General features: G+C 37.0%; 1 protein-coding gene and 1 long non-coding RNA gene across 2 annotated transcripts; one reads left to right on the top strand and one right to left on the bottom strand.

Annotated features, from left to right (window-relative positions):
* The first annotated feature begins 26471 nt into the window (after positions 1 to 26471).
* On the top strand, positions 26472 to 41637 carry LOC133266310 (uncharacterized). The gene is made up of 3 exons (XR_009742320.1): positions 26472 to 26544; positions 40759 to 40908; positions 41530 to 41637. It is a non-coding gene; the product is annotated as an uncharacterized LOC133266310 (long non-coding RNA).
* A 53888-nt stretch (positions 41638 to 95525) lies between these two features.
* Positions 95526 to 251539, bottom strand: ANGPT1 (angiopoietin 1). Its single transcript, XM_061447874.1, has 9 exons — positions 249374 to 251539; positions 181015 to 181170; positions 178608 to 178729; positions 170083 to 170315; positions 154802 to 154929; positions 149257 to 149358; positions 135483 to 135649; positions 106630 to 106760; positions 95526 to 95849 (listed from the first exon to the last, which is right to left on the bottom strand). The coding sequence occupies exons 1-9, from the start codon at positions 249668 to 249670 to the stop codon at positions 95689 to 95691; spliced, it is 1497 nt and encodes a 498-aa protein (XP_061303858.1). The 5' UTR covers positions 249671 to 251539; the 3' UTR covers positions 95526 to 95688.
* Between the last annotated feature and the right edge of the window lie 36819 nt (positions 251540 to 288358).

Raw genomic sequence — 288358 nt, 5'->3', positions numbered from 1 at the left:
ATCTGGTATGTCTGAGTGAAGCAAAAAGAGAAGTAACTAAACATTTTTAATTGTTACTTTTTAAAAAATAAAAGTTTAATCCAAGAATATGTTGAATTTATGATAAGGTGTCTGCCTGCTTGTTATGCCCCACAGTTTAAAAGAAAGGAAACATTGTTGTGAGAGATGGTCCAGCCGCTGCAGTGTCACAACCCATCCACTGTCTCAGAACCGGGTGGCACTGCTGGGGACAAGCTGTGCTGCCATTAGGACCAAGAAGCCATACATACTGCCAGCTCTGGATCCCTCTTATAAGCAAAATTTGGCACTGATCTCACCAATGCCTGGGGGAAATGAAGGAGATATTAGACTTTCTGCATACAGACTTTATGAATACATAAGAAGATTGTCAGGCACACTCAAGCTTGGACACTGAGAACTTGAACCTATGGTAGAAACATCCTATTGTGTTACGCAAAATTTTTGCTAAGCAACACTTCCAAGGAAGCCTGAGAAAAACTTAATAAACAAGCTCTGGCTAGATTATGAACTCTGAAGTTCATAACAAAGGAGAAGTATTTATTTCAACGAACATTGTTCTCATTCTTTCAGGCTCCAGCCCTACAGAAGTTGACACACTTGTTTGACTTTAGTTATTGAGTTAAACAGGACTGTTTAGCTAATTATAACACACCACAATTAAAAATATCTGTAAAGGATGAGGCCCTGTGACAGTGAATTCCAAATTTATTCAGGAACTCTACATTTCAGAGAAGAGTCACAAGTCAATCACGGTATCTCTAGCCCAGTAAACATTTAGTTAATTACACTAAGTAGAACAACTTTGTGAGGAATGACATCCTAATTCAGAACAGCCTGTAATCTGATGATTAAACCACGCAACTGGAAAACAGGATATTCTCAAGATTTTTCATGGTCACAGCACAAGGCAGCATCTATACCCCCTCTCTAACCCAACAATTTTACCTAATTGTTTTGAAGATCTCTTCCTTAGGGACCTCTTCTCCCTTACCCCATCCTTTTGGGATCAGCTCCTTCAGGTACCTTGGACTCTGTACTGCTCTATGTCTAGCAGGAACTGAGTGACATAGGAACCAGAAAAGAATGGTTCCTGTACCAGAATTTAAATGAGAAACCAATGGAATTTAGTGTCTAAGTGCCTAAATCACTATTAAAAATCAGTGTTAATTGATTTGCTTCAAATAATTTGAAATATTTACATTTGTTTCAAGAACTATACATAAGGACTTTATTGTTAACACATATATTATCTTATTTTACAGACACTGGCCAAAGAAAAACATCTTTAAGAGTCAAGAACCTGTCAAGAAGCAGCTTTATTGAGCATGCCTTCAAAAGTAGTGAGAGCATTAAGCATAATATTTTACTGGGAAAGGCTGGAAATGCAAAGTATTTTTGGCTTGATACAGTAAATCATTTTCCTCTTTTGTATGGCAAATAGAGGTATAGCTATCAAAATTGATCATCCCTCAGGCTAATATATCCTGCTTTTTTAAAAAACATGCCCTTCTTCCTCAGAATGCATTTAAGTGTATATGAAAGGCAAACACAGATGAATCAGATTAATAGTATTGGAGCATGTCAGCTTGAGATCGTGCAAGGATCAGTGCTTGCCAATAGCCGGCCACAGTCAGAGTGAGAACATAAGGCTCACATTACCCAGTCCTCCCCTGAGCAGATACAAATCTCAGATGTGTCAAGTGTATGTTCAGTGCCGGTTAATCACAGGAAAAGCAGTTGCACCGTCAGTCTCGTGACTGACATCAGTGCTGCATCAGCCAGGAAAAAATCTTTCTCTGCTCAGAATAGCACTTATTCTTAAAATCATTTCTGTGACTGTTGTCTGTATTAAATGTTTCCCTGACTTCCTTTTTTATTTACCATCTGAAGCTGATTTCAATCATTTTTCTTTCAAGGTAATGTCTATGTCTGTTGATTAAAGAGTTGGATAGGAACATCTCTTTTCAAATCTCTCACTCATTTGTCTGTAACTTATCTTCTGATACTCAATACTTTTGAACAAGAAAACAAACAGAACATGATTTGTGGTGATACCACATCTGAATATCAGTTTTATTTAGCCATCCACTCTGTGTGACACACATGAACAGGTTTATTGATACATACAGAGATAGCCGGGAGTAGAAAATTCAGGATAACCTGGATTTTTTAACCAGGATTTTTTTATTGTTCCTGATGATGTTTCAGCTATTAACTGGTAAGAAGGCAGGCCTTCGAGTATGTGGATGTTGTAGAGTTATGCAAATATGTCAATCACACTTTAAACTGATTTAGAATTTTTTTGAAGCTTTTTTTTTTTTTTGTCTTTTATAATTAAAACCAAATATGTGGTTTTTGTTTGTTTTTTTTTTTTTATTTCATGAGCATTCTGGAAATCAGAAACAGTCTGAATTTGTGTAGTATTTTAGTCTTTGTGCACTAAAATGTATTTTAAAAGCCCAACAAATTGGGTTTACAAGATATTGCAGTAATCATTTCAATACTCACAGCTTTGTTCCAAGACATACAAAACACAAGCTTTCTAAGCAAACATTTCGTTTAAGCATAAAACGCCATCTCTTATCATTAAGAAACTAAGCCAGAAAAGAAAACAAGAGAATAAAAGATTTACTACTCTGCAACTACTTTGGTTTTGTAATGTGTGAAACAGACTCGTTAAAGACAGCCCACAACTAAAGCTATAGATAAATATTAGTTACTGGACTTGCTTGTAAAAGAACTGAAAGTGCAACTCCGATTTGTTTTTTTCCAAGGAAACAATAATCACTTACTTATTTATTTCTATTCCAAATGACTCCTCTGAATACTAACCAGTGATTTTGGTCTTTCCTAGGATTCCTTTATATAATATCTGCGTTTGATTTTTACTAAAACCTAAAAATGCTGATGTTAAGGAGCTGAGTTTGCTAGCTAGGTTTTTTGTCTAGCTTACTTATGAAACAAGTACCACAGTGTCAGTCGCAAAGCAAGATTACTAACTTTGCTGTCCTTGGGAGGGTGGGTTTCAGTTACACATCCGAATGCAAATCCCTCGTACTCCATAGTGCAGCTCTGAGACCAAAGTTACTGGATATGTTCTGGTATAACAGGGAACAAATAGGGACATCAAAACCCCAATTACCTAATTTTTCTGGAATTCTTCCAGAACAAGTTCCTGTGCTGATTGGGACCCAGAGCTTCTGGACACGTGTCATAAATCCTTCCTGCTAGATCACCCAAGTACATCCCACAGGGTGAAAGAAGTGTGATTCCCCTCTTCCATACAGCTGGAAGCCCATCAGAGGGGGAATAGCGACATAGAGCTGGAAGCCCTTCAGACAGTAAATATTAGTTTGTCCGATGACTTGGTTGAGTACCCAGTGAGAGCAGAATGATGCTTGTTCTGATTTGCATTGTCTGCCTATGATTCACTAGAGGTTTATATGTGCTGTAAAGCATCCAATGTGGTGAGGCCATGGGCTTAAAGAGAAGCAGAGCAGGACTGTACCTCAATTTGCACGGACTAATGTAATTTTCATCAGCATAGAATGCTTGACTGCTCTTGTACAGAGACTAGCACTCTGAACCATTACAAGTAAGAGGCCAGTGGAGAAACAGTTTGGTAACAGCTTCAAAGCCCCAACTTGTCAGCTTTTAAACTTTAAAAATGAAGGCTGGTGGTTTACAGTGAGCATAATGATAACATAAAAATGTTTTCAAGGACATTCTTCATATAAAGAAAGCAAATCTGAGACCCTCAGTCAGCAAAGCTCTTTCCTTACTGACCTGAGTTTAACATTATGGTTGATAACAATCTTTACCAAACAAGAATACAAGTTCAGTCTTCGGTACGATCCCCATCAGCACAAATGAAAGACCAGAAGCTCAGATTATATTCTGTGCTACTTGTAGACTTTAAGGCTAAAACAACAAACAATTAAAAAGTCATTTTAAAGGCAAATACCTCTACAGAAAGAGCTATGGCTTCTTTCTAGATGTATTTGAAGAAAGCTATTTAATCTACTAAGTGTTGCAAGATTAGTTGTTATTCAATATTTATGGCAAAGAAACACCCAGAGTCTTATGAAAAGTATGGTATTTCTGTGATAATTGTTAGAATGAAATATAATTGCTGCTGGCTAAGTGATCCCTACTAGTTTTTTCATTAATACTGAGGTAAATGACATATCCAATGACAGCGTAAATGACATATCCAATGACAGTCTAAATGACAATTCAAGAGAGGTGTGCAAAAAATTGTCCCCTAGGAGTATCAGTTTATCTTTTGGATCATGTCCAAAGTTCTCAAAATTCTTTGAAATTCTTTCTATTGATTTCAATAGCATCAGGCCTCTAATAGAGTGACTCATTCTATATGTTGTTGAACCTGTCAACAGTTTAGTAGTTGCAGTATTTGCCTTGAACAGATGTTTCCACATTATTTTGATCTTTTTCTACTCTTAGTTTTATTTAAAACTGCCATTTTTGTCTACCATTTGCATTGTTTTTTTAGAGTTTTCAGAAAAAAAATGTAGGCATTTTTAAATTAAGAAAGACTCTACTTGGCAGAGTACCATGCCTTCATCCCTGTATAAGTGGGTTCAGCCTCTGCCCAAGTTAATAGCACTAATAATATAACTAAGAAAAACAAAACCACATTCAGAGAACTTAAAACACAATCAAACCTATCTGTTAATTAAAACCCATCAATTGTCAACAGAAGATACGATATTCAACTTTTAGAATCTCCTGACACATATGCATGGTATTAAATTTCATTTAGCTGTTTTCTGTTCTTGTAACCTCATTACAAGTTACATTGTCATTGTTGGGTTTTATTTTTCAGTTATACTTTCTATGAAAATAATGTAAACCACTTTTCTTAAGGAAAGATACAGTTCGGAGACCAATGAACATCTCTTTGTTGACTTAGACAGCAATATTCTATTTATGTTAGTAAATACATGTGCATGTGTAAATGTAAATATGATCAATTATAATATGACAAGTGCCAAACCCTGTTTCAGGGTGGAGCTGGGGCTGTGCGGCACTGGCAGTGAGAAAATGTGGTAAAGTTCTATCAGCAGCTGCTTGTGGCATTCTTGTCTTCTGAAGGAAAACCAAAGCGTTTGTATCTCAACAATAAAATCTTCCATCATTTAAGTCCAGATTGATGTATAGATTGAAAACAGGGAGAAGAGTAGCATACACAGAACTATGATGGTTGCTTTGTCTTTGAGGTGATATCTCTAACAGAGGAATATGGCATAGCTTGTCCATTGCTTTACAAATTTCCAGAACTATAGTCATACTATAACTAGTGCAAAAGGGTTTTTTATTTTCTCTTTATTACTGAATTTGCCTGCTGTTAAATCATAATTGCACATAGCCATGAACAGAAATTTGTTTCACTGTGTTTAGCTTAGAGAACTAAATCAACATTTTAACTCTTTCTGGGAAAGAGCTAAAAATCTGTTTATTTCTACAGCTTTGCAGTAGTGTATGAAAATAGCTTGAAAACATTGAGGAGGTGAGAAGAACAGTGCTTCATTTTATAAGCAGTGTGGAGCTGGAGGTGAATACTTGGGGTAAAAGCTGTCAGCAGTGCACTGGATAAATGCTTTAATGCTTTAACCCTTCTGGTTTTAATATTGTTATATTTTCCATTCTACCCTGTAAGAACAGAGTTCTACCACTAAGCACTATAAAGAAACCCCATAAATCATATGAATAAAAGATGGATTGGGATTTGTTATAAACATATGCTAAGGAATATCACTTAAACTCAAGCATTTCTTCACAATGCAAACCCTCAGAGGCCATGCATACATTTAAAGCCATAACATAGGTAGACCTGCTGTAGTACTCCAACCAAGTTCTCTCCCAAATGTTCATAAAAGCCACTCACTTCCTATGTTTCTTTATGAAATGCCATAAAATAGTCTTTGGCTACATCCCCCTAAAATGCTGAAGCAGTTGTGCCTAACTTTTATTGTTATCATCTAGTGAACTGTTCTCACCAAAATAGGCTATGACTCTTGTCATTTTAGAACTTGAAATAAGTATATATTAAAAAAATAATATCACCAGTTTGGAGAATAGACAATGTAGGCATCTAATCAGAGCTATGTTAGCTAATATGAATTTTCTTTAAATATTATTCTTCTCTGCAACAGGTAATGAATTGTGGTAATGCTAAATATGGCATATTGGTAAACAAATGCTTATGTTTTACTATTAATAGCAAATATATATATAAAAATAAATGGCTATTAATAGAGTGTTGCTTGAGAAAATCATTTTTTTATGATCCAGATGACATAATTTTTATCTTGTACAGTGGTAAATAAAAGGTAAAAAGGAAGTTTTTAATCTAGTCTATAATATCAATATGCTTGTGTTCAAGTCATTGACCTTTTTTTTCTCTTACAGAAGCAAGAGCTCAGTCATAGCCAGCTGGCCAATCTTTTAAGCTACAATTCCAGTGTGAGTAGTAAATTCTATATAAATGTTGTGCAAATTTTAGGAGGGCATGGGGGAGGATTTTCTTCCAAGACAGAAAAATATGTCAGGAATTTTTATTGCAATTAAATAATAAATGACACAATTGTGATGACACAATTTATGTCTGAAATACCTGTAAAATAATCATAGTAATTAAAATGTAATAGTCATCATGTAGGATCCAATTTACTAAAAAATTAATAATAGTGTTTTATTGCAATCTTGTGTCCACCTGTCCTGAGCAGTTGCATAGCAGTAAACTTGCTGTGAGTTCTCTAAAATGTAATAAAATATTATTATTTCTGGGAATTCTGGACAGATGTCAAACTGGTCCCAGCTTCTGCTGCTGAAGTATTTCCTGTAGGAGAGCACGCTAGGATTGGAACTAAGGTGAGGCATTTAAACCCAAGACTTAAATTGTGCAAAATCATGTGCCGCCTCTGCTGATGTGATGAGAAGCACTTGAATTTCCTGCAAGCCAAAGTTATTTTCAACACAACTACCCAAAGGCTGAAATACCTACCGAAAACCCAGGTGCCCACAAGTCACAATGAGCTGAGACTTCGTACTGACAAGAATACCTGGGTTTGAATGTAGTGCATTCCAGGTTTTTGAAACCATTTTGCCAAATGGGAGACTACAGTGTCCATCATGTTTTATGACAGACATCTCAAAGTATGCTATCTGAAATTCCCCTTTTAGGGTAAACCAATCACATGAAGTTAGGTAAGAGTATGAGGATGGCATTATAGTTTATTGCATTCCCTTGGCCATAAACCATTCTGTTCCATGAAATTTAGGTATCTTGCTTTCAGAGGTTTAATATATTAATGAAATTACTGCTAGAATTAATAAACTCTTTTCTTCTTGCTCCATCTATAATGACTCATTTGGATCGAAGGGACAGATTTGTTGTCAGAGACACCTCACATATCTTCTGGAAAATTTAAGGAAATTCCTCAAGGCAACTCAGAGGAGAAAACAAATCTGAATTTAGTATAATCCTTATTTCTGTGGGGCACAAATTTATATATTTATATACTTACATATATAGCTGTTTTTCTCACTCCAAATATAGTAGGCTGTCCTTATATCTATCAACACAAACACTCTGCTACTTTATACAGCTTAAGGTTGTGCTCAGTTGGTAATTCATCTGGTTTTGTTTTTTTTTGTTTGTTTTTTTTTTTTTTTTTTTTTTTTGTAGAGTACGCTGAAAATGCCATTAAACCCAGAAAAAATTCAGGATCTTTCCTGTCTTCTGGGCATCTGTTGCCCATTCAGGCTGATGCTTGGAACAGCATAATCCTCTTGACAAAGGACTGGAGATGTGCATTTTTATTTCAGTTGACACTTGAATCATCAGATTTGAATAGCAGAATGACACAGTTGTTTTCCATATGAGGTACTGTCTTTTCCCAAACTGTTGACCCAGGCAATTCTTTACTTGAGAGTAACCTGTTTAGTACGATGAAGTATCCCATGTCCAGAACCTAGCTCTGTGTTATGTAGTTGTTCTTTGTTTCTTTTTTGTTATCCAGCAGAAGCGTCAGAGACCCTTCTGTTGAGGACTCTGTCATTAAGAAGGTACTTTTTTAATGACTGACAGTTTGTGGATGTCATGTTAACTGGATACTACCCTCTAACACAACAACTATCATTTGAAAAATCACAAGAACAAACTAATTCTCAGTAACTGACTTGAAAAAACAATTTTTGATACTTTCATATCTCTGACGTTTAATTTTGAGAATTCCCAGATGTTTACATATGGTACTGCAGGAACAGTAGTGATCCTGTATGGGGACGGTGACAGGGTTATGTGAGGTACTTCACAATCTGCTAGAATGTGACAGTCCCAACCCTGCTGAGGTTTAAAAAAAAAAGAAAAAGAAATAAAAAATAAAAAAAAACAAACCATGGCAGATAAAAATTAGAAAAGGAACCAATAAAGATATAACACAACCTTTTCAGAGAAAGATAGCAAATCAGTGACAGTATCAGAATAAGAACCAAAGTATCTTTTGCCCACCCCAACAACTGCTTGTCCAGGTTATAATCCAATTGAGTAACTGCCAAGCATGTCTTATATTTAGCCTGCCCAGTGGAAACGTCCACATTATAAGCCTAAATATTCCCACCTTTCTTTAAAAACTTCAAGGCATAAATTCCTAAACAATACTGAGGATTCAAAATACTACCTGGTAACAGAAGTAGGCAAAAATTTTTGTACCGTTATCTCCCCGTTGGTTCCACATGAGATTTATAGATCACTTTTCTTTAAAGGTTCAGTTCTATCTGAATAGGCTGTGATAGAATCATTCTATGCATATTAAGATAAGAAAATGACACAAGACATTTATATAAAGAGGAGACAAAAGTGTGACTGAATTGGGAAAGTCATGGAAACAAGACATGAAAGCTATAAATACATTTTAAATTAAAATCGATTGATATATTTATAACTAAGGTCAGAGTTGAAGAAACCTATACAAATATTTATTTTGTGCAGCTGCGGACACCAGTAGGTGCTGTTCTGAGAAACCAGGAAGGGCATGGCAGTCTAAGATTTACATTGTTTTAGTCTATATAAATTACATTATTGAAACAAGCTTTTTAATTTACTCTATTCTAGTTCTGTTTCTGGGTACACTGACTGTTTTTCTATTGAAACTTAGTCACATAATACAAATATGTAAGCCAAATGTGAAATATAATGAAAATATAATTTAGTTATACTTGGCTCCACTAAGCTAAAGAATATCAAACACTATCAACAGAGATTTTCGTTGTGTGGTGGAATGTGATATAGTTGTAAAAGAAGGAATGGCGGGAAGAGTTTGAGGTTATGCTAAATTGGGTACAGCAGTTTAATTAGGGATTTGGACCTAAAGTGGTTTTTAAGTCCACGCTTATTTTTAACAACTCCTTTAGTCTTTAAATTTGTGTAATACACTGATGTTTTACAAGCATGTGTTATTTACTAGAACATGTTTACTGTTGAAGCCAGTAAGTTTACTGCCAAATAATGCTCCCTAGCTGTTTTAAATGTCAATAAGTAACAGATAAGTTTTCACTTAAGTTTATCACCACTCTTTGGGCTGCTAAAAATTTTGTAAGGTGGCTAGAGGTCTCCAAGAGGCTTCAGCTCATAGAAGCAAGAATCCAGATGTTTATTCTTTCACCCAGTTTTGCCAGAGCTGGACACAGGAGCTCATATCCAGATTGCTTTTGAATCTGAATCGCCAACTTTGGAAGTTAGGGCTTCCTTATATTAGGTAGCAGTGTTAAGCCACCTTCAACTGTTCTAATTGATTGTGTGATGAAAATCATAATGGAGATAGAAGGTATGTCTGAAAACTCAGTCTGCCCTCTCCTCAGCCATCATAGCTCATAGCTAATCAACCCACAACAGACAGCTTCAGAAATGGTGCTGTCAGAGTACTAGAGTTGTGCTGAATATCCTGTTCTGCTGCCCATGCTATGGTGTCAGAAATTTACAGCAGAAAATCAGGGTGCATGGCAGTACCCTACTGCCACCTTTAACACCATGGCTAGATTCTTCTACAGTTATAGTGATAAAAACACCACAGTAAAAACCAAAACACATTTCTTGACCAGTAGTGTTTCATTTCATGCTTGCTATATGGATGAATATGCATTCTCTACTATATTCCTATAGGACACCAGTTATCACAGTTTTAATTTCACTTGTATCAAAAACAGTCAAAGATTATATCCCATTACACTGATACTAATAACCATTACTAAGGTCCCAGCCTAGTGAATTGTGTTATATGGACGAACTCTTGGAGTCATACAGTGATAGTTTCCATGACAGCCACACATCAATCACAATACAGATGTACAGAATCAGGAAACAGATTGTGCCTACATCCACCTTGAAAATGCAGTCTTCAAAATGTGAAAGGATGGCAGGTATATTCCCTGTTTTGAAGAGAGTCATGGGTAATTATTTAAAAATGGAGTCACTTCAGTTGACTTTCAACAATTACAAGGCATTGCTTTAGTGAACTGTGCAAAGTGTAGTGATAATGATAGCATCACTGATGGAAAATAAGAATCAATATGACCATAGAATCATGGAAACATAGAATAGTTAGGGTTGGAAAGGACCTTAAGATCATCAAGTTTCAACCCCCCTGCCATGGGCAGGGACACATCACACTAAACTATGCCACCCAAGGCTCTGTCCAACCTGGCCTTGAACACTGCCATGGATGGAGTATTCACAGCTTCCCTGGGCAAACCATTCTGGTGCCTCACCACCCTTACAGTAGACAATTTCCTCCTTATATCCAATCTAAACTTCCCCTGTTTAAGTTTTAACCCGTTATCCCTTGTTCTATCACTACAGTCCCTAATGAATAGTCCATCCCCAACATCCCTATAGGCCCCCTTCAGACGCTGGAAGGCTGCTATGAAGCCTCCACGCAGCCTTCTCTTCTCCAGGCTGAACAGACCCAACTTCCTCAGCCTATCTTCATACGGGAGGTGTTCCAGTCCCATGATCATCCTTGTGGCCCTTCTCTGGACTTGTTCCAACAGTTCCATGTCCTTTTTATGTTGAGGACACCAGAACTGCACACAATACTCCAAGTGAGGTCTCATGAGAGTGATAACTATTAAGGTAACTAATAGATGAAATTAAACAAGCTAATAATTGTGCAGTTTAATAGTTCATACTCTCATCTTATACAAATACCGTCCTATAATTTTAACATGCCTTTATTTGCCCATATTATAATGTTATCTAACAGTGGTTCTTTAGTAATTAGTTTAGTTCTTTTCAAGTGGAAGAGGAGAGTTTACAGGTCATGGAAGGAGGGGCTGGCCACTTGGGAGGAATATAAGGCTGCTGCTAGAGGATGTAGGAAGACAGCTAGGAGGACTAAGGCATCCTTAGAATTAAACCTGGCAAGAAGGGTCAAGGACAGCAAAAAGAGCTTTTTCAAATACATGGCAGACAAAACTAACACCAGAGGCAATGTAGGCCCACTGATGAACGGGATGGGTGCCCTGGTGACAGAAGATACAGAGATGACAGAGTTACTGAATGCCTTCTTTGTCTCTGTCTACTCTGCTGCGGGCAGTCCTGAAGAGCCCTCTACCCCTGAGACCTTAGATGAAGTCAGGTCGACGGAGCGGTTTGCCTTAGTCAATGAGGAATGGGTTAGAGACCAGTTGAGCAGTTTGGACATCCATAAATCCATGGGTCCAGATGGGATGCACCCGCGGGTGCTGAGGGAACTGGCGGAAGTCATCGCTAGACCACTCTCCATCATCTTTACCAAGTCTTGGGAAACGTGAGAGGTGCCTGAGGACTGGAGGAAAGCAAATGTCACTCCAGTCTTCAAAAAGGGCAAGAAGAAGGACCCGGGTAACTATAGACCGGTCAGCCTCACCTCCATCCCTGGGAAAGTGATGGAACACCTTATCCTTGGTACCATCTTAAGGCATATCAAGGATAAGAAGGTTATGAGGGGCAGTCAACATGGCTTCACCAGGGGGAAATCATGTTTGACCAATCTCTTAGCCTTTTATGAGGAAATAACACGGTGGATGGATGATGGCAGAGCGGTGGATGTGGTCTACCTTGACCTCAGCAAAGCATTTGACACAGTCTCCCACAGCATCCTCACGGCTAAAATGAGGAAGTGTGGACTGGATGATCAGGTAGTGAGGTGGACTGCGAACTGGCTGAAGGAGAGAAGCCAGAGAGTTGTAGTCTATGGGGCTGAGTCTAGTTGGAGGCCTGTAACTAGTGGAGTGCCTCAAGGGTCAGTACTGGGACCAGTATTATTTAATATATTCATCAACGATTTAGATGAGGGAATTGAGTGTACTATCAGCAAGTTTGTTGATGACACTAAGCTGGGAGGAGTGGCTGACACGCCAGAAGGCTGTGCTGCCATCCAGCGAGACCTGGACAGGCTGGAGAGTTGGGCAGGGAATAACTTGATGAAATATAACAAGGGAAAGTGTAGAGTCCTGCATCTGGGCAGGAACAACCCCAGGTTCCAGTATAGGTTGGGGAACGACCTGTTAGAGAGCAGTGTAGGGGAGAGGGACCTGGGGGTCCTAGTGGACAACAGGATGACCATGAGCCAACACTGTGCCCTTGTGGCTAAGAAGGCCAATGGCATCCTGGGGTGTACTAGAAGGGCGGTGGTTAGTAGGTCGAGAGAGGTCCTCCTTCCCCTCTACTCTGCCCTGGTGAAACCGCATCTGGAATATTGTGTCCAGTTCTGGGCCCCTCAGGTCAAGAAGGACAGGGAGCTGCTGGAGAGAGTCCAGCGCAGAGCAACGAAGATGATTAGGGGAGTGGAACATCTCCCTTATGAGGAAAGACTGAGGGAGCTGGGTCTCTATAGTTTGGAGAAGAGGAGACTGAGGGGTGACCTTATAAGTGTCTATAAATATATAAAGGGGGAGTGTCACGAGGATGGAGCCAGGCTCTACTCAGTGGCAAACAATGATAGGACAAGGGGTAATGGGTGCAAACTGGAACACAAGGGGTTCCACTTAAACTTGAGAAGAAACTTCTTCTCAGTGAGGGTGACGGAACACTGGAACAGGCTGCCCAGGGAGGTTGTGGAGTCTCCTTCCCTGGAGACATTCAAAACCCGCCTGGACGCATTCCTGTGTAACATTATCTAGGTGTTCCTGCTCCGGCAGGGGGATTGGACTAGATGATCTTTCGAGGTCCCTTCCAATCTCTAACATACTGTGATACTGTGTGAAAATGAAATCAGTTTATTTGCCAGTCACAATATCTACTCCATAACAAAATAATACCATAATAAAATAATACCATAATACAAAAATGCAAGCACCTTTATATGTTTTTTTACTTCTCTCTTTGCTCTAGTTTAACAAAGCTTTGACAGTTTTCTCAGGCAGTAGCAGCTCTTATTTTTGTAGCAACTACGCGATGACAACTGCAATTGTATTTCCTAATTAAGGCATAAATCTTCTTCCACTCCTTCCATGCTTAACACCTGCCTAGAGCAACAATTTTCCAGTTATCTTGACCAATCTGAGGTGCTGCAAAGGCACAAAGAAGTTTGTTTTTCAGTCCCTCCTTCATTTATTTTTGGAGTGAATCTGTGCTTCAAGCTGAAAGCTAAAGGCTGCACATTCTTTCCACTTGTATGCACCATTAATTGCAGCTCATTCACAGAACAAATCACCAATTGCTCATAACCCTTTCACTCTTAATGGGCATTTCCAAATGCTCTTATCTCAGCAGCAGGATCTTCTGCATCAGGAAGAGCATGCATTCACCTTTAACTCTCTGCTTCTGCTGCATCATGGCACTTAATCATCAAAAGTGGCCGACATCATCTGGGTCTTGCCACCCTGCAATCTTAAAATGTCCAACCCTGGGAAACAAACCACTCTAACTTACTTTACAGATATTGCAAGGGTGGAAAAAAAATATTGAACAATAAAGTAGCAAATGCTGAGGAAGAGTTTGAATGAATTAGGAGGGTTACAGACAAACTTTTTCTCCAGTCAGTTTTCCTGATGCTTTGTTTGTCTATTTACAGTGAAGGTGAACAATGGCCTGAAAATAGACCATAGTGTAACTTCTTAAATATTTTTATACGTTTTTCCTGTTATGTGAATGTACACTACAAGACAGTGGAATGAAAAGAGGTGCTTGCTTGCCCTCTAGCTTCACTGTGTTCTGACTAAAAATAGTCAGAAATACATTTGATTCTACTGATTCTTTTTTTTTTTTGTAGGAAACAAAAAGATCAAATTAAGTTACAATGCCCTGAGCACAAATCTACTGTGTTACTGAGGTTGTTCCAATGAGTAGGAAAATCATGCAATTGAATGGATCATATTATAAAAAGCAGTCCACTTAAGTGGAACTAATTCCCAAATGTCAAACCAAAACTGAATTATTGCATTATAATGTTTACTGTCTTCAATTTTATGGATAGCTTTTCCAGATATACATTGTAAAATGCTATTGTATATGATAACGTAACATAAATCAGTCAAATACAATTTGGACAAGAAAAAACAGAACGTTTGATGCCTGTACTGAGTTTGTGTATCTTATGCATAGGGTGCTATTTTGATTTTCATGAAACTGAAATCTGATTCTAAACACATTAAAGTAGCCAAGCTCAAATGTGAATCCACTTGGTCATACTGTGTACGTACAGAAAGCCTTGGGATGTAAGCTTTTGTCATTTAAATGCTCAGTTTTGATTAAGAGATATCCTGTCATAAAATAATGACATTTCTTCCCCCTTACTTTTAATCACCCTATTTCACTATGGTTCAAAGTGCTGTCAACTGAGAAAATAAGTTATATTATTTGTGCTTTTCGTTCCTTTTAGAAAACATGAAGTTTTCAGCAATGTTATTCCAGTGCCTGGGTGGAGGAAGGTACATTATTTGTAAAATAAAGGTTTCTTTAGCACAGAGGGGCTTGGTAAGTTTGCCAAAGATAGGTTCAATGGACACATTTAAATTTCTAAACTCAGGGAAATTAATTCATGAGATTCCCATGAAATATTTAACATTTTGTACAGTCTTTCCTGTGCTCCTACACTAGTACTTCAAACTCCAGAGAATACATGTTATTCTACAAACAGAGGCACAATTATATTATGCATTATACTAAGAAAGAGAGAAGTTTTAAGAAAAACTGGACCTCAGTGTTGGAGGAGAATTCCTGGATTATGAAATCCAGGAACCACATTATAAAATTCCTTTACAATTTCTTAACCTTATCAAGCACTATTGTGTCATTACACCAGAGCTGTTGGCTATCAGAGCAAACTGATTTACCAGATGCCCTGCAGAGTACTCATACCACACACAGTGCTAATATCAGATGCCAGAACCATGAAATTAGCTTGCTTCAGCTCACTGGTATTAGACATGGGCAGGATTTTGATGAGCTTGAAGTAGACATGATATTATAATAGCATAGACAAAGTTCAATGAATGAGAAGAGTGGAATAATTTGACAATGATTCAGATGAAGCTAAATTTTAACAATAACTCAGCTGCCCCTTCCTCTTCCTCTCCATGGTTTGGCCTAATGGCTTCTCTTGGGAACCTATTTCATCTCAGGGAATATTTTTAAATCTTCCAAAGCCAGGAGTTACATCAAGAAAAGAAAATAAAAGTAAGACAAAGTAACATTTTACATGTGCTTCCGGATCCTTTCCGGGTTAGACCCGCGAGCTTTATAAAGGTGAGCAATAAAAGCTGGTGTTATGTATCCGTATCCTGTACAGCATTCTTTGAAGAGAGGTAAAACATTTGCAGTAACAGAAAATCAAAACAATACGATCTTGCCTCAGAGTATATTTAAAAATTATTTCACTGGGCCATTTGAAATGTTTCATTGCATTAATAGTAAAAAACCAAGAAAAAGAAATCTTATAATTATTTCCTATTGTTCATAATTTTGACACCAAAAAACTTGCTAGTGACATCAACAATCTATTTCTGTCACACACCTCCATCACCCAGCTTGCAGCACATTCTGGGGGGCCAGGTGTCTCCAATTTGGAAGAAATTATTAAAATCTGTTCAGCTGGTTCTGCATCAAAGAACACTGTGATTGCTTGGTTCTAGGGCTTTCTGCCATCTGAGGCTGAAATGGCAACCATCTGGTAAGAATTCCTTCCCTGAGTTGTTTTATTCATATTCTATAGCACAACAGCAAAAAAAAAAAAAAAATCCCTTAAAAACTGAAAGACTTCTTAGTTATGGCTTGATTTTAAATGAAGTTCTGAAACATGCATCTGTCAGTTGTTCTTGAAGTTTCTACACTGGCTGATAATACAGCAGAAAGAACAATTTGTTTACCACGAAATGTTACTACTTTTTGCTAATAATAACTCATAGGAAAAAGAAGCATTGTTTTGTTATTATTCATTAATCAATATAACACCTACAAGGTACTGAGAGCTCCAGAGATTGAATTAAAAAAAGTTCCTGGTATAGGTACAATAGGGTTTAAAGAATGGTTTTCTCTACAAAATGGTTTCTGCAAAATGAATATTCACGTTCTACTATCTAAGGTCACTTTGTCATTTAGGATAAGGGTTAATTAATCAATTTGTGCTATTGCTTAAAATTAGATGTCTAATCAAAACCTAATCCTCTTGGTTTCTTCTGCCTTCGATGCCAAGATACAAACACATCCACAAAAAAAATCACCCTAAGGTTTATGTTTACATGACTTCCACTGCATTTAGTAACGGTGAAGACCTATAAAAAAAGGTTTACATTATTAAAAAAAATATGATAATGTAGATACATACAGGAACATCAATTCTGCAATTTCTAGATTTCTGAACCTTTTGGGTTTTGATTTTGTTTGATTTTTTAATTGGCGTTTGGGAAACAGAAGAGAGGAGCTAGATAGATATATAGTATCACTCTGTTGCCTGAACCATCTTCTGTCTGAAATTACAACCACACAAGATAAATTTTCCCCTTGAAGACCCTAAAGACAAAAAGAACAATGTGAGTGGATGATTTTACAGATGGACAATTGAGGAACAGAAAGGGATTGATCAGTGAGTTAACCAAAGCTTCAAAAGATAGCTAGAGCAAGGGTTGGAGTCAACTCTCCATTTGCAAATTCACGTTTGTGCATTCATCATTGCAACCTCTTCAGCTTTTCTGCAGGGATTCTCTTGTCAGTTCAATACACAACTGCCAACTCAACCTCCTCACATCTAGAGAATCCAGCACTCTGCCATCATGTCCCATATGTCAGGCTCTTAAGTTGTGGCTTTATACCCAGTTCTCCTGAAGAGACTACAATGTTGGATTCCTGGAGAAAGTGACTGCTAAATGAACACTTTTGCTGTATTTCAGAAGGAGGGAAAAAATGTTGGAAATAAAAACCAGGAGATTGCAGTGGAGTGAAATAGGAGAGTTCCAGCTTTTACTGCTCACTTTATAAAGCTCATGGGCCTAACATGAAAAGGATGAGGAAGAACACGTAAAATGTTACTTTTTAACTTACTATACATATGGAGCATTTTCACCCATTCTCCCACAGTTCCGTCTTATGGATGCCTTAAGAACAAGTAGGCTAGAGGTACTCTGTAATGACTGTCTGCCTTGCACTTTTTAAGCAGGAATTGATTTCTTGTCCTCTGCTTGTACAGTGAACAACACAATAAGGCCTTGACCATGAGTTTGCCTCATTGATACTGTATCCTTTGATGCATTATTTCAGTTGTTTTTAGATGACATGCATCATATATATATATATATATATAACAGGAAGGTAGTGGCTTTGGTTTTCATTTGTCTTTTATCAGGGTCTTATGCCTGAGTCTTTACTGATGCCAAAGGAAGTCTGACTGACCATATACTAACATGGGTCTTATTTCTAGGCCCAGCAATATAGTAACAGTTCATAGAAATCATTCATAACCAGATACTTTTTATGGCTTCCTGTCATGTAATTACACCAACTTCTCTTTATTCTCCCTGGTGAAGACAAGCCATAAAAGGTGTTTTCTACCATACCAGCCTCTGAGCCATTGTTAATTTTAGCCAGAGCCTTGGTCAAATGCCAAGCCATTTTCACCCTTCCCCTTCTACTACAAGCAACAGGGGATTCAAAATGACACAGCACCCAAGAGTAGGAGGCACCCACAGACAGCTAAGGGACAGAATGCATACCTTTTGATTGCCAGTAAGATGACAGTCTTCTCATAGAGGCATAACAAAATGCTGGACTCTCCTGCAGAACAGCATTTATCTATCACTAGATGGACAGACAGATGTTCATGAGCATGTGTTTTCAATCTGTGTGTTTTACAACAGTTGGAAAGTGTATTTTACTGAGGATTGGAGAACTGCTTTATCCTATTGCCCCTCTTCTCAACAGAGCTCTCCTTACCAGCAAAGTTCAGTCTGCAGTTCCTTCCCAGAGCCCTCTGCACAGTCTATTCTCTCCTGCCATTGCTTGAGGACTCCAAGCCCCTGATAACTTGTGAGTTGATGTCCAACCAAAGCAGACCATACTCAGACAGCCCACTTAATTGTGATTAGCCCCAGGACTGGACGCTTAACGAAACAGCCTGTAGTTATCCCACCTCAGGCAAAGCATCCTCTGGGGACTGTAAACTAAGCCACGTACTTCTTTATTAATTCATTAATGTCCTTTACTGGCTCTGAGATCATTGTGGTAACAGAATTACTGTGTCCATGAACGCTATTTTATGGTGAAAAATAAAGCTGGAGCTAAATTGAGTGTGACAGTGACCATAGAGAAGAATAACATTGCTAATGGAGCTCTTGGACTGCTCAGATTCCACAGACAACACTGGGATTGTAAAACAAGACTCAGTTTGATTTTATACACAGGAACAACATCAAAACTGACAGAAACAAGGGGTATGAGATAGAAACATACCAAACCCATGTTTGTGTCAAAAGAGTTTTGACTAATGAACTGAAGACAGGAGGTCTGAAACATTATATTCAGTGCTAAGGTTAGTAGCAGCATTGTAACTTAGCCAAATACACTTTTCTCAGCTCCATTTTGTTTATAGTGAAGGAGCTGCCTTGTTTCTTTGCTATTAAACTGAGGAGACTTCGGATCAAGAGACATCGCTTTATGGAACATTGTTATCACAGCAAGCAAAACACTGAACAGTCAGCACTACACCATCATGCTCAGCCCTGCCCCCTCCAGAGCATGGCACAAGGGATAGAGGATTCAGGCATGCAAGGAACCATCACTAGCAGGTGGTGGAGTGTAAAACACTGGTGCGACTTCTAAGAAGGAATCTTCCACAGCACTATGGCTGGCAAGGAACCAAGAAGCTGTCAGAGGTGTTTGCAGTCAGTTAACAAAATCACATTAGTATGCTGGTTTGAATGAAGCTTGTTGCAATGTGGAGATCTCTGTTACGGAAATTTAAAACAGCAATTGTAGCATGCAGGCTCAAATCAAAGACCTGACGTACTTACTGGGAGATGGAAATGAGAGAAGCAAGAACTGCCATTTGGTCCAATGCATAATGTGCCATGCAAATATTCTCTTCAAGTAATCACTTTTCAGAACTGAGAGAATACTCTAAACGTGCAATAACAATTGCTGGGATAATAACCAGGCAGTACTTTACACAGAACATGGAATAAATCTTCCTTTCTTTTCAACAAAGATTTAAGTAGAAATGATATATCTAGCAGCAATCAAACTAATTGAAACTGTCAAAGTTCAAACAGGTAGATAAAAAAATAGAGAAATTAAAAGATTATTTTCCAATTCTTCATATTGAGCTGTCAGTATGATCAGAAAAAAAATAAAGATAAATTCCAACTTTAATAGCATCCAGTCATCCATGAACTCTGTTGGCACTGGTAGTGTCTTTTTTGGGGAGAGCAATAATCTCAAAGACTCAAACTTGGAAGTATTTGCAAAGTTTTGCTAGCAAAAATATTTTAGAGTCTGAAGTCCAAAGGAAAAAAACCATACGTGAGAGAAGTAAATGTGGTAATCATGTTTGTGCATGAATAAGCATACGTAGAAACTCTAATGCAGAACACTTGTACGCTTCTATAGATTGTTTAGTTGACATGAAAACTTCCCCAAGGGAGATTTCCAACCCTTAAAAAGCATCCACACCCTTCAGAAAAATCCTTCTCAGAATATAGACAGATTCAAGGAGAAATCCTGTTAAAATAGTGTGCCATACATTGATGTAACTCATCATGTGCATACACTCATTGAGAACAAGTAGAGGCATAAGTGAAACTGACTGTATAACTGAGTTTTACCGGGGGTTTTTCATGCTTGCTTGCATGCTTGCTTTTATTCAAACTATGGAAAGTGTAAACTGGAAGAGAGAATTCTGATAAACTCCCTTCTGGGTGACCTAAAATTAAGTTTTCTTTTCTTACTTTTATTTTCTAGGTGTTTTTTTCTCCTTCTACAACTGAACAGGCTGCTGCTTCCTGAAGCTGTGCCTCTTCAGTGTCACTATGAGTCCAACCCTAGGCTGCCTACCTTCTGGGAAGATGACATAGACAAGTGCCCTGAGAAGCTATTTCCCTGGGAGAACAAGAGCTGAGGGCATCTTAGCTTGAATGACAAGGCTGGCACATTCCTGCAGAATTAGCAGTATCCAGTGACCTTCCACATCTAGCCAGAACCAGGGATGATGCTGACATTTCAGAAAGCCATCTGCCTTACTTGGAAATGCTTCCACCCGTGTCTTTACAAGAAGTACTTCAGGAACCAGTGGTGAAGGGCTGTTTCTGATCATGCTTCCCCAGAATCCTGTAAAAGCCTTTCATTTTCCTAGTGTATTAGTTGAACACTGTCTGCTGGTGCACCAGGCTAGAACTTCCAGACAATGGTTAAAGTTAGATGACATTGTCAGGTCTCAATATCTAAGTTTCAGACTGTACAGAAAGACCAGCTGTTGTACTTCCACAGCTCCTGAAAAGTTGTAGTGTGATGGACAGGACTCAAGCATTGTCTTTTCTTTGATAGTCAGGAATGAAAATGCTGTAACATTTGTTATTTTGAGGTAAATTATATTTTGGTCATGTGATTATTTATCCTGTTGCACCTCGTTCATCTGAAAAGGGACCTCTAATTTATTTTGAGTGGTGAGTCTATACTGACTAGATGAGATCAGGCCTCACAGAAAGTGCACTTGTGATTTAGATATTCTTTATAGAATGAGTGTTTTTAAGTTTGTTGGCTCAGATAGCTGGGTGTCATTTTATTGAAACCAGTGGAGCAGTTCTGATTTACAGCAGCTGCAAATCTAGCCAGCTTTTACTTTTTCTGTTTATGTAGCTATTATCTGATAATGAAGTGTCCAGCTAGCCATGAACTTTTAGAGTTCCAATATTCTCTGCTAGGTTAGATATTAGAAAATATGTCTGTTTTACCAGACCATTGCAGATCTAGCATATTTAAGAAGTGCCAAGAGACTGAGCTACAAACACAACAGTAATATGTCAACAGCAAATACATGACCTGTTTCAGCACAAAGTTCCTCATCATGCTTTCTTTGAACCACTTCAGATAAACTCTGTGCTTTCTACATGGTTGACAGAAAATGATAGGCCTCTTGGGCAGGTGAGTTAGAGAGAAATTAAGAGTTTCATTTGCTGTCAAGGTAGCTTAGATACTAGGATGAGTAACTAGAATTGGATGACATAAATATTTCCCCAGTAGATTTATATTTAGCTTGAAATCTGAAGGGTTAGAATTCCAATTTTTACGTGGCACAGCACAAATAAAAAATTCTCTTCTACTAGTCCCAGCAGCATATGCTATCCCCAGAAGAGAAAAGCAATTAACCACTTGGTTTCTGTGACACCCGGGAGTAAAATCTGAAGTGTGGTTCAAAAATCAGTAGTGCTGGTGAAAATCTGATGTTATTGCAAAAAGCCCAAGATTTTATCATTGCGTATTAAACACAGTCTACTGTAATACCTGGAAAACTACATAACTCTGGAGTAAATTATCTAAGCAGAAATAGCTGTGTATGCAGTATTCAGTTGCATATTGAACAGAATTATTGCTGTGAGATGCAGCAAAATGGCAACATATGTACTATTCATCTGTAAAATAAATGACACGAATGAGAGCCACATGGAATATATTGAAATAATTAAGATGAAGGACATGTGAGAGCTATCATAATTTATAGAGAAAGTAACAAAAATTCAAAAGCAAGTGCAATTTTCGGTACTGAGGAGTTAGAGTAATTGGCATGATATATTGCCATTCTTTTAAAAAAGTTGTTAATTTATTTTGCCTTCGAGTTAGAATATCAGGTTTTGGCATGGTAACATCAGAAGCAGGGATATATACAAGTACTTTCTGCTCTGCAGAAACAGACATTCAAGTATCATAGGCTAATTTGGATCCTAACGTGGATATAAAGCATGAAGCAGAGGCTTTTCCCAGGGGATCACAGCTTCAGGGCTGTGCTCCACAGTGCAAGGGTCCCTACAAGCATTGGAATAAATCTGGTAGAGACATAAATATTAAAACCAAAGCATTTGCTTTCTAGATCCCTGTTCTCCATAGTGAAAATTGTAATCTTACATTTAAGGATGAAGTCTTGTCATACAAGAACTGGGGATAAACAAGAGCAGTAAAAAGATGTCAGAAACAGGTCATGTGAACTTTTGGTTCCATGAAATCAAGACCCTCACAAGGGTATTTTTCTTAGACCCTCAAACTGTCTTTGGTATAGTTTTAAAACTAAGTATCTGTTCCCACAAATGCTATTTAGATATTCTAGCTCTGCTTTTTAGATAGTCCAGCTGGGAGAAGTGCCTGCATGTGGAGGTCTCCAAAGAAGTCTAAGCTGGGTGCTCACCCCTCTCCATAGAGACTGTCCTCACCTCAGGGGTCTGTTTGGATGGTGCCAAATCAGCAAGAACCTTAAAGCCAGCCTGTATGTAAGAGCCATATTTCTGCATCCAGGAGGAATTCATGATAGTTTCCTTTTTAACTGCTGTTTCAATACTTCCCTAGGAAATGAAATAAGAGTGTAGTTTTCCTCAGCCTGAGGAGCGGTAGAAAAATACCCTAACCAGGCTACAGGGCTTATCTCTACATTCACTGCATTTGTTATTTATAGTCAATTGAGAAATGCTTCTTAGACCAGGAACTGAAATGTCATGAGAGGTGTGGGATTCAAAGACTACCAGATCTTCATCCCAGCCAGACTGAGTGAATCTAAGTCTCCTGCTTCTCATGTAAATGCTCCAACATGTATATCCAATGTAGTTATATACATATGTTTATATATATATAATGTGTTTATATATACACATGCACATACACACACATATATAAACATAAAAGGGCACAATTTCATCAGCATCATCACCTCACTTGACTTGATATTCTTAATCTATATGACTGTGACTTAAACATGAGGAGGGATGAAAATTAAGCACGCTGTTTTTTGCAGGGTCACATTCTTAAAAATGATACCAAATATTGCATTTACATTTCTTCAGTTCATAAACAATTTCAATATATTGCTATGCTTAGAGTGAGTCCTTGGAATCACACAGGTTTTGCAATGAAAAAATATGCACAGTTGGGTTTATGCAAGGAAAGTTTCGCTGTTATCACTACATTCTGTCAAAATAAAGCCAAGCCACTAGAAAGCACAATGCACTAATCAGATTAACCCAGTGTTAAGGTTTCTATGTAAAGCTGCACGCAATATCAGAACAGTGCCGTGTTAATGTGATAGTACTGCTGTTACAAGCAAACCTATACTGCTAGTGTCATATGAATGTTTTATACGGAGAAAGATTGCTAGTACTGTCATAGCCTTAAAATATGAAGGTTTCATTATTGTGTTTCTTGAATCTGTAACATTTTAGGGATGATCTTTCACTCAGTGGAAGATGTTTTTCTATATATATGTCTGATTTCTCTCATTTATTTTAATTAAGTTCACCTTGACAATAAGTATTCCTGCCATGTCTTCCTTAATTATAAGACTTGTTTACTTGACACTAAGGCAATAAGGAAACATTTTACTGTAATACAGATTTTGACACTTCTGTTAAAATTTTAATTTTACACTGTCCATGTACTTTTTCACCTTAAATCTCCAGATTAGTCACTGTAAAAATGAAATCACACTGAATTACGGAAAATAAAGTTAACTTGAATTTCTTCAAATCTAACAATATTGGCACTGAGAAGACTTCACTTTCTAATTACATTAAGTACAGAATTTATATTTGCTTCATAAAGTTCTGTAGATATGCACCATCTTGCACTCTTAGCAACTATTATAAGGAGGCTCTTATTCTTGCTGGCTTTTATTCTCCAAAACAAATGATCTCTATTATATTAACCTCCCTATGGCAGCATATATTCACACATATTAGCAAAACATAGTGTTTGATTGTTTGTTTTCTCTTCCTATGACAGAAACCCTACAACCAGACCCAATTTCCAGACAAAGAGTTAAATATTTATTCTTCTTGGTGAGTTTACTAATCCACCATTTGTTATTTGATTGCACAATGTTTTGAAACAAGATGCAAAAGTCCTGGTAAAATAGCTGTATATCAGTACAATGTTGTGTCCTTCATATTAGTTGCTCCCAACCTGTCTCTCACAAACCTCTGACACTGGAAGTGGCCCTTCTTTTTTTTTTTCACAGCGTGCTTTTCCGAGTGGACTAGGAGAACAAAATATGTTGCTTTCTGCAATAGATTGCTCCCTGGCTCCCTGGGAATGGTAGTGGCTTAACAGTTATAACGATGGGATGGAACAGAAAGGATAATATATCTGGGATCTAGAGAGGAAGGAATATTTGGAATCTGAACTTAAATTTTCTTGGGTTTTTTGGACTGATGACCTTCTGCTGTATTGTCCTTTGAACGCACTGTCATGGAGCAACTACAGGGCACAAAACTTTTAAAGAAGTAGTTCAAAGGATTCTTTAGATTTATATTTAACAGTCCGCTGTATTTAAAACCATGATTTGCTTTGACTCAAGTGGGCTAAATGACATCATTATTATACTGTGGGAGAAAGAAATAGGTTTAAGTTGGAAACAATGTTGTTCAGCATCTTATCAACCATATTTATAAAAGTATTAATATTAAATCAGGGCAAAAAATTGAGCTAAAATCCTGAATAATGTGTTTCATATTGTAAACTTCTTAAACCATTGACACTGAGATGCTTTAGCATCTGGCAGAACTACTTTTCTTGGCAAAAGAACAAAAAAATTATGTACTATATTTTCTTCTTGTTCTCAGATTTCTTTTGTATTGACTGATACATTTATGGCATATGACTGCATATATGTGCAGACAAATGTGTGAATAACTACAGAGAAAATTAGTTAACTCAGTATTTTAATCTTCAACTATATCTGTTGATGTCTGAGGAAAACAATCCAGACATTTTAAGGGTGCAAAAGTTTGCCTTTTATTTAGTCTTTTTGGAAAGAAAAAGAAAAAATTGAAAGAAAGAGAAATATTTTTAGCAGCAACCTGTCTACTGAGAGATGTGTATTTTTTTCTTTAAAAATGAATAATATAGTATGCATAATTATGGTAACAGTAATGGCATAGCTATATATGTTGATGAAATATAGAAGCAAAAAAAAAATTACTTTTAAATACCAAATTTTCTACCTACAGCTGGTATTAAAGATAGGTTTACGGTGCATACTAAACATTTCATTGTATTTTGGTCGTTTCTTTAATATAGAGGTGTATTTAAAATAGCTGAAAATAGCAGCATTACTGTTCCCTGAGGAACAGAACTTTCGATTTTATAAGAAGTTTGGACAAAATAGACCTTCAATAATGAAAAAGTAAAAGAAAGTACTCTTTTCATGGCAAATCTTGGAGAATAGACATAAAATCATTTTAAACTGAAACAGCATAATACTGAGGATCAAAAATAACTCGGCAGAATAAATAACTGTAATGATATCTCTAGTGCTGTGCACTTTCAAATTCCTTAAATGAGACATCTATTATTTTAGAATTTTTATGACGTTTGAGAGAGGAGAGGGGATAACATAAGTAAACATAACTTTATGCTCAAAAAACTTTGTAATTCTTTCTGACTTAAAAATATTCGTTATTATTTTGCTAAAATCTATTGCCTTCATTGTGCCAGGTTTGCTATATCAAGCCTTAGCAAAGAAAGTCATGTGTGTACACACATCTTTCGTTTACCTCTGCTCCTAACTCCACATCTAACGATTTTCCAGAAACGGCTGCTGTGTTTTAAATGAATGTGCCAGCTCTTTTGGGAAGATGCTTATCACCTCCTAACTGGTGCCATAAAGGGACCATGTACAGTGCTACTGGGTTTTATTCTGCTTTACGTCTCAGTACCTTGTCGTTCTCGCTCAGAGCTTTTTATCTGTCTTAGCTTTTCACATTTTTTGTACAGTGGAAGTGTTTATTCATCTGCAGTTGAAATGGTATCTGATATGAGTAGACAACACTTCTGGAGTGAGTTTCTGAATGCATTTCTGTTGGAGGTAGTTATTACTGTCTGATTAAGAGACGTGCTCACTGGTAACTGAAGATTTTAACTGTAATTTGTTTCCAAGAATTTTACTTTCCTGTTAACTGAAAACTATCTACAAATTCAATAAACTCATTAACCTTCATATTACTATTACAATAGCCCGGAACACAGACGTTCTGGGAATCAAGTTTAAAAGAAAACATGAAAGGCAAAAAAGTTCAAATGGAATTACGAACTGCCATCTGCCATTTGTGGTAACCATGATACATTTTGTGAAAAACAAAAACCAAACCAAACCAAAACCAAATCAAAGTAAAAAAAAGGCGAACAACCAATCACTGATATTTCTGTACAGGATAATATCTGGGTAACAGGCCATATGATTCAAAGTTCAGAAGAATTTCTGCTAGATATTATATATAAGCTAGAGAAATAGGTTAGCATGTCAAACAGGGAAAGATCAAATGTGGTTCCCCCGTTGCTCTACTTGATTAAAGTTATTAATGAAGCAAACAACACGGCACAAAAGACAGGTATAAATTTTGCATATTGAAACACCCAGTTCTGATTCCTGCACAACAAGGACACCTTATACTTACACTACCTTCTGAAAAGGATGCTAATGTGTTTAGTCATTGAAGTATCTCTCGTAGCAGGCGATACAGAGAGAAGTGGCTGTTTATCCCAGACATGAGAAGGCTCAGGGAAACCTTACCCATGTGCACAAATACCTGATGGAAGGAGTACAGAAGAGAGAAGCAGACTCTTCTGAGTAGTGTCCAGTGACAGGACAGAGGCAATGGGCAAAAACTGAAATACAGGAAATTCCATTTAAACATTAGAAAAAGCGTTTGTGTTGTGAGAGTGCTATGGAGCAAGTTGCTGATGAGCCTCCATCCTTGAAGATATTCAAAACCTGACTGGAGATGGTCCTGAGCAGCCAGCTCTGGCTGACTCTGCTGAGAGCAGGGTTGGACTGACAAGCTCCAGAGGTGCCTATCAGCCTCAGCCATGCTGCCATTCCCTTTGTGATATAGGAATATAATTCTCATCATAACAACTTGTTGAAATTCAGCTGTGTGGTTAGAGTTGCATAAGAAAAAGCTTTCACATTTTGAATTAAGAATACCTAGTGCTGATATAAATGTTGCATGATGCCCCTGTTCATTACATTTCTGATCAGTGCTTGACATATATCTCACAGTTCCTGTATTATATTTTAATTGGTAGTATCAAGAAAAGTGGTTATTAACCACACTTAAGAAAATCTTTTTAAGTCACAATCCTGTTTGGTGTAAACTTAAAAACCTTTTTGTTTATATGAACAAAGGATTAACAGTAACATGCTTCCTTTCCAAAGAAAGAATTCAAGGACACAAGATAATTAGACTGAGAAATCAATACTTGTAAGGATTATTGGAAAGATTCATGTAAAGTTAATAAAACTGTTGCAAACTGTTATCTCGTGAAAAAATATCATGTTTTTAAAAACTGTTCAAGATTGAAAGATTAAAAGAATGGGACTTGTTGTATAATTAGTAGTTTCCTCCTAAAAACCGTTGAGTTAAGGCATTCATTCATCAAGTGTGTTACATGCATATCTTATATACAAAAGGTCAGAATGGATTTTCATACTTTGAGGGCTTGTTTTCATAGATTAAAACTGAATAAGAGAGGTTATATAGTTTTTGGCTACAGTTCCACTACAATATATTAATTTTAGATACATAAGAGTGTTACAGAAGGATGTTTAAGTTTAGAGGTTTAGTAGATAACAAAAAAAACATTGCTGTTAGTTCATACCAGCACATAGAAAGTGCAGAGCAAGCCAAATGCATCCTTAAGGAGATTATAGCTTTATACTTAAAACAGGGAAAAAAATTGACGATACATTTGTCTTTTGGTGAAAGTAGAGAATCTTCTTTAACTTGCAAGATTGGTTCTCTCTTCTCAACCCAGAATTGCTGTTTGAAGTGCCAGTCTTGCAACTTCTAGTTAAGAAGAGGTTTTTACATCAGCTTGATGAGCACCTACTGCAGCTATTGTTCTTATACCACTTAAATGAGCTATGCAGGAACCTCTCTCATCATGCTGTCCAGACCCAGAGAAGTGCTGTGTCTGCCTGAACTTTTTATATCTCTGATCAGTGATTCAGCAGTTGCAAAGTCCATAGGAATAGAAGTGGGAAATGGCTTTAAATTGAAAGTAGGTAGATTTAAATTAGACAATAGGAAGAAATTCTTCACTATGATGGTAGTGAGACACTGGCACAGGTTTCCTAGAGAAGCTGGGGCTACCCCATCCCTGGCAGTGTTCAATATCAGGTAGGATGGCGCTTTGAACAGCCTGGTCTAGTGGGAAGTGTCCCTGCCAGTGGCAGGGGATTGTAACTAGATGATCATTAAGGTACCTTCCAACTCTAATCTTTCTATCATTATAAGAATTGACATTCTTACCACTGATCCTGTTGTCAGCTGAGAATCCATCACCTCGCTTTGACCAAAGATATTTTAATCTTAACTAACGCATGTCACAGCTTTCATAGTAAGTTATATGCTGGCTTGCTCTTGAAAAAGCCAGCACTGCTATTATCCTGTCAACAGCAGGTTTCAAAAGGAATTCTTTTGGTGAGTCTACCTTCAGTGCTGTGCCCCTCAAATTTACAGTTCATTCCTGCAGAGAGTTGTCTTGCTGGTTTAAAGCAAGACTTTGATTGCAGTTGTTTTCATAATGCTTTCCACTTACTGAATTAGTTTTCTTTAGGTAGTGCTTTGGAAGACCATTTGAAAACGCATTTTTAATAAACATATACAGTGAGAGGGGAGAGAGAGAGTGGGGACAGAGTCCCTATACAGGTATCTAAACTAATTGGTTTTGTTCTACAATACCTTTGAAGGTACTTTAGCAAAAGACGTTTAATGAACTCCTGTTCCATGACATAGATTTAAACTAAAACAATCAAGAAACAAATATTTTAGGAAAAGCACTATTATCTCCTTAAATAATATTATCATATATTTGGTACTGATTTATCCTTATTGAGAAAAATAGTTTCATTGTTCTAAATGAGCATTTACAGTATATTTTGGACCTATTACAAGAACCGTTGAAGTGAGACGCTATTGGGATGACCTGAATAATTTTCTTGAAGCTTTACTATTCTTGAGTAACCTATCTCACATGGGTGCCAATGCAGCCTTCATGCCAATCCACACCATGCTATCGAATTAATTTTCTCTCCCTCATCTAACATAGTTTTCAGCATCTGTGCCAAAGCCAAACTGCCATGATGAGAGTCACAAGTTTGGAGAAAGGGGGGATGAAGGTTACATAAACCTGAGAATATTTTGACAGAAAATTGTCCAAGGTGGTAAGGCAGAACTTTGTGAAGTGCATATCAAAACTGCAGGTCATATAGAAGAGACTGGGCCAGATTCTGCTCTCATTTAACAACCAAGCTCTGTTATAACTGGTAGGTTTCTTTGTGTAAGTGAGAGGGGGCTTTGGCTCAGCATTTATCTAATAGGTTAAATGTAAATACAGTCCAGTAGGGAGCTGTATTTTCCTGACTAATCTGTATTACTGCTGGGAGTTAAACTATGTGTGTCCTTTTCTTATATTAAAGAAAATGAGTAGGAGAAATATAATCTAATCACTTGCTGATATTTCATAGAGGTGGGAGTAGGAAGAGGCTTTAGGTTTCTTCAACTGTTTATTCTGCTTTATTTTTCTTCTGAACATGAGTCTCTCTTCTCAGGAAAACTGCTGGTTCGGATGCAGTCTTACTGAACCTCTGCCCAGTGTTTAAACCAAATTGAATCTGAGCCTTTTCCAGGAAGACTGGGAGGAGATGTGAGAATTGTTTAGAACTAAGATTAAAAAAATAAATGTGGTATCTCTGCACTGCTGCATTCACTTGGGATCTGAACTCAGGTCAGATGGGCCACACTTACCACAACTCCTGGGAGGACCCAGCCAGGAAAAGTTCATTCTTCTTAGGTTGTCAAAAGAGACATAGGCATTTTATAAGTGACCTTGACAGCAAATTCTTTGATCTCTCACACTATTAGTCCTTTAGGGCCAAACTGGGAAGGAACACCTAGTACAGCAGGGAAGGAGAAGGGGAACTCTGGCCAGAATCCTTCCTGCCCCATAGAAAGCCCATGGAAACTAGATCCCTGCCAGCCAGGAGAGGCCTTTTGATAAAGATCAAAAGCAAAATGTTTGCTAATAGCAGAAAATATTTACAACTATTCATGATGACAAATCTAATGTGACCAAGAAAGAGCACTTCTAACCTACCTTGTAAACATTTTCAGTTTCATCTGCACTGCTCAAGTGAATATAGGAGCATTAAAGAGAGACACTCTGTGGCAGGATTTGACCTGTGCAATAATGTTTATTGACAGTGAAACACCCCCTTTTTGAAATTCCTTTGTGTATATACAGTGATGGCATTTTTCCATACCTCCTCAATCTCTAAAGGTGCTGCCTATGTTGTTTAGTTGTGGTAGCAGTGACAAGAGGAAGTTGTCTTCCTGGGTGCTGAAGAAGACCCACATGTGCTTTCTCTCAGGGAACAAAGAAATGGTGAAAGGTGGAGGAGGAACAGGGAGGTAAGTTTTTTGTAGGAGTCATTCTATTTTAATTAATGGGATAAAGTGAACACAGAGGTGTTAGCTGTTTCACAGAGGGAATGATGGAAGTTCTCTTTCTGCTCTGCTTTTAGAAACACTTTCCAAATCTTTCTAATACAATGACCTACCTTTTTTTTTTTGTGAATTTTCCTCATTTCTGAGCTGGACAAATCAAATTTAATTCCAGTGGAGAGAATTTCTATAGACACAAAGCTCCTCTGAACTAAGGTTGTGCAATTAGAAGCCGAGGAAACTTATCTAGGCGATGAATTGATGAGTCAGTTCTGAATAGCAGGAGTGATTTATGAAACATTCTGTATAATATCTAAAACTCAAATGAAACTAAAGAATGTTTAAGTGTAGCAGTTCTCTCCCCAATCCCCACTTGCTATCTTTTTAATGCCTTCCTATTCCTCAGCTAATTAGTGAATTACAAGAAAGTGTCATTCATTTGTACATTTTTATCAATACAGGATGACACCATTTTACTTTTCTTGCTCATGCCTTAGTGTGGGTGAATCACACTGAAATCTGCTTAGTGTCTCAGTAAAGATAGTACTTATCCACAGTTCTAGCTGTTAACACACAACATTAAATGTATTTCTGATGTTTTCAACATTGTTTTCAAAGTCTAGTTAAGAAGAGTTTCCTTCTTCAGAAAGGGTATTCATGCCTCTAAACAAACAGAACATAATGCCTCCTGATCCCATTCTGATGCTTTTCTATCTTTTCTGCCTACTTCTGCAAAAAGGAATCTTCAGGCATCCAGACCAATATTCCTTTACATTTCTCCACTGAATTCCTTTCTGTCTGCTTCTGCATATTATAGCAAGTAAATAATTAAAACTCAGAATAAATTAACCTCAACCACATTAGCTCCTACCTCTCATTGATCTCGATATCTAGGGCAAAATTACTAGTGCTAAAGACATAATTATTAATGCGGTCAAGAATAAAACCGAACACCCTTAGGTGTTAGTTTTGATTTTGAAATTAAGATGAATTTGTAATTCTCTTTTATTTCAAAGTTATTTTTTTAACTTTAAATTATCGAAAAGAAGAACAATACTACTAGATTTTAGTCTTGGCTACAAAAACCTTATAATATCAGCAATTCAGTGGCAACAGTTGGATTTGGAAGGCCTCACACAAAACCAGATTAAGCCAAATGAAAACCAGCTTTAGTGCCAAGTACTTATATCTCAATCTATGTCTGTGAAAGTGACAGCACTGCCAAAATAAAGAGCAGTACCTTAGGACTGGGTATTGGCGACTACTGTGGGTTTTAGAGTTAACCTAAGCTGGAGCTGGTTTGCATAACATACAGTAATGTTTAGTATAGAAATAATGATGATTTCTTCTTATTACTTTAGGTGTCTTTTCATTGTGTGCAAATTAGTTCTTTAAGGTGAATTTTCATATTAAGCAGTTGCCAAGTCATTGTAAATTCTTGGTAAATTTAGCACATATAAGCAGTTCTGTCTGTCTCATGAATAACTGGTGACAAAGTTTATTTACCGTACTTACCTTAAGAGTGTTGTTAACTCTATCTCTGATTTTAACGTTCTATTGGCATACTGTTATGACACAGCTTCTTAAAAAATACATCTTGCTATTGTGTTACCTTTTTTTGTAACACCTATTGTGTTACATTTTTTTGTTCATAGATATCTATGGACTGTGTACTCCCTTCAGCTGGATCAACTAGTGGTTTAGAGCTTAATGCTGTCCAAGAGGGGCTTGTAATTTTATCAATAATGGACAAAAGAGAATGAAGAAATGGTTATGTTTCTCATTTTGTACGTATTAGGGGCTGGATGGAAATACAAATTGTACAGCACGTAGAGAGTATTGCACATATCTGTAGTTTCATACATATGGTACTATTCAAATCCTATTCATGATGAAGACTGTTTAAAATTTTACTGAATTTCTAAATGAGTTCTCTATCTCTAGATAGTATTGAAATCTCTATCAGAACCAGACCAAGCTTCCCTTCTTTCCCAGATCTAACTTCCATCAGAAGACATAGCCAAGAATGGCTTCTTTCAGAATGAAAATATGCTCGTCCTACTCGGATGGATTTCATTTTGTTTTCAGTTCATGGTTATATTTGACTTTTAGCTAATTGTGTTTTTTCCTGATTCACTACTAGCAAGCAATAAGACTCTTAGTTTCATAAGCAAATTAAACAACATTTATCTCTTTCATGCCTATATGTGGAGACCTATTATCATATGCAGGCCACAAAGCAGGGCATATTATTTGGAAAGAGAGTTTGAAGAAGAAATCCCTCACTTGTGAAATGGTCCTTTTCCAAGCTACAAAGGTGTAAAATGAGACAGCAAGAGCTATGTGCCTTTGGGGACTCTGGTGTGTGCTGATCAAGCAATAAGGAGAGCATCAGTATCTTGCTGTGTATTCTAGGAGGTGCATATGTCCTGTCTGCTCTGCACACACTTTGTCCTACCATCTCAGAAAAGGTATAAGATCTGAAATAGGGTCAGAGAAGGATGTCTGCAAGTGTGGAAGAAAGTTATGTAGACCAGGACTTGTCAAGCTGTAAAAGAGATGACTGAGGGGCTCTAGCTGAAGCCTGTGAAACTGTAAGGGGAACTTAAGCAACCATTTCTCTTTTTTCTAGTACAGGGTCAAATGAAACTAGCAGCTAAATGGCTAAAACTGTAAAAAAACAAAACAAAACAAAACAGGCATTTTATGTATCAGTCAAGTTATAGAACTGCTCACCAAAATATATCACAGAGAGTCTGCTAGTGACTGAGTTACATATATAGTTGGTGAGATATATACTGAGTGGTATGGATGTTCATTCTACCTTGTTAAATTCTAGGTGGAGTAACACTATTCCTATGGAGATATCTGCCTGAACTAGGAAATGAGAACATATTTAACATAATTGGCTGACACTAGGTACTTACCTACTTTCTGCTTATGTACTACCTGGCTTTTGTGTTATTCAGCTCCTCAGAGCTCTGGGCGTAAAAGCAAATCAACTCACTAAAAACGTTACATTAGAGTTTTTTGGGGTTGCTTTTTTTTTTTGTTTTGATGAAAATATTACATAAAATAAAACCTTGTCATAGAGCGATAGTTTAATCTTGTATAGAATCATAGAATGGTTTGGGTTGGAAAGGACCTTAAAGATCATCCAGTTCCAACCCCTCTGCCACAGGCAGGGGCATCTTCCACTAGAACAGCTCGCTCAAAACCTCATCCAACCTGGCCTTGAACACTGACAGGGGCGGGGCATTCATGGCTCCCTTGGGCAGCCTGTCCTAGTGACTCAGCACCCTCACAGAAGAGAATTTCTTCCTTATATCCAAGCTAAATTCCCCCATGTTTAAGTATGAACTAATTAGCCCTTGTCCAGTCGCTACAGTCCCTGATGAGGAGTCCCTCTCTGGCATTCCTGTAGGTCCCCTTCAGATAGTGAAAAATATAAGTGAGTACACATTAATGTTATAGGACCTATGCTTATTTTTTTTCATCACACTATTTCTTTTAATTCTTTTATTCATTCTTTGGCATTGTTTTCTTCAACACATGTCTATGAGTCACTCCTCCTCTATACATGTAAGAGATTCTCCCTCTCTGACTGACATGAGATCATTCCTTGCTGGTGAGATAAGCCCCTCCCTGAAAAATAGGATGGATGAAGATGAAACACATTTTTCTTGTTTTTTTCCACTAGAATACTCTTTCTTTACAATTGAGGTATTTTCCTTAAGATCTTCTAGTTAAATTAAAGATACGGATTTGCATATGCATTGGTAAATGAAAACCATTAATTTTAAGATTCATTACATTGATGTAAACTGGCAATAACAAGTTCACTAAATAAAACAGTCTAAGTTTGTGAAAAATGAAACAATAAAACAAGAACACATTTTGCCTGTGGCTCTCAATTTAAAGTGTTGTAACAATCTATTGTCTAATTATAGCAAACAAGACATGCTGTTAACCTTTTCACATAACTAAGTAACTTTACTGGTATACGAAAACCATACCTTGAAATTGTATTTACAATTGTAAATTATTTTTGTCCATTAAAGACTTTTCTAAGTATTGCAGTGACAAGACAATTACCAGATTCTCTATGGTACAAGACCTTTCAAAATGTTTTTAGCTGTTTGACAGAGTTAGCTTTCCCTGAACAGCTATTATTTCTTATGAAAGTGAGAGAAGATGCAGGAATTTCTCCATTCACATGAAATCTCCATCAAACCAAAAATCTTTCCTGAATGATGTTTTCTGATGAGCTTTATCAAAACTACATTGGAATAATGAATAAAAAATTATGTGCTGGGATTTATAAATCTGTGAAAACCTGGTGTCTAGATTGGGGTGAAATACTGTCATTAGCACACAGAGTATTAAAGCAATGTTATACATCTCATATTAGTACTTGTCACCAGCATAAATAGGAGTTACTTAGAGAGGCATGTGGTGAACAAGCTGACAGTTTTGTTTTCATCCTAATTCAGGATCTGTTTCTTCCCATTGAAAGCTTGATTTCCTTTCTGCCTGCCATACGGAAGCTAGGGCACCTTCCTAGGACATTTCTCTTGCAGCCTGCAGCTGTAGTTACATGTATACTGTATGCACACAAGCGTATTTAACTGTACTTTTAAAAAGTATGCTTACAACACAAGGTAGGGCTTGGTTCAAAATGAAGGTTCATCTAATTTTTACTTTTTCTGCAGTATTTCACACAGTTAATTGATGCTGTCAATAACTCTAATGGAGAGTGATGTTAATGCTTTGGACTGCAGCATTCTGAGCTTGATTTTAAGTTTTAGGGAGTTTTCCAACATGCAATGCTGTATCACAAAGAAAAACAATACAATAATCGTTAGTAGATCGTTATAGTAGCCAGCATCAACAAGCAAGTTTCCAATTTTTCTGGACTTAAGTGTCTAATTTTATCCTAGCCAAACGAATTGGTTGTTCATTCTCCAGATTCTGAGAAATGTAAAGATCTACTTAAGAATGAGGTCATTGTGATAATATACATTACCAGTAGCGTGGCCTAATGTGAGAAAAGTCTGAGCATATGAAGAAAACGTAGGCAACGTCCAGGACTGAAAGTCTGGGCAATAAAACATTCTCATTAGCAATACAAATACTATCTCACTGTCTATTAGCTATTTCTCCATTGAAAAATCAGGCCAGAGTCTAATTTTAATGATTAACAGCACATCTTCAGCTGCTATAAATCTGTTGGTAAGTCCAATTATTAAAACAAGATGAAGATTTAGTTGAATACCCTGCTGCCTTCAAGCGCGCAGAAATTGTCTGTAAGAATAATTATCTCTTGCACTTTAAAACTTGGGTGGATTTAGTGCTCAGGAAAGCAGAGTGAAAAACAGCTCTGGCTGATAGTTAGGGCTGGTGCAGGTGTCATGGAATCCTTACTTCTGTGTCTTTAACTCTGATTTGTATTGACCCACTAGTTCAAAATTAATTTTAGCAAATTGAAATGTGAGTCTGAAACATTAGCAACGTAGCAAAAACGAGATACCACTGCATATTATGACATGTAACAGTTCTTTGGATGTCTTCGGTGAAAGATAATCTAAATTATCTCTTTGTTCCGTCCTATATATAAAGTGCTTATTGAGCAAAGGAGTTCATGAGCTGAACTCTTCCTCAGTGGATGTCTCTTAGCTCTTGTTATTATATCCCTCCACCTGAGTAGGTCAATCTACTTTCTCCTAAGTGTCTTCTGGTATACTCATGGTTCCATAGTAAAAATCAGTTGTTCTGAACTCTAAATAAGGTTAAATAAGGTCTTAATAGAACAAATAACAGTTTCCAGAAAGAGCATACCAAAATATTGTTCAGTAAAACATCAGGCACTATTTACAGTAGTCAGTCTAATATACAAATTTGGGAAAAAAAAATATACTGTAAGCAACAGATCAGTTAAAGTAAATGTATCACTTGTAATTCAATGTGTTTATCATGTTACAACAGTGACAGCATGAAATCTTGAACCATTAAAATGTGACTCTAAAAATCAAAAACATGTCTACACAGCCGTAGTTGTGAATTCAGAGGGAAAGCAATGCAACAACTTTAAGCTGTGCAATATAATTTGTTAACATCTTCTGAAATCCAGACAGGTAACCACTGATCATCATAGTAAGAATACAGGAGATTTATTTTCCTTGTCAAGTAGTTACTGATAAGAACCAGGCCAAGTGAGGGTTTCAGATGTTGCAGACATAAACCTTTTGCAAAAGAAAATATTTAGACGTTGCTCCCAGCTTCTCAGGAAAGCCAAGAGGGTTAATGTGCTTTTTTGACTTCTACAAATACAAATTTAGTATTTTTTTCTTATTATATATACCTATAAGAATTTTGAATATCTCTATCCCACAACATTATCAGAAGCTGAATAAAGAAATGGCTGCAGGAGCCACTCCTTATAGCCAGAATTAAAGACAAAAGAGAAGGGGAAAGCTCTATGCAGGCAAATGTCTAAAACAAAACAGTTACTACACAAAGATAACAAAAAATATTTTTTCCTTTTTCCTCTGAGCTTTTCCCTGACTCTGACATTTGATGGATCAAATACTTTGGCAGCAATAGTACCTTGTCCGTGTCACAGCTTCCATTTCAGGTATGCCAACGCAGTTGTCCAAGTCCACATTATGATCAATGAAATCAACTGGGTGTTGCCTTCTGGTTTTGTTTAAAGAGAGGGAAAGAAGATTTTTAGCTCTGATAGTAACTTTTAAGACAGGAAAAATGCATCAGATATTTTGTTGATACTTCTGAGAGAAATGTGTACTGGCTTGATCCCAAAATGAGATTCTTGTTTTTATTGGGTGCTTATTTTCATTTGGCTTCCTGGATATGTTTTACTAGTAATACCAAATCAAGTGCTGCTTTTATTTTCAGTAGGACCAGGGGTTTACCTCATGTACAAATCACTGAGACAGAATAATAAGAAAGCATTGGAAGACGTGGTTAGTTCTGAAAGTTCCTGATGGAGTACCAGAAGCTTGGTGAGGGGAAAAATGAATTTAAGAATAAGAGAGAGTACTACTAAATTTTGAGTATTTGCTACCTCCTGAAAGTCAAACCAATGAGATTATTTTGTCCATTTTGTCACAGGACTTTCATACTAGAACAAAATTAAATACAGGCCTGCATTTTAATGCAACGCTGAAGAGCTGCAGTATTTTCAGTACAATCTTGAAAAATTTCAGTGTAGCAGAAGCAAAAAAACCTGAGCCTCTGAAAGCCAAGGGCCATTCCCTCAGATGAGGTGACAGTAATAAACCCAACTCTGGCTTTCAACCCTGCCTCAAATAATGAGCAAATCAAGTAATAGGTGTCCTCAAATGTTTTCCAGAACTAAATTGGGGAGATATGTTGTAAATCTACAGCAAATGTAGATAATTTTAGTGTTTTATCACCAGTGACAGTTTATAAAATGTAATAGTACTGTTATAATAGTACAATATAATAGTTTATGGTTGAGAGATTAAAAACAATATCTTTTCCCTTCATTTTTGACAGTAACACCTAATTCCATTAGGAGCAACTCTATGTGGTTATTTTAATTTTGGTTGATAACTGAAAAATCAGCTTTGTTTTTCCTTGACAGCTAAGCCTTTTGAACTTCGTAAGTAGAATAAAGTGCCGTAGAGTGTATTTAAAGTATGCACATGTAATTAAATTCACATTAAGATATTTTTTCTTGGAGAAATTTCATTTTTTCATTCAGATAGGGGCACACAATGAACTGTTCCTTATAGAAATTTAGATTTTTAAGAATGCTTAAAAGATGCAATTTTATAATGCCTTTCTAATTTCAACAGGAGACCTCAAAGCTAGCAAATCATTCTACATTTAGGGAAAAAAAAAAAAAAGCCAGGATAGACCCCCCCCTTCAAAAACTATTTTCTTGTTCCCCATCAGAACTACTTGGATATGAAAGTATTTTGCTTTTCATCATATGTGCAAGTAAAAAGATCTGTGCTGCTTATAGGAACCAATTCAATGCAGATAACTGAAAATCTTACGTTGTTTTCAATTCATTGGATTAGGTCTGTAGGTATTGAAGATTAGCTGGTAGTTGAATGCCATGGAATAAGTATCCACAATTGTATGTGTTGTAAGGAACAATTAAAGCAATATCTGATGATTTTGCAGAAGAAAACTGAGCTTGGCTGCTGCATCATTCTTGACTCAGTATTATTTGCCATAATATTTTGTGATATGCTATAAGGTATTGTAAGTTATATGCACATTTTATACAAAATACTCGAAAATATTTTAAGGCAAGAGAGAACACATAGTGCAGATAACTTAGAGAATATAACTTAGGATCTTGAACTCAAACTTTGTGTCTTAACAGAAATGTATGGCTCCATTGTTTGGCAATATCAATGACATGCAGATGGGTAAGAGGCTGTCAAGCTCAGTGAGCAAAATGTAAGTTTTGCTGCAGCTGTACCAGTGTCATTTCACAGTCATTCAATGAATTAAAAGGAGGAGACATTGTAAGACAAAACAGTAACAGACTTATTTAGAAATGTGTTACATAAAAAGAAAAAGTTTGAGGGATTACATTTTTTATACGGTTTTAATGCTGTCTCCCACTGATCACTCTTATGAAACATCAATAAAATCAAAAGAAAACACTTACTTACCACCAGTAAAAATAATATATAATGAGCTGTTAAACTTCAAAGTAAAACTGAAGCTATATAAAAAGATACATTTTCTTCCTTATCTTCATTATTGTAACCTTAGATGTTCCATAGGGCATTGGTGACATAGTGTTAAAGTGAATACTTAATTAAATATATTTTATTATGTTACATATAATTTTACCTTTCTGTTTTAATTGTTAAAATGGTAGGGAAAAATTCTGTTTGGATCCTGTTTTGTGTGGTCTGTTTCTCAAGTATATTTTGATATTTATACAGTTGCAATCCTTATAAATTTGAAGATTGATTAATATGTACAGTTGGAATCAAAGAGAAAAATAAAATAGCTCTCAGGAGCTGAGTCAAAAAGGCTTGTAGTTGTGATCATGAAGAAGAAGTGTCTAAGATAGTGTAGGACACACAAACTATTCAAATGCAAGTATTTGTCACAGAGTTTAAAAATTAGCTTAATGTGGACTGAGAATATAGTTCCTTAGTCCAAGCTATTTTATTTCATGATGGAATTTCTATCCAATGTTACAAGCAAATAAATTTTAAAGATATGCATAATTAATTAAAAAAAAAAAGCAAACTGTACTTAAACCAAAGATTTATGAAGACTTTCTAAGTGTTTCTTCATTTAAGAATAAGTGCCAACCAAAATTATTTTGGCCTTATCCAGTTAAAAACAAATACTTAGCACATACTATGCAGTTTAGCCAGATAAAGCATAACGAAGAGAACATTGGTAAGAAATAACTCTTTAAAAGAAAACAACCCTTCAGCTAGGATTTTGGCCCTATTCCTGTCCTCATTAAAACCAGCGGCAAATATCCCATTGCTTTTAATATAACATCTTTATGACATTTAGGTAATACTGGAAAAGAAAGTAATCTCTGACTTATAAAAGGAAGATACATGCACAGAACTTATGATGCTCAAAACTATTCTTGGTTCAACATGCCTGGCATGGGCTGAGTGCTCATTATTTCCCTTGCAGTGAAACCAGGACTCAGAGAAGGTAAGAGTTCTTGGGGTTCTTTTTGTCATAGTGAGCTCAAACTAACTGTCCAGTAAAATAACAGGTTTCATAATTAAATACCAGGGGACAGGATGGTGTTTAGGATGCCAAATAGTAGAAAATTTCTGATTTTTAACAGTTCTTCCAAAGCATCTTAAAATGCTTAAAGCCCTCTTTAAATTTAAAGCCAGAAGGATATAGACCAAAGGAACTGACAGACTACTCTGTTCATTACCTGCTGAACAGAGTTTAAAGTAAATTCCTGGTGGAGGAAGCCTCTTTGGGCTGGGCTTAAGAGGAAAATTGCAGGGGATGTGAGCACAGCTGAGCTTGTGCCCTCCTTGCTCTCTGCTAACTTGACCCAGGCCAGCCTTAACAGGAAGCCAACCAGAGGTGTCTGGCTGCTCTGTTTCTCAGTTTCCAGTTTCTCAGTTGGAAAATTTGGGTTGCATTTAATGGCCCATTAATGCAACCTCTGGGTTTGGAGAGGAGAGCTGGGTCACATCTGGCTAGTGTTGACCATGGGCAAACTGAGTGGTGCTCCAGCTGCACAGGGCATGCCCTTTTCTTCCCATGACACCCAGTGGTAGGTGAAACAAATTGAATAATCTCTATCTTCAGGAATAACACAAACAAATTCAAGGAAGAAGAAAGGAAACAGACCAGTGGCCTTTAGTTTTGCCTTGGACCATGGATGATCTTAGTAAAAAACCCCTATTGACTCATGTAAATAAAATATAATATAAAGACATGCTTTTGAAAAGACATGTTTCTTGTGCAGAATAAACAAATATATTAATAGCAATTTTAAGATGAGTTTACATTCAAACAATGCCTTTAGGAAGAGGAAACATGTTTCCACTCTGTTTTAAAGTGTTAGTGAATTATTTCTTTGATGCAGACGTGAGAAAATCCCTTATAGTTTTAGGCTAAGTTGGGGTTACTCTTGAAATCCAACTTTTTTATACAACAAAGCTTGTGAAAATATTTCAGCCTGACCACTTCTCCATGAAAATGACAGTGTGTAAATCCACACTTTTAGCCAAGAGGGAGAATGCTATAAATGAGCTCTGACAATGTGACTTGAAAACTGAAATGTGCAAACATGAGTCTGTACATGTTGTTTAATCCCTGAGTTTATAGCATTAATCTTAGTTGGTAGCAAAAAAGTTTTTTAATACCCTTCTTGACTGATCGAGTTCTTGTGGTAAACTACATAGGTATGAGGTTATGCATATGAACCTCTCAGAATCACCATAAATCAAGTACACTGAAACTGGTTGGGAAGTAGGTAACATGAGCTTTTGTATTATCACACTTAATTCTGTTTATGTTTAATTCAGAAGCTCCAGATGCATAGAACAGGCTTACTAAAAGATGCTGATCTTTGTGATCAATTGAAAGGAGCAATTTTATTTTTATTGTAAATAGGTAACATAACATAACAAATAGAAACATATATCAAAAGACTGACTTTTACAAAGAAGCTGTATAATCACATGTAAATAATGTATTTTAATTCTTTAGCTGAACTAAAAGTAATTCTAAAAGCCAAGTGAGCTCTTTGCCAGAGCTGGATGACATGACACAGTCAACTTTAACAATATATTTTCTATAAAACTGTCCTTAACAAAACCGTAAAAGATTTAAACTGATGTTTGCTTTGAATTGAAAACAACCTTCTTTTAATTACGCATTTTGCTTTTTCACATTGATTTTTTTTTTTTTTTTTTTTTGTTAGTAGACATTGAAATATATGTTTGCTGTTAGATTGGTACTTTCTGGTTTATATGCACATGCATTGGATATGCTGTTCCATGTAGGAAGTTGTTAATGGGAACTACATATATCAGAGTTGGCAGTGATTTCCTGAAGCCCATTAATCCACTTTGATAACCACTGTTGTTCCTAATACTCCTATTATATCAAGATCAAACTTACCCACGTGAGCAAATTAAGCAGGTTTTAATCATCCCATGGAAATTTCTTGGTGTCTCTGTGTTGTGGTTTAAACTCTGTCGGCAAGTCAGCCACGCAGTCCACTCCCCCCCTCCCCTTTTTCTTCCCTCCCCCCACTCCTGGAGGGATGGGGAGGGGAATCAAAAGAATGCAACTCCCACAGGTTGAGATAAGAACAGTCCAGTAACTAAGGTATAACACAAATCTCTGCTGCTGCCACCAATAATAATAATGATAAGGGAAATAACAAGGGAAGAGAATATGATACCACCTGCCGAATGAGCCTGACCGAGCAGTGAACCAGCCCTTCCTGGTAACTCTTGGTTACGTCCTGGGCATGACGTGCTGTGGTATGGAATACCTCTTTGGTCAGTTTGGGTCAGGTGTCCTGTCTCTGCTTCCTCCCAGCTTTCTCTCCTCCCTGGCAGAGCATGAGACTCACAAAGTCCTTGGTCAGACTAAACCTCAGTGTTATCAGCACTGTTCCCAGGCTGAAAGTCAAAACCACAACACTGCAACAGCCACTAAGAAGGAGAAAAAAATGACTGCTACTGCTAAACCCAGGACAGTATCCACCCCTTATTCAATACAATTCACGTCATGCTCAGATCCCGCATTTAAATATGCCATCGCTCTTACATTTATGCATCCACATGCACACACAGACAGAAGGAAAGAGATAATTTGTTAGTGCATGGACCAATCCCTATAATGCTGATGAGTCCATTTGGTCCATGGTGTAGGGTTCCATCTCTTGTAACAGTCTTTTGGGGGAGGAAAGGCTGTGTGCAGTGCTGGATCGTTGCCTGCTGATGCTGATTGTTCCTTTACCGCAGAACTCGTCTGGTTCCATCGGAGCTCATTCTCTGTTGGGATGATGGTCAGAAGGAAGTCAGGGCCAGTCACTGGTGACTTGAAGACATCTAGTTGATGGGCTATAAAAGTATTATATAGCAGGCAAAAGCATACAATTAAGTTCATTGGCTGTTTTCCCCTAAAATCAAATCCCCTTGAGGTATACATCGGACTTCCCCATCTTCCCACATTACCCACCAAGTAAATCTGGATCCCTGAGCAAAAGCAATCCCATCAGTGGGTTTGCCTTTACCTGAAGCAGGAATAACCCAGACTGTCTTCCCCAGCAAATTCTTCATGTGCACCACAGGAACTTTGTCCCCCTCTACAATATGTAAAAGTTCTGACTGGGCTAGGCCAGCCCTGTTCAAACCACGACACTCTGACAGAACTAATTCTGTACAGTGAAGGTTTCAGGGTAATGATTTCAGTGTGCAGAAACTTCCAGTAAAGTCTGAGGAGAAGAGGCCGCGAAAGTCAATAAGCCCTGAATTAGGGCTTTTGGAATTGGTTCATCTCATCCCAAGGGTAAAATAACAGTACTTCAAAATAAATAAGTGGAAGTAATCTCTTAAATTAGAACAAAGGGTCAGGGCAAATTATCTTTGTTTCTCCTGTCATGAGTATATCAAGTTTGTTCAGACCTCTACTGCGGGATTAAAACGTAACAAACAAAAATTCTGTCTTGTTTGTACTGATACAGGCAAATGTGTGTAGTCATTGTGATCTCCATGGCAGCCTTTTTTGGTCTTAATCGGTCTAAGATTTCTTGGTCTTATGAGAGAAATTTTGTGTTTATGAAGGCAAAATGCTGATATCTAGAACTGCCTTACATTTTCTTATTTCTGCTGCTCTCCAGAAAATACTGATGTGTGATCAAGAAAATAAATAAGGCCCTAAGGCACAAGGAAATAAATTTTCCACAATAAAATAAGAAAAATAAGGCAGCCGTTTACCTGCATACCAATCTACGTACTGTCTTCTGCATCACATGTGATGCTTTGAGAGCAGATCCAGCCTGGATGGTGGGTAGATTGAGGGCAGTGGAGGCAGTATCTGGAGAGATGGCATATGGGCTTGGAAAGGGGTGCAGATCTGGGGGCTGTGCAAACTAAGGGGACGCTTTGTGGCTTGAACAGCAAGTTGTGAGCCTGAAAGTTACTTGTTTATATTGAGGATGCTGGTAGGTTTGGCCTGGGATGAGACAGCAGCTCAGCTGGCAAACTTTCAAACTTGACAGTGGCGTTGAATACTTACACATAGCTTGAGTCCATTTTCACAGCCCACCTCTTTTCACGATTTCCCACTTGGAAGTTCTGCTGTTATCTGCAAAGCTCAAGGCCTGCCCAAAGTACCTGCCATACTGCTAATAGTGTCAAATAGAAACATTTAGTTTATACTTAAACAATATATATCTTAAAAAAATAGAAGGCTTTTAAACTTAATAATTAGAAGCAGCTGCATTGACTATGCAAGGAAAGAATGCAGATGATTTGTCATCAACACAGATTTTTAGTATATTAGCAATCTTAATGATGGAAACAGTGACTTGTGCAGTAAGTGGCCAAAAAAGTCATGACTTCCTATTCATACAGAACATTCCTGTAGTTAACATGAGAAGTTGTGGTCAGAGATTGCTTACAAAGGTAATTTCTCACAGCAAATCCCCATGAAAAGAGTTAATCTTAAGCACTTCCAGCTATCCATCTCAGAACAGCTAGTCTTTATGAACTATACAGGCCTTGGGCCTTATACTGGCCTGTAATTTTCTGATGCTTGTACTGTTTACCAGAGCTTTGAGAAACCTTGCATTGAATATTATGATGGAAGAGAGAGAGGACTATGTGTCCATTAAGACATTAATTCTGAATGATATTTCTATGTTTCTGATATCCTTTATCCACTGCAATGATGATTGAGCTCTGACCCAATAGAACTCTCTTAGGGGGTCTTAAATCAAGCACTCCAGAAATGAAAATAAAAACCTAAAAGCATGTATTTTGGCTAATTTGATTTATTCTGTCCAGGTAATTTTTTTGTGTTAAATATTTGTGTCCTCAGAAAACTTTTGTTTCTGCTGGATGAAGGTGCTTTTCAGTATTTTTGTATCATAGATTCATATGGACTATATATTGCATACGTCTGCATAATATTTATGTATATATATTTGTATATCATTATTGATAATCTCTATTTGATAGTTACATGAAAATGGTCCTCCAATTCTGTTCTGTTTTTTGTGCAGCTTTTTGAAGTAAATATCACCTATCATCTTGCTGTCTCCAAATTTACCATGTTATTTTCTTAACTCTTTCGATTTCTTGTTCCCTCGATAGTCCATGTTAACTAATAACCTACTTAACTTTAGTAAAATATAATGTATGAGCTTGGGTTTTCAAAGGTTTGATTTCCTCCTGCAGCCATGCAGAGTAGAGGCTTCTCTTTTGAAAATGAAAGATATAAAAGGTATAATATAACAGATGTAAAGTAATTGCCAAGTGTCTCCAATATTTTTCCTTGTACCTACAAGATGTTTTGAGCAACATTGCTTTATTCCCAGAGAACTAACAGAAAGTGAGAGAGTATGTAGTCATATACTGCATCTTGGGTCTACTGAGGGAGATCATGAGAACAGATTGTGGAATTAGGAGACAGGCACTTGCTATAAACAACACTGTTAAAAAGTATAAGCAATTGCAATAACATATTTTCGTGCTGGATTGAAAGTGGATTTTTTTCTCCTATTTGGCCATGCTACAGACATATGAACCTGTAACATATGCACATCAACCACTGCTTTCAGAGCAAAAATCTCAGAGTCCAAATACCCTCTTTAAATCCAAAGCTTGTTCTGAGTAAATATTACAAAATATTGATGAGGAAGCATTACAGAACTGAATTATAGCTACTGCTTTGGCAAATCATTCTGATGGGGGAAAAAATATAGTACATCAGATTATGAAAAAGGTATTCAGAAGCTTAGAATTAGATTTAAAATAAAATATTACATTATTCTGTTGATCTGTCCTTCAAAATTCAGAGTCTTTAATGAGGGAGTAACTTCTGGCTGTCAAAAGACAGCAGTGTGAAAACTATATGTTTCATTAGTCTTGTCTCTCAATATCAATGAAAAGGAGGGTTTGTGTATTATAACTACTGAATTCTTCAATTCTGTGGGTTTTTTTCTCCTTTCCTTTTCTTTTTTTTTTTTTTTTCCCTGTGTGATGTCTCCTGAAAAAAATCCATTTGGTTATGAATTTTTCCCCAGATGATCATTCTCTTTGGAGGTCAGTTGTGTACTCAATGGTAAACAAGAATGACAAGCTCCATGGCTGAACTTGTATTGACATTTTTTTGCCTACATCTTCAAACTATCTGAATGGGCTACAAAACTGCCTTTGAAGGTCTGAGGTAGACCACTATAAATCTAACCATAATTTAATGGCCATTTAGCAGTATACTAGGTGTAATTAACACAACATTAGCAGCGATCTTCACAATATTCTTTAAAGCCATTTTTTCCCAGAAGAATGTCACTTCAACTCATACATCCTTCTAAAAGTTATCTCTCTCTCTATTGCTTTAATTCAAAAAGTACTGAAACTAATTGCTTTGGTAAAGTTGTACATGAGGTGCTATATCTGGAAATGTTCCTCAAACAGACTTAAAAGTTCCAACAATAAGACTAAGATTTTTCTTATGCTTTAGTGGACATGTTTAAAGATGGCAGAATTTCAGAAGCTGAGTTTGGGATTCACAACTTTAAAATGAATTGCATAAATAGTGTCATTGTGTACTAAAGTTATTACTCTACCTTTTTCATGGTTAGAGTTACCTAGGAGATATGTTGGGAAATATGGTGGTGATATAAACATAATGACCTTGACTGAGATGGACTGAGGCAACATGTGCTTTTGAGGCGCACTAAGGGCTTTGCTAGGCAGAATTCTCACCTAGTTTTGTTCCACTGTGTGTGGTTTTCAGATGGCTGCAGATGTCTTAGAAAACATGATATACATGAATTTTACAAAGTGAAAAATAAATAAGATGTTCTGCAGATACGAATGCTACTTTAAAGATTACTGTCCCACAATTTAAAATTGATTTTGACAGAGGGTGATAAAAGTTCCATTAGTGGTGGAGAAAAATGATATTATTCTATTTAATGTATCAGCATTTTTCCTTCATTTAAAGTGTAATTATAGGGCACCAAGAGGTCAGAAAACATTCATGATAAGAAAAGTACTTATTTGGGCTGATCATGCATTAATTTGTCAGGGCAGACATTCTTTCCTGCTCCTTCATTGTGGTGATTCATCTTCATTGGTGATTAGAAAATATAACTTTCTATTTTAGTGATACTGAAGATGATTCTATTCTGACAGATGGTGTGCCAGGAGTAAATAGCTTTGGTCAATGTGGAAAATACATCACCTGCAAACAATTCAAAAAGGGGGGGGTTGATAAATATATCACTATTTGGCCTTCTTTCCAATCCCTATACAGAGATTAACTGTAATGTAGTTTGTGCTTTGTCACTTACACTACAGATGAGGTTGGTCTTCAAGTATAACTCAATAACCTTAAAATACACAGGAGATAAACACTAAATACCAGGCTATCAACAATTTTATTGTTAAATGGATTACTAGATGACAGGATCCCAATAAGATAATCAAGCCATCAGTAAGGCTGGTTATTTCATTTCCAAAGTAACAACTGGATGCAATTAAAAGCTATGATTCTCTCTTCTGTCATGTCAAGTTAATTTTTTTAGGTCTCAGATGAGTAATAGTACTTCTCACACCTCATCTCCTAGGTAGCTATTAGAAGTATGCCACTTTCAACTGCCAGATGTTCCTGTCATCAGTCTGACCCTGCAAAAAAGCATTCAAACCAAAAGCTGTCTCTTGTGATTTCTTCATTTTCCTGTACAGTAGAAATGAAAAAGAGTGATGAGTGGTTTATGGGTCAGAACATATGAAGACTCAATTTATGACTTCCACTTTCACCTGGAGTTATTGGGTATGTCTTTATCATTTTTCACAACTATGTATGGGTAAGTCTAAGTTCTGCTCCACCTCAGGGTCTGTAGGAAGGGTTCATGTTTTAGTAGAGAAACCCAACCCAAACTCCTTTTCTAGTTGCCAGAGCTCCTCATACTGCCAATACAGGGCAGTAAGTGCAGTTATACAGAGTACTCAAGCCAGCAGCCCAACTTACTGCTCCTATTATTAGTTGTTCTGGACTTCACATCTTTTTATTAAAAACTTACATCAATAAACTTGTGTAAAAGTGACTGAGATTGAAATCTAGCTCAATATTTTGTGTAGCTGAGTGTTAATGAGATCAGGCAAAAAACAATAAGTGATAACCTGAATGTTCATTTATGTTATCCAGAGATTCTCTGTCTCCCTCTCCCTCTATTTCTCTCTACATCTACTCTTCTTTCATATATGTGTAACTGCTATATGCATATGTAAATATATATATGCATACTTATATGTATTTCTGTGAGTGTATAAGGAGCTATTTCCATGTTTCTTCTTATGAACAGTCTGTCTAAGTCCTTTGAAATTAGCAGAAAGACTGTCTTTAAATATTGATATGTGTTTGGTCAGTTCTCACCTGAAATATTCTCGTTGTTCTAAATAAGAAAACTTTTCATTTTGAATATCCTGATTCAATAGCATTTCCTAGGAATGTATGAAGCAAACAGGTGCATTATGTTGCCTTCTGGAGGGATTTTTGTGATGGTGTTAAAAGATTTCACCTATTTCTTTTCTAGCACTGAATAAATTGGCAGCTTTTGTTCATTAGACCCTCTGGTGGTGCAGTTCTGCTTTCTCCTTACCCCAGACTGTAGCTCTTAGACATGTTAATATTCCACCTTGATTGAGGGGGGGTAGTTGCTTCAGTATAAATTGCAGTTAGTGGAGCTCTAGCAGCAGACAATTTGCTCTCAGGTATTTTAGAAAATAGCTGTAAAAAGCCCCTTTAATTGCTCAGAAGCATAAAATAGGTCTGAAAATATTTGGACAAATGAGTTTTAAAGGGTGACTTAATTTCTGCCAGAAATACTGGATTTTGGGGTCTAGTTTTAAGAAGTTACCTTATCTCATGGAGTAGTGCAGACCAGGACTGGACATTGCCCAGAAATTTGGCTAACCTCCATAACTGTCAGAAATCTTGGGATATTTTTAGGGGAAGTTTCGAGAAAACAGATATTGCCTGCTTTTAGTTGCATGGTTTCACTCATATCCATACAGCTTAATGCACACGGATACAGACGTTTTGATTCGGGAAGATTTTAGAGATAGAAAAAGCACTTTCATTAAAATGCATTACAAACCTTTAGACATAATATTAAAGTTAAGTATTTTATATGCTATAATAGATACACTAGACTCAGGAAGAAAGCGCCTGTGTCATATGAATCTCAGTATAGAAATTATAATCAGAAGATATATGCGCCGCTCAAAATAATAAACTGGCCATGATTTTTTAATGCTTATTTTCTGGTACAACAACAAAACATAATGAAAATGTTTGGTTCATTTTACAATTCAGCATGTGACTTAGAATAAGCCTCTTCAAAAGATAGTAAAATTCTTACAGGTAATGTAGGAATAGAGATAAAGGGAATAGGTTATATCCTGGCACTACATGTTGTGCTAGTGGTTACAATTATTTGCAAGATGAAAGTCTTGAACGTTTCTCAAACTGACAGCTTAAAAACTGACGAGTTCCTTTCAAAGTCTAGAAATTAGCAAATTATTTACCATCTCATTGCAAGATATTCTGCATTTGCATGAGAGCACCATACTTTCCTTCCACAAAAAAAGAGAAGACAAGGTTCTCTTGGTTTTTTTGTAGCAATGGGCAAAGGGTGACTCAAGAGGATATTCAAACAGGGCAGTGATTAGGCGCAGAGAATTAACATCTCATGGAACACAGTGGACATGAGAAAGATTTCTGGCTATATAAAAGGCAGTAGACAGCCTATGTAGGGTCTTATTCTTTTGTTTCCTCACTATTGTATTTATTTACTATCTGATTATTACTTTCAGAGCACCAAGCATATTATGCACAAGCAAGCATACGTGGTTTTTTTTAAGAAACAGATATAAAAAGTGCTCAAGACTGCAAAATCAAGACTTTGGTTGTCCAGGAGACTTTCATGAATCCTGTGAAGCAGACAGTCGAATTTCCTGGCATCAGCAGTCCTTTTCACACAGATAAAGATGCTTCTTTCCAGTATGTAAATCTTCAGTAAAAAACTGTCTTCAGACCTGCTAAATTCCTACCATCAATTAACATACTACTTCTCTTTTTGTACTGGCTACTGCTAGATAAACAGCTTATTCTTTTTCTCCTGCAGATGTGCTGTTCTGGCTAGTTTCTGCAACAATTTGTATTTTTTTTGGCACCTGCATACTCATGACTGTGAGTCAGGTCTTCGGGTATATGTTCTACAGTTGAATAATGCATCGATAAGAGATGTAGCTGACAATTACATTATTGCTTCCTTGAAGTGCAACATTATCTGCCTCGGGACTTTATTCAAAAGACTCAAAACATGTGATTGTAATTTTCAACAATAAATTCTTTTGAACGTCTCCAGTTCAAGTTATCATCATCTCTTAGGATGATTTTGTACAGATAAAACACAGATGAATTTGGCTGATTGTGTGATTTAATGTGCATTATTTATATGTCACCATTACTGCTTTTGTAGCTATTTAATTTTAATCCTGCCTCCTAATCCTCACTTCATCTGGCTTTTTATCATTTCTGTTTGATGTTTTCCATGCATAACCACTTAATGGAAAATTTCTTGCAAAGAAAATCAAGTCCTCTCAACAAGTGTAAGAATGTAAGTACAAGTATTGTTATATCGATGTAAAAACCATGAAAGTGCAGGATATACCTTTTCTTACCCACATTCCTATTTGCAAAGCAACATGGTCATGCCTTCTACTGCTGACATCTATTGCCAGCTAGTTGCAATTTACACAATCTACTAGATACAAATTAGACAGCTAAGGAAAAGGAATTAAAATGGATGTTTTCCTGCCCTCAGCGTTCAGATGCTGATGAGCAGTCAGTAGCACCGCTTATGCCCTTTTTTCATAGAATCATAGAATAATCAGGGTTGGAAAGGACCTTAAGATCATCAAGTTCCAAGCCCCGCCTGCCATGGGCAGGGACACCTCGTTCTAAACCATGCCACCCAAGACTTCCTCCAGCCTGGCCTTGAACACTGCCAGGGATGGAGCATTCATAACTTCCTTGGGCAAAACATTCCAGTGCCTCGCTATCCTCAAAGTAAAGAACTTCTTCCTTATATCCAATCTAAACTTCCCTTGTTTAAGTTTTAACCCATTGCACTTTATCCTATCACTGTAGTCCCTAATGATGAGTCCCTCCCAAGCACCCTTATAGGCCCCCTTCAAATACTGGAAGGCTGCTAGGAGGTCTCCACGCAGCCTTCTCTTCTCCAGGCTGAACAGCCCCAACTTTCTCAGCCTATCTTCATACGGGAGGTGCTCCAGTTCCCTGATCATCCTTGTGGCCCTCCTCTGGACTTGTTCCAACAGTTCCATGTCCTTTTTATGTTAAGGACACCAGAACTATACACAATACTCCAAGTGAGGTCTTTTTTTTGTTATTGCTGTCCTTATTTTTCCAATTATCTGGGATCATCCTAATGTCCAGGGGCTTCGTCGGGATGAAGACTGCAATGTGGTGTGTACTATACAAGCACAGAATAATCTGTGCATCTAACCATTTACATGATCTCAATGCTTCTTCCTGAAGGCTAAATTCCTGACTTGGAGCACTTCCTTTCTGAAAGTAAATATAAAATCCAGGTAGATATAAAATGCTAGGTCTTCTAATGTCAAACATCCACATTTCAAGATCTTGAACTGTAAAATTGGTTGTGTGTCTTCTTTAAAATAGTGGGGTCCATTTTATATGCACAAGGTATTTCTGTTTTCCCTTATTTACTTTGTTTCCAGAACAAAGACTTTAAATTATTTTTTATTTCTTAAAAAAAAAAAATCAGATTATAGAAGATCTTATTTTGTGCTCTCAATACAGCAACTGTTGAATAAAGATTAAAGTCATATTTGCAGGGTGTATGATATGTCCCCTTTTTCTACTAGGCCAAGAAGTATTGATTAGAGATCAATCTCTATCTCATGATAGAGAAATGGCAGTACAGATGAGGGAGCTGTATTGGTGGCATGCTTGCTGCTGTCTCAAATCATCTTAGGTATTTGGTCAGGGTGGAGGAAAATAACATCTTAAAGTGAACTTTACAGTGATGGTCATCTCATATTAAAAAAAGAGGTAAACATGAAACACTAAAGGATTAGAAAAGGCCATGCTGCCCCTGAAATACTGTGGTGTATTACAGGCTCTGACAGAGAATATTGTGATCCATGAGTTTGGTGTTGTAACTTGGAAAAAGAAGCACAACATTTGCTATATGAACAAACTTAAAATTGAAATTCTATTCTGTCTCCTATCTTTATGTGAAGTATTGCTAAAGACCCTGCTTTTGCAACTTTCAAAACAGATCACTGTGAATATTGAAGTACAGGTGGTTGTTGCTGGAACTCCATGGGGGTGGAGACAGCTTTTTATATAGATCAGCTGGGGTTCAAAATGTTATTTGACAAGCAGCATCATCCCTTCCAGTGAGTTGCTCAAGAGTGAATCAGCTGGAAATGCAGTATTAAATATGAATATATTTTTAGAGCCAATTTAAATTGTAAAATATATTTATATTCTAAAATACAAATTCTTTGAGAGCTCCTATTGACGTCTTTCCACCATGTCACTAAAACATGGCAATCTAAATTAGTGAACCTTAGTTATTTGCATTTTAAAAAATAAATCAGATTTATTTATTTAATTATAATTTTTTTTCCTAGATGTGTGTTGCATGTGGCTTTGATTTATTACACTTTATCTTAAAAATAAAGAAGTATTTCCTTGATCACATATAAGTATCCATTTATCAATAAAATAAAAATATGTTCTTGACATTTTTATTTTATTTTTAGTGGGATATAGTTTATATCTTTTAATTTATTCTTCTTGATCTTTTTAATCCTTCTGAATCAACATGGTTTCATAGTGAATTTCAGTGTCTTTGTTGTCATATAGCTTTTAATGTGTTTGATTTTTCACATTTGCTATTTGTTTATTTTTTTGCTTCTCAAATGTTTTATAGGCACTACACCAATGCTGATACTGTATTTGTGTTGGCTTGGAAGTTCCTTGTAATTTAAAATCCCACTGGTAGATCTCAGGGAGGAGACTGGTTTGGGCTTACACATCCAAGAAATGTAATCCATACTGGCTTTCTGCAGGTTTACTATCTCAATGATGTATGGCATTTGACATAACTTCTCTGAAAAGCCTATGAGAAATTTCTTGGATTTGGATACATAATATAATTCTAGTTTTGGTTCACATGTTTTCCAGCACTTCTTTTTGCATTCTACCTCCAGTAGCTCAGGCATCTTACCTAAAGTCATCCTCCATTGCTTAGTTTGGAATCAGTCCATATATAAGCACAGGGTCAGTTGGATGTTGACCCAGACTCAGCCTGGGTTTTCTAATAGTGCAAGTGAGCAAAGTGCACTGTTTAAAGAAACTGACTGAAGTTGTGAATCTTTTCTTTTCCCAGAATCCAGAAGTCTTGTAAAGTCTAGGATTGTCTAGCTGTTTCTTCTTGATATATTATAGTTTAACAACATAAATGGAGTTGTTAATCACTGTTACGCTCCTGGCCCACCTTCAGCTGTTTTTAATTGAGTTGCAAACACAACCTTTTTTATCAAGCACTTGAAAATATGGATTTCTTCTGTTCAGTGTTACATCCCATACACCATAAGTGCCTCCACAAGTCATGCAAATGGGTGAAATGCCTGAAACCTACTATTAGTCCCAAACTTTGGATATTAAAATACTTGATGTATTTAATTTTCAGACGTCTATAAGAAAAGCAGATGAATACTACCTCTGAAAAATAGTCATTTAACTTCATATGAGTCATTGACCTCTAGAAGACATTAAATCCTTTATTTTTTCTTCATATGGGAGGTGCTCCAGTCCCCTGATCATCCTCGTGGCCCTCCTCTGGACTTGTTCCAACAGTTCCATGTCCTTCCTATGTTGAGGACACCAGAACTGCACACAATACTCCAAGTGAGGTCTCACAAGAGCAGAGCAGAGGGGCAGGATCACCTCCTTTGACCTGCTGGTCACTTTTGATGCAGCCCAGGATACGGTTGGCTTTCTGGGCTGTGAGCGCGCACTGCCTGCTCATGTTAAGTTTCTCATCAGCTGACACCCCTAAGTCCTTCTCCGCAGGGCTGCTCTGAATCTCTTCTCTGCCCAACCTGTAGCTGTCATAATCATGTAATACTACATGAGAATTGATGCGATTTAATTTTATATTTTTACTGTGAACCTTTATATGAGAACAGATCTAAGTCAGTCTGCATTACTCTTTGAAGAATGATGCTAGCAATCTCCAGTAACATCTGAGAAACAAGCTTTATCTAGATGATTCTTTCACTGGATGGCCAATACACTGGCAAAATTCGACTGATGTTATTACTGTATGTCCATTTTTCAAGGTTAAAACTGAATTTTTCTGAATCTTTTGAATACCAACACTAATATTTTAAATTTAATATTTAATATCTATTAAACATATCAAGTTGTTAAATCTGTACTAAGCATATTTTAATCTTATATTTAGAAATTTTATGTTAAAGACTGAAATTCAACAGAAACCTAAAGCTACACCATGCAGTTACAAAAGTACTGTCTCTATAAAAATAAATATTCAAAATTCAAATCCCATGTATAATACACAACTTTGTATTTAAAACTTTGAACTAGTTTTAACTGCAAATTTATTTATAGCACCTTCATGAACCTACAGGCTTCTTCAGGATCACTGCTGGCAAACGGTTTTACAATTGTGAAAGCTTTGATTGTAAGAAGTCAAGGATTTTGTATGACATCATCTGGCATTACCCATGGTTGTCGCTGCTCATGTCTTAGATTACATAGTTAGACTAGCATCAATGTAAATAATCCATGAAGACAAAACTGGAGGTGATCATGTATGCTTCAAAAACACCTACAAAAATTAGGAGCAGCACCTTTTGCAGAGAAAGAGGCTCTTGTGATGTATGAGTCATGCAATGCAGATTTTCATCTGTGGCCCAGCAGTCAACCTGCACACTCTCCCCAAATTTGTAGCAGCTCTCAGGAAAGGAGAGGACAAATGGTGTAGTCTTCATGGTGAGAGACATTACTGTTATTTATGGTACATGAGCACTAAATAATGTGATGTCTGGTTAGTTGTCTTTATTTTTTAAATCTTAATCTGATACCCAAATGAGAAACGAGTAAGAAGTTAATAACTTATTATTTCATGAAAATTAAAGACAAAATTGAGACACTGCTCATGATATATCAAGGAATTGACAGAACAAGGCATTAAGTTTACAGTGTTGGCTAGGAATTATACCAAAGTTGAAACTTTGTCATATTATGACAGTGGTTTATGCACTACCATTGTCACTCCTCTTTTTTGTCTTACTCTTGTGAGCAGAACTGCAGCTGACACTGTCAATGACATCAGGTCAAACACCTGTGTCAACATTTTTTGCCTGTCATTTGTATGAACTACTGTGGTCAGTAATCAGAAATAACATTTACACCAACGGCCATTTCTGCTGCAACAATCATGTTCCAGCCAACTGTTCTCCTCTGAAAAGTATCTGTGCTCAACAGTAGAGGACATTGTTGATATTTCATCATGCTTAACACAAAGGAGTGATGCTTCTGGATGTATAGCATCTTAATGAGTATTGTCACCTATTGTTGTTAATACCTTTTGCTGACCTGCTTTTTTTTCCTTGCAGGATTTATGTGAGCTTAAATTATTCTTTCTTTCCTAACTGCACAACACCATGCTTTCTTAGCTGTTTTGGCTTTACATTTCTACTAGATGTGAAGTAGGGGAACAGAATATCTTTCTTCTCCTATCCTCCAGCAGATATTTGTCTTTGTGTGTATTGCACTAGTCAGTACATGAAGAATAGTAGTCCAGCATTTTAGGTTGAGGCATCACATTGTAATAAGCTCCCATATGTTTACCTGGAAGTAAAACTAATTTTACATACCACTAATTTCTGTTTTATTTCTCTATTTCATTATTTCTAACACTCATATTTGAATAAGAAGCCACTTTTGGGAAAATGACCTAATTAAGTTTTCTTCTTCTATATGTGATGAAACAAAAGAATTCTTTTGTGCTTTGCTATATTACAAAATAATCATAAAGTTTTAAACGGTAGCTTTATTGAAAAAACTCTTAGAAAGTTAAATAATTTAATAATTTTAGTTCAACACAAGATTGTGGTCAGAATGCAGACTTAATTTCACTCTCTCAGAGTTGTAAAGGAGCTAAGAAAATAATAAAAATTTTTGTGAAACGGGCCAGGTTGCAAGTAATTTCACCCTGTGATATTTGTCGCCCTGTGACAAAATTTTGAAGGAGTTATCTAATTTCTATTTAACGACTAGAAACTAAAGCAATTTTCAGCAGTAGTTGCGTATTATGCAACATTTTCTAAGCTTTAATTTCATTTAACTGTACCAGTTGACAGCTGTTTTTGTGCCTTCATTAATTCAAATGAAGGCACAATAATTTATATCAGAACTTTTATCACCATACAAATATAAAAATTATAAAAAATAGTATTCTTCTCCTAGATTTCAAATTTCCTATTGTGCTTTCTTATTTTATCCTCAGTGGAAATAGCAGGGTGTTTGCTAATGTATCATACAGCCCCATTCCTTTTGATTCTTTCTCTAATAATTTTTTTCCAAAATAGCTTAGTCTGCACTTTATGCCATATTAATGTTGTCCTTATGTCCTTTATAATCTAACTGTCATAACCTAGTATTTCAAAAAGCCTTGAGGTGTTCTAGCTCTTTACTTAATTTCAAGACTCTACTCTATTGCAACAATGGTCCAGTGCTGATCCAAGGTTGCTCCAGAGTTCTCCAGCGCTCTGAATCTTTCCCATGTCAGAAATGGTATTTACTAATTATAATTGACAAGAGATTCTTTTAAATCTTTGTATTCAAGTATGTATACTTTGTTACTTCCACTCTGGACCAACCAAAACATCTAGGACTCCAGTAATTCTGTTACTTAAAAAAAACCTTGGTGCATAAAAGTATGCACTGGGGAGGAAGGGCTGCTCTCTTACATACTGTAGAAGAGATGTAGGTGTAAATGATAAGTGTGAGAATTTTTAAATAAGAAAAAGGTGGCTTGAGAAAGAGCCAAATAAAATAAATCTTGAGGTAAAACGTAAAGGTACAAAATTTATGTAACAGAAAAAAAAGTATTTGCAAGATGGGAAAGACATACTCAGATAGTTTCATCCTCCAAACTTCTCAGAGGAAATCCTGACAAATGTTTCAGATGAAAGCTTTAAGATAGTCTGCAGCTATTCCCCAAAGTCTTATATAAGCCTTATTAGGTTAGGTAAAGAATTAAGACTTATTCAACTGTTGCCAGTTATCATCTTAGTATAATTGATTCAATGTGCGAACCCAGCTCGCATCTCATCAATAGTTGAAGTAACTGCAACTTATTTGGCCTTTCAAGTGTCTCACACAGTCATTTAATAGCTCTTCCAATAGCTATTTTGTTTCTACATAAGGGTTTCTGATTAACCCTTTTCTCCTTATTAACAAAGATTACTGAAAAAGATACCATTGAAAAGAAAGTGAATTTTTAAGGCACGTAAACTTTAAATTGTTTGGGGAAAAAAAGAAAGGTACAACAGTCACAATTTATTTTCAAAGTTAGATTCTATGTTCTGGTGAAAAAGTTAAGAACAAATCTGTGGATACATTTTTATTATTTACAAATAGTTTCATATTTTGTCATTCATTTAATATCATAATACAATTAAGAGAAAATTAATAACTCCAATTGCCAGAGCTGCTTATGTTCAGAACGAAAAAACTTTAAGAAGATAAATATATGAAAAAAATATCTGGTTATAAACATGCATATTTTTATTAGCTATATAATAACTGACAAATATCACCTTTATGTGTGGCCTGAAACTGATATTAAAAAGCATTTTATATATTTTTCCTACTCATCATCATCCACATAGGGGATCTAGATAATGATTTCTCTTTTGAATGGAATTTGCATGTATCTTTTCACATGACTGCAACAAGCTGCTCCATGTCAAACATGGACTATACTTAATATTTCCTTCTACTTTAAGGCAGTCTACATCCATTTGTTTTTAGTATTTTATCCAAACTGATTTCAGGACTTTATGTAAGAGGACATGAACTTGTAATAGTGCTTCTATTACTAGACTTTGTGCAATGCATTTTTCTTAAATTTTTGTGTTGATTTTTTTTTTTATAACCTCTTTCTCTGTGCAAATCTGTGTTCTGTCCTTTCTTGAAGTTCCCACCTGGAAACAGTTATGCACAGCAATAAATATCTATTCTGGTTAGCATGTGTTTCAGGTGATACAATATGTTGGACTTTTGATATTCCATAAACCAGTGATAAAACTCCTCCTGACTTCAGAAGTACTAAAAATTAGGCTTTATGTCGTATTTCTACATCAAACTGTATTCAGTAAGTTGTGAATCTTTGTCATGGAGGACTGTTCTTAAAAGCAAAGATGCTCAAGAAGAATTTATTTGGTGGTCAGGGACATGAATTGTTCTTTAAATCAAGCTGTTCCTTGATAACAGAAGCCTTGTAGCTTAACTTGATTTTATACAACACAGATCAGTGACAAGACGTTATGACTTTCTGTTTTAATTTACACTAGTTTCTGGAAACCATACTTGCTCATTTCCAGCTGGGATCCAAGTGATCAGGGCTCAGCTCCAGGATGTGTCACAAACTACCTCTGTGATATTAAGTGCTTCAATCATCCTATGGCTCAGTTCTTTACCTATAAACACCATCAATAAAGATACTGTTGTCTATTTATTTGCTATGTTGCCTCTTAACTCTGGAAGTTTTTTTTTAAGAAAAATCTATTCCTCATTTTACTTAGGTACATCACTAACATAAATGTAGTACAGTAGTAGACTGAGGCTTCTATACACTGCTATACTCCATAACACTAACAATAATGCGAATATTTTGTTAGGTTTCTTTTGGCTTGTGATTCTTGATAAGGTTTAAAAGTCAGTGTATCGCTCAGACCAGCTCTGGGTCAAAGATCCTCACTCTAAAGTCCCACTGGCTAGCAGGAAGATAAATGTGGCCAAGAAATAGAAAAGAATGAATAGGAAACTCAGCCTTTATCTTTAAAAAAAAACGACTGAGGCAGTATTTCCCCCCCTTACTCCCTCCCAAAAGAAGGTCACAATTCATTTTTATTGTTCAGTTTAAAAAAAACAGACATGTAAAAACATGCATTCCCATTTCACAGGAACCCCACCAACAGTGATTTTCATGTAAAACCAAAGGAATTCTGTGCAGCGGTCTATACACTAGTCTCCCAGGTTCTATGTACATAAAATTTCTGGCATGAAGCTTATAGTAAAGTACACTGGTTGAAGTTTGCCATCTTTTGTAGCTGAACTGACTTCCATACAAGCACTCACGAAGTCTGCAAGTTAAGTTCTGCTGATCTAAACACTGGATATCTTTGAAAATTTTGGACTTCACAGAAGTTAAGCAGTAAGGAATGAAAGATGAGAAAGAAACTTTGTATGCTTAACAAAATGTCTTCTCATCACCATCTTCAGATGTAGATAAGTCAACCCAGAGGATTAATGATTTTCGTACAGAATTTCTGTCTGCCAATACCTTGAATTCCCCAGGTGTTCTTAAATTTGTAAATAAGGACCTAGCAATTGTTCATGCTTTGAACAAAGACATTACTAAGTAATAAAATCTTTATAAACATCACTTAATCACCCATAAAATAAACCAATGACATACTGTTATAATTTATATTAGAAAAAAAAATGTGACCAAAATGTAGGGGTTTATTTAACATCTGTTTAGCTTGGGTGGGCAGATGGGGTCTGGTCTTGTTAAACCAAATACTACACCTTCGGGCTTATACAATAGCAAGAAAAATAGAGCAGAATATTAAAGGACTGACTGATGAAAGTAGTGGACATGACCTCATACAGTATAGTAACTACTCATATCTTGGGAATGTGCCCCTCTGCAAAGGGATGCGTAAAGCTATTGTATGAGTTGAGGTTACAGATTGAGCGTGAAAGTGGGCTAAGACCATTGCCCCTTAGTTCCATGTTACATCTAGTAAATGGACATAGATAGGTGATGCTGGAGAGCAATTTCTCAGTCACTGTCTAGAGGTGCTCTTTTCACTTCCCCTCCTCTTCCCATCGTCTAATACAAGAGGTTCTTGCATTTAACTTTTGTGCCTTCTATACCTAGAGCTAAACAGAGTTAACACAAAGAGACAATGACTAGAATTACACTTCTGAATCGAAAAAAAGAGAAATCACTTGCAGTAGTATTTTTCTTTTAGTTTAGATTGAACTATTTAACTATATAACATTAAAGCCAGTTTCTTATCACTTACAAGTCAAATTCCTGTTTCATTTAAATTGATGCAAAGCTGGAGATGGAAAATTATGAATGACATGAGTAAGTTTGTCATGAGCAAAATGGAAAAAAAACACTTTTTTTTTTCAGAGTCTTTCTGTCATTAGGTGGAAGTAGACATAGCCGTCTGGCAAAGAAATAACACTCTACCAAAGCTTCCCTTCGGCCTGACAGTTTCCCTCTTTCCCAACAAAGAGAAGCAAAAAATTCTGCCCCTTTTTTTTTATTATTTTATTATTTATTTTTCTTAAGGTGGGAAAAACCTGTGAGCAATAAGGAAAAGATTTATTTTCCTAAATCTCAGATTACCTGCAATAGTAACTGAAGACAGAGGTAAGGTAAAGTTCCAGTCATGGTTTCAGAGTTTTGACTCTGAAAAAAATGACACATAATCTTCAGTTAAATAGGGAATTTCCCCAGTATCAAAAGATGTGTAAGGAAATTTGTAAGACCTATTTAAGAACTTAAATTTCCCATGTGTAGGGAGTTTTAGTATCAAAACCTAGTTCTTTAGCATGGAAGATGTGGATCTAACCATACATACACAATATGAGTAGATATGTAAAATATCTTTGGAAGAAAATCTTAAAATATTCCATCCAGAAGAAATGGAATTGACTTATTCAAAAATATCTCACTGGAGCTTCATAAACTCTCCAGCTGCAGAGCTCCAACAGAATAGGGTGGCTTGGGGAATCTTCACAGCTTCAGCCTGCAAAGTTACGGAAAAAAACAAAAAAGTGGTCTTGGAAAATTTGAGAGCTCATCTATAATCCTTCAAAAAATTTACAAGTCTTCCTTCATAATCCAGTGGAATTGATATATTCCTATTCCAATACACATTTTCAGACAGGAATGTTTTCAATTGGAAACATATATATAGAATTTAGAGGAAGTCAAGTATACTTCAGTCATGTAATTTTACATATAAACTCTCGAAGTCCATGTCTTTGTCTTCCTCTCTTGTTTTCAATATATATCGAAAAATGCACAACATAAATCAATTTCTTGTGTCAGTAACAAAAAAAATTATGTTTTAGAACCTATCTCACACTAGTAGTTACAATGGCTACATTTTTATGATAGTATCTGCAGTTTAAACCAGCAGAAGTTTATTGCAAAGTACTGGCACAATGTTGACACTTGTATTTTTAATACTTAATGCTAAATTCACTTAAGCCTTTGCATGACAGTAGCATCTGGAGAGTTTTTCTGTTTGTTAAGTAGCTAGGATGACTAGTTTTCCACTTCTGGGAAATGTTACTTTCAGGGAGGTAAAGGATTTACAATTAGGGAAAAAAAGCCAAGAATTACAGTATTATGAGCATGACATCTCTGTCTGAGAGTCCTAATTGCCAGAAACAGAAATGCTGGCTCACACACCATGTCAAAATAAATGAGAAAATATCATTAAAAGTAAGTTTGGAACCCTCATTTTCCTCTATAAAGTTGTATATTTTTACCAATCTGTGGCAATGTGAGGGTGTCACGGAGTGTAAGCAGTACTTGAGAAAGTATGAACAGGTGGCCTTAAATTCAACAGAAAACCAAGATTTCAACTGTCTGCATGAATTTAATAAAAGCTAAAGGAAAGAAGAAATAATTAAAAAGAAAATGCAATAAAAAGCCTGTCTGCCAAATGTTTAGTGTCTGGTTCTGGACCCAGGCCCATTAGGACGTGCCCTCTGTAGGCTGCGGCACTCAGCAGTAAAGTCCTTATCTGCTCTCTGGAATGTTTCTGGATTTTATCCAACAATTTTTTTAATATCAAATTTGTAAAAACCCTAGGAAATCTTAAGACAGAATTTCTGAACAATATTTGTTTGGTTTGTTTTTTTTTATTGAAACACAAAATGGCTAGTCCTGGGCAAGTGGGAAGATGGCATACTGCAAAGTAGGAAATTTCAGTGCTCTCATACAAAAACCCAGAGTAGCTATTTAGGAACATGAAAGCAAAGCAAAATGCTAGAAGCAAATGCTGGAGTTGCTTTTGAGGCATTGAATTTAAAAAGTAATGATTAAATGGTTTCCACTGTCTTGCAAAAAAACATGATCACCTGTTGCTCTAGACATTCAGTGCCAGAACAATGTAGAAGTCCTCACAGAAATAAAATGCTAAAATAAATTCTCTCTCCCTGCAGTGCAAAGTGGTAAAGGTTTTCTTTCTCTCTTAGGCCTTGGTTCAGTAACTCAGGATGTCACCCATACAAAGTTGACACCAAGACACAGCAGCAAAGCAACTCTTACCTTCCTGAAGGGGAGGATGGAGGCCACTTCAGATAATAATGACATCTCAGATGGCATTCTTTATCTCTTCTTAGGATCTAAACTATGTGTTTACAGAGGCAGAATCCATAAACCTAGGTATCTTCATCCACTGTGTAACTCAGAATTATGGCCTATGGACATCTAGACAATAGAACTGGCAGTGCTAGAGAGGTACCCAGCCAACCAGCCAAAATCTTTCTGCTTCTAAGTGCAGTGACTTCCCCAGGATCTAAGGATTCTGCTTGCTTGGTCCACATCGATCTTCAGCAGTCTTCTGTCTCCTGTGGAATAACTTGTGAACACCTGAAGGTGATGTCCCTCAATCTTGTACAGAATCCACATTTCAGACACTACTGGATTCCTTTATTCTTCTTTCATGCATACTTCAAAGACATGTGTTTAGCCCCCTAGTTAGTAAGATCCTTGGCAATGGGCTGTTGTTCAACTCTACACTTACTAGGAGAGAATGAGGACACTGGTGAAGGATTTGACTGTGCAATGGTATATTATATATGTAATTAAAGGGCCATATAGAGCAGCCAACATGGCTTTACTAAGGGGAAGTCATGTTTGACCAACCTTATAGCCTTCTATGAGCAAGTAACTAGGTGGATGGATGATGGCAGAGTGGTAGATGTGGTTTTTCTTGATTTCAGTAAGGCATCTGATACTGTGTCCCACAGCATCCTCATGGATAAGCTAAGGAAGTGTGGGCTTGATGATCAGGTAGTGAGGTGGATCAAGAACTGGTTGGAAGGAAGAAGGCAGAGAGTTGTGGTCAATGGGGCAGAATCTAGCTGGAGGTCTGTGACTAGTGGAGTCCCTCAGGGGTTGGTGCTGGGACCAGTGCTGTTTAGTATTTTCATCAACGACCTGGATGAGGGAACTGAATGTACCCTCAGCAAGTTCGCTGATGATACTAAACTGGGAGGAGTGGCTGACACACCAGAGGGCTGTGTTGCCATTCAGCGAGAGTTGGGCTGAGAGGAACTTGATGAAATTCAACAAGGGCAAGTGTAGAGTCTTGCATCTGGGGAAGAACAACCCCATGTACCAGTACAGGTTGGGGGTTGACCTGCTGGACAGTAGTGAAGGGGAAAGGGACCTGGGGGTCCTGGTGGATAGGAGGATGACCATGAGCCAGCAATGTGCCCTTGTGGCCAAGAAGGCCCGTGGCGTCCTAGGGTGCGTTGGAAAGGGTGTGGTTCGTAGGTCAAGAGAGGTTCTCCTCCCCCTCTACTCTGCCTTGGTGAGGCCACATATGGAATATTGTGTCCAGTTCTGGGCCCCACAGTTCAAGAAAGACAGGGAATTGCTTGGAAGAGTCCAGCGCAGAGCTACAAAGACGATTAAGGGAGTGGAACATCTCCCTTATGAGGAGAGGCTGAGGGAGCTGGGACTCTTTAGCTTGGAGAAGAGGAGACTGAGGGGTGACCTCATCAATGTTTACAAATATGTAAAGGGTGAGTGTCAGGATGATGGAGCTAGGTTTTTTTCAGTGATGTCCAGTGATAGGACAAGGGGCAATGGGTGTAAACTGGAGCATAGGAGGTTCCATGTGAACATCAGGAAAAATTTCTTTACTGTGAGAGTGACAGATCACTGGAACAGGTTGCCCAGGGGGGTTGTGGAGTCTCCTACTTTGGAGATATTCAAGGCCCGCCTGGACAAGTTCCTGTGTGATGTACTCTAGGTTACCCTGCTCTTGCAGGGGGATTGGACTAGATGATCTTTTGAGGTCCCTTCCAACCCTTAGGATTCTGTGATTCTGTGATTCTGTGATATGGCTGCTATGTTTTAGACAGTGGATTAGCTGATAAGACTGCCTGTGATAACAAAGAGCTGGCCCAGAATAACCAACTAGTTTTACAGCCCAAATGCAATAAATACTTACACTAATTCTACCATGCTTTCTCAGAATATAGCCAGACACAATTCACAAATGCAGTCTTGAATTTTATTATTTACTAATAAAATCTGGTAAACCAGTTCATCTCTTCTTCCTGGACAATGAATTACAGAAGCTGAATCTGCCCTGAAAAAATCACACTGTAGGTTGGATATTAATTAGAAACATGAGATCAGGACTGAACTGGGTAATTTGAATCACTTGCTTACAGACCAGTTAATAATTTTCACACACTTTTCATTAAAAACAACCATCTTGTGGCTGCACGGGCAGGTTTAGTAATTCTGCTGTCATGAGTACAATTATAAAATAAACACAAGGGACTAAATGAGAGAGTGAGAGAATGAATTTGCCAGCTGGAAGCCTTAGCAAAGTGATATTCTATGACCTCGGGAACCATTCAGTACAATTGAACCTTGTCTATCCTTGACAATATATTCACAATAAATGTAATTGACTGCTCCTCTCTGAACTTTGGGACTATATGGAACTGGTCTTGTCTATGAAGATTACATGTTCAATAATGTCTTTGCGTATGTGAGGTCTTTCTTACCCTGTGGCTAGTGCGTAGGCTGCAGTATGGTTTAGAAATACTTTACATATTTTGTTATCAAGATTTTAACTGTTATGGTTATTGTGGTGACATTTCTTTCCCTGACCAACCCCTCCTTTTTTTTTTCTTGTTCTTCCTCCTGATTTTTTTATTCACATACTTTTCAATGTTCTTTTGTGCTTTTTAAAATCTTGGATTTTTCACAATTTTTATATTCTGATATTAATTGGATGCTCTTTGCTCTCAGTGACTTTATAAAGTACAGTCCACACCTCGTGTAAGAAGGTTCTTTTTTAAGCTTTCTTTTAATTAACGTATTTTCAAAACAGAAACTAGGTGATAGACAAAAGCAGTAAGAAAATAAAAGCTTTCCACATATAATCCCCTCCCAACTATTGCAAAATATATGTTCCATTAAATATTCCTGAAGATCAAGACAGCAGAGTGTCAGTGTTCCTTCAGGTGTTGGATATCTCTGTTAGCAGAGCTGAGCAAAATAATAGCAATGGTTATGCATAAATAGGGAAATATTCTAAAGATGCACACTACCTGCATTTGGGGAGGAGGAAGGTAGATCAGTGTGAAATTGCATATAGTCCAAGGCCAACCCCTCTGTGTCTGGAGAAGTCCTGGATTTGTTTTGTCTTAAAGGAGTCCAGTTCAGGTGCTGCAAGATCACTCTGTTATATGAATCAGAAAATATTATGAAGTGGCTACAACCAGGAGATTATCTTCAACAGTGCAATCATAAGGCAGATGTGCTTGGGGTACCCATACACCTCTGGTCATTATTGCTTTTCCCATGGTTTAGGGTGCTATAATCCATGCACTGCAGTGCATCTGGATACAGTATGCAACAGAGCACAGCACTGAAATCCAAGAAGGTGTACTTTTAAAATAAAGAATATATAAGCTGTATGAAGCATCCACTGTGGGTAAGGGAACAAGCAGACACAAATAACTACCATAGCAGATCTATCCTAGAAAGTTTCTCCCATACAGCCCCTTCAACTAGACATAGCCTATGCAAACACAGTGGAAAGTAAATATTAATGTATAGTACTAAAATGTTCAAACTTAAATGTCTTTGAAAAGTTCACTTTTTCAGTACTGCTGATCACTCCCAAATTCATTAATACTATTTGCAATTCCATATGTTTCACAAGTTTTGCAGGTTGCATACAAATCTAAAACTAACTGTTAACAGTTAACATCATATTGAGTTACATATTTCATATGCATGTGTATATATGAACCCTGGAGTTTTTAGAAAAAGAGAGAGTCTATAGCCTCTGGCCTTTGCATTTTATATATACATATGTAAAACTCCATTTATACATTACTGAGGGTTTTCAATTAGAGTCCTATCAAACTTTACATTTAGATGCAATTTTCATTCATATTGTAACTCAAAAGGCTTCTCAGTATTAAAGAGCACCTTAAGAATTAGCAATAAGATATGTTACAATAATTTTTGGGTGGTATGTTAAAGATGGAAATTTGATTATATAGATAAGCCAACAAATTTAATATCTCCACTTGCCTCAATGACCAGGAACTTCCTTCATCCTATAGAAAGTGCAACAAATATTACTATATTTCACCTTGATACAAACCCTACTTATTTTATTTTGGCTGTCTAAATACTAAAATGATTTTTAATACAGTAATTTGCCATACAAGGAAGACAGTACAGGAAGGTACTGAAATGTGTTTTCCATGAAGCAAAATGGCACAGAAACTGCAGTCTCTCTTAGGCCTGAGTTCATCCCATCAACTCTATGGCCTTAACTGAGTTTTCCAAGCAGGCATCACACAGACCCATGGAATTTTACTTAATTGGTGAGAAGATAGAGTTCACCTCTAGAGAGCAGTTTAGATGGTGTGTGGGCTTGCAAGTGTAAAACAAAGGGGTTTGTGACTGATGGGTCTGAGGAAGAGAACTGCTCCTGCATCTGCACCAGCTGCAGCTTTCCCAGGGCTGATGCTTTCCAGCTTAAGTAAATTGCATTGTTGTAACCAAAATGGGACATGCTGATGGAATGAGTTATCATTGCTGGCATTAAATCAGAGAAGACAGGATGCAATCCTGAAGCCAGTGGGAAATAGTAGCAAGCATTTCTTGCAAACCCTGAAATATAAGAATTTTATTACTGTCATAAATCATTTACAATATTTCTCAGCACTTTGTCAGCTAAGTGTCTACAAAGTAGGTCACACAAAACCAAAGAAACCTTACAATACTCAATTATCCCTTTAGAATCCTATTGATTTGTTTCTAAAACTTGTTCCCAAGAGTTTACTGTGTTAGAGATGTTTATATCCATCTTTTTTTTTTTTATTTAATAAAATAATTTACCAGAACTGTGGACTTCCACCTTTGTCATGTTGAAATTTCCATATTTCCCTAAACTTATTTTCAACTTCAACTGAAGTCCTAATGCTAGGATGAATTGCAACCTTCATTTCAGAGCTAGAGATATCCACAGAATATGTTCATTATATACAGCATTTCTATTCTCTGATGCCCTACTACTAATAGAAATGTTGGTATTCAGCCTCCTTTCAGCTGCCTGTATTGAGGCCGTCACAAAGACCACCTAGCCTCCAGCTGCTGCTTCAGAACAACACAGGTCTCTTGTAGGGCCTGTGTGCTGTCCACCAGTGACACCTTGTCCTACCTTAGGACATCTCAAGAGGCACCAGAAGCCTTTGTTTAGGCAACTGAATTGGGTCTTTTCTGGTACAGTCATAGTCTGGCAGGGAAAGAAACAAAATAAATGTTTGTCATTTTAGGAATCTTTTTAATTGATCTTAAAATATCTCTCAGAATCAGTCTTTTTTTTTTTTTTACTGAGGTAACTTTCTATGGTCATGTGTCCTCCTGTAGGGCCTTTGAGAGCCACAGTCTTGGTAAAGACTGATTTTCTACACTACATAACAACATGAAGAAAATGCCTCCATTTTTTTTAATGGAGTAAAAATAACCTCATTTACAAGGCACTGAGGACTAGAATAGTCTTTGTGTGACATTTATTAGATACTGTCTTAAACTTACCGACGTATGACTTCTTTCAAAAATGGCAAACCAGGAGATGCATGTTAAGCCAAGTAATCTGCATCCAGTTTTATATACAACAGCTATTGAAGCATATCGGTATTGAGACTGACTACAATTGTTTTTACATTTAAACGAATGCAAAGTCTTTAAACAAATCAATTTTTGATGTAAAGCCAGACCCCAAGTCTAAACTGTCCTTTTATTTAATGTAACTCCAGTAATGTCAATGGAGCTACAAGAACTTCAGCATCATGCTGACCCAGTTCCCCAAGATAATGTTCCTGGTGATTGTCTCTAGGTTCCAGGTTACTTTAAGCTACTGCATTGCATTGTTTCTAAATAATATGGGAATTTTTTGAGGCTCTCAGTATTAACGAAGTTTTGTAAATCTTAGAAAGCCTTTCAGAACTGGAAAGGTTTCCAGAATACTTGGACTTTCTGCTTAGTCAGTGTCAGTTTTTTGCTTGTGTTGAATTTAACATGGTAGGTGACATGCTGGTTTACTATTTACTCCATTACAGTTTATGATGGAAAGAAATCAGTACACGAAAATCTGGAGATTATATATATATAATAGCTGTATATATAATATAATCATCATGATAATTATATAATTTAATTTAAAATATATGTGAACTTTTCTAGTGACACTTTACTCTCGATAAACTTTTTCTGCATTTCTGGTAAAGGTACAAGTAGATTCTTCTAAATTTACCCATATAACTCAAGAGTCCAAAAAAATTATTTGGCTCTTGTGTCAGCTGAACATCTTGGTTCTAATGCTGAGGGTATTCTCAAGACACTTCAACTCTCTCAGCTGATATCAGCCAACAGGCATACAGGTCAGCCAGAAAGCTGTTTAAGGATGTGCACAGGAAAAACAACCACGGGGAAAAAATAAACACAAGGAACATCATGGCCCATATGCCTTCCAGTTAAAGGAAGATCCCTGTATGGGAAAAAAAAAAAAAAAAAAAGAAGGCTTAAAATATACAAATAATTACAGTGTCCTTTTTGAGGCCACTTTCATTTCAACACGTGTAACAAAGAGATGTTGTGACATTGGATTAAAAAGCTTTTGTCACCAAATTAGTGGTTGCCTCAACCAATTCAAACAATTAGCCCAGTTTATCCAGTGGCTTCATGGCAAGAAAGAGATCATTTTAAATGTTTTTACTTACACCAGCCTGCCTACAACTCTAACAAGTTCAGTGCTAAGAGATTTAAAGGAAATGCAAACCAAAAGAGACCTTCTTTAGTCTGTTGGTTGTTGTCTTGCCAAATCAGCCGTCTGTGTACAGAGCCAGTCTCTGTATCAGTTGTGGCTTTTCCTTGGCTTCTGTTCAGAGAGGTTAGGAACTGTTTGTTGTTTAATAGAGCCCTCAGAGATCATTCTTGGAGAGAGTCATTTCTGTAAACCAGAGTACATGGACCGAAAAATCTTTTATAAAGTCTTGAAATAGGAGCAATTGGATGCACTCTTCCCCTGCTAAATATTCACTGGGAAACAGCAAACCAAATTTGAGGTCTGCATCCCCAGATTTTTGTCATTCAGCAATTTACCACATTCGGGGGCAATGTTTGGTGTCTATGTGAACACTTCTCAAGTGAATCAATGCTGTCATCACATATGAAGGTAACTTACTCTCTTGCAGAATTAGGCCAGTGATAGAGAGCAAATTTCTCTGTCAGAAATAGTAGCACTGGCAACTTAACAAGAACTTGTGCTTGAGACACAGCACAGACTTACATATAAACATGCATGTTTACAATTACTAGATATATTAGTCTGGAAGTAATGCATTAGAGGTTTGTTTGTTTGGGGATTTTTTAATCTACGTAAGAGAAATATTTAAGAGAAATTAAAAAAAAACACCAAAAAAAAATGTTTTGTTTGTTTGTTTCTTTGGAGAAACAAAACAAAACATAAAACAAAACATGAAACAAAACAAAACAAACAAAGCCTAAAATATATTTTATAGGATAGAAAATAATTTGTTTGAGCTGAATATGAAAACTTTTGGTGTTTTATATTTGGAATGTAATTTTTAAACAATTGTCATTTTCAAAAAGCAAATGCTTGAAAATTAAAAACTTAAATATTTTCCCAAATACTAATGTGAAGTTTTCTGAATTTTCCCCTTTTTTGGCTGAATTTCTTCTCCCAGAATTAACCTCAAATTAAGCAATGATTTCTATCTTTCCAATTACACCTTTATAACAAGAAACTTTTCTCTGAAGAAAAACTAAATGCCAGCATTATTAATCTGCATCCACTGAATCAATAGCAGAGCTTTTTGGTTTTCTGTCTTGTTCTCAAAGAATAAATGCAAGCAATCTATTCAGATTGCGTTAATATTCATAGTTATAATTTCATTATTGAATTCTTACTAATGCTTGGCACTTTATAGAGCTGACAGCTAGAGAGAGCAATATCACCACATCTACAGCAGGGCATATCTGCAGAGACGGGCCTGACCAAATTACTTGGAGTCTTGAAATTACCAGAGCTACATTACTTGGTCAGTTATGTTCACCTCCTGTGGTACTACTTTGTACGTATAGACACACTCTAGTGTTGAAAATAGAGATTTTTCAAAATTCTAGTCAGTTGTGTCTCACTGTGAAGATGCCAGCAGAATGTCAATCTGCCAATGAGTCAAACCGTTTAAGTTGTCAGAATAAGTTGCCTTGAAGTTATGGTAAGTTGTCATAATGAGTCCAGGGTGAATGATGAGGGGGATACTCCAACGATCAAAATGATCAGAATTCATGTAAGGCATCAGACAGCTGAATAAGTGAAAGTTTTTCTATTCTTGTTCTTTTTCTTTTGCAAGACAATGGGATGTGCATGGAATAAAATATGACTTAGCAGAAACACTGGTAACAGAATCAAAACTTTTAAAATTACTTAAAATTGTGAATCAAAACAGTCTTCAGTAAATCAGGTTTGGCTGAACTCACATAGTGGAAAATACAGCATTGTTTAGATATAATTTTCTATTTTTTTTTTCTTTTTAATTTTAGCAGAACTTAAATAGAAGTAAAAATCAATATTCACAAAATCACAGAATTGTTAGGGTTGGAAGGAACTTCTGGAAATCATCCTTAAGGTTTGGGGCTTTTTTTTAGTAGCATTCAAAAACACATATTCAGTGAATGTGTGATTCAATGATCTTTAATTGAATGATATTACACACATGTCAGCCACAGCTTTCTCTTGTGACAATAAATCCAGAGCATACTACAGTGTCTGACACGGCTTTTATATGGTGTTTGATTCTCAGCTTAATTTATAATGTTTAAAAATGATATTAACCAGCTTTATAATTCTGCATTTTTTGCTGATCCATCCTATTTAATTTTCTAAAATATACTGCATAAAATATTAACTTTATTATTTTGACCCAGCCTGAATTTTTTGTGAGTCCTGGAAAATGTTCAGCTGAAGCTACCAGGATGTTACAGAACACTCTTGAAAAAGAAAACTTATTTCCCCATAAATGTCAGTAAAGGCATTTCAGAATAACAAACCAAGCATGATTTAAGTATTCTGAGGTCCTGTTTGTTCATATTGTTCAAAAGATTCCTCAGTTGCTCTATTTGTGAACAACTATCATGAAAATATACTGAAACCACTGGGAAAATAGGCATAAATGCCTTCAGAGGCCATGCAACAGATGGAGTGACGCTGGATCAAAGGAATATGAACACTTTCCCTAAATATCTTACCAGCTGAGGCTCTTTTGGTCTAAAGGGGACTTATGTCTTCTGTGCAGATTATTGACTTCTTGCCCTTACTCTTTCGGGACACACTGGATGTGTCCTAGTCCATTTTATTTACTAGTGTAGACATGGCTATAAAATTTAGGATTTGATGTCAGGGTAGTGGGGAGTGGATCTGGCAGGAGCGGGGAAATCAAGCAATGCTGAGGAGTGGGGAACATGAGTGACCAAGAACATTGCAGCTGAAAGCCCAACAGATGGTCTTCAGGAAGTAAAGAAACATGAAACTGCTGAAATTACAGCTTGTGAGAGAAAAAGAAAGATGGAATAGTTACTGAGTGAGGTACTTTCTTAATCCCTTCTCTTTTTCTCCTTGTAGTTTGTGGCCCATTTGGGGTAGACCGAGAGTACGAAAGTTGGAGAGAAACCTCTAGTTTGATCTATGGGTTATGTGTTCAACAGCAATGCCCATCATCTGAATCACTGAGAAGCAATTGCAACTTGAAATCTGCCCCCAAAAGCCGTACTTGAGCCTCCATATCCTCATCATTGCTCCCTATCATGCAGAGAAACTTTAACAAGAACACAGTAGTCCTGTTGGTGGCAAACACTGAATAAACAGAACTCTCTGCCAATATAATCATTCTCAGTTCTCTTACTTCATGGGACCCACCTCCTTTCAGCACCAACACAAGTTCCTCTTGCCTCACTGGCACAAGCAAGCTCCTTGAGCCATCTCAAGTTCATTTTCCCATGGGCCTCTTAGGTGGGACTCCAAGAGGAGTTAAAACCAACGCCTTGTTCACATAAACCCTGAATTAGACCATATCTCTGTGGCTTCAGTGTAGCATAAATTATTTTAAGGATTTGCCTTACATTTGCTTTTCCATTTTCACATAAAGAGAACATTTGCAGAGCACACTCTGTCAATATTAATATAAAATCCAGATGTCTGTTTTGTCAGCCAAATGCCTTATACTGGATGTTTGGATATTATAATTTGCTATTGATTGGTAAGTTATTTAAGGGAACAAGATGTATGCGTGTAAGAGTGCATACTGCATTACAACTGCTGCAGCTAGTGTCCTAGGTTCAAGATACACACAAGTGAATGATTTCAGGTCTCAAGAACAAAAAAAATTGCCAGCTGTTTGCACTGATATTTCACAGAACTGTGAACACATCAAAATATGCAGCAAGTGGTCATACATGAATACGCTACTGTTATTTATTCTTTAAACAGGATTTACTTTCATGTTTCAAGAAATACTGCAGCACTGAGATAGTGTAATCTTCCCAACCATAGCTTCTTCTGCTACCCATCTTCAGGCCTTAGAGAAACTCCTATTGTTGTGCATGTTTGCCGTAAGATTAAAGATTTATCTAGGGTGGCATATAACCTAAATGACACCATTCAAAGCAAGAGCAAATTTGCCCAAAGACTCCTGTGCTGATGTTAAGTTGTATATTTCGTGAGTACTTATTTTTTATCTAATGGTTCAGTTCTGATGACTTCTCGTTGGAGTGGCTAATGTTGATATTTCAAATGACAATTTTCCTGTTGGGTAGAAATGAAAGCTATTTACCATGCAGTTTCCAAATGATTCATTCTTAGGAATGAGGAACTGCTCTCAAGAGCACTGGCTGCACAGTAGCCATGAAGACCAGTGCCAGTAAGTACAACTTCTTTACCGAACTAGAAGCGCTACCTATGGCAACTGAAAATGAAATTTACATGACTGTTGTGTAGTTGTGTAAGGTGGCTGTTCCACCATGCTTTAAACTTACCACAAACACATGGCCTTCACACAGAATATGCTAAGCAAATGTTGGGTACTGCAGTCAAATAGTCCTCCATTCCTGTGTGGAAGTGATGATGGAACAACTTGATCCTGGTCTTAGATAAAATATTTATTCAGCAGTACATTGTATGAAGAAAGTTATGCAAACGTCTTATCTCTAAAGATACATTGTTGATGCTCTGCCAAATTCTGATTTTAGATATGTGTGGAAAAATTCAGATTGCATCAACTGAATTAGTCAAAACCAATTGGTAAAAATGACAGTAAGCTTTAGCACATTGATGTCAAATAGATCTGAACATACATATCTGAAAAGAAGAATGAATTTACAAATACAGAGCCAAATTGAAGATTTCTCCCTGATTTTTCTGGGCTTTGTTTCATACCGTAAGTAATTTCAGGGTCAAATGCCATGTCCTTAGCGATGACTGCATAAGGGAGAATACATCCACTATTCTAACAAGCGGTTTTATTTTAAAGTAGTTAACAATTTTTGATTTTGTCACATAAAAAGTTTTCCTGAAAGAATTTTGTCCATGTGCTATATAGCTCCAAAGCTGTATCTGATCCAGTTAAGTCAATGATGTTACCCTGGATTTAAGTCAGTGTTAGTGAGTGCAGATTATGCACTCACATGGGCAAAAGGAGCAGAATTTTTCCCTTTTCCTTAGAAATGGAATTAAAACATTGCTTTTAGAATGTAACTTTCTGTAAAATTATTAGAGTAACTTTCTATAATATTAGTCTAAGAATCTGTCTTAAATAACTTACGAGAACAGAATATAAATTTTATTTCTAAAAAAATATTCTTATGAACTGTTTTTTTCCTGGTTTTGCAAACTTGTATTTAAATTTCTGATTAACAGCATTTGAAAAAATCTGGTCTATGATTGAACCTGCAAACATTTCAGTGCATATGCAACTGTGAGAGAGAGCTCATATTAGAGAAGCTTAGAATTTGCCTTGTTATTTAATCCGCTTATTGTTCAAAAAGTCAGAAAAGCAAATCAAACATTAGAAAACAATAGAAAAGAAAACAGGAATTGTAACTCAATTACAAAGAGAATACAATAGCAGGGTAAAGAGAAGGAGGAAGTCAAGAAGAAAAGTGCAAGAAAAACGTTTTCTATAAAACAAACAAAGCAAGAAATAAGGAAGGAACATATAGTCCATTAAAATAATGAGTGGTGTAGGGCAGGGAATGATTGTTGACTATCTTTCACTTTCCAGTACAAGATGATGCGAAAATAAGAATGTCTTTAGTCTGGAACTCTGGAAATATTAAAAGTTCAAAAGAGTTTAAAATACATGATTGGAAAAAGAAAATACTGGGAGAAGATCTATAGTCATCAAATAAAAAGCATCACCTCTGAATGTTCCTGATCAATATTCGTGGAAATCTTTCCTATATTCTGGGCCTGCTTTTATCCTTTTTCTTAGACTTCAACTGCTATATAGGGTTTCTCCTATTGAAAAATGGACTACAGAGTGGGGTTTGGTTTTACCTGGTACAAGCTTTCCTATGTTTTCATTCAGAAACTGCCACCCAATTGAAGTCATGGCCTGTAAATATCAATTGTCCAGAGGAGGGAGAAGGGCCTCAGTTTTCACAGGAAATGACACAAACTTCTTGACCACCACTGCAGTATGTTTCCTTTAAGAAGTTAAAAGCACAAAGGAAAGGCAAGAATAAAATAACACAGAAGACTTGATAAGACAGACTTAGAAATCTTTATTTAAAAGATGGTATTTTAAAAGGATAAAACTTTATCCTGTTACTCCTCATTTTTTAATCTCTGCAACAAGGTTAAACAGCATATGTGGGATTATTGCATGTTTGATTTTACTCATAATTCACCAAGCAATAAGGCTATGTCCCAAGTCTGCAACACTTGCTGATCTCAGGAAAGATTATTTACTATAAGGACTATCTGTGAAACATTTTGGTCAATGTGGCTGGATATCCCTTTCTGTGCTGAGAGCACATGAGCCACAAGAAAGGTATCCCCCACAGATACTTACAAATGCCATTTAACAAACTGGAGGTCTTTGATTCTGTTCTCAGTGTGCCAAACAGGATAGCTTCCATCACTTGAGTGAAAATTCATGTGGAATTTTAACTGTTGTGGTCTTCCACCTTTTAGTTTCTTTTTCTCAGAAGAGGCCATAAGTCTCTGTCCCTTGTTGGGGTGATCTTCAGAGGCCTGGAGGTTGTTTCAGCTCCAGTGACAATGCATGAGATAGTGCTGTACATCATCTTGGGGCAATCTTTGTGAGTGTTGCATCTGCTTGAAACAGAACGGCTGCCAAACTCTCAGACTTGGCCCTTTTTAATATTTGATTACATACACACCTCAGCAAATACCTTTGGGAAGTATTAGTTGAGAAATATTTGCAAAGCAACAGTTACGCATTTTTCCAGCTATAGTGATTCAAAGTTCCACACAAGAGAGCACAGCATGATTTTGAGATACTGAAGAACTAATTCATTTATATTTTCCTAAAATATGATTCCTTAAGATTTTCAAGTAGAGTTGAATCAAGCCTTTCATATTCAGCCTAACAGTACTAGTGCCAACGTGATATGTATTAGGCAAAATTGTTTGTTCAATTTTGAGGAAAAAACAGTGGTTAGTGAGCTTCTCTTTTATGCTTTCATTGGTTATATATATATATATATATATATATATATATATATTGGTTAGTATAAATTCAGCCTTTTGACTCCTATTAGCAGTTTAAGATTTCTTGGAAACAGAAAACATATATAATAATTCAACATGTTTGTCTCATCCATCTGTTCTCTGTTGGCAGGTTGTAAATTATTAGGACACATGCTGTCTCGTCTATATCTTTGTACACGCAGAAAAGAGCCAGGTGGGAACAGTTTCCTGCTCTAATTGGTATTTAGGTTCTTCCTTTCTGCAAAACCTATGTAACCATAATAATAATATGTGAATGTCTTTTTTGTCTTTTTGAGACACATTGATTTCTGTCTTCACTGAGGTTCATGTCATCAGAGAAGAGTCATAGCAAGAAGATATTAAGCACTTCTGCAGACTAGGGCGATGTCAGACATTGTCAGACTAAAAACTGGCACGTTCCAGCCAGTCAGTATAAACCCAGAACCTGATTAGTCCTGAGACACATTTAGTGACAGTGACATCTCAGTAAGTGATTTAGTGGGAGAATAAATTGTTAAGCTTGTACAGATAATTCCCAGCACAAACTCAGTCCCTACAGGAACAGCCATCAAAGCAACAAAAGTGTATCCATCTTTTTCATCAAACCAAAATTTGTCTTAGTATGTCATTTTTAGCTTTTGTAGTTGATGTGCAACCATTGCTGGAATCAATTTTCTTTGAGAATTCTGCTTCTCAAGTTTATTTTACAAACTACAGTTATGTGGCTGTCTTTGGGGGTGGGGGTGGACGGTCTGAAGTTTAAAAGCAGACCTCAGGGAATAGCAAAGGTGTGAACGATTGTGCTGCTCTAATGCAAAGGCTGAGAAAAGTAAAATAACAATGCAGGTTCTATGTCAATCAAACAAAAACATAAAGAATGCACTAACAACCCTAAAAAAGATTCTTAAGGAGTCAAGGGATGATGCTGTTGACAGGGCACCAAGCCAATCAATATTTTTTTGAAACTGATAACAAAAGAGGATCTAGAACTTGGAGAAGCTTAAGCAGGGTTTTATTATGATTGTGTTTAGTACAAGCAAAGATCTCCAAGGACTGGGCTATGGTTACCATACTTCATTATTTAAGAAGTGTTCTAGGGATTTAGTTAGAAATTATATATGAATGCATTTAGCCTCATATGGGACAATGGTGTTTCACAAGATCAAATAAAGATACCCTTTGTAAAATCAACAGTCTGAGAACAGCCATATGTTCTCAGGAAGTGCAGATCATGCTTGAGCTGGTTGGAATTCCTGGCAGATATTGTTACTGCAGAGGTGTGGGGTGATTTGCTAGATTAGCAAGCAAAAACCGCAGAATTTTCACTGTAGTTATTCAGATATCTTGATCATATAAACATCCCAAAAGTTTAAACTATGTGGATGAATGTTCTTTGCTTCAAGGATGAGTAGAACTGGTTGATGAAATTCAAGGTGTTCCTTGAATTTTTGGTTCCTTTTTTGGCTAAAGATTTTTGAGCCATTATCATACTTAAACCTTACTTTTAAGATTCCTGGGATATTGTAGGATTGGACTTAATAGTAATAATAATAATAATAAAAAAATCATTTGTGAATTTTCCTGTTTCAGCACTATTAAGACTACAAGAAGTGCAAATGAAACAGGAGGCAGAAAGTACTTCAAAACATTTTTGAGTTTCTCTAAACTGTATACTGCCACCTGGAAGAGCCAGCAGAGCAGCAGAAGGATGGTGCATTTTCACTACAGTAAATAGAACTTAATTTGGATTGCTTAGTTTGTGAACACAAGCCATGTTTAGTACAAGCTTAGCAGTGCTTTGCAATACTATTCTGTAAATATAAGGCTATAATCACTTTGAGATGAATGGTTTCGTTTTTCTTTTAGTGCACCAAACCACAGCTGACCTACTGTGATTGACTGATTCTTTTTCTTTTGCTAGCAGTGGTGACACATATTCAGGCAACTTTTTTTGGAAAATGGGATATTAGATGAGCACACAGAGAGGAAACAGCATCAGAGAATACTGAATTTCCAAGAACTTCTTTAGGAACAATAAACTTTGCAACTTGGACAACTTGATATTTCATTATTTCCATTAAATTCCCAGATTGCACGGATTAGACAAAAGAGTTAGCAAAATGAACAACTGTCAAATGAAACTTTTCAACAGACCTTAAGGAAAGAGCTTCAACCGTCAAATCAGATCAAGAGTAAATTATTTTGAGTGACGTGGGATTACAGCAAGTTAAAGTAACAGCTGGATTCTCAAAATAAATATATCCCAAGTTATTCTAATAAGTTCAAGAACCTTTTATGTATTGAAAATACCAGAGATTGTTACTGGAGGAGTGAAAAATACTTGTCAAGGGAAGATTTTAACCTGTACCTCCTAAGTAATTTTGGGTTTGAGATGATAAACAAAAAAAAGGCAGTCTACAGATAATGGATTATGTTAAACTCTCACAATGAAACCTTTACTCGTGGCTGAAAATTAAGGCTGCTGTTCTGACATAAAAGAAAGTGGACAACAGCCAGTGAAATCTCCCTTGCCTTTATATAAAAAAAAAAATTATGTTATAACGTGCAAGAGAAATGAAAATTAAAGAAGAAATTTTCTTCTTCTTTAACTGCTATTGAGCTCTTCAGCAAAATTAATACTATCTCTGTCTCCCAGATCTTTTAGGCTTCTTTGAAGTGTGTCCCACACATCTGTTTGTCAAATGGCTACTAGTCTTACAGGGAAAACGAGTGACTGAGAGAGGTGAGGAGCATTTCTGCTCTCTTCTTGAAGGCATATTCTGGGTTTTGTGCATGCCAGTTGTGGCAAATGGGAACAGCACTATCCCTAAGGTTTTGATGAAGGTTTCAGATGAATGCTGAATCTGCTGTGGAAATTTTCCCGCTTAACATTTGGCTTAATATTAATCATTGTGAAATCTCACTGAGGCCCACTCTCCCTGAAAAATCATAGAATCTTAGAATGTTTTGCGTTGGAAAGGACCTTGAAGCTCATCTAATTCCAACTCCCCTGCCATGTGCAGGGACACCTTCCACTAGATCAGGTTGCTTAAAACCCAGTCCAGCCTGTCTTTGAACACTGTCAAGGGTAGGACATCCACAACTTCTCTGGGTAATTTATTCCAGTGTCTCACCACCACCACAGTGAAGAAGTGACGAAAGAAGGGAACTCACAAAATCTAGGGGTCCATTTCTATTTTTATAGCTATTTTGCTAAGTTTTTAGAGTTGAAATTGTGACTCCTACTGATTCTTATTTTTGATCCAGCCACTGAAATATTCCCAAGATTTTCAATTTAACACCAGACTTGTTTTTTTTTTTTTTTGCCTTGAATATATTGAAACTGTTAAGCTTGTTAGAAGTAAATGTTAGAACAGACGGAATTGAAAACAGATTTCTGAGGCAAGGAGTCTAGAGTAACAAATTATTGGTGCATTTCATTACTTCCACTGTAGTCTAAAATATTGAACAAATAAGTACTATAAATTCACAGCCTGGATAGATTTTGGAACAAAGTAAAGCCATGAATTCCTTATGGTCAAACATGATATCTAATCACTCAAGTAACACTGCTTTGCTTTAAACTGCAGATGTCATTTTTGGACTAGATTCCACATTAGGGGGGTTTGATGAGCAAAATTTGGATGATTCCTTTTGTTATGTGAATTATCCTGTCTTACAATCTGACATCTATTGTTGCGGGGACGAAATCTACAGAAAACTTGGCTTCAGTCATACTGCTTTAATGGCTTAACTGTTATTTAGAACAGAAAATGGCAATGTCGACAGATCAAAGTCTTCTCAAAACTAAAATGAATTCCTTGGATACTCCAGAGGTCTGTATCCACATTGGACCGTACTATCTCCAATTCTTGTAATAATCATTTTATGTCTGTCCATAAACACAGAGCAGATGCAGGTTCCCCCTTCTCTTAACACCCTCATGTATCCAGCATCAGGAGAAGCTGGCTTAGTATGCAGTGCATTTACATAACTGTCTGTGTCCAGCAGACTTCCGTAGTGCTTTATTAACCCATTCAAGAGCGGACCTTCAGTTTGACTGAAAGTGGTGAGAAATTCAGTGCATTGTCTAGACAATACAGAACACTAGAATTTTGTTTTGTGGAATGGATTTCCTTTTTTTTTTTTTTTTTCATCGAATGAAGGGGCAGACATTCAGGAGGCTATAGTGAAATTTGTGCTTTTCCTTTATTGTGACACATTTCATTTCCATGTAGGCTACTTGACTGAAAGTGTGTTTGAATTGGGCCAGGGGCAAAAGAAAAATGGTGTATACAGCAAGAAAGACTTCTTTCACCACCTGGAAATAGAAGAAGGTTCCTGTTACTTTTCATAGTTTTCCATGTCATCTTCTTGAGAGTTTCAGGATGAATAGTAGGAGGTGGACTGAACTTTTATTGCTTGCATAAGTCCTGATTGCTTTCAAGTTATGTGTTATTTTTGTAGGGGCTTGAGGAAAACAGTGGGGTTGTTTTGAGTTTTCCTGAAAAGATACATAACAAAAAATACTCAATTTTCCCATGAAATTCTGTGCAAGACACTTGATCACAGTAAGGAATATTTTCTTTTCTCAGCTTATCATTTTTCCCTTAATGCAATTGTGTTTCTAGGAGAGCTGAATCACTCGTTATACTTTTATTATATAAACACTAAAATATAAATACACTCTCAGGTAACAGATTATGACCTTATGTTACCTAAAATAGAGAGGGAAGTGGCAGAAAATGCAAACTTTTATTATTTACTTTCAGAAACCCAATAATTATTGTTTCTTATTTATATTTAGTTGTTGATTTCCTCAGTGGAATTTGGGGATGGAAAGGAAGGAGTCAATAAAAAAACAAAATACCAAAATATGCGGACATTTCATTGGAAACCCAATCACTTCATTCTGAGGTTTTCAGTGAAAAACCACAAATATTTCTAAAAAGAAAGATCCCTGCTCTGAATATTTCTGTTTAATGACAAATCTGTGAAAATCCTTGCTTTGTAGAAATAAAGGAGCACGATTTTGATGTTTGGCTCTTGAGAAAAGAATTTTTAGTTCAATTTTTTTTAAAACACCTCATTTAATAACATCATTCACCTTTTGTAGCCTTTGAAACTTTAAAACCCAAATCTAGAATAAAAGTCAGATGCATCAGTCCTTTATATGGTAATATATTTCATTGTATTATAGAAATTTTGTATATATTTGGACAAGTCTTGTAAAGCATGAAAATATGAATTTCCTCAAAACAAATATTTGGAGAAAGCTAATCCACGTAAGCTATTAACATTCCAGGTGTTGATTGTTGATATCTACGAAACTAAACAACAATTAATCTACTATAAAAAGGTATAAAGGTTAGGAAGAAATAATCTTCAAAACTGGGTAAAAAGACACATATGAACATAAAAGTAACCTGTTGATTCTGCAACAGTACTATTCGCAGAAATTATTTGCAATACAGAAAAAAATTATTGGAGATGGAAAAAATAGCATATAGGTTTCAACTATGTGTTATGAATCTATTTCTATTTTATGTCCTACTTATGTATATATGTTGAGTACTGCTGAACCAATACAGTCAGCTCACAAAAGTTTGATTTCCATTTTTTTTCTCTAAGTTATAAGCTGCACAGCAAAATAAGGAACAAGAAAATGTAACCTGACACAACAAAAGAGAATTCTATCACTTAGGAATTAAAGCAAGCTAATTGCTATTGTTTCATTTTATCCTTTTTTCATTTTACTTAAAAAGAACTTTTGAAGAGTCATGACCAAAAAAAAAAAAAAATGTTATTCAGCTAAAGGATGAAGTGTTTAAGAAATACTGTTGGAATTATTTTTGCATCATCTCCTGAGAGATAGTTTACATATACTGTCACATACATTTTTCTGTACACAGAGACATGCATGAGAAATAGGTTTGCATGTAGGAGACTGCTGCCTGAATATGGTATTACTTATTGCAGGCCACCCACAACAACACTCTATTGAAGTAACTGTTCACTGCCAGCAATGATTCAGTTAACCTTTGATTAAACACAGGAATTTAAACTATGAAAAGGTCTGAAACCTGACACAGTCCTTTGACACCTTGGTGTCTGTCATTAAAGATAATTCTGAGTAAGGTACTGATTTCTGAAAATAGAATTAAACTACTTTGGTTGTCGATCTTAACCCTTCCATATTACAGATGTAACCCTGCTGTGTTAGGAGACTTCCCGAATTACAGTTTCTCCTTTCAAGTCCACGTGTTTGTGAAGGCGCTTTCGGGGGAGCAGAGGGACCAGCTAACATAAACGGACCAACTCCGTTTTCAGCAAACAAAGTGACTGTTTAGGTCATATTGAACACTGGATCACAGAAAAACTTCCAGGACTTCAAAGTCTGATCGTGCCCCATCCTTCCTTCACTTTTTCACACTTCATATAGATTGAGACATTGAATTAGAAAGTCAGACAACATGTTTCTTGTTGTTTGATTTTTTATAGATCTTTTCTTTGTCTGAGCAATAATGCCATGCCACTATTTTTAGCGGCGTCTACATGGAAATTATGCTTCATCTTTTGCCACTGTTTCTGGTAGATAGGAAGTACTTCCCTTGATGAAGGCCCTGAGATGATCTAAGAAGCTTGTGCTCTCAGAAGTGCTTTTACTCCTTTTTAACTACTACATTTCCCCCCTCTTTTTTTCACTCTTTTTATTCAAATCACTAAGAAAATCTCAGTGCAAATCTCCTGATATTTCCTCAGCCTGCTGTTCTTTTCTTCTATACAACATTAAACACTGGCAAACAGTGACGAGGTTTCATTTTTTTATATCACGGGGGAATACAAAATAAAATAGTCAGAGGAGTAAAACTCAGCAGCAGATTTCCACTGGAAATAAACGTGTGGTGATCCAAAGCCTATGAAATATGAGAGTCTTTAGATCTATACTGTTATTAAAAAGTTGCCCATTGGTTCTTTGAGTAGTTTGTGTGCTGCATCTGATCTGGAATAAGCAAGGTCATGACTGAGAACAGCTCAGGCACTGACTGTCCTGCAGAGACAGTTCTTATACCCCTTATCACCAGCAATGCTGTTGGGGAGCAGGACATCACCCCATTGAAGAGCTGACCTTGAAACTACAGCAGTAGTCCAACCTGATGAAAGCAAACCCTGTACAACAGCAGAAGATTTCTCTTGAAGCTGAACATGAACACTGACCAGATCCACAAATGACTGTGCCCTCCCCAGCCCTCCCCAACCTCCCCCAATGCCCCTGGGTGCTGGAATGCCCATCAGTTTTTCCAAACCACTGGCAATCTGTTATGTGACATTTAGAGAGAAAACATTTTTCTTTTTCTCCAGCAGAAGCTTGTCAATCTGCCTCATCAGCCTGTGCCTTCTTGGCAGTGCACATACGCTGTTCCTAGCTCCCAGGCTACTCACAGCAAACTGAAGAGGGAAAGAAGCAGCTTTATGCTGTTTTGTTTTAGACCCATGATTCATGAGCATGGAGCCCATGAAGGACCGCTTGGTCCTTGACAAGTCTTCAAGTAGCAGCTACTTAACTTTGTCCCAAAGGGCTGTTGTGCAGCTGCAGTCTCTTAAAATTAAAGCCCATCTTGCATGTCCGTAGCTAAATTTCTGGTTCCTCTTCACAGGTGTCGTATGAAAGAACAGTCAAAAAATTTCAAAATTATTTGTTGCAACAGGGTTGTTGAAATTTTCAATATGAATGGAGCTGTTTAGGATCATACCTATATTAAACATTTTTAAAACATTTCCACATGTGCTTTTTAGAAGCAAAAAGAAAATTAAAAAACAACCTAAGGAAGCTTCAGTCTGAAGCTGATCTATACAAACAAGGAAAGACAGCAACAGCTGAAAAGATTCCCTCAGGAACATGGTCATTATGGAGGGGGGAATCTTACCCTTGTCGGTGAAGCTCATTTCACAGTACCTAAGAGGGCATTGCATTTTGGCAGGGTCCTGCTGGTTAGGTATTAGTGTTGTTTATTGTGCAGTCATCGTTCCTGGTAACAACATGAAGATAACTAACTGGAGATTAATACTTTGGGATGCATAGAGTAACCTGATATTTCAACCTGATATACCAAGTTTATCCCTTCCATGACACTAATCTCATAATTCACTTGCTGAGCACTAAAATTTCCTCTTACAAATCAGATCTATTTGATAATCCATTCAGAGTTTTGACATACTGAGTACATTGCTGTTCATGCTCCTTCCTTGGTAACAGCTTAATACGGCAATTTGAAGACGCTCTCAGAAAAGTCAGGCAAGTGCATGCATAAATGGAGTTTGTCCATGTTCCCATTGATGATGAAGGAAGCTGGTGGACTCTGAAATCCTTGTTTTCCTTACCTTCTTATTTTGTGTGAAAGCCTCACTGAGTGTTGTTTCTGACAAAGAGAATACAGAAAGAATAATGTCAACTAGCCTTCCCTGACTTTTTTTTTTTTTTATTTTTGTGGAGAGAAGGGAATGTTTTGTTTAATTTTGCTTTCATTTACATTATGCTCCAGATTAAAGACCACAAATTCAGGATCTATTTGGATAGACAATGAACCTGTCCCAGCTTTCTAGGAACTAAAGTCATTAAGAGACTTGTTAAGAGACGGTGTTAAAACTTGTATAAAAGGTATGGTCAGGGGGATTGAAGCAACCTGGCTGTCCATGCAGTCACAAATGTTAGTACTTCAAAAGGCTTTACAATGACTTTACTATCTAGCTTCATTTGCCTTTACTATGAGTAAAATTGCTGTGCATTAGGACAGTCATTTTCTCCTATTCACTAGGTGTGCCATGCTCTGAAAGTACTGGCTCCTGAATGCGCTCTTAAAAGGATAGACAATGGGAAAATATCCCATTTAAGAAATCTTTGGCTTTAAATGCAAAGCTGAGCTCTCCACACCAGGATAACACTAAGGTTTCTTCTCTAAGTCAACAAACTGCAGAAACACATCCTCAAAATATTTCAGTGTCTAACTCATGAGTAGAAATATCTAACTAGACATAAACATCTAAAATAATGATGCTGATTTGGGCCCCTTCAGATGCATGTTAGCAATCCTGAGAAAGGTTGTTTAAGTTAGCGTGGGATGTGGTACCTGAGCTTCTTCATGACAAGAGCTTCATCTGACCAGAAGAAGATGAAAACTAAGAGGAAAGACTTTAGTCTCATTTTCACCACGGGGCCCCAGTTGTGTGCAGACCAGATGATATTCAAACGGGAGTCCAGGGCATAGCTTCCATGAAAAATGGTCTTTCAGCCATTAAAACTCCATGCAAAGCACTGCTTTTTCTCATGGTACATGTGCCATAAGCCGATGTTTTTTTGAAGCCGAGGTGCTCAGACTGAAATATTCATGGATTGTGTAACAGCGCCAGCTCCTCCATGGTGTACCACAGGCACTGTGTAAACCTTGATGTGGAGCTGGAACACCTCCTGGGCAGCCAGGAGCAAATTTTGTTTGCTTGTTGTGCTTATGGTCTGCAGATAACCAGACTTCTGGTTTTGTTTCACCCCCATTCATTTTTATTTGTTCAGATCAGCTAAGCTCACAGTTTTTGAGACTCACAGTAGACAAAAGGGCTTGAACAACTGGATTTCTCCAGCTTTCTAAATATTGATTCACTTCTGGTTTCTGTAAGAAAATGACATGGAGTTCTACTAATATCTAAGGTTATCTGTGACCTTGTGACCTGCAAATCATAACCTCAATGCGACTCTGGTTTGAACACTGGAAAGTGAAAGGTCAGAGAAACAAGATAGCTTATGTATGGCAACAGGATTAGCAGTTTGGGCTGCTCCGAAGTTATTGATTTGAACCATCTTATGGCAAATAACACTCCAGTGGACTTAAGAGAACAAAAGGAATTCTTGAACTCTTGAAAAGACATTGTATTTTTACTACTGCTAAATATGATTCTAGAGTAAATTAAGGCACCAAAATGAGCTGATTATTTGGGGAGTTAAAACCACAAAATTATAGGATACATTTTCATTGCCCAATAAATTATTCTTCATGAGTCAAAAACCTTACTGAAATGTGACTCTTGGTCTGTGCAATAAAACCAGTGTGTGAGACAGCAATTAAAGACTTTCAGGATAATACATTATGCATAAGTTGGTTAAATTTAGATTGGAAAAACAAATTGAACTCTTGTATTTACAACTGATCAGCATTTGTCTTGAAAACTATTTTAATGTGTTTTTTAAAAATACAGTTCAGTTCCTGTCTTAATTCTATAGCTTTCTTTTCTTTGCTTCTTTCTTAGGCCTCCTGATGTGTCCTCCATATACATATATCTGGTGCAAATTGAGATAAACATGACATGACTTTTTAGAGGGGTTTTGTGAGACTCCACTTTCTCCATCACTTATATTTTTTTGAGCAATTTTTTTACTCTATAAATATCATTATCTTCTTTAGGGAGGGTCTATGTTGCTTTAAAACCAATACATTTTAATCCTTTTTAGGATAAACTGAGTTAAGTACATTTAAAACTGAAAGCACATACCTAAATATAGAATTAACTTTGACCATTCGTGCTGGACATTCTATTTGTTTTAGTCCCTTCAGTTTCCCTTTTTTTTAGATCCTTCATTGCATGTTTAGTTGATTTTGGCAATGAATTGACCTTTGGAAAACCTTCGTTTTGAACTATAGGTGGCAACAGACAGCAGAAACGTCAGAAATAAGGACTGCCTCTCAGAGTGAGCCGAGATAGCAGGATAGCTTGCTTTGTTGTAGGATGAATTCTTTACCGTTTCCTCCACACATCAAATAGATATTTAAACTATATGTTCTAGATATTTACATTATACCTGGTTGTACTGAAAATATAAATATTTTTTGCTTCTTTTTCTCTGAGTACTTAAATGCGTAAAATATTACCTTGAACAGGATAGTCACATTAGAAATGTCCTTCAGTTTCCTGTATTATCCATTGACTTGCAGCAGTATCATTTAATCTATTTTATATGACATCAAACTGAGACAGTTTTTCTGACCTAGTCTATGGGGCAGCTCACAGTGGTTGGAAAGGAGATTCATAGAATCATAGAATCGTTAGGGTTGGAAACGACCTTAAGATCATCTAGTTCCAACCCCCCTGCCATGCCCAGGGACACCTTACGCTAAATCATATCACCCAAGGCCTCGTCCAACCTGGTCTTGAACACTGCCAGGGATGGAGCATTCACAACCTCCCTGGGCAAACCATTCCAGTGCCTCACCACCCTAACAGGAAAGAACTTCCTTCTTATATCCAACCTAAACTTCCCCTGCTTAAGTTTAACCCGTTATCCCTTGTCCTATCACTACAGTCTCTAATGAAGAGTCCCTCTCCAGCATCCCTATAGGCCCCGTTCAGACACTGGAAGGCTGCTATGAGGTCTCCACGCAGCCTTCTCTTCTCCAGGCTGAACAGCTCCAACTTCCTCAGCCTATCTTCATATGGGAGGTGCTCCAGTCCCCTGATCATCCTCGTGGCCCTCCTCTGGACTTGTTCCAACAGTTCCATGTCCTTCCTATGTTGAGGACACCAGAACTGCACACAATACTCCAAGTGAGGTCTCACAAGAGCAGAGCAGAGGGGCAGGATCACCTCCTTTGACCTGCTGGTCATGTTCCTTTGGATGCAGCCCAGGATACGGTTGGCTTTCTGGGCTGCGAGTGCACACTGCCAGCTCATGTTCATCTTCTCATCGACCAACACCCCCAAGTCCTTCTTCGCAGGGCTGCTCTGAATCTCTTCTCTGCCCAACCTGTAGCTGTGCCTGGGATTGCTCCAACCCAGGTGTAGGACCTTGCAGTTGGCATGGTTAAACTTCATGAGGTTGGCATCAGCCCACCTCACAAGCGTGTCAAGGTCCCTCTGGATGGCATTCCTTCCCTCCAGCGTATCAACCGAACCACACAGCTTGGTGTCATCGGCAAACTTGCTGAGGGTGCACTCAATCCCACTGTCCATGTCAGTGACAAAGATGTTAAACAAGACCTGTCCCAACACCGAGGGACACCACTCGTTACTGGTCTCCAGCCGGACATTGAGCCATTGACCACAACTCTTTGCGTGTGGCCATCCAGCCAGTTCTTTATCCACTGAGTGGTCCATCCATCAAATTGATGTCTCTCCAATTTAGAGAAAAGGATGTCGTGTGGGACAGTGTCGAATGTTTTGCACAAGTCCAGGTAGATGACATCAACTGCTCTACTCCTGTCCATCAGTTCTGTAGCCCCATCATAGAAGGCCACCAAATTGGTCAGGCAGGATTTCCCCTTAGTGAAGCCATGCTGGCTGTCACCAAGCACCTTGTTGATTTTCATGTGCCTTAGCATGCCTTCCAGGAGAATCTGCTCCAACATTTTGCCAGGCAAAAAAAAAAAAATTCAGATGCTGGTGTCATGAGTTTGCACATCACACAATGGAAAAGAAGCAGAGACAGAGCTGTTGCCTCCTGCCTAAACCTCTGTTAACAAACCCATAGTGAGAGTCATAGAGGAAAGCTTTTCTTCTCTTCATTTTACACTTGTGGGTACTCAAAAGAGCTTGTGCTTAAAAATTAATTTTTACAACACAAACTCTTATGAATTTATTATTGTATTTTCCCAAAGCCTTGAAACTCTAAACAAACACCAACGCTTTTGTAACATGCTAAATGTTGCATGTATCAGTCTTCTGTTAGTGACACTAGACACATCTCCACCTACGTGCTTAGGAAACTGCCTGTCTCCTCCTCTGGTAAAACTAGCATTGGTTTCTTAATCTAATAAGCAGAATTAATTGTGGAAAAGCCTTTGACTGCGTGTTTGTATCATCTTTGGCTTGTGAGTAGGCAGTCTGAAAGCCTGCATTTTCACTCCACAGGGGCTGCTTGACTGTGTGCACAGCCTGGAGGTGTGCAGAGACATCGCCTTGTAAGAAACTGCCATTATAGTGGCTCCTGGGCTGTGTTTCTCTCCACTCTTGGGACAGGGAGCTATTCCACGAGAAATGGGTAGGAGGGAAGCAGGGGTGCTTGATGACTCTTCCATTGCCTGGACTGATGTGGCTTTCTGCCAGAAAGATTTCAGCAGCTTCTGTTCAATGTGCAGGGATGGGGCAGGATTTGTGGGATCCAGGACCTGCAATGCTGTTGCTCCAAGGAATTCCAGATTTACTGGAAGGACTGAAAAAAATCCCTTAGAAATGACAGTATTGGTGCCTGGCAGTGTGATACTCCATGTGAAGGCAGAGCAGAAGACTGTAGACTAAAACCTCTGCATGATTCCAGGAGGAGAATTTTGTCTGGGGGGTTTATAGAACAAATAGTGCTAAGGGAAGCTATCAAAGAGAGATTAAATAATCAGCTTTGGTGGATGAAAGACGAACTCCAAGCAGAAGCTTTTGAATTAAGAAAAAAAAGAAAAAAGAAAAAAGAAAAGAAAGGTTTGTTTCAAAGGAAGAGTAAAACTTATATCCATATATCCAGGAGTTCTGCTCCATTACTCAAAAGAAAACAAACCAGTGGTTCAACAATGAAGGTGAACAAGATCAGGTCTGAGATTTGTAGTTTCCTTTAAAGCAGACAATGATTCTAAATATAAGTATGAGCAGGCTGCAAAAGGATGGAGGTCCACATCTTTTAGTAGAAGAGTAAATATTATCCAAAGCTGATTTATCTACTGGTGGGTTCTTGTCTCATGCTAAAAACAGAAACTGTTTCTCAGGCTGTATATTACCAAAAATTCCTCTAAGAAGGGACTGCTTTTTAAGTATTGCTTTGGATTTTACCAGATGTCAATGTATCTCCATGGCATTGTAAATATTAAATAAAAACAGCAAGTAAAATATTGACACTTCCTTTCAGGCTTTAGAAAATTAATTGATACTACTTATCCTCTAATAAATATATTAACTGATTCCTCTGCCTAATTCTTCTTCATTTTCCTTTTTTCTGTGTTTTCACATTTGTCATTTCTCCATACTCTTTTCAGCAGTGACTTTCTTTCACTACTTTTTCCTTTAGCGCCCTAATCTGACTCCTTTCCTTCCTTAGCTGTCTTATCCTATAACAGCCACTATCTCACTCTTCCTCAACTCTTTCTTACCTGTCTCAGTGCATCAGGATTCTCCAATTTTCCTTCTCCTTATTTTAGAGTTTGTTTCACTTCCCCCCCCAACTCCCCTACTCTCCCCACCCCCATCTCCCAGAAGCATATCCTTATGAGTTACTCTTCTGAAGTCCTATTAGCACTTCTAGGGTTGACCTGGCAATGCATCAGTTTTCTGTTTAAGTAGCAGCAAGGGACATATGTGCCTGTTTTACCCTCCATGGCCTTGCAAGGCAAATGACTGTCAAGGAAGGTTTCTTCTCCATGGTTTGACAGGGACTGAATTGGCTGTTCCAGTAGACGATGGTGTGGTTGCGAACACAAGCTTCTGCAAGTCTTTGGCTTTCAGCTACGTCTGTTGCTTGCCTTCCTGTGACTTCATCCAGGCAGCAGAAGGCAAGCATTGCCAGCTGTGCACAGGGGCACTATTAAAGTGTCTTCCTGTTGGCGTTTGCACTTTTGAATTATTTAGTTTTCTGTGCTTTCTGGATTTTTTTCTATTATTGGCCTGAGATTACAGTTCCTCTAGATGAAATTTGAAAGAGGTCTTTTTGATTGGCTGTGTCAAGCTTTCTGCGTATGTATTTCTGTTGCATGTGCATGTTTGTGTGTGTGCACGCATGTGTGTGTGTGTACACATACCACAAGTCAGAGTTAGGCAACACCAGCAGCATCAGCTGTATTCAGTGGTTATTGCCTGTCTCCTCAAGCTGTCCAGCTTATGTAAAAGATTGTAGGTAGGAATGCCTCTTGGCACAACTGCAGCACATTCTGGTTGTAAATTAAGCTTGATCCTACCTGGAGAGTTCAGCTCTTATTGCGATTGCTATTTTCAGTTCTTCCCACAGGAGAACAGAGTGCTGTGCCAATCCCAAATGAGGTTATTTAAGGCATGTTCAGAGCTGTGGTTTGAGCTGCAGATCTGCAGGGAAGTAAGTTGTTATTATAGCTGGAAAGGTTTTTAAGGAACTGTGTCTTGGGAACCTGTTGTACAGATGATTATAAATGTAGATTACTTGCCTACTTAACAGGCCAGTGCTGGATTCTAGGGCACTCAGAAGAGTGCACATTAAATTACATCTCCAGCCTTAAAAGATATTAAAAATTAAGGATCTATATGCTATGGAAAACACATCCATTGACCTATGAAAGTTTTGTTTTTATAAACCAGGAAGAAATAGTAAAATTACCATCACCACTGACAACTGCCTCTATTTTTAGTTTCTTTCAAGGCAGGGAAAATTTTAACAAAAAATCAAATTCAGAGACACCATTTTTGCTAAGTGTAACTCTTCAATTCATGCAATTCATGCATATTCAATTTAAACAGTAAAATGTGCTTTTATGTATGTAGCTCCTCACAGCTTTAGTGTTGATTTAAAAAGCTAGGTCTGAATGAACAAGTCCAATTAAGCAAAAATTCCTGAGAAAATGAGGATAAACTGACTACAAAGAGATGTTTAAACTGATCCGTGTAGTGTTAAAAGGTATACAAATGGAGCAAGAGGCATTTCTGGCTAAGAGATCAATGGAGATTTGTCACTGCCATGCAACATGAGTGAATGGATGATAGAACACATCATAAGGCAAGAGAAAAAAACGTCACACTTCAATTTTTATCTTTGTGGAATTCAAGAAACATTTTATTTTAAAGATTGATAGAGTTGTATAATTTGAACTTAAAATTAGAAATATAGGGCCTGCAATTTTAATCAAGGAAATTGAATAAAAATACCAAAATATGGATTTGAAAGATTAGTAATGTAGATTTCTGGACAATCTGTAATCAGACTCCTTTTCTAGGCTTTGTGTGAATTTATTAATATTTCATACAAGGAGAGGTGGAGGCTTGAAAAATGTTGTTAGCCTGTCACAGAAAGGTATACTTAAAGCAAAGCAAAACACAGACTCTGCAATTTTTAATAATGTTTTATTATAAAGGATAGGAAACCAAATCCACAGTTTTTTCAAACCCAGATAAATAAACAGTAAGTATCATGCTCTTTTATTTTGAATGAGGTTTTCCTTTTGCAATAGGATCTGCAAAAATAGCATTACTAAATTGAAGACCTGCAAAAATGTATCTGTTGAGAACATGGAAGAAGGTGGACCACATAGCTTGAACATAAATGAAGACCATTAAAAAAACTGCTGGAAACTGAGACAAAACAGCTGTGAAAAAACTGCTGAGTCAGGAGCAGTTTGGTAACTTATTCAGCAGAAAACAGCAAATTAACCCTAGGCAAGATTACTTCAAATATATATAAAATATATACAAATACACAAAAAGAAAAGATCTTCCTGCTTAAAACCAAAGAGAACCGTGTGGGGTCTTGTGATCTTTAAAAAGGGATGTTTAAAAAATCCTATTCCATGGAAATAAGGGGCGGGGGGGGGGGGGGGGGGAAGGGACAAAGAAGGGAAGGGGAAGAGAAAAAAATAAAGGCAGTTACTCTGTCACTATCCTTTAAAAAATAATCAGATCTTTTTTGTGCCTGGTCTCAGGAACAGTTTAATGAATGAAACAAAGCAACAGACAAACAAAAAAGTCACCACATGCAGATTTTGCATGTCATGTTCATCATAATTTACTTGATGAAAATATTACTTTTGATTTCAGTGGAAGCAAGCTAAACTTTTTCATTTTATATATAGCAGAAATAGAATGACTGCAAGCTACTTTCCCAAATGGATTTTACTCATATGAGTAAATAACAAGGGGCTGTAAATGGAAAGAGCTTTCCCTATACCCTCATCGGCCACCCAACTACTTTGTTGCTTGTTGTTTTAGGAACTTGATCTTCTCCCAGAGTTGAAATGTGCATCTTGCCCCCCACTTCTCCAACATTTTAATATAACAAAATTACATGCTAACAGCCTTTAAGCAGCCTTTTAAAGTTCTTATAATATTTATATCCTTTGAAGTTTTGCATCCTCAGAGTGGGGTCAGGGCTACCTGTACAAATCACAGAATCACAGAATTACAGAATCAAATGACCATTACAAGAAATATAAACATACTATTTACAAGTTCACAACTATTTATTTTCTATACTACTCTGATGAGTATTTTTTTATAGTTGTAGCCTAATCACTGTGTAGAACTGGCATGCTTCTGATATTCACAAAAATGTAATAATAAAGAAAAATAATGATAAATTGTGCACATGCAAGGATGCTGTAAAATGAATCCATTGCCTTAAGCTATGCATTTATGTAATTTTTATATACCCTAACAGTTTGCCTTCCTGTTTACTTTTAATGGAAATATTCCATGAAAAATCCTGTGTTTTCTTTAGGATAATATTTCACATTCTTTAAACCTTCCATTAATTTTTCTACATGACATTCAGACTGCCTTTAATGAAAGAAGGGAAAAATCTCAAAACACAGCTACTTTTGTTATCACACTATAAATCCTAGCTCAGGGATTATGCCAATTATCTGATTTACTTCTACAGGGCAACTGAAAAATTTATGCTTGTTACCCTTATCATTCTTTATATGTTTGACTCAGTTTATTTATGAGAAACATGTCCTTAAAGGATTTAATGAAAAATAATACTCGCACATATTATTTGACTCTGGGATTAACATAAATCCATCCACTATCCAAATTCAGTTAATTTAAGAAAAACAATATTTGGAGTGGTCATCTTGAGTGCTTTAAGATGAGTCTTAAAAAAGGTGTCTCTGTAATCCATTTTCATGGGTATAATTTTGGCATTTCACTTCTGAATAACATTCTACTCAATAGACTGTAGTTGCTATATTTCAGTTCTTCAAATTCTGTAGCTGTTGCTGAATAATCTTGTACATTTTTGCACCATTTTTTTTTTTTTAAAAAGAAGAAAGTAAGAAAGATATCCACTGACAAGCACCAGGTTTGGGCCAAATAAAAAGATCCAGGTGTTCTTCTCTGGAAAATTATTGCAGCCACCTTCTTCTAAACCAAGCCTCCCCCAGTCATCAAAATGGGGGAGGTGACTTGGAGAGTTTTTGCAGGTTATGGGGTGATAATGAAGCAACTTTTCATCATCCCTACATGTTGCTTTCAAGAAGACCTTCACCTTTTACCTTGAAACTGTGATAGTGGTGCTGTCGAGGGCAGTGTCATCCTGGTTTGTTCTGGGATTCACCACTGAATGTCTTTAAAAATCCAAGGGACGAATCATCATGGTGGTGGAGCGTAAGGAGTAGCTGGGGCCTTTGAAGTAGTGCCACTTGATGCCATTGAGCTTTCCATGGTTTTGCCCAGCTGTATAGAACATTCCATTGAGATTGGAGGGACCGCAGGCATCAAACCACCACCCTGAAAACATTAAAACAAGAGATTAAACTACACGTGCAGTATTTTTATTTTATTTAATAGGTTTAGCTGGTTATCAAATTCTATTGTTCCCAGCCTCATTAATAATCCTAGTGTGGTAGTGGGGAAGATAAATGTTTTCTTTTTTTCCTCTTCTGTGCCATCCTATAATCAGTGGTGCTGGAGAATGAACTTGTACTTACAGAGCTGGAAAAGTATCTAAGTCCTAACTCATTCTTGTTTTATATGCAGCACGTGAAGCAAAAGCAAGAACAACAAAGACAAATAAACTGCTTCTCATGTTTAAACAGTACTACAGTTAGTCCATCTAATGTAAACCTCAGAGAAAAAACTATAATTTGCAAGTATTTTTGCATAATTTCACTTGTTGGTTATTTTGAGTATAAGCATGATTCAATTTTATTTACCAATTCTTTTCTATTGCTTTAACTGTGATTGTTCAATTGCTCAGTTTTCTTATTCTCTCAGGTCAGATGTGCTTAGCAAACATGGGTTATGAGTACGGTGGTGCTGCCTTCTTATAGTAATCACAATACTATAGCAATAGATAATCTTTATTCACAGTTGTGTACAAGGAAACAGGTAAACTCTTTAAGACTTATGATAAATTTATAAACGACTCAGGAAATGAATGGAAGGACTAAGTGAAGAAGACAAATATAATACTGTAGGGTGGTGACAGTCAGAATACCTGTGTACATGGACAGATGGTTTAGATGACTACCTGAGTGTGCATGCATCTAGGTGACAGTATGGCCAATTTCAATCAAGACATATTCACTGCAGGTACCATTTGGGTCAGAACAGTGACATTCACTCCTCAATCTTATCATTTTATATATGAAAATCTATATTAAATCTTGAGCCTCTTAATCTTGATCTTGAAATGTGACAAACACTTTTGCATCAGCAGTGTCAGAAGGGTCCTCACACAGGTCCGTTTGAGATTTGTTCACTTCTCTGTGAAGCCCCATAGCAAGTTCTCCCCTGGCACCTAGAAAACTGACAGGGGCTTGAAGATATTATTTACTGATGTGCCTACAGGTAGCAGAAAATTACTAATTACTTGAACACCACTGACTACAAAAAGATACTAAAAATCTGGTTGATACCAAATTTAGGCTTAGAAGGCCCCTGATTGCATTTTGTGCCCCTGCAAGATGCGGCTTCCTACTCATTAACTCTTCGAACCCTCTGTGCAGTAGCATATATTTTATTCCACTGGAAAGACAGGGCAAAAATGTCTTGCCCAGATGGCTGTGATTCTAGTTCACTCCTCCAGCTGCATTGTAAGACTATTCTGAAAAGTGAGGTGGCAGAGATTTAGAAAAAAGACCAGAACTTTTCTTTCAGAGAGTAAACCAGCATTCTGTTTTTTACAGAATGGCCCAGTGAACTGCTGTGTTGGCACAACTGAAGGAGTATTAAATTGAGAAGTTAGGATAAAGAAGAAATGTAGCAGTTCAGGAATTTTTCAACCAGAGTTTTCTGCCAGAGAAAATACATGTAAAGCCATACCTCCACCTTTGTGAGTGTTCTGTCAACACAGCACTGAAAACAAACCAGAAATATGTGCCAAGTACTTGTGAATATTACTAACAAGGACAGAGGTTTTGCTACCATTTGTATGACTGAATGCAGAAAATCCAAACTTACTAGAAATGTAGCTTTGGTTGCAAACTGTGTGCAAATAAAGTCATCTCACCTTTAGACTTCTACAGTAAAAACAAGACCAGGTTGGACGAGGTCTTGGGTGATATGGTTTAGTGTGAGGTGTCCCTGCCCATGTCAGGGGGGTTGGAACTTGATGATCTTAAGGTCCTTTCCAAGCCTAACTATTCTACGATTCTATGATTCTGTATATGTCTTTAACCAATGGAGAAAATGCAGTCAGTGATGAAAAAGACAGTCTTCAAATCTATTTTGAATTGTTGCTTTAAATTTAAGGTTAAATTAATCAGACAACTCTCTTGCTTACATCCCCAAAATCTTTTCTTGTTAAGGTGAATTTTGGACTGCCATGGGAGTTTTAAGGGAAACTACAAATAACATGAAACTTGGCAACACCGAGATTGCAGAGGACAAACTGACAAAGATAAACTAGGTGACACGCTAACTCCATGGACAGTAGTGGGACATTTGTTATATATCTTGATGGGAATAGACCAACAGCTGACAGGTTATCTATGTAATGTAACAGAAAGATGCTTAGCTCAGACTAAGACAGAATGAGTCCCCATAGTGCAAAAAGTTAATATTCTCAATGTCGAAAATATATTAACCTCTATTTGTCAAGAAAGATTTCTGCTGAGTTTGGGGAGATATTTTTTCTTATTTTGCTGGTGGGTTACTTTTTAGTTTTTTTGTTTCTCATAGTAAGACCTATGTCTGTAAATCTTTAGCACAGGTCTCGTGTATCTTTCCATGTAATATGGCTGTATGGAATATTTACCTCCATGTATGAAGGCAAGTAATATATAAAGATTGAATGGTGACTTTTGCTTTAGGTTTTTAAATGCCACTTTATTTTCAAAAGTTATTTCAGCCGGCACATCACAACATTGTAACATTCCCAAGGCCCCCCTGCAAACCTTTTTTAAGCACTACAGGTAGCAACAAACTCATCTAGTGAGAGGCTACTGAATGCTGCAAGTGTCACAGTGGACTGAAACCCAGGATTCTCAATTTTCAGCATGTTTCCTACTCTGACTTCTGGAAAAGGAATTCAGTTCTTAGAAGTTCTTTTTGGCCAATGTGCATTGCCCTTGCAAATCATCCGATTTCATCATATACAGTGGTTAGCCTTGTATCTACCTATAATGAATGCACTGTATAAACGTATTTTAAACTATGCTTTACTACTACTGATCTGATACTGACTGTGATTAGCCTTCAGATCCAGTGCTTGCCCTGTCCTTTGTATTCAGATCTGTGTAATTTATATTTCTAGTCTTGTAAAGTAATTTCTTAGATTTTGGATAATACTTAGTGGGCTTTTTTTCAGAAGTAACACTTCATAAGAAAATCTTAAGAGAAGAATTTATGCCAGATAAATTCTGGCAAACTTCTATTTTGATACAATTGACCTCTCTTTGATTACAAAGTTTTACCTAAGGGGGCAATAAACAAAGAACTCTTACAGCTGATGTTTTACTGCAACCACAGTATGATCTTATAAAAACTTCAGACAAAGTTAAACAGACAAAATCTAATCCTCATTTTTCAAAGCTGGAAGACAGATGCAGATGGGTTCTGTTTACGGTGTTGGGATGCGAAGACATGACAAGCTTTGCTAGTTGCCATTTCATCTTAAAGGAAAAGCAACGGATGTAGAAACAACCTTTTTAGGATGAGGATTTTCAGCTGTGCCTTGCAAAATCTCTGTTAAAAGTGGAATCAGCTGAACAAACACAAAATTTTATAAAACTTTTGTGAGCATTTTCTCAAATCTCTCATTAAAGTTTTCTTTCAAAATGTGTTTTAATGAGCATTATTCCTACTAGTAAGATTGTATGAATTTTTTTAAAGATATTTCCTAATACTACATTAAATGTTGAGTTTACTTTCTCTCTTTCTTTTAGTGAGTTTTTGTAAGTTTTTTGTTTGTTTCTTTGTTCTTTCTCATCCTCCCCTGCAGTCCTCTTAAAGCTCCTCATTCCCCATAGGGCTTCAGATTATCAGAAGACTTCCTACTGCATGTTTCAACATCAAAATCTATATCTTTGAATGGATATAGAGGAAGTAATTTTTCAGACACCATGTATATAGCGGGAAAGAGGAATGGAAACAATGACTTTCTTGGTAGCTGTATATGGGGGAACATAAAATAGAGGTTTCCGAAAGAGATATCTGCAGCAGTGCCATTGGAGAAAACACCAAATAAAACAGCTCCAGAGCCATGAGGAAAGATTCCCAGTAGCTAAATGTTGACTCATTCCCTGGAGTTCATAGGATTTTTCTTCCATGAAGAATCTTATGTTTCACTACAAGGTAATGGCTTTCCCAAATAAATATCAAGTCTTCCCTGAGTGGCAGTAAGATTTTAACCTTGAAGATGATAACGTTTGGCAATATTTTCCATGGGATATTTGATTTGGGCAAGATGACTCACGAAGCGTGGGCATTATGAGAAATAGTAATGGAAGCAAGATTTTAAAGTGACTAATGAAGTGGGAAAGAGGAGGTTTTCATGAGAAGGTGTCCTGGGTTCAGCAGTAGCAGTCATGTTTTTTCCTTTGTGTTAACTGGTGCAGTGCTGTGTTTTGACTTCTAGTTTGAGAACAGCGTTGGTGAAGCCGATGTTGCCGGTTGTTGCTAAGTGATGTTTACCCTGACCAAGGACTCTGTGAGGCTCATGCTCTGCCAGGGAGGAGGGGAAGCTGTGAGGAAGCAGAGACGGGGCGCCTGACCCGGGCTAGCCGGGGAGGTATTCCATACCACAGCACGTCATGCCCGGGGTGGGGGGTAACTGGGAGTTACCCGGAAGGACAGGAGCTTCCGGGTGGAACTCGTTTTCTTGGCCGGTGGTATCGTATTCTCTTCCCTTGTTATTTTCCCTTATCATTGTTTTAGCTGATAGTAGCGGTGGTGATTTGTTGCTGGACTGTTCTTGTCTCAACCCGTAGGAGTTGCACTCTCTCGATCCTCCTCCCCGTTCCTCCGGGAGCGGGGAAGGGGAGAGCCCCGGTGCAGGGGGGGGGGGAGACGGACACGGACCTTGATTGTTGTCAGCTCGGCACCACTCACTGGGAGTGAGTGAACAAGTTACCTGACTGGGTTTAAACCACGACAGAAGGTTAAGAGTATGTTTTCAGAAACATAGGTAGCTTTGCCAAGATGTTGTGATTACAAAATCACTAATTTCTTATTTGAACTGAGGGTTGATTCAGTTTTTTGAGGTTAGTCCAGTCCACCTGTAATAATTTCTGCAGTACAAGCAGCATTACTGTCTCTGCAACAAACATCCTTAGGTCATAAAGTACAATGTCCAAACAAAAAATAATTTAACTAATACCTTGATAAGTTCTTTGAAAGTTCATCTATACAAATAAACTTGAATCTTCACTGTATAGAGCTGCTCTTCTGAACAAGCTAAGGCATGCTCACACTTTATGGACTCTTAGTTGGTCTTTAGTTAATGTCACTATTACTGCTGTGAAGTTGTTAAATTTCGTGTCAGCTCTTCTGATTAAATAAATGGGGTTTGAGTGCTTCAGCCTTCTTAAACCACCTATGACCAGATATTTCAGCTCCACAGACCTGCCTGTACTATATCTTTGGACAAATATGAATGTATATTGAGATAATTTGCATGAATTTTTGCAAAAAAGGCCCACCCTACCTAGTGAAGGAGCATTGCTCAAATTAGTAGTGATATTACAAGAAATAGCCATCTTTTATTAATGGTTTTCTCAAGTCACAAGTATAATTTTTATATGACAAAGTCTTCTTTGCAAAAGCAACATAGAAAGGCTTTTGTATGCCAAAGCTAACATATTTCCATTTTGGCTTGTGGTATTAATTGTAATTAAGCATATATGTATGTAAAGTTCTTCATTACCAGCCCAGTGCTCATCATTTCATGAGTACTCTGTAAATCTGACATGCACTGGGAATGTGTTAATGATCATTCAGGTTTGATGAAAGATTCTTAGTTGCATACATAGTAAAAGAAGTAAAAGCATGAAATTAAAAGAATAGTAAAAGAATAGGCATCTAAACCCTGCACATTTGATGGCAGACCCTTTCTTCACGTCTCTGCTCTCTCTTCTCAGTACACTCTAAATGCAGTGAGATCAATATAAAACATTCAATAAGATCCAGAGTATGCTTCAATGGTACATTTGCTTGGGTTTATGAGATAAATGGATCCTATGAATAGCCAGATTTATTTCTAACCCTCTGGGTTTGTCCTTAAAATTTAGTGCATTTGGCACCACAGCCAATAAGAACACTTTCTAATGCAAAAATATTGAAACAGTCTTCATTTTTCAGAAGACATAATAATTTATTTTATGTAACATTTCAAGAAGTGGAAATGTACTTTTAAGAAGTTAGATGGTTATACTTCAACTTTTCATTGGTAACTTCTCAGCTAGAAGACTGGGTGTAGTTTTGGATGACACCTCTAGCTATATGTGAAGCCACTGGATAGAGTCCAAAATAGGAGGAAAATATCCAAAATATAGGAGGAAAGATTTAGGGTTGTTTAGTCCAGAATTCAAAAGACAGATTGCCAGCAGTCTCAAATTCATAAAAAACACTGCTGAAAAAAATAAGCAGCTTTTCAAAATAATGGTCTATTCTTTCCAGTGAGGCAGGATAGGACAAGATGGAACACAAGTAAATTGTCAGAGAATTAGTTTAGCCAACAAAGTTTTCTTATATAAAGTATAGCCAAACTCAGTAACAGATTATATTATGGGAATGAGTTTCTATCACTAGAAATCTTGAAGATGAACAGAAAGACAAATAAATAGGTAGAGAAGAGTCTGTCTTAGAGAGGGACTAAATGACCTCTGGAATCCATTTCCAGGCCTATGTTCTTTTATTCGTTAAGAGTATTGGATTGACCAGACTGTTATTTAGCAATTAGTACTTGACATTCTGAAGATTAAACCAGAATTTAGCTGGGAGGACATAGGATGAAAAGGCATTGACTTTTCATTCAACTGGATAACATAGTCCTATAAACTTATTTCTGTTCACTTCTAATCTGTATGGTGGTTATATTTCTCTATTTAAAATGTTAGATAACATAAATGATACTTCATGAATGGTATTTTCAAAGTAACTTTGTTATGGAAGCAACAATATACATTAAGCCTAAAAATTGATGTTTGCCTATGTAAGTATATGTATATACAGGGGTTCAAGCTGGATACCTTTAAGTGTGCTGAGGTTGATACTTTAGAAGTTTTGGTTTCAAACAAAATATAAAAAAAAGTGTGGCTTTTTCTAATTGGATTATGTATGGACAGATTTCTATATTCAGCCAAAAAATTCCCTCCAAGCCATGACCAGAATTCTCCATACCATTCTTGCCAGAGATTCATAAAGTGCACCACTTGGAGAAAAAAGCAGTGAAACAATAAGTAATTAGTGCACCACCGGTTGGGTTTGTCATTGAGCACTCTCGCTTAATAGATGAGAAATCCATTGAGGATTAACAAATATATGAGAACTGTCTCAAATTTGGGAAGCCCCGGAGATGCAAAAGATACTGGGAAAATACTCCAAGGAAGTATCACTTATTTGTATTGTTCTTGAGCCCAAACTAAGGCATCTGCTGCTGACTGCTGTCAGAGGCAGGAGACTGGAGCTGGGTGGACCTCTTCTTCCAGTAAAATAAAAGACGTTATTTCAGTAATTCTATGCTGCTTCAGCCCTAGAAAGACATATAGAAAGACTGCCTGTCACTTTGTCAAAGTATTTCAGGGATCAGAGGTTTAGAAACATTCCAATTTGTGACTGGAAACCAGGTAAATACCTTGACTTCAACCAATACAAGACAAAACAAATCACCTTAAGGCTCTTTTACTATGGGCCAAGTTACCATAAGTCACTTTCCAGTGACTGAAAACAATTGCACAAACAACTTCTGGTGCTCAGCTGACAGGTGGTATCCTGGCAAGATGCTCTAACTTGGCCTTGTGCCCACGAATGTGATGCAGAGACGTTAAATGTTCTACTTTTGGAAATCTATCTGAAGCACTTTGGACATCTACTCAATGTTTCATTCCAGTGACAGTCTGTTACACTGTAAGTGCTATTCCTTGCAAAAAAGCTGCGTATGTAATTCACTGGAGTACTCTCAAAAATAATGCTATGAGGATACAACATCTTCATTAGTTTACTGGGCTGAGATATTGTACTAGTTTTTAAAAGATATTTTTATGATAGAACTGAGGTTTTTTAGTGTTTTGGCAAATATTAAGCTTAAATAATTACTTGAATAAATACATTTTGCCTCCCTTTAAAGTAAACCTAGCATGCTTACTTTAAATTTTTCAAGGTACAAAAAAGCAGATAAATCATTTAACTGCCATGTGTAGTTCACAGGGGCTAAGAACCCAGCTCACTCATGTACTTTTGAAGTCATTTACTTAAAACTGCATTAAGATAAAGTCAAGGAGCATGGTTCTTGAAAGCACAAGAAACACATGCACAATTCTATTGCTGTTTCTGTTTCATTTTCCCAGTGTTTATTTATTTCTTATTCTGGGGAGTGTGCTTGTCAGGGGGGAGGGGTTAGGAGGAAAGAAAGGAGAAAAGAGGATAATAGTTTTGATATAGACCAAATAAAACTGACAACTAGCAAGATCACTGAGAGAAATGTGTGTTTTACTTACATTTTTATTTTCAGCCTTGACTAGAACCATATCACAGTCTTGAGCTTCAGCTTATCTCATCCGTTATTCCTGACATAAATATATTCAGTTCACCTCATTGAGATAACATGCTCACCCAAACTGTCAAGATATCTTGAAACCTGCCTGTAGATTTCATATCATTCATCATTAAAAGCTCTCTGTGATGTTGCCAAAACTAACAGAGTCTGATATCGTTTGGAAAAAAAGAGGTTTTCCAAAATCTGTTATCATTGCTACTTTTCTTAATTAGTCATTGTCTGTGGAACAAAACTGAAATCTACTCGCTAAACAAATGTTTTGATATTTAGTTAAATATCTGATATTTTTCAAGGAATAAGGAAGTCATTTCAAGAAGCAAAGCATATAGCGAAGTGTTGGGGGAGGATTCTAGCATGATTAAAGTTTTTTTCTTGAACTACATATTACTCAGCGCTGTACAGCCTATCTCCAGAAGATTTGGTACTCTGAATCTAGTCCAAAAGACTAGACTCATCTATCCCCAAAAGCTAGCTCAATCTCCTTTCACTCTGCAGTGTTTTCTTCTATTTGTGGTTTCCTCAGCCTTTGATAATTCTCTCCCTTCCTCCATATTCCTTTAATTTGCTACCAGTACGTTCCAATATGTGGTTTTCCTGTTGATTTACAGGACTGCTGCTGCAAAATATATGTGAACCTTGTGGAATGGTTGTTCAACAGCAGGTTGACCTTAGTGGGGCGTTGACCTGCCACAGAAGTCAGGGCAGGAAAATAAACAAAACCCTCAGCTCCCAGAATTAGCCGTTTGGGAGCAGAGGTATTTCCAGGCAGCTCAAGTACGTGAATGAGTCTACACTTCAGCACAGACACAACTCACATTTAGGAGCTTCTCACTAGACTCTGGCCTGCCCTGGAAGTAAGATACTTTAATTTAGCATGATATCTAAAAGGAAAGGTCAACAATCTTAATTAAAATAAACACTGAGTTTTTATCCATTATCTGCCTCTAGAACTATCTGGTCAGCTTCTTTTATTTTATAGAAATGGAAAGGTAACATCTGATCACCTGTCTACTGGAAGAAGTTTGCCATGCTGACATTTAATAAGACATTAGTAAAGAAAGTTAGGAAAGTTTGAAAAATTGACTCTTTGAAGACTTTCCCAACTGGGTCATTTCCAATTGGCAAAAGAGAATGAGGAGATAGGTTCTGATTTGATATAAATTCCCAGTGATGGGAACCTGCCTTCTGTTAGCAGGTGATAGCTTTAGAGGCTTATATATTCCTCAGTGTGGCCTGAGATGAATTAAGTCTGAGTGCCAGTAACCACATAATACCAGGTCAGCAGCCTGATCCAAAATACTGAATAATTTGCATGCTATATGTTTTTTTTAACACAAAAGATAAAAATCACTGAGGGAGAGTCTCTGAAGGAGGTCAAATGTGAAAATAAGGGCCTTTTCTGCCATATAGTTAATGAACCAAAGAATCCCTATTTAATCTTTCTGCTTTAATGCAGTGTCCTGGAGACAAAAAATGAGTTTACCCACATAGGGATTAGGAATAAGCATAATTTTCCAGGGAAAGTTCTCACTCTTTTGCAGAGCTTTAGGTGTCTGTATGGTGTGACCATCTCAGATATTCTTCCTCTGCACTGCTGGGAACAAACATCAGTCATATACGCTATACATGACTTGGCGCTTTAAACTGTCTCAGTATAACTTCTCTGAGTTTTCCCTACCTCAACTTTTCTTTCTTTCCTTTCACAGTTTGACTGATCTCACTAAGGATGCTGTCTTAAATCTTGCAGAACAGCTATGTGCCACAATTTGAACAGGGTGTTGCAGGTCCAGTATTTCACAGGCGAGTTATTTGGCCATTGCATTAATTAGGTTTATATAAACGTATGTATTACACACATATAAGACAGAAAGCTGACTCTTTATAATTATTCCAATAACAGAATCACATCCCTGAATGAGGTAGATAATATATTTCAAATCCAGATTCTGATTGTTTTTAAACTTTACTTTCTAATGCCCATTTCCCTGTGCTCTTCTTCTTTTTCTCGCTAATTCTCCTATTTCTCACAAAGTTTCTTCCCTCTTCTTCATCTCTTAACTTCTCTCTTTGCCTTTCTTACTTCAACAATAACTTATACTTTCTCACTCAAAATTGTTCAGTGCAAAAGTATACTGACTGCATCTCTGAGTAATCCCTTCCCTGCTGATAGGAATCTTGAGGTATTGGCACTACCACAATGCATATACAGAAAAGAGTAGAAGTAATAATAATAATAAAAGGAATTTTCACACAGTACTTGTACATCTGTAAGGGCAGCTTCATCCATGGTTACTTTAGGAAAACAGAGTAGATTCCTATCAATGTATCACATATTTTCAGAGTTGTACTCACCTCCAGTCAACATGAGAGCACATTTGCACATGCAGTTGTCATTGTCAGCATCTTTTGTACTGAATTCAGCACCATGTAAAATCAGGCTACTCTGTTTTCCAGCTGTTCCACTGTGGCCTTTTAAATAAAGCCTGAAAGAGCAAGAGAAAACAAACAATCAGTGTTGGCAAAAAGAAAAATAAAATATCCAGATCTCTTTCCACATCAGGTTTGCCTTGCATGAAGTGCACTCAGAAAATGCAGAAATGTTTTGCATTTTGGCTCAATCTCTTTGTCTCAGGTGTAAAATGGGAACATTCTGTGGTTTTTGATGTATCCATAGTAACACATTGTCCCTGCCACAGAGCAGAACTGAGCACAAGAAATCTGCAACAGAAAATGCAGCAAAGTGGAGGGAGTCAAGAGACTGAAAAGAGAATGAAGTGTCAAGAGATCTGTAATACATTGACGGGGTAACTGAGTATTTGGGTAGCTGGTCTCTACTGTGGCACAGAAACAGCAACGACGTTATTAATCCCTGGGCTCGATTTCAAGAGTTTCAGAATTTTTAATTTTACCAGTTACTACAAAAGTCAGCAACCCTCTTCTGCCAAAGACATCTCTGAAGGATGAATGGAGAATAACTTAAGAGCTCAAGCCGCAAAAGTCTTCATGACTTGCAATGCTAAATATCCCTTTTCTTAAGGAGTTTTGTCAACTTGTTGAAACCACAACCACGAGCTAGGAGCCTGAGCTCAGCCCCAGCAAAAGGACGAGAACATTTCTAGTGCACAGGGCTATAATGCCCAAAGCCAAGCATGCCAGCAGCAGAGATGGTGAATGGAGTACCTCTGTCCCAGCAGGGAAACATGGGGAACCTGGTCACATCTGACCCGAGTTCACAACTACAGCAACAGTTCACATGCACAAGACAACTGTGGAGACAGAATAAGACAGGAGAGGAGGGGAGAGCCGAGGAAAGGCTTTAGAAGCTCTGTGAGACAAATATCACTAGGAGAGAGATGTTCACAGCAAAAACTACTCCTGTACATAGCCACTTACATCAGACATCTGACCAATACGCTCTTGTTTTTTTTCATAAAACACTGCTGGAAGATGAAGGTATCCTTTTCTGTAATAGCTTCATATGCAGGAAGGAGACAGGATGTCAGTGTCTACCTGAGAAATATGAAGCCATAATCCTTACATCCCAGGAACAAGCCCTAGCCACTGGAGCAAGAGAGGGGAAGCAACATCCCTCACCTATCTCACTGAAGCTCTATAGGCAGGAATATTTGAGCCACAGGGCTAAATAAAATATGATTTTGTAACTCATTGCATATACTTATTCGGTGAAGACAAAGTGAGAAACTTCAGTTCTATTTGTCCTAGAGTTATTGAAGAGGAGCAAGTATATCTTTTAAATATTGAATTTAAAATGCATAAATCGCCAAGGGAGTAGAAGCAGGAGTTAAGTGTGTTAAACTGGGCGTCGTGGTTTAAACCCAGCTGGTAATTCAGCACCACGTAGCCATTTCTTCACTCCTCCCCTACCCCTGCCTCATGGCAGGGTGGGAAGGAAAACTGAAAGAATGTAAATCCCACTGGTTGAGATAAGAACAGTCCAACAACTAAAATATAATAGAAAACATAACATAAAACTATTGCTACTGACACTAATAATTATAATGATAAGGGAAATAACAGGGAGACAGAATATAAAATTAAAAGGGGAAAGGAGTAATAAACATGAGTGATGCACAATACAATTGCTCACCACCTGCTGTCCAAAACCCAGCCTGACACTAGGAGTGATCTGATGTTCTCGGTAACTCTCCCTAGTTTACATACTGGGAATGAGGTGCTGTGGTATGGAATACCGCTTTGGCTAGTTTGGGTGAGGTATCCTGCCTCTGCTTCTTCTGCCCTCCTGGCTTCTTGTGCCTCTCCTCACTGGCAGAACACGAGTGATGGAAAAGTCCTTGATCAGGGTAAGCATTACTTAGCAACAACTAAAACATTGGTGTGTTATCAGCACTGTTCTCAGACTGCAGTCAAAACACAGCACTGCGCCAGCTACTAGGAAGAAGAAAAATAAGTGTTACAGATGAACCCAGGACACTGGGTTTTACAGCTGGGAGTGCTATCCCAGAAAATGCCTTTCCAACTTCTCCCACAAACAGAGTGAACAAGGAGAACAGCTATGAGTCACTGATTGTTGTTGCTGCTTCTTAGATTGTTGTATTTTTATCCAGTGACTTTGGATGAATATTAAAGTAAATGACTTTACCAAGTGACATTCCTTCATTTGTTTAGATGGAAGATGGATACTTTGCTTCAAAGTGTTCACATTGTTAAACAGCAGGAAAGAGTATCCCTAACCCATTCTAATTAGTTAAGACACTGGTGTTTTTCTGAGATGAGGAGAGTTTGTCATCCAGTCTGAGATTTAAACAAAACCTAAAATCTCCCACAGAATTTTGGGTTTGGAACCCTGCTTATAAGAGGAAGGGGAAAGATCACATAGCACATATGGCAGCTATTGATTATATGTGTCATGGAAACTTGTTACAGAAAAGGCTTTTCTGGACATCCCTGTGAGGTTACAGAGCTGTCTCAATATATGAATGCACAAAACCTGCACCTGAGCTCTAGAGAATCTGAGATTCGCACTTTCATACTGCCTTAAGCATTACCTAATTTTCAACAAAATTAGTCCTGTGTGTCCTTTCTCTAACAGTGGAAACCATAGATGCTAAGAATGACCATTTTAAAATAAAAAAGTTATTAAGAGAGCTGTCAGGGCTACTCTTCCAATGTAGTTACACTGCCTACCTTCATTTGATTTTAATCTTGCATGTCGCTTGATCTGAGCCTAATAGTTAAATGTCACTGGACTTAATCCTTAGAGTAAATTTTATGTATAAATAAGAACGTGTGCATACACATATAAAAATTCTTGGATTAAATATAAACACTATGGATAATCAAAGACCTTTGGGTAGCACAAAAATGAATGAGGCAAAGTGTGAGCCTCAATAAAAGGTCATGAAGATTCTTAGAAATTCAACAAGGAACAACCTAGGAACAGATATTTAGGAGGGTCATTGCGTTACTCTATTGTTCAATCACAATGACAATTAGCCCATAATTACTGTGTTACTCTATCAAAGGATGATTGTTTTAAGCAAGATTTCTCTAAGATCTTTCTTGCTTATGTTCATTTCTTTATTCCATACAAAAGAAAAGCTGGAATTGATCCCATCTTCATTCACTGGACTTTTGCCTTGTTTTGTAAGCTGTGCCTCATTTTTTGCAGAACAAAATAAACTTCCCTGAGATTGTGTTGATAGAAAAATTACTTTGTCACATGATATCTACAATCTGATTTTAAGTGGCCATACATCCTCACTATATCAGCAACACCAGAGCTCGCAGAAGTCTCATAAAGTCAGTATAAAAATCAAATGCTGTTTACTTAAATCAGAAAGACAATTCTAGCCAGATCTTTTTATTAACAAACACTATAAACCTGACTTAGTCCAATAAAAAAAATCATATGATGTAACAGAACAATAAAGAAATTCATAATACTTGGTGTGCAGTGTTTTTTCCCAAAGGGTTGGGGCGTTATATTTATTTACAAGCTCGTACACCTGCCCTGATATTTTATAGATTCCACTCCATAAAGACTTAGACCTTGCCAGTTACATTTGAATTTCCCTCAACACCGTTTGTCTGGTAGGTCTCCAGTGACTTTAAAAGGATAAAGCTTAGCTTAGCTCTAAACTCTATTAGGCTTCCCATACTACAGAGTGTACAGAAGAATCATAGGGTGAAATTGAGCCTTTCTCCCTGAATTAGCATTGCCTAATAATTAGAACAAAAATGGTACTGCAAAGTTGGTCTTGAAGCAGTCAGTTCTTTTCTTTCTGAGCTTGAGTTCAGGCTACATGGGTCTGAGCTAGCCTGGCTTGAGATAGGATGTCTGGTAGCTCCCAGGAAGCAGTAGATCTCTTACTAGTCTAGACTTAGTTATTTTTTTAGTATTCTCAGTTTCAGAATAGTAGGATTGAACCTTTAAAAATAAACTTGGAATAACTACTAGGACGTAATGTCTCTCCCTTAGAAAAGATGGTGATTCAGGGTAGAGTTCTTCTTGTTTGTTCTTGAAGGAGATAAAGGAAAGGATGCTCAAAATAAAAGACAACTCCTTCCAGCCAAAAGTCAAGGAGCAGTTTCATTACTACATCTCCTGTCTTCCTATTTGCACATAGCAAGGAAATTCTGAAGATAAAAGAAAGCAGTGGAAACACTGCTCAGATTTACAAATTAAGCAGGAAAAGTAAATTCATGTTCAAATAAGTGGGAAGAACATATCTACTTTATCTGTATACAGCAGAATTAAAACTACAGCAGCCAAGCATTACCAAGTAAATTCTAAGTTAGTAGGGGTAATGCATATAATGAGTTTTGAGGATTCTGATGACGTATTTATGAAATTAAAAAATCACTATGTGGAACAGCAACTGACAGCATTCACTTACAGAGCGGTAGCTTTCCTAGTTGATGTGCAAATTGAAAACCACATTTTAAAAAAATTGCAATTGTTACCTTTCATGTAGCATGGGTGTTTTTTAGAAATTCCCTCTGCATTTTTTCCTATGTGATATTATAACAATGGAAGCTTGGGATCTATGCACACAGATGGTGAGGAAGACCTCTCTTAAATATGTTTTTGTTTTTACCATTTCTACTGTGTGACATAACTTTACTGTCTGGAGTCCCTTGAAACCAAAGGTATATTGTGTAGAAAGGGTAGTTCTAAAATATTGCATAAAAAAAATGCGGGGCAGCCTGAAAAGACATTTCAAATATACACCAGAAATTTTTCCTTTTGAAGTGATTAGATCACCTGGAATTATTCTTTCAAATATATACAGCTTAGCTGTGTTCACATGCTGTTTGGTGAGCTTAACAGATGAACCAAATATAATTCCAAATAAATTATAAAAACACCTGTATATTTCTGAAGCATGCAGTTATAAAGATTGCAATATACAGAATGAGATAGAATATCTAAGAAATAAGTGCAATCATAAATCCAGGTGAAAAATTGTGTGCTAAATATTATTAAAAGTGTAGGAAATGGTTTCTGCTTCAGTGTTTACATATAAAGCACCTGATCTTAGAATTTAAATTTATTCATTTATTTTTGCTAGAGGTAGGAAGAGGTCCGTAGGATTCCCAGAATTTAATGTTTGTTACTTTTTTGTCTAATTTTTTTCTGTTAGTCATTAGAGGTCACTCAGTCCTTCATTTATAGCAGTCCCTCACTGAAATAGCCAGGAATTTATACCCAGCTTAGATAGTGAGCAATGCATATTTTGTCTGTAAATAAAAAAAAAAAAAACACCCTACTAGCTTACTGCAAGCATTAACAATCATCATTAGGAGATGTAGAGTACCATCTTAACTACCTCAGCATGCATGGAGTTAAGTATTTTAGTGAGATAAGATCAAATCATATCATTATAACAGTGCTAAAAATTTGTGCACAAATCTCCATGACTGGAATTCATAAATATGAGTAATGGTGCAAGATTCTTAACCATTAAATAGAGAGAAAGAGGAGTCTTGAAGTAGGATTTAAAATATTCAGCATGATGAATGAAGAGGGACACATCAAAACCTGCTTTTAGGAAATGCTGCCTCCAAATTCCCACGTCCTTTTGTCTTTCTCTGCAGACTAAAATGTCCCTCCCTGCCACCTTCTCATTCCACATGGGTGGCAGGAAGGAATCCCAAACTCTGATTCTTCCTCAAGGGAAGGGCTGTTAATTTTGACTGAAAGGGTCATTGATAAAAATGGATGCATGAAGATTAGAAACCTATAACCAGATTTTCCTATTCTAAACCCTCTCCTCACTGTATTTCTATTCTTTCCTAACTTGAATAGGAGCAGAGGGCACCTACATCTCAACCCTTCTTCTAACTCATTGCTCATCACTTCCACCTGGTGTGTGAGAATATGTCAGTACAGATACATGTGGACAAATACAAGTCCCACTGGCTGTCCTCCATGTTCAGCATGTGAAAGGTATCTTTGTTTTTAAAACCCATATGACTGCCATTATTTTGTTCTCTTGTTTTGAAATTTCTGAGGTTGAAGAAGGCTTTAAGTTTTTAACTTGCATCTTCCATTTGGTTCACGTTTGCATCTAAATTTTAGATAGCTTCAGTTTGTGAAATGAAGCTCACTCCTAAAGATGCTGAATTTGATAGTTTTATGAATTACTGTGTTAGTCAACCACATTCCATTTGTAATGATGTTTAGATGATTAAGCCCCTTTGTGAGCCAAAGCCCACTGGACTGTAACCATTTAGGAGAACCCAGTAAGAGATTATCCTCAGGTTACTCTTAATTCTAGACACTAATTGTAATAACATTAAGTAATAACCTCCCCTCCCCACCCCCCCCCCCCAAAATATAAAAACACCTAAACACACTCAAAACAATATAGCAGCTCTATTTTCTATTTTAAGTTCAGATTTCTTTTTTCTCAGAAAACGTTTTTATTGTTTATTTGGTCATGCAAAATTATTTGTTTATTGATGAATAAAACATATTTTCTACTGAATTAATATTAAATGTAGTTGGCTCCTTGTAAAGTTTCCCAATGTGCCTTTTCCTGAACATATTACCAAGTAGCATGAAGTCTCCCAATAGTAACAGTTGCCCCTGAATAGCAAAAGCACCTCTGTAATAAAGACATCTCCCAAATATTTAATGACAGATAATGTTTTGTGGACAGGACACATATTGAAACAATCACTCCAGAGAAAAACTCTTGTCACTGAGATTGAGGCTAAAATGTCTGCCAAAATCCTGTTAAACGTGGAACTAACCATAATGTGGTAACTGTCTGGGAAGCCTAGCCCTGGTATTCAACTTTTTCAAAATTTAATACTCCCACTAAAACATAAAAAGAAACCTCCCTTGTGTGTGTTAATTTGCAGATTCAGTGGAAAGACCATCACTTTGTCGGAGATAGAGTATGAGCCATCTGCAGTGACTGGGGAGATCCCTGTGAGTTTGAACTGTTTTTACTGGGTTGCAGAGTAGAAAGCATCATAGTGCTTTTGTCCACATAAGAGCTAGATTGTGTGGACACCATTTGCATCCTTTTTAATTTGTTAGGAAATAAAGATTCTTCTTAAATATGACATACTTTTTCAGGGAAAAATGTTTTATCTAGATTTCACTGGCGCCATGCATACTCTCCTTATGAAAACAAACAAGATTAAACCAAATCCCAGTATTTTATCATAGAATCATAGAATCATAGAATAGTTAGGGTTGGAAAGGACCTTAAGATCATCTAGTTCCAACCCCCCTGCCATGCCCAGGGACACCTTACGCTAAATCATATCACCCAAGGCCTCGTCCAACCTGGTCTTGAACACTGCCAGGGATGGAGCATTCACAACCTCCCTGGGCAACCCATTCCAGTGCCTCACCACCCTAACAGGAAAGAATTTCCTCCTTATATCTAATCTAAACTTCCCCTGGTTAAGTTTAACCCGTTACCCCTTGTCTTATCACTGCAGTCCCTAATGAAGAGTCCCTCCCCAGCATCCCTATAGGCCCCCTTCAGGTACTGGAAGGCTGCTATCAGGTCTCCATGCAGACTTCTCTTCTCCAGGCTGAACAGCCCCAGCTTTCTGAGCCTATCTTTATACGGGAGGTGCTCCAGTCCCCTCATCATCCTCATGGCCCTCCTCTGGACTTGTTCCAACAGTTCCATGTCCTTCCTATGTTGAGGACACCAGAACTGCACACAATACTCCAGGTGAGGTCTCACAAGAGCAGAGTAGAGGAGCAGGATCACCTCCTTTGACCTGCTGGTCACGTTCCTTTGGATGCAGCCCAGGATACGGTTGGCTTTCTGGGCTGCAAGAGCACACTGCCAGCCCATGTTCATTTTCTCATCAACCGACACCCCCAAGTCCTTCTCCGCAGGGCTGCTCTGAATCTCATCTCTGCCCAACCTGTAGCTGTGCCTGGGATTGCTCCAACCCAGGTGTAGGACCTTGCAGTTGGCATGGTTAAACTTCATGAGGTTGGCATCAGCCCACCTCACAAACATGTCGAGGTCCCTCTGGATGGCATTCCTTCCCTCCAGCGTATCAACCGAACCACACAGCTTGGTGTCATCCCCAAACTTGCTGAGGGTGCACTCAATCCCACTGTCCATGTCAGCGACAAAGATGTTGAACAGGACCCATCCCAACACCAATCCCTGAGGGACACCACTCGTTACTGGTCTCCAGCTGGACATTGAGCCATTGACCACAACTCTTTGTGTGAGGCCATAAATCAAGACTGGTTAAATAACAAGAACTTAACACCAGATGAGGTAAGTATAGTAATCATTAGAAGTCACTTAGAAGCCACTCTCAAAGAAAGGAAAATACTTCAGAGAAATTGAAGAAACTAAATAGATGATGAAAACTTAATCACCACTACTCTCAAAAATTCAAGCTGTTGCTAAGCCACTTATCCAAGTTGCAAGAACAAATCATCACTTTTCTCACTGTTCATCCTTGAAGGAGTGGTGTAAAACTACCAAAGAGAAGAAGTGGAATGTCAGAGTTAGTATCTGACTGGGGAAAACCTGTAATAGAAACCATAAAAATCTAGCAATATTCATTTTTTCCCACTCCTAACTTTAGTCCAAACTTGAAAAACGGTGTGCGTGGGAAATTCTCACACTCTTTATTTAATTTTATTCTATTCCTAATAGAGTTTGTAACTCTGCAAACAGTAGGCATGATGGTTCTGAAAAATGTCAAAAAAGAAAATCCAACCCTGAATAACACAGTAAGTAGCTCTGACAACTTGAACAGATTTTTAATCTGGCTCTTCGTATTCTTGCTGCCCTCACATGAAAATGATTTTGTCTCACAATTCCTTAGAAATGTGCAAGACGAGATGACCTCTGAATTTCTTTGCTGCTCTGTAACACAGCCGTAATTATTAATTTTGACATAACTGTAACTTTGCCCATTGTCCTGTTGAGACAAACAAAATGTGCCCAACAAAAAAAAATATTCACTTAATATATCCAGAGTAAGAACACATAACTTCCAATTTTAAAGGTAAAGTAGTGAGAAAGAGTAGAATAATAGATGCATATGACCATTTTTCCTTTAGAATTGTTTCAGTACATCCTGTTTGAGGGTCAATAAACACTATGCAGAAGAGAGATCCTTCCCTGGGATGGCACACTGTTAACAGAAAAGCTTGTTTTCTCTGTAAGAGCTTGTGCTAATTTTAGCTTCTGTTTGAACCATGCGTACCTGACAGGTCAAAGGAGAAAAATACGTTTATTCTGAACAAATAAACATAACCTAGCCATGAATAAGAAACATAGTTACATATTACCGCAGACTATACAATAGTCTAGTGAGAATTGCTGTTGTACTGAATGTGAATTTAACAAATAATTCAACAAATTTTCTTTTTCTATATTAAATATCTTTAATAATTGACCGAGGAGATGTACTCATTGGGAACAGGTAGAGTGAACAGCGGTAGTTAAAAGACATCCGGATTTTCTGTCTGAGGTATTTTTCCTACCATAAGGCAAATAGCCTGTCATACCACTGCATGCAGACAAATGGTGCTTTGTCACGGCTTACAAAAATGTTTAAAAATATGTTTATCCTGGACAGTGAACAAGCAAACATATGCTTCTACTACTTGAAATACATGCTACAGAAGCCACAGAAACAGTCACTGTGGCAGTGTCAGCTGCCAGGTTCGCATCTGATGTCAGTAACATAGTGGTGATGGAGAGGAAACATACGGCAACACTGTTTTTACTGCTAACAGTGGCAGAAACATATTTAAAAGCTACTATGACAATGATGTGTTGAACAGAAATAATTCCCTCTACTCTAATCTCTCACCATACAGAGCACAGAAGAGATAAATCAATCTGATACCATCATTTTCTGTTAAAACTCTTTTTCAACACAATACTTATTAAACTAAAGTCACCCACCAATTTTTTTTTCCCATGAAAATCTGAAATTAAACTTTTTGGCAGTTAGATTAATTACTTTTTATATTAATGAGTAGTTAAAATCTTGTTACAGAAAAATATTAATAAAATCTCACTCTCCCACCAGCCATATAAATGCTAAGATTTCCTGTTGCTACCGAAACTACCACTTTTGCCCTGATTGATGGCTATGTAATACGTAATACATTTATCCCAGAAGTATAGGGTCTCTATTAATTTAAAACTTGAAATAACTACAGATGATCAATGTTTTAGACAGGCATATAAACATTGAACATATACTAAGATGAAAATGCAAATTGTTTTGATAACATTGAAGATGAATGAACTTCTTAAAAAATAAAATACAAAATTAGAACTTGTCTGAACATTTGCCCAAGACACAGGCAAAGCCAAGGCTATAGAAATTTGGTTAACTTAAAATGTAACATAAAATGTAAATTTTTTTTTTTTTTTTACCTACTCCATTAAAATTCCTCAGTTTGGATGAAGCCAACAACAGAAATACCAAAATTCATTCTCAAGGGATTTTTCAGAAATAGAGGAACCTTCCTGAAAAACTCATATTTTAAAATTTTCTAAGGTTTATATGAATAATCAGACCTTTTTCTGCTCATCTATACTGAATTGCTTAACCTTGTGGTGTTCGTGTGTTTTTATTTAAGGATCTAGTTTGTAGTCATTGAAGATAGTAGAAAAGTTCAGAGAACAGTGGTTTGAAACGCTATTTATCTGTAAATTGATTAATCCTTTCAGGGAATACTGGTTTGAAATGCTATTTATCTGTAAATTGATTAATCCTGTTTGAAAATCCAGTAAAAAAGACCCACACAACTCCAGTAAAATTAAACTTAATCCAAAATGAAGTGCCATGAAGATATATTCTAATAGTGGATTTATACTTTAGTTGTACTGAGGGTGACGTTAATTACCCACTGTCATATGCATAGGTTGTACATTACCCTAATTAGCTCACTTAGATATAATAGAGATGGAAAACTTCATGTATTGGAATGCTGCTCATTCTTACTTTTACCCTGATGACTAGTGAAGAGATATTAGCTTCTTGTTACACCACAATGTCATTGAAAAATATCATTTACGGGCCATAGTAAAATATTTATCACACAGTTTACTTAATTGAAATTAATTAATTATAAGTAACTATAGATGTTACAAATACCATAGGTAGACCTATGTTAAAAATTTATAGAAATCTTCCTGAGATATGTTAGTGTTTGGAAGTCAATGTGTTTAAACAGTATATAATCATTGTGGTTTGGGGTGTGTGTTCGGGATTTGATTTTTTTTTTTTTTATGGTGGGGTTTTTAATTGTATTGTTTCTTTTTAAATAATATCCTGGAATTATGATTGAAATTAGTTATAGTTTTGTTTTAAGAGGTTTAAGTACTACAAGTGCATCTCTACTTGTGAATCTTGAGAATTAAAACTTTGCTGCTGCATGTTCTTGCTTGTAATTTGAAGAAAAACCTGTGAAGACACTGTTTAAATGCATAATTTCCATTTACAGAGATGCAAGAGAAAATATAGCTAATTGCATTTTCTTTTTTTCCCCAGTATTTGCTTGAAGCCATGATACTAGTAAAACCTATTTAAGGATTCCTGTTACTAATTTATAAATATCATTTTACAAAATAGAGTTGAAAAAAATACTAATTCCCTAACATCTTCATTAAAAAAAAAATGTTATTTTTTGAAGTTAGCAATATATATACTTAGTTTGCATGTGCTGGAATAACAAGCTATTACATTCTACTTTCTATTACATGAAAATTTAGAGTTTTATTCATAGGTAAGATTTTTTTCATTAGAAAGTCACTGTTACTAAACTGTATGAGTTTAGTACATGCCTAATTCTTCAGATTCCATAGATTATGCTTGTTTTGTTTTGTTTTTTTTTTAATTATCAAACAATATAGATAACTTTCTAAGTGGAGATAGCTTTTTATTAGCATTTTATTTTAGCTGGATACTGGATCAGCATTGTTTTCTTAATTATGGAGGTTCAGTCAAACGTTTGTACAGTTTAGCAGAGACCTAAGCAGTCTACCTGAAACAAGTCACTATCCCAAGGACTCAGACTACCTTTCAGAACAGAAATTGGTGTGATTTCTTTTTAACTGATACTGGTTCCTTCTTTAATGTTAGACTGTTTCTCTAAAGTTCCATGGTTATGATAACATCTCAGGTCACAAATCAGGCAGTGAGATAAGTAAGCCTTAAGCAGGCCTTCCCTGCAGGAAGACTGCATCAACAGTATATAGTAAAAAAAAATATTCAGTTTGTTATAAAAGTAAGTGGTAAGAATCAGATAAGAGACAAGCTGAAATATGAGAACAAAACCAAGGACCAGCACTGAGACAATGTCTTCAGATTCCAAAGATTCTGCATAAACCAAATGGGATAGTGTCCTTGAAATTACCTGTTCCAAAATAGTCACTGAGGTTAAAGTGACTCCTATAGGGAAACAGCTTTTGTGATTCACTTTATGGAAATATTTACAACTCTACACAATGAAAGTAAAATGCTGTTATTCTGTTCAATAATCATGCCCTCTTCATGCAGGCTTATATTGTGTGTGTAATAGCTAAGGCTGACAGCTAAAAAAACCCCAAACAATCATAGATACACTGGTTCCCAGAATTCCTAACTTGAAATATGAGTACTGAACATTCTTTGCTTTTTTTCACATTGAATGTTGAATGAGGTGTAGCCTGTAATCACCATTGAGAAATTATTTAAATATTGAATTGGAGGTTAAACATCTAGGTTAAATATTCTTTCCCCCCGTTTCCACTTGCACAACAGTTATTTGAAACTGTGTAAGGCATGTTTAAAATATTATAGAATCATAGAATTATTAGGTTGGAAAAGAACTTTAGGACCATCAAGTCCAACTGTTAGCCTTACACTGCCAAGTCTACAACTAAACCATGTCCCTAAGTCACATCTACATTTCTTTTAAATACCTCCAGGGATGGTGATTCCACCACTTTCCTGGGAAGTTTTTTCTAATGCTTGACAGTACTTTTGTGGAAGAATTTTTTCCTAATATCCAGTCTAAACCTCCTCTGGTGCAACTTGAGGCCATTTCCTCTTGTCTTATCCCTTGTTACTTGGAAGAAAAGACCAATACCCATCTCACTACAACTTCCTTTCAAGTCATCCTAGAGAGCAATAGTCTCCCTGGAGCCTCCTTTTTTCCAGACTAAACAATTCCAGTTCCCTCAGTCACTCCCCATAAGACACTAAACCATTCACCAGCTTCATTGCCCTTCTTTGGACATTCTCCAGCAGTCTATGGTGGGCTTTTTTTCTCTTTTTGAAAAGGTTGCATTTAAGGAAATGAATCATTATTGATAGAAGTGAAAATGGTCTGCAGTTAATTCTTCTTTTTTTTTTTTTTTTATTGTTTATTCTGTGCTAGCAGCGCAACATTCTTTTACAATTGTACTCCTTTGGGCATTTGAAGATTCTGGTTTTGAATTTTTTCCAGTGTTAACGACCTAATGATCCTCTCAAATCATACTACAGTGTTGCTATAATGTGGCTGGAATGGAGTGAGTTTGCAGCTGCCATCAGACTATGATTTAAAGAAATAATGAATAACATTAAATACTTTGGGTTCTGCATGAGATTTTCAAGATTTATGGTGGGATCCATGTCAAGAGATATGTGCTTCCCTCTGGGTGAATCCCAAAGAAAAATGCAGGTGTGTTTTGGAGTGACATTATTTTCAAAGCAAAACATTAATTAACATTTTCATTCACTTGCCTATGTTTCAGCCTTCTAAATCCTGACGAATAAGCAAGTTCACAATTTCTGAATTTCTACAACTTAAATTAGTGGGCTTAATCTAGTAGCTGTGTATGCAGACTCAACATCAGTAAACAGTAAAGGATGTTGAAGATGTGGAGATAACAGGAAATTACTTTGGAGATGTCTTTGTGGAGATGACAGGAAAAGCTATCATTTCCAACAGTGTAAGGTAACATTAATGACAAGGTGGTCTCTTTCTGACAATGTTTGATTCTTGGTTCTTTTTTCTTACGTTTTGATGTCATCTTACAGACTGTGCAAGAATAACGAAACAAGACTGACTTGACCTTCAGTGAGAGCTCTTGTGGCCATATCTCAGCAAAGTACTTAGTATGTGCTTAAAATACAACTTAAAAAAAGGTGCCCAAGTGTATTGCTGAATGAGGGCATAAGTACTTGATTACTTTACTCATTATTGGCTACGCTTATCCTCTGGCCTTTATATCCATTATCATACAAAAGTTAGACTTTCATTATAAGGACCTGTATCTAGGAAAAGGTAACAAATTTTGGAAGTGACTGATGTACAGAGAGTTTCTGTGAAATGTTTGTAGGTATTTGAAAAATAAATATTGTCTTCATTGTTTGCTTGGTTTTCTTAATGCAAAATTAAGTTTAAAAAATGCCAAAATGAGTTATGTGGCACTAAGACCTCTGTAGAAAAATATAAACAGACTGTTAAAACATATTTCAATTCCCTTGGTGTCTTTTGTGGCCGATAAGCAGTCACATATGAGTGAAAGGTTCACTGACTGTCACCCATTTGTGATCCAAGTTCTTTGCTGGTGCCACACTGACCAGGCTAACAGGGATCAGAATGTCTTACATGCTTTTTTTTCCCCTAAAACCACAGGTCATGACCTTATAAGAGCTGTGATTCACAATAATGACTTCTTTGGTTCAAATGGCATTGAGATTGGTACAAAACAGTTTTACTTCAGCGCAATTGAATTATAACACTAAATAAAAGAAAATAGAACACAAACACTGCACATGCACTTGGGTCAAGTGTGGCGAACACTGATTAAAATTGAAAACACTTCAGCCTGTTGTATCTGATTAAAGACTGGTGACTAGACTCTGTATAGCACCAGGCACTCAGTTATCTTTTTTTAGTTAGGCTTCCATTGTTATTGAGTACCTCGTTCTTCCATAATAATAAAGAAGGTATATTTAAACTTTGCAGACCAAACAAAAAATATGTTTTTGTAAATTAGTAGCTCTTTAGACATAGGTGTATCTCTTTGTGCTCCAACTTATCCACTGCATTGCTGTGGACCAAATAATGAATAATATCACTTCTTGTTACCATTACTTTAGAGAGCGACATAGCAAAATCAAGCATGTTTGCATTTGATAGGGAACTACACCCCCCCCAAAAAAAAAAAAACACCACAACAAAACAACAGTGTCTAAAAGACTGATGCAATGAATGATTCTGGAAAAATCTGGGATGATCCCTTCCTGAAATTCTTTCCAAGCCTCACAAGTATGCTTGACTTTTTGATGCATGAATGAAGCAAACTCACAGAAAATACCCCATCAGTGGTATTATCCTGAAAACATAGTGAATTAATACAGAAAGCGCTCCCAAAATCACACTCAAGAAACACTTGCCAGTAGGGCTGTTCATGATAAAAAGGAAAAAAAAAACCCCAACCAAGCTGGAGTTGGTAACAGACGTCAGAGATATTAACCACAAACATACTAGATTAAATAAGGGTCACTCTAAGAATTTCTGCATGTTTTTTGCACAGAGATGAAAGCTTTCTCTGTCAGGTCTCTGAGCAGACATGAGCTCATTCTGCCCACACTCCATCCTGCCTGGAAGCAGTACTGTCACAATAAGCATGACACTGAACCTACTCAGGGGCAGAATACATTAGCTTGGGCTTGATGTCACATTGACAGGTCTACTGAGCTTCTGTTTAGCTCAGTGGGCAGAGAATGCACATCTCTGATAGAAACTGCACAGAGGGGGCTTTCAGGTCCCATTCTTTGCTTCTGTATTGTGGAGAATTTAAGTTTGAATTTTGGTCAATGGTGAGAATTGTTAACATTTTGGAAAACTTTCACAAAGCATAATTTCTTTTATCTGGATATACGGTCATTAATGCTAATTAAATTCATCATAATCTCGTAAACATTTAGTGGTCATGTTTACTCTGATGGAGACCATGGTCACCCACAGGAAGAACATAATTTTTCTAATTGAAATCAGAGACACATCTCATTCTTTATATCCCCATTTCAAACTTTTCTGGGCTGGCATTTGGAAGTGTCAGTTTCTTCAGTCTTGATAATGGTTAGGACCTGCCTAGGTTAAACATTTTGAGCTGGACCTGAATTTGGATCCTGAAAATGTACTCTGTTGCCCAGCATCTGTGCATAATAGTGAAGAGAATGACATAATAATGGAATCTGCATGAAAAAAAACTATTCTAACACAGAGATATTTTGTAAGCCTTATTTTTTTTTCTGAAATGTTTTCCCTCATTTTGCATTTTACTTTTGCATGAGTCTCTCTCACAGTCCTTTACTGCATGCACTTAAACTTATATATGCATTATATTGCAATCTGAAGTCATTAGAGTGTTAATGCAAACATTAGTGATGCTGTATCCATTTAGAAGTTGTGACACTAGACATATTCTTTACACTTCATACACAAATTTTCACTATGCTAATCTACATTCTGATAATCATTATGAGCTTTAGTTTTAACACTGATGATGTTATACAAAAATGAAGTAAATTTTAATTAAGTGAAAAAGTGACAGCAAGGATACTCAAATATTGATTAAGAAAATTATTGTAACATTTAAAGACAGTTATTGTGTTATTTAGGTTTTTATGGAAGTAGAGACACATATTACATCACTTATGACTTTGTGGTGGATACCCTGAATTTAAAGACCATCTGATCTTGGAGTTGTCTGGATAATTTTAATATTAAAAAAAAAGAAAATCCTCATGGGTGGCAAATACCAAGAAGTGTCTCAGTTTCACAAGGTTCTTTTATTCAGGAACTGTTTCATGCCACCCAGCAGAGAGGAAGAAACTATGTTACTGGTTTCTATTAATACAAACATCAGTAGGTTTCAACTCTTTCAAATGCTTTGACAGAAGTAAATTAAAAAAAAAACATAGCTGTTCTTGATGTTGTTACTGGCAAAAGTGAGAGATCTTACAGTGAGGTCCATTCACACCAGGATTTTATAAATTTTGTTAAAATACCTTCTTGACATTCTTTCTTAATACAAATACGTAGAAGTGGCATAAAGCAAGAGAGACTTAAAAGAGAGCGACATGGTGTAAGAAGACTAACAATATGGATTACTTATGAAGATAATTTCAACAGGATAAGATTAGTCATTTTAAATTGGAGAACCAAAAAAAAAAAAAAAAGGTTATAACTTTATAAAAGCCTGTGCAGCTTTAAGTGCCCAATCATGCTCTGTCTGTCCCTGATAGCTAGGGAATAGCTGGTGAAATCTCCAATGAGCTACAATATGTAACAAGTAAGATCACTACTGAGTTTCCATAGGTGTTTTTTTACTGCCAATACTTAACATGCGTTAGCGTTCTCTCAGATGTGTGCCCACGCAGTAGCCCTGAACAGGGATTTCACCGTGCTGTTCTTGCTTTACATGATACTGCTCTCACACAAGTCTGCTAAGATTTTTTTCTGTAGAGATGTTTACCAGGTAATAGTAGCTGAGCTACCAGTGGCTATTACTCTCTACTCTTCATGTAACAGCTTATTGATCTGAATGCTTACCCAGCCATGTAGGAGTTATGGTTTCTATTCTCTCAGGAAGAGGAAGGTTTAAAACCACAAATCCTCCCTCACAATGGTGCCATAACCAGCAACATGTGTCCTGCTGCAGATTGACTGAGCCTTAGAGGGGGTACAAGTGTAAGTCTGTAGCAGAATTGTTTTAGAATGTTCAGACTTCAGGTGTACTCCTCACTGATTCCTAACATGTTGTGTCATTTAATCAAACTCTATTTAATTCAAAATGAGGCTTAACCCATGGATCAGGAAGCATAAACTTAGAATTCCCTCTCCCACCTCATTGACAAGCAACCTGGTACCTACTCATTCACTGAGCAGTGAATTCTCTGCAATGTATCAGAGTTTCATCGACTAGCCTGTTCCCCTACAGAAAGATTGCTGCTTTTTCTTGGGAATCAATAACTATGGTCTGGATCCTCTCTGGCAAATGAATGCATTAACCTAGGGTCTTTCATTTATTTCCTGAGTAAGACAGGGCATTGTCTCCTACCTTCAGGCTGTGGGCTGTGAACCATCAGTGGATATAAATGGATGCCTTGCTATTTTCAGAATTTCCTAATGGTTAACTCTTGGCAGTTGTATGCTCTGTTTGTTGCCGGATTTGGCTTCTGTCTAAGGAGCTTATCTCTCCTCAGGCATGCACAGAGAATTGAGTGTCTCAGATAGGGTTCTGCAGTCTGTTCCTAGGGCCTATGTTAGCATTGAAAATCCTAGGGCTTTAATGTTTGCACGAAAACCTTTATCTCACCTACCTGTAAGAAACTATGTCTGATTTGCGAATAAGCACTTAAATTCATTAAATCCATTGTGATGTTTAAATCTAGTAAACTGTTACAAACCATTTTTTGCTGCCTCAAGTAATCAGTAGTTTGAATTGACATGTTTATTTTATTTTAGATAAGCTTTATGGGAAAATAAGACACTTTTGTTCTTACTCATACATTTTCCTTTCTTAAAAAAATGAATATATGAGCCTGGAGGAGGAGATAATGATACCATGCCCACTATAGTGATAGCTGAGGTAGAATATATTGGAAAACAAGTTTCTCTACAGCTATGTGGTTGAAAAGCCCTGAGAAACCAATGGAAAAAAAGGCTTCTAGAAACATAAGAGCACTACAAAATGTAACTATTAAAAATTTCTTATCAATAGCCTATCAACCCTTTGGAAGGTGGGTTCTGCAGGTACATAAAAATAAATATGGGAAAGAGTTATCCAGTTTTGGTGAAGGAAATATATCAATCTGGGGAAGGCAACTGAATATTGACCAGTTGAGGGAAAAGGATAGAGAAAAGCAAGACTGAAGACAACAATTTAGAGATGGCTTGAAAGATCTAGTAATGAAAATAGACTAATAGATATCCACTTCTTATTGATGAATTAAGTGGATACACAAAAATGGCGAGGTTGTTGTAACAGACATATTCTGAGTAACACACACTGGAGGCTTTCCTTTCCTCTTGGAAAGTAAGGTTACTGTATAACCAGTGCATACCTCGTAAAGTACTTTTATAAAACATGAAGTAAAGACTTTTCCAGAGTTTAGAGAACACCTTTGTTGGTTTCCCTCCATATCCTAGACATTGTAGCAGTAAAAAGCTGCAGCACATCTGTGACCAAATAAAACATACAAGAAACATTAGGGTCTTTTAATAGTGTTTTTAACATTATTTTTAAGATAATGTATTATTTCTGAATTGACCTTGCATACATGAACGTCATTTGACTTCAGTAAAAAAAAGAGATATTTATTTGCATGAAATACAGTTAAGATTAATTGATTCAGAAAGGTGAGGAAGTTTGTCTTCTTCTAAGTATACTACTCTAACTGAGTATGTAGGTAGCCTTTATCTAAAGGGCCTGAAGACTAATAGCCCCTTTCATTTTGCATAGAACTGTTTAAGGCTTAGAAGGATAATGAGGAAATATGCCAATACCTAACTTTTTCAGCTGAAATAATACATCTTCTGTGTATGGAATTGACTGTGTCATGACACCTAAAATGAACCACATAATATAATTGGGGGTGGGAACTAGATGATCTTAAGGTCCTTTCCAACCCTAACAATTCTATGATTCTATGATTCTAATTCCAAATTAAATTTCTCACTTTTAATGATATTTAAGTTATGAGCTAAAAAAAGTGATTATCAATGTCTTTCTGTCATGTGAAAGAGACATTTCAGTGAGCTATGGTAATACAATATCTCATTGATAGTTCTATAATCATTTCTAACATTAGGAAAATCAATTATTATGCTTCATATGGACAGATATGGCTTGGTATTGAATGTCAGTTGTAGCTGGGTTTGGTACACCTGGGCTTTCATGGGTGCAGCCTGTGCTCTTTTTTTCACTCGAACATGGCAGACAGTCACAAGATTTTGCAAAGCTTCCAGTAATGAAGTTTCAGAGGGGTAACAAAGAATTACATACCCCTTCATGGAGATCCTGTTTTGATAAAATGAACCCATTTTCTTGCTTTTTGGAGGGAATACAAGTGGAAAATGCTTTGGTGCTGGCAACCACCCCAGCCAACTTCCCACAAAATGGGCATGTGATGGGGGAAAGTGCTCCACTACTCCCCAGTTCACTACTCAAAAGATCCTTCCCCTACGCTCCTCAGGATCTGAACACCATCCCTCTTCTATCCATTCCCATCATTCTCTCCCACTATTCACTTCTCTGTTCAGTAGCTCATTTACAGTACTTAGTATCATAGAATCACAGAACCATAGAATAGATTGGATTGGAGGGAACCTTTAAAGGTCACCTAATCCAACCCTCCCTGCTGTTGACAGGGACACCTTCAACTAGACAAGGTTGCTCAGGGGCCTATCCCACCTGGCTTTGAATATTTCTGGGGATGGAGCATCTACCACCTCTCTGGGAAACCTGTTCTAGTTTTTTCACCACCCTCATCATAAAAATGTTTCTTCCTTATATCTAGTCTAAATATCCCCTCTTTTACTTTAAAACCATTTTCTCTTGCCTTATCACAAAAGTCCCTACTAAAATATCTGTCTCCATCTTTCTTATGACCCTCCTTTAAGTACTGAAATGCTGCTCTGAGGTCTCCTCAGAGCCTACTCTTCTCTGAGATGAATACTCCCAACTCTCTCAGCCTTTCCCCATACAGAAAAGGTGCTCCAGCCCTCTGACCATATCTGTGACCCTTCTCTGGACCCTCCTTATGAACAAGGTCCATGTTTTCCCAGTGTTGAGGATTCCAGAGCTGAAGACAGTACTCAAGGAGGGGAAAAAAATCACTTCCCTTGACTTGCTGGCCATGCCCCTTTTGATGAAGCCCAGGATATAGTTGGCTTTCTATATACATATAGGTGTACATATATATGTATTTGGCACCTGATCCAGGGGCAGGACCTTGCACTTGGCTTTGTTGAACCTCATGAGGTTCTTTTGTGCACATCTCTTGAGCTTGTTTGCATCCGTCTGGATAGTGGGGTGTCCCTCTGGTGTATTAACTGCATCACTCAGCTTGATAGTTGATTCCACTGTCTATGTCATTGATAAAGTTACTAATCAACACTGGTTCTAATATTGGTGATCACCAGTCTCCTTCTGGACATTGACTCATTGACCACTACGCTGTGGGTGTGACCACCTGACCAATTTCTCATGAAGTGAATGTCCTTATCTCAACAATTTAGAGAGAAGAATTTTGAGGGGAACTGTGTCAAAAGCCTTATAGAAATCCAGAGATGACATCCATAGCTCTTCCCTTTTCCACTGATGTTGTCACTCCATCATACAGGGACACTAGGTAGGACTTGCCCTTCGTGAAGCCATGCTGGCTGCCTTGAATCACCTCACTGTCCTGCACATGCCTGAGCATAGCCTCTAGGAGGATGTGTTCCATGATTTTCCTAGGCACAGTGGTGAAGCTGACAGGTTGGTAGTTCCCAGGGTTCTTCTTTCTACCCTTTTTAAAATGGGTACGTTTCCCTTTTCCAGTCACAAGGGATTTCACCTGACTACAGTGACTTTTCAAATATCGTGGAGAGTGCTTGGCAACTACATCAGCTAATTTCCTCAGAACCTTGGGATGCATCATTTCAGGTCCTACAGACTTACGTTAAGGTTCCTCACCTGACTTTCCTTTTCTGGCTGATGTACCTGTACAAGCCCTTATTATTCCTTGCATGTCTTGCCAAGTTCAACTTCAGCGGTGCCTTGGTCTTCTTGACACCATCCCTGGACAGCCAGGCAGCTTCCCTGTACTCTTACTAGAATACTTGTCCCTGGTTCTACTGCCTGTGCATTTACTTCTTGCCCTTTAGTTTGACCAGCAGGTTTCAACTCATCCATACAAGTCTCTTGTCTTCCTTACTTGATTACCTCCACCTGAGGATTGAGAGCTCTTGTGCTCTTTGGAAAATGTCCTTAAAGATCTGTCAGCTCTGATCTCCTCCCTTGGCCCTAAAGGCAGTCTCCCAGGGGGTCCTATTGATTAACTCCTTGCCCAGCTATAGCCTAGGCTGCCTCTAATCTAGGTGTCACCTATTAATTCACTTGTGTTGGTGACCAATAGGTCCAGTATCACATCCCCGCTGATAGAGCTGTCTATTACCCAGCTTAAGAAGCTATCCTCAGTGATTTCCAGGAGTCTCCTGGATTGCCTATAGCTCACCAAGCTACTTTTCTAGTAGAGGGTGGTTGAAGTTGCCAAGCAGGACAAAAGCCTTAGAGTGCAATGACTCCTGTAGCTGGAGTAAGAAGGTCTTATCAATAGGTTCCCCTCGATCAGGAAGCCTGTAGCAGATAGCAACTATGAGCTTTCCTTTGTTGCCTTGGTCTCTGATTCTTACTCATGAGCTTCCAGCCTGCAGTGTCTGTTCTTCAGAGGCAGCTCTTCACACTCTATCCATTCCTTGACATAAAGAGAGATGTCTCTGCCCTTCCTTCCTTGCATGTCCTCTCTGAACAGCCTGTAGCCACTGATAGCCGCACTCCAGTTACAGGATTTGTCCCACAAAGTTTCAGTAATGGCAACTAGGTCATAGCTTTCTATCAACACTGTAGCTTCAGACCCTCTTGTTTGTGGCCTGCACTGCATGCATTTGGTGCATAGGCACTTCAGCTGGGCTGTGTGCCATATCAGCTTCTTAGAGGAGCATTCCTTAATTCCTTTGAGGTATTTCACTGCCGTTTCACTGTTAACTCCTATTACTTCAGGAGTCCACACATCATCTTCGTAAGACTTCAACTGTGTTCCAGTATAGCCAGAACACCTCACTGCATTCTTATTATATTCCTTAACACAGAAGAAGAAAACCTCTGTTCCTGCTTCAAGATAGTCATGGATATTGTATAGTGAACTATAAATTAGCTTTATGTAATTAGAGATGGGAAATGATTAGCTGTGGATGCATAGAATACGTAGGGATTTAAATGGTTTAAGTTAATTTTTAGTATTCGTAAACTCCACAAGTATATTTGCATCACCTTTCATTTAGTCAGAGAAAATGTTATATTTCATTTCTGCTTATATTTGGAGATAGTGCATAAACTGCCACTGAGCTTTAGTAACAATGGCTTGGTTCCAGAAAGACCTCTGGTTAATGGGCATTGGATTGAATCCCTGCACTTCCAGTATTTGGATTTTATGAAATGTTATTAGACTGACAGTATTCTTAAGTAGAATAAAGTTATTTCAGCCAGATATTTATATTTACATAGAAACATTACATCTTTTTCCATATTATCTATTTTATACCATTGTTTTGTGAAAAAATATGCAATATATTTTCAAATAATGGAAAGTATGCATACCACAGATACCATCCTGTCTCTTAATAGGATTTTGCATGGATATTCCCTCTGAAGTAGTTTTGCAAATTGAATTTCAAGCTTCCAAAGAAAACTGAATTACTATGGGTTTAAACTTTTGTACCATGTATGTTTCTTGAGTTATTTTGTAATTTTCAAAGTTGGCAAGAAAAGCACCAGAGTCTGGGCACAGGACTGGGTCTCCGAGGATCCTATTCTATTTGTCCTCCATTGGATTTTTCTTCCCCACCTAAGAATGGACCCTTTGAAGCCTTACTGTGACACAAGTAACACAGATGAAGCTAGGCAGATGGTTCAGAAAAACTTACAAGTCAGTTTTACCTAAACTACTCAAATGAAAAAAGAAGAAACTATGTTACTTATTGCAAATGCATTAACAAAAAGGCTGGGTGATAACAAAGAACCAAAGTAACACTTAAAAATGAGGTTTGCTACACCGAATTGGTAGCCTAATAGCCTAATAGCCCAGTAGCCTGTTAATGTCCTGCTTCTGCAATAGCAATAATGTGTGAAACATATTTTAAATTAAAGATGTATAAACCCAGCTGTCCCCATCAAAGTCATACTCTCAAATAATACTTCCTTTACTACTGATTACAGCAGTTCTATTCGTACAATTTAAAAGACTGTACAAAAGAAAATTTTTCTTTACAGAAAGAAAAGTGAGAATTTTTGATATGAAATTCCAGCATTAGTTCAACCATGGTGATTAAATAAATCAATAATTTCCACCTTAAAAAAAATCAAAGATTAACATTACATCAAGGCCTCTGGCTCCAGACTACCTACCTAGTTTGCCTAAGAAAACAGATAAAAATAATACTGTTGCTGAAACTAAATATACAAATGCTTAAATAAGCAAGAACTAAAAAATCCAGTACTCAGTGAACTAAAAAATCTCTACTATCAGTTCCCATAAAGGTTAATGTTTTTAGTTTACATTCAACAACTGATCTGGTTTCCGAAAACAAAGGCTGGAGAGACACCGTATTTTGTAGAGCTTGGAAACTGTGCTCCCTAATTTATATGAATCACAAGACCATGTCAGTGGTTTCAAGTGATTTGAATCAATTCAATGACTCTTTCTCCTGTTTACAACAAATTCCATTATCTTCTTGCATCTGAAGGACCATATATCTGATTTTTCTCTGCATAACTGATATTCTATCAAACTGTTTCTTACTTGATCCACTAACAATGTGTCTGTGCCTCTTTCATTTTGTTGTAAGATTTACTAATCTCTTTATGATGCTGGTTCCAATATAAAGACTGTTCTCCATAAAGTACCAAAGACCAGCTATCACCTTAAGTCCATGATTCATTCACAGAAATTAGGATGCTCGCAGTCCATCACCAGTTTTGACTGGTTTTTGACTGACCTACAGCAATCCCAAGGTTTTGCTCACCTTAGCAGCACTGCCTCGTCTTTAATCATATTCCTCCATGGATAGGACCAGTGGTAGTGAGTCATTGCAGCAACGGAAAGCTTTTCTAAGTAAAAGAATGACTAAACACTGGAATATATTGTCATATGGAGGTGAGGGTGTACTCTCTAAGGGTTTTGAGGTACAAATATCTCAGCCAATTAAAAATTATTTTTCCCCCATTGTCCATGTCTTGCCTTGTTTGGAAGTGCTGCTTCTGCATCATGAATAGCAAAACCGGATGTGCATGCAGACTGAAATTGCTGCTGTTCAAAATACAGCATCAGTATATCTGTTTTCATTAAATAGAGAGTGGGATTATGAAGTGTGGTGCCTGAAATCCCAACACATGGTTACTTTTCGTGTTTAATTCTGGAAGGTCTGAGGACAGAAGTCAGAGCAGCAGAGTATCATACTTATACACCTCCTAAGAACGTTGAACAATGTCAGCTAGCTATCAAGAATGGGCTAGGTAGAGTCTACAAAGGAAAAGAGGAGAGGCCGTGTGTCTTCTAGAAGTCTCTTTCAACTTACATTTTATAATATATAAAATGTGAATAACTCCTTTGACTTAAATTAAGAAACACTACACTAAATTGGGTTCGCAAGATTTGATTTTTCTTACTCTATGGAGATTTTACTTGCCATAATGTAAGAAAGACTTTAAAGAGACTGACAGAAATACTTTTCATTGTATTTACAAACAGCCCTCTGTGTAACCATTTTGTGCAGATAAGAAACCTAAAGATGTTTTAAAGGAAATTAATTACTTAGATACTTCTATGCTATTGAAGCTTTCACATGTGGTGCAGCACTGATTTTCCTATTTCAGTTATCACTTATCATTATACATTTACTGCTTTGGTATCCATCTTCTCAACTTTCTTCTATTCGGTCATCATCTGAGATAAATAGGTTTTATTCGGCATTCCCAGAAACCCTTTTGAAGCTATCTCATTTTAAAAGAGAAACAAGTATATTTTTAATACACATGTGTTCAGCATTAACCTTTTTAATCATAGATTCTTTAGGCTAATAAAAAGTAGTAAAGAGAATACAACCAACCAGAGGAAAAACAGAACCCTTCTGAAATCACCAATTGGGAGTTATCCAGACTGAATCGAACTTTGCATACTGTTGGGGTTGGATTTTGGAAAAACAGCATGAAAATGATTTTCCATATTTTCTCAGACACATTTTATCCCTTCATGGTATTTGTTTTCTTTTTTTTTTTTTAATTTTTTATATTCTAACATTTTTTATGTGCATGTATGTCTTCCAAATGTACAACATACTCAGCATAAATGAAAGATGTCCCACTCCCTGAGCTTTTCCTTTCATTTCAATATCTTCTGCTTCAGATCACCTTGACCTACTGCCCAGACCAGTTTGGAAAGTTGTCTCTTTACTGGTTACTATTTCTTAGTGAACTTGTGTTATTTGAAACTAATGTAGAGTGTAGCCAGCCTATAATTACTTATTTTTGCAAAGCAGCATTTAATGTGGGTCACTAGCAGAAAATCCTAATAGCTTCCAAAAGAAGAGAGTATGTTTGTTTGGCAAAATTATTTCAAATTAACAGCAACTTAAGCTTTGAAAAGCTTTTTTTTTTTTGTTCTGTGTTTGAGATATTGAAAGCAAACATGGAAAAGGCCTGACAATTGTGCAGGAAAGGCACTGCAAGCAGGAGGCTGGGAACCGTGATTTTCAGCTTCAGAGGAACCATTTAAATTCTTAATGGCAGCTTCTCAGATAAAGAGAAAACAGCATTCTCTGAAGGGTAGCCAGCTGTTTAAGGCTCAATAATCAGGCTTTTATTTGGCCTGCCTTCTGGAGTTGCTTCTATCAGAGATAGTCATGCTGGCAAGCAAAATAAAGAGTTTTTATGTCATAGGATATATACTTGTAATGCTTTCTTAAAGAGCCCAACATAATTTTAGCCTGAAAAATGTCTGCTGGACATAGATCTGTCTGTACTAAGCACAAGTGCATTTGACAGGCATTAAAAAAAAATAGATTTTCATGTGGCTTACTCATCATGATTTCCAGAACTGTCACCATGTGCTCAGGTATTTTCTTTTAATATTCAGATATGTTTGAGTAGAAATAAATGGCCAACAGAGATGGACAGAGCCTTTATACCTCTTCATGTTTCCATCTCTGTTTATTCCACAATAATGTGAATGGAACAGATTCCCTGATCCTCAGACAAAGAAAATTCAGTTGTACTGTAAGAAGGCCACACAGACAGCATAAGTAGAACTCATTCTACCCTTTTATTGGACTATGGAGTAGGACAGGAATCAAAACTGCAGTCATTTGTCCAAGTCAAATTCTTTCTGATTTTTGTGGAAAAGTGACTTGAACATGGGCAGCAGAATTTATCACTATTACTCAACGTTATACTTTTGAGGCCTGTATACCCTCATTTAATTTATATACTTTTGGAAGACATCTCTTATTTTTCTTGTTCAGCAGGAAGAATTTTCTCTAAGTAATATTCCTTGTGTCTTTTTGGACATTTCATCATAATTTTTAGAACTATGTTTGACTGTCCTTTGAAATTTTTCCTCAGTTGACAAGTATTTGTCCCATCCTTTCCTTACATTTTTTAACATCATCTACTAATGTTTAAGGTCCCACGTCACCCACTTTTACACTGCTGATTTTATGTTTTGTGCAAATATTTCTAGCCTCTGTTTTGAGAAATTTCCTTTACTTATATTTATTCATTGCCTAAAAGTGCCTCAGAACAGGTGCTTCACCTTCCCAATATCTGACAAAAATGCCATGGGCAGTGCCAGGCACAGCACTGCTGGAGGCAATGGAGGACAGAGCTGTCTTTTGTGTGCCTGGCTTTATGCAGGATTTAAACTCATATAGATTCCTTCTAAATGTAGCTTTTGCACTTCTAAATTCTGCAGTAGTGCCCTCTGACAAAAACCCTGAATATTTCTGAGAACCAAGTTACTTGAATTTAAACATCTGAATACAAACCTAGTTTCACACTATGACTTGAATGTTTATTTTTACAATATGTTTGGTTCTATCCTAAGTCTTATGATAACTAGATGTGTTGCAATAAGTTATTTAGAATGTTTTTTATTAAGCTTCATGGTCTTTTTTCAACATTTTTCCAGTACTGCTCAGATGAAGAAATGATTTAAAAAAATCACATACAATGAAACCACTAAAGTCATACGTATGACTTGTGTCTCTAAGTTCTTTTTGAGTTATTATTTTGGGGTTTGTTTTTTTTTTTAATAAACAGATTTAATTTCCTACTTTTTCATTTTTAAAAGAAAATATGGGAGAAAAATGTTATTGGAAAAAATTTTAATTTTATGTCTTTTTTGAACTATAATAAATGGCATGCTGCTGCTGATGATGAACCAAGGCTATCTAGTAACTGACACTGTGTTTTGTGTTTATCATCTCCTCACAATAAGATCCAGCATTCTGGTTTTTGTCTTGACTTACACTGAATTTTTTAGCTTGGAAATATCAAATGTTTTAATGACATTTTTTGTCTTTTATTCTCATGTCCATTATTTCAGTTTTATGCTTCTGAGGTAAAAATCCTTCAAGTTGTAATGAAGAATCCATATCCTTTTTCTATTCAATCAGGTTTGAGTTCTGATAGTCTCAGATGTGATTAAAGTTATGCAGTTTTTTTAGCAGTTATACCAGCCAGCATGATTAATAGGTCATCCATTATTCTTAGATAGGTTACATTTACTCTAACCTTCTATCACTGAGAAATTAGATTTCCATTTCATTTTTACCCTCTCTATTCACTTTTGATGAAAATCCATATCATATTATTGTCCTTTCTTATATTTACCAAGCAAAAAATGAACAATATTTGTCACTCAGCAGAGTCAGAAGAATTTCAAGAGATTCTTACCTGTAATTCTGCTTTTCATTTCCTATGTGAAATCTGTCATACTGTGAATATGCCCGGTTTCCTTCCCAGTCCATTAATTCAATTCTTAGAGAATATTGCCTCTGACTTGTTATTGCAAAGATAAATTCATTTCCCAGCCAATGTTCACCTGATGGACTACCAAAGCCCTAGAAAAAAGTTGGCAAAACAACTAGATGTAATTGTTGTAACTGATAGAACTTTTATACAATAATAAAACCATCAATATATTTTACCTATACATATAAATTACTGGTCATAGCTTTCTGTGCTCCAGTTTGATTATCTCTATAATGATTCTACTAATACATGCCATGTAGGAGTGTCGTGCAGGCTAGCTAATATTTGAAAGGGCAGTTGGGGTTATCAGTGGAAAATCACTTTCCAATTACAAGATATTAATAGTGTGATGTTATATTTGCACATCCTTCAATGGCAATACTGGATAGTCATATTCTACAACATATTTCATATAGCGTTAAACCTAGTTATCATTAAGACAGTTAAGTCAAAACACAATTCTGCTATACAGTATAAAAGGTTAAAGAGTTTAATTTAGCCTAGACTATACACTGAATTCAAGTTAAACATGGATGATATCTCATGTCTTAACTTCTAAAGAAGAACGGACCATTCCTTTGCTGTCAAGTTTCTGCCACAGCCAAAGGAAGGCTTTTAGTTTAAAATCCTCTTCTGTATATAAGATCTACTGGATAGGTGTCTGTGAATGATCCTCAGCTGTAGCATTTATATACTTCATTCTTTTGTTTTAACTGGCCTACCTGAGCAGATATTTGGTGCTCGCTATTACTAGAGGCTTAGAAGATGTGCCACATTTAACTGTGCGGAGCTGAGTACACAAATTTATGTTTCAAACACACATAATCAGCCTATTGGCTCAGAGACCATCAAGTGATGCTTATAACAAAGTGTTTAGTCTGCAAGAATTGAAATTCAGTAGTCTGTGGTGAGTCTCAGAGAAGGCTCAAAGTTAAATATGGGAGGACATTAATAGTTGGCTTTTCCTTTCCTGCACACTATTTTATTATACTCTTTCTCAAATAGAGAATTTCCTATGTAAGTCCCTGTAAATACTGGTTGTAGACAATACTGGTGATATCTTGCTTTTGCTATCTGCAGTGTGAAGTCCTGCTCCTCAAGCTTTCCCCTGGTGATGCTTCTATATCTATCTCTCACCTACTGCTTTGATTGCATTCACGTGCATATTTGGCATCATGCACGCTTCCTAAAACACAAAAACCTTGTTCCTCACCTGCATAAACCCTGTCTACAGCTGACATACTCTTCTGTATGTTTTCACTATTTACCATCTGTTCCTTCAATCTTTTCCATCTCCTAACCTTCTCTCTTTGCCCTGTGACTGTCACACACGGTCTCTCCTGTTCTAGCAGCTTTGGCAGTGTCATACCAGAGCAGTCAGTGGTTTGTCTGCGATATTCTCTTTCACCACTGGTCATTGCCACTTGTCTCAGGAAGGCAAAATATGCTCTACAGTGACTACTTAACAGAGAGTTTGTCTTCCTAAAATCCAGAAAGTAGAATCTGAACCATAGGTGTTCATATATCAGCCAAAGTATGTTTCTTTGCAGTCTACATGGTTTCTGATTCACAGAGGATATAATACTGTTGTTATCAGCTGTCTCCCTCTAAAAGAAGATATTCGGGAAATCCTTTCTCCCTTTTTCCCAATGCCGGCAAGCTAACCTGACTCCCCTTTGAACTGTGGTTCTATTGAATTATATTTGTCTTATCTTATTTAGATTGAAGCCTATTCAGGATGAAATACATGTGGGTTTTTTTAACGTAATGTGTTCCCATATGTGTTCTATATAAACTCCAGACATCATATATAACTATTTTGAAATAATAATTACAATTTTTTTTCTTCACATTTACACTTCATTCTCCCTTTTCACATGTACTGTTACACTAACACGACAATCTGTCATTAAGTGGTTTGTTCTTCTGACCACAGGAAATGAAGTTGCAGCAAAAGGGAACTGGAGGAATATAAAAAGCAATATAAAATTATGAGGAAAGCTACCACATTAGTTAGAAAAAACTAAATCTTACTATAAGGAGCTACAATATTGAAACCCAGATTAGAAATGCCTAAACAGTGATTTTTATTTTTTTTTCTTGTCAAGGGCAACTTCTTTTTAAATAAAATCCTTGCTTATATGAAAAGAAAACCAAGGAAGTAAGTGGAAGACAAAACATATCTCTGAAGCAAGGAATGTTCCTAAGAAGTTGTGCATTTTTTAAATACTTAATATGGCTGGGAAAAACAATAAACCAACAGGCACTCAAACTTTCATAGATCTGAAACAGAGAGCATCAGTACATTTCTGTTGAGTACAGAGTTGGGAACCATCTCTTCAAGTATCATTTTATTATACCAAATTCTACTGCTTCCAACCTGTATTTAGTCTACAGTTTACGGCCACTATTTTAAACCTGAAGAAAGACTTTCATGCTTGTTAGTTTTTCCACATATTTTGGCTGACTTTCTAACTACACAGCTTTCCCTGTTTGTATCTTGGTCTGTCACTGCTGCAAAAACACTACTATTTTGATGCTTCTGTGCACAGAAGAGAATGATGTGCAATTAACAAAACCCCCTGAAAATCATAATTAAACCTTCCCTTCTCAGATGGTGGCAGAGAAAATGGTTGTGCCAGGTTCTTTTGATTTGCCTTCAAGATCTATAGCCTTCAAAGTATAAAATATAAGATCAAATCAAATATAAAGTCTCTTTTTTTATTTTTATTTTTTCATTCAGCCATAATGCTTAAGGAAAACAAGCTTTTGCAATTGTTATGTCCACCTGTCCTTTATTTTTGTGCAATATTTTTTGAACTCATTTTTGAAATGAGTTTTCAGGAGAACTGGTATCTGGGATGAGCTGCTGCTGAGAGAAATGTTGAAGAAGGAACTCAACAGCTGCCTATTTCACTTGCCTATCAGCAGGCTCACACCAGGCAGCCAGGTGCAGATGCTGAGCATGTATTGCCTTAGAGAATCCTTAAATATCTGGGAGAGATTTGAGGGACATAAAAGGGGAACTCAAGCTATTGTCACAAAGGCTCTTAGAAAATAATAGAGATTCATGAGATTATTAGTAATAAAAATAGGACTTCTATGCAGGACACAGGACAAAAAACCACAGAAAAGCAGAACTCATTAATTTTGCTGTTCATGAGATAGTTCAGTAGTTGTTCAGTAATGAAATTTCAGTAAGGAAATGTAACCATTTTAGTTAGTGATGTAAACACAAGCCATTTATGCTTATACTGCTGCTTAAATCTGTGGGGTCCCACATGTTAAGGTGACTGCAGCCTTGGCTAGGACCATGCTTATCATCTTCTATAGACAAGGAGTTTGGATTTGAGAAGGACTTAAAGCATAGTTCTGAATCTTAAAAGTTGACATTACGACTCACGTATTCAGACTCATAGCTGCCATGAAATGTTTTTGTTTCCCAGTACATGTATACTCTGCCAACATACTCATTGGGTTTTGCATTCATATTGCTATAGCAAATACTTTCAGAATTATTTGAGTTAAAGTTTTGTACTTAAACTCAAGGAAGTAAATTAAGTCATCCAAGTCATCCTCAGCTATCAATCTTCCAGGAATAGGAACATCTGTGTTTCATGAATGTGTTTGTTTGTAGTCAACTACATTTTAAGTACCTCTGAAACCCGGTAGGTAGTAAACACTGCTCCAAAATTACATTTTAAATGACTATGAGACACTATTTTGTCATTAACTTTCTACATTTTGCTCATTGTATGTTTCCAAGTAGAGGGATTAATTGTTAAAATTTAAATCTTATTCCAAATATACTAATTTTCCGTAGAAATTTCTGTAACATTTTGGAAGGAGTGCCAAATCAGAGCCTTGAACTTCCCAAAACAGTGCTTAATGTAATGGGAAAAGTTCAGAAATTTCGAAAAGTTTTCAGAGGTCTCCTACATTATCCTTGTTAGCACTCTGGAAGTTGGGAGAATATAGCAGGGAAAGACTCAGAGGTACTAGGATGAAGCAAAGGAGTCTTTTGGCTCTTTATGCCTATAACTATATCGTATATTGTGTAAATTCTGATATAGTGACCAATAGTTATGTAAAAAAAAAAAATAAATTGTAATTTGTTTTTCTTTTGTATGCACTAAACCACTTACAACCAGGAATCACAGACACAAGTCCATGATTTCATAATTTCATAAATTTTATATATTTTTTACATCAGCTTGTTTCCAATTGCATGGTGATTAACAGTCAAAACTACTAAGGCACTCACAAGCACAAAGAAACATGCTTCAATACTTGTTTTAAAAATGACCTTAAGAATTTACAAGTTGATGATTATTCAAAAATAATAAGTAGGGTGCAAAAGAGTTTTATTAGCTTTGGCAAAATCTGTGGGGGTATTTGGCTTGAATCATGTTACTCCAAATTCATTAAACAATTATCTCTCTTATATTATTTATTTTGCCTGATAATGCTCATAGGAAGCTTTGACTTTTTATAGACAAAACAAAATTGAAACCAGACACAGTCAATATATCCTATGGGTTCATCTCCTGTCAGACAATTCACTGAATAAAGCAGATAATAAATCAGTGTTTTACAGCAGCAGTGTCTTCTCAGAAGCCGTAATGAATATTCAGCTCCTTTTGCCTTAGCTGAGAATGTGGAATAGATTCTGTTTAAGAAGATAAGTTCTAAAAAGGTCAGTATACATCTTCATTTAGATCACATTGAATCATTCCTTACAATATTTTAAATAAAGATGTGGTCTATAGAAATGACTTCAGCTTCCTCAGAGAACAAATATCCTAATAATGCTAAATATTCAGAATTATTTTTATAAAATACTAATAAATATTTATTGGCAAGTTCAAAAAATACGTTTAGATTAAAGCTAGAGGTACCTTCTCAAAAGTCTAAAAAAAACCCTAAATTCTTGATATTTTAAAGAATTAAATGGTTATATAATCAGTCCAAGTTTGAAATGTGCATCTCAAAAGCTTCATATGCTGCAGCAATTCAGGCTGTTGCTCTCTGTTCTAGAACAAATACATTAGTAGACCTACAGAAGTTCAGTTTTTTCTTTTTTTTTTTGAAAAACATACAGCATAAGTTTATCAAACATCCTTTGTCCAGGTAATGGTCCGCAAACATCTGTTTCATACAGTGACCCATATACAACAGAGAGTGCATTATCCACAGGCCTCGATTTCAAACTAAATTCCTTACTGTTTAACTAAAAACAGCAGAGCATTTACCACTCAGAAAATTTATACTGAGACCCTCTCTCCCAAACCACCTTCTTCACTCTGAATGGATCATGGAATATATAGGCATTTAGTGTGGCTCCTAGTAAGTGCATCTTTTTAAAGAAAACTCAAGTTTTGTGAACTAAGAAAGATGAATTAGGAGTGTAAGAGATCTTTGTGTGCTGTTCTTTCCAAAGAAATAAATTGCTTGGTTCAGGGCTTTTAGCCCTCATTTAAAACCTGATTTAAAATCTTTAACAAAAAGTTCTAAAAAACCAAAAGTACCATGGTTTCACTTCAGGCAAAAAGAAAGAACATTTGGAGGTAGGGCTTCATTCTCTTTTCTTTTCAAAAGACACTGATTCATCCCATATACCAAAGATGTGCATGACTAGGAGCATAGATACTACAGGGAAGATCAATGGTCAAACCATCTATATGTAAACTTGATCAGGGATTTGAATCTCTGTCCCATAATCTGCCTAAATACCAATCAAACTTAATGGATTGCTTTTTTTCTCTCTTGCTTTGGCTCATCTGCTACTCTAAATAGTTTAAGAACAGAAGGTGACTCATACCAGGGTCAAAATGTTATAGTGCTAATTTTACATGCTAGCCCCGAAGTGAAGAGCTCCTCCAGTGAGTCCCAGATGGAACAGATCAGGCAGGAGATGCTCATCCCTGAAGAAAAAGCTGTTCCATGATGAAAGCACACAACTATCAATTGGTGGGACCTCTGCGACAATTCTACTAAATATTTGAATCACTGATTCGCAAAACAACCTCTTAAAATCTCATCTGGCATTTCCATCTTCTGGTTAAAAAGTATCTTTAGTAGCATTAATCTTTCTCATGGTGCTCTGCTACAGGATGTTAGCATAATTAAGCTGAATCATGATATCATTACATAAAATGTATTGGGTTTTATATGTATGGTATGCCTTACAAGGTTATATTAAGAGCCTTTGGAAGACTACATAAGTCTAAGTGGCATACACTAATGGTGTTAAATTGAAACACTTGTGGCAAAACAGACATAAGTATATAGCCATGTGTCAACACAAGTCTTGAAACTGATGTTACCCAGTTATATTTGCATAAGGGAGACCGTGCTGAGTATCACACATTTAAAACACAACTGTGCTCCAATAATAAATTGTGTATAATTTTACATCCAAAAATATGTCCCAAAATAAAAATGCTTCTTTGTGTGGTAACACCTTCTCTGGTGCCTAATCTAGTGATCCAAACCCCTCTGAAACAAATATTGTTTCATTCTTGTTCTCTGAGGTCATACTGTTGAAATGCACACTGTAGATTAAGCCTTGCTCAGTACCAAGTTTCATGTGCATGCTTTCAGAAAACTGAGGATGGTCTCTCACTTCTTTGATATCATGTCTGTCTCCACTGGACATGCTGGATTCAGATTTCAGGTGAAGCAGAGTACATGCTGGCTCTTTTTATGACATGATGAAAGTGACAATTATCTGAGTAACAGTTGCAGTCAGAAGTGACTTTTTATTACACTAGCATGACATGACATGTCATACTTTATCACAGAGGGGTGGGTCTCCATGAATGGCGTTATTCACACAGTATCTTAATACACATTCCAGTCACCAAAAATCATTTCCTTATATCCAAATTACTTGGTAAATATTTGAAAGAAGCAAATTACTCCCATGTCATCTATCCCAGTCCCTTGAAGTAAATGATCTTTTTCAGATGTAACTAACTCATGACATTGAAGTGTACTATCGTCAGAAATGTATTTGTGGTTACAAAATTATTCATGTCTGAAGTGTGCTTTTTTTTTATCCCCTTGTACTCACATAATTCACTCTCATTTTATGTTGCCTATTTAAGCAACATAATTCAATACTACCACTCCCAACTTGTCTTGTTTGTTTACAGTACAGAAGGAACATGCCTTCTGTCTTTTCCAAGGATATGCATTCTCTAGTTTTTGCCTTTCTCACAGGTCCATCCTGTCCTCAAACCCTTCATTTTGCAGGAAGGGCCATGTCGATGTTGCAACATCATTTAGAACATTCTTCAGACTACTGGCAGGGAAAGAACATGAAACTGTTTCTGCAGAAGAAATTGAGATATTCCTCTAGCTCTTTAGCTAGCTAGCTAGCTAGATGGATATAGTACACACAGTGTTATGAAAGCTTTCCACCTTACACAAAACTTTCTGTATTACTTTCCTATTCCCATCTTCAAAATACCTCCTCACGTTCTTTGAACCAACAATTCTTTCCCTCCGAACGGGTTTGGTAAGCCATAAAGGAAAGGAGAAACTATGAAGACATGCTTTGAACAGCCTCTGCTTCTCTGCTAAGCAGAAGAAAGCAAAACGGAATACCCCATGTGCTAGTGATAAAACCTTCTCAGCTCTGAAATCAAGGCAGTGCTGTGTAAAAATCTAGTTACCTATCAGGAGCAGCTTTATCTTTGTATAATTATATATCTTTGCCCCTGGGGGGAGGATCCTTCACAGGCAAACAATCTGGGGGTAATAAGAGTGAAGATGAAAATCTATATCAATATCAGATCAATCAACAAGCATACGCACATTAAGTGTAATTTTTTTTTTGCTTTGCTTATATTTCTTTGAGTTACTGTTTGTGACAAAATAATAGATTACTTGAATATATCTCAAGTCATAATCAGTGGAGGAAATGTCTAATTGTCATAAAACCACAGGCCTGTTCATAGCTAGGACTCTGTAGCTGGCATATATTTATATATGCATTTTCCAAGTGCCAATAAAGGTCCATTTTCTTTAGTCTAAATGCAAAAATTTATCATGAATGACGATCCAAAATATGGGCTTTTCATAAACTCATTCAATCTGGAATAGTCATAGGAAGAGCAGTGTTACTACTTTCAGATCTGTTTGATAGTATTTGAGTTCTTATTTAAAGAACACAGGAATGTGGCAAATATATCAATAATATTAGACTACTGTGAATGCAAGAAGTGAGAAAATTTTACAGCCATATCAATGCATAACGTAGCTTAAATACTTATAATACGGAAAAGGATCTAAAATTAATTCAGAATAGCTAGCTTTAAGAAAACCAAGAGTTACGATAATGTTTCCACAATATGAGCATTCAATTTATGAGCAAATTTATTTTTTCTGTCAAGAACATTCTTCTCAGCCAAGCCACATGGTTTATGTAATTTTTGTTTAAAGAAAAACACATCTGAAGTTGTTTTCTGTTAAAATAATGGAATAAGAATCATGAGGCTTATACAAACGTATTTAAAATATGCCCTGTTCATTTGTATGCAATTGGCCTCTCACTTGAAAAGAAAGTGAATAATCTAATGTGACTGGAAGGAGCTGGAGCTCTACCCATAGTTGTTTGATTCTTCAAGTGTTTGGAGAGAGAAAAGAATATGCACACAGTTTGTAAATGGACAAAACTGCAACAGAAAAACAGCCATCATCAATTAATGTTACAAAAGGAAACAGCAAAACAGCTTGATTTTTTGCCTCTTTTCTCAGGTCAAGCACAATGTTAATTGTGGTGAGGACCTATTTTGAAAAAGAAAAAAGTGAAAGTTAGTATTATTACTGAAGCAATATAGAGTTTAGAGTCAGGAAAGGTAGGCAGAAAGAATAATAAAACCGAAACCTGGAACTGAAACCTTCACAAGATAAATTAAAATAAGACTTAAAACAGATGGAGACCATAAAAGGAATTAAAAGGCCATCTTATGAAACAGGAGCTAGACACTTTGCAAATAAAAATTAAATATAAATAACATCTGGAACTTTTCAGAATGAACTGGAAGAGTGTGCTAAGAAATAAAACCTTTGCTGGAATGGTAGCTCTTTCTATGAATAATTCAAGTACATCTATATGCCCAAAGACCAACTTGCAGTCTGTAGGACTTGCAAGGACTGATGAGGTGAAAACATGAGGTGACCAGCAACCTGACTGTCATAAATTAGAGGGTCTTCCAGGAAAAGGGTGGGACTTGTGTCCAAACTAGAGTTTACTCAGAGGTGAACTCTGTGAAGTATATGAAAAAATAAAAACCCTCAAGCCTTGAAGGAAATCAAAGTCTGAAGAGGTGTTCAGCTGTCTTTTAGGAAAGCAGAAGACACAGATTACCAGATTTGTTATACTAGTTAAAATTTACTGATGCTCAAAGGAAAGTCAAATTATTCCAGATAATATAATGTAAATGCCCACTATAACTTCATACAGCAATACTTGAGAAAATTCTTTTAACCACCTCTGTGATTTCAGTGATGCAGAATTTAAGCCTTAGAAGAGCATAAATCATCTTGCTCTGGCATCATACCACTTTGGCACTACAGAGTTAGCCGTCATTTTGACCCAACAGCTTTGAGAGAAAAGTAAAAGAAACTCCAACAGAAATGGTAGTGGTTTTGTAGGTGTGCTTTTCAGGCACACACAAATCCTAGTGGTGATTTCTGAGATAAATTGACAGCAGACTTGTATTAACCACTGAACTGATGTTGGACCCTTAGGTATTAATCAGGAGAATGAGATTCAGGAGGTGTGTAATTCACTGCTGAATGTCATTCTTGCCCCAGAGAACCAAAAGAAGAAACAGCTGCCAGTTAGAAAGATGGGAGGTGGTTGCCATAAAGCTGTGAGAATTTCAGCTATGAGTCTAACACATACAAGTGATCCTAATCTAATTCATTACATGGTGAATGATTAAAAAAGCAATAGCTTGCTTTCATCAGAGAAAGGAAAATAGCAATATTGTAGCAATAAAGCATGTAGTACAATTGAATACTGACATACGGGGGGAAAAAAAACAAAAAACAAAAAACAATTCAAACAACCAGACCTGGTTAGGAAAAGAATTATTGCAGGCTGGCTAAGGCACGCAATTTCAAATACCTATTGAGAGTCTTTCTCCAATGACAGAAAGCAAGAAAATAAAAGGCCTGAGAAAATAAAGATCTGAGGAAGCCCCCAATAAGCTTGTTCCCCCAAAAACCCCTCTAGAAAACTGATAGTGAATTTGGGCTATTGAGTGGGGAATAACTTTGGTGAAATTCATGGGAATTAATAAACCAGACATGTTAAAACTCTAAAGAATAGGGAATCCAACAATCCATCTAATTTGGCAAAAATAGACAGTAACTGGGAAAGATTCATTTATCCAAGAACTAAAAGTTGGAAACTGAGAAAGAACTCTTGATAGCCAAGTTATCACATGAGCTGATAATCTGCTTGGATTTGATTATTGATAATGACTGCCTATTTAATGCCAGAAACTGTGTCTTAGAAAGTAAGCTTGTGTAAATACCCCTTCTAAAAGCAGCCCAGGTTTACAGATGGTAAATAATAGTTCTTAAAATTATATTCCCTTTCTAGAGGTCAAAACTCTAATAGTGTTTTACATTCATTCTTCAGGCAAGGAAAAATGAAAAATGGCTGAAATCTGCTGCAGGGTGATCTTAGCTGCTGTTGTCAAAGAAATTATTTGTTGCTCCATTTCATATTTTTCTGATAAGCAGTGAATAGTATCATGGAAAATCCACTGCAAAATGTGAAAGAACAGATGTAGTAGGAGCTGATAAGAAAAGTATGGGAGGATGAACTCACAGGGTTTCCTCTGAATTTCTTCCAATTATTATTGGAACAAACAATACAAAACTGAAATGGCCCAATGGCACAAAGGCACAGCACAAGACTGGGTAATATTGATAAGCACATATGCCTCTAAGGAAGAAGATGCCATAACCAATCTGGCACAACAATAAGCCTGCATAAAAGATTTTGTATTCATTAGCTACTGCTTTAGTTACCAAAGAAAGGTAACTTCATTTTACAGAGTGGAGATTGGATGTCAGGGGAAACGGATCCAAAAGAACAAGAAGAAAAAGTATCACTATTACTGTAGTATCACTGACATTGTGGCAATTAATGTATGTATGTTGTAAATTTCCTACTTTCGGAAGATTTGTTGATGCTTTATTTCTCTTTTAACCTGTTTCCTTTTTTGGTGTCCGGAAAATACATTAAACAGTAATTGAAGTACTTCCATGTAAGCTGAAGTCACCACCATGAAACTGAATCAAAGACAATGATTACGTCCTTGTTGCCAGGGCACTCCTGTAACCCAGCAGCAATGTCACTCATCTTCCCAGAGGATACTCCATGCTCACCCTTCCTACGTTACCTGCTATAAGGATCTCAGCTGAGAGTCAGAGAAAATGTGCAATGGCCTCCTAAACTGGAACAGCCATTAATTTGTGATGGTATTAGCAGTACTGCAGGTTGGTCGCGTGAGTCCTGGTCCAGCTTAGAAGCTGACAATCCGTAATTAGTTGTAACAGAATAATTTCTACAGTTTTCCATATTCTTTTCCAATAAAAAGTAAATGCACTGAAACTAAAGGCCCAGAGACGACTTATTGCTGTTATATGGTTTATTTCTGTTGAATCGGGGGCCCTAGTGAGATACAAGCACAAAAAAATGTCTTAGCAAATCTGAAAACCTGTATCTGAACTATGGCCTGAGAGAACATATATTAAGTTCAATCAATCCAAGTAAGACCAAGTACCATTGTGCTCCTCATCACACTACCCAGTTTCCCATTGGAAGAAATGCCAGGTAGATTATTAGGAAGAAGAAGGAATGTGATCCAATAGATATCACACACCATCTCTGAACTTCTCATTAAGGGAATTAAATTAACTAATTAATTTAATTAAGGGAATTAAACCAGTGGTGTCATTGCCTTGAAGCTCAGACGCGGTCACATATTCCAACAAATCACAGAGCATTCACCAGCCTCAATCATTCAACATGTGGTGACATAAGATAATCTCAGGGTGTAGCTACCCTGATGAAATAATTCATAGAAGCAGAGACAAGCCTAAATCCCACCTTTTCTCATTACTTACTTATAGGATAACTATCAGTAAAAGTCCAAAACAGATCCTTTTTATTTGATAAAAGTGATCTCTTAGAAGACTATGGCATTCCTAAAGAGAAACAAAACTAATTTGGACTGCTTGAACTAGACAAACCCAACATAATCGATCCTGAACAGACTCACACTGTTTTAAAGGAAAATTTGAGAAAAATGTTTGAGTAAGTGAAGGGATATATGTGAAAAAAGGCCATATGGGAAAACTTTAAAAATATGGTCTATTTTCATTAAATGGTCTAAGAAAAAGCACAGGAGAGAAAAATTGAATAGGTCTCGATAATTTGTACAATATGTATAAATTAAACCAGCCCATGTATAGGAAACAACTTAGGTTGCATATACAAATCCTGATTTTCTCATAAATAGAACTGGTAGAATTTTCAAAGTTTTTTTTTCCCCAAAATAAATTGATGTTTAATATTTTATTTGACTCTGAACTAAAATAAAATAAAACATATTTCAAGTTTCCTGCTAAATTAAAACATTACAAATTATGAAATATATTACATCCTCTGGTTATCCATAGTAGCAGAGACCTGACCCAGATGGTTAGTTTTTATCTCTATAATTTATGCTTTCAAGTAATATGAAAATATTGAAAAGGAAGCATCCATTAAATCCAACATGACGTTTTGCTTCAATAATCTAATATTGTACCTATTTCTGAAATGGTATGTTCTGTAACAGAACTTTTTACTGAACTAAAATTGCTTTTATATTTAAACATTTTATATCCTCTCTTCATTTAGTGCCTTCTGAAAACTGCTGGAAGAAAGATTATCCTCTTCCAGGCTGATAACACAGTTCTGAAAACTTAACTGGGAATGTCACTGAAATCCAAAGCAGTCCTCAGGGACTCAAAGAGGTCCATCAGAAAGTCTGAGCATTCACCAAATGAAAAAAAAATCAGGAGTTATTTAGATTGGAGTAAATTTTTTTTTTTTTTTGAATTGGCAATGAAAAAAGAGCCAGCTGAAATCATATCATCTGTAATTTGGTAAGTTATTTATTTTCTTTTAATCTTTTTCAAAGTATCAACATTTCCAGTACATTAGTTTGATTGGCAGACGTGTTGTATGACGTGGGATAAGCCCCAATAAAACTTTTCATTTCTATCTGAGATGCTTCAAGTTTTGAAAGTGTTCCCCTCAGCTGGGAACATCCATACATTAGGAAAACCATCACATGCCTATTACCCCTTAATGACACAGCAAGTCAAAACTTCAGAAGGACAGACGACAATATTATTTAGTGCATATGCCTGGGCCTAACCTCACTTTAATTTCAGTAACTGATCTGAAAGAAACCCTAAGTCATGGTAAATAATACTCCACTAACTGAGTAAAAATAATATAGTTTTCAAAAGTAGCAGACATGACAAAAGCTCATGAAAGACTGCAGGACCACACCACACCACTGTAGACAATCTATCTGTTTAAGATAACGGGAAGTACTATTTGAAATATAACATGTCTACGAACTGTACAACTATTCCACATTCTTCACCTTACCATTTTGTATTCTTTCCAGCTTTTTTGAAAATCCAGGCTTCCATCTTCTCTGTGCTGTATGACCGTCCACCCTCCTCCAGCAATTTCCATGTTGCAAAAGACCTATGCAAGAATTAAAATAAAATTAAAAAATTAAAACAAACAAAACTTGTGTTGGAATTCTGTAATCTTAAGGAGGAAAAAGTAGAGAGAGAACTATTTGTGAATGACAGAACTAAGGAAGCTTATTTTCTTATGGATTCATGCCTATGCCCTTGATGTTATCTTCAATCACTTGATTACAGAGCTCTCCTTGTGTTCAGTGTAATTCTCTCAATGTTTGCTTTCAGCACATTACTCAAGAACATCTCCCCATCATCTCCCTCTGCATCCTCAGCTTTCCTCTTCACATTACCTCTGTGCTCCTTTTCTATTTTTTCTGCAGCATCCCTACAACCACTCACTTCCTCTTAACAAACAGGAGTGTTTCAGTGATAATAATGTTTTCTATTTAACAGTGTCATTCTGCCTAAGAAAGAACCTTCAGGAATTCTTACAGAAAATACACATTCAGGAAGTCCGAAATATAGCACAATTATTATGTTTTGCTTTGAATTATAACAATAATAATAAAAATGTATATTTAATTTTCATTCATTTTCATTCTTCTTACATTATCCTTTCAAAAATAGAGGACAAATGATAAAAAAGCAATTACTGCTTATTAATTCACTTTTCTTGGAATATGGCAAGTGGTAGTAGTCTTTTTTTTTTCCTATTTTTGTATGACACTTGATTTTAAGATCCATTTCTCTGTGTTACTTGTTCAATAAATTTTCCCTGATTTTCATTCCCATGCACTCATCAGTGCCATATTGGCACTGCAACTATCCTAAATTTAATTTGCCTGTGCTGTTGAAATGTTATTTCCCTCCTTATAAGTAAGACATCAATATGTAAGAGGGTTGAAGAGTTATCACCCATTGGCTTAGCTTTGGACATTTGCATTAAGAGTTGATCCATTCAGCACTGCTTTGTAATTGAAAGCTTTAAGTTGATTTGTCAAATTGAAGGTTACTATTCAGTTACATAAAAATTCATTCCGCAGTTGACTAAAGAACAATATTCTACCCTCAGGCAAAGCAATTCTGACTCATAAGCATTTCTTACTCATAAGCATTGTTCAGTCATCCTGTGCAAGTGCTTTTCTTTTAATTTGCTGCAGGCATGCTGAGTGAAGTTCCCGTGTAGGTATAGGAAGGAAACAGAATGCTGAACAGTGCAAACATGTGAACTTGTTCAAGGGTAACCACAAGAAAGCCCACAGTTTCCTAGACAAATATTTCGGCCCTATTCCTCCTTCAGGAAAGACACTGTGAGTGAAAACATTTATCTACCGGATTTAATTTCTTTAGTCTGATTTAGAGTGAGAATTTCTAAATGATGGATTTACTTTCAAGTCATTTCAAGCTCCCATGAATCCACTGCCAATTTTTAAAGCATTAAATCCTCAGCTGTATTAAGACTAGTCATTTTAAAGACGTGCACAAACAAATAATAGGTTTTTCATACTAAAATATAACAAAATACCTATAAAAAGGCTTTGATGTTTTCTGAAAATTATAGCAAATTAAAATTGAAAAATGCACAATGAAAGATTTATCAGCAGTCCATTATTCACAAGCCATCACTGTGTGGTCTGGCACTTTCTACACTGGTAGACATAAACACCTGCCATATTAACAAGAGTGCCAAGCTGATTATAGATGTTCAGTGTGGGTAGCTCTAGCCAGCAAATGTCCTGGACTGGCTTCTGTCCCAGACAAAGTCAGGGCACTCAGCCATTAAACACCTTTTAACATGTTCTGCTATTTAACCCTCTACCAAAAAAGAAAAGGATGAAAAAAAAGTGACTTTGAATTTGTATTCATCTCTAGATTCTGAGTTTATTGTCAATAAAATAATCTGATATAGGTTAAAAGAGCACCTAAAGCACTGCACTCTTGCCCTTCCTTAGATGCAAATTTTAAGGGAAAAGTACTCAAGCTCCTAAAAGGTAAGTATGGGATTATTTATACATATTTTAGATATATCACTAGTTTATATTTTGGTATAGAGCAACAAGCTCAAGACCATCATTTGACATTCAGGCAACGTGTCTCTGCTGCGCAGAAGCCTGAAGTTAACTGTGTTGGGATGACAGTTTCCACAGTATATGGGGCTAGCATACATTTAATGGTTTAAAGCTCTGGAAGTTATGCTCAGAGACACCATCAACGATAATTTGTTAGGATGTCCACAGGCAGGAAGTAGAGGGGAAGGAGTGAAGCTGCATTCGTGACAGCAGTGGAATTCCTTTTGCAGAGCACAAAAACCCCAGATATATAGACCCCACCGGCAATTATAATGTTACATTTTCAGTGCACTGCACCCAGAAGTTTTTAGAAGTTATGCCTGTGAGGGTATTAGGGGAGACAGTAGGAGAGTCAAATATGCTGATCCAAGGAAAGATACAGGGATTCTGTGTGTGCTCAGACCAGTCCTTCTGGCCTACTTTATATCCTGAAGGTGACATGGTACATTCAGCTCCAAAATGGTGACAACCTGTCTCCCATTGCTCCTCTGCTCATTTCAGCCTGGTAGCTGAAACCAGGTCTTCAGGGGACTGAAAGGACTCTTCTTGCCTTTGCTCTCACTATGGCCTAGGGACAATTATTTGTCAACACCACTAGGCATTGCGCGCGCACACACACACCAAAGTAAGCCAATTAATTAGCTTAATAAGCCTACCTTTTTCTCTTCTCATCTCAAAATATGGATTATTAAGATTCTTTTAAGCACAAATGGATCACTAATTTTTGATTCAGGGCTGGAAGACTAATAAACTAAACTAATGAACTTCTGAAGCTAGGAATATGAAAGAAAAAGTGCAATCTAAATTTGTATGCATATCTAAATGCATATAAACGCTACGGAGCTGGAAGCACAGAGGATAATTTTCTATGACTATATGACAGTAAAATCAGCAGAAAAAAAAAACAAACTGACAGTAACATATGTATATATGACAAAGAGATATCAAAACCTACGACCTGTGGACTTTGCTGTCACTGTCCTAGCTAGCTGGGCTGTGGCAGTTAAATCTCAGGTGTAAAGGGTGGGGGCAGTTCTGTGCAAGCTGCGCTTCACCTAAAAAATCCACTGCGCAAGCTGGAAGGGCTTACTCTCACTTGTCTGTATGGACGGGTGAGGGTTGAAACGATAGGTGACAAGGTGCATGGGAAGCTGCAGATCCAACCTTGCATGCGGGCGGACCAGCGCATGGGTAGCTCAAGATAGCTCAGGAGATGAGAGCCCTGGTGGGACACTTCCTGACTACCTAAGCACCTTTTTTCCAACCAGATTTGCATATCCTACATACCCTTGGTCATTGTGCTTGTAGTAAGTGCAGTTAAAGCCCTTCCCAAATCTTTGCTTGCGAAGCCAAGCCATCAATCAATCCCCTATTGGATGTCAGGATTCTAGTAACTATCCCTCAGGAAACGTAAAAGGAAATTTTTGTGACCTGAAGTATAAAATTACTATAAATGAGACAGCTGCCAGTGGTTGTTTTACAGATGATAACAATATATTAGGCCTCTAAAAACATGTCAGGATTGTGCAATGCATTGTGGTAATCCAGATAAATAAGCTGGTTTTGAACAAGAGGGTATGTCTGCATGAAGTACCTATCAGGATATTAGCTTGGGATCCAGATCAATCTAACACTGTCAGCATGGTGCTACCTCTGGGCTAATTATTACTGGTAGAGGGCTGCATTCATGTGATTTTGAAGCTACCTCAGCTGAAGTTGTTTCAGCTATCTCTGCACAGCACTAACTTGCAGACTGTTAATGCGATCTTAATGTCTAAAAAACCATCTGTTAAAGCAATCACATTCCTCACTTGACTAACATGAATGTGCCCAGGATCAGCTCTTGCTGTGTTATCACTAGGGCAAGGAAGAAACAGGTGGTAGCAGAAATGCCCTCAACACACACGCACTCTCCCACATTTTCTTGCTAAAATTGGAATCTTTCAGGAAAAAAAATAAGGCAATGATATCAGCTGAATTGTGTTGCCTGTATTAATTGACAGCAGTGTCTGCAAGCAGAGATAGAGACTGAGTGTCTTCCATAGTGTCCTTATATTATTGGTGAAGCGGGTTAAAGTAAATACACCAGAAGCATAAGTGCCACAGTGTGTTCAGATAGCCACTGTTTTTCATTGTAACACAGCATTTTGGGAATGGCTTATGAGCTTTAATAAAGCTAAGAAAAAACATCGCAAGCTTTCAATGCAATTTGGACTTTGATGTTTCATCTCTGTTTGGAATTGAACAGATTCTACAGAACTGCTTATATTGTTCTTGTCCTGTTCAGTAATGCTTAATGAAGTGTCTGTATTTTATGTCTGGTCAATTATTTTTCCGTTCACATTCACCAGATTTATATTAATCTTTGCCCATAGCACTCTCTCATCCCAATTCTACTGACATTATAATGAACTCTAATTCCTTAGTAAAATATAATATTTGACATTTACAGGCTTCAAAAGGCCTCTAATAAAATCAAATTAAGCTTAGAAATATGTTTTACATGTCTTAATAACATCATAAAATAACTAGAGACAATAACATTGGTAATATTTGTTATTGTTTTTTTCTGTTTGCAGTATCACCATTTTATTCAGTAAGAATAAATTCACCAGATAGATGTGGTTGCCTCTCTCCTGTTCAGCCCACTTTCTGGATACCACTCCCAGCTAATCAGCTCTTATCCTTTTGGGGGGCTGGTCCTAATAGTGTCCCGTCAGAAGGACAGCCAGAATTCCTTCACATATAAGTTAGGCTTAGGTTATTCTCTCATGTTCCTAGGTTCAGGTACATTAGCAACCAGAGCCTTCCAAAAAAAAACAGTCACATTTACAGACTAATGTTTCATTTCTATCAAAAAAAAAAACAAAAACTCCCAGATACCTTTTTCTTTTTTTTTTTTTCTTTTTTGAGAAGGGTAGGATTATATATGCTTCATCATTTCAAACAGTGCTAACATTCAGCATTCTTTACAGCCAAAACCACTCTCCCCTGCTCCCTACAAGAGAAACAGGATTTTTTAAAATCTTTACCTTTAAAACCTGTTCATTCTGTTATTTCTTCCCCTGTGCTACCAGATAATCCCTCCCATCATCTTCCTCATTATTGCACTTTACTAATACTCTTCTAAACTTTATCATAGATTTATTTGCAGCCCTAGTTTGATTCAAGTGAACCTGCCAAGTGGGAGGAAGTGAGTCAGTTATGGAGTGTATGTTGGAACTGAGGAAGGATTCTCTGTCAGGAAGAAAGAAGAATGTCTGGAATAATAGTTTACCATTTTTTTCACTCTAATGTATTTTTTTTCAATATGAAATGCAGCCCCTACTATAAAATAGTTTGCAGAATAAGAACTTCAATAAAGGCTCCAAAAGTTCCTTTACGGCCAAGCAATATCATATTAACAAATAAGAAAATAAAACAAGTATATACCTTTTTAGGATCTGAGACATTGTTTATATAAATAGTGTAGACCCCACTTTTGTTAAAACCAGATTGGTATACATCTGCACAGTCTCTGAAAGGCTTTTCTTCTTCTTTTTTTACATTTTTTAGTAAAACTGCAAAACAAAAAAAAAGAAACACAGTAAGTTACAGTAGCAATCTTAAGTGTTTCTTCATCAAGGAAGTCTGCTCTTGCACACTGTATTCCCCTTAATCATGCACACTAATAACTGTACTGCAATTGTTACACAGTGCATTTAGTAAATTCTGTTAAAGAACTAATATGAAACTTGCAGGCAGATGGCAGAGTAGGCACCAGCAGAAGTCATTATGTAAATAGATAAACAGAGCATCCTGTCTACATAGAGATGTGAACATAGAACATTCCTTCTGAATGCAAAGGTCTGTGCCTCTGACTCAAGCTGTACCCTGGAGGTGCCAAAGAACATCCCAGAGATGGCACATGGAGGTGGAAAACTTGTTCAGTTTTGCAATCTGACACAGATGTGAGCATGGATCTGCTAAGGCAGCAATGTAGAACCATGGAAGGAGGGAGCTTGTGCCCTCCTGCCTATGAGGTACTGCCTTTTGAGGTGCCTATGAGGTGCCCTCCTGCCTATGAGGTACTGCCTTTGAGGTGCCTATGAGGTGCCCTCCTACCTATGAGGGACTGCTTTTTGAGCAGTCTATGGACTTGGGGCAAGGGACCTGCTTGCTTAAGTTATTTTTTTCAGAGAATTATTTAATTATTTTCATATCTACATTCATAAAAGTTGCTAGATACAATCAGTGGAAAAAAAATTAGAAAAATCAGTGCTCCTGAAGTCAGCTGTTTAGAGCCATAACTAATTTAATTTTTTTTTGACCCAGAATAGGAGAACAATTAATATTAAAATACCAGTGTAGACCTTGATCCTATGTATTGCAGAAAGACCACATATATGAATTTAGGTTGAGAAATCAGGAAGGTAAGATGTTTGAGGCTCCCAGTCTTGAAGAACCAAGAGATTCCCTGTGGAAGAAGTAACATCTGAATGTGTTCCTTCACTTTCGCAAACAAATGTAGCATGACCCACAAGGTACTGAAGGATATGACTTCATGCCACCAACACATACTTTAAGCACATCAGTATTCCCATGGAAATCCATCAGTCTACTCAGATTCTTAAAGTTAAACATGTCCTTAAGTGCTGTGCAGGGCCCAGGCCAGCACTTCATTAATCCCTACAATAAGGAAACAATATTAAGTTCTCCATACACACTCATCGTCTTGTGACAGACACATCTTTCTTATTTTTGGCTTGAAAGTGTGAGTTATAGGTGCAAAAGGGACTATGACTTACTCGATTTCAATAAAGTAGCCTGTGCTGCAAAACTCATGCTTAATGACAATGGTGTGCAAAAAAGCAACAGCATAACATGTGGGACTATCTACGCCTTAAGATCGTATGAAATAATGTCAAGGATTTTCAGACTGATATATTGTCTCTCTTTGAACACATCAAAGCAGTATTTTAGGATGGCAAATTTCTGACAACTGTCAGATCAACGGGCATTAATACCATTTCACAGAAGGGGAAACTGAGGAAAATGAAGGTTAAAAGTTTTACCTTGATGATTTTTGTAAAAAGGTGAAAATAGAAAAATAGTGGGAAACAAAATTCTGAACTGTAAGATTATCCTGCCCTCTAGGTCAGAATTTTAGAGATATAACACTCTTTTTTCCCTTTTATGTGTTTTATTTTGTCTCTTTAAAATTTGATTTTAACAAAAAAAAAAAATAAACAAAACAACAAAACAACGCAACCCCTTACTCCTCCTTTTCCGTGTATTTGCTGCATATCATTGCTTTTATCCAACATCATAAATAAAAATCAAGCTTGGTTCATATGTTTGCATATGAATTTCAATTGGAAAATCTATGGCTTTGAGAATTGGCCACATTTGGAAAAGGTAGCGCTGGCAATGCAGTAGATGACAATATTTCCATGAGGTGGCAGGCAATGAGGTTCTCAGCAAAGTATGCATTAACAATGCACTCACAAAGATGCCGTTTTATGGATAAGACATAGAACTGAGGCCTTCAGGATTTGTGTTAATTAAAGACTTCATGATACTTTTTTGTAAGCAGATGGTGTTAATATCAGTGGCCAAAGTCCAATTTGAAGAATTACTTGGAGCTGGAGCCAAAGCCTAGAGGAGTTAAAGCAAAGCTTCTCATTGATTTCAGAGGGATTTATATTAGATCCATTCTTCCTGGCCTGAATTTCTGTAATGCTGTTGTTTCAACTGCAGACACCAGTACCTCCTGTCTAAAAAATGCATTTAATTGTGCAGAGGCAGAGTGTTCATTTCCTTGAGTCTTAAAGTACTTATTTTTTAATATCTGCATATAGAGAGATTATCTTATCTCTATTTAACTGTTATACACACATTAAAACCTATTTGGAAATAACTACTTAACAGTCAATCAAGGAAATTTGAATTTGGCTCCTTTTTAACTGAAAGTTAGACCAAAAAAATAAAAAAAGAAAGAAAAAAGCATGACTCTATCCTAAATTTCATGTTATTTAAATTTTAAGCAAGGTAAGATTTTAATTTAAGTCATTAGAATTACATTTGAAAATAATTTTTCTAAGGAGATGGATCTCCAGGAAGCATACTTACAAATACTTTTTTTCCTATGTTTAAAGACTAGAAAAAACCCAGAATAAAACTGCCATTGCTGTAAGAGATGAAGGTGACAAGCACAGACATAGATATGCCTAGTTCCTTCCAGCCTTCCTCTCAGTATCAGACGTCTGAAATACCTGAGATCACAGAGAGCAGATGTGTTATTTTCCTACAGATTAAGCAACCCGACACCCTTCTTTTATAGCAGTGGGTTTTATTCAGTGAACCACTGCAGCCAGACTATGGTTTCCCTGGGTGCCTCGCCCTCTCTCAGGAGCTGGTGCTCCCAGCTGGAAGAAAAGCTCAGCTCCTTGTGAAGGAGCTGAACTATTACAGAATTACAGATTGCTGAACTGTTACAGAATTCCAGATTGCAGCATGGTATATTAAGCATAACCAGCACAAAGTTTAGTTTTTCTTAATACATCAGACTGTAATTTGCAAGAACAATCCAAAGTTATCAGAAAATTAATACTCAGGAATGTTACTGGTTCTTTTAGGGCAAACTATGTTTTTTCTAAGATTTCCTGTTGTTTTCATAACTTAATATTCCATACAATTTCCAAACCACTTCTACCTACTACAGCTCCAGACTGTTTTTCTGTAACATTTCATAGACCTTGAATCCTTTATACATTAAGTGAAGTTCCTGAATGATGCACTGGCTCACATATGGTAGGTGTGTAAATACAATAAAAAGAAAAAGAACAAGGCTCAAAAACATAGTTCTAAAACAAAATATGTTCCATTATGTTTCTTTGTTCAGCTTCAAGATCTTAACTGACTTTACACAGATTTCTAATGTTATGCTGTTTTCAAAAACGCTTATGCCAAAGTTTTATGTACCTGAAGAAAAGGATAAGTCTATGTTAAGAAAAATAATATTAGCATTTTTTAAACCTCATGCTCAGCCAAAATTTGGACCCCTGAAGGGATTTTTGATTGCCTTTTCTGGATGAATAAACTGGTGGTGAAGTCATGCTCCTTTGAAGCAATGATGTCTATGTGGAAAATCCTGCTTTTCTTAACAGGAGAATTAACAAGAAAAATTAAGTTCTTCTTTCACTGAACTTCCAAAAGTTTTCCAGTTAATTTTTAGCCCAATAACTTTCTCCTTGGGCTATGCTACTTGTGTTTCCCTCCTTTATGAATTATTTATTTCAATTATCAGTCTTTCAGCTCTTTCTTTACCTTGATGTCCTGTATGAGTCTGCCCAAGTGTTCTGCTACTCATACTAACAGGGCATTAACCTTCAGTACAAAGCCAGTGTGGGTATCTGAGGCTGTAGTCTCTTCAGATTTCTTAGAAAACGTTACTGACACTTGCAAGTGAGAGGGTTCAGAGATGTAGGGCTTTTTCCCAAAACAATAGCCAGGGAAATCCCTTAAGTGTTAGCTGTGTGTACCTCTGTGTATGCTGAGACTATTTTTCTGCTATCAGTTATGAAAATAAGTCGATAGTAAATTAATTTACTATTTCCTAAGGCCTATCACAGATGAAGGATATCTGCTTTTCTTCCTGGGTCTAAAGAAATACAAACTGGCTACCAAGAATAAATAGCTTCTGAAGTATTTAGTAATCTACAGTTCTCCTCCTGGTAATATGAAATTTAAAACATACAATATCAATTTTTTTTTCCTAGCTGTATGAAAATTATCTAATCTCACGTCTACTAGGAAAAAAAATACTTAAGAAATAATATACTTGATTTTTAAATTGAGACTTTCTAATTACTTTTGAGAAAATGAAGTGGTTATTTCATTGTTTTTCAAGTCCCCATCAGATATTGGGTAAATGAATAAGGCAGTTTGTAAGCAGGAAAGAATGTTAAACTGCAGTTCATTATGTTGACTGAATCAATAAAATCACATTCATATTTACTAAATTATTTAATATGTGAACTGTCATGTTTGTGAAATCGGTTTAGGCTGAGTTAATCAAGAGAGTCTTACGTCCTTCAGCGATATTGCCAGGAAATAAAAGGCAGCTGTTGAGTTTTTTGTTTCCCTGATAGTGACTTATTTGGACAGATATGCAGAGATTTCTGTAGTGTCTCAGTGAATGATTATATTTTCATTGTTTTAATGTTTTATTTGCATTATTCTGATTTTCTTATATAATAATTTTAAAATTAAAAAATTAAAATCTTTTCTTAATAATCACTATACATACCAAAAGACACTTCAAAAATATCTTCATGCTTTTGAAGCCAGAAAGGAAATGTTTCCCTCCATATTGGCAAACAAAATTGACCTAAATTTTAGCTGCTCTATCAAAAGCATCTGAAGTGAAAATTTCTGTCCCCAGATGAGAAACTTCTAAAAAAAATCAGAAAGGAGGAGGTTGTAAATTGATGGGTTTTACCTCCAGCTGTAGCATTCCAGGACAGGTCATTCAAGGACCACCAAATGGCATTCTCTTTACATCCAGACTGCATATAAATTTTGCCTTGATCTTGTCAGGGTTCCAGACGCATTGTGAGGAATCCTACATTTCTACAGGAGACCCTGTAACTCTGACCTCTTTCTCAGCCATTTGGGTGCAGCTTCTGTGCACCATCACAGTTCAGTTATAATGGCAAATAGTGCCTGGCTCACAAAGAATCAAGCCAGGAACAGTTTGCTAATGTTATCAAAAGGATGTCAGTCAAATATTCCCAGTGAGGAGGCCTGGAATATGGCCTACACATGCATATGTATTCCCAGTCTTACCAGCAGGAACCACAAACAGATCTGACAGAGAAAGGGTGAAGATTATTTTTGCTTTGAGGAGGAAAAATACGCAGAGTTACAGCCACTCAGTTTTTGCTGACTTATGGCCAGAGGTATGATCTGTTGTTTCAGTGGCCTAGTCTTGCATATACCAACCTCCACCTGAGAGCAAACATTAAACTGCAACCTAATAACTGTCGGCGACATCCAAGTAGTCTGTGCAACAAGACATCCGTGTAACAACACAGTTGTGCTGCAAATGTTATACAAACCACAGGGAATAGTACAAACATGGAGGCTGACTTCAAGTCAAATATGGTCTCTAGATAACCACAGTGCTGCCTACAAATCTAAGTGATAGCCGTGACATTTGTGTCCCTGTCAAAAAGGACTTGAAAAGTGCATTTTCTGGATTTTAGTTTGTTCAGGTACATAATACATACTATATGTTTTTCCTCTCCAAAAAAGTATTTCCCGATTATTAAAGCTACTGCCATCACACAATATAGCAATGTGAAAAAGAGTCAGAATATTATAATCCATTGAGATATATGAAATTAAAAAATACTGCAGTTACTTATTATTGGTAAAACATTAGGAACTTTTTAGTAGATTTACATGCACTTAGTATCCAATTCTAAACTCTTCCCATTTCCGCTGGTTGTAGACTGCCTCATAGCCAGAGAACGAATTCGTTATTAAAAGAGGTGTTCTGGGTCCAGGCAGGGGAGGAGTAATGTGGGGAGGGGAAGGGGAGGAGGAACGCTTGAAGGTTTTGTTTGCTTTCTTTGTTGCCTTCTTGTTGTTTGTTTCTTTGTTTGTTATACAGGTTTATTACTCCACTGAAGCAGCTCAGTGATCAGGTTCATCCTCTGACCCCACAATCACTAGACTGGATGGAGAAGTGCAAGGATTTTGTTTCCAAGGAGCAAAAGCAAAAATGGCCCCTTTGCCAGCAACCTCCTGCCATTCATGGCTATGTGCATACCACTGAGTGCACATGAGAGGCCCAAAGGGATGTGCAATCCAGCACAACTGCCTGGCCACGCTGAACTGCAGTTACTAAGGCTACGACAATTCTACCAGCCTAGGAGCTAGCCCAGTCTCAGATTTGTTAGGAAAATCAAGGCTCATTACATATGGAACTTCAGATACATATTTTTAAGGTGGGGGGGAAGAAGAATATGTGTAGCCTCACATAAATTAAATGCCTCACATCAACATTGAAAGAAATGTTTTAGCAGCTAACAGAATATTACTCTTCCTTCCCACACACCCTCTAAGAGTCTGAAGTAAGAAAGGCAAACAATTGCACGGCAAAAACACTCAAGCTGCTCAACTACTTATTAAATAAATCATTTAAAGCAGAATTTCCCTCCTGTAGTGCTGCAGGAATTGACTTGGTCTTGGAAAACGTTAACATAGTGAGCTCTCATCCTCTCCAGGGCATAATTATTTACTACCCAATAAATTAGCAACAGTTATTAAGGTTTTTTCACAGTAAATCCAGCCTTAGTGACTGGTAACAGCAATAATACTTCGATTCACTGTGCATTTGAAAGACATCACTTAGGAATACCATAAAATGGTCCTCATTAGTGAGCTGAAATAGAATGCCTTATGGCCCATTTACAAAGAGGTAAAGATACTTAATTATCCAGCTGCAATATAGTTCCTTAAGAGTTTCTGCTTGGGATAGCAATTTTGTGAGTAACCAGCCATTCAGTGAGATGAGAACTAAAGAAGTCTTTCACAAAATGCTACAAGAAAGATTAAGCCACTGGTTTTGTTTAATATTTGTAGTGCCCATATTTCTTTAATTTATTTATATTTTTCCACACAGGCACCCTAATGTCCATTTAGTGTTTCCAGCTGAAGAATGGCATGCATACAAAGAAATTTTTCGCTAACAAGTCATTTGGGTGACACCGACAGTGTTTAGTTGGTATATATATGCTGATATTCCCTGAATATCTTCCGTGGGACTGAATAATACCATTTTCACAAAGCAGAATGAGGAGGAATTTGGCACTGACATGTGTTGTAGGAATGAGGGTAGGTAATTGATTTTGATATTAACAATCAAGAATTTAAATGTAAATATATGCACTTAAGATACTAATTTTTCATCACTAACAAATATTGACCTCCTGTTGTGACTATCAGCAAGTTAATAGGGATAAAATATGGGAATCCCCAATTCCGTTTTGAAGAATTTAAATATTTTTCCAGTGACATAAATTTCAGATGCTGCACATTCAGATTGATTTATTTCAGTACAGAGTCTCTATTAAACCACAGCCTGGCTTGATCCTACCTAATACACTTTGTGTCATTTTATTACACAGCATAACTTGCAAATTAAGGCATCCTTACCTGAGCAAGGTATGAAAATATCTTTATCTTAAAATCATGATGATTTGAAATTAGTGCTTGTAGTTAGTTAGTTAAAAAGACACACAAGAATATAGAATTAATCTGTCTCAATGTAGATACTAGTAAAACATAGCATATCACTTATATCTAGTAACTAATATCCCCCTTTAACAGATAATATAGAGAAAAAAAGTATTTGCAGATTCAATTCACCTCATACTAAGATAACACACTTTACTAAAGTGCCTTTGTTGATGCTAAATAAAGTCCAGACCAGCACTTTACATCTACACTGTGTTAGGGGGGTCAGCTGAGGCTGACCACCAAAATATCTTACTTGAGCTTTCTGAGCATCCCTGAAGATGCATGTCAATACAGAAAGACCCCAAGGGAAACAGGAAATTTATAGCACTTGGAAAGATAAAAACAAGAAAAAATAAAGTTGGTGCTGATGTGGATGTTTAACTGAACTTCTACACAACTGTACAAAGAGAACCTGGCATCTGACTGAAGCCCGGCAGCACTCACTTTCCACTCAGTGGGTCCATGTGCTCTATCACATCCAGCTACAGTAAAGATAAAGGGACCCCTCTTCTCTTCCATGACACTAAATACAAAATTATACTTTTCCCCAACTTTCAAAATATAAATAAAGGCAGACTATAATATGAAATGTATCTTTATAATAGTGAGCTTTGCGAATTGTGGGTGGACATTTTCTGACAATGATCTTCTCAGCTTTTTTTAAACTGAGGGTTTTTCTGTTATTGTTGTCCTAAAAAAGTGAAACAGCTTGCTCATAAAATCTCTAAAGCAGGAAAAAGTAGAAACTGAGCAAATGGATGTTTTCTGTATCCTTGAACACACATATTTTAAAGCTTAGTTGAAGCTATTTGCTTTGATATCTCTGGGGGTCAAAGTAGGACTTCATGACAGAATAAAATGTCTGTCACTTCATTCAAGCATTCTTTTCTTATAACCATGCCTCGAGCACAGTCTTGATCTGCCTGCAACCTACAGCTTGCAGACAAAGTTGGTCAGAAACTTCTATACATCTAGCAAAAATGCAATTTTTTTCTTCTATGCTTCAGAAGAAAAATAATCAAGTGACTGATATGCCAGACTATAGGTTCCTCCCAAACTAGTTATGTCTCATCATGTTGAAAAAACCTTAGCAATGTCAAGGATGAGGTACAAAGCAGTCACAAGTTCTTTAAGAATGAAAAGATATTGTTAGGAAATGATACCAGACAAAACATGCTGTCATCTCAAAATATATCTCAGATGAGTAGCAATGCTATTCTTTCTGTGCATGGAAGAAAAATGACCAAGAGCTGTATCACACAACCTCATTCTTCTACACTGAAAATTCTTAGATTTAAATATACTCATTATAGTATTCCAATATATGGTTGAATCAATATAATATATAAAATTTCTCTTGCTGAACACAGTCCAAACAGCAAGATTTAAAATTATCTTTCAGAACACCAGAATTTCTTGTTCTATCCTTGGATCCCCACTGGGATTTTTTTATTTTTTTTTAAATACTAGCTCATATTATGTAAGGTGTCTTTGAAGTCCTTCTAATGAAGTAGGTCAGGATCACTACTGGGGTAATTCTGCTTATGTCAATGGAGTTTCCTCTGTGCCTGTAACCTTCAGGTCATTTCTTTGAAGTTCTCATTCTATTCTTATGATCTTCAGCACAAATTTTTACATCATAATAACTGTGGTCTAAAAAGGCAGAATCGCCTACTACTTACTGTTCAATGTTTTGAATACATTAACTGCTGTGCCTTTTAAAAACACAAATTCCACTCAAATTTTTTGGACATATTTTTTTTTCCTGCATAATTTTCTAAAATATGAAAACGATCCATAAACCAGGAGATTTGTGCCTTTTTAGAAGTACCAGACCCACTAACCATGTTATTTATTTCATTAACTCAATAGGTGCTTCTGGGAAAGTAAATTCCTGGCATACATGTGTATTATGTCGAGAATTAAGCTTAGCTTGTTGTCAGCATTCAAGAGGAAGCTAATGCTTCATTTCTCTCCTACTAAGAGGTCACAAAACCAGACATTAATGACAAAACTTTCTCTACTGTTCCATTAGTCTTCTGAAGTATATGTTTAGCGCAAACATTTTAACAAGGTATATTATTATGCAGTCTAACAGACAACATAAATTAAAGGAAAAGCAAAGTTTATGGTTAAATATACTTTCCTGATGAATTTTTACATCCCCCTGTCCTGTGGGTAGGAGCACTTGAGCAGCTATCCTAAGTTATGTAAGTTAAACTCAAAGCAGTGTACACTCTAGATATACTGTCTTATACTGTAATAAAAAGACAATCTATTTGAAAATATATGTGACCTCTCAATGGGCACATTTTGTGACATCGGGCTTGAAACATAGTTTCCCATTAAACTGATACAATTTATAAATTACTCGGCTTGAACTTGCATAGACTTTTTGATTATAATATTATCTACTGCTTAATGTAATTCGTAGTACTTGGGGGTTGAGTTGTTTTGGCGTTTTTTGTTTGTTTTGTTTTGGGTTGGCTTTTATTTTTGGTTGCTTGGGTGGTTTGGGGGGTTTTAGTAACGTTTGTGAAACTTTCTACTTAGCTCTACTTATCCTTTTCATAAGTAATTTTTCTGATGCATAAACTTAAAAAGTCTGTCACTAAACTATTTACTGTGTTACAGATTTATTGTTTGACAGTGACAGTACTGTGCTAAAATGTCTTATCCATACTCAGAAAAACGACACACAAAGTAGTATGAGGAATGAATAGTTTAAATAAAACAATAATCACAAAATCTTTGCTGACCTTTGCAAAGACTAATGTGATTGGTATCCAACTCTTACATGCTACAGGGGAAGGACTTTTAGTCTTGGAATATTTCTTTGGTGGTTAATTAAGCCTTCACCTCAATGTTTCTATTTTCCATCTTTTGCTGGGGAAAGTAAAACTTTCAGGTGTTTCCATACATTTGAATTTGGAGTTTACTTAATCTTTAAGAAGCTACTTTAGATTTTCACCGTACTGAGCAATCATTTCATTTGGGAAACTAGTGTCTGAAAGTACTGCCTTTTAAAAATTACATTGTAGAAATTTATTGGCAACCACTGCCAAGATTGTTGCTTCTGCCTAAAAAGTACAAAGACACTGTGACAAATCTATTAAGCCATAGACACAGGCCAAAATGGAGACATGTGAGTCCCCATGGTGTCGTGTATATATTGGACTCTCTGTAGGTTTTCTGACCAATTAGAGGGTCTATTTTAAGGATTACGTGCAACTGAAATCCTAGAATCACTCATGCTGGGACAGAAGTGGGTGGTATTTTGGAAACCAAACTGACAAACAATTCCAAGTTTTACAGGTGGTCCCCATACCAGTGCTGGTCTGCACCAAAACTGACACTGAAAATGGGATCTGGATTTTATATTTATGTCTGCCTATACTTGAAAGAATTATCCTTTGTATGGCTTCTACTTTTCTTCTTTCTTCTTTATTTGCCTTTATATCCTTCAGAAATTCTCTTGAAGTTTGCCTAGCCATGGTAGAAGTACTGAAAAAAAATTCTTAGGGTTGTTATCCAGTGTTGGGAGCTCCTCAGAGTGTAAAACTAAAAAGCAGTTTCTGTTTAGTCCTGTGCTTCTGCATGTTCAGCTATGCTATTCACAGGCTGCTAGCAGGCAAACTTCTGAATGCTTCCCAAATTATCTAAATTAATGTAAAAATAAATTTTCTGATGCAATTATGACATTACTGGATGAAATTTATCTCATGTTTTGTAATCAAAAAGCAATAGTTACAACCAGGTTGGTATAAAATGAAGTTGTGTAGCTGTGTTATTACCATTTTATAAAAAATAGTTTAAAAAAACAGTCATTTCTGCTTCACTAATTGGAAAATCCTGAGTTCTATGACTTAAGCAACATAATTTTCCTGTCGCTTTACTTCTCTTGGGGAGGTTTTTTTAGATTTTTTTGATATAGGTAATAATTTTCAATATATCACAGAATCATAGAATGGGTTGGGTTGGAAAAGACCTTAAAGATCATCCAGTTCTAACCCCCCTGCCATGGGCAGGGACACCTTCCACTAGACCAGGTTCTCAACACTGCATTCAACCTGGCCTTGAACACTGCCAGACATGGGGCAGCCACAACTTTTCTGGGCAAGATGTGCCAGTGCTTCAGCACCCTTATAGTGAAGTATTCTTTCCTAATGCCTAATTCAAATCTCCCCTCTGTAAGCTTAAAACCATTCCCCCTTGTTCTGTCACTGCATGCCCTTGTAAAAAGCTCCTCCCCAGATTTCTTGCAGTCCCTCTTCAGGTATTGGAAGACTGTTATAAGGTCCCCACCCTGAGCATGAAAATTATGTTGTAGGAATAAATTTTCAATTTATGGTTGAAAAATACAACAAAGGTTCTTAAAGCCATTCTCAAAATACCATGGGATTTAGATGTACTTTGCAATTCCTCTCAACTCTTGTGTTTACCCTTAGGAATTTACTCACCATTGACAATCTGGTTTTCTAGACTTGATGCCCTGCTTAGATTATGCTTCTTTTCAAAGATAAGTGGCCCTAATTAAAATCCTGATGTTTCTAGGGGATCTATCCTTTGCTAGCTCTTTAGCTTTCTAAGAATTCAAAAATCTTTATCACATCCAGTGATATCTAGCAACCAAATACTATTTTTTATCAACAGAAAATATAACTCTATTTTAGACTGCTCCTTTTCTCCCTGCTATTAGTTTGCATTCTTCCATGGCAGCATCCCACATACCTTCTTTCCCATCTAATAGTTCTGTATGTTACGGCTTTCTCTCCTCATACGGAAATCGTTCAAGGTCTCTAGTTATTTCCATTATCTTATTCTTTTCTGGACCATTTCTATTTCTGCTATATTCTTTATGATATATGTATGAGGCAGAAGGGGTGTCACTGATTTATGTATCACATTTTGTTATTCTCTATCTCCCAATAAATACCAGTTCTCACAGCATATTTTATGTTTGGAACATTAGTTCACACATAAAGACTTGTGTAAGACTATCTAAAATTGATGTTTTTGTGCAAATTTAGAGTAGCTCCAAGGTACTTCCCAGCATGCATACTTTTACATCATCAGCATATTTTTGCACAAACTGAAGCTGATTAATTTTTGGTACAACCAAATGCTTTTCATATAGAGTCATCTTTTGCTCCAGCATAATATTATCATTTTAATTTAAGCTTCCTGGTTCCTTTTTCACAGACAGTAAGTGGAAACATATCTGCAATTATTTCTCTTCAAATAAAAGATATCCAAGGAAAATTCTGAACACAATAATATACAAAAGGTAATGGAGTCCAAATTAAAGAGGTTTAGTTAGACCATTAAAATTATAATTAGGAATTTGACTTCGTCTAGCATCTTCTCTTGCGTCCACAGCTCCTTAGAAGTAAAATTCTGGTTTCCAGGTACCTGAATTTATACCCAGGAGCCCAATTGGAAACATCTACTTCTGTATCCTCACCCAAAGTTTTTATAAGAAGCAGCTGAGGATATAAAGTTTAGGAAAAATGTTGGTTTGTTTGGGTTTTTTTTTCTTTGAGTCAAATTCAAAACTGTCAGAAAATCTTCCTAACCTTAAAAAGAACTTGCAGTATATCCCTGTATGGGAATAATATATCTTTCATTTCGATATTAATTTTAAAGTACTCCTGAGCTCTATTAGAACACTCTGAACACAGCTTTGCCAGGTTTCTTTGCCAGAAGACTGTAAAACATAATAAAGGATTTGCATTGCATCACAATGTTTCTCTATTGATATGAGAACAGCCTACTATGAAGGATGTTATTTAATTCAAAATGCTGGGCAACTATATAACAGAATAAGCAGAAGGGAACGCTTAGAATGAACATGGGGGAGGAAAAAGGTTTTTTAAAAAGAAGCGTTCTATCAACACAGGCTCAATCTTGCAACAGTTCCAAAGAAAGAGATATAATCCTCAACACTGGAGCAGTTTAGATTTAAGCCACACAAGTTGCATGGGAATATATAGTAGAGAGCAAACCCACACTGCCTTGAGGTAAATAGTTTGAATGACCTAATATGTCTTCTGCCTTTTAAACAGAGTATTCAATAATGATGCAGGTGATGAGGTTTTGACTGGGGGGACAGGGCTGTTTTTTGAGGGCTTTGTTTGGGTTTGTTTTTTTCCTTTTCATTTTTTAGATAATTTATGGCACTTAAAGCTCTAGAATTGCAATGAGCAAATATGCTGGTCTCTTCGCACTGCTGGTACTTAACCTTGCATACACCTCTTTCATCCATGCTTCCACATTCACTGAATGACTAGCACAGCTCACACATCTCTAGTTTCTCTCTAGGTTCCTTTATCAGAAGGGTTTTGCTGGCTTTCTCCCACCCAGATGGATATTAATTTATTTCCTTAACTTTCTTTCCCCCAGTATTCTTAACCCTCTGCTTGCTATACCAGGCACAGCTGTTAATCCCCTTTTAGCTGCTATTTTTAGTATATGCCTTTTCTCTTATATTCTCCCTTACGTTTCTTCTTTCCTCTCTTCTGTATGATTTTGTCTTGTTTTCTGTGGTTACTAATTTGTTCTTTCCAGTGTCCCATTTTCATCCTTTACAGTAGTCTCTGTTCATCCATTTCCCTTGACCAGTTCTGATGAAAGGAATTTATTTCCAGAGACATTCTACATTGTCTTTAGCATTTGAAAATTGCTATCTTACCTTAGTCTCTGTAAGAAAACTGCTTATTAAAAAAAGGCAGACTTGAGAATTGCACTAGAGTTTTTGTCAATCTCTTTTTCCAAGGGTGTTATTTCTATTTTTTGTGTTTTAATGTGCTTAATGCACCCAGAAAAAAAAAAGCCCAGCAAGGCAGAAGGAAGAAAGATGATCCCTTATTATAAATAAAATCTCATTCAAGAGAAGAAATCAATCTTTTGAATGTCTCCAGCTCCATAAGTGCCTACATTCATGTTCATCAGCATCATAACCTTTATACATAGGTATAAAGTTCTGCATTACTTTCCTTTGTTTAGTACCCTGTTCTCTCCATTGATGGTAAAGGAAGTCTAGAGTTAATTAGATATAGGCATCTATAAACATCCAAGGTTGGTTGGATTACCCCTAGCAAAAGGAGATGGTCAGAGCAACAAATCAGTATTGCTAACGTGAAGTCAATACAATTATGGCCTACATCAACTATGGTCAAGTTTTAACAACTCAGTGATATTAAATTAAAAAAATAAATGAAATACTGCTGTTAGTACAAGGGTCAGCCTTAGCATTGTTCAAACCTTATTTGATTTGTGGGTTCTCATCAGCTATTTTGTTCTCAGTTAAATTGTCCTTCTCTTTCTTAGAATAAGCTCATTAAGTTTTGCTTTTTCAAAAATTCAGGACTTACTCTAGAGGAAATTTGCCAGAACTTCTAATATTTATAAAGCTTCTTTCTTACCTCCTTCCTTAGAACAAAGAGTGATCAAAGTGTGAACTGTATCCATCAGTTCAAGCTGTTGTTTCTGAAGGACACTATTATTGCTTGTTGCCTTGTTTAACTGCTTCTCTAGTTCCTGGATTATGTAGCTTTGTCGTGTGACCAAGCTCTGTAGGTTCTCTTTTTCTTCCTTCAAAGTGTCCAGTTCCTCTCTATGTTTTTCTTCCATTTCTAAAATTCTGTGCTCAAGTAAACTAAAATGAAATAAAACAATTAGTAGATATTATTTCATGACAATATTTTTATTGAGAAAACAAAACTATTTTATTTTTCACCATAGACTTCAGTAAATACATCATTTATTCTAAAAATGTCACATCTACTAATTCAGCCCACTGAATTAGTGGGCTAACTTAGATTTTCTCTGTCAAGTAGCCAAATGTAACTGATCTCTCAGGTTCCATGTCCAGTTGTTACACCCATCCAAGTACATGAGCATAGGGCCAATAACACATCTGTATGTACAACTTCAGGCAAAAAAGTCTATGGTAGGCAAAAGAAAGAGAAGAGAAAGGCATTGAAGGGGACATCATTGGTAGTAGGGGTAGACTGATATGATAAGAGATAGAAATAAAGTGTAAACTAAGGAAGATTTTGTGAAGGGCCTTGCCACTAGATGGAAGGTAAGCATTAGGAGCTATGGAGTAACATCAAGAGATATGGAACCCACAATAACAATACCATTTGATGTGGTCTGTAATGTTAGGAAAAGAATTATGTACCAGATTAGTGGTATCTGTTTCACATGAAATATAGTACTGTTTCCACAAAAGATAAATCAGAAGCTTGCCTTTTAAGATAGGTTTCACTTCTTTCCCTTGAGTCCACATACATATTCTCCTGCTCACTTCCCTCCACCCCTTCACTTTTCTGGTTCCACAAAATCCTCCTCATACAAGAAACTGTTGGATATCATAATATGCAACCTGCTTACATCATTTTTTATAAATAATTTTACACATGTATGGAAACACTTTCTCCTGAGCAGTATTCTTTTTCCAGTATGCTCTCTGTCCTGAGTCGGAAGTGAGCAATTTACAAAGATCCAAGACATGTCAGATTATATGTAGAAGAATAGAGGAGCTGTACATAAAGGATATCTAATATATGTCAACAGCAAAAAGAAGTTTTTTCAGGCCAGTGCTTTAATCCTGTGGTGGGATCTTAGCATAAATAATTTGTTAATATTAGATAAAGAAAGTAATTCAATCCCTCTGTTGCTTTCTGTTTTGTAATACTACACTATGCACCAAGAGGTGTTTCTCATGCCCATAAACCAACTGGGGGTTACAAAGTTGCCAACAAACTACTTCCTGTTTAAGTCAGTCTTTGGTTTTATTTATTTATTTGCACTCTCCCCCCACCTTTGTTTTTACTCCTGGATAACAGATCAGTGGCAAAATGCCTGCATAATTTCAGGTCATGTAACCTAACTGAAGAACGTAATCAAATCCATATGGAGGTACTTTTTTTACTAGATATCACAGAACCTTAACATGAGCTGTTACAAATGATAACAATGCAAAGATTAAATTCAGGCCTTGGATTTGCTGTACAACATAGAGTAATATATATTTTTTTTCTTTCTTTTTCTAAATAAAAGAAACCAAGCAGCAAATCTTTCTTCTGAAACGTTATAAATACGGGACTTACAAAGACACTGAAGAAAATATACTTTGTAATACCAACATACCTAGTTCTGTGAAAGTCAGCAGGCTCTGGGTAAAGAAGGAGAAAAAGAAAAGATGGGAAGGGAACACATTCTTTTTGTGGTGTCCCAGATGCAAAGGGAAACATGATATCTCATTTTTAAAGGCTCAATAATTAGTAAGAAGCATATCAAGAGTCAGTGGACAGGAATCAAATGACAGAAAGTTTCAGTCTGAAACAAAGTGTGGATTTTGAAGCCAAAGACAACAAATTATTTTAACACCTTATCAGACCTTTAGCTGATTTTTATTCATTGCTTGAAGTCTAACACTAAACATAATGTCTTTATGCTCTACACTCACATCTATTTTTTGAGAAAATTTCTATGGAAGTCTTTGAGCCTTTTTTATGCAGAAGGTCAGACTAATTGTTTAGTTAGAATCTGCTGAAAATGTTCTGATGGAATTAGTTGTAGTCATAAAATATTGTTAAAAAAAATGTTCTAGGTGAATTTTATCAGTTCTGTACATTTATTTCACAGGAGTTATTGAAATGCTGTTTTGACTTGCGTTTAACTTTGCTGATAGACTATAAGTTGTATATCAATTCACTTTGATTAAGAACTAGGTAGACCCTGGACACAGTTTGTGATAAAATGGATGCTAGGTACGACCACATCCCAGTCTGACATCTTACAGTTCATCAAAAATGTTATGCTTTGCTAATGTAAGAGAAGATACAGATACTTCTTGAAGTCAGATTATGCTTTACAGTTAAATGCTAAGTGAAGACAAAAAAGGTCCCTTTACCTTTTTGTGGATCCTAGTATAGTGCAAGTCATTTTCCTAATTCTACGACATCCTATTTGTATGTTCACATTTAAATGATTTCCATACCTTAATGTTTCCATGTAAAAGAAAGAGCCTTTGATAGCCACAATTAGTGCATTTCATTATTTGTTTCCCACCGTGGCCTTCCTAAGACCATAGTAAATGAACCCATGGTGATGACAGTCTTGTAGCAATACTGACCATGCCAATTAAAAGGTGCAAGAAGACAACAATCTTTAGTGCCTCCTGGCATGCCATCTACAGAGACAGACAGCAAGCAGATCTTTTACAGCTTTAGTAATAATACATCCTAATATTTATGAGTGGTGTGTCAACATGTGGTGGAAAGTTGGTAGTGTCATAGCACTTGGTTCTTTTACAGTTTTCTTTGTGATTTTAAAATTGTGTTGTTATAAAAACAAAGCTATTTAAAGGAATGCATATGCATTTATGCAATGATCTTTCTATATCCATAAATCTACAACAGATAGGAGTAAGTCCTGAGGGTAGGACCACTCCCTGGGAGAAATAGAAAACATTCGTTGTATTTTACTAGGAATCAGTGAGAAAGTTTTGGTCAAAGCTCTAAATTAAGAAAAACAAATACTGCACAAAAATACAGGATTTCTGAATTAGCCTGTTCAAAAGGAAGAAATCCTTTAACAGCATGAGAAAAGCTGCTCTTATGAGATTTGATTCCAATGTGGCCAGAATTTTTAATCTCTGTAGTTCCATTCAAATTTATTGTAGCTCATTTGAAATAAAAAAGTGCTAGAAACCTCATAAAAAAATCTTTTATTATAATATTTTTTTAACAGTTGAAAGAGCAGTCTGTTCTCTCTTTTTTGCTTGTGACAGTGGACAATTTCCAATAGACAAATACAATGAAGAAATAACTTTGCTGAGTGACTGGGAAAGATATCTTCCCATTTTTTAAAAGAGACATTTTAAAGACAAGGATAAAATGCAAATATTTCTACTAATTTTCATCAGTGACCGTTGCTGCCATAAAATGTTAAAGAAAATGAAAAGAAGGCTGCCTCTATACCAATTAATCCAACAATATGTAAAGGCTGACTAAATATGTTATATAACATTCTTTCATGACAGGTTCCAGTCAAATGTTATGGGCATGATCCAACAACTGGTTCTTTTTTACAGTAAGTTTGCTCTATGCTTCCTATACCTTTGAAATTCCTATTTATTTCCTATATATTTGAAAGTCATAAATGTTTTAAGATAGTTGCTGACCTAGACAGATGAAGTAGTCATGGGCACTACAATACTCACAATAAAAGTAAATCACCATTGACTAGAAATATCATATATATACATATGTGTGTAGGTATATATACACACATGTACATACAGGTATGAATGTGCATTTTTTTTAGAATTGCAGCCTCCAATTTGGGGAAAAAAATTGGTCATCTGGGGAACAGAATGAAGTTGTGAAGAAACAGATGCTGTTGTTAGCATGGATAAATACCAGCATTATCTGCTGGACAATGACTCTTTGGAGTCATTATCTAGAAGACAGGTAAATTAAAACCAAACATGCACACACACACCCCCAAGGCAAAGACAACCTTAGTTTTGCTAAAGGTTAACCATATCTCAGTGTCTAACCTACTGATTTTGGCAAGGCTAAGAATCTATTTTCAACCATACAAATGATGTGTTAAGTTTGTTAGGATATAAACCAGTAGGATGCCTGGGTGCAACTGTGCCATGTCCAGCTGATTCAGAAAAAGACTTCTGATAATGTTGGAGAGGGTAGAAGGCCCATACAGAAGTCAAAGAATGATTTCCAGGGAAAGCTGTTGTCTTTCTGAAAGGTGATGAAGTAGAGCTCATAGAAAGCACTCTGGTAGCTCTCTGGGGAGGAAGGAAAGTCTGGTTTAGACAATCTGCCTTATAAGGTAGATAGTGTACTCACTAATCCATTCCAGACCACAGCAGTTTAAGGGATTTTTTTATCTTTGTTTTCAGAGGCCTCAGTTTAGATACGTGAGAACAGGATACAGACCAGATCTTGGAGATGGACAACTTTTGTATGAATATAATCTCTTAAAAAATCTGGATTTATTAAAAGTATAGATTAAACCACTTATTTTGTTGAGCAATTCAACAGAAATAACTAATGTAGAAAAAAATTCTTTGGCTTTATACATGTGGTTTTCATATTATGTATAGAAGACAAAAAAGGTAGAGAATTTAAATGCTTATTTTTGAGTTCAAGAATGCTATTTTCTCATTGAGACAGCTTCTTTGTATTTCCTTTTACATAAGTAAAATTTTCCCTATATTTTTAGGTGCTGACCACTCATTCTTACTTTGGTGGTCTGATATTCTCTTATGAGTTTAAGGAATTGAAAAAATATGTGTCGCCATATTCCTCAAGGCCAGTAACTGGTCACTTAGCGCAGTAAGCCTATTTTTTTTTGATACCAGTGTTAATACCATTGAAATCAAAAAGAAAAAAAAAAAAGAATTTATTTTTTTAGTACATGTGAAACCTTCAAATGAAACTGATCATAAGTACCATATTTCTCCATCTTTCACACAGTCAGGTGGAAATTCAAGAATCATTGAGCCTTCACTTTTCACAGGACACAACAGTTCCTGTATTGAATGTGTTAATGTAGTTTGATTGCCTGCAAATTTAAGTCAAATTTTATATTTAAATTTCACTTCCACTATAAATTGCTGGAAGATCCAGAATTCCATTATATTTTTTCTTATTTGTTTCATATGAGTAAATAAGAAGTTGATACTCACACTTGTATATTGAAACAAATGGCACACAGTAAGTTAAATGTAGAGGGTACACTATGGGAAAAAAGAGGGGGTGATAAAGGAACGTTAGCCGGGGAATCTTTCAAGAATAAATCAAAATAGTTTTTAGAAAGCTCTTGTGGGAGAAAAAACTGGAGTGGATGAAACTACCATTTACATTATAGTGGGTGGGAATCCACAAAACTAAGTTATTTATGGCATGAAAGCACTTAATAAAAACATGATTCTGGGGAAAATGTGACTGTACTTATGCCATGGAATATCTTTCACTTCAGTGGGATAAATAGAAAAAAAAATTGGCCACTCTTCCCAGCAGAGGCAGGAAGTAAAGAGAAAGGCCAAGAATAGATATATCTCTTTCTCTAAAGATCATGTGTTTGTCTCTTGTTGATATGCAGTGTTCATTTTCTTTAATGTACTGTGGTACATCAACGATCAGCTATTATTACTGTAATATTTTGCATTACTTTTATCCAAAATCCATTTTTTGGTAGCAATTGTTTTTATTTTAGCACAAAGAAAGAAATTATCTCTACACCATCTCTTGTGATTATTTTTGTGATGATAACATTTCCTACACTCATTCCCACTGTGGCATGCACCTACTGCAAAAGAAAGGCCCCCTCCAAACACACTTACAGTCCACGCAGGCAATGTGGATAAAAGTTTTCTCTCTTTTATTGATGTGAAAGTGATATGGAGAAGGACAAAGGCATTTAAATTGCAAATAACTACTGAACATAGCCTGATGGGTAATCTATAAGTACCGCTCAAAGCTAAGTCAAACTAAAACTAAAGCTAAAATCATTGGCATGCTCAGAAACCTGAAATCTGCTGAGGTCACCAAGACGTGTCCCATAGTGAACTTGATACACATATAATTGATTTCAGGATCAGGACCTACAAGGCCGAGTCTAAGCATTTCTTTGTTAGGAGTAGATGATGATACAGAAGCCGACTATCCACATTTTAGTGGAATCATAGCACTGACCTTTCCTTAATTTTATAATTTTCAAAGAGGGACTATAAAGCCTGGAAATGCATGCCAGGTACTTGCTTCAGAACAAGACGAAACTCCATGTGCTTTTTCATTCATTCACATACAAATTTGTTTCTGAGAGAAAGAATTGCGTATAAAATGTGCTTTTTAACATATCCCTCCTTTTCTTCTGAAAAAACAAAGCAGACCATTTTGTCATGTCATAGACCATTTCATCATAATATCAGCCAAGTCAAAGGTCAACTTAAGTAAAACTTGTTTACTGACATGAAGGTTTTACACCCTGACACATTGCTAAGATAAATAAATAATTTCAGATTATTAAGTACACAAGACAGTCTCTTGAGCACCCAATAAAATTTTGTTGCTAACTAGATTGCAGAAGATAAAAATGCAAGTATTTATATACTTAACTAATGCTTGGGCTAATCCTAAATTGAAATAGGTTTTTAAAATATGCAGAATGAACTGCCGCTTACACATGCCTACCCTTTTAGTGGAGTACCAGAAGAGCCCATATATGCACTTCAGGTGAATTCCTTAATTTTGAGATGTCTGAAGTTAATTCTGCACTAATTTGTTCATATTTCCAGCTGGTCAAGAGAAATTTGTGGAGTTCAAGACTTTTCAATGTAATCCAACTTCTCCAGAATGACATCTGCTGGAATTACTGGTTATAAACAGTTGTTAAATACATCAAATTGGTTTTCATAACCAGTAGCAAAAATGGTATATTATTTGACTAACTTTGCAACTAGACAGATCTAGCAAAAACATTAACAATATTTTCTATTTTTCATCACTATCCAACCATGAAACACAGCTGAGCCTGTCTGCCAAGATGATTGTGCCTTGAAGAAAACACATTTAAGAAAGGGTAAAAACACTAAATGACAGCTTTGAGAAGTGAGGGACAATAGTGAAAGAAAAAATGTGGCAGACACGAAGGTCAGAGAAGGAGAAGGAGGTTCCACTGCAGCCCATGGAGAGACCATAGTGGAGCAGATACTTCCCATGGATGACTTCGCAGAGGAGCAGGTGGAGATTCCAGAAGGAAGCTTCAGCTTGTGAAGAGCCCACATTGAAGAAATGAAGGACTGCAGTCCATGGGAAAGAACCATGCTTTCCCTTTCCCATGGAGAAGGGAAAGTGCAAGAGGAAGGATCAGGTGAACTGACCACAACCCTCATTCTTCATCCAACTTTGAGCAATTGCATTGCTCAAAGGCAGGGCGGCAGAAGAGCCAGGAGTGAATCTGAGCCTGGGAAGAAGAGGAGGTATGGGGGAAAGGTCTTTTCGGTTTTGTTATTTCTAGTTATCCTATGCTGTTATTAATTGGCAATAAACAAAGACTTTTCTTTTTCCCATGGCATTACCTGGTAGGTGATCTCCCTGTCTTTATTTTGACCACAGGGTTTTTTATCATATTTTCTCCCTCTGTCCTGTTGATGAAGGGGAGCAAGAGAGTAGCTGGGTGGGGAACTGGCAGCCAGACAAGGTCAATACATCACACTGAGATGCTGGATTGCTAAATCCAGAAGGTACTGAGTCCTGTGTTACAGAAGCACCTCTAAGTGAGGTGCTCTCTCTGCAGGAGACATACTTTTCTGAAGCAGACAAAGAGTCAACACTGGAAATTCTTCTTGACTCTCACTTCACTGCTTAAGCAGTTATGCTCTGCTAAACAGTTTTTTTCTTCAATTTCAACATAAACCCCAAACATTTACCATTCACTTATTCTTTATTCTTTAAATGAAGCATGGCTCCAAGTATGTTATATACAAATAAGTCCACAGAGAAAGATCCTTCCTTGTATCAATTAAAATTAGAAAGATGAACTTTTAGGTAGTTGATAATATAATAATTTATTATTAATATTTTTCTACCTGAAAATGCTCCTACAAGTTATCTTTATGCTTTTCAGTGGGAGGAACTGTGCCCATGTGACTAAGTTGTGAAGAAGCAAACTGAGTTGTAAACTTACAGTTCACAGGAAAAGTAGTAAAAATCAACTTACACTTAGCATACATGAGCTAACACAGTGAAAGTTCACACCCTAGCACTTTTAGCCATTTTGTAAATATTACCTATACTTTCCACTTACCATATTTGCATCTTTCTTTTCATCAGTCTCTTAGAACAAAGTACACACAGACAACTTTGTGATGAACAGAGAAAAATGGAAGACACCAACTACTCATTTTTACCTGTTTTTCTCATGAATTTTCAGGATTTCATGTGTTTGTTGTAGCAGCTGTTTTTCTAGCTTGTATGTTGACAGTGAATTTTCTAGTAGCTGAATTTCAAGTCTGGATGTTTGATTTAGCACCTTAAGGATAAATTAAAAACATTAGTGTTTATATTGTCCTGGTTCTGTTTCTATAGCAACATAATGCAACAATTTCATTCTGATTTGATGATTCATCAAAAATTGTTTCTAAATCCTTTTATAACCTCAGCTGCTCAACTGGTGCAAATGAACTCACCCAAGCTACACTGATATGTACCAGCTGATATTCTGGCACCCTGTTTACTGTAGAATAATACTAGACCGGCAGAAAAAGGAAAGGTGATTGCCAAACAAACTTCATTTCAATGGAAAGAACATGAGGCATGCCTCAAACATGAATTCCTACAAAGCATGCTTCAAACAGAAGGGTGCAAGAGTACTTGGACCTCAGCCAAAGTGTTGCATCCGCTATTTTGTAAAGAGAGCTCCTATTTTAGCTTTCCCCTGAGTTCTCTCTTTTGCCGTGTTGGCAGAAGTCTGGTGTCTGCTTATGTTATCACAACTTGCACTCTTACACAGATTTTTAAGATGCGGGCTGTGATCCTAAAACATTGCCTTATGCAATCGTCTTTCACTTTAGTGGTGGTCTGTATCAACAGCCCATTTTACTAAGTACATCAGACTGAAAGAGGCCTTTTAACTAGAAGAGAATAGATTCTAACAAAAAATAGTTCAAAAGCAGAAATAACAGAATGCTTTCAAGAATGAAAGCAGCAATGTTAATGTTAGCTGATTTTATTGGCATTTGTCATTCATTAAATAGAGGCTGAAGCAGAGGGTGTTAACAGTTTTTTTAGGAATGTGTGCAGACAACAACTGAGACGCAATCACTTCTGGAACTTAAAATGCTGCCTCTTTAATGGAACCTATCAGACCTTTCTTGGATATGTATCAATATCATCATAGGATTATATGGTAGTATTTTCTCATGCATGCCTGATAAGAACTTGTTACAGAACATAAAGCAAAGAGAATGGCTCTCAAACTCAGCCCAGTGCCCTGTTTTGTTGGAAATTGCACAAGTTCACAAAGCAACTTTGGCTGGTTTTGTTTAAGGGTGCAGAGGTTGAAAAAATTGGACATTGTGCAAAGCTGTTATTTTTTTTCAAGATGGATACATCTGTTAATGACAGGAGGCAGCACCACAGTTTCAGAAGGGCATGGCAGAAATTGAAAGTGTATTACAGAGGCTAGCAAGAAGACAGGAAACCACCAACAGATTTCAAAAGGGGATACCTCTGTGGAGTAGCCTACAAAACCGCAGTAAAGCTTCAGGTAGAGAAGAAAGCCTAAAGGGAATCCATGGGATTTTGGATGGGACAGGGATTAAGAGGGGTCAGGGAAATTTAAGGACATGTAGGCTGTATCTTCAATCTTTCGGAGTCCCCTTACTCTGCTGTGAGTCCTCATTACATGCATGAGATCCTGGCCCGCTTTTCTCCTTCTTGTACCCTACACCTCACTGCCATGCAGCTGGCTACCTCCAACACTACCAAGAGCAGTCTCTTTTCATTTTCTTGAGCCACCTCCACCACTCTTTTCTGATTGACGGTAGAGCCTGTGACTACAGGGACTTTCTCATACTGCTGAAAGAGGGGAGGTGGGAAATGCCATCACTGAGCTGACAGTCAGAGTAAGTATTGCAGCAAAAATAAGGAAAACATATATATATATATATATATATATATATAATAGAATCATAGAATAGTTAGGGTTGGAACAGACCTAAAGATCATCTAGTTACAACCCCCCTGTCATGGGCAGGGACATCTCACATTAAACAATGTCACCCAAGGCTCTGTCCAGCCTGGCCTTGAACACTGCCAGGGACGGAGAATTCACAACCTCCCTGTCCAGCCCATTCCAGTGCCTCACCACCCTCACAGTAAAGAACTTCTTTCTACTTTTCAAATAGCTGGAAACATCTTGCAGAAAATAAAAAAACTTTCTTGTAATAGTAAAGAGGCAAACAACAATGGAGATCAAAGGCTCTGTTTTAGCCTGAAACTCTTTATTTAGCTTGACACTTGTATCATTCACAGTTGGTAGCCGGGCTGTTTATTTGAAGACAAATGATGATTTAGTTTCCTGGACAGTCCTGCCTGTTTTATGTGCACAGAGCTAAATACACTAGCTAAATGATATCAGAAGGCAGACACATAACAAGGGTCAGTCATCACTGCTGTTGGTACCAAGAAGCAAAGTGTGTATGTTTCTTGGAGGCATGTGTTGAAACATATGGGTGGTGATGCATTAGAATAGGAAGAGGATGATAAAAGCTCTCTGCAATTAACAGCTTTTAGAAAACCACTCTGGGAACATACCTGGGTTTCAACATCCGTGAGTTTTCTTGTCTGCTCTGCTGTCTGGCTGAGGAGGCTGGTCCCTATCTCAAGCATGGTGGCCGTGTGGTTCTGCACAGCATTCTGCTGCAGCTGCACCATCTCCGATTTCATGTTTTCCACAATGTAGTTCTCAAGCTGAAAAAGAGAAAGGGTTGTAGCTGTGGTATTTTTTCCTATTTAGGCATTCTGGTGACAGGGTGTATAGCTGGCATTCTTGCCAAAAGGGGAAATTTCAACCTTTTCAGAGGGAGCCCAAGTCTCAGCTGACCCTGTGATTATGGGGGTAGGGTCCTGACTATCTGTGTAGCCCTTTCCAGTCACAGAGTCACAGTGTTTTTCCAAGTATCACAGCCTGCTGGTATGAGCTGGAGCAGGCCTTGCCTTCCTCTACTTGTGTTAAGGTTGCAGTGAACATCTGTGGTAGACACGTAATGACAGTTCCAAGTGAACCCCTAAAAGAGCAAAGCACACCACAGGGAAATGTCAGGAACTACTTGTATATCATAACTTACATTTGAGTCCTTCCTGGAAGAGATCCTGCCACATCCTAACCTACCTCTCCTGGATTCTTCCTATCTCACAGTTTCATCAATATGACTTTTTACTGGGTTAGATCCCCACAAAGAGTTTCACAAACTCAGCAATGAGCACAGCTTAGTTTAGTTGTGATCAACAAATTGTAAAGGAATGAAGACACTGTCAGTGGCAATAAAAGAAGGAAGTTCTTGACCAAAAAAACATAGAAAGCTATTTTGTTCCTTTTGCTTTTGTTCTCTTGATACTGTTTGGTTTTCATTTGCAACCTGTTGAACAGAATCTGAATTAGGACTCTCTTAATAAATTGGGCACTCTAGAGAGAGGGGTACTTTTTGTTTCCATTTGTTTTAGTTAACATAGGCAGGGTCGTTCCACTTCTAGCTACCTAGGTCCTTGCCCAGCAACAGCACACCGGAAACTCAGGAATAGTCTACAATATAATGAGATTGTTTGCTACTTATACAAGCAGTGTTTTGGAATCTTGCTTGGTGTGCTCCATAAAGTATTAACATAAGAAAGGTGGCCCAGAGCAGTTTTTTTCAATACCTTCCACAGCAATCAGTTGGAGTCCAGCCAGTGAAGGACAACCAGTGAAGATTTGGTCCTCAGTTTCTTTCTGTGACTTATCTTTTTTTTTTATGGTTAGCCAGTTCCAGACTTAAGCAACCACTGTTTTACCTAATCATGTCAATCACATTGGACCTGCTTCTGCAGCAGTAAGCATATTTCATTGTGAAAGGTAAGCTGCACAACTATATAGTATGAACCACATGGAGTTCATCTAAAGGCTGAAGAAAGGTGCAGGAGTCAAATATACAGTATGATTAATAAGACAGTCTGCTTTCATCTTATCTATAAGCATACTTGTGCTTAGGGGTAACTACAGTTAGATGTTCTGATGAGCCACATCAGCTGAGCTCACACATGATTTATCAAAATTTAATTATTTATGTGCACCTCCTACTAGTTTTATAAATACTTTGACAGAGAAAGAACACTGCCAAAGTGTAAAATATTTTCTGCATAAACAGTTGTTAGTGTTCTGTTTGTTTGTTTTTTTACATCAGTTTGGAGAAGCACTTAATACTCATGTTGGTAAAACCAAAGTGGATTTCTTACAGTTTCAGACAACAAAAACGTTTGCTTGAATTGCCAAGCAACCACTCTGTGCAGAAAACTTGCAGTGTTTTAAGTGGTAGGGAAAATTTACCTTGAATACTCTGATAAGTATTAAAATGAGATTTAGCAGCCAAGGAAAACTGCATTGCAAAACAACTTCTTCAATGGATGTCACCTTTTTCCACCCCCAGTCTAAGCTCACTGCTCTGTTTTAGTTTATTACTGTGAGATAAGTGTTATAAATATTATGCTAGTTCAAGGGAGATTTTACAGATCTACATTTCTACACCATCCTTTTATGTTCAGAAGTATTTTGCTTATATATCTCTTTCACATTCAATAATGCATTTTTATCAACCCTTTGCTTCTTGTTTTCTAAACAGTTTCTTTTTTTTTTTTTTTCCCTCAAACTATCTCTTGGTTACAAATAATCTCTATGAAAGCCCCACACATTGGATGGTCCATATTCTCCATATTCTGGTCCAGATACTGGAACATCTGAACATGAAGTTCAAATTTCTCCCACATCTTTTATCTGCTAACAAAACACAGGACTCTTAAGACATAGTAGTGCCCATGATGGGGTACCAACACACACATTTCTCCCGTCCAATGTCTTTTGTTTCCAGATAGGAACATAGCATGTCTGTGATGTGGTTGTACAGTGCTTGATTTGTTAGTCCGCAGCTTTCTGAAACTTCTTTGTTTAACATGGGTTACATGGCACATGTGTGTACAGGATATCTGGGAAAACCCATGAAAAAATATGGTAGCTACACTTCTTATGCATCAGAAATCAGATATTTCCACACATCAATAAAAACAAGCACAGATAGGAATATATAAAAAGAAAAAAAAATTACATTTCTTACTGTTTTTCCCCCCTGTTGTTTTACTCACATTACATAAAGGATTGTGTTTGAAAAATCTAATTGTGGCTGTGTGGAGCTACAGCAGGTTTTGACTAGCAAGAACTCAGGTGCAGATTGAGGCATATTGGACAACTTGTACTTTTAACTATTGCAGGCTAACACACGCTCATAGTATCCATTCTTGGGCAATTGCCCTTGGTTACTCACCCCTAAAACAACCTCTGATTGAATCTGAGACTGATTCATTGTAACAACAAAGCTGATTTTCCCGTTTCAGAATTACTCATCAAATGCTTTTGTAAATATTTGGTGTTCAGTACACTGCCACAATAGTTTCTGTGAGCACATCTCAGGAGTATCAGGAGCTATTTATTCAGGCCAAGGAAGGTAGAACAAGGACTGGTAAACTGTACAGGCTCTGTTACATCCATTCCCCTTCTTCCCTTCACCCACTTTCAGTTTGCTCAGGAGATTTATTGGTTGCAATACTGGCCCTACTAAAATCAATGACAAAATCCCTATTGACTTCAATAAGCCAAGACTTCATCTATTATTTTTATTGCAGGAAACCAGCATTTACCAGGTTCATTATGGCCAAGCAGTGAGTTCTATCTGAAACCTTCTCTTCTTTGAAGACATTGTATTAAGTGTACTGAACCTTAGGCTGAGCTTTCTTTGTGATTAGTTAAGAGGAATAACATTTAACAGGTGATAAAAGTATCTTTGCAGGGTAGCCCCACAGAAAATGTGACACGCAGAAACCTATTCATGAAATAAATTCAAGAACCTTTAGGGGTTGAAGTCACCTTTTAGATCCCTTTCATCCTATAATTAAGTTAATTCAATTTGTCCAGAGACTCTGCTTTAAACACTAAACGTATAATACATGATGAAATACTCTTTACAGTGAATCTACATTTTGCATTTGGATTTTCAAATCCATACATTTCTCTTTCTTCTTATTTCAGATACTTGTTTCAAAAATTAAACAAAATTCTTTTCTGCATGCTTTTTCCCCAATTCCACCCCTCCAACTACATGGCTTTCTATAATGCATCGATGCCCTTTTTTATTAATTTGGCTGCATCTGCTTTCAGTAAGATCTCTTACATTGCACAGGAGTTTTCAGTAATGCAGGCTTACCGGTGGGATGCATAATAACATTGTAACATTCTCACAAATAAAAATGTCAGAAGCTTCAGAGTTATTGTTTAATAAACATTCCAGATGATTATGCATTAAAAGTATCTAGCTTTTTCTGGACAATGTTTATTGAATAATCTTCATAGAAACCACCCAAACACTAACAGAGCTATTAAAATGGAAACTGTAACTTAGGGTCTAAGTAAATGATAATGGTCTGTGGCAGATGGCTTATAAATAAAATAAGAGCTTTTTCGTTTTCTTTCATCAAGCAATGTTAGTCCCATGTAATTACATGTTAAGGACTGCTATGATATCCAGATGACATGAGGTTTTCATACAGTGCAAGTTAAAGCAATAGTAGAGTGCTCTCCCTCTCATATCATATACTGCACATCATTTGGAGTAATGGAAAGACAATGCAGAAGTGATATTCTGTAAGAACTTGTTTGTCTTGTCTGTCTTGCTTTGTATACCTGAAGAGGTACTAATAATACTATCCCACATAAAAACAATGGAAGTTCAATTATTTCTCTTCTTTTCAGTCTGAGGGGGGGTCATACTTCCCCACACTGACAAAATGCCTTGGGAAGTCAGATATTAATAATAATTAACAATTAAAAAAAGGCAAACAAACCAAACAAAGCACACATAATGAAATAAATAAAAAGAACTATTCTGTACAGACAAATCAGCAAAACAAGAAAAGTCACTGAAGATGTTTCTGAACCTACAAATATGACTCAGTAGGGATGCAGTCTGCAGAAACATCTGAGAAATTATTGTGTGAACCAGCTCTGCAATTATAAAATGACAGCAATTTGTTGCAGTCAAGTTGCTTCTGTTTGTTAGGTGCTTAAGAAACTACAGTCTTGGAGAATCAATTTGTAGACATTCGAGCTTGTGTGAGTGGTGGCTTGGCATCTCTGTACCATGTTATATTATACAGTAAAATACATAAAATGTAATAGGAAATAATAGATAACGATGGTGGAAGAATACATTGTATGACATCCCACTGGAATCTTGGTAAACTGGAAATAAAAGTATTTTATTAAGGACTGTAATGTGCATAGAAATAGTCCTTGCTATACTAGTCAAGGCAAGATATGGGGAGCAGAGTTCTTTGTTTCAAGATATCAGAAGACCTCCCATTAGGTTTACCCAATAGCATAACATTCAATATATGGGTAATTTTTGGAAGCCAGAAGATTGAGTTCTTCACAAAGTATCTGACTTATCAAAGGCATTGCATTGGTTTAGGCCAAATATTGACTGTACTGGCCTGATTTCTACTATGGTATCTTCAATAAATCTTTCCAATTTGTTTTCAAAGTTTCGTATCACTCTAAAAGCTTACCCACTTCTAGGCTAAACCTCAAAAAATTGTATAAATGATTTTTTTTTTTTATTTCAGACGTAAATAATTGCTGTTATTACAAAAGTATGAATATTAGATTTCTCTGGTATTTAACCTTAAGGCTTGATAAAGTCAATAATTGAAAATCACATCGGATGTGATTAAATAATCCCATAAGGAAGATACTCATAACAAGTAAATCATAAAAATATGTTCTTATTTTCTACTGATTAGTGGTATTTCTGGTTCAAAGAATTAGCCAGCCTCATGTTAACCTTTACGAATTTTAGTACAGCATGAGATGTATTTTTCTTTCTTGATCTAACTGTCCAAACTACTTAATTCTGCAAACTAAATTCATTTGATTATATAGTTGACTGCAAACCTGAACAATCACAAATAAACACTGAAGAGAAAGGCATAATTGTAGAAAAAGCAACATCTGTGATCTTACCCTAAACAAATTAACATCCACGGGGATTTAAAAAATATATAATTTATGTTAAAGTGTGTATCTAATTGATTTTCTCTGGCAAAGAGAGGAGTACTCTTTTGGTGAGGAGTACTTTTCAGAATGACTAATTCTGGAACAACTTCTGTGTAGAAGAATATTTAGGCATCTTAAGGCTCATGCCTAGAGAATGGACATATGACTTAATATTAGTTTCACTGAAATATCTCTACTATACTACGTATGGTTCTTGAAAAATGTGATCTGATCTCAAACTGCATAAATAGTTGCGGTTGCTATATTGCACTGCCAGCTTATAGCTAAACTTTCAGTGAACTTGGGAATCTGCAACATAATTTGGAATCTATATATAACTTTTTGTCTTATAAGAGGTAGTGAAATGTTATAACATTGTATTTCTTAATCCATTTTTAATTCTGCTTGGTTCCTTACACTCATCACTGTGACATGTAAGTGCATTGCTGGCATTTGGTGCATGAAAACCTCCTTCCAAGAAAGCCTGTGAAATTAACTCACTTGCATTACCTTCTAATGTTTGCACAAGTTTCTTCTTTCTGTAGTGCCTTATATAAATATCACAGAAAGGGAATCTCTTTATTCACTGCCATGAGCTCTGCCTTTTGTTCTCTATCTTAGGTTCCCTCTGATGAAGAAATCAGAAATCCTTTTTATCATTTGCCTATTTCTCCTGTGTATGTTGCAACTTCTTTGAAGATTACCTTTTTGCCTTTCATCAGCACTTGACACAAAGTCTCAAAGTTAGCTGAAGACCCAGGGCATTACATTATGATGGTGACTGTCAATAGCCTTCAGTCTTAACCTGCAATCTTTTTGTAGTGCATAAATGGGAAGTTTAGATGCACTGAAAGTACTGCAATTTCAGTATATGTGAGGCTACAGGAATGCAAGGGAATCCCCTGGGCCATCAAACAATTTCCCCACTGTTCGAGGCAACTACTTATTTTTACCTTCAACCCAGAAGGATACACAAAACTTTCACTCCCTGCATCCCACCAGTCTTAAAACAGTCAGTGGAACTTATGATATCTGCACTATGTGTTCACATCCTCCATGTGTGTGCTTCTATCATAAATAACCTAGTGGTGAGGAAAGCTGAAAGTAATCTCATATATTTTGCTAGGTTACAGGAAATAATGCAAGCTTCCTAACCAGAAATGTATTGTGTACTCCCTGTCTTTGATGCCTGCAGTGTTTCACAGGTGCTGGTAAGAACTGAACCATGGTAGGTAGGGTTTTGCCTTGTCCAAGACCAGATGAGGTGTGGAGCCATTGATCCTTGTGGCCATGATTACACAGATAACTGTACCTCAAAACACAGGAAAAAATAGAAACAGAATATGACTGTAGTGACAGAGTGCTTCATGGTCTGCTCAAGGGCAAAGCTCACTGCTACCAACTTCTGACTGTAAGTGAAGCCTTTGAAAAGCTACAGTACCTGAAGAGCCAAGGTGTTTGTAAGCAGGCATGATCCATCACCTCAGCATGTCTTACTTAGCAAAAAATTTTTAAAAGAATCCTATCTACACTACAAAGAATGATAACATTTAAATCAGGAGCCCTGTTCTTTTCTTCTCCTTTCCCTTGCCTAATAATGGCAAGTATTATCTAATTCTACTTTGTCTTGCATTCAGCATTTAGCTTCAACACCATGACTCCAGTTTATATTGAAGACTGAGGTTCTTGCCCACTGGTACTTAATAGAGCGAAGCCCCTAAGTGCTGTAAAATCCATTTCCCCACACAACCCAGGGAGGTAGAGGCCTGAAATCTGTTGAACTAATTCAGTCTACCAGCAATTAATAACTAGACAAGGGTTTATATATTCTCTCACGCAGTGTTTATATGCATAGATTTAAAAGAGTGTATATATAATAACTCCCTGAAATTATGGGTTATAATGTAGGAAGACAGCAACATTCGTGTCCTAAAAAGTTTGGTTATATTTATGGTTCTTAACCTTCATTACAATAATTTGGATACAAGCAATTTAATGATAGATGTTTTGGATACGTGACAATATTTACCTTAGTTTTACTACAGACATTAAAAAATGACATTGATACACCTCTGCTAGAATCATTTTATAATTTTAAGGCACAAATAAATGAAATTTCCAGAAGTATCTGTAGCAGTAAACTAACAACTTCAGTTTCCCACAGAACTATAAAAAAAGTTAACTACTAGTACAAAGTCTAACACCTTTTCTTTCCATTCATGAAATTCTACATATAAACCCATTAATCTATAAGTGCCTGCAGATATACCTATAATTCTCAGCATTAGAATGTGTAACTCTACATATAGGTGAGTTAGTCCTGCCAAAATATGTGCAGTCCTAGAAAATTTGTTTTCTTCCTGTGCTGATGGATCTGATTGTTTTAATACATGTCAAACAGTGAATTAAAATACATAAATAAAAGTGGTGTCAATTTCACAATATTATAATATAAACGCATAAAAATTTCAGATTGAAACTGTCACATATTCAGTATACATGTACATATATTTACATATGCATATACATGTATGTATATTATACACATATACATATATACATACATGTATACATACATATGCATGTATGTATATATAAAATAAGGATGAGTTTATTCCACTGAATACATTGTAAAAAACCCATTTTAGTAAGAGCAGTGGAAAGATCTGAGGATCAGTAAAATATATAGTGAAATATCAGGTACTCAAATTAGCTTACAGAACAGGCTAGGAAACTTAATAAGATAAAAATGTCTTGGTTTACCTGAAACGGCATAATTTAAGGTACGTTTCCTTTTATGGCTTTTGGTAATTGTATAGAAAGATAAGACCTTTTTCATAGGAAATATGAGAGCAGCCAAAGCATATAAAGACAGTTTTAGTCCCTCTTTTCATTACATTCCTCTGGAGATTTTGAAAGGGCACAATCACAGGTTTCCTTTAAGTAAACATTTGCTAACACAATCTCCTTCATCCCCAGTTGCCAGAGCAAGATTCAGGTTACAATTATGAGGATCAGTTCATTGCTCCTACTTCTTGAATGCCGCAGCCTCTGAGTGAGAAATGTAAAACTGAAGGTTTCTCTAAAGAGCTCGTATACTGGGAAAAAGTATTATCATTTCCCAGTTAGCTGCTAAAGGAATAATCAAACTGGACTTGCAGTGATGTGGAGTACAATTAGGCTGTTCTATATTCAGTAGTAACAACAAGGAAATTGGGCTGAAAAATCTCTTCTTTTTCTCTAATTCTGAAGAATAAAAACTGTTCCAAACGTTTAAATGTGGGGAAAATTTGAAAATTTAAAGCTTTTGGAGATATTCCTGCACTTAAGTCATTAAAAAGAGGAGACAAATGGAAAATAATTATGGAAAAGTCTCCCTCCTAAAGCCTTGCTTTAGAAGCAGCATTTTCCCCCTGCTCTCTTTTTTGGTTGTTTTGTTTTTGTTTTCCAGGACCTGGCAAGAATATTCCCTCCTACTTCAGTTTATCATACTTGCAGCTCTTCCTGGAAGTCAATGATAATGCAAGGCATTCCTTTGTAAGTCATGAAATCATGAGATAAAGTGGGGAAGCTTTCAGCCCTAAATTTCATATCTGCTAACTCACTGTTACTAATTCTGATGCAGTTCCTGTCACAGTTGCTAACAAAGGCAGGACAAATAAATTAACATACGAAAAACTATTATGTGCATGCATAAGCACACATGGAGAACAACAGATGTAACAAATGATAGACTGAGGAAGAGTGGCATATATTAGAAATGGGTTCCTAGACAAAGAGATGAGCAGGTTTTTTTGCCACAATTTGAAAATGTACCTGATTTTTCTAGGGAAAACAGAAGCCACCAAACGTGTTCACAAATGCTATGCTCAATATCCAAGTTAAAACCAATTAGAAATGAACGGTTTAAGATTCATGCATGCTCAATACAGATTCAAAGAATTACACTAAGGATGAAATGGAATGGGTTTAATTATTTTTAAATAGTAAGAAACTGTTCAGATGTCTTTGATGTATCCTTTGGACTATCTAACTAGGAATATCTTCCCAGTGGTCCCAGGCATACTGGCAACTGTGGCTGCTCCTACATTCCAGGCGAGGTGGTAGGGTGGCTGTCAGACTCACTCTCTCACTGATTAAGTTGCTACTTTTGTTTGCAAATTTCCACACAGTGTCCCGGTGCGTGAAGTGATAACAATCACAGTCATTTCCGATTTGTAATCCAGGAATTTGTACTGGCCCTTGCCCCTACAGAGCTTCACAGTTCACAAATATAGAGTGACAGTTATTCTGGCATGATTAATGTAGTGAAAACACAGAGAAAAGATGAGACATATCACTTAATTCAAGTCCCTCCTTCACTCAGATATTATGTGAATTCTTAGCATTTATCATTGGTTTTGCTTTCTCAATCTTCTTTCCATAATACTCTTAATTTTACAGTAAACTCCAAGTAGGTCACTTATAACAATAAAATTAATGTTTACTTGCCAAGTAAAACCATATTCAGAAGAGTGGGTTTGTAATAACTCAGGAGCATTTACAATATAATCAAACATACACTGAATAAACCAACATATCAGTATAACAGGGCTAAAAGGAAAATATCCCAGGCTTTTAAAACATGCTGTAACTCTTCAGACTCAGAGATGACCAGGGCTTGAAATCAAATGCAGATATTCCTAAACTTTCAAGTATTCAAACTCAGGATTTTAATTCAATCTCATTTTCAGGATGATAGCCATGTGGTACTGTTCTTCTCCCTCAGGCGTAAGGAAAAATATCTTTTGTACTGACTTTGGAGCTGCTGTCCTTAAATGTGGACTTTCAGGTCATTAGTTTGACCACATTTGCAGAACATATAGGAATTAGGATGGTATTCCTCATGACTACAGCTATTCAGTCAAAAGAAGAATTGACATCAATAATGCTCATATCTATAATACTCTGTATTATAATAGCAGAGAACAGATTTTCATCAGTCCTTAAAAAAGTCTGGCAGCTGTTTCACTGAGATGTAGGTCGAAATCATGTTAATAGTTATACCTTCTGCCCATTAGCTGGCAATAACATTGCAGGCAGAACATTATAGCATGGCAATTTCTTCAGTACTGAAAACAGATGAAAAAGCTTTTCAGGCACTGAAAGAATGCTGTGACTGTGACTCTAATCATACTCATATCTATTCCTCCCAGAGGCCCCAAGGAAACTATTGGTTACTGCAAAATACATCTGAATCCTGACATATTAAAGTTGATGGAGGTTTTGCAGTTAATCTCAATTTGACCAGGATTTCACCCCTGAGATTTCACTGTTCTTTTGACTTTCAGCTCCAGGACAGGTAAAAATATCATCCCAGATGATATTCCCAACAGGAGTGCTACTATTCTATTATCAATTGGCTGTCTGCAATTCTAATCTGCTCTGAAACCAAATATTGGAGTTTGTAATTTTACTGTAAACTTATTAACATGCTGTTCAAGATTATTTTCTTGTGAAAAGTATGCTGCTGACATCCGTGCAAGTGTGCACATAGGGATTATTAACCATTATTACATTTAGACTAAACTGCTAACTTCTAGGCATGAAAAGAAAGCTGAAACACAACTGCTTCTGTTCCTCTTGAAAAAAATTACTATGCTACCACAAACTCCCAGCAGGAAAAGGGAAGGTGAGATGTATATTTCTGCACAATGTGTAGAGTGTTCAATGGATTTCTGTGTGATAACAGTGGAAGTAGTGGCAGTGTCAGTGTGATGACAAAGGAGCCAGAAAACAGGACTTCATTCCTTTCTTTGCAAGTGGACTGCAAGGCCATCACAAAGGCGTTTTCTTTAAAAGGAAGAATACAGGAAGGATTATGTAAAATGGGCAAAATCTGAAGAGTTCCAGTTGAGAACTGAACTTCCTGAAAGGTTGGGGTGTTGGGGGTTTGTTTGAAGCTTATCTTTTTGCCTCTCGCAGTTCCAGTAGCAGACCTTTCACAGCTGGGCAGCAGCAATAGCTCTGCTTTCACAGCACCCCAAAGGAGGTGTCATTCCAAGCAGACCTGCGCTCCCCTGCTGCCATATGGGAGAAGGTCATGGCATGAAAACGTCTTCATCTTCATCACTCACAAACTCCATGACACGTGAGACTACAAGCTCCGCTGGAACACTGCAATAGCTTGGCTGATCTGAACGACTTCTCCAGGTAGACTTCTACTTGCCAAAGAAAACTAGATAATGTATCTCAAACGTACCACACAACTCTGCTTTATTTTAAAGTTCCTTATCCAAACTGACAGCTGAGTGTGTAGGAAATGTGATTCTCCCTCCTTTTCTTCATGCTCTGTGTTAGTCTCGGTTTCTCCAGGGTTCCATTTTACCTGGGATGGCTGCAGAGCTTTTCACTAACATGCAGACGAACCAGCTTGCTTTCAGATTCCTTTTTGCTCGTTACAAAAAATTACAGAAAAGTAGTCTAGCTTTTTTCCCTTGTCCCAGCTCCCAGAAACATAGCACAGACCAAGGATTCACCCAGCCCTAATTGAATGTAACACATTCATAATCCTGCTTCTATTTTTGTTAGGCAGAAGAGTTATGGACCCTGGATCACTGGTGTTTGGAGCTAAATATTCTTGAGACGGCTCAATACAAAGGTTTAGTCTATTCCCCACTTTCCTGGTGGTGACAGTGTACTCATGCGTGTGACAGTTGATCCTGTAATATGTAAGAAGTAGCTTCTGTTCCTGCCTGCCAGAAAAGATTGTGTTCAACATATGATTCAGTGAATTTGTCAGGTAAAAAGGAAGCTGACACTGATAACTCATCTGCTACTAAAATGAGAGTGTGAGTCCGTGGTTAATAGTCACAACTCTAAAGCACATTGAAATACAATGAGCATCTAAAAAGACAAGTGAAGTTTGATCTTAAGGCTTCCTGTCTTCTGTGAACTTTACACAAGGCTTTTAGCTTGTCTGACAAGGAGTCTTTGATATACTTGTGAAATAATAAACTAAAACATGGGCTGTTCCAGTAATTTTCCTTCATGAGGCAGCTGTAAATTCCTTTAGTAAATATAGGGTAAACACTGCTTTTATGAAGGTAAGCTCTACCAAAATAACAAAGCTCTTATTATATACCACATAAGTATTGATAGAAGAAAGGTTTCCTACCATTTGTTTCTTACTCCAGTGTTTTATATCGGTTAGTAAACAAATATCCTCACAAATGGGAATGGAACTCTTCTACGTATGATTCAAATATGATGCCAGCCCCATTTGCATTGTATTCCCAAGATGCTTCAAACAATTAGTGACATTTAAAAGAATGAAGCTACAAGTCACAAATGTGAAGAGCAGCTCAGTGTTTTGGTGTGATGTTTTGGAAAAGCAGAGGGTCTTGGCACAGGCTGCACTGTAGAGCAGCTGAACCAGCAGTAAGAATGCTCGAATCCTTTACTGCAACGGATCTTCATAATCCCCAACTTTTAACACATGCTTTTGTAAAGCCAGAGTGGTAAGAAGGTTTTTTAATATAAACTGGCTTTCCAAGTCCTGAAATGTTAATCATATTGGTATATTTCATTTGATTTCTTTTATACTTAAAGCCTATTCTACTCTCTCATGAACTTTAAAGCTTTCATTGAGAAAAGTGAAATGAGTGCTAAAATTGAAACATACATATAAATAACTCTGGTGGACCAAACAGTTGGAGAAATATATTTTAGGAAAGGATCCTGAAATGTCAAGGAAGAAAATAGATGACCAAATAGTTTTATTCAATCTGTACTTCCGAGGATACTGTGAATAGCTACCCTTTGGTACATCATCAAAATGATTGCTTAATAATAAATAGTGTGACATTTAATTGATATAAATATCTTTCCAGAGTAATTTTATATAAAATAAGATATAAACATAAAAAAAACCCACTAGTTTATTGTCTCTTACATGGATGAATGACGTTTATTTTAAACAGTTACATGTTATTTAAAAACAAAATGGTATGGCTTCTGCATAGAAAACTGTGTGAGAGAAATACATTGGAATACAAAGTGCAGGCCAGTCTTTCCACTAGAAATAGTTTATCTCATTAAAAAGAAAAGAACATGTAACAGAACATCAGAATTGCTGAAAAAATGTGACAGCTATACTTTGCTATACCCGTTAACTTTCAAAATTGGGTTAAATTAGTTAGTTCAACTGTCCCCCTAATTTTGTTTAAAACTGCATTTGCTTCTCAAATTCCGTGAAACTTTGACACCATTGAAGGACAATCTAATTAGCTCATTCAATTAAATTCAAATTCATACAGTTTTTCCAACATAAATAAATAATCCAAATATTTTTATCCAGACAAATCAAATGTGATGTTCAGTTGAGGGAACAGAACATTCTGTAAAAATTTAAATCCACACAGTGACTTGAAATATTTTTATAAGACAAAGCCAACTTAAATTCGACCTTATATATAACCCTTTTTTACCTTATTTACACTCTTTCCAAGTAATACTAACAGTGATATGTAAATGAGTGCTGAGAGAAAGGTCTTTCTGGCCATTTTCATAGTTACTGACATTTTCTTTCTGTTCAATTCCTACTCACTTAACTGTGTCCAAGAAAGGTCATAAATAAAATTAAGATGGCATTGTCAGTCTACACTTCAGCCCAACACTTGCCATATCCAGGCAACTTACAAAGACACAGATTGACAATATTTGTGGTGGCTGTTCTTTTAATAAGAAGCAGTACCTCTCAGTTCCAACCTTTGCTTGCATATATAGGCCAGTATTATTGTGTATATGTATGTACTGGTCCGTTTGTACATGGCTAATTGTGAGCTTTTATTATACAGCTTTGTCCAATGAAGATCTTAATATGGGATTGTGGAATATAGACTGAACTGAAGCCAGCAAATTATTTTCTTAAAGCCCTCTGAAATCTAGTAAATGAAAATGCCTTTGACTGTTATTGACCTGAGCTGTATTTTACAAGTGAACTGTTTGTGATGGGTTCCCCAGACCAGTAATAATTTTCTGAGTCATGCATTTAAATCAGAGGCTTCTTTCTTTTTTTTCCTTCTTAGTTAACTGCATAAATAGTCTAATCATGATCTCATTAAAGACAACGGCTCAAGCAGAGGTTTTGCTGTGGATTTTATTTTCTATTGGTGATCTCCCTGTTTACAAGGTAGTTAATAGATTTTTTTTGACTGTGGTAATCCACATAATTTATCTCTTCAAAGAGACCCTCAACTTGCTTAAAATCAGCTCCTTAAAATGTTGTGTTTACTTGAAAAATCTTATCATCAGTTTAGAAAGAAGCTTTATTTTGGCTGAGCTTCTATTGCTGGGTTTTTACTGGACTTCTTTCTGTCACTGCAATCCAGTACTAACTTTGTTAGCTTGAGCCACGGAAATGTTGTATCACCATGGGTACGCAGAACTTTCACCATGGTACACAAAACTTAGCACGCTGGACACAGTACTGCCAAGGGCTAGATATTCAGCAAGTCCTGAGGCCAACACAGACCTCATTTTAAACATGGAGTATTTACATGATCACTTAGATGATTCACAGGCACACACACATATGTGCATAATCTAGGGGACGAGGAGCACAGCGTTCAGAAGTTTGACAGATCCAACCCCTGGGCTTCATCCTACATGACCTCTCCATTTCAGAGTTGTCCTCAATGTGTTTAATACTCCTGAGCTGTTTTCTCCTCCCATCTTCAGCTTTTCTCCAGTTTCATTATTCATTTGGAAACAGGAAAGTTAAAGTTTAAAGACTTACTTTGATCTGAGATGTCATAACATAAACAACAGATGCAAATACTTCTTTGGTGACCACTAATCTGTCTGAAAATCTCCTGTTGAATCAGAGCTAAAAATAATTACATTCTGTGTTATTTGGCATAATTCATCACTTCTAAACTCTGGGAAAACAGAAAAGTATTGCTGACTTTAAGGAATTTGTGATTTTAAGATGTCTCATACCTAGTTTGTTGTATACCTTAATGCCATGAGGGACATGGAATAGGGGGTACAAACTCTGTTTTGCTGTATTTCTAAAGGGTAGAATCTTGTTCTGTCTTTTTTTTCTCAAAAAGGAAAGAGTGTGAGTGACTCTGATAAATTTGCCAGGACTAACTTACTCAATTCACCTCTTTTACTAGGGTATTCTTTTAGGTTTCAGAGATGAGGGTACAGATTAACTGTTGTGTTTTGCTATTTACCCTGGGCATGAGAACAATTCAGCATTAATACTGCCCTTTTGCTAATACATCTCAATAGGCCATGGCAGATGCAGTTATAAGATTAATGGTTTTAAAGATGATTCTTACAATCCTAAACTACTATTAAAGTAGCAAACTTAAAGCAACAAAATAGAAATTACTGTTCAGCCAAATACTGCCAAATGCACGGAGATTTCACAGTGCCAAATTAAAATGTATATATAGTGATGACTATAGAACATGCACCTTGCCTTTCTATCACTTCTTTTAGTCAAGTTAGAGAAGGTTCACTGTCTTGTTCATAAAAGATACTCCTCTAGTACAAAAGTTATTCAGTATGCCTCTTATATAAAAGAAAAAAAATCATAGTAATATTTTTAAGAATAATAATTTATGAGAAGAATCTTTAAAGTGTTAAAGTTTAGATTTATTAGGAGAGCTCTGGAGCATAGTTATATACCTGAATTCCTCATAGATTGAAAGTGGGTCATTAAGCTCTTAAGAATCTGACTCATCATCTCAAACAAAGTGAGCAGAAGTTCACTCAAGCCAACTGGCAGGTATGTCTCACTGGGATTAGACTGAAAATACTGTGTTTGAAACTTCCTCCTGGATTATCCATCAGATGCTTAGATACAGCAAACTGAATTATCTGGGTTTGATTTTCTTTAAAACATCACATGAGTAAGTAGTTAACAGTTTTATTCCCTCCTCAGTCCGAGGGGTTACAGGCCTACCAAGCAAGAGTTTAATATGTAGAAATACAGTCTAGGGTGGCTCAAATGTGTTCACTATTCGCCCTGCTGAAGCAGGACCATTATGCCATGAAGACCACAAGGTTCATAATGCTAAATGGTAGGATTATGATGTGGCAACCTCATGATACAGAGGTCAGGTGTCCTAAGGACTTATCTCTTTTCCCAAGACTGTTTAAGATTTTTTCAAGAAACTTCGAATAAACATACAATGTGGCTTCTTCTCCCAGCAATTATGCAGTTAAGTTATAGAAAGAATGCCACTGTATTTCATGGTGTCTTGAAGATTTCAGGTATGAATTAGGCAGCTTCTGAAGATAGTGTTTAACCTAATTGCAAAAAACTGCTTGGCCTGAGGGTTCTCGGGTTGGATGATTCCATGCCAAATCCATCACAGATTTATAAAATGCTTAAATTTAAGTATTACCATCAAAACTCCATCATAGGCATTAGACTTTTCTGAATATCTGGCTTAGGGCCATACTGTGTTTCTGTACTAATTCCGTCAGATTTCTTATGTGAGCACAGTTCAAAGTGGGAAGATATTAAAAAAATTGCTTCACAAATTTTCTGCATAAATGAACTTCTGCCTTGAAATGATATGATTCTATGAGTTCTAACACCTCACCATATGCAACAGTTGCACAGCATTCAACTCTGGCAAGCCCATCTTCCAAAGAAATCAGAATAGACAGCTACACACAGGAACTGACATCAAGCCTGTGTTTATTATTTTAGAGACAGAGCTAGTCAGCCTTACAGAAAATAAGTATTTAACAGGATTAGGATTTCTTTGAAATTATCTACCTACTATGCAGATGTCTACACAAAACAACCTGAGACAAAAAATGCTAACGAAAACCGTGCAATATTGAGTCACGGACATGTCTAACACTAGAAGAGATCCAGCAGCTACTTTTAGAAAGTACTTTTCTATACAAAAGAAGCACTGAAAGGACTATCAAGACACAGCCAATACAAACAAGTTTCAAATGAACTGCTTTTTATCAATCGCCACTTAAATGAAATAGAGCTTCTAGCTTTCCTTTTTCCAAGTAATGTGGTTTCCGATGTTATGTCCACTTGAAAGTGGTATTATCAGTTAGTGATTACCTACATGGGTTATGACTGTAGAAACAAAACTGACAACAGAGTCTAGATTTTATGTATGGAAGATTTCAGTATTTTTTCAGAGAAGCCATTTAGTTCTTTCATGTTCGCTGGTCATTGTGTAAGAGAACTTTTGTTTCCTGTGATTCAGATAAGGAACATGGGAAATAAAAATATCAAACTATCATATTTCAAGAATGAAAATAAAGCCTTCCCCTTCAGGAGTGGCAGCTTGACTACTGCTGAATATGATCATCTAAGCAGGTCTTTAAAACATGGCTGATACGATTTGATGATACAGGATCACATCCTCAAATGATATATAGCACCACCGAACTCTGCAAATTTGTTGTTAAGGATAGGGGACAGAATGAATAAATTGGGAAGCTACAGGTTTTAAAAAGGTCCATGAATGTATTACCACCTCCTTCTGACAAAGTTTTCATAGATGAAGTAATTTATAGCTGTCAGATAATCATCTGTCATTAAAGCAATTGTGGAAACTTTCATTTACCTTTCTCCACCCTTTCATTTTCTTCTTTCCACTTTCCCTTCATCTAACTCTCTTTTCCCTTTCCCTTTCCCTTCCTAATATAAAACAGAGCTAGACCTTTTTTCTGTCTTTCCTTCCAGATGAAGATACTCCCTGGACTATCAACTTCTTCCAGCTATCAGAGCAGTATGTAAGCATATTGGTCAGACTTTTTTAGTGCAACCACAGTTTGAAAAACCAACAAAGCTGCTGGCATAATATTTGTTACATTGCAGGAATAAAAGTGTCAAAAATTCAGGGCTGCAATGATGAAATCACATCCCTCAATCTGATGACAAATGGATTGCTGCAAGGATAACTCAGAAATTGGAAATGTGCCATTCATTATCCTAGTCCTTACTGTCAGCATATTTAACAAAAGTTTTATCTACTGGATTCTAAATCTTGGTTTTCATTGTGTAGTTTATATTATCCAACCGATTAACTTATTCATCGATTGCATTTCCTTTATGTGATCCCAAATACAGTATATTTCTGCCTTCCCTCATCGAAATTTCAGGTTCTCCAGAAATTTTAAAAGATAAGGGATGCTACACAATGCTAGTATTCTTCTTTTTAGCTGGTATTTAGCCTTTTAGGAGATTTAGGAACATTTACAAACCTGCCCTCAGGCTGGAAGTGCAAACGCTAATCATGACTAGGTGGGTTTTACCTGCAGAAGATTCTAAAGCACCTCAAGCACTTCAATGAGTGGGACATGGGTAGATTTGGGGTTGAAGCAGTGTGGTTCAACACATGGCATTCAAGATATTTTAAACCAAGATTTATTTGAAAGAAGGAAAAGCATTGGTAAGCTGATGTGGTGGTTGTTTCTCCTTTGCTGTTGGCATGTCAAGACATTTTGGTTAGCAAGTTATGAGAATATTCACAGGATTAATACAGTTGTGCAGATTTGCACAAAGAATATGTCCAACCTTGTTGATTCCAGTATTATTTTGCAATATATTTGATGAAACTAATCCTACATTATTTACATTCCGTTATTTACACCACAGAGTATTTTTTCCTGCCACATTTCCTTTTTCCTTTCTATTATTTCTTTCTCATATTCTGTTTAAAACTTTCAGTTTCTCTGCGGCTATATGACTAATTATGTATCCTATGTCTACTTTTTTAAGCAAAAGCATTTAGCACACTCTTTCAGCACCTCATTATCTTTTTGTACATAAGACTTTCCTGACCATTTTAGCAGTCTACTTTCTTCAAAAACAGCTTAATTTAATGCTGTAAAATTGAGAATGAGATTGTATTTAATGGAAGAATGAATTTAGTTGAGAAGCTTTTATCAAAATTCATAGTCACAGAGTATATAGTCTTTACTGTATTTGCCTCCTGGGAGTGATTCGGGCTAGGTTATTCCTATCTATCTGAATTAAATGTTTGACAAAAGAGCTATTCTCCCATCTGTGCATACAGCTCTGCGGTGTAAATACCATTATTGCTACTTGAAATTACACAGTAAGCATCTGTAAATCACATATACAATTCCTATTGATGTTATTAGGAGCACTCTATTTGTATGGAAAGTGGCTGCAGCCTTAATTCTGCGGGGAGGGCAGGAAGAAAAAGATTCAGGTGAAGTTCCCGAAGACTGGAAAAAGGGAAATATAACCCCCATTTTCAAGAAGGGGAAAATGGATGACCCGGGGAATTACAGACCAGTCAGTCTCACCTCTGTGCCTGGCAAAATCCTGGAGCAGATTCTCCTGGAAGGCATGCTAAGGCACATGAAATCAACAAGGTGCTTGGTGACAGCCAGCATGGCTTCACTAAGGGGAAATCCTGCCTGACCAATCTGGTGGCCTTCTTTGATGGGGCTACAGAACTGATGGACAGGGGTAGAGCAGTTGATGCCATCTACCTGGACTTGTACAAAGCGTTCGACACTGTCCCACACAACATCCTTGCCTCTGTATTGGAGAGACATCAATTTGATGGATGGACCACTCGGTGGGTAAAGAACTGGCTGGATGGCCACACGCAAAGAGTTGTGGTCAATGGCTCAATGTCCGGCTGGAGACCAGTAATGAGTGGTGTCCCTCAGGGATCGGTGATGGGACTGCTCTGGTTCTACATCTTTGTCGCTAACATGGACAGTGGGACTGAGTGCGCCCTCAGCAAGTTTGCCGATGACACCAAGCTGTGTGATTCGGTTGATACGCTGGAGGGAAGGAATGCCATCCAGAGGGACCTCGACATGTTTGTGAGGTGGGCTGATGCCAACCTCATGAAGTTTAACCATGCCAAGTGCAAGGTCCTACACCTGGGTGGGAGCAATCCCAGGCACAGCTACAGGTTGGGCAGAGAAGAGATTCAGGGCAGCCCTGAGGAGAAGAACCTGGGGGTGTTGGTCAATGACAAACTTAACATGAGCCGCAGTGTGTGCTCGCAGCCCAGAAAGCCAACCGTATCCTGGGCTGCATCAAAAGGAGCGTGACCAGTAGTATGAAGAAGGTGATCCTGCCCCTCTGCTCTGCTCTCGTGAATCCTCACTTGGAGTATTGTGTGCAGTTCTGGTGTCCTCAGCATAAAAAGGACATGGAACTGTTGGAACAAGTCCAGAGAAGGGCCACGAAGATGATCAGGGGACTGGAGCACCTCCTGTATGAAGACAGGCTGAACAAGCTGGGGCTGTTCAGCCAGAAGAAGAGAAGGCTGCGTGGAGACCTCCTAGCAGCCTTCCAGTATCTGAATGGGGCCTATAGGGATGCTGGAGAGGGACTCTTCATTAGGGACTGTAGCGATAGGACAAGGGGTAACGGGTTAAAACTTAAACGGAGGAAGTTTAGATCGGATATAAAGAAGAAGTTCTTTGCTGTTAGGGTGGTGAGGCACTGGAATGGTTTGCCCGGGGAAGTTGTGAATGTTCCATCCCTGGCAGTTTTCAAGGCCAGGTTGGACAGAGCCTTTGGTGACATGGTTTAGTGTGTCCCTGCCCATGGCAGGGGGGTTGGAACCTGATGATCTTAAGGTCCTTTCCAGTCCTAAATATTCTATGATTCAAATACAACAGAAGAATGAAACTACAGGCCTGATTTTGCTTCCATTACAATAATTTGGATTTGCAGGATTTCATCCCAGTTTACTTCACAAGTAGTTAATTCATTAATAATTTCCAAGGGATAATTTATTTCAGGGGAAAAAAATGCCTTTAAAAGTAAGTAGCTGATGAAGAAGAAACATTTAAGATACATTATTTCAGTGCTCAACCTAAATTTCTTCACGATGTTTTTCTGTCAATCTTTTTTTTATTACTATTATTTTTCTAGGCAACACTTGTCATATTGTTATTCAGATTTCAGAGCTTATGTTCAGATTTCTGACCCAGATGGAGATAGCAGAGCTGATTTACACCAGGTACGTGTCTACACCTCTAACAGTAAATTAATGTTCTATAGCCAATTGCACTCTGAACAATCTTCTCTGGTCAGTCTGTGATCCCAGATCAGTTCCAAGTAGATTCTTTCTGGAATGTAGTTGTGTAATTATAAACCAATTTGGCATTTATCACTTTGAAAAAAATATTTATTTTTCCTAAAGAGCAAGACAGCATTTCTTTGGGTTAAACTGTTGTGTTGCAAGCTGTATTTTTGTTGCATAGGTTTAGAGACTGCTTTAGCAACCTGGCTTCCATCATATGTTAGCGTAAAAAAAAATCCACTGTGGAAATTTGTAGATAATTTTATGAAACAATTTGACATTTTATTTACATTTACTACTAATTCATTGCCTTGGAAAGTAAGTTGGTGTGTTAAAAAAAAGATAAAAAAGAAATCACACTGGAAGACATTAGCACTGGCAATAATTAAAGTATTTTCTTAAGAAATAAAAAAAAAAGACAAAAGAAAATCGCTATATACTCTTCTATGTCAAAGGTTTATCTTATACAGAATCTCATTTCTGACAATGGTCAATAGCTGAAGCCATATAAAAACAACATGCATAAGTTCTTCAGGACAGTCAGTATATTCTCCAAGATATCCACAGCTTTGGAATTTCCTGAGGTAAGTTTATATGCAGACAATTACGCTTTATAGCTGCTGCTGGACCCAATCCTCATACATTTATCAAGCATAATTTAAAAAACATTTATATTTTTGGCTTCCACAACATCCTGTGGCAATGAGTTCCATCATTTTATTATATATCATGAGAAAAAGTACTTCCTTTTATTTGTTTGTCCCTAAGGGACACAGGCACAAATGAAAAGGCACTGTATTTACCTAGTAAGGGGTAATGTTGTGGTGGGAGACACTTGCAGAGCTGTAGGAGGAAGATACTGATTCTGACCACAGCTTTGCAGCTATGAGAGTGAGGGGGCACTCACAGCATGGTCTGAAGACTGAGCTGCAATTTTTGCAGCAGGGGAAAGTAGAGAAGCCCATGCTCATCACGTATTATAGTTTCTCCTTTTGTCAACACTTGCTTTTCAGTCCTGGATATCTCTGTGCCACAAACCAATGCCAGATGTTTATCCACATGTATCCAGTGAGAAACTTAAGTAACTGAAAAAAAAAAAAAGGCTTTATCTCACGTACACTCCACTGAAGAGCCCCAGCCTGCTATGGAAATACATGAACAGGAAACTGTATGGATCCTAAAGGCAGACCAGAAAACAGCCTGTGGTGTGGGGAGCAGCATGTTTTCATAAGCAGTGGTTTGTCTTTTTTGAAGTGGTTATGTAATGAGCTGAAAATATCGACATGCTTAGACAGCAAACATGCGTGTAAGTTTAGAGGTACTGAATTTCCACCTTAAAGAGTGATGCTTGCTAAACAAATGGCTACAGCCTGACACACTCACACTTCCCTTTTCTAGAAAGAAGCAAAACCCCAATACTTCTCAGCTTATTCCCACATTTATTCTATTTACCACATACAAAGCGAAAGAGTTGTACTTACCTTTTCAATGACCAAATTATTAAAAATTCACACTATAAAACTGCTAAACACAGAATCTGAAAATTATCATTGCTTATCCGGAAAGTATTTCAGCTGCTTTCAGGCAGAAAGCATGTCTTTGTAGCCAAACTCTAAGGAATGAATGCAGTGACAGCACATTGAAATATAAGGTATATTCTATAAGCGTTGATGTTCAATATAGATAATTGGCATTCACCAAATTACCTAGTGCCTCAGTGGGTCGGATTCTCAAGGCTTTTCCATAGCTTGAAAAAGAGGATGACAGTGGATACAAGGTATAAAATGCTGGCTTTGTAGCTTTTGGGTGCATGTAAAGCTTCTGGTAAGTAATAAGTAAAATATGAGAACTCTATGTAAATGATGGAAAGAGGAAGAGAGTGAGATAGAAATATTACTCAAGTTTCCAATGAATGGCTACTGCTTGGACTCATTTGAGGAATCTGAGTGCCTGGAAAGAATAAAATAATGGTAAATACATGCAGCTAAAGATCTCTAGTGCTTTGGAATGTATGTTAGGCAGTTGTACATTGTCATTTTCATTTTTTTTTTTGCATTATTTAGTCCAGATCAGGTCTCAATTCCAGCGTCTTATCTACTATAAAAAAAAGCATTACCAGACATGCCCTGCACTAAAATAGCTAGCAGGAGGAAGAGGAAGAGGAAAGTAACAAACATAGGTGGGTGCATAGGCTTGGCATCATATCTGTCTTTGTTTATTCTTACTATTTCCTGAACAAGGATATCATAATGACAGCATCAATTAACTTAAACTACTTGTTAAATTAGAGTTAACTCATTCTTGACAGCAGAAAGGAATCCAGAGGATTATATGGAAGAAACCAAAGTACATTGAAATTCTGTATACTTATACCCAAGAAAGTAAGGAATGATAAAAGCTGAAAATTACTGAAATTTCTGAATTTTCTAAGCAATTAACTGAAATTTCTTACTCCTTAGTCTATTATTCTATATGGTCTTTAAACAAACTATTATTATGTCATGTATCTATATATAAATAAACTTATTTGGGTACAATGCCCACTGAATTAATTACAACATATGAAAGTGAACAGAAAATTTTCATTTCACTTAATTCAAAAAAATAACTCAGTAGTGTGCTGAGCAAATGCATGGCCTGATAAAAGACAAAAATATCATATTGAAGAAAAAAACAGGAAAGTGTAGTCCTTGCAAATGAAAGAAGATTATTTAGCCAAGACGTGATAGCATCGAATCAAGCAAAAAGACACCTTCAGTGAAGTGAAGTTAAGGAATCCTTTTTTTTTCAGTTGGGAGGACTAGTGAGAGTAATTCTTGTCATTAGAAAGGCAAGAAATTAGTTTGAAGGGATCAAAACTTAGATTTAAAAGAAGACATTAAGAGGACAGTGTTACAAAGCTAACTTGCATCACCAGCAAACAGTAAACTGTCAAAAGACATGCTCCTGAAAAGCCCCTCTAACGGAAAACTCTCAAAGTTTTCTAGCATAGGCCCCTAATTCATATTGCTTCAGGTTATGTCTCTCAATAAAAACTTTTGACATGCTTACCACCTCCTTGGAAGCTGAGACCAAGTTAGCTAAAACACAGGAAGACAGCCTCAACAAACACAGCCTTAAAACACACAGGTTAGTATACTTTGTCTTTCAATCCACTTATGCATTCAACAAACTTCTGTAATTGCATTATCTGTTTTGAATTAGTTTAGTGTGAGGTGTCCTGCTGTGGTGGTTTAAACCCAGTCAGGCAACTCGTTCACTCACTCCCCCCCCTTCTTTCCCTCCCCCTACTCCCAGAGGGACAGAGAGGAGAAGCGGAAAGAATGCAACCCCCACGGGTTGAGACAAGAACAGTTTAGTAACTAAGTTATAACACAAATCACTGCTGCTACCACCAATAATAATAATGATGAAATAACAAGGGAAGAGAATACAACACCTCCTCACCAGTCGACCGATAACTCGTCCCCCCCCAGCCCGACCAAGTACCGACCGATACCTCCTCCAACCCTGCAGTCTCCCAGCCCTTCCAGCTAACTCCCAGTTACCTCCTGGCCATGACGTGCTGTGGTATGGAATACCTCTTTGGTCAGTTTGGGTCAGGTGTCCTGTCTCTGCTTCCTCCCGGCTTCCCCTCCTCCCTGGCAGAGCATGAGGCTCACAAAGTCCTTGGCCAAACCAAAACATCCTTGTTATCAGCTCTGTTCCCGAGCTGAAAGTCAAAACACAGCACTGCACCAGCTACCAAGAAGGAGAAAAATGACTGCTACTGCTGAACCCAGGACACCTGCCCATGGAAGGGGGGTTGGAACTAGACGATCTTAAAGTCCTTTTCAACCCTAACTATTCTATGATTCTATGAATACAATGCCTTTATTTAACTGTTACCTTAAGCTAACTTAAAGTGAGTATTATTTTAAGGTAACTGGATAACAGAAATATTTTTAGGTGGTGTGGAAAATTTATAAATGGGGGAAGTAAAGCACCTTTCAACTTCCCTGTCTCTGCAGTGTTTCCTCTGGTGTATTCAAAGAATAATAGACATGTCAGCCTCATAAGCCAGTGACAAGCTATTAGCATGCAGCAGGATATCAGTACATATGCCTGAACCTAAATGTCAAAAAAAACATGTGACAGATGTGACAGGCCATCTGCAAAGAGCACAGATGTAGATATTATTCAGACCATCTGTCCTAGGCATCCTACAGTGATGTTTATAAAGGCGGGCTCACAGTGTTGCTGATCTTCATTACTGTCCACAGATCCCTCCTCTCTTCACTGTTTGTACAAATTTCTGCAGTCCTAATACACCCATACAGCTCAAGCGCCTGGAGCTGGGTGGTACACATAGTATGTTTCCCTTTCCCATTCTCATCAAATAATAACTGAGCTGACATAATTACAGCTTTTTTTGGCCTGCTTTGCTAAACCCTTTATCACTTTTAAATAGATGTGATTTTAACTTCTAACTTAAGCTGTTAGAAAATGTGATCATGTGGTGTTAACTTTGACATGTCAATAGCAATCGCTGCATGACAGAATTTGGCATGCTGATCCTTGAAAGGAAACTAAAATGTAGCATATGATTATCTGAGATAAACAGGCATGATGAAAATGCTCGTTTTATAGTGCCAAGCTGAACAGACAGAACAAATTGGAAACCCCTGTGGTCTAGAGCTTGCTGTGACACTATCTTCATATGATACCTCCATGCCTTAGCTTCCTTTAGGAAAAATGGGGATTAACTCATGTTTATATTTGAATCAAATAAATCCTGAGATCAAAGTGTTACAAATAGCTGGTGTTCTTTTATTCAACTCTTTTTTTTTTTTTGGAGCTGGCAACACTTTTTGAAAAACCAGGTACAATGGAGAAAGTATGTAGTAGAAAAAGTGTAAAAAAACCCCTCATTTCAGGACAAGCTCTCAAAAAATGTAACAAATTAAGAAAATAAAACCCATTTTTAATGATTAATCAGTTAGTGTAAAAGCTCAAACGACAAGGTATTAGGCCATTCATAAAATGTGCTAAAACCAATCATAGGGTATGTTTCAACTTAAAGCTATTACATTTTTGTAATTACTGAAGGCTGGCAAGTAAGATCAACTCAGATATATTTTTTACTCAGGTCTGTTTACCTCTTGGTCCCTGTATTTTCTGAAAATTTTAAATTTAGTCTGTAAAAACTGCAAATTGGTAACTGAAATCAATCAGAAGAGTCCTTTCTTTTCCCACTTTTGCATATAATTAAGGCAAGTAATATACAGGGTCTATTAGAACATATTTGATAAGGACACTGCAAAATAGATTTTCTAGAGAATAGAATAAATTAAGAGTAGATCAGAGAAACTGTGAGATAAATATGTTCTTGCTGAGATAAATAGGACAATTTTTTCTACTTTTTTTTCCAGAAAGATTTAGTTTAAAAGAGAGAGGATAGCTGTGTGTGACAGTTATAATAGAATGAGTTTTATGTCTGGATTTGCAAAGGCTTGCATCTTCAAATTAAGTGATAGCATCGCATATTTGAAATGGCTGCCCATTGAAACTACTGTCAGTTTAATATTCCCCTCTGTGCTGCATTTTCAGATCCCAATGAGTTTCATTCAAAAATTAGATTATTTGAAAACTCTGCTGTATGAAATATGAATTTAATCATAGAATGGTTAGGGTTGGAAAGGACCTTAAGATCATCAAGTTCCAACCCCCCTGCCATGGGCAGGGAAGCCTCTCGTCACACCATGTCACCCAAGGCTCTGTCCAACCTGGCCTGGAACACCAACAGGGATGGAGCACTTACCACTTTTTTGGGCAACCTGTTCCAGTGCCTCACTACCCTTACAGTAAAGAACTTTCTTATATCCAACCTGAACTTCCCCTGTTTCAGTTTAAACTCATTACTCCTTGTTCTATTGCTACAGTCCCTGATGTATGTCCCCCCTGATGTCCCCCAACATCCTTTTAGGCCTCCTTCACATATTGGAAGGCTGCTATGAGGTCACCACACAGCCTTCTCTTCTCCAGGCTGAATCCTTTCAATTACTAACAACTGAATGGTTTGCCTTATCCAAGGTCATTTCAGCACAGGCAGGAGCACAGCCTTGAGAATCTATGTGCGTTTTAAGCATCAAATACTACTTACTTCCATGTACCTAAATAGTCTGAGAAGGGAGAAGCGGTGGATTCTGTACCATTTGCTTAATCTAGGTGTTTAAATGTTGCTTATGTTGCACTTCAAGTGTTTAAATGCAGTTATGGATCTGACTAAAATATCTGAGAATACAGTTATTCAAAATTCTCTACAGGCAGCAATAATCTTATTGTTACATAGAAAAATCATGATAGATTATTCATTACTTCCCCTGACAAAAAGTATTGCATTTCACTAACAAAATATGCAAACTGATGCTGTTTTTTGTCTGCCTCAGTATATTTCATTATTCAACTCAGCTGTGTGAGGTAAGTTCTATATTCTACATGAAAGTTATGCTACTTGGGAAGTGCTTCCTGAATGAACTTACTACTTCAGATATCACTGGTAATTTCAAATACATTTTAAATCTTTCAGCTACTACACTCAAATATATTCTATAATTTTGGGGGGGGGGGAGAAAACTACAAAACTTTGTGCAAAATGGTTAAAAAAACAGGTTGCTGACTTCATTAAAAATCTGTTTACAATATGTATCCAATGTCTAAACCTAAAGGCAGTTATTCAATCCAAAAATAACCATATTCAGCTTCACATTTTGGCAATAGCATTATGATTGCTGCTTACTTTGCTTTGTGTTTTTTATGCATATTACAAAGAATTAGTAGTTGGATAAAAGCAACCTAGTATGCATAGAATACAACAAAAGCCAAAAGGTATTTGCATATGCATAGGTTTATAGCATGCATCATTCTAAGTCTTTTTCAAGTTTTAAATTATATATAATTTATATATGCATATAATATATATGCATAAACAATACTTCTTACAGCTACTGTGTGCATTGACTTTCCACCTAGTTTCAGGTTTTGTGCTTTCAAAGAAATCATGTATTTTTGTCCTTTACTGGCAAAATTGATTAAAATGTATTACAATAGATATGCTCCATTATACAACATCAGTATCTTGTAGCTGTACAAACTAACTACCTGGTGATTTTAGCTTACTGAAATAGGTGTCTCATGAAGTATTTTCAACCAATAATCCATTCCTTATGATGATTTTTATCTTTTCAATAATGTTATTGATAACTATTAATAATAATGAAATCTAAACCGCAGTCTTCAGTGTAATATACAATTACAGTATCACAGTATCACAGTATGCTAGAGATTGGAAGGGACCTCGAAAGATCATCTAGTCCAATCCCCCTGCCGGAGCAGGAACACCTAGATTAGATAAAATGGAAGCAAGTCAGTTAAATTCACAGGAGAAAAATATTTAAATGTTTAACTTCTATTGATTAAAAATATTTACTGAAAACCTTTTCCTACTGCTTGGGATCACGTGCGAAAGCCCAAATCAATACACGTAATGAATTTATTCTCCATTCCAAATTCCTGTGAACGTAATTTTGTCACTTTAGCCTCAGAAAAACACATCAGAAATGTATATTCTTGTTGGAGAGTATTGTGACCAAAGCCACAAATATTTATCTAAGTAAGAGAGCAGGAGAAAAGCTAAGACCACAGACAATTGGATCCCATTCCCATTTTAGATATATTTTTTTTTTCCATGGTAAAATCAATACATTGTATTGATACTATATTGTAACTTAATTTTCTTTTTTTTGAAATAGGGCTTGGAACTGCCTACCTGACTGAAACTGGGCCAGTGGTCAAAAGATTGGAGGTTCTCATGTCATTATTCTCATTTTGCAGAGGAGAAAGGTGAAACATGAGGTCTCCTGTTCAGGAGACCTACAGCAGGTCAGTTAAATAAATGCAGGTTGGACCTTATCTGACTCATCACATGCAGCTAAGACAGGTCCACCCTTTCAAACTGCAGAGATGACAGCAATAGGTTAATGGTCCCACAGTGATGAGAGTGCGCTACTAATCATCCAGTATAAATATGATCCCTGAATAGAAAATGTGGAATATTAATAGTTTCTGGCAGGGAAATTGGACTGGTGCACTGAGTTGATGAAATGTATTCTTTCATCACTTGTCAGTTCTATAAAATCAATGCAATTGAATAACCAAATAAAAAATTAAATCTGGATGCATTGTGCTGTTTTACAGAGGTAATTATCAGAAGATTAAACAAGCAGGCTTCAAACTCCCAGATGGCACAGACTTATCTCACATTTTGCAATGAGATTCACACTATCCTGACAGCTAAAACTGAATGTTGTTAAAATAATGTTGGCATAAAATGGACGTATAGAATATGAGTAACTGAGGGAATCTCATACCTTCATACTGTAAATATGTTGCAGAGAGGTGGATAGTCAGAAATAAAACAGAAGTGACAAACCAAGACATTTCTAATCCCCACAGGGGGCCATGATGCTCAAGCAAGTTTTGTTCCTCACCTGCACAGTATACTGGAACATCTAGAGTGTTGAAACACCATGAGGTAAACACAGAGAGTTCCTAAACTTAACAAAGTCCATCCATTAAAGAAAAAAAAGTTAAGTGTGTTTCTGTAACACATGAGATGTAGTAACAAACTAAACATTAAGAAAGTGATCCACAGAATATCTTCATTTAAATTTAGTACCGGTTTCATGACAATTCACACACTAATGTTTGATAAATATCTATGACAAAATAGATAATTTACAGGCTTATTTTATCTATTCATTAGAGCAAAATGATAAGTTTAACAATATCTATAGCGTTAAAAAGTGGTTAATCTGAGAATTTAAATATACACATATTAACCCCTGACACAGAAAAGCCATGGTTAACTACAACAAATAAAAACTTATTCCAGTGGCCTTTAAATAAAAGATAGGATAACAAAGTTTTGTTAATAAAGTATAATATTTTTGAAGCTCAAAAATGCAAAGGCATGTATGCAATTAGATATAAAAAAGTTAAATGTATGTATAAGAATCACCAGCTGTTTGTGTGTGTTCAGTTCCTTGGAAAACTTTAAATGTGCACCAGCTTTACTCTTTCAGTATATGAGGAAAAGAGCACTACCTCATAACTACCTGGGGGGGATCTGTGCTGGTGGGCAGTGATGCAGGTCATCAGGGCTCACATGTGGCTGGCTGAGCCTCCCCTACAGGAGGAACAGGAGCCACTGATCTGCAGCAGGTCCTGAACCAGCTGAGAAAGTGCATCTGCAGCAGCATGCAATAGCACGTGCCTTACAATCCTCTCCAGCAACATTCAGTCCAAATGAGAAAAAGGTTGGACCCCATTATGGGGGCTTGGGGGAACCATTAATGCTTCATCTGTGCTGCTGTGCTAGGGAAGTGATGAGAAGGGAAAGCTTTCTGACCCTCTGCTTTGCATGAATATGCAACAACTGCTAGGGTCAAATCCTTACAATAATTCTGCTCACACTGCAATGTAAACAACTAATATTATGGTCTCCATGCTTTGCTTCCTCTTCTGAATAATGCATCTGGCCTCCTATGGATGTATATTGCAAAAATACAATTTGTTTCAAGAAAAGAGAAATGTATATCCCAGCTCTTCCAGCTGCAGACACCTGAAGAGCACCCTGCAGGGCAGGATTATTGCATGGACACTTGTCAAAATGGAGGGGCAGTCTGAGGATGTGTGTGAGATGCTGGAAGAAAAGCAAGAAATTCTGCTCTCTGCAGAATTGGCCCTCTCCCTTTCTGTGGAAGGGACAAAACACCATTCTGGCAGAGCTATTTTGGGATGAGGGAGCTGAGATTTCCCACTCAAATACATCTGTCTAACATTCAAGCCTGTTCCTACTGCCAGGCACAGAGCAGACAACTGGCTCCCAGCAGTTCCATCCTTCATTCTGTACTCAGCCAGAACACCCTTTTGGTTCCACTGGCAATTCTACTTGCATCCAAACATAAGGTCAATCCTGAACCAATAAATAACCAGGCTCTCTATGCACTCTGAATCACTTTGACATTCACTTTTGTGAGTCCAGATGACATAGAAACCTTCCAAGAAGTGTCCATAAAGTGACCAGTTTTGGTTGAAATGCTAATAGCCATGTTAAAGTGGTCTTCACTTGTTTCCATAGCAAAATGCCACTGAAGAAAAGGTGGACTGACAAGAAGAAATATGCAAATTGTTTACTTTTCCAGTCCATTGGTGTCATTTTGTGTATTCTTTCATTCTAGCCATTAAAAATCTTCTGTTGCCCCTGTGTAGTCATTGGGCTGAGTGGAAAGGTAAACACTGAAGTCTTTATTCTTCTGGTAGCTGACAGCTTCTCTCCTTGGGGAATGAAAAAATGTCTCTTCTTTTTCCTCTTGTCAAAAAAACAATAGAGGTTGCATTAGTCACAGGGAATATGGAAATCTGCCAGGGAAAGAAAGTAAGTAGTACCCTTGTAGAAACCTAATAAAAATGTCCATTAGGCTTTTGGAAATGATCCTAACTACCAGTCAAGGCATAATGAAATTGGCAAAACACAAAAAGCGAAGTCTCACTTCACTTTGCAGCTTTCAAATGACCCACAAACCTCTTTAAAAGAAATCAACAGTGGCAAATATACTCTGCCAAAGTTCTTTGGCAACATGTGCTAAAAATATGAAAGAGAACAGGTTTACATAGAGGCAACAAGCTAGGTTAGCTGTTGTCAACACCTCTTGCAGTACAAACAGAAAAATCACTTTTGACATGTTTTCTTAATGAGTTATCCTCTTAAATTTATTTCATCCACAGTCCATGGAAGCAAATCCTGCAGTTCTTTATTCAGATAAAATCCAGATGAAACTAATGAAGGGGGGTGCTGCCTGAGAAAGGAGGACAGCACTGTACTTCTTGGAGGAAATGTTGTATGTTAGTGGTAAGGAACTAAATTTCTTTAAAGAACAGTGCTGTATAGCTTTTACCATTTCATTGTACACAGTAGTGCTCATAAACTATAATTAAGGGGAAATTTTACCTTGAATTAAACCAAACAAAAAAAATCTGGAACTCAATTCTCCACTTCCTGCTAGGTGTTAATATTTGTGAGAAGGCAGGATCAGGATTTCACTTTAGATTTCCTTCCACAAAATGCGGTCCAACGCAAGTGCAGGCTATGGGTTTGTACAGGAGCTATTCATATTATGAAAGAATTCTGGCTAACTGTTCCACTCAGGTCTTAAAATCTGTTAGCTTTTGAGAAATTCAGTGTTTTATTGTCAAGTTGTGAGCAAAACAATCCTAGCCTATTTGTTTTAGATAGTTCTGAGGATCCCATCATACCCTTGAAGCCAGCAGCAATATCATTGAGAGTACGGTTTTCAAGACTGAACCATCAGATTATGACAAAGCAATCTGATTTTGCCTGAAATTCCATGTTTGTACAGACCTTTATTCGTTGTGTGTCCTGCTCTGTTTGTGGACCATGACTCCAGAATTTTAATGAGCCCCATGCAGAGGTCTTTTCAGAGCTAGCTTTGCAAAGAGGAACGTCACACTGAGAAATTCCTTGTGTTCCATTGCTCCATTGTTTTGTGCACAAGTTTAAGTCTACCTTGATTTCACTTCATACATTTCCTTGTTCCTACTGTACTGAGCTAATAAATGATCTACCCCTGAAAAAGTTCAGCTTCGCTGTTATTCATTCTCACCAACCTTCCTTTCATGATGAAGCAGGTAAAACTGCCTTAGAAATCTGCCAATTCAAAGACCATACTGCAGTTTGAGTGCTTTTGTCTTTCTTTACGACTGAAGTCCCCAAACACAAAATATTTGGCTATAAAATTCAACCACAGATCAGCCAATGAAAATATCTTTCTGAGCCAAAGCTAAAAGGAAGGGCTGTTTGATAGTCAATGACTACTCTAGAGACAAAAGAGGACTGATAAGTACCTTAGCAGTTTCAACTGTTTACATTTTCCTTTAGATACATGTCTAAGTATGGGCAGTATGGTGCTTAATAGTAATTATGTACAAAGAGCCACGCCTCAGCATTTCCTACCTAGCAAAAGCTGTACAGTCCACCACAGCTCTAAAAGCAGCAGGGACTAGGGACATGAGATCAGAATGGGCACAGAAGGAGATTACATGGGTCAGTGTACATGGTTTGGCTTGAGTGTCTAATCTGGTGCATTGGGGAGTTCAGAGATTGGCTATGTCTCCCAAAGCTGAGCTTCTCAGGTGGTCTTCTCAGGGTGCAATAAATCCACATGCCATTCCCATGGTGTTCAGACCATAAGGGCAAAAAATATTAGGAGTCATGTTCTCATTACAGAGGAGGGCTTTGTTGCAACCTCAAGATGTGACCAAAGCACCAGGATAAAATCATCTGGTGATAAGCATTACACGCCTAATTAAAAAAGAAAAAGAACAAAGCATACACTTGATTTCACTCCAGATTCAGCTTTAACTTTGTACAAATATTCTGATATTATTCTAGCTTTCTTGTTCCCCTGAACTTCCTGCTCAGACTGGAAATGGAAGGGCCAGACTGTTCTCCTCAAGGGATTTTTCAGAGCAATTCTAAAGAAAAAAAAATTATGTTTTCAAAGTTGGCGCTAATATTCAGCTATAAATCTTAGCTCATCAGTGATTCTTAACAGTGCGATGTACTGGCCAAAATCTGTAAGAATAATTATCAACAGCAAAAATATATTTGTAATCAACAGAGGGAAAATAGGGATCAGAGTGCCTGATTAAGATTTGTATGAGAAATTCCACAAGCTTCCACTACTTTCTTTGAACAGGAACATTTGTTAATAGGAATGTTTATTTTACCATTGATAGAGTCAAGCCCTATACAGTATTGACAATCACAAGGGAAACTTACAAAGCAAATTTACCAAAGTACAACATGATTCTATGTTACTTGATTCAATTTTGAGGTTTATAAGTTTTAACTGCTATTTTATCTGTACCAAATATGCTTTTGGTTTCGAATATACTTTTGGCAGTATTCTGAAGGTATGTTCAGCTGATATTTTGGTTCATAGCCTTTGTCTGAGGAATTGGTGAAAAGTGTCAAAGAAAATTAAGTTAGCTTCCTATCAGTATTCAGAGGTCCTCAGCCACTGGAATACACCGGAAAACACTGCTGTTTGCAAATCCCGAAAGTTTAAGATCCTGTTAGGTAAGTGAAAGAAAAGGGGATTTACAAATGCTTACTCAATTAGAAAGTCGCTCAGCTCATTATCAGGTAATTGTTAAATATACATTAGTCATTCTTTAGCTGAGATATTTGGGAAGCAGATGGCTCCTATCAACAGAGCTAAAAATAAATAAAGACTGTCTTCAGAAACATCTTGTACTGGCAACTATCAGAAACAGTGCCAAGCTTCAAAATTCAGATACAGCCATGGAGTCTGAGTTCTTCTGTCCCTAGCTTTATGACTGGTAAAGAAAAGGTCTAGCTGTGAAACATTATCTGGAATCAGATGACTAGCTTTTTATCCAAGGTATTTGCCCATGTTGAGACTAAAGCATTTTTTTCCTTGGCTTTTACCTGCCACAGCAAAATACCAAAATAGAGGTAAATCTGTCACTTGGTATTAATTAAAATGTGTTAATCACAGATTTTATTCTGTTACATTTTAGCAATTGCACTTCACGAAAGCTTTTTAATGTCTGTCAGGTGAAAATGTGACATAAGTGAGCCTACTCTCACTAAACCTTTCAACTATGTCTCTCACTGAAACTTCATAAAACTTTTCTGATGGGAAGGAAACACTTCAGTGTTTCAATGTTCTTTATTCTATTATTTCTATTTCCAAGAGGACAGTCTGGTTTCATCCTAAAGTATGTCAGCCTGACCGCCAGTGGGTATAGCCCTCTCTTTCCAGAGTATCCCTAACTTAATCACTGAATTTCCTGCTAAATCAGAGTCCCTACTTTGGAAGTTTATTTTCAAAGAAAACACAATGGAGGTGGGGGGATGCAGATCAGGGTCCATCTGGAAAGGTTTCTGCACTAAAACATCAGTTAGACAAATCATTTCCAGTATGATGCTGAAATATGGGACAAGTCTTCCAGGAAACTGGAGCACTAATGATGAACTCCAGGGCAGACTTTCCCATTCCTATGATGAGTTTTTCCAAAATCCACATTAAGAGTTTGCAACAGTGTTGCCCTGGAGATGCTATGGAAGAAATCTTGCTAAAGACAAAGGCCCTGCAGTTTGCATGACAACATTTACAACACTATGGCTTGTGAAATATTGGAGTATTTGCCAAATTTGGCATTAGAAAATTTCATATATTTATGATAATTCTATGAAGGAAAAAAAAAAGAAAAGCTATTTGCTGCATTTCTTAGATAACAAAAAAAGACCAACCCCAAAACCCCAAGCAAAATTACCCCACACCACCTCCATGCTTATTCTAATCATATCTTCCATTCATCCTAACAGTAACAAATTAACTGCTGTGATATTTATGAATATGAATATGAATTAAATTTCACATATTTTAAAACTAAGCATTAATTCAATAACTGGTCAACAGATGACTGTAAGATGAACTAATTTTGCCCTGTAAAAGAAGCTCTGGACACCCTCTTGCTGTTTCATGCTTGTCTTGTGCCTGTGAACAGTTCCTACCCATTTGCCTCCCCCTTACCCAGAGTTAAAGGCCAAATAAAGTTAATGAGTAATTTGTCCATCCTACCCAACTGCCCAGCTGAGGTGAGAGGCTGTGAGGTGTGGTAGCAGCCACCGCCCCTGGTCAGAGCTCTGCTTGGGTGATTCCACAATTACCACACTTGTGGTTGCTAAAAACTACTGTCAGTCTCTCCTGTCAACCACTTCACAGCTGCAGGCTACGTAGCCTGTTAAAAAAAACGCATTTTAGCTTTTCATATTCATTTTTTGTCTTTGTTTCCCCTGGTGTGTTCTGCAACTGTCGATTGCAGGTCTGAGTAGAGGGGTTTGCAATTGTTTTTTGTTTTCATATGTTCACTTACAGATATAGAAACCATGCTGACAGCACACCTGAAAGCTGGCACAACGTTCAGTGCTGTCGAAAGTCCTCTTCGTGCTGTCCCAGCTCACATGAGGTGGTTCCTGCAACACCCCTTACCATGTAATCATCAGAGCTTTTGTTTTCACAATCAGATGATACACAAGGTGCTGTGCAGCTCTGCTGGGAGTAACTGTTGAAGAGATTGGAAGTCTCTGCTGGGAGTAACTGTTGAAGAGATAGCTATCTTAACTTGGATAAGTCTATATCTTACCTGATAGCTCTCTTAAAAATATAACAAAACACTTTGAATACATACCCTTCACAAAAGGATAATATTTTCTTCAGAAATCTCCCCATCTAGACCAGATATTCATTCTCATGTTCTTGAACCATAAATGATACATAATTAAATATACTTTTCAATCTATTTTCCAAGTTAAGTTGATTAACTGAACAGTTAAGTGATGTGAACCTATTTGTTAAAGTTTCCTTTCTCTGTAATGCTTTAGTTTCTTCTGTTGGGTGAATAATACAGTCGTTCTACTCATTTTTCTTTGCGTAATTGTAGTGCGGTGCTGCCTTCAAACAAATGCACTGTATCATTGCACAACTATGAAACTGCAGCATTTAATGTTTTTTTAATTGAAGTAGTCAATTAAAAGACTTAGATTTTTCTTAGCAATGCAGGACTTCCTTTTGTTAATATAATATAAATTATAATAATTGTCTGGAAGTACTGTGATGCAATTTCAACCAAAGGCATATAGGCTCATAAAGTATGAAAACAGTTCCTGACCTAGTTTTAAGTTTTGTGAATGGTTATTGCATGCTTAAACAAACCTCAAACTTAGTTTTTTATATATATTAAAGAAAGTTGTCTTGTTTGGAATTCAAAATAAAACCACTGCTTGGCAATGGCTTGATTAAATATGTGACAAGTGCAATCAGTAGGAATTCTTACAATAATCTGCATTGAAAATAGTTGATTTCTCATTCATACACATATGGCTATCTTGTATTTTCAACTCCAGTTTAACACATGGATTTTCAAATCTGAAAAAGGTTGCAGAGGACACAAAATCTCTCATGACCACCAAATAACGTAACTATTAATTTTTACTTTTTATCATTTATTAAGCAAATTTCACAGGCCCAGAAGATTGGGTGAGGGAAAATTAAAGAGAAGTGGAAGGTGGAATAGTCTGTAGACAGAAAAACTGGAACTCAAATTTAAGCTAAAGAAAAATTTAGACTGGAAAAATTATTTTTCTTCTTTTTTTGACAAGAATTTTAAGCAATTGGTAAGAAAAAAAATCTCCTCACTCTAGATATTGAGACTGAAAATTAAGTTTTCAGCAACGATAGAAAAGACTGTATGTGAAAAAATTTCAGGGAATAAGTTAGGCACAGATGACAGATAGATGCTGGAGCATCTTGGCAGATATCCAGAAGCATGTAGCCACAACCATTCCATTTATATACGCCCACCTCCAACTCCAAATTTCCTCAGTGTTTAGGGGTAGACAAACCTAGAATTTTGGATTAAATGCAACTTAACTAGATACCCTGGAAGCATAGGATATAATCCAGTTTGTCAAACACACCCCTTGGAAAAGTTAAGTCATTGAGGATATGATCTGCAGGCCACATTTCAGGACAACAAACGCAAGACTCACTAAAGGATCAGCAGCAAATTTACCTCGGAGATCTGCAGAGGCTCATGAAAAATCTGTCTATTCATATCTTGCCTGTTTAGGGCTTGATTATCTGGAAAAGTTGAGATCTCTGTTCTGAAAACCTATTCCCTTTAGCATGCTTGAATCAATAGCAGCAGTGGATACAAACAAATCATTAATGGCTTTTCAAAATCTTGGCCTGCATTCCTTCACATGGTCAACAGTCACTAGAAAAGAGACCGCAATTCTTGATATTCTGCACACTACTCAATTTTTTTTCTTTTTCATAATTGTGTTAACACTTGTCATCTTTGTGTCTTGTTTCCTCATTATGTTTCAGAGCTCATTATTCATTTGTTTTACAGACATTACACGATCTCTGTTGGGCTTGATACAAATTTACCCTATGTATTTCATACATGATTTTAACAGTTTAAACTGTCTTAAATTTGGAAAAAATACTTTAATGCAACTTTTACAATGTATTTATTTTCATAGTATAAATATGTTGGGGTTTATGTTGCATTGATTTTAATGCATAAATTGCTCTGTAGTATCTCCATGATATGTTGTTGAACCACCCAATTTTTTACAGTTTTCTTGAGTGTAGCACTAATCTGTCACCTAACTATAAGAGATTTTATCTACCTTGAAATAAAATCACAGATGAAAGTCTGCTGGTAACACTAAGAGTGACAGATGCTTTGGATCCTTTCACATTGTATCTTTGAAAATGTATTCTATTGTCAGAAAGAAATTAGTACCAAAGCACTTACATGGCTAGTTTGTTGACAAAGCCTGACCACTGCTCATCTTCAGGCTCAGCTTTTGGTTCTTGGAAACAAATATGATATAAACTGGAAAATCAAATACTTAAAGAACATAAATACTCTGCAATACTGAAATGGCTATAGTTTCACGACAACTGCAGTAAGTACAGAGCTTTTCTTTTTTTCTTTATGGCTATGCTTAGGACATGGTAGAGTGCTAAATGTGCAAGCAATTATGAACTTGGCACAGTAGCAGTATTTATTTTAAGCTCTACTTGTGCTGCTTTGGTGGAGGATGTTTACTTAACCAGACTCTATTAAACATGCTGAAGAGTTTGTAATCTAAAACATTTTTAATTGATGAAACACAGAAACAATCAATCATCACAAATGGTAAAGAGAGGCAGACAGGCCCAGGCAAACAGAATAAGATCTGTAGGTGTCTTTCTATCTTTTAAGGAAAAAAAAAAAAAGAAAGAAGGAAAAAGAGAAGAGCCTACTTGTGCTGCTGAATTGTTTGTGAAAAGAGAAGACTTGATAGTGATAGAGACTGAAGTCTTCTATTTATTTACAAGTAGGGCATAGTGGTGGGAACTCTTGCATGGTCTCTTGCCTTTCCTATTCAGCCTCTGACCTAATGGATCTCATGAGCTTATCCTCTCTCATGACAGGAAAAGTCCATGCTAAGTATACAACCTGTGGGTCTAACTTACTGAAACAATGCTGAATGGTGATGCTTTTCACGCACCATTTGTAAACATATGAAAGCCATTGCACTGCCTCACATTCCTGCTCTAGGAAACAAATTCAATAGAACCCCCCAGTAGATGGCAAGTGTTTCTCCAGCCACCTTACTCTCAAACTGCATCTGTCCTGAGCCTCCAGATGTTAATTTCTAAATTATCTGCTCATAAATGTGGTTTTTTAAGTGTAAGTTTAAAAACAATAAAATAGAATAATACAAATTGAAGCAGTGTCAGAACACAGTATTTCTTTGAAAAAAGGATTATTGATAGCTATTTCTTAATAAAAAACTTCAACCTAAAACACTTGCTCAGACTAAACTTCTCCTGATTTTAGTGGGAACTTTGACTGAAAGAGAATATAGCAGTGCCAAATCCGTGGTAGATAAAGAGTAAATACTTAAATCATACAGGAAGTTATTCCAAAGTGATATAGTCACTTGTGCATCTCATAACTGTGAAGTTAAAAGGAAATATATTTATATTAACTGTGTATATATGTACATGTATTTCCTTTCAACTTCATGTGAATGCATTTACATTAACTATAACAAGTGCTTTGAATTTTTTTTTCTGTACAGACCACAGACTAAAACATAGAAGGCATACATATATGAACACATGCACAGGTGCACGCATACTTTCATACATATATCCAAACAAGATTCGATATGAACAAATATTGGGACACTGAAAGCAGAAAATATTAGTGATTTTTCATTCATTTTGAAAAAGTCTGCATAAAATATATGCAGATCTTACTACTTCACTTTGAGAATTTTCCTTCTATTTATATTTTTTCTTCTGTCCTTGTATATATACTTATATGTACTATATATATATACTTTCACAGTATTTACATACAAATGTCCTTTTATTACCTTCCCAGAAAATTAGAATGCCCTCTGCTATTAAAAACTCCTGAATTATTGTAAGACTTCTTGAAATTTATATAGGAAAAATTATTTGAGTTAGTCCTCTGTTCTAACAAGTGTATATGCTGGATTCCTCCTCCCCCAAAAAGTGTACCTTCACTATGGGTCGCTAATTGAGATCCTAAGATGAACATTATTGCTTCCTTGTGGTGCATCAGCATCAGTACATAAAAAAATTTTAGAGTTTCATACTATTTTATTATGGAAAAATCATATCATGGAATAATTCAAGATAACGAATACAATAAGGAATTTCAACTAAAATGATTTTAAGAACTCATTCATACTTATACTTTTTTAAAAAAGAAATCCACAGTTTAATATGACATCCTATTTATGTTTGCAAATGGGTGTGGCCTACGAGTATATTTCAAGGGCAATACATTTTAGTGTACCGACCAAAATTACGGATGTAATATAATATTTTGTATAAATGGAGATAACTGATTCAGATATCTGTTACATATTAACATGTAAACATTTTGTTCTCAAACACTACCCTAAGTAGGTAGCATATATAGGTACTGCATAAAGTTTTACGTTCATGTTTCATTAAGTTCATATGAATATGAATCTTAGGTAGGAGTCAGATAGTTAACTCAATGTTTGATATTGTTAACAAAGTAATTTTTTAGAAGAATTAGCATTATGTCTGTTATCCAAAGGTTAGCCTATATAAAAACTTGTGGCATCCCTTAGCTCATAAGAAAAATCAACCTAATACATAACTTTGATTATTTCATAACTGAAATAGAAATATTATTCTCACAAGCTTTGGTGCTTATGTTATAAGTTCCCACTTTTTTGGCCTAAACCAACAACTTCTTTTTTTCTAACCACAAATAGAGGAAGTGTGATATGACACAACTCGATTGAAGCATACATGAATATAACATGAAATGAATTATTTATTCATATTTCCTTGATATTTTTCAAACTTAGAGACACCTAAAATTTTATAGGGATTAATTCTCTTCATTTCAAGTTTTGTTCTTTTTTTGTTTGCTTAAGGTTTTTTTTTTTGTTCGGTTTTGGTTTTGTTTTTTTTTCTGGGTATGAGTCACATAAAAGCCTGTGACACCATTAGTCATAAAGCAAGGGATGTTGACCTTTAAACCTCTGTCCTCAGGACAAAACCCTCTTCCATTTTTTTTTTCAAGCAAAACTTCAACAAATGTTCCAAAACCTTACCATCTTTCATAAATCTTGGTATTACCAAACAGAAGGAGAATTACAGGTCAATGAATCCAGTTTCTGCATTTGTAAGTGACAGCTTAATAGGGTGCAACTACATTATAATATTATTTACATTTATTTCTTATTTTGGCAGAAACAAAAAAAAAAAAAAGCAACCCCTTCAGAGCCATTATAACAGTTTCTTGATTTTCAAATCATTTAGCCTGCCAAAACAGGTTAATTATTTGAACCATTCTATTTCTGGGACTACCCATCATCTGCGTTTTGTGTCTATCACTTTTCCTGTAATACAGCAGCAGCAATATGAAAAACGTGAAGACACACATTGACGATGTCTTTCCCATGGAGCTCTTGTATATAGATCCCTCGCCTTCTAGGGGGTAGTAGCAGCCTTTGCTCTGCTGCCCTCCCTCTGAATACAGCTATTTGTCCTTATGTCCAACTTGCTCCTCCAGTGGGAACATCAGCAGGAGGCTGAGACTGTGGAGCACATGTGGAACACACCTATCTCACAGCCCAGGACTGAGTGGCCCAGTGCTTTAGCAGGTGTGGAGGAGGCAACCCCAAGAATGAATGTTCTTGGCCAAATGTACCAGGGACACACAAACGACAGATTTTAGGTGTAAAACAATTACAACATTTTTAGAATGTCATCTAAAATAAGACATATTTTTTTTCAATACTTATGAATCTGCATAAACATCTGTGGTACACGTGGATTAGCTTATGAATAAAAAAAAAAAAGAGCAACTTCAAGGGCAGTTTATAATGGAAAATATTGTGACTCCTTCAACGACAGGTCATGACTGTCAATGAGTATGAGCCAATCTGTGTGACCTACAATGTTATATTCTTCCATTATATCATTTTAAATGTGTTTCTTCTGTTCAAATCCTGCAAGAGCAATACAAAATAAATTTTAAGTGGCAGACTTTTTGTGTAATGACATGCTGGTTTATGTTTAAAAATCAGCCACTTAAAAAAAAAGGATAAACACTTATTATCTTTTAAGAAAGATGCATCTAGGGTCTAGTTTTTTGTGACAGAATATTTCCATCTGCCATATAAGAGAAAAGGAAATACATTTTATCTATGTCATTCTGAAAAACAGATAAGTTTATTGTTGTTGTTTATTGATACACCACCCACTTCACCATTCCCCCCGTTTTCCCCCAAAGCCCTGAATTTATTTTTCTTAGCAATGATATATATTCATAGTAACTCATGTCCTTTGCTGACTTAGTTATGTGCCATCTATACATTAAATAATTCTAATTCCCAGTCATATCAGCATGATACAAAAATAAAAGCTTATTGAGTATTTTTTTCTGTTATAATCAGAAGAAAAATCAGATTTAACTGTCAGATTTTGGTGACTTACAGAACAAAATTTATAAAGGGATCTCCTGAAATTAACGTTCTTCCTTTAATGTTCCGTAACATATTACAGGAAACAGCTTCAGAGAAGCATATTTTCTAGCTGTTTATTTCAACTGACAGAGAGCAGAACAGAAACTTTGTCAATAATGCAAAGAATTCCGAGCCAGGCCCTCCTAAACTGTAAACTTTTCTAAAATCCAATTAATGATAATCAAATACTTTGACATCTATTAATGTAGATATTCAGCCCAAAGTAAACTCTCAGGAATATTTGTGATTGCTATTTTGATTGAATAACTTTTGCTGATGATGTGTTTTGCAACAGTCTATAAGGCAGGCAGAAGTGAAACCTGAATGGAATAAAATAATAATTTTTAGAAAGAAAAAAAATGAACAAAGAGTTTTACGAAATTTTTTACAAAAGCGGTATCATTGGTAGTTTAAGTTTTTACTTGATTTATGCCTATTGTTTTCCAATCAGTGTTTGTTTTTTTCTTCAACTGCCTGATTAGCTATATAAACATTATGCACATTATTATCTATCATATCTAATGAGACATATAGACATCTACATCTTAAGCACTGAGAGAATAAAGATATAGCCTCGAGAATAATGATTGAACTCAGAGTCTGAGCCTGTGTTCTGGCACTTGAGACATGGTATTTGTTATTTATTAAGAAATAGTACATTACAGAAATATATTTCACTTGGTTTTGGTGTTTAGATGATAGTTTGAATCGTAAGTTGAAAAGATGTGACTATACACACTAGGCATCAGGAGCCCAAATACGTTGTTTTCATGAAAGACATCTAGAAATATTCTTACAAAGCAGTGATTAGATTTTATATATTCTATTATATGCCAAAACTGTGTTGATATCATTCAGATCTTTATAAATTGGTCCAATGAACACAACACTGTAACATGAAGTATGAGACCTCAAGGACCTTCTCAGCAGGAGAGCATTTGCTCCTCTATCTCACATATTACCACCATAGAGGTCAGATTGGGTAAGGTTCTTACATGGGTCTTTTTAAATCATTAGAAAATTTACAAAGTTACTTTGGTTTTGAATAGGAAATTGTGAACTATATTACCTCTCTTTTGGAATATTTTTTGTTAACTAGAAGAATGTAGTTCCCTGTTAAAGTGAAAAATAGTCAGAACAATAAGAACCTGTTTAAAAGGAGGACTTTAATATTGTCACTAATTCTTATGTTTACTCTTGATTGCAATCCTGTATCCACAACAGTCAGTGTAGTTTTAGCTGTCACTTTCACTAAATGTGCCCTATATGTTAACCTGTAGTTTCAGATGTCCTATAATCACCTGAGTGATTTTAAAACTAACGACTAACATCCATTGGTATTTCTGTTTAAAAGATGACGATAATGAAACTTAAGCATATTTTTAACATTAAATTTTAATGTTTAAAAAAACCAAACCACATTATAGTTTCTGCTTTATCTGAGACACTTCATTTAGCTAGTTATAATATGCTCTTTTCCAAAAAAATATTACTTTGAAGTTTCCTTTTTATATCCATCTTAGTAACTGCATACTGTGACATGCAATTTTGGAGGTCTCTACTGAGCAGCAAATACATCTCTGTTGTTGTTGATCTAAACAGGGCCTGTATGGCTTGCTTTGACTGCTAAAAATATTTATGATAGAAACTCAACCACAACATCTCCTCTTCTTTTTTTTTTTTCCCTCTATTTATTTTTAAATGTTGGGTCTTTGCATTAGTTTCTGTACCTCACAATATTTTTAACTGCTTTCCTGCTCACTGAATTTGAATAATACTCCTGAAAATAAAAATTGGGGTTCTAACCCTTTTTTTCCAAGGTTGTTTTTCCACTGCACTGTTCTATGTAAAAAGCATTATTTCAGTTAAGAAGGGATAACTGACATAATTAAACAGAGGTTTTAACAGAGTCCTCTCCCACTGCAGCAGATGCTTTTAAAGCACGGACCCTTCTGGTCCTCTTCAGAAGCTGTTCCTACTTCTCAGAAAATGGCTTGAGAGACCAAGGTTGTAACTTATGTCCCAGTTCAGGATTGAGAGAGCAACAGACTGGGATGAAGAGCAAGTTTTTCCTAAATAATAAATGGCAATGCCAGCACTTGCTGGGAGACTCCCCCAGGGACTGGAAGTCAGGACATGTAGTTTTATACAAACAGTCACTACCTGGCAGATCAAAAGTCCCAAAAGTCCAAGTAGACTGGACTGAGCATGACAATATCTAGCCTCTTTTCCCCCTTTCATATTAGATCCTGCACTGGAAAGTTTAGAAACTTCAGAGCCTGGTAAAACAGCAAGAGTCTGAGAGAAAGACTGTTTCACAAGCCTCCTGGCTTTAAGAAAAATGCATTTCCCATATGCTTGTTAGCTGAGAATTTGCATAATAAAAAAGCTGCTACAATTCTTATCCAACAAATATTCAAATAATAAGATACAGTAAGCACTGGAATGTTCAGAGGCTAATCCATATTGAAATTAAACCTCTGATCTTGTCACTAAAAGTAACTTTCACCCACATAATGTTCTGGCAATACAAAGTGCTAAGGTAGGGTAACATTCTGCATCTGTAGCCAGAGACTAGAGATGTATTTTAGTCTTTCAGAAAACAAAACAAAACAAAACAAAACAAACAAAACCCCAGTATGTATCTACATTACTGGAACCCTAACAACCATGTAACTTTTTTTTCTGAAATTCTTTCATTTTTGTTTATGTCCATAAATAACACAAGCCACATTCCAGTTTTAAAAGGCAAAAAGAGTTACCTTTGTAGGAAAAGACACAAGCTCAACATGCCAAAAGAGTCTGTTTATTTCTGAATTAACATCTAATTTGCTTTAACTGAAATCAGTTGCCAAACTCCAGCTGATTTTAGGGGCAGTAGAACTATGATCATTGTGGAATTCCAACATAAACACATACTATACACACATTTGTGCATACCTTCATGTGAAAATAACCTTGAGTTCATCAAAAATCAAGGGCAAATCTTGCTCTCTAGGGCAAATCTGTAGTAAGAGTTGAAATCAAACTTCTGGAGCCATTGCAAGATACCTCAAATGCTCTTTTTCCACTTATCAGTATTTCCAAGAGCAAAACATCCAGAAACCTACAAAGGCCTTTCAAGCTTAACACTTCTCCAGGGCTATTTCCCTTAAAACAGTTCTAAACTACTCTTCTAAGAACATATCATGAAAGGAGTCCCAATACAAAGTCGCAGTGGAAACCTACTTTCCAGGCAGGATTTGTCACCTCCACTTCCAGGCTCCTGCGTGGCCCAACACAAAGATGTTTACAGGCTCTCACTTCCACAAAGAGCCACTGAGGGGATTCACAAGGACCTGTGACCCAGAAAGTCTCGGGATTTCCAGCTGCAAAGGCCCAGAATGCCAGGTCTTCCAAGGTTAGCAAGTTCTTGGCTGTTTCAGACTGGACAGACATAAAGCCAGGAGTTTCAAAGCTCACGGGAGCTATAGCATCCAAGTGCCAAGGTTTTTGGGTCAGGTTTGACTCCTAGGAGCTCTACTTCCTCTGCACCCTGGGATCTCAGGGAATCCAAGATCAGAGGCACAAAGCCAGCTCATCAGACTGGCTGTTTCTGAGCCAGGATTGCATTTCCTTTCACAGATAACTATGAATAATAATTCCTGATCAAACTGAAACCTAATTTGAAAATCTTGGAAAATTCTTGAAGCTACCTGAATAATAGAGTGAGAATTGGGAAGTCACTTACAACAGATGACCAAAGGAAAAAGCATATTACTGGGGAAATAAAGCTACTGCATAAAGAACAGAGGCACTTATTCAATCGATCATCTTATTTCAAGTTATAATAACTAAACAGAGAACAAAGAAGAAAGAAACAAGGCAACTAGGTGGTGAAGAAAAGGTTGAAAACTAAAGCCTGTGTAGCCCTACAACTGTATAAATTTTTGCTTCAGTTTTCCATAAGAATAGTAATATGGAGACTGGGGAGGCAGATTGTTATTTAGCATCTAGAAATGGAAGTTCCTGACACCAAATGTAATCTTTCTTAGTCAAAGTTTTTTGAGAGGAAAAAAAAAAAAGAAAACAAAAAGAAAAAAGTTGAGGACTAATTTGTACAGTTCTGAAATTCTGGGCATCTACATTCAGATCATACATGCAAGTGCAGAAAAAGCACTACTGTGATGACTGGAAAGTATAGAGAACTACACTGACACAGACTTGAAAGTAATCATTTTATTTAGGAAAAAAAAACAACAAACCAAACAGGATTTTTCTCTAGAAGATTACTTCCCTTCCTAGCTTTAAAATCTTGTTTCCTATTCATATAACCAGAATCATAGAATAGTTTGGAAGGGACATTAAAGATTATTCAGTTCCAATCCTCCTGCCACAGGCAGGGACACCTTCCACTATGTCTGGTTGCTCAAAGTCCCATTCAGCTTGACCTGGAACACTGCCAGAGATGGGGCAGCCACAGCTTCTCTGGGCAACCTCTTCCAGCACCTTACCACCCTCAGAGTGAAGAATTTCTTCCTAATATCTAATCTTTCATCTTGAAGCCATTATCCCTTCTCCTGTCCCTACATGCCCTTATAAAAATCCTTCATCAGATTTCTTGAAAAGTCCCCATAAGTTCATCTTCCAATTGTTCTGGATATTTGGCAGAGGTGTTGAAGCTCAATGCGTGTTCATGTCTTACTGCTTTACAACCTCTTGAGTTGAAGAATTGGAAATTCAATATTTAAATTACCCTATTAATTCCACCAAATCTAATAGATTGAAAATAGTATTTATTGATGAGAGAAAACTATGCTAAATAAATTAAATTAAATAATACTTAATAAATTAAAATAAAATTGTGTTACTAAGAATTATACATTGCCCTAAAGTAAATAGGAGTTGGTATTATTATGATGGATACATATAAATTCGTTAGTGCTTACATAAAAATTATTATATGCCTCAATTTTCATTATCAGCAAGAAATATATGTATTTTCTAACAGGACAATTAAGCAGCACACTCTACCACATTATTTCTGATTACTTTAACATTGTGCCAATTTTCAACCATATCAGTCTGTGCTGAAGGCAGATTTCTTTTCACATTTGTAACGCAGTTAGCTAATATTATTTCTGAAGTCAGTACAAGTAGATTCCATGACAGTAAACAACAAACAAAATGTGATAAAGAGAATCTTCCAAAATATGTATTCTGTCATTCAAAACTGCAGATGTTTTACGTTTCATTCAATTATATATATATATAAAATTGTATATGTATCTGAAAAGTTCTCTTGTACCAAAGGAATGCTAAAGTGTGCCAAAGTGTCTTTGGATCATGTCTTGAAATAAAAGGAAAATATAACTTTTTCCGTCTCTTCCTGGTATGGTGAATATCTGAGAGAAAAGTTGACCTCCCCAGAAGTTAGACTATCTCCAGACGAAAGCTGATCTGTAGTAACTCTTAAAATCTCCTGTGCTAGTAGTGAGTGTTAATTCAGACTGTATTCACCACGCCCAAGCCCACTTCTCATCATATTCCCTTGTATCAGGCAACCTAATTATCTTTGGATGCCTTCATTTAAGTTCTTTTGGGTCTTGCCCAAAGAAGGAGCCTTGCAGCCGGCTATGAATCTCTTGGTCAACAAATGCAAAACATAAAAGTAGAACAAAAATGAAAAATAAACATGCACTGAAGTTAGTGACAATTTAAGTTGAGAATATGGTAGGAAACATATGTTCAAAATCATGTGTACATATGCAAAAGAAAACAATGCCTGTTCTGCTTGTAGTTACGTTTTGTTGAACTCAGAGATGCTATACTGATCTACAGCCAACATAAGCAGAAACAGAAGCAGGGCCAGTGGTTATTCCAGTAAGTATTACAAGAAAGAGAAAATATCTTATGTCACTGAGAGAAATTAATCAAAATCAAATTAATATTAACATTCCATACCATTTATAACATAAAAAGGATATTAAAATATAAATAATCTTATAAGTTCATTTAAAAGTTTATTTTTCTGTTGCAAGGAGTGTTTGAGGTATTGATAAAAGCCAGACTATTTATCTTTAGTTGAAAAACCTTCTACAATTTTTCAGATATAATAACACTGTTCCTTGAAATTTTCTTATTATTCCTTATTCCTACAGAAAATTTGATGTGTTTTCTACTCAGCAGTGGAGTGATACCTTTATTGCTGAAGTTCCTTACATTTTTACAAAATTTATTTTTGCTTATGTATTTTAATAGTTCATTCACTTACATGCTGTGTAACAGAGATGAGTGGCTTGACCTAACAAGCTAGCTCTTCCAAGAGAGACATTTGAAAAAATTGGAAATAAAACAAAAGTATGCTATTCTAAATATTTATATGAACACAGCTTTTCTAAGACCTACAGTAGAAAACACGCAGGAGTGTATGAAGAGTCAGCTAAAACTGTACACAGTATAGTAAACGTGTTAAGTTTGGAAATATCCACGTAATAGCAATGCATAAAACCACACTGTTTTTCTTCATGTGTCTGAAAATTCACACAATGACAGCTTAGGCAAACATGTGGCAACATCAGATTCAGTCATAAAAAGTCAATTAAGTATCCATATTGTCATAGTTACTTAATCTGCAATGAATGACATTTTGCCTGGGAACCAAGTCAAAAATATTCATCAAACAACACAAGAAGCGTGTTGAGGAATTCAGTCCAAAACTCTGTGTAGAGAAAAATCCCTTTGAAAATGTTTATATTTTGTGACAATTTTAGAACTAAGTCACCCCTATTATTTGTAGAATCACAGAAAAATTTAGGTTGGAAAAGACCTTTAAGATCATCAATTCAGTGGTGGACTGCCAAGTCCTTAAGTGCCACATCTGCACGTCTTTTAAATACCTCCAGGATGGTGACTCAACCACTTCCCTGGACATCCTGTTCCAATGCTTGACAAACTTTTCAGGAAGAAATTTTTCCTAATACCCAATCCAAACCTCCCCTGATGGAACTTGAGGCCATTTCTTCTAGTCCTTTTGCTTCTTATTTTGAAGAAGACACTGAAACACACCTTACTCTCTCCTCCTTCCAGGCAGTTGTAGAGAGTGATAAGGTTTCCCCTGAGTTTCCATTTCCCAGGATGAACGGCCCTAGTTCTCTCAGCTGCTCCTCATAAGACTTCACCTACTGTTCACCAAAGTTGTTGTCTTTCTCTGAACCCACTCCAGCACTTCAATGTTTTCCTTGTAGTGAGGGGTCGAGAACAACACAGGATTTACGGTGCAGCCTCACCAGTTCCAACAATCACTGCCCTGGCCATGGTGGTAATACTATTTCTGATATAGGCCAGGAAGCCATTGGCCTTTTTGGCTGCCTGGGCACACTGCTGGGCCATGGTAAACCAACTTTCATAAACCCATGTTGACTGACCCTGATAACCTGGTTGTCCTGTACATGCTATATAACAGCACTAAAGATAAACTGCTCCATAACCTCCCCCAACACCAAGGTCAGACTGACAGGTCTGTAACTCCTTAGATACCCCTTCCAGCCCTTCTTGTAGATGAGTATCACATTTGGTTACCTCCAGTCAACTGAGACCTCCCTGGTTACCCAGGATAGCTGCTAAATTAACAGGAAGAGCCTTGGTGAGCACTTCTGCCAGCTCCCTCAGAATCCTTGGGTGAATTCCATCCGGTCCCACAGACCTGTTTGCATCAGTTTCGTAGCAGGTCACTCACCATTCTCCCTTGGATTATGGGGGGCTTCATCCTGATCCCTGTCCCTGTCTTCCAGCTCAAGGGGAACAACTGGTCTTACTCTTAAGACTGAGTCAAAGACGGCATTAAATATCTCAGCCTTTTCCCCATCCTTTGTTACTATGTTTCCCCTCCCTATCCAATAATGGATGGAGATTCTCCTTAGCCTTTCTTTTGCTGCTAATCTATTTATAGAAACATTTTTAATTCTCTTTTAAAGCTATAGACAGATTATGTCCTAGTCGGGCTTTGGCCCTTCTAGTTTTCCTCCTCATGACATCCTTGTAGTCCTCCTGAGTTGCCTGCCCTTCCAAAAAGGTCATAAACTTTTCCAGGCAGGACAGCCCAGAACATACTGGTGCTTGGCTTACTGCAAGCAAAGCAAATTTATCTCAAAAGCAAAGAACCAAGCAAAAGCTGAGCATACACATATATGTGAACTGACTGTCTTAGGTTTATATACGGCAGATTCATTCATAATGTCCAGACTAGTAGAGTTTAGAGGTCCTGCTGGTGTAGTCTTCATGAGGATTATGGGATGGAAAACCAAATGAAAACCACATCAGAATATCAAAAACCAAGACAGAAACTCCTTCATTTGCAACCTAGAACCTGGATAACAACATGGAAGTTTGTTACCTTTGTTAACTTAGTCACAAGAAGGCCCTAAGTACTGTCTGATCTGGGACTGCTCTCATTCTGGAGAACTTCAAAGTTTCTTAACAGGCATAATATTCAACAGGTGTTCATTCTGCAGGTCCTAAGTGATGCTGACTGCAGCTTGTGCACCCTGATTACTAGTCATCTTTGGAAATGTAGTCTATGTACAGATTTTCAATAACACTAAACACCTACATCCTGCTGATGTCAAGGGTAGCTCTTACAGCTCCTGTGAAGGCCAGATTTTACATTTTTCTCCTGACACACTCCTATGCTCTGAATTTACAGGAACCTTTAAATTTAAAAAAGATATATTGAAAGGAAGACAAAAATTGGCTTCAAAACTACTGTTAAACTGTGTGATTTTCCTACTGGTTGTTAGATAAAAGGGTTTCAACATACATTCTTTGCCTAAAACAATATCAGGTCCACACATTTCATCAATCATTTGGATGAGTTTCTAGAATAATTCATAAAGGTGGCACATGCTCTATATTTTACTTACTATCACATTTAACACCTGTGCAGAATGATTTTGTTGCTAATAAATCATACAGGACATTGTAAGGCATTTTCAACAAATTTCAAGGTTTAGTTTTCATTTGAAAAGTTAGTGCTGTTCAATGTTTCCATAACTTCCCTGCAGCTATGGGAAGCAATCAGCTGTAAGATAACAAAATCTTTTCAGTTTCAGTTTAGGAAAGGTTTTTACTTGCTAAGAGGCAATGGCTTTCTTTAATGACTTGGGGATTGCAAGTAGATGATCTTAAGGTCCTTTCGAATCCTAACCATTCTATGATTCTATGATTCGTTTGACAACCAGAAGTAGGAATCAAATGGTTTGGCTTTTCCAGGGTCAGTACTGAGGATACACTGCTGCATAGCATCACTGCCCCTTTGTACATCCGGCTGTGTAAGCAGAGCTGGTCCCTTAAGACAAAAAAAAAAACAACAAAACAAAACAACGACCACTTTGGAAAACGAGTGAGAAAATTAAATAACACGGATGTACACAGGAGCTCTGGACAGTTCAGCGTTCATTCCAACAAAGCAGGCAAATTCATCAAGGAGGCATGGGCTTTGATACATTGAGAATGAGGTTTTGACATAAGCATGCGCATCCAGATACCTAGCTGATTTAAATCAACACCATTCCACTAATCTAGGTTGAGCAAAGTCAAATTACGGCAGCTATGATTTTAGCCCATGGCTAATTAGCCAGTTTTTTTGAGAAACCTGGTCTTGTGGAAGGTATCCCTACCCATGGTAGGTGGACTGGAACAAGATGATCTTTAAGGTCACTTCCAACCCAAACCATTCTATGGTTCTGTGATTCTAACATCCAGAGATGCATTTCTAGTATACCACTAAACAAAACAGTGGAATGTTATAAAGTGTGCAGCATGGATCTACTTTTTTTTTTTCACAACATATTTTCTATAAGAACTTTTTCTTATGTAGATTGATGACTTTTTTCTTCCTTTAAAATAAGCTAAATTAGCCAGCTAAAAAATATTTTTCTTAATTAAACCAAAAACCAGGGCAGTGGAAGAAATGTTACAAATAGCTCTCTTTGAACTCAAATGCCTCTAGCTCAGTGGGGAGAGTTTGCATGATCTTTCCTACATCAACAACATTCCACATGCATATTCTCTCTGTATTCCTCGGGAAAAAAAAACTGTTCCTGGGTAAATAGGAAGACACCAATAAAGCACATCTGTATTCTAACATCTCCACTGTGCCTGTACATGGATACTACACTTAGGCTTCTCCTTCATATTCCAAGATAATATTGGAACTTGCTTCCACTTTCACTCATGACAGTCTTGTCAGTTACTTTGTAGCAGTCTGCTGATTTTCTCTATATCTGCAGGAAAGTGTTTTCCGGTGACGTTTCTTTGAGTTTATGAAAAACTCTTAAAAAAAAAAGAGAGAAAATGAAGATTATTTATTAATAAATAAATTGATCAAAAAATACAGATTCTTGTTTAATCAAGAATTCTAACCTCTTGGCAGATAACCACAAAGTTGCAGTTGTTGCCTTCTGCCATTTGTTTTCTTTAACCTGAGGTCTCAAATCCTCAGGTTGGAAGGTTTTTAACTGGCTTACATCTGCTATATAGCAATTCTGACACAAAAATGTCTTGAGAAAATGCCCAAATATTCTGCAGAAGATGTCATCAAAAAGATTTTTTTCTATTTTAAATTGTTTCAGAAAAAGAAACAAAAACATTTACTGACTGGCTTCAGCAAAAAGACCACAAAATACTCAAACTAAAAATACAGGCCAGACAGAATCTGAGACTAGGTTTAAATTAAGATCATATTCCTGATCAGTTTGAGTGTTTCTCTTTCAAAAGCTGTGTCAATTCTTTGGTGGTTTAGGGGACTGAAAAGAGGAAGACTTAAAAAAAACCCAAAACTAAGATAGCCCAAGTAGCATCTATGTTTTTTCTGACGTGAACGAAAAAGCAAATGCTGAAAATGTCTTTATAAAATTGCTCTCATGAGATCACTTTTAGGCCTGGGGAATACTGGCAGAAGGCAGAGAACATAATAAAAGCTGTACACAGTATCCTATCCTCAAATGAACAAAAAAAAAATCTGAGTTTGTCTGTTTCTCACAGACTGGGCTTGAGTCTTCTTTCAGCTGCAGCAGATTGACATTGGCATCATTCCATTGATGCCATTGACATGATTTCCGATTTGAAATGTTGTTTCAGGGCTTTCTAAAAGTGTTCTTTTCAGTACTATAAAACCAACACTGCATATGGTATTAGCTGGTATCTTTCTAGGCATGCAGACTAAAGAATTGGCTGAGGATGGAGACCGTACTATCATTTCAGTTCTTGATGTGGTATCCCACAAATTTATGCTGACACAATGCAGGAATTGTAGAGCATGTTGTGAGGAAGCACATCATCTGTTTTCTGCCTCTGCTTTTCTATAAATAACAGACTTCTGTCTCCATGGGTGCTAGGCTAGCATTTTGCAACATACCCCTCCAGCCCTTTAAAATTCCTCCTGGTCATCTGGGAAATTCCTGTTCTGCCAAATAGGTTTGTCTGGACAGAGCTGAGGTCTGTCTCTTACCGTTGAGAAATTCCCTTACATTAGGGCAGAGGCAGCTTGAAGTATGTGAATCCAGAAAGCCAGCGCCAAAAAGTAGACCTGGAAATTCTTGAAAGCACCAGAGGAAGGAGAGGATGAGGGGGTCAGCTTCAGATGGCCGTGCCTGAAGTCGGGAAATGTCCTTTCCGGGAGAGGAACTGAGCTCAGATTTTTACTGCTGATTCACTGTGAGCAGCATTCGGCCCAGCTCCACAATGATTTATTAGCATCACACTCTGAGTGAGAGTCGAGAGACTTTTTTTTTTTCAGTTTCTAATTCTCTCAAGGCTATTTAATGATAATGGTTTGAGTTTGTAGAATGTGTTGAAAACCACCTTTGGGCTCATATTCCCATAGGAAATCACTGTTGTCTCTGGATATAACTTTTGGTAAGAGTTTATGCTAGCAACACCTGGAAAACGTAATATCAGTAGCAGACTAAGCCTGATAGAAGCAACCCCAAAAATTAACATCTACTCTGATAGAAACACTGAGGAACTCTGAATTAGGATTTGAAGCTGTCTTTCAATAAAAAGCTTGCATTCCATTAAGAATAGTATTCTAAAAATAATCTTGGTGCCGATTGCTTAAAGCCTTTTAGAAGGATTTTACGATAGAAGTGAAAATGACAGCATTCAAAACTACACTGACAAAACTAACACTGAGTGAGGCGTCATCTTGAAACTTAAGAAGAATGAAAATGGGAAATTTAAATTAAAACATATCTTCAGTGTTCCACCATGGTGGAAAAAAAAAAAAAATTAATTTTAGTGACAAAAGACCAGAGTTTTGGTTGTAATTTCAGGAGATCTGCATGATTTTGTTAACAAAATAATAAATTAAAATGTTGAAGTAGTCTTTAAAAATGCACAAAAAGGAAAAAGATTTCACACTTGGTCCATATTTTACAAATCAAGAATTCATGTTGTATCTTCATGGTCATAACAGTACAACAAAAGCATTTTCAGTCTTGCTCAATTCTGCTTCTAGGAAATACCCCAGGGGGTCAGTGGCCAAATTAGTAGATGCTTCCAAGGCATGTAGGAGTGTTAAATCCTGGATAAGTGAAACTTTTTTTTTTTAATCCTAGGATTCACAATGCAGTTGTTGTGGGTTTTCTGTTGTGGGTGAGCACTGGGAGGCATTAAAGTAGAAGGTAACAATTGCTGCTTTTTTTGGGTTACTGTTTAGCACTAAAGAAATACAATCATTAATCCTAGCTTTAAGAACCTGAATTCCAGACAAATTCTTTTATTTCTGTCAATGTTTAATTTTATAACTATTTTTAATGTTGGTACATCAATTGCACTTTAAAAGTCAACATATAAATACACTGTATAAACACTTAAATACATAATTTATACACTCACTGTATACGTAACAATAATTAAATATTATTATTATATATTTATAAGATTTATTGGTGGTCAGCACAGCATGTGTCATAATGGTTATCATGTATGGCAACTAAAAAGTTATCTAGGGCCATATGATCCCCTAGGTAAACCATGCAAGGAATTGGAATTCACCTTTATTTGATACTTTGAATTGTTTTGGCATTGTTATCTACAGGAAGGCTTCTATTGGAATTCTCTGGACTTCCCATTCTCATCTATTTATCCAAAAGTATAAAACAGGTGTGTGCTTGCTTAGAGTACCAGAGCAATTTCCATTCAGTTTTACCTCCCGTTGAAGCCTACTGAAAAGCAGCTATGTGCACGTGATAACACCCTCCACCTTGAAATGAAAGCAATTTCATTTATAGGGGTAAAGCTTTCATGTGCTATACATTTCCTGGAAAGTTCTGAGTACCAACAACTCAAAACAGGACCCTTGGCACTTTTGGGGTCAAGTCCTTCGATCTTGCAAATCTGAAGTTGACAAGTTTGGGCAAATGTCTTTCTAGTATTTCTGACCTCTAACTCATCACGGACTCTACATGATACTTGCTTGATGTTAGTAAATTGTTTCTTCACTTAATAGTCATCTATATGCAGTGAACACAATATTACTTTTGAGGTTGTCACTGAGGGTTGCAAGAGCATTTCTGGTAAGAGAATGACATGTTGGTTACCTGAACTGCCACACATCACATTCTGGTTCTACTCCGCATTCCAGCTGGGGGTTGTCTGCATTTCAGATACTTCAATAGCCAGTAAAATATGGAGAATTTATGGTTTCCTCATTAAAACATGCTGTTGAGCATCTTTTTGCCTCACTCCTGCTTTCTTAAATTTAGGGGAAAAAAAAAATCTGTTCTTTTTTTTTTATAGCAAAGAAACAGTCTCATTTTAAATAAAACCTTCCACAACTATGATGTGTTTTAGTTCAGCAGACTGTAGTACTACTGAAATATGTAGTATTATGATCTTAATAGGGCCAAACAGCCTGTAAATATTTTACAGCTACATTGTTTCAGGGTATTTTACTGAACACTGTGCTGTACAGAAAAGTAATTTTTTAGACATTTCTGTCACTGCAAGACAACTTATTGTGTGTGCTTTAGTGACATGTTGATACCTTGGGCAGCACACAAATTTGTGGATTACAACAGCAACCTTCACCCTTCCTGTCAGAGTCTTAATGAAAATCCTCTATCAGCCTCAAATAGACAGACTTCTTGCTCTGAAGCACCACCCCCACCTCCTACCTTATATTTAGCTTTTCTAATCCTTCTCCAGGTCCCTTACACTTTGTCTGAGATGGCCGTTTCCAAGAGACAATAGTCCACAGTTACAAACTCACCCTCAGTTTCCTTTGGAATTACCTGTCCAGTAACTATCTTATGGAATTAAAAGTCATCAAAAAGCACTTGAAGAAGCTACCTATATTGTTACTGCATTTACATTTTACCCAACCCACAGATTCATCACAGATATTTCACATAGTTTACGCAAGCATTACATGGTGTCATGGCTGCATAAACACAAAGCAGTGTATGTAAGCATGCAAGGATGGTCAAGCATTTTGCCAGTGAGGTGCGCTGCAGAAATTCAACTAATACCCTGTTTTCAGGAACTGTGAAACAAGCCATCTTTCTCAACAAAAATTAGCTAATAAAGATTTGAAATCACTCATTCAACTGGATGTTTCTCAGTTGCAGAGACATGTGTTATCTCTTTGTACTGTGACTCTAAAATCAAGTAAAATAGCTCATCAAGCAGATCAAATCATAAAAAATTACCTTTTACCAGTGATTATTAAATTTATTCTCCTGTAATCATCCCTCACCGTTAATGATAACTTTTTAGTACTTGAAGAACTCCTCTTGTCTCATGTGCCTCTGCAAATACAATTGTCTTGTTTATGCTTCTTGGCATAAAAGTCTGGTATTGCAACAGGTACAAAGTAATTCTTTAACAACTGACATGAAGGCAGAAACCATAACAGCTGAACTGGACAATGTCATGGAGGTAAACTGTCAGAGAAATATACAAAAGGATATTTATTGTATCAGTCAGAATTCTTGGAAAAGGCAAGAGATCAAACTGGATCATTCAAGAAAAATGTGAAGGGAAACAACTTTAATCATTGCTTCTGTAGTTAACAGGCTAAAGTGATTAAGAATTTTGCAGTCATTATCTCCTCCACACAGATATAGTAACACAGAAAACTTCCTAGCACAGCATTTATGGCCTTTCCTATTAACAGGATAGAAATGACACAGGAAAGATGGGTGGCCTTTTACCATTTATCTCTACTATTGTAAGTCACATACAGAGTGAAGTATGATTTTTTAGCCAAGGAACAAAGGGGAATAGTTCATTCAGGAAGAGATTAGATCACCTCTTTGAGCAATTTTCCCTTTAAGCAGATCCTCAAAATTCCAGGCACAGCACCAAAGGCATCATGGTTTGGGGACTGCCTGTTACTATGCTGACTTGCTGATGTGGCCTACAAAGCCACAGGAATTTCCCAATGAATTAAGGCTGTAGAGGCTAAATATTTAACTGTGACACAAATAAATATACTCAATAGTTAAATGACAATGGCAGTGATCCTAAATCCTCATTTCAGAGACTTTTATCTGCATATGAGTGCCCAATTTTCAAAGGCTGTATCAGTCTTCATTGAATCCTTTGGTGTTGGAGGAGACTTCAGAGAACCAGGTTGTATATAAAGCGTTCCTATGAGATTTCAGAAATATCAAGCCATTTCTACACAGGTTTTTCATATAAAATATTAGGATTTTAGGACTAGTGCTCTGATAGTAAGATAATTATCTGAAGATGCTTACCTTCTTGAAACATACATCCTTGACTCAGAAGAGAGAAGAGAAAGGCATGAAAATGACCCTATTATTCATCCTCACTTTACCCACACTCTGACCTGATGGGAGAGTTTTAAAGAGATTTATTTAATACAATTCTTTTTCCTGCAAAAGACTTCTGCATGAGAACTAAAACTCCCAGAAGATAATTATTGCTAAAGCTATTGAAAGTCAAACATATGTAAGTGAAAATCAGCACATTTAAGTAGAGCCACAGGTGGTTTCATCCAAATTGAAAATTCATTCAATACAATGCTTAGAAAAAAAAAATTACAAAATCATCATTTAACAACAACTATATCATTTTTTCTTAAATCTCCGCTGTGCAAGGCCATATTTACAGACAAGATATTCAGAAAGAAAAATAAATGTTTAGAATCATAGGCTGACAACTTTAAAACATTCACAAATAATATAATCCAAGAGGCAGGCAAATCTATGACAGACCTGAAAATAAATGTAAAAGCATCTCTAGAGATTTTGTTAGGACTCTTCCTTTCATTTTTTGTGGGTATTTAAAACGTGTTCTGTGGATTTGGAGTGTATTAAAGGTCAAATATTAAAACACATTTCAAAATAGTAAATTTACACCTTGAAAATCAGATTTTTTTGCACCTACAGTCAGGAAGTAAGAACTCCACCTTGAAGGCTGGAGAGCCTTTGATAATGACTGCAAGTTGGTTGTATATTTAAAACAGTGGGCAGGCACCAGTGTTTTTCTCTTTGAAACCTTGCAAGTTCCCTCCACAGATTCAGACTGCTGTGGATCACAGATGAGGAAACAGAAAGCCTGCCCTGCTAAACAGTGTTGTCCCTAAAAGAGAAGTTTCATAACATAGATAGTATCTCTCAAGAAAAACCTCTTGCACACAGAAAGCCTTTAAAGGAAGTTCAGATGTGAAAAAAGCAGGATCAGTCTATAAATTGCTTACCAGCCTGCAGCAGAAATAGTTTTTGAATTCAAAATTGATTAACACCAATTTGATCATCTATGCTCCAGTGTGAAAGAAGACATGCTGTCAAGAAGAGACAAATTGCCTTCTAAGGCCTTCTGCTCATACTCCCATTTTTTTCCCACAGTTCTCTAGTCTTGCCTTAATTTCCTGGCAGGAATGTTAAGAGCCTATCCTATCTCTAGGGAAATCTCTCAAGCCTATTTTCCTGCTTGGTACAGAGGGACAAGAAAGAATGCCAGGACCCAAATCCTCGGGCAGAACAGAGTCAGAAGGGAATTCTGCTAACTGGAGCAAGTGGATTTTGGTTATTCCCATATATTGCTATTGCAGAAGGTACGCCTGGTACATTATTTGCAACAAGACAACTAGCAAAAACATGACAAATGGCAAGAATTTACTCAAAAAAAAAAAATCCCAGAAGACCTGATGAAAAATTAAAACATATATATATGCCAAATCCTACTGAAGAAGCAGATGCTGCACATGAACAAAGAATAATCAAGTTTGTTTTGCAGGATAGGCACATGTAAGGACAGAAACATGGCTAGGATGGGAAATAAAAGTGTCCAACATTTTTTCCAGAATATATGAAAATTCTTGCTTCATATACATTCTATAAAGAACAAAAGCAAAGACACATAATTTATCAGCAGCACAGCATGGGTACTCATTCACAGAGAATTAATGCACATACAATACACAAGATTTCATCTTGCTACCAACTCTTCTACTATTTTTGAGCCAACCAGTCAATTCTAGGAGAACAATAGATTGACAGCAGGTAAGTAGGTATAAAATATAAGAATGCATTTAAGCCACAATACTTAGAAACAGATTTTAGCGTATATTACACCAAACACTCCAAAAATCTAAATGCATACTTGTGTGTATGCGCATGTGTATATATGTGTGCACACACTCATGCACCAGCATGAGACTTCCAAGGGCAAGGAATTCCACAGAGCTTGCAGAATTTTTCATCAGCTACTTTTTACTCAGGGGTATTCAATCCAGATTTTTCAACAGCAAGACTATAACTGCACTTTCAGCCTGAAATAGGCTCATTAAATTTCTCATTTAAATGAGGAATAGTAATACAGATCATGTAACTGATCATGTACTACCATATAACAGACCTTTAAAGTACCTTTGTTAAAGACCTATTCACTTATTCCACCATAAAATCAGCATAGTTCTCTGTTACCCTTTCCTTTTTGTCTTCTTTTTATTTCTGTTCCTAGAAGCTAGTCAAAGAAGTATAAGAAATTTCTTTCAGTCATGTGACTCTGTTTTTCTATATGGTTTTCTTGAGGGATTAAAAAATTGTCTTAAATTTTTTTTGGTTGGTTGGTTGGTTGGTTTGTTGGTTTGGTTAAATTCTAAAAGCAAAACATTTTTGCAAATGTAGAATAGTGCAACTTGAGCGTCTTTCCAGCTGACCATATACCTGTCTTGCTTTGACTGGCTGTACCCCTATGTTTGTTCAATGTTGAATGTAGCTCCACTGTTAGTCTTGTTTAGACAAGGAAGTTACACTAGTTGGACTTGCATCAGTTTTAAGTAGGGATAATTAAATTGGTGCAAGTCCCTGGGTAGACCTCTTTTCCCACCTTCAGAGTGACTTACAGTGTTTTAGATTAACCTAATTCTTAACTAAGGTAATGAAAAGCAAAGCTTGATTTTTGTGCAGGAACATTAAAGGAAATGTAGTGCAAATGTTCAACAATTTATAGCATTTCTAAGTTACCCTTCCAAGTGAATATTCACCACCCTGGTGTTTCATAACACTGTCTAAAATATGCACATATGGTTTCACAAGAACAACCTTGTGTTAAAGTACACTTGTTTCATAAGAAAAAGAACCCTTCCTATGAAATATGAAACTATTTCAATTTCCTTTTCCTGATCAAACTACAACCCTTTAACAAGAGAGGAAATCCTTATGCTACTGGGAAGACTTTTACACCAAGGCTGTTTATTTAAGACATTTGAGCGGCTGGTGCTGAAGATAAGGTTCACAGCACAGCTAAAATCTTGATACTGGCTCTAGAAGGTCTTCATTTGCTACCTCCTCATTGTTTGCATTGTCTTGCAAATATGGAGAAGAGGACTGAACTAAGCTGAACCATAAATTTAGATGAATATGAGCAGGTTGTTAAGTATCTTCATCATGTGAGTTCAGTTTTGATGGTGACAAGTTTATTCAAAATTGCTGGTAACAATAGCTCTGAAAAACTAGCCATCCTTCACTGATCTTCCTGAGAATCCATACATGACTGAGACACAGTCTTATTCATCTTAGATAAATACAGTTTGGAGCAGAAGCTGCTTAATGTGTTTGAAGAATAGTGAAAGAATAAGGACTGTTCTCACTGTTAAAAGGACATATACAACCAATTTGCTCAACTGCAACCGGCAAAATATACTTAGCACTACAGATTCATGTTCATTGTATTTATCTGCTTATTCTTTATAAATTATTTTAGTTGCTAATTTTAAAACTTCTTTTCTTCCAAAAGATTTTTCAATCTCTCTCCATTTCCTGTAAACTTTGGAAGTATTATTATAATTTATATACTCTTAATAGCACAAAATACCTTCCAATAGAAAGACTCCAAAAACAACACAAAAAATTACGTACTAAGCCTCCCAAAAGCATTGTGAAATTAGGTAGTAGTACTATATTTGTGTTAGAAAAGGGAAACTGAAATACTTAAAGTTTACAATTTCCTTGCAGTCAGTAGGGCAGTCTGTGCTACAGCCATGGATAGAAGTAAAGCTTAAATCTACCCCGTTTAACTGAGGCATTCAAGTCAGGAAGTGAGCTGCTCAGGATTTCCCTGGAGTCAATGAAGAGAAGCAGGGACTTCCACAAGACCATTCAGATAGCTGGCTCTTCCTTTGGGCTTCCTACTGTCTCTTGACACAGCACTGAGAGATTCCCCACAGCAAAGAAAATCCTAGCTTGGCTATCTCTGGCTTTCAGCCAGAAGTTTGGGTGGGATGATGCAGACAAAAAACACCCAGCTCCTTACTCTTCCCACATGGGCTGTCTTTCTTTTCCTTTTTTTTTTTTTTTCCACAGAGTGCCCAGCTCTGTGAAGATTGGTTCCAAACCACAGAAGGGAATGGGAACAATGAGTTCTCAGCACCCTCAAAATGACACGCAATTTACTTTATATCAGTTTCATTTAGAAAAGCTCTCAGTGCTCTAAATGAGACCTCCCACTGGGCATGTCAGTTGGACAGTTCTGATGACTAATAAATGCAATATTTTATTGTTACCAGAAAGTTCCTAATTACAGCTGTCAGCACTGGAAACAAACATATTCAGGTTCCACTGCACATTATGTAAAACCTTCTGTCCAAGCTTGGGAAATACTCTTTTTTTTATGCAATTTTCTACCAAATGTGGCATATATGAGACTGCTCTTCTGCTTCTTAAAAAAAAAAAACACAACATTGCCAAATTGATTATCCCTCAAATAAATGTAACGCTTTCAGGCATTTCCACATTTGAAGTCTTGTCCCTTTCTTGTTGGTACCTCAAATTATCCCAATGACTTCAGAAGTGTGGTTAATACTGCTTTGAAATGCAGGCACATTATTAGCCAAGAGATTGTTTAGAGGTAAATAAGCAATTTCAGCTTTATATTCAAACATGAATTTTCTTAGAATCAGTTTGCTTCCATGAACTTACTTTTGCTTCTTAAATTCCATTTTTATATACTTAATCATTGATTAGGACATAATATATAAGTAATCCCACTAATTTGAATCCCATCATTTGTTTCAAATCTTGTTTGTGAGAACTGCATTTCAAAGGTCACTAGGATGAGGCTCTGTTTTGGATGTGAGAATTCATTGACTCTGAAGAAAAAAGGAATACCTAAAATAGTAAACAGCCTCTGGGTCTAGACAAGAAATCCAGATTCAAGCTGGATGCCAAATAGGAGGCTACTGGCCAGTTTTGGATGAAACATTTTCACTGTTTCCTTTTAGCCCTGGTCCACCTTGAAAAGGGAAGATTTACTGAAAAGCCATTCCTTACACAGCTCTGTCAGTAATATAAGCACAAGAACAATGGTAGATTCCAAATCTAATTATCTGCTTTTATTTGGGAAAACTAACAGAAGTTCATCATGGATCTCCTGGTTGCACTTAACATCCAAATGTTATGTGGACTCTAAGGCCAGATGCCACATTACAAAATCCCTAGTGAGACATAAGCATAAATAAAATTTTTACTATTTCTTGTATTCATTCAACTAGGGAATATTGGTTTCTTAATGTGACAAAATTTTATACACTCTATGGCCACCTCCCTCTTTGTATTAATATAAATTATCCTCATAGGATATTATGACATCTCTAGGTATGCCCTCTTCAGGGCAGGCTCTGTCACATTTTCACACAGCTTCACAGCAAGAATGACATATAAGCAATTTTCCCATCTTCAGCAAACAATATAAAATCCAAGGCATAATCCACGCACATAAGCAAATTATTATTATTATTATTTCAAATTTTCAGTGGAGCCACAGCACACAGTGACAGAGACCAGTCTTTCCAAAAGCTACTTTCTTCTATACAATGATTGGTCTCCTTCAAAACCTAGATTCCTTAGATGCTTAAAACCCAAGTGAGCACTTGTGATCTTATGTCTGTAAAAATAGGGAACAGAGAGCACAAAGAATGCCATAGACAAATGATTTATCAAAACAATGAGAAGAATAAACTTTAAAGTGGACTATCAAATGACTATAGATACCCCAGAAAAAAAATGCTCATAATTTCTTTCTTTAATGACTGAAACCAGCTCATCATTTTATACTTCTGTTATAGTTGGTGACAGAACAGGCACTTTGCAGGCAAAGGGAAGTGAGTGGAAGCTTCTTTATTTGGTTTAAGTCTAGCGATGCCATCAATATTTGCAGAGAAAACGAAAAAAAATTAAAACCTAAGAAATCTAAGTCTGGGATCTGGCTGACAGAATAGTTGTGGTTCACTTTCAGCTCAAACTTGTACAGCTGTGTTAGCTTCTTATTGTATATTATTATTAAGTATTAATTTTAAACTTTTATATTATTCTGCCTAGGTGATGATCAGGAAAAAAAGAATGAGTAGATCATGTAAAATTCACTACTGTAATAACAACTATTACTACTGTTTGGACTGATGGATAAGTATGTGAAAAACTCATCTATATAGCTATTCTGAATGTATACAGAGTCTATTGATGCCTTGAGTTCAACAAGCTGACTAACAGAAAGTTCCCAAGCAAGACACGATGATAACATTTCATGTAACTCCTCTTTGGTAATACTTAGACACTGCAATTAAATGCCAAACAGCATCACGTGTGCCAGTCAGTTACTGCAAGGAGAATGTGATGAACTGTTTGTTTTGAACTATTAGTATAAACATATTGCAGAAATGAAACCCAAGCTTAAACAATGGGGAAAGCTATCCGGTATTAAAATAAACAGTTCTAGGAAAATCTCTAAAAATGTTTACCAAGTCATCTTCTTTCAAATAGTTTCTGTGCAGAGCATTTTGCTGGGTCCCTGATTTGCCAACCAATCCCTGTTATGCTGACTATAGATATGCAAATGTCAATGGACAAGGCTGCAACTTAATTGCCAGTAATTGGCTCCCCAGACAAGCACATTTTTATCTTCACTCAGGCTTGTGTTCTTACTTTACTTTGATACTTGCTTTGCTCCTAGAAATCTGCTAGTCTAGATATCAAAGAAAACCATTTTCAGATACAACAGAGTTAAGTAAATCCTGTTTCTCCCAAACTTCCTAAATAAATAGTTTTTCAATATTGCAGGCTAGCATTTGTGCTGAGAAAACAAGTTACTCAAACATAGCCTATGGACAACTTTAATGAAAGTTATACATATAACCTGAAGTAATAAAGTTATTTCCATTATGTAAGCCAGAATATATCTCAAATTCTTAAACATTATGTCTTATTCTAGCTATTCACTTCCAGTCATAGACCTATAACTATAAATTATTCTTTGTTTATTGCAGGTGCAATTGTAAAATACTGTTTAGTGTAGCAGCAGCTACATCTGATATTAAAAATATAGGGAGGGAAATAAATGCAGAGTATAAAAATGATATGCGAGTTATCTACATAATATATTCATTGCACTTCAACATTATGCTTGTTTAGAAAGGAAATGAGTTATGGCTGAGATGCTTTGTAATGGCAAAAACCACAAAGCAAATTCAGTATTCAGAGATGCTATAATAGAGCTGCATCAGCCTCATTTGTTCAGAGCGAGCCATACTCCATCACACAGAGAAACGAGTCCTTTTATTCCAGGGAAAACTGACACATGGGGATATGTGCACAATCCCAGTTTTATGTAAACCCCTGGGAGCAGAGGCTTGGGGGCTGGGAAGGAAAGGAGGAGGGGGGATAGGTCTGCCCATAGTATGTTTAACAATAACTGCAGAAAAAACAGTCCTCAAATATAAAGCCCTTTCATTGGTCTTCCTACCTGTTTAATCACTTCCCTCCAAAGTGTGAGAGGACTAACCCTAACTCAGACATTCACACTCCAGACTCATATTTCTTCGTGCTCAGCTCACACTGAAACAGTGATCTTAGTTCAGTCTCTAGTGGACAAACACAGAATAAGTCTTATAAGCTTGATCCAGCAGGCACTTTACTCAAGTAAAATCATGTGTGTATAAACACAAATAACAACTTTCCTCTTTTTAGTGCTTGCCTCAGCCCTCCCAAGGTATAGTAAAATAATTTCTTAAGAAATGCTTTCCTCTGCAAAAGGCATCCCCTCATTTCCGGCATTATATTCCCAAAGCAGACTAAGATATTTAAAAAAAAAGAAAAAGAAAAGGAAAGTAATCTAAAAAGTAAATGTTTGATTATATTTTTTTTACAGTTACATATTTACTGACAGGGGCTTTTCTCTCTTGCTACAGCCAGATATGCAAAGAGCACAATTAATTTACCAAGAGACCAGGAAATCCTCTTTAAAGACTTTAGGAGTGTTAGGGGGATGGGGAATGACTGTATATGCTTTTTAACATATTTCTGTCTTGTATACTGCCTGCTGAAACAAAACTTGTAAATAACACAGGTAATTAACTATGCTAATAGGAAGTTTTAGCTCGCCAAGTCAAGTCTTCACTAGATTTTTATTGATGCTCATTCTTAGGATGAACTTGTGTTAGAGTTAAATAATGTATCTTTCAAAAGTGTATATACAGTAGTTTTCTTGTGACATCTTACACAACCAGTTACATCCCTCAATTGCCCAATTTTCTGCTTTGCCAGGTCAAAATGCCAGTGTGAGAATTGAAATAATACAAACAACTATATACAAAGACTGTTTATTTATTTTTACTGGTCAGCTATCCCAAGACATTTTCATTACCAAGGCATTGAAAAGATCCTGCAAGGTATGTAATTTTACACAAGTGAGTAATCCTGTTAAGGTGAATGGGACTGCTCATATGAGTGGAATTATTCACATATTTATGTCTTCTCAAGCCCAAACTTCAGCTAATGCATAAAATAGTGAAAAATTCATTAGAAAATTAGAACTACTGCACAAATTCTTAAAAGTAATTACTTCTGCTAAGTTACTGCTACACCTTGAAACCCATTTTTCCCTTCCTATGACAGAATGCACATATACACACACAAATTGAAACGGGCTGTTTGAACTCCAGTGTAATCTACACAGTTAAAAACTTTTACTGCGGTGTTTTAGGACTGTGAATGCCTATATACTTTCTTCTTTCTTTCTAACAATTAGCTGTGTGGAACAATTTATATAGATCTATTTACAGAGGAACAATGATGTTCTTAACCCAGTGCCTTTAAATGCTGATTTTTTTAAATGCTCCCTCTTGCTGTCAGAGTAGCAGGTATCCTGCATGGCATGTGACCTGAAGCTGTGAGCTGAAAGACAGTTTACAGGAATACTTAGTAAGTTCTGTCATTAGAGTCTCTGGAGGATTTTTGTGTTCTCTGGCTTACAAACATCCGCAGTCTCTTGAGATAAAACTTCAAGAAGCTGCATCTTTCACAACAGGAAAATTCTGCTCCCAAAAGCAATGTCACCAAGAATGGTGCACTCTGGCTGAAACAGTTCTCCCCTACACAGCCATGAACTAGGTGAATCCTTATTACCTCAGTTCTCATAGAAACTAATAAACCCCCTGAACAGCATAAGGGTCACAAAAAAAATCCATTTAGTGAGAAATGAAAAAAAAGAAACACTTACTTTTTGAAGCCACTGAGTGTAATTTTCCATCACATGTTCCAGATGTTGCAGTTTCTGGGAAGGGAAATCCTGTTCCACGTGAGGAGCATCTCTCTGAAGAGCATTTGTGTTATACTGGTCTGTCGTGCTTTCACGACAGTTCCCGTCCTGTTCTGGCAGAATGAAAGTGTAGGTGCACTGCCCGTGCTGAATCCGGTTAAATCTTCTCCCACTGGCTTCTGGACCCCGACGCTGGCTATTACAGCCTATATGAGGAAGAATCGCTGCCAGGAAAGCAAAGGAAAGGAAAACTGACATGTTATTATTACTTTCCTTTCCTGCTTTAACAAAAACTTTTTCTTCGTCTTTAAATTTGTTCTTAATTTCCCTTGAAGTCCTTGGAAAAGGGACTGGAGAAGAGCACTTTGGTAATCAAGCTTGGATAAACTGTTGTTTTTTTTTAATTTCACTATGAGGATAGATTCCTTAGTTAAAATTGGGAATATTTATTGCATAGTAGTTAAGATTTATTGTTTCCTCTCTGTTACAGTCCAGCATGTAGCCTGCTTTAGTCAGCTGCATATGCATATCCCAGTCTCTTTCCCCTACACTATCTGCTGCAGAACTGCTATTTTCTCTCAGGCTTCAGTGAGTTTTATTAAGGTTGCACTTTCAAGCCAAGCTGGAAGCAAGCAGCCTTTCACAAGATGACTTGACAGGAATGCGTGTATGAGTGCGCCCCTATGCTAGGGATGGCTGATGGCTCCGTGCAGAGGGATCATCTTACAAACTGGCTGGATGCATGACCTCAATCATGCATGGCTTTTCAGCCCCTATTGCATACAACAGCTAAGGGCTTTTGACAAATTCACGTAAGTTTAATAAGGAAGGCAGTCCACCTTAATACACTTCATATGTTCATGCTGACCTATTAAAATGTAGATAAAGTGTAGAAGTTTGTTGTAATCCCTCTGTAAATATACAAAGCACTGAAATTAAAAATGCTTTCATTTCTGCGTTGCTCTGCATCTATTAAAGAATTCTAAGTTTGGAGAATGACACTTATGGGAAAAAAGTTACTTTTAACCCTCACATGCTTTAGCTACTTTTCTAAGACAATTGTGTTTCTTTAGCAGAGTTAGCAGAGAGGGTTTTTTTCAGCATATAATGAAATTAAGACTGCCAAATAGTAATGGGAAATGGCAGTACAGAAGGATAATAATTTTCTATGCTTGGCATCTAAACTAAGGTAACTAATTATAAAACAGTGAGGGACGGTGGCTGAAATATTCCAGATTGTCTTCTGTACTACTGCATAGTTATTACATCCAAAACACTTCCTTCAGTTTGCAAGTCTGTCTGGGGCTATACAGGCATCTCTCATCATATGTAGAAACTTTCTTAAGGGCAAAGTGCTTAGAGAAAAATTGTGGTAACTATTTAACAAACTGTCTTACACTTAAATAATGCCTTTGGCATTTGCTAGGAACAAATTTAAAAATGCACCAATTAGAAACAGGATTGGAGTATTCCTGAAATTCAGAGGAATTTGGATCTGAGTTCCTGCTCTACATTTTTATTCTAAAAGAATTGCTTGGAATATTTAGCCAAGTATATGGTCTGCTCCTGAGTAAGTGATTCCTATTCAAAAGTGGGGGTGAAGGCTTTTCGTTTTGCATCTGGAAGCAAACCATTGCATTTGGACTAAAAAGAAATATCCCCTAAAATAATACAGAGAGATGAGAAAGTCTTACCTTGCTTTGAAATGTCTGCATGTCCAGTGCAGAGAGAGAAAAAAAAAAGGAAAGAATTCAAAGCAAAGAGCAAAGCATCAATGTTACTTTTGTTTTTAAAAAAAATCAGAATATCCTTCTACCTCTGAACTGTTCAGCCCACCTTTGCACTCTGCTTTTTCTTTTTCTGCCTCTGAAGAGCAACTGCTTTCTTGCTTTCATATAGCGTTTCTTATAATTCTCTACCATTATCACAACTAGTTCTGCCATGGGTTTGTTGCACAGTGTCTGCATTTATTGTGAAATGTAATTGCAAGATATTTGTTCATATAAGATCAGAGAGCTTCAGTCAGGAAGAAAACTGTAGGATAAGACGTTGAGCTCAAGGGTTAGCATAAAACCAGCTATTTCCTATGAGACAAAGCAAAAATATCAGAGCACAAACATGGTAACAATCCGTTTTGGGGTGGGTTTTTTTTGTTGTTGTTTTTTTGTTTGGGTTTTTTTTTTTTTTTTTGCTTGTTTGGTTTTGTTTTGTTGGTTTTTTTTGTTTGCTTGTTTTTTAAGTAAAATGAGAACTTTATGAAAGAGCCTCAGAGCAGCTAAAAGGGGGGTAGCAAAGGTGGGTGTACAAAGGCTTCCTAAATATCTAGGCCATATTTTAAAATGCCACATATTACACAAATACCACATTCATTTTCTCCAGAGTATTTAAACAACAGACTTATTCACATGCCAACATGGAAAAGTGAGATTATAAGCTTAAAAATGATGTTTTTCAGATAAGAAAAGACTTCACAGAAGAGCAGGCTCATTTTGTGGCTATTGCATGGCCCCTTCCCACTGGCTCAAGATGACTTCTCCTTCCCCTTTGTCACCCTCTTACTGAGATATAACAGCCATAAGAACCTTCAAGAAGTGCAGAATTGTCAGACACCTTTTGCATTTGCTCATGTCTCCAGCTTAGCTCCCTGCCACAGCACTTGCATCTCAAAGCAAGACCCTGACCCCAGGCCCCATACCGATGGATCACAGGCAGCACATAGTGCGCAGGTGCCACAACAGGGAGATGTGCAGAGCCGTGTAGCAGCCAGAGCATCTCCTACCAGAACACAGCACTAAAGGTTTCCTCACCACAGAGAAGGGAGTTCCACACACACAAAAACTTACTGCCCACATCTGGGTGGTATGAGTAGCACAGCTGAGACATCTTGTGTGTCCAAACACATGATGTCTCACACAGAGGCAAGGTAAGGATAGCAGGAGTCCCTGGAGGAGCTCAGGAGCTATTCTGTCACTCCCAGTTTGCAGCGCTTCTGGCCCAAGGGGATGCACAGAAGGGGACTCATGAATTGTGCTGGGATTCACTTAAATCTTTGCACGGACCCAGGGTGACTGGGCAGCAGCTCTGCTGGCTACACTGGAATTCAGTAAGATTTGGGGCTGTTCTTGCTGACACCTCAGCTGGAGCTGGCAACCAGGGTCCCCAGCTAGAAGCACAGATACTCCCAATCCTGTAAAACAGGGACCACCAAGGTCAACCTGCTGTTTCTTCAAACACATGGCAAAGTTGTTCTGATAAGGACATCAAACCAGTCAGGCTAGGTTCAGTTCACAGTCCTCCCTGAAACGTTCATGGTCCTGTGTATTCATAGGCAAAAGTGCAACAAGAAACACAGAAAAAAAGCTTGCTTCCAGATCTACAGTCATGTCATTCCACAGGGAAATTTTCTGAGGAATTCCATTTTGTCTAAGAAAAACAGATTCAGAAAAAAGAATAGTTTTTAATTTCTAAAATTCCCTATTCCCATTAAGGTACTTGCTTTTTTTCTTTCCAAAATCAAACCAAGCAATGAACCAACCAAAAAATCTTTCCCCTAAAGTGTCAATAGCTTGGTGTCTTCTACCCAATTTGATAAATGTACAGTTTATTATCCCAGTACCACATGAACTATGTGACCTGTCCCAGCTTTTTGACCTAAAAATTTCATTGAGGTGAGGGAAAAAATAGTTCTCAAAGTTCAGCCAAAGTCGCTGTGGGTATTTCTGCAGGATCCTACATTATATACTATAGATACAATCAAAATTATTTGTCCAGGATTGCACAGAAAATCAGTGACTCAGCCAGAAACTGAGTGGGGGCACGGATGTATTTTAAAGACTCCTTATTTTCCTAAGACCACTTCCTCCAACACAATGACTAGTTTTGTATCCCCTGAATTCTTCCTTTTGTGTAACAGGGAAGGGATGGTTCCAGAAGCTTCCTTCACAGACCATGCAGAGTCTCATACACACTGTTTATTTAGTAGCTATACAAAATACTGTAGCTCACTATTGTAATGAATCCTACAATGTAAAATAAATAGGAATTCAACATCCAGATAAAAATTACATTCACATGATATTGGTTACCATAGATCTAGCATTAATATAATTTAATGGCTTTTGTCACAGAATCATATACATGCTCAGAGTTCAAACACAGATCCTAGGAAACCAGAATCTATTTCTTTACATATCTGCTGCAATATGCGCTGTTGCTGCAGATGAGTTACAATAAGGTTGCATCATGTCACACACTGTAGCTGGAGTTACTCCAACTCAACTTCCCCAATGTATAAGGGAAGTCGCTGCAGAATGGTCCCTAAATATAGGTGTAAGAAGCAGGTTTCTATCTCTAGGTAAACGCTGTACAGCAGGACACAAAATGTTTATTTTTAATGTAGCACATTCCAAAGAACATCATTCTAAACATATAAATTTGATTTCATAAAATGGGATCTGAAGTCCCATAAGTCTGACTGGTTTTGTGTTAACACTTCTCTGTTACTTCAGTGGAGATTGTCCGAATTTACCATCTTAAATGGGATGCAAGATGGGATGCAAGGTTTGTGCCTGACCCTACAGAATCCAGATGGTATTGAGAGCAAATGAAGGAAATGACCAGGCAATAACACTTTCTACTACTACATACTACCTTATGATTTCTTTTCTTACCCTCCTGGGAACAAGCAAAGAGTTATCTCAAATAAATTACACCTCAGGACTGGAGTTTGTATATTTACATGTGCATACTTAAGGTATGATTCCACACAGTGCTGCCTGCCAGATCCTTCCTTCAAAGGAATATGGCGATGGGCACTGAGTCATGCTGCAGCCAGCTCAGCTCTCCCAGCATTTGAATTCTTACCTGGGAAGAAATTCTTACCTAGGAACAAGCTGGGAACATTAACAGAGTGGCAAAAAGAAGCAGCTCTTAAAGGAACGTGGTGGTTTACCACAGAAATGTTTGAGCTACTGGTTATGCTGTACAACCGGTCTGAATTTTGTCTTACACAGAGGCTGGGAGGGTTCTCTGGGAAAAAGCTTTATCAGACTCTTTCTAAACATGTTGGCAGCTGAGAGAGACAGGTCCTTTCTGAAAACTTGCTTTCATGCTGTTGGGAACATGGGGAAATTGAGTGGCTCTTACATTCATAACAAATCTTCAAGCAAGAAAAAGCATGTACATTAATTCTGTTAAATTTGCTCTCATTCCCTGGGGAATAAAGGAATGGCTCCAGCATCCTCTTGTTCTCTATCTAGGGTAAATTTTATCTTTAACTTTCACACTTTCAGGATACTTGAGGCATTTTCAAAGACCAACTTCCCCCCTTATTAAATAGGAGTAATGCACAGTAACTGAAAACAGCAGGCATGACATTTCTGTTTGAAAATGGTAAAATCATATATGTCCTAATCTAAAATGATGAGGACCAATAAGAGTGATCTTCTACTGTAAAACCTAGACAGAACCAACAAACTGGCTGGCTTTAAAAGAAAGATATTTCATATGGATACAAACCTTTTATACTCTATCGTGAATGTTGCAAATTACAATGTCGACTTTGTTGCAAATCGCATTGAAAGTGCAATTTTTTGCAAGTCCTGCAAGGCTACAGCTTTCCTACCTAATGGAAAACAAAATTCTGAAGCAGGTGCTTAAAATCCTTGTTGATGAGGAGCACCATGTATGTAATGGTTAGAGACACAGAAGCCCAAATGGGGGTGTGTCACCCAATAAGGGGGTGACAAAACTCCTTATCCATAGAAGAAATATGAGACCTACCCACCATTGCTGAGCACCAATTTCCAGTGACCTCAATCTTTCTGTCCTCATCAGAAAGTCTTTTCTGTCTTTTCTTCAGAGGTCTGTCTGTAGCTCAGATCTTTCCAACTCAGGTGCAACAAAGGGGGAAGTGATGCCACTGCCACTTATCAGAGCATTTGGAGGTGAGTCCCAGGTTTAAATTCTTTTACTGCCTCATATGGAGAGAGATAGGAGTTAAGAGTCTCAACTTTTGGAACATATATATATTGGTAGCAACACATGAATGAGTACTCTGATTTATTCTGCTGGTTGAGACATGTCAGCCAGATTCCCCATCAAACTGGATGGCACTCTAAACAACCAACTGTGAAAGTAAATCTTGCTTATATTTTGACCTAATTAAAACAGAATGTAAAACTATCTCCTTCATTTTCTCCACACAGAAGAAGATGTAAATCCAGGTAACTTCTCAGTATTTATCAAGTATTTGGTTGAAGTATATGTAGCAAGAATATAGCATTTAAGAGTTATTACTGTTCTACTTCCTTAAATATAGATATTTTTTTCTAATTAAGACTGATTTTTCCAACAAACTTTTTTTTTTTTTCCATAGAATAGACTTAGATAAATAATGCACAGGAAATCAAATTTATTGGATATAATGCTGTGGTAGAAGCTAAGAATGTAAATTTTCATCTAGAGTTTCTGTGGTACTCTAATCAAGTTCATACAAAATACCTACAAATCAAAGGGACTGAAAAGAAAGGCCTGGAAGAGGTATAATCTATACATCAGTGAACAAAGAGGAAAAAGCTACAGAGAATGCACTGAATCTCCAATTTTCAAGTTTCTGTGAAAAATCTGGCAATATTGCTTTCCTAGAACAACAATAACACATCTTCTGCTTTCAGTTAAAAGAAGGATGAAACCCATCCTTCAACTGTACAAGCTAGTAGCTAATTATGTGGGTGAAATACCTAGCTTTTAATGTAGCTTTAAACTAGGAAAATACGGTATTGAGAGCTTGAATTTTCTTGTTTGAGTTCACCTTCAAAACCACAGCTTAACTGTTTTAGGTGCCTGGTTAAAAGAACAACATGGCAAGGGCAATGATGTTTCTGAAGTGTATTTCATTCCAAATGAGAAATTAACTAGAGTCCCAAGACTGAGAAATCTCAGTATTGCAGCTTTTAATATTCTCACCCTTGCTGTACTTTTCATGAATGGGCATACTCAACTCCATGAGTAGTCTCAGCGTTCATGCAATTTAGCTTAACTTTTTGGCCAGAGTTTGACTCTATCAGGAGCAGGAGCAGCCAACAGAAATTGTATTACACAATGCAAGCAGCCCAGTCTTCCAGCATTCAGGATCACCATCCTGGTACTTCTTCTGGAAAGGATAAATAGTAGGAAAGGAAGCAGAGAGAAGTACATGAATGATATAAATATTTTTGACATTGACTAATACCAAGATTTATGGCGCAGCTGACTTAGCTTGGAAGCTACACAAGTCCCAGCTAAATGAAGACACCTTAACAGAATTCCAAAAATGGAACAAACCCTCCCCCTCCCAAAAAGGGGCACATTCTTCTAGAACCTGGGGAAAAAAAAACCCACAACATTGTATTTCAATTAAAACTTCAGGAAATACAAGCTCATCATGGCTATGTGAATATATGATAGGTTGGATTGAGCCCAGCTTTAGATTTTCCCTGAAAGAGATCAGAATTTCAAGTGCTCTCTCCAGCAGTACTAAATAGATTGTAAATTCATATAACTGTATGTATGTTCAGGAATTAAGTCAAATGCTAACTGAATTGAGTGGCAAATGCTCCACCCCTGCCTGTGTTCAAGGCCAGGCTGGACAAAGCACTGGGCAACATGGTCTAGTGTGAGGCGTCCCTGATAGGGGCCGTTGGAACTTGATGATCTTAAGGTCCTCTCCAACCCAAATCATTCTATGATTCCATGACTACTTCGATAGCAAGACTAGCATATTGGACTTGGGTCTACCTAAAATCTTTCAGTCTCCAGGACCACGGTAGCTTCCTTACACTTAGACTATTTATTAATTCATTCCCAGAAGCTAGGATTTAGGTTCTGGGTGACAGATATAGCAAAGAAAAGACAGAATCAGCCACCAGGGATGTGAGGTACCAGAGGTAAGTAAACAGCAGTGTAGCCATTGAAAGAGAGAGGCACAGAGAGACAGTCTGGAATTAAAAATTGCAACTATTTCTTATTTAAGAGTGTGATTTATAAATAAATTATCTGTTATATTTTTATAGTGTACTTTTCTACCCACACCTCTTATTTATTTTTGCTAACAGCTTCTGTTTTCACATTCCATATGTGGGCATGAGGCAGAGGCTTGGTTTTCTGTGCTCCATTCCAGCAGTGTCCCCATAAGACCAGAATTTGTGGTTAACTAATTAGGAACCTCTGTCAACTGGCTAAAATTATTTTAAGAAGCCAATCAGCTTCTTCCCAATTGTACGTGTCACTTTTACTTAGGAAACAAAAAGTCAGACAACACAAATAAATAGCAGTGAGGCAAGAGGTTAGCTATGGTTTGCGAGCAGTGTCCCATGGAATCACAGCAGCAAGGCACACCAGCTGTGCGATGCTAAATAACCTCATTACATCCATGTGACACTACTCAGCTGAAGTGTGGGATGCATTCATCCTATACTTAGACAGCAAGCTGTCATAATTTTATATAGGAGAAACATTTATCATAAGCTGGCCTTAGTTAATTGGTCTGCTAGAACCAAGTCATTAATAGTAGTCAGAGACAGTATTTTCCAAGAGAGTTGGAAAATAGAGATAGGAATCCATGTCCTGGGGAATAGGGTGTGCTTAGGAGCCTCAGGCACTGTGCAACATAGCTTAACTAGCCCCGTAGCTCAGAAATCAATATGTTGCACTGCAATAGTAGTGAAGGCATTCTACATTCCCTTCAGAAATTCCCTCTAGCATGTCTGTACAACCTGCTGTGGCACAGATGCCCAAAAAGGCTTGTAAAACTCACTTCAATGGAGTTCTGAACATTGACAGGTTGTGGTTCCCTGAGGAAAGCAGGCATAGCCACACTGTTTGAGATTGACACCTGTAGCAGGGAGACAGAATGCAGATCTCAGGCTTCTAATCACACTGAAGATCTAAAAATGCCCAATCAATGAGGTGTAAAAATTTAGATAATTAATAGGATTACATATATCTGGTTTCCTTTAATGCCAGTGATCATATAAACACTGTATCAGTTGTACTGAATTCAAGCAACATATTTGTAAGTGTAATGAGCTCTGCAGCTGATTCTTCAGCCACTTATTTGAACACAGTGCAGTGTAGAACCTGTGACACTGTGGCAATACTTCTTCCAAGCGTGGTGCTGCATCCTGTAGAAAACCAGCGCTGAAACACGATCACCAGAGCCTGGACTGTGTCCTCAGGAGCATGTGTGCTCAGGCACCAGGTCACTGGAGCACCAGCAGCCTGATTCATTTCCAAGTGTAAACAGAACAGAAAACAGTCTGAAGTACAATATTTTAAAATGAACATTTTCTTCTGTGTACACCAGTGACTGTACATTTCACATACATCAACCCAGGGTACTCAAATGGCACAGTGCCCCTAATAATGTGTAACTAGAAGATGAACTCTTTAATTCATTTTGGTCATCATAAACCCATCAGCACAATAGTAGACACTGAACTACTGTATGCCAATAAAAATGTTGTTTAAACTGTTAACTGCCTGTTTGAAGCAGCAATTAATCCCCAACAGCAACACCTTCAAAAATTACTGCCACAGGGCATAGATAAATATTAACCTTGGCTCTTAGGGAAAGTGTTGAGCTCATGACCTGGGAAGGGATCATTCTTGGTAATTTAGGGATTTATCCCATGCTTTGACATTGAGAAGTTGTATAATTCTCAGGAAAAAAAAAACAAAAAACAAACAAACAAACAAAAAATCCTGGTAAAAACACTACTCTGTTTCTAGCATCCTCGATGTAACCTTCTAACTCAGAATGTGGAAATAAAGTATTTTATAACTGCAACTTTCTCCACATTTCCTATGTAATAATTAAAATCCATGTTTTGGATCAAGTCAGGGTAATCTCGGTATAATGTTGAGGATTGGGAGGGACATAACTTGTGAAAATGCACAGTCTTCCTTCTAAAAGGACCAGAGTCATTTTCCTGTTTGGAGACTATATTCAGCAGATGCCCACTGTCCCAGAGCAGAAGCCAAGTTTGTAGCACTGAGTTCATTTGAGCTGCAAATTCTGGAACAGGAGAACAGAAGACAGAAAAAAAACCACAGAAAGCAGGAGACTAGAGTGGTTTGTATCCAAGTGTTACTGTTAATAAAGTACATCTTTGTACAATGGCCATAAAATTCATGTTTTTATATAATATCATGTATTCAGTCAGTGATTTGTAGTAATTTATAAAGCACTGTTATTGTAATTCATAAAAAGTATTATCTGGCCAATAACATTTTTTCATATGTAAAAACATTTTAAAACAAGTGTCAAAGTGAGCACAACTTTATCAGAATTCTAAGAACAGCTTTGAAAGTCTAATCCAGATCCAAGCAAGCCAGGCTCTGGGAAGTTTTGTTGCATGATATAATCTTGTTCCTAGGTTCTGAAGTGTATAAAGGAAATACCCTGTACTCAGCTTTTTCATGTCCCCTAGCTCACACAAATCCATGTTTCAAGTGCCATGAACTCAGGTTCCCTCAATTGCCCACTCCACATAACAGTATCTAAGTGGATGGGACCACACCATCTGCCTGGAAATATTGGGGGTTTGTGCAGTGATACAAGTCCACTCAACTACATGTTCATGTCAGAACTGAGAACCATAAGAGAACAGCAGTAACATGACAGGACGAAACACGGTGGTGAGGCTTTGGTAGATGATCCTTAAGGGGTGAAATGAGGAGTGCAGTGGTGTCAAATGTGGCTCTGATTTCTCCACCCTTAGTCAGCCTGCCTTTGCAAGTTCTCTATTCCTCATTTGGTTGGCGTTCTTTAAAAAATTTAAAAAAAAAACCCACAACATTGTATTTCAATTAAAACAGATGAGCTAAAAAAAAAAACCAAAACAGAAAAAACAATAAACAGTGTTATAGAGGTGAAACTGGAGGTCAGGAAGCTACCAGGAAGTTGGACTGAGATCCATGTCTAAATCTCCCATTGGCTGGGGATTTATAGGTGGAGAAGAGGGCAATCAGAAGTATGCTGCCTGTGTACTATCAGCACACCTATGTGTAGTTGAATGTCACAATAAACCAATTCTAATTAATGTTAAATCACTCCCACCCTTCTTTTTGAAAAAAGGAAGAACTGAAAAATATGATGCTTGTGGGTAGCTGGCCCTAGAAACAAAGCATATGCACCCTCTGTAGTATGAGTCTGCCTGCCTTAATGCTTGTCTAAGTAATAAATGCAGAAGATTTGAGATAAATTGATTATGATGGGAAAATCAATCCAAATCTATCCAAAGAGAGAAATTTAATAACATAACACTGGAGGCCATAGTTTAGCACTTGATTCATGCTACTGCTCTACATTTAGGCGCTGGTCTGATTTAACAAGAGTGATTTTGCTATGGTAGTAACAAAAGAAAAGGACAAGAATCACCTATGATTGTTTTTCACTACTATACAGATCCTGTTACTACTTAGAAAAGTCTTTATTTACGTTGCAACAAAGATAAAGGCCGGCAAATTGCATTTAAGCAGATACAAAATGGAACAAGTTACTCATACAACATCTTTCATGTTCATGTAAGATTCACCTGATCCTGTGAAGGCACATTTATATTTTGCTCTTGAAGAAATAACTGAAAATTAAATCCCCTCACACTTGTAGGAAGGACTACTTTAGAAAACATTAGTTGAGACAGTTTCAGTTCTCAGACACTTAATCAATACAGGCTTTCAGAACATGTTTAGAAACAAAGGAAGTCCCAGCCACTGCAGTTAGAGCAAAGATCAGATTGACAGAAGTTAAGCTCGATCTCAGCAGAGCTGCCATTAGGACTATCAGTATCTTCTTGTGAGCTATTCAGGAAAAAAAAAAAAAAAAAAAAAAAGAGTTTTAAATGTAGGGAAATATTGGTTTTTTTTGGTTACATTTTGATCCTAAAAGGTTGCAGGGGAGTGCGAGATGTGCGGGATCGGTTTTGTTTGTTTGCTTGTGGGGTTTTTTTGATCATTTATATTTTTATATTTTTATATTTATATTTATATTTAGATATTTTATATTTATTTTATACTTTTGTTTGACTGTTTTTATTAGAAGGACAGCGACAGACAAAACAGTTTACCCTTCCGGTAAGTAGTTTCTATCACTGATTAGCTGCCGATAGGCTACAGGGGACAGTTTACCTCTTGTGATTAAGATCCCCCTCGCCCATATCCCTGGCACTCAGATGGAGGTAACGCTCCCTCTTCGCTGCACTCAGGCGCTCTCCGCCACCCCGGCCCCAGCCCGCGCAGGCGGCGCTGAGCGGTGCGGACCCGCGCGGAGCGTGACCCCCCTCTGCTGGCCCTGCGGGAGAAAAGGAGAAATGCAGAAGGAAAAACCAAAGAAAACCCATTCCTGTCCTTGCACACGCCTGGGTGCATCAGCGGCAGAAAACTGGAAAATTAACCGTCACTAGCGTGGGGAAAAAAACCCACAAACCTAACCAATTAAAACTCGTGTTTTTGAGGTAGTGATTTGAGATGTCCCACATCGTTTTGTAGTCAGGGTAACCACTCTGTCTGCCTGTAAATGCAGCTGCTCTTGGGGTTCTGTTCCAACAGTGAGAGAGAACAGGCAAGACCAGGCAGCCTGGCCACACGGCAGAGCAGAGGTGCTGCTCTGCAATTACCCCTTCCTTGAACATATGCAGTAAGTATATCCTGGGTTCCGGTTTCTAAATATCAGTATAAATCACTGGTAGATCACTAGTAAAAATATATTCTTTTAATGTCTTGCAGAGTACATAAAAAATTAATCCTTTTTCTGCATCTTTTCTCTATTTTTTTCTGCCATTGTTTAAACAAAATTAAAAAAAAAAAAAAGATAGTTGTATTCTGGTTACCAGTGGAAACTACATGTCAGCTTCAAGCTCACTGATCTTCTTGCCCATCTATATGTAATTGCCAACTAAAAATAACATTTGCTGAGCTTTTAATTATGAAATTCTATAACAGGAAAGCTTTCTACTTTGAGATCAATTATTTTCACGTTACTGCATCTTTCATTATCAAAAGTATTTTAGCTACTGTTCCCTCCATAGTGTTCAGAGCAGAAAATGATCAACATAAACATTACAGCAGAATGTGATCTCACCATTAGAAGCTGTCTTAACTGACATAATCTTCATAAATGAAAATAAAATTAAGTCTTTCACTCAGCCCAGGCAATATCATATTCTGGCATTAGCAGAAGCTTGTATTTTTAAATGCCCTGTATAAATGATATATCAGCCTCACAGTAGGGGGGAAATCTTGAAATCATTAATGTCAATGAAAATTTTGCCATGAAACCAGGTTTTTACCTGTAAATACTTAATGCTTCTCTTTCAGCAACTCCCTGGCTACAGAGTATTACAGCCACTCTACTGCAGTCTTGGTAAAAGGATCTGAGCTTGGACCCAAGCCACAGTCCCTTATCAGACCAACTCATTTCTTGTTTCAGTCAGCTGTAAACAATTGATTCTATCACTGAAAAGTGCAGGAACTCTGTTCCAAATTATATTATCTGTCCACGGAGAAATGTCATTCCCCCTTTACACTTAACGCTGACCTATATGTAATAAGAAGCAGTATTAGCATTTCAATGTGCTCAAAACTCAGAGTCCACATTACTGTGGTGTGACAAACACACACATGCAGCCACCTTCTTCCTAAAGAAAGATCTCAAGATACAGCTCTGCATTACACAGGTCACAAGAGATATGAGATGCAGGGTGTTTGAAAAGAACAAATGGCCTAATCGTAGAAACACAGAATAGTTAGGGTTGGAAAGGACCTTAAGATCATTTAAATGAACTGATTCCTTCAGACTGGCTTAAAGTGCTTGAAAAACAACACAGAATTCTTAATGTCCTGATAATTTCAGAAATACAGCATTCATGCACATTTTTACAGGATTCTGCTGTGTCTTTTTTATTATTGCATCTTGTGTAAAGATGCAAAAATCCATTAACTGCAATGGGTTATATCTCGTACCAGGTGCAAAATGCAGCCAAAGTTACTGAGAGCAAGAGCAAAATGGGCTGAACTACATTTAGGTATTTGTAACCTGGTAGTTTTGAAACTAAATTTGCACCACCACAAACTTCATAAACACAAGCAGAACTAGTAAGGAAGAGCGTGACTGAAGGGTATGATGATAAATAAATCTATGCCAATACGTTTATTATGCAAAGCATTCCAAGTACTAAAGTAGATGTTTCTTACTAGTGAACCAGGACTTACGACCTATGTAAGGTTCACTTAACTTCCTTCCACTGAAGAAATGGCATTGCTGAAGATACTTCAGCCATATTTTGTCAAAGATTAAGTAATCCACCCCATCCCTCAATACCAGACAGTATGAGTTTCTGTAAAAAATAAATAAAATAAAAATGGAGGTTTCCATTTTTGCATATTTTTTACCATTTATCATTATATTCCATACATTCTCAGTTTCAGTTACATGCAATATTGCTAAAGAGCAACTGTAAAAGCTTTCCTGTCCTTTTTACTTCTGAAAATATTTATGATGTTCTTTAATTGCTTTCTGTCCACACTTTCACTCTCTCGATACTTATTAAAATCTAGAGGATTTTCCCTTTCCCAGTAAGCAAGAGGACTAAAAGGACTGCCTTCTTTGAGCAAAGTCAGACAGAAGTGATTTAAAAGTTCTAGTAGTAATCTAGAAGAGCAAGTAGATGACAATTTGTTAGTGTGAAGGCAAAAAAGTGTAAAGTTCTACTGAGAGGACACACAGTAGGGTACAGCTTGTCTGACAGATCTGCACATTTACCCTAGCTGTCGAGTCACCCTATACCCTATACGGAGTCCGAATACCAGGAAAAGGAGATAATTTTAATTTAAATGTGCGTTTACTTCTTGCAACCTGAACCAGCAGTCTATCATGCTGAGCAACATGAACAGATATGTTTTATAAGTTCAAGTAATACTGAAAGGTATTAAAGAAAAACAAATTTTAAAAACATAAACTGAAAACAGTCAAGGAATTATTTATAAAATGTTTTTTAATTCCACATAATTTTTATATGGTTACTTGAATCCTCAATATTTCTGCATTTATGCTGTGTTGAACAACTCTATCATACAGGAAAATGCAAGAATGGATTCACCTACATTGCAGTGTGTGCAGGACACAGCTGTCCCATCAAAATAATTTATGGAAAGGTTTTAAAAATGTATCTCCTTCTCATTAACCCTGAGCGTAGCATATCACCAACATATCAGTTTACTACTTGCAATTCACAAATTTACTACTTACATATTTATGATGGCCAGACTACATTAAACTTTGGCAACATGTTTAACATACAATCATAATTAAAAAGTTGATTCTTTGATAGTGCTATATGAAAAATATTTTTAGGAAAACAAAATTATGAGTATTTAACCTCTGTATATAATTTTTAAAAGAGGAAAGGTGATGTTAAGCATCTGAAGATTTAAATTGTAAATAGGCAGTTTCATGGGTTTTTTTAAGAGTATTAACGTTTATATTCAGCATTCTGGCAGAAGACCACAGACAAAAAGACTTCTTTGAAATAACTCTATTAATTTATAGAGTAGCCCCAAGAAACTACTTGACCCAAAATAAATGTTCAGTGTCACTTCACTTTCGCTGCCACCCTTATTTTTAAGTGATGCCATTTTGTATAATGAATAATTTAATTACTTGGGAATGAGATTTGATTATTTGCATGTGGCTATAGTTGCTTTGGTTGTTTTTTTGTTTCTCAGTTAGGAGGGCAGAAGTGGATCAACACAGAATTTTTTTTTTATTTGAAAGGAAAGGAAGCTTTTTTTGAAAACATTTGTATTTTTTGAAACATCCAAAGGCAAATTTCAAAACTGTCTTCTCTAATTACATAGTTTCAAATATATTTGCTCTGAGAAGTTACAACTGCATGATCTGGTTATACATATCTGTATGTGTGTATGTACTTTATGCATATATAAATATATATCTAAAGATACACACATAAATGTATCAAACATATATATCTAAATAGTATCAGATATACAATAGTATTTGTATGTATATAGTTACATATTTTTGTGATGTGCAACTCCTTATTGAAGGCTTTCACGTGCATTTAACAAATAGCCTTCAGTTTAAGATCAAATCCTGTGAGCTCACCCACAAGTCATCTAGTAACATATAGATGGTACACCCTGAGTGAGCTAGTTCTGAGCGTGGAACCACCAGTGAACACTCTTTTCCCTTTCTGCATTTCCAATAGAAGCCAACAGGCCAGCTTCTTCTTGATTGCTTGCTTTATTGAGGCTTTTGGTAAAAGAAGGACATTCTTGGTGATGGAATTCCAGAACTTAATACCCTGAGTGCAGAAACATTTTCTTTATATTCTTTCATCTTGTTTAAATTGATAGTGATTATAATGTGTATATATAGTCAAATAAAGTTTTTCTGACTCTCCATTACTAACAGGGCCATTAGCAGTGACATCGTAGTACACAATTTCAAATAGATATAGCATTGTTTAAAATAATTACATTAAAATTTGAACTTTTATATCAATTAACAATATGTTCTTTTTCTTAATAGGACAGTGTGTCATGAACAGATTTTTCTGTAAGCTTATATTGTCTTGGACAACCATTACATTTTTAAATAACACAGTAAGTGCTAAACACTTACTAGATTATTTTACACCAAAATAAATGCAGAAATTGATGTGTGAGTTGTTTCTAAGGAGTGTAACAGTTAGAAAATGTTCCTTAAGAAATACCTCTGTAAGAGCTTTGATTAACTGAACAGTTTGGGAGAGTTGCAGTCTACCCATAAATACTTTGGGAATTAAAGGGAGGCTATAATTGTTAGCTAAGATATCTGCCACAAATTAGTTAAGCATCCAGTGATTAAAAGCTCTTTGAGGTCTACATATAAGTGCTCAGTACGAGTATTGCTCCTCTGAGTTACACAGCCTTGGTATATTTGTGATAACCCTTTACCACAGAGATTTTCACTTTACTAAAGCTGGAGACAAATCAATTGAAAACTTTCAAGACCTGACATACGGTTTAGAAACACACCAGAGCTCTGCCTAACATCTCACTAAAAACACTTTCTTGTGACACACTATTATGATCTTCTGGCCATTCTACAAATATAGCAGCAATGATGACCCTGTGGCTTTTCCGCCAGGGCCTCAAGAAAGTATATAATCAGGAGGCTTTTTCCTCACTTAGTAATGTTCCTTATTAGAGGAAAACAATAAACTCTCTAATAAACCAAGTAGCAATATTTAGAATAGATAATATATATATTTTCAGAAACAAACTTTGTTATTACTGCCCCGTTAGTGGCAGACATAAACCATAGCAGCAACTTCAGCAGGAGATAATAGCTACACACAGTTTCTCTGCACTATTAAGTGGTTATACTCTGCTTAAAGGCTTTTGGTCTTGAAGCAATGACAGGTCATGATGAATTTGAAGTAAAAGAAGCAAAAGTTTATTTTTAATTTATGCATAGAAAAACAGTTTCAATTTCTGTCCTAAAACCAGGTGCTACTCTAGGACTCCAGATAGGAGGACTCAGGGCATTTGTAGCACTGAATAGAACAGTTTGTCACTCCAGCAGTTCCAGGCACAAATGAGGTTTTAAGGACAAGGAGTACTGCATCAGCATGAATAAAGAGAAGACTTACTACATTCCTGGTGCCATAACAAATAAAAAGTCCAGTATAGATTTACTGGGATGAGAAGGCTTTCACTATTCAAATGCTGGTAAATCAGAAAAGGTAATCACAAAGAATATCTGCTGATTACATATTTACTTCTTAGATTATATGACAACAAAGACAGAAAAACCCTACAGTGTTATAATTATCAAAGTGCACATTACCGTGGTTTATACACATACTTTTAGGTTCTCACTCCCTACCCACTCTAAGGAGGTAGCTTACAGTGAGAGAGAAACCATCTTGAAGCATTTCTCGCACATGAAGAGGAACAGAAGTTTGGGAAGTTGCTATTCCATCAGCCCTCCCCCCCCCTCCCAAATCCTATCTGTATCTTCATTTAGCCTCAACCACAGGTAAACACCCATCCAATGTGAGTGAAAAGCACAGTCATCCACCCCTGTCCTGCAACTTTCCCTGACCTCTGAGCATGTCCTAAGATGGACCCAGATCAGAACAGTGAGAGAACCAACTCAGGAACACCATAGCATGACCTCTTTTTAATCCTATCATGGATACTTTTTCGTCTGGTCCAATTACAAGTTGAATCCGTTCCAGTAGGTTGTTTCCCTATGAATTTAGTTCACAAACTCCCTTAGCGGGGATAAGTTCACTATCGTAAGGCTGAAGTTTACCACCTTACCCTCTGCTGCCTGTGGCTCTCCTTTCAGTGCTAATATTACAGTTTTTGGCATAACGCTGTCTTGCACAACTGTGTCCAACTTTTAAATTTAGCCTTCTCTGTGCTTTCAGACTGACAGCCCATTCATCTTACCCTTTAAAATTTCCTCTTTTTTTTGGTATTAAAACTTATATGGACTGCAACATCTTAGAAGTTTTTGTAATGCAATTTTACAGCTAACTTCCTCTGCCTACAGCAGCCGAAACCCATCAAGTGCGTCATAACTTGCATTTCTTAGAAACAGAGCAAACTTTTTTTGCCTGCAACATTGTTTTTTTGCCCAGAACAAAGCAATGTTTTCCTCACTCAACATCTGCATTTGTACAGTTTTTTGACACTTCATTTGGGTGAAACTTTGATACAAACCTCATTTTTCTCAAATCTTTTATTGCAGTATCAGCCGTTGTACAGTAAATTCTCAAAAGCAAAGAAGTTAATAAATTTCCTTGAACTAGTGTCAAATTTTAACTGCTTACTATCACAGCAAATTAAAGCATGAATATAACACCTTGTTCCAATTGTCTCAGGCAGCATTTGATATTTCCTTTTTCAGCCCTCCTAGGCTCCTTTTCAATTCAGTTCTTTACTGGTCACTCCCATGCATCTTTCTGCAGTCTTTTGGAAGAACCTAAGAAAACAGAAAAATCACTGCAGCCTCGCTTCAGATTATTTCAGAAATCTTACTTTTTTTTCAAGGGTCCCTGTGTCCTATTACAAAAAGTGCCAACTTTCCAGGGTTGCTTTTCTGGAGATCGGCACTGAAGCTAACTAAAAAAAAAATCATTTAAGTCTTCTGCTGTCATTTACTCATAGTTACCTTTCCCTTCTTTTTTTAACTGTCTATTCTCTTCAGAAGAAAGAACATAAATGTATACTTCTCCCTAGGACCTTGAATTCTTTTCACACTGGTACTCAGCTGCTTCCACTCAGATTTCAGAGAGAATCAACTGTTCTGTCTGCCTCAGGTACACATGGATAACTGTTCATCTCCTGTAAGCTATGTGAGGGCAACTGCACTCTTGTGAGCTCTGCATAGTTTTTCCTTATAGGGAACCCTAGATAAGAACTCAAACTCATCATAACAATTTTTTCTATTCTATCTTCCCACAGTAGAATACTATTCCACTTGTTATTTCTGCAAGGTATGCTCTCGGAGCCTGCCAAAAGAAGAAGGTTACTGAGACCACAGTCTGACCACAGCCTCTTCTCTGCTGCCCAAACTTACTTCAGGGAACACATATCAGCAGCACAAGATGTGGGGAGGTCTGATTCCTGATATTCCCAGCTGCAGCTATTATGTATAATATTAAAAGTGTAATTTTAGGAGTTTAGAACTACAGTAAATTCAAATATCCATGTGGGCATATTTGAAACTAAAATTATTACCTTATATATTTTGAATTGTGATAATGCTCAACCCTATTTCAGACTGTTCTGACATGCAATGTGGGAACTATACACAGAATAGAACTTTCCTAATAGAAAACATTATTTAATGCCTTCTTGCTGCAACAGAGGTATAGCTTTCCTTTCCACATGATCACAGGAAATCTGTTAAGTACATAAGTATTTTTTTAACTCTGATACTAAGTACCATTTTTTAATTGTCTGTCTCTGGAGTACGGTTCAGTAATAGTATTCTCCAGTTCTCTGCATTACCAGTGCAGTGTCAGATGTGATAGGGTCTAAGCAATAGGATGTGAAAGAGGCTAGTTACAATGCTGTCATAGTGCCAGCTGTAAATATAAATCTTGCTAATTATAAGTGTTTGAAATATACATGGTTCAAATGGCTCTATGGTAATTTAAAGCTTAGAAATTGAAACTGTTTAGAAATCTGGGTATAATGTACGATGGTTTTGTGCCTTCATATCTTTTAGGAATGTCAAAGGAACGAACAAATCTTGTGGTGGAAAAGTAGCTATTATAAAATCTTTAAAGTGAACTCATTTTCCCTTACTTTGAAAAGCATTAGGAAAACATACTGGATAGCAATATTTCTGGAAAAAAAAAGATACATTTAAAAGTGTTTAAATATTACACTCTGCTGAGGGATACATAGAGGGAATTTTGTGCTTGTGGACATATTTATGATTTCAGGCAAGTTCAAGTACAGAAGGAAATTAATACAATGAACCATGATTTTATGTACCTATTGATATTATTTTATTGCAAGAGCGTAGTCAGGGGTAGCTTTTTGCATTAACAAACACGAAGCAAGCTGGGGATCAAATAATAAGCAGTTGATTAGTAGAAGATAGATGTTTCTCACTTATCAATAAATTGGGCAATATGGTTTAGTGTGAGATGTCCCTGCCCATGGCAGGTGGGTTGGAACTTGATGATCTTAAGGTCCTTTCCAACCCTAACTAGCCTATGATTCTATTACTTATCAGTAAATATTACTGGTTTTAAACAGTATTATAGGTGAATGTGCAGCTCACCTACATAGCTCAGTAACAGCTCAGTACAGGGATACCACAAAGCCTACCCCTGAGTTTCTTTCTAAGGAATATTTCTCAAGATCTTCCTCGTGGAACTTAAACAAAAAGGATAAGCAGTCACAGATGAAGGCACTTAAGTTACAGGAAAGGATGGTGCCACTGATTCAGCCCTGGACATTGCTGGAGTTTTGTTTCCTGCTTTTCCTTACACTGCAATGTTGTTGGCCTTATGTGGAGGCATCACAGAGCTCAAAGCTATCCCACTTAGTTTCAGTTTCATTGCACATCTACAGGTAGTTTAAGCTGCAAACATTAAACACTTATCACATTATGATAAGATTTTTTTGTATGTGTTTATCAGTCTGGAAGCAATTGTGATGTTGACCAGACAGGCATACAGAGTGGACCTTAGTCTCTCCAACAGTCATGAGTGGTGTTCAGTTAATCCATCTCATCCTCCCAGTAAATCCACCAGAGATTTTAAAAGGTTTGGTAGTAACAAGCAGGCACTGCTATTCTCCCACATGTTAACACTGGTCATCTAGAAGCCAACACAGCACAGTGAACACCCTGTGCCTTCTGCGGTCCTGCTGAAGCACCCAGGAGTGTCACTGGCCTCCATTTCAATGGTCTTTGTAGCCGGAAATTCAAAACAGACTAAAACACTGCAATCGTATGCTTGCCATCTGCATTATTACTGTAAGCATCATGGCTGCTGTCACTTTTATCTGACACTAATAAAGGTCAAACATGAGATAAATCATGTCTGATTTACACTCAGGAAAACAGGTTGGGAACATTTGGACCAAGCAACTCATGTAGACAGCCATTTGATGCTTGTGTCAATAAACATGCCAATAGTTCAATTAAATTTTGTACTGTTTGTGAGGCAATTTCATTAGGAAAATGCCAGTGTACTCTTGAGGATTGACATCACAATTGAAAATAATTGTGAAAAGTTTCATCTATTAGCTCATGGAGTCCTGCAACAGCAGGTGATTTTCATAGCTGTTTCTATGACAGGAAAAGTAAATATTGTTTTTCCAGTGCCTTGTTTCATTCTTTTACTGTTTTATTTTCATGTCATGAAATAGGAATCAAATTCTCTGATGAAGTTAATAACTCTTGATTCCTTTTCCTAATCTGAAACATTTTGGTCTTCAAATAATTATTAAAAACCTTACGCATAAGCCACATTATACAACATGGCTGAGCACAGATTTTTTCACATGTAACATCATGAAACTAAACAATGAAAAGTGCTTGTTTTCAAGTTAACTCTTACAATCGCCCTTAAGGAAAGTAGAGGGGAAAAAAAAAATGTTCTTGTAAGTCTTCTTTACAACCATCTAGATTCTTTCCTCTTTTCTTTCCATAGAAACACTAATCTATTTGGTATCACATGCTAGATTATAAAGAAAGGACAGTCAGTTTAATAGAAGTGTGGAAATTACTAATTTATTTTTGTTCTGCCTTTACTGAAAAGGTGTAATATGATGTGATTTGTCACTATCTCTTTGTTTTCATGCATCTTACCTAAGTATCAAGGACAATCACCATGACTTGATGTCCAATTCAAGCCAGTAAATGCCAAAATACATTTACAGTAATGAGATATTTATGATACATATTCTTCTGAATCACAGAAACCAATACAGGAGATAAAACATATTTCACATTAAAATGTGCCAATGAGTCACCAAACAGGAAAGATGAAAGCCTGGACCACTTTATTTCCCATATTTTCCAGAAAACTCCTAGGCAGTATTCAAGGCCAGGTTGAATGGGGCTTTGAGCAGCCTGGTCTAGGTGTCCCTGCCCATGGCAGGGGAGTTGGAACCAGATGATCTTTAAGGTCCCTTCCAACCCAAAGCATTCTACGATTCATGATTCTATGATTACCAGTAGTCTGATAGTCCAAGAATATGAAACAATCCTCTATTTAACAGGCAAGCGTAATCAAACTGTCTCATAAACAGAATGAATACTAGGACAAACAAAAGCTGGGCACGGACAGGATTGAGAGCAGCCCTAAAGAGAAAGACTTGAGAATGTTGATTGATGAAAATAATCATTTGAGAATGAAGACCTTGTGCCCACTGTAGGAGAGGAACTGGTTCAAGACCATCTTAAAAATCTGAAAGTGCACAAGTCCATGGGTCCTGATGAGATCCATCTGCGGGTCCTGAAGGAGCTGGCAAATGAAGTTGCTAAGCCACTGGCCATCATATTTGAGAAATCATGGCAGTCAGGTGAAGTTCCCGATGACTGGAAAAAGGGAAATATAACCCCCATTTTCAAGAAGGGGAAAATGGATGACCTGGAGAATTACAGACCAGTCAGTCTCACCTCTGTGCCTGGCAAAATCTTGGAGCACATTCTCCTGGAAGGCATGCTAAGGCACATGAAAATCAACAAGGTGCCTGGTGACAGCCAGCATGGCTTCACTAAGGGGAAATCCTGCCTGACCAATCTGGTGGCCTTCTATGATGGGGCTACAGAACTGATGGACGGGGTAGAGCAGTTGATGTCATCTACCTGGACTTGTGCAAAGCGTTCGACACTGTCCCACACAACATCCTTGTCTCTAAATTGGAGAGACATCAATTTGATTGATGGACCACTTGGTGGATAAAGAACTGGCTGGATGGCCTCACGCAAAGAGTTGTGGTCAATGGCTCAATGTCCAGCTGGAGACCAGTAACGAGTGGTGTCTCTCAGGGATCGGTGTTGGGACCGCTCTCGTTCAACATCTTTGTCACTGACATGGACAGTGGGATTGGGTGCGCCCTCAGCAAGTTTGCTGATGACACCAAGCTGTGTGGTTCGGTTGATACGCTGGAGGGAAGGAATGCCATCCAGAGGGATCTTGACACACTTGTGAGGTGGGCTGATGCCAACCTCATGAAGTTTAACCATGCCAAGTGCAAGGTCCTACACCTGGGTTGGAGCAATCCCAAGCAGAGCTACAGGTTAGGCAGAGAAGAGATTCAGAGCAGCCCTGCGGAGAAAGACCTGGGGGTGTTGGCTGATGAGAAAATAAACATGAGCTGGCTATAGCGTGCACTCGCAGCCCAGAAAGCCAACCGTATCCTGGGCTGCATCAAAAGGAGCGTGACCAGCAGGTCGAAGGAGGTGATCCTGCCCCTCTACTCTGCTCTCGTGAGTCCTCACTTGGAGTATTGTGTGCAGTTCTGGCGTCCTCAACATAAAAAGGACATGGAACTGTTGGAACAAGTCCAGAGAAGGGCCACGAGGATGATCAGGGGACTGGAGCACCTCCCGTATGAAGACCGGCTGAGGAAGTTGGGGCTGTTCAGCCTGGAGAAGAGAAGGCTGCGTGGAGACCTCATAGCAGCTTTCCAGTATCTGAAGGGGGCCTACAAGGATGCTGGAGAGGGACTCTTCATTAGAGACTGTAGTGACAGGACAAGGGGTAACGGGTTAAAACTTAAACAGGGGAAGTTTAGGTTGGATATAAGAAGGAAGTTCTTTCCTGTTAGGGTGGTGAGGCACTGGAATAGGTTGCCCAGGGAGGTTGTGAATGCTCCACCCCTGGCAGTGTTCCAGACCAGGTTGGATGAGGCCTTGGGTGATATGATTTAGCGTAAGGTGTCCCTGCCCATAGCAGGGGGATTGGAACTAGATGATCTTAAGGTCCTTTCCAACCCTAATGATTCTATGATTCTAAAAGCTCAACGTGAGCCAGTAGTGTGTACTTGCAGCCCAGAAAGCCAACTGTGCCCTGGGCTTCATCAAAAGGAGCATGACCAGTACGTCAAGGGAGGTGATTCTTTCCCTCTAATCCACTCTCATGAGATTCCACCTGCAGTACTGTCTTCAGCTCTCAGCCTCTCAACAGGAAAGGGACATGGATCTGCTCGAGCAAGTCCAGAGGAGGCCATGGAAAGTGTCCCTGTCCATGGAAGGTGGTTGAAGCTAGATGATCTTTAAGGTCCCTTCCAACCTTAATCATTCTCTGAATCTATCATACTATGATACTATTATACTCTTATTACCATGATACTACTATACTATTATGATATGTCTGAGTCCCTCTAGGAATTTAAAGGGAGTTTGTCTACAAGTGTTAACATTTTCCACACAGCAAACATACTGGTACAATCTGAGATTATATGAAGATAAATCCTGCAAGGTGGGCCTGGATCTGGGAGCTGATGGAATTTCCTGTAGGGTACCATCTGAAGGTGCCTCTCCAAGTGTTGTACAACAGGCATCCAAGCACTGGAACTGCCACCTTCTCAGAACCAGGAGTCACCAGAATAAGGCAGAGACCTTTCTGATATAAATGCAGTTTGAGTAGGTGATATATTTTTTTCTTTCATGGCTTTGCATAAATCTTTATAGCTGCTGGTAATAGCGTTGTCTGGCTGGGATGTTAGGAACGTTGGTAATTTCTACTTGTCTTTACCTGTTTTGATGTGTGGTCTAAAACATCCTAATAACAATATTTCTCACATAAAGGAAAAAGCAGATCTATAAAGTGGAGAATTGGGCAATTCTTCATGCACTTTAGTCTCCAGAATATCCTTGAGAGGATTCAGATGGCATCAGAGTGGGTCCTCTGTTTAGTTTTATGGTCCAGTAATAAAGAAGTGACACTGAAGGAGGACAGGAGACACTTCCAGTAAAATTAGCAACACTAAAGTTTCTCTGGCCTGCAAGAAATTATTGGTGTAATACATGAATTTTTAGGATCACAGGGAGCATGTCACAGGCTCATTCACTGTGTCTTTTACTTCTCTTTCCTACTGTGAAAGCTGTGTATTTCAAGTTCCACTGGGCAGTTTGCAAAACATTTGTCACAGCATGCTCTGCACTTGATATCCATAGGAATTGTATATGCTGTGTATAACATCATGCCTCTATAATCACTTGGTATTTTGGATACTTTTTCTCTGCTCAGCACTTTTATTTGCCAGTTTGCTCCCCCATACTCTAATGACTTCTTTTTTCCTGAATTTTTACCATTAGTGCACTTATCCATTTTCTTGTTTGGTTACAGCTCTCACTGGCTATGTCTATGGTTTGGCTGTAGATTAAATCCCGACTCTGCTGGAATAAGAACACTCCCACTACATGATGCAGAGTGCTGATAAACTTACACTTGAGCCAGCAAAGTAAGTTTATAGTACTCAAAAAATGTTGATGAGCTGACTTTGTGCCAGCTGACTTTATGCTAAGTCAGGACTGTCTGACCATGCCAGATATCCCACAGCTAGTGAACCTCCTACAGATAGGCAGTGAGCCTTCTCACAGTCCCTTCTTGCTCCCTATCTGCCTGCTTGCCCACAGAGTCATTGTCTTTGGAAGCAGCCTTGCATCTTTATATGCAGGCACAGGGCCCTGTATTTCCCTTTGTCCTTGGATTCCATCTGTAGTCATGGACCTAGCCATAGACCTGCCATGCATTGCATCTCTACATTGGCCTACTGCCTCTGACTTTGCCACTGCCATATAATTGAATGTTAGCTACAATACCATGGTTATCATCACAGAGACAGGGACAGGATTTAAGCCAGATCAAGGCCATGTGTGCCTCATTTGCATTAGCCCAGATTTCACTGTGTTTATCTCAAGCTAGAATGAAGGTGGGTAGATCTAAAACAGCTGCTAGGGCTCCAGGGGCAGACTCTTCTACAGGTCTTCTCTTGCCAGCATGTGCAAAGGTTCTGTATGAATGTGCATTAAGTTTATTTTGCCTTTGCAGGACCATAGCATGGCACTGAGTCTTACCCTGCTGTTTAACTGTTAGCATTATTCATGCATCTTTGGCCAGAGCCAGCTGATCTTTTCCTACAGGTTTGGAAAATACGAGTGGCCAGGGACTGGCACAAGGGAACCCAGATGAGGCCATCCTTATGTTTTTTTCCTGTAGAGGAGGGAAAATTTTAGCCATCCAAACCTTCTGTGTTCAGGGCAATGGGAGAGGCCCTGGCCCTACTTCATTTATTGGTATAGGACTAAAAGGACCAGCTGTGCTTGGCTAATCTGCAAGTTCTAAAGAAGGGTTAATATGGACTGAGGACAGTAATGCCTGTAAATACTGTGAAGAGCTCGGCAACTGCTTGACCGGGATATAGTCAGATGTTTGAAAAGTTGGGCTTCCTACTTGCTGCCCCCTTTGAGGAAAAGAGGGAGCATCTGAGGACAAACTCTGGATCATTCTTGAAGGCCTTTGAGACCTATTTCTATTTCCTTATCATATTCTAAGCATACAGCCAGCTTCTAGGCGTTTTGCCAATAAAACAGTCTGGTGTTGCTGGCAATTCTGTCCCTGCTCTTCTGTGAATGACTGGGAACTGGCCTTCTGCTGCCTAAACCCTCCCACTCTCAGAACGAGCTTTTCAGTCCACGACCCAGTACCTGTAACATCTGGAGGCTTTGACTTCTTGCTACACTTGTTTCAAGCTGGAAAGTTGTGAATCACAGCCCCATACCTGTTCCTTTCCACAAAAATACCTCACTGGCTTATTTTACTTAAGTTGCACAGTAGGCCATATTACCCTTAAAATATAGGTACATACATACATAATCAGCAATGATGAATTTTCCTGTCCAGAATCATAGAATCACAGAATAGATAGGGTTGGAAAGGACCTGAAGATATTCTAGTACCAACCCACCTGCCATGGAAGAGTACTTGGAGAAGGGAAAGGAGATTGGAGTGACGTATCTCCTGCCCAATTATCTTCACTTACTATTCTCATTTCAATTAATATGTCAGCGGTTATACAGCTTGATATAGGCAGAGAGTATACCCAGATGTTTCCTGGGGTAATGGGCTTCTCTACAGAGACAATTTTTTTTCCTGCCCAATACATTCAGTATTTTGGACCATTTTGTGCTGTATAGGATGCACAGTGTTGAAAAAATATTTGTGTACTCCTGCAGTTGCATGGCTGACTGCCATCATGAAGCATAAAGAACTGCCTGCCAGAGGTAACAGGGGGGCCATCTGCATCTGATGGTCCCCATGATTCATCACAGGTCTGTAGAGGTCTTTGTCATCCATGTACTAGACCCAGTGGTGGAAGAGCCTGGAGAGAGCATGCTGGATCCAGCAGTTACAAGTTCTTCCCCCCTCCATTCCCACTGGGACACCAGCCAGACAGAGGATCCCACAGGCAGAACGTACCATCACCACAGCTGACGTAGATAGAGGATGTATCTGCTGGAATTCATGATAGCCTGGAGCAAAGGGTGCTTATTTAGCTGGGGTAACTACAATGACCATTTCTATTTTCTGTTTAAGCAATTTGGGTATCTGTAGTCAAAGTCAGCTGCCTGGGCACATGAACCTGATCTTTGGCCAAGTGGATGGGTAATCTATGAAATTCAATGTATGGGAGCAGGGAACAGCAAACATGGTCTGGCCCAGAGGAGGTATACTGTTCTGTTATTGTCCTGGGCCAGAGCCAAATGACAACTACAGCTGCACTCAATTACTTGCATACTAGCTCTGAACACGACAAAAGCCAGAAGATAGCTGAGGTAGGTTATGAGAGACCTAGCACAACATGTGGCAAGGTCTTTACTGGCACCTGGTTCTTACTCAAACACCTCACACATTCAATGTTTAAGTCACTTACTTCATGAGCACAGTTTCCACAATCCATGCCTCATACACTTCCCTAAGAAAACAGACCACATAATTTCCATTAGCTTTCAGAGATCAGAATCCAGTGAACAAAAGCAGGCTACAAGCAATGCCTACTGGGATCAAGTCTGGTACTGTGATCCTGGGAGCTAAACATACTCTACATTTTGCAGTTTCTGTTACATGCTGTTTCCAGAATCTGTTTTCCAAAATCCTTTGTTTTAGAGGCTTTCTCATGTTTCCCTTGACAATCTCTAAGCTCTATTGTTATTTCTGTAGTTAGAATCCCAAAACCTTAAGGGCTGGAATGGAAAAGCCTGCTCATCTGGGATTTAAAAGATGGTAAGAACTATACTGGTAGAATGCGTAGGACAAAAGGGACTGTAGAGAAAAACAACAGAGACAAAATAAAAGGGGAAAATGAAGTTGTATCACTGCATCTCATTATTGTAACTCACAGCTGTGGTATTGTTTCTATGTCATGAAGTTGAGCTGCTACATGAGAGAGTGTAGATACGTGAAAAACAAATATTGGAAGGATAAGGCTTCTCTCCCAGTTTTGCCCATCATTACTTCATCCCAGGTCCATCTCAGGTGCAGAATCCAGCATTTTTCCATGCCATTCATGATTGCCCAGTGCTTCAATATATCTGGAACCCCCTGCAAGGCCTCTTGAAGTTTATCAAGCTGTTCAAGTATGACTTACCTTTAACGTAGTCCACCTTTTCTATCACTAGAATTTGTTCCTTAATCTTCCCAGAAGTCTTTTTACCTCTCTTGCCAGTTTTTACTGACCATCCCCCTTTTCTCATCTTGACTGTAAGTAATAAAGAATAACACCTGATGAAGAAGTGATTTGTCTTTGTTTCCACTGGCTTCTACCTGACCAAGAGAGCAATGTCAAGGCAGGCAAACAAGTAGGCTTTCTTTTTGCTGACCAACCACTCCCTTTCTAAACAATGATAACAGAAATCCATAATAAACAGTGAATATAGTTATTAATGTGATCCTAGCTGCCTGTTGAGCTCTGTTAATAAGTGAATTCATGTCTGTATGTATTGTTATGATAAGGCAAGAAACCTTTCTACTGTCTCTGTTTTATCAATTGCCCAGGCAGAGGGCTAAGATGGTACATTAGTCTTTTAAGAAGAGGTCTAAATTCAGCCTGGTTCAGCAAAACCTTATGGTGAGATCATTTTCCAGAATTGTGGCTTATTTTGCAAACAGAAGATGAGCTGACCCTAAGAATTGCCCAAGAAATTACTACATTTTACTGAGGCTGACATCCCACAACCCATAAAACAGGCAAGTGGATGTACTACATACTGTGATCCTCAGACAGCTAACCCTGAGCTCTTCCTAGTACAGAATCAGTGTTGTGTGATCTCCCTAAATTAAATGTGTACTACTGTACCTCCAATTTGATCACATCTGTGTTCCGAAATATACTGTTGTACATGCAAATCACATGCTTCCCAAAAATACACAGTAACTTCGAGTAAAATTCTAAGTTATCATTTGACCGCACACATACCATGACAATTCTTTTAAACAAGGAAATAAAAAGTTACTGACGTCTGATATTTAAAAGCTATCTGAAAGATTTTAAATTCAAATTCTCGGCATCTGTGCTGCCTTAGTCCTGCCTCCTTCATTTTCCCTTCATCTTGATGACAGATAGAGCAATACTTTTCGTCTGCAAGTTACCCTTCATCTGCTGCTAGATCTTCATTATTTAGGCTTCTGATACATCACCTGGGTCAACCCTACTCTGTGACACAGCTTTGGCAGCTAACAAACTATTAACACTGTTGACAGTGATTAAAAGCAGAAAGACTTTTTCACCCTTCATCTGCAAGATGTTTTTGCTACTCACAACAGACAGCCCCAAACACTCTGCAAACACAAAACTGCTGCCAAACCACAAATCTGACAAACTGCAATCAAACAAACCATTACTCAAAAGATAAGCAAACAAATTAATTTACTCCCAGGGAAAAAAGAACTTGTTTCTTCCACACTAGCAGTCACACAAGATGCTTGGTCTTTCATACACTCTGCATTCTGACTTTGGAAATGTGAATTAAACCATCCGTAAAGATATGTGCATTTTTTTCTGCCCCTATCCTGATGAGGTCTTAATTACTCCTTGAAAGAGAAATAGCTTCAACAGATACCTCTCTGATCACAAATTTCCTGAGCAACAGAAAGTTGAAAAATGGGAGGGTATTTGGTGTAATATTTTTTATAATACTTATCTGGATATCTGCTTAAACCATGACAGACTTCTATCAGCTACTAAACCAGATGGGCCCAGTATGACTGTTGATGTTAATAAGGCCTAGCAAGGCATGAACAGTCCCTGCCCATTCGATGTACCTGCTAGCTTTAGAATAAAGGTTCTCTCCCAGCTTCAAATCAGTTTAGGGAGAACATGAACCTGTAGGAAAGTCTCTTGATGGCAGGTGAATGTTATAACACTTGGCTATATGGAAGCAGTCAGTAACAGCATCGCTCCTCCTTTGACCTTGACCTCACAGTTGTTCCTTCAGCAAAAGTTCTCTATGGCTATGAACCGTATATAAAGTGAAATCTTTCTCTGTGGCAAAGGTCAAATGCCTGAACATTGGCAAGGGATTACGCACAATGTTTGCTGTTGGTTTGCCTAGGTTATTATCTGGTCAGAGTGCTGGCACTCTTCTCTTCGTATAAGATGTATGGACAGTCGATACCTCATTCATAAGTTGTGACCTCCCAAGAGATGGCAGGAGCCTAAAAGCTGTACACTGCAGTGCCAAGGAACATAAACACTGCATGACACACTGCAGTATGTTACACATTATCAAAAACATGATAGCTGTGTTAGTGGGGTGCTCCACAAAGGCTAGTTTGCTAACCCCTCAGCAGTTGGATTGCTTGTGGTAAACAGCAATGTGCAGTACAGATGTATCCTGATCACAGGGTTGTAGTATTCTGTGAATTTAGCTCAAAAGCCTGTAATTTCCAATGAACTGAAATATATGTTGGCCACATCTCTGATAGTCAAGTCCCATTTAAAGTCTTTAAATAGGAACGTAGACCTGCATTGTTTTAGTATTATTCTGGTAAATTTAAGGTTGCTAATTAAAAATTGAATAATCCAGATTATTCAGGAAACCAAGGTTTTTCAAATCTCATTCTGTTTTACCATTTTTTGTTTTAACTGATACCAGCCATCAGCTCACAGGCCTGGCCCAACCTACTTAATAATTATTGGACCAAAAGAGTGTTCTCTTTAAGAAACAGAAAAGGAAAAATCAGACTTTGGCATAATTTTTGTGCCATGAGCATCGAAGGGGTGTTGGATAATATATTAGCTGTAGAACAGAAAGGAAGGACAGAAACAAATATTTTTATTTCAAATCTGTATTTCAACAACAATTCATCTTAATTTACTCACATGGAAATCTGCAACAGAAAGGTGAAAGTTTGCATCCCAATATTAAAAAGGAAAAATGGGTGTTGAAAATAGAAATGCATGCTAGAGGATGTGACACAGATAAATGGTTTGGCGTGTTTGAAAAGACATATTTGGAAAGCTTTTAAATACCTTTCATAGAGATGTCAGTTCAAATTTTAGTGAACAGATGCCTGTCCAGATGTAGCAAGATACATAAAACATCAAAGATGTCTTACATTTTGATAGATATTTGGAAATGAGATAAGATTATTTTTTTTTTATTACTGTATCAATTAAAATGCTAAAACATTTTCTCTGTAATTTCAAGTATTTGATGAAAACTGAACAATATTGCAGGAATTGCTGGGCTCAATAGAGAAATTTCTGATAGTTTTATTCTCTCTTCTGGCCTCAGAAATAACTTCTTTTTATATGTATATATCTTTTTTTTTTAAATCCAGAAGCCGTTTTTGTTATTTCTTTCGATACAATTCCTATCACTAAAGATGTTTTAGCTGTGAAGTAGAAATTAATAAATAAATAGCAATTCAATGCTTCAGGGATTAAGTACTCCATAGCCCTTAATGGATATTCATTATTTAGAGCTCCTGAAACTTTTTCCCCACTTAGTCCGTTTTCGAAAGTGATTGTCTATTCTTAAAAATCTACTTTTTTTTTTCTGCACCATTCTTACTGCTGTTTCTTGTATTTCTTTCCATATTTCTGAAAGCAGACTTTTATTAGGACTGTTACTTTTATGTTGACAGCGTTACACAGACATAATCCCCACATAGAGTCTGCAATCTGGAAAGACAAGTAAGAAATACAGGCTTAGAGAAGATATTTAAATTAAAGTAGTTTTACACTGAATGCTTATTGCCACATGTTAAAATGATGGGGTGGGGTCTTAAGTAAACTGAGGCCAAGCACAAATCTTTACTCTCCTTGGGTCTTAATTATGCTTTGCAAATAAGCTCATGTTGACAGGTATAAGAATTTGGTTCTAACAGGTGCAACATAATGCATATTGAAGAAAAAATGTTTGAGCTAAGTACAGTAAGGCTACTGAATTAACTAGGTCAATTCAGGAAATTAACGTAGGTATAAAGGAGGTACCTCATCAGTGTGAAAAAGTTATTCATACAGCTGAAATGATGAAATGTTGAAAAGACAACACTGGAAAACAATAAAAAAAGTTATTCTAACTTTCAGAAGTTGCCTGGTTTACCTTGCCGAACAGGTCACACCACCACCACCACCAAGACACTGCAGAAGTGCGCAAGTCTAAGAAAGACTGGGGCTGTGAAAAACTCGTGTGAAGGGAGATGGAAGAGTTTGGAGTTGTTTACTTTAGAAAAGAGAAAGATGAGACATGACAAAACATGAAATGGAATTGATATAGTCTCAGTCTCATAACACAAAATCTCGTCTCTGCAAAATGTCAGATTTTTGACAAAAAGCTCTGAAAGTTATCAGCTGAATAAAGAAGCATCGGGGGTTGGCAGCAATGGTTTTGGTTTGGGGGTTTTGGCAAAAAAAAACATGTTTCCATGGAAAACAAACACTTGCAGTAAGAAAATGTTTCTCAGAAAATTCAATTTTCTGCTAAAAACAAATTTGATAGAAAACATTTGATCACCCCTAATTTGATTACATAAAGTGCTAAAAGGATGTGATGCAGGTACTTGACATGTCTGTTAATTGAAGTTAGCAATTTCATACAAGGTATGAAGTATTTTACTAGGGCTCAGGAAAAATTCTGCTGCCAGTATTTTCTCTGCAAAGATACCTCCTTTTTTTAGACTGATTTTTCTCTGAGTTGCAGCTAACTCATTTCTGCTGACCTGCAAGGAACACTGCAAAATCACATCTTCAAGAACTCAATGTTCTTTTAACAATTATTCAGTGAAAATTTTCAATCAACTTTAATTTTACAAATGACTGTTTTATCCAGGCATGTTTCTATTTGTTCTGGCTTTTGTCAAAAGGAAAGCTGCAGGAGGTCTCCTGTATTGTTTTAAAGAAACAAAGTATTGCAATTGTTAAATTTCTATATAGAAAATGAAGACATGCAGCCATATCCACGTTTTTTTCTAGTTTAGAAGATGTAAAAAATGCCTACAGCAAAGTATGGGTGCTCTCATATTTATGTACACAAATTAAGTGATAATGAATTTCCTTTTAATGTAATTTGTAATGTTAAGTTTGCAGTCAGCCAAAATGTCAATCTGCTCCTTTGCAAGATAAAGAATGCCGTATTTCATATGCTCTTGTATTTATTTTATTTTTTTTTAGTGTGAAAATGCACATTATATAGCAAAACCATAGCACTATAGCCACTTTTCTCTGAGAAGCAAGTACTCCATCATTTTCTTGTAGAAACTTGGCAGGGAGGGGTGTGTCTGCTACTAGTTTTTCCTTGCTTTCTTGAGCATTGTGGAAAAGAGCTTATAGAACAGCTTTATAACCAGATGTTTTTTTTCCCTGATGTGTTAGCATAATAAGCCGGATTCTCATCTCACATCTAATGATGATGTAAATCTGGAATATGTCTACAGGAATCAAAGAAGGAGCTGAGTATAATTTTTTATATAGAAATATGCCAGGAGTCCAGATGAAATTCATAATATCTGTTAAGAATTAAAATATTTGTCTAAATGCCTTGACTATCTATGACTGAGAAAACCAAACTACATCAATCTAAGTTTTAAAGCAGCTTCTACTTTCATTATCTGATGGAGAAACATAAGTGAAAACCTGGGTACTCCTGTGGGTGGAAGTAGGAAAAGAAAAAAAAAAAAAGGTGTAAAGATCTTGTCAGTGTTATGAATGCCTCTCTCATTATTCATTATTGTAACCTTCAACAAAGTGTTCAGTTTTGCAACTCAGTTTTGTTAAGCAGCTAAGAGATAATATTTTCTTAATAATACCTCTGTCTGAACTAAAACAAAAGAAGGTAAATACCTGACTCCTCTTTATTTAATCATCCTGAAGAGTTTTGACAGAAAAAAAAAGTAGATATAGGTAGCAGCATTCATGCTAGGAATATTCATAGAGGCTGGACCAGAATATTTGCTGGTTGTTCTTTTTTTTTTTACCGACTGTTCTCTAAGTCGTACCTAATCATATTCAGCTCCAGCTGAAGTTCATGAGATGGTCCAGATGAAAATCAACACATTTAAAATTTATTTCATTCTCATATCTCCTTGTAGCCCACACCCAGATGAGGTCTGCTTCATGACACTTCTTCAGATGAAGTCTGATGAGAAACACTTTTTGAAATTTGCTTTTTAAATGGGGTATATCCTAGGATTACACAGTTCAGTGTCTGAGCAAAAGAGCTTATGAATGTTTAAGCCAGCTTTAGCTGAATAGAAAAGTACCTGTATTTTTAATTGCTATCCAATCGATTTGAAATAACCGGCCATTTCTGTCTATGGTTGTATTGTTTTGTTGCTCCTTGTCTCTCTCAATTCCCTTTAAGAATTGGTGTTCATACCAGTGGCGTATGAGTTGGTCATCGTACTTGTAGTAAGCGTGGTTAAAGCCCTTCCCAAATCTTCACTTGAGAAGCCAAGCCATCAATCAATCAATCAATCAGTTAGAGCCCACAGGGAAAATCCAGTCTGAGAGGCTAAACAAGGGTCCACTCTTCTACACGGGTGGTATTTTGTAATAGTAACTATACATAAAGTCATGCAGTGTGCAGTTTTGGAGTCTGAGAAGCCGGTTCCCAGCCAGCCAACTTAGATCTGCACAATCCAGGTCAAAGAGGGTCAGAAGAGTGAGAACAAGGCTTCACCTTGGCTTCAGGTTGCCATCCCCTTCCAGTCCTCAAAAGCTCCTCTCTTCTTGCTCCATCAAGGGCTTATGCTTGGGAGAGCCTGCTCTGTTCTGGATCTCAAGTGAAAGTCTAAGCTTTCACAGAATCACTAAATGGTTGAGGTTGGAAGGGACCTCCAGGTGTCATCTAGTCCACCTCATCACTCAAGCAGGGTCATGCAGGGTACATTCATTGCTCAGGATCGTGTGCAGAAGGCTGTTGAGTATCTCCAGGGAAGGAGACTCCATAATCTCCCTGGGCAACCTATTCTGATGCTCAGTCACCCCAAGAGTCAAATTCTTCCCCATGTTCAGGTAGATCTTCCTGTGGTTTAGTTTATGCACATTGCCTCCTGTACTATCACCTGGCATCACCAAGAAGAACCTGGCCTGTCCTCTTGACGCCCTCCCTTCAGATAATTATAACACATTGATCAGATCCTCCCTGAGCCTCCTCTAGGCTGAACAGGTCCAGCTCCCTCAGCCTTTCCTCATATGAGAGATGCTCCAGAGCCTTAATCAATCTAATCGTCCTTGGATGGAGAAGCTCTGTGTCTCTCTTGCACTGGGGAGGCCAGAACTGGACACAAGTCCAGGTGAGGCCTCACCAGGGCTGAGTAGAGTGGGAGGATTACCTCTCACAAGTTGCTGGCTTTAACAGAGTTTAGGAGCTGTTCAGTACGTCCTGTTGCCTAGCCTTAAGATTTGCTGTTCTTTGTAGTTTGAGTGCCCTGAACAGATGTTATGAATCTTAAATTCCCCCAAGGCATCTTGTTACTTCTATAAACTCATGCAATCTGTAATATACCTTTACGTTCACACACCAACTCTGAGCATAGCAATACTTCTGTTCGTAGAAATAAAATGTAAAAAACTAAGAGGGGCATGCATTTAAGATAATACGAAGTAAGTCATTTAACCTTCTTCTAGCTCTGAAGTGTGTTAATTACCACAATTTACTGATGCTGTTCTAAAAGAAGAGCATCAGCATCTCAATATACGGTCTAGTATGGCATTATTTACCTCCCCCTCCTGGAGGTTATCAATATTTTTGTTCAGTTTCATTCTGTGAATGCCCTGAAAAGCACAATCTCACAAGACACAGAAGTGGAATCTGTAATTTCTTAATTCTCTAAGGGATGCCATTTCTTATCATGACTGTGAAAGGCCTAATTTCTTCAACATGACACTAATGCACAAATACTGAGAGAAGAGATGAAATAACAGAGATTATGATTATATTATCAGACTATATTATTGAGTAATGAGATATTAATGAGATATGCAACAGCATATATGTAAAATTTGGAAATAGTATTGCTTTTATCTGTGTTGCATGTTATCCAATTCCATTCTCGAAACACAGTATAAGTTTCAAGTTTGATTTGTTTATAAACCACACCACTCAGGAATACTAACAGGTCTATGTATCTGATAATATCTGACAGGAAGAGGCATGGAAGGCAGATCCTGTCTTTATAAACTCATGCAAAATCTTCATAATCAGACATATGTTTTTGAAAATATGCTTACCTGACAATTTATTAAGACTGAAGTTTTTATTGTCCACTGGTCAGCAACTCTTAAAATCTCAGCTATTTTGAAACAATGACTCACACATTCCGTTCCTCTCCTCTATCTGGCTTCCTTCACACAACAAGCTTTTCTAATACCAAACCAGCACAGAAGCTTCAATGAAATGTAAAAATCCTATTTCTGCTTTATTTAGAGCTCTTTTCTTAAATGGCCAATGTCTTTTTTACCTAGGCGGTGTAAAAGGACAGTAACCCTATGTCCATTTTTTTCTGACCATTTCCTGTTGATGAAAGGAAATATGTGTATCAAATATGTAAACCAAATTTGGGTTGGCTTTCATTGATGCAGTTTGTTCCCAAAATTAGGAAAGATATTGTATTCTTCCTATGAAATCACAATGAATTAGTAAATTCTTCAAATTTATATGTGATACGGAGGAAGAAAGATATCCCTCAGAATAGAATCATAGAATTTGAAGAAAGTTCCACACATTAATATAATCATACCTAATAGTTTTCAAATCTGTCATTCTCCTAACAGAATCAAAACACTGTCACTAGAAGACAACATAAAAAAAAAGAGGGTTTACCTGAAGTATTGCTCTTACTGTTCCCCACTGAAGTAAAACAGTCTATGTATGGATAAACTTAACAGACAAAACAAGAAATTCCCTGAACTGGAAGTAGGAAGAGACTGGAAGAATATTAGAAGGAAGTCTCTGTGCTTGTATCTATCTTCTTTTTCCCTGATATCCACTTTTATAGGCATTGCTGGAGGCAGCATAGTAGCCTAGATGGAGCTTTCATGGGAACTACTATGGCCATTCTTGTCTTCTCAGGCAGTTTTAAAGGCTAGTGAAATGAAAATGCAATTCTGCTTCCAGCAGAGAATAAATTATCTACTGTGCTATTTTTCAAATGAAGAGATTCTTTACAGGCTTACAGACCACAGTGATGGGACGCTTGGTCTTCAAACCACAAGAAAAATTTCAATTAAAAAAAAATATAGAAATGAGATAAATCATTAATGCTCAGAAAACTGCAAAGAAGCTATACAGTATTTACAAAAGCAATTAAAAAATCACTGTTTTATAAAATATGGTATTTATCAATAATAAAGCAATGCATTTATAATAGTCTAATTATTTATGTTATATTTTATGATTTATAGCACTATTTTTTATGTAAGCTGCGACAGTACTTTCATGTACAATTCCACAAAAACTGAGTTTTTACATTGAATTTTTTTAGTCATAGCTCTATTGCTCTATGTTTTTAATCAGGGAAATCATGTGTTTTACATTACTTGGCTTGTAAAATAATAGTTGCTTCCATATTTTCATTAAGCTGTAAAAGATTATCTAACTAATTTATTTACAGGGCTATTTCATTCTATGCCCCTATAAAGAAGTAGAGTTGTTTATCTATTTCTCTTCTAAAAGGACTTTTTCTCCCATAGAAGGAAAACAAGAAGACATTTCAAGCTGGATATTTAAGATAGCTCTATTTATCTATGCTTGTCACAGTGAAAAAAATTACTGTTAAAATTTAATAATGTCCTAAACTATAAATGATCCCTACCAAATGTGAACTAACGTTTTCCTCTTTAAAACAAACAAATTATCACTGTGGAGATTATTTGAAAATTATTCTGCCTATCCTGCAGCCATAATCTTTT

The sequence above is a fragment of the Pezoporus flaviventris genome, unplaced genomic scaffold (genome assembly GCF_033815535.1).
Source record: "Pezoporus flaviventris isolate CSIRO_AGI_PZ_B2104156 unplaced genomic scaffold, CSIRO_AGI_Pfla_v1 ptg000007l, whole genome shotgun sequence".
Lineage (NCBI taxonomy): Eukaryota > Metazoa > Chordata > Aves > Psittaciformes > Psittacidae > Pezoporus > Pezoporus flaviventris.
This window is presented reverse-complemented; position numbering and strand designations above follow the sequence as displayed.

Excerpts from the sequence above, each read along its gene's own strand:
- ANGPT1 (XM_061447874.1), bottom strand. The coding sequence starts at position 249,670 with ATGTCAGTTTTCCTTTCCTTTGCTTTCCTGGCAGCGATTCTTCCTCAT. Across the intron at positions 181,171-249,373 it reads ACACTCAGTGGCTTCAAAAA|CTTGAGAACTACATTGTGGA; the intron begins GTAAGTGTTTCT and ends TCTCTTTTTCAG. Across the intron at positions 170,316-178,607 it reads AAAATTCATGAGAAAAACAG|TTTACTTGAGCACAGAATTT; the intron begins GTAAAAATGAGT and ends ATTTCATTTTAG.